This window comes from Pipistrellus kuhlii, unplaced genomic scaffold (assembly GCF_014108245.1).
Source record: "Pipistrellus kuhlii isolate mPipKuh1 unplaced genomic scaffold, mPipKuh1.p scaffold_m20_p_3, whole genome shotgun sequence".
NCBI lineage: Eukaryota > Metazoa > Chordata > Mammalia > Chiroptera > Vespertilionidae > Pipistrellus > Pipistrellus kuhlii.
Genome location: NW_023425529.1, coordinates 105,856,144 through 106,063,400, shown reverse-complemented (window position 1 = coordinate 106,063,400; position 207,257 = coordinate 105,856,144). Strand labels below are relative to the sequence as shown.

General features: G+C 40.1%; 4 protein-coding genes and 1 non-coding gene across 19 annotated transcripts; 2 read left to right on the top strand and 3 right to left on the bottom strand.

Annotated features, from left to right (window-relative positions):
• Positions 1 to 7,863: 7,863 nt before the first annotated feature.
• Positions 7,864 to 81,801, bottom strand: NEK5 (NIMA related kinase 5). Of its 3 annotated transcripts, XM_036456499.2 has the most exons (22): positions 81,514 to 81,801; positions 77,211 to 77,307; positions 66,260 to 66,357; positions 63,250 to 63,333; positions 63,095 to 63,165; positions 61,384 to 61,470; positions 53,877 to 53,931; positions 50,416 to 50,616; positions 50,255 to 50,336; positions 47,571 to 47,704; positions 43,296 to 43,483; positions 40,208 to 40,274; positions 39,197 to 39,310; positions 37,725 to 37,811; positions 36,086 to 36,178; positions 25,083 to 25,157; positions 24,802 to 24,870; positions 22,958 to 23,081; positions 17,658 to 17,786; positions 16,291 to 16,428; positions 14,609 to 14,759; positions 7,864 to 9,382 (listed from the first exon to the last, which is right to left on the bottom strand). In XM_036456499.2, exons 1-22 carry the CDS (start codon positions 81,628 to 81,630, stop codon positions 9,262 to 9,264), a joined length of 2,382 nt encoding a protein of 793 aa, XP_036312392.1. In that variant the 5' UTR covers positions 81,631 to 81,801; the 3' UTR covers positions 7,864 to 9,261. The 3 variants fall into 3 exon arrangements, with proteins under 3 accessions (XP_036312392.1, XP_036312395.1, XP_045444597.1); XM_036456502.2 differs by lacking the exon at positions 17,658 to 17,786 and having other exon boundaries at positions 81,514 to 81,800; XM_045588641.1 differs by lacking the exon at positions 17,658 to 17,786 and having other exon boundaries at positions 16,291 to 16,440; positions 81,514 to 81,799.
• Positions 46,169 to 46,356, top strand: LOC118731131. The gene has a single exon (XR_004991820.1). It is a non-coding gene; the product is annotated as a U2 spliceosomal RNA (small nuclear RNA).
• A 7,942-nt stretch (positions 81,802 to 89,743) lies between the features above and the next one.
• Positions 89,744 to 121,788, bottom strand: NEK3 (NIMA related kinase 3). 6 transcript variants are annotated; one of them, XM_045588638.1, is made up of 16 exons: positions 121,643 to 121,788; positions 117,188 to 117,361; positions 115,838 to 115,913; positions 115,653 to 115,750; positions 113,379 to 113,462; positions 112,173 to 112,240; positions 111,993 to 112,079; positions 110,517 to 110,571; positions 106,646 to 106,846; positions 105,954 to 106,026; positions 103,798 to 103,847; positions 95,243 to 95,345; positions 92,408 to 92,557; positions 92,046 to 92,180; positions 90,705 to 90,834; positions 89,744 to 90,272 (listed from the first exon to the last, which is right to left on the bottom strand). In XM_045588638.1, the coding sequence occupies exons 2-16, from the start codon at positions 117,332 to 117,334 to the stop codon at positions 90,191 to 90,193; spliced, it is 1,539 nt and encodes a 512-aa protein (XP_045444594.1). In that variant the 5' UTR covers positions 117,335 to 117,361; positions 121,643 to 121,788; the 3' UTR covers positions 89,744 to 90,190. The 6 variants fall into 6 exon arrangements, with proteins under 6 accessions (XP_045444594.1, XP_045444591.1, XP_045444593.1 ...); XM_045588635.1 differs by having other exon boundaries at positions 115,838 to 115,931; positions 121,643 to 121,787; XM_045588637.1 differs by having other exon boundaries at positions 92,408 to 92,551; positions 115,838 to 115,931; positions 121,643 to 121,786.
• Positions 121,789 to 137,916: 16,128 nt separating this feature from the next.
• CKAP2 (cytoskeleton associated protein 2) lies at positions 137,917 to 156,576 on the bottom strand. Of its 4 annotated transcripts, none has more exons than XM_036456802.2 (9): positions 156,434 to 156,576; positions 155,478 to 155,562; positions 152,251 to 152,329; positions 151,285 to 152,138; positions 150,651 to 150,855; positions 148,616 to 148,786; positions 147,065 to 147,134; positions 141,207 to 141,459; positions 137,917 to 138,850 (listed from the first exon to the last, which is right to left on the bottom strand). In XM_036456802.2, exons 1-9 carry the CDS (start codon positions 156,501 to 156,503, stop codon positions 138,595 to 138,597), a joined length of 2,043 nt encoding a protein of 680 aa, XP_036312695.1. In that variant the 5' UTR covers positions 156,504 to 156,576; the 3' UTR covers positions 137,917 to 138,594. The 4 variants fall into 4 exon arrangements, with proteins under 4 accessions (XP_036312695.1, XP_036312696.1, XP_036312694.1 ...); XM_036456803.2 differs by having other exon boundaries at positions 152,251 to 152,326; XM_036456801.2 differs by having other exon boundaries at positions 152,251 to 152,326; positions 155,473 to 155,578; positions 156,434 to 156,557.
• A 17,086-nt stretch (positions 156,577 to 173,662) lies between these two features.
• On the top strand, positions 173,663 to 202,696 carry VPS36 (vacuolar protein sorting 36 homolog). 5 transcript variants are annotated; one of them, XM_036456766.2, is made up of 14 exons: positions 173,666 to 173,826; positions 180,440 to 180,508; positions 182,131 to 182,201; positions 184,642 to 184,756; positions 185,939 to 186,028; positions 186,748 to 186,834; positions 192,869 to 192,901; positions 193,019 to 193,096; positions 194,097 to 194,231; positions 196,475 to 196,540; positions 198,667 to 198,731; positions 199,513 to 199,597; positions 200,762 to 200,838; positions 200,919 to 202,696. In XM_036456766.2, exons 1-14 carry the CDS (start codon positions 173,731 to 173,733, stop codon positions 201,010 to 201,012), a joined length of 1,161 nt encoding a protein of 386 aa, XP_036312659.1. In that variant the 5' UTR covers positions 173,666 to 173,730; the 3' UTR covers positions 201,013 to 202,696. The 5 variants fall into 5 exon arrangements, 4 of the variants coding, with proteins under 4 accessions (XP_036312660.1, XP_036312662.1, XP_036312661.1 ...); XR_004991200.2 differs by lacking the exon at positions 200,919 to 202,696 and having other exon boundaries at positions 173,663 to 173,826; positions 198,636 to 198,731; XM_036456767.2 differs by lacking the exon at positions 199,513 to 199,597 and having other exon boundaries at positions 173,663 to 173,826; positions 198,636 to 198,731.
• Positions 202,697 to 207,257: the final 4,561 nt, after the last annotated feature.

Sequence of the window (207,257 nt, the reverse complement as noted above, 5' to 3'; positions counted from 1 at the left end):
ATGTTAAAGAGGGATGTTTTTCCTTTTCAGTCCTCTCTCCATTCGTAGATCCAGCCATTTTATTATCTACTCCCAATTACATTGTTGATTTGTCTGCAGGCCATCTACTATCAGATCAAAAGTCAGCAAGTCCAAGTCCCAGGATGTTCTGACACACCAACAAAGCTTTGTGTTGGGAGATTATTCAATTTAGAAAAGAAAGGCTGTTAGAAATTAGAGCTGGAAGGAATGCTATAAATTCTCTAGTCCAGTTTTCTTTTCTTTTCAATTTTACAGTCAAGAGCAGTTTAAAGAATTTAGACTCCTTCAGTATCACAAAGCTGTTAAATGACAAAATCGGGATGATAACCTGGGTGTCCCCAGCCTAGTGCTTTCTTGTATGTTACACCTAGTCTTTTTTTTTAAAATCTTTATTGTTGAAAGTATTACATAGGTCCTCCTTTTCCCCCCATTAACCACTTCCAGCCCACTCCTGCCCTCTCTCACCCATAGACCCTCACCATCCCATTGTCTGTGTCCATGGGTTATGCATATATGCATACACGTGCATTGGTTGATCTCTTCCTGCCCACCCTTCCCTGCCTTCCCTGAGGTTCAACAGTCACACCTAGGCTTTGAGGTAGGATTCATACCATTGTCCACTCAGCCTTCCCTTCCGCCCAAAGAAAATCATGGGACAAAGACAAAGAAATTGAAATCGAACATAAATAGAGGATATAGTAAGTAAGAAAGGATTCTGAAATTCCATAAAACATTTTTAAACTTGTTTCTTTAAAACAATTTTTATCACAAACATTAGAAAATGTAAATTTCATATATGGTTACTTTGATGTTCCTAATGCAAATGTCAAACTCAAAGGCTAACATAGGCCAAAGAAACAAAAGTTTCAATTTTTATAGAAATGTAGGTTTATTTCGATAGAGACATGCTGAATCAAAGGGCTGAAAAAATTAATAATCATTAACATAAAATAATAGAACATTTTAATAAAAATTAATATTTTTTCTTGAATATTAACTTACCAGACACTGAATAACTGCCCAAATTAATAAGCATAATGCAAGTAAACCCATTTTTTCTTCTTCAAATGTGAAATATTTCCTGTTACACCAAATAAGTTAGTCCAAGACTATTGATATGGCAATTGGCTGCTAAAATATTCGCTGCTAGTACTAGTGGAGAGAAATGGTGAACCTGTGCATAAGGCAGGTAAGGGAAATGAATGTAGCATGATTATAGTAATTAGTCATTAGCGAACATTATTAGTAATTATGTATAACTGGATATTGTAAAAATTAAGTTATGAAGTTTATTTTTTTAATTTATTTAAATTTATTAAAACATTTCTTACATACAATTATATTGGCTGGGCCACAAAAATATTCATTGTGGGTTGCATGTGGCCCATGGGCCACGAGTTTGACATGCTTGTCCTAATGTGTTGTTTTTCAGAATGATTGATATCATGACAATGTCAAAACAATATGTCAGCTACTTTCTGGAGAAAGTCGGAATGACTATTCCTATAAAATGTTGCTTTTGAGTGGGCTATCTTTTGAACCCACAGCTGTAGTTAATCACATTCCTATTTCCAGTTGTGCATGTTCTTTGTATCTAAATATGACTTAAAGGAGTGATTTTCGTCATCTTGGATACTTTTTCCAGTGTGGTACATTTATATATCCCTCATGTAGTCTCCCAATGTTGTTATTTATTATCTAATATTTCAAGCTTCACTGCCAAGAAAAAAAATTTTAAAGAATTTTATGGCAAAACAAAACCATCTTGTCTCTTGTATCCAAGAATAGGTTAGCATCTTTTTTTAATAACTTTTTTAAAATGAATATTTCAGACATTTCTGTGAAGCAGAGCTTCATATACTTTATTTTAATAATGATTAGGGTATTTTACAAAAGCATCTTATAGATGAAATTATGAAATAGGGACCAGTATGATTATCAGTGCTTTCAGAATATTAGTTTAAATATGTAAATGTACCTTAAACTTGAGAACTTTTATATGAATAAATAAATGAGAGTATGTCTGTGCTAAATCTGTTAGTAGGTGCAAAAAAGTTACTACTGAAGGGTTCAGAACAGAACTCCCCAAGGTGTGCCACTGTGGTATGTGAATTATGTTAGGATGGAGGCAATTGAAACCCTTCAGGCTCACGAGAAATTTTTACTTCTTCCTTAAATAATTTAATTTGGGGCCTTGACCATAATAACCTTTTATGATCTGTTCATAGGGCTGGGCACACTTCTAATTACTGAACATCTGTCCTACAAATGACCTCCTCTCTCTGGAGCTCCAGGGTGCCTGACTGCATCCTGGACTCAGAATGCCATGTCTACTTCACTTTCCCTTTTTGTCTCTCAACCGCTCCTGTGTGTAGGATTACCATACATGTATGTAAATAAATTTGGTCTCTTGCTGATCTTTCTTCCATAGATTTAATTAGTAGATAAACAGATAGAGGTCTGATAATTAAAAGGTAGAAGAAAGGTTCTTCCTCCCCACACTTGTGTTAAACCACAAGAAGTTATACAAATCCTAGAATCACTTATACCCTAAAATTTACCCTACCTCCCACTGTCCCTATGCTGCCTCTTTTTCCTCTTTCATGCCCTAAATCTAAGGCCTCCTTTGGTGTTGGAGAAGGATCAGTTCTAATGCTCTAGTGCTATGTACTCGCTTAGACTATATGAATGTTATCAGACACTTAGAAGGGAAGTTAAGGCTTGATATACCTATAGGTACCATTTAAAGAGTGATCAGTGTGATATTTATCATACATAAATATAATTTATGATTTTTCTAATAAAATGTATTCTAAAAAATATGCAGGTTTGATCAATAGTTTCAATATACAGATGCAACCAAGCCTAAAAGCAGAGAAAAGCAATCAAAACTGTCTCTAGAACACTATTAGTTAGGTAATGGTGTGTGTAAGATGGGTAAGGTGAATTAGAGGCTGAAGCAGGTTGACAAACCTTGCAGATATGCATATTCTTCACAATGAATGCTTCCTAATTTACAGCAAAGAGCTCAAAATCTTAGAATGAATGATAATCAGGCTTGGTGGCTAATACCTAAAGGAGACTTTAGCCAAGCATGTTGTCCTTGGAGCAAACTTAATATTCTTATCCTATTATAATAAAAGTCCAGCAACCAAAATGGTGGAATACCAGAATGATCAGAGACCAAGAACATCACAGCCACTTGCCCAGGCGAGCCCTGCCCTGCTCCAATCCCTCAGGATAGGTGTTACCTAGTTTGAAATTAATACAATGGTGAGAAAGTTTTCAATATTCCCAACATCATGATATGACCATACTGAGCACTCTCCCTAAAAGGGTAGAATCAATAACTCTATATGCCAAATATAAAAAAATAGTCCCTTCAAGCATCACCAGGAAAATAAAGGCATAAAGACTGACACATATCCCGGAGCAGCCAGGCCCAAAGCAGCCAGGCCCGGAGCATCCAAGCCTGGAGCAGCAGCAGCCAGGCCCAGAGCAGCAGCCAGGCCCAGAGTGTTGTGGGGTCGAACCCTGGGTTGAAAATGAAAGAAAAGAGCAATGCAGCCAATTCGGGTACCAGAGTGTTATGTCCGTCATCACAATGGACTCAGAGAAGCTCCTGTGTCCCTTCACCCAAAAGGACAGAGTTGCCCAGACGACAGCAAAGTGGGAGAAGAAAACTGAAGGCTACGCAAGGGACTGAGGTGCCAACATGGAGTCATCTGAAGAAATTAAAGGCTGAAGTGGAAGCTACTTCTTTAATCATGTTCCTGCTCATGCGAGCATCTGTTAGCTTCCAGTCTTCTGCAAAGTCTTGTGCAGCAAGTCCAAGGACTCTGAGTAAATCTACACCAGCAACAAAAGAGACTCATTTAGTAGCTAAAAATATTAATATGCCCATAATTCTGATTTCTCATTTTGTTGTTTTGCATTGGCATTGTTGTTATTATCTATTTAGTAGCCAGAGTTTTGCTCTTGACATTCAAGTTTTGAAAATAACATGTATGTAGTTTAGTTTTTGCATTGGCATTGTTTGCAATTGTTTTTAATTTTAGAGCCCTATTATTGATGTTTAAATTTTATTTTAATTAGTAAAAGGTGAGATGTAGAGAGCTGCCTGAGAAGGCACAAGGACATTCTTTTAATTCTTATCAGCTAAGCCTGAGGGCACTGGTAGGATCCTCTTATCAGAACTGATTTCTTAATCCATGTGCTTGGAATGAGGAACAAATAGGACCTTGATTCACCCAGGTCTCGATATGCTAAATCTTGTACCAAAAAATAAGGAGCTTATCCAGATTTTGATGACACCTGAAACTCTTTTGACCTTAAACTCCCCTTTGGAAGACAGTAGAAATAATAATAATAAAATGAAATGAAAGCTTGGGCTGTCTGTGTCTCTGCTTTACTGCCTCTGCCCTGTCTAATAAAAATGACTGAGTGTAAAAAAAAAGAAAAAAGAGAAAAAAAAGACACACATTTCACAGCTAGAGGAAGCCTGATACATGCATTCCCTACAGTACATAATAAAACATTAAGATGCAAATTAACCATCACTCCACTTTGCTCACCAGCCAATCAGAGTGAGTATGCAAATAAGCCCAATCAAGATGGCTACAGCCACAGAGCAGGAGGGAGGCTTGGGTTTCCCAGGCAACAGGAAGCCAAACTTTCCGCCTGCTCTTGCTGGCCTAGGCCTCCATTCAATGATACAAAGTTTCAATTATAGAAGGATAATAAACTCCAACAGAAATGGCTGCCAACCACAGAGTGAGCAGACTTGGCTCCGCTCCAGGCTACAGTTTCAATTGTAGAAGGTAAACAAATTCCAGATACCAGGGCCTCTGCTTGGATCGCCAGGGGGCGTGGCCAGCCTGCAAACCACCACAGGCCCCTTGCTCAGGCTGCTCCATGCCCCAAAGGAACCCCCACTCTGATCCAGGAAAACCCTTAAGGGCAAACCAGCTGGCCCCCACCTGTGCACCAGGCCTCTATCCTATCTAATAAAAGAGCAATATGCAGATTGACCATCATTCCAACACACAATAGCTGCCCCGATGTGGTCAAAGATGGCTGTCCCCATTTGGACACAAGATGGCCAGCAGGGGAGGGCAGTTGGGAGGCACCAGGCCTACAAGGAAGGGCAGTTGGAGGCAATCAAATCTGCAGGGGAGTGCAGGTAGGGGTTACCAGGCCAGCAGAGGAGGGAAGTTGGGGGCAAACAGGCTGGCAGAGGAGCAGTTAGGCATCAATCAGGCTGGCATGGAAGTAGTTAGGGGTGATCAGGCTGATAGGCAGAAGTGGCTAAGGGCAATCAGGTAGGCAGGCAGGTGAGCAGTTGGAAGCCAGCAGTCCTGGATTGTGAGAGGGATCCCAGATTGGAGAGGGTGCAGGCTGGGCTGAGGGACAACCCCCTAGCCCAGTGCACAAATTTCTATTACTACCGTATTACAGGGCCTCTAGTAGTTAATAAAGTTACAACAAATGGAAGTACTAAGTAGACCAACCTCTCCTCATCTTTGTTTGGCCATACCTCTGCCACGCCCACAAGCCAATTAGGATCAAGTATGCAAATTAACCCAACCAAGATGGCTGTGGCCACAGAGCAAGCAGGAGGCTTAGGTTTCCCTGGCAATGGAGTAAGCCAAGCTTTCCACATACCCTGACCAACCCAGGCCTCCATTCAAGGCTACAAAGTTTCAATTATAGAAGATAAATAGAATAGTAATATGCAGATTAACCATCACAACAACACACAAGATGGCTGCCCCATGTGGACACAAGATGGCCAGCAGGGGAGGGCAGTTGGGGGGGACCAAACCTGCTGAGGAGAGCAGATGCCAGGGGGACCAGGCCTGCAGGGGAGGGCAGTTAGGGGTGGCCAGGCTGGTAGGGGAGGGCAATTAGAAGTGACTAGGGCTGCAGGGGAGAGCAGTTAGGGGCAAACAGGCTGGCAGGGAAGCAGTTAGGCATTGATCAGGCTGGCATGGGAGTGGTTAGGGGGTGATCAGGCTGATATGTAGAAGTGGTTAGGGGCAATCAGGCAGGCAGGCAGGCGAGCAGTTGGGAACCAGCGGTTTTGGATTGTGAAAGGGATGTCCAACTGCCCATTTAGGCCCGATCCTACCAGGCAGTCGGACATCCCTCGAGGGGTCCCAGATTGGAGAGGATGCAGGCTGGGCTGAGGGATACTCCCCCCCTCCCCCCATGAACAAATTTCAGGTACTGGGCCTCTAGTAGTTAATAAAGTTATAACAAATGGAAGTACTAAGTAGACCTTAGAAATAATCAGACCAACCTCTCCTCATCTTTGTTTTCTTGGTTCAGCAATGTATCAGTGTGCAATTTGGGTTTTATTTTTATTATAGGGCAGATATTTCTGGCAGAATTCTACCACTTAGGAATAGAACAGCCCTGTCCTGGCCAGTGTTGTTCAGTGATTAGATTGTTGGCTTGCACACCAAAAGGGTTGCAGGTTTGATTTCCAGTCAAGGACACATACCTGGGTTGTAGGTTCCATCCCCAGCTCTGATTGGGGTGCATTCGAAAAGCAATCAATTGATGAGTTTTTCATGTCTGTATTTCTCTTTCCTCCTTTCTCCTTTACACTCTCTCTAAAAAGTCAATGGAGCCCTAGCCAGTTTTCTCAGTAGATAGTGCATCAGTCTGCAGACCAAAAGGCCCCAGATTCTATTCTAGTGGAGGGCACATACCTCGCTTGTAGGCTCCACCCTACTCCGGCCCTGGGCAAAGTGTGTACAGGAGGCAACCAATCGATGTGTTTCTCTCATATTGATGTCTCTCTCTGTCTTTCCCTCTCTCTTCCACTTTCCCTAAAAATCAATGAAAAAATATCAATGGAAAAAATAAAACAAGACAAGAGAAATCAATGGAAAAAATATCCTCAGATAAGGATTAAGAAAAAAAATAAATGAACCCTCTATTGAGGCAGATAAATCAACAATATCTATTATGTTCAATACAAGCACATGTTCAATACCAAAATTTGTCCTTTCCTGACAAAAAGTTTAGTCTTACTGAGGAAATTGTATTAGCATTTATTTACTCATTTAAGAAACATTTCTGGCACTATGCTAAGTACTACATATAAAGAGACCATTATAAGAGTTTATAACCTATACATTTGAAACTAACAGAAAATAATTCAATATGACATGATAAAATGATTATATGATGTATAATTAAAGGCATGTCTTATTCCCCTCCTTGCTCAATTGCCTTAACTCCCATATCAACATCAACTTCAAACAAGTGTATTCAATATAACAAGAAATTTCAAAATCAGTTTTATTAAATGGCAGATTCATTATTTTAAATGAGTTTGATTTGCTTTCTATTGCTGTCTTAACATCACCATAAATCAAGTTAAAACAACGCACATTTATTATCTTACTTAGAGTTCCAAAGTGGGTTCACTGCTAAAATCAAGGTGTTGGCAGAGCTTTGGGGGAGGATCCCTTTCCTTGCCTGTCTGGGTTTCTAGAGGCTGCCCGCTTCCTTTGCTTTTGCCTTTCCCTCTATCTTCAAAGCCAGCAGCATGAGGCCACTTCCCTCTCACACTGCCAACTCTGATTCTACTGTCTCCCTCTTCCATTTGTAAAGATTTATGATACACTAGAGGCCCAGTGCACAAAATTCATGCAAGGCTATGATGCCTAGGCCTGGCCAGTGAGCATCTGATGTAGATGGGCAGGTCCCAGCTGACCTCTTTGTCCTGGGCAGCACCTGGGCCCCTGTGCACCTGCTCTGCCTGAGCCATAGCACCTGAGTCCCCACATGGAGATATCGTGAGCATGGCTGCAGGCCAGGGCACAGCCTGAGCCTCTGGGCCACTCAGTGGTGCCACTTGGAAGCCGGGTGGGCAGCGTGCTCTCTCCCAGCCGACCGCATAGACCGGCTCCTGTGCAAACCCCCAGGGAGCCCAACCAGCCCCTGAGGTCCCGGTGGCTGCAGCCTGGCTCACCCGAAAGAGGCCACACGGGTGCAGGGTGAGCTCCTCGTGGGCACCCAGCACCTGAGTGTGGGGGCTTCCCCAGTAGCCCAGGCATCCCAGGGGAGGGTAACAGGGAAAATGAGAGTGAGTTCAGTGGGCACCCTGCATTCTCACCGCACCTCCTCTGTCACCCTCACCCTCAGATAGCCAGCACTGTGGGAGGTTGGTTGCCTCCACTCGCAGTTTCCATCAGGTGATCAGGGCTGGCAGCTGCTGGTCACCATCTGCAGGGCAATGGATTGGGGCCAGGTCCCCAACTCAGCTCCCTCAGAGCCTGGGAGACGGATGGAAGACCCACCCGCTGCCACCACCACTGGTCACTGTCTGCAGGGCCATTGGCACCTGCCTTGGCCTGGCGCCACCTGCTCACCTGCTCCACCATCCCGCCTTGGTCTCACTCTTGTCGGGGCCCAATCAGGCTGGCAGCGCCTCCACTGCCACCTGCTGCCAGCGCTGTGTTGCTGACACCTGCCATGTTCCTCGCCGCCCCCTGGTGGTCAGCGCACATCACAGTGAGCCGCCAAACTTTCTGTCTCCCAGTTAAACTCCTGGTCAAAGGACTGCCCACGGGGACAATTAGGCTTTTATTATATAGGATTGGGCACACCTGGATAACCCAAGAAAACCTTCCTATTTTAAGGTCAGCTCATTAGCAACTTTAATTCCATCTGCAACTTTAATTTCCTTTTGCATTTAACATAATATATTCACATTTGGGAAGGGGGTAAGCACATTACTCTGCCTACCCCATATATTATCTGCAAGATTTCTAAACAGAAATTTTAAAATAAAAATATTAGTTTCTACACTCAAAAAAGTCTACTGTTTACATTTAGAGACAAAAATTAGTAAATTCTTGGGATTACTGGGAAAGCCTTAAAATAAACTAGAGACCCGATGCACAAAATTCGTGCAAGAGGCTCTGCCCTCGCAGCTGCGGTGACTTGCCTCAGCCCTCACAGCCCTGGCTTCATCTGAAAGGTCATCCAGAAGGACATCCAGAAGCTGTCTGGTCTAATTAGCATATTATACTTTAATTATTACAGATAAATATTTATGACTTGTACTCAACCAGATACATTGATTAATTTACACTATCTTACTGCTTAAGAAAAAGTACAATAATCACACTTGTATATTTTGACTGGTTATTGATGTTCCTTGGTACCATTAGTTGGAGTAGAAATATTTTCCAAACCTTCACTTAATTCTGCATATTTCTCCTAAGTGTCCTCAGAGGAACCGGAAACCTCTTCTTTGTTCCCCTCCTCTTTGGAAGTAGTGAGTTTTCCCAGTGATTCTACTACTTCATTTCTCAATTCATCTTCAGATTCTTCAAAATTTCTGAAATAATAAACAGTAAAAATCAACTTCATGATATCAAAACATTGAAGAATAGATATGAGAAATTAGCTTCCCTTCTCATACTCCACCCCTACGTGAGCAAGTTGCATTTTCACCCAGTTAATAAATTATTTAGCATACCAGTCTGATTTTTCTAAGAAAGATAACCAACATTAAGAGAATATTATTCTGTTTAATTGAACTTGTGTTCAATAACTTTTATCGTATTTATTAATACCCATCTAATGTGTAAAAAGGGAAGTGAGAAGACACCCCAAAAAAGCCATATATTGAGCCTTTACTACAATATATATGCCAGTCACTGACCTAGAGCATTTCACACATACTACTCTGTTTCATTTTATATTAATAGCTTTATAATGCCCTGAAAATGGAAGCAGCCCTAGCTGGTTTGTCTCAGTGGATAGATCGTCAGTACTGGACTGAAAGGTCCCAGGTTCGATTCCAGTCAAAGGCCTTGGTTGGAGCTCGATCCCCTGCCCTGGTCAGGGCATGTGTGGGAGGCAACCAATCAATGTGCCTCTCTCACATTGACATGTCTCTCCCTGTCTCTCCCTCTCCCTTCCACTCTCTAAAAATCAATGGAAAATATCCTCAGGTGAGGATTTACAAAAAAAGTAAATAAAGCTGGAAGCAATCCAAATGTCCATCAACAGGCAAATGTATAAATCAATTGTGATATATCCATTAATAGATTACTATGTATATATATATATATAAAGAGCCAGGTTCTGTAATGACCAAAATGACTGAAGGCTTGATTGAACACCAGAAGTCAGTCTTGCAGTTAGTGCTGGGTCACCATGGCAACCCAGCACTGTAGGAGCCTCATCAACCCAGCACTGACTGCCAAGGGGGCTGTGATCAGGCCCGAAGAGAAAAGCAGTGGCAGTCAGTGCTGGATTGGCATCTCAGAGGTCAGTCCTATAGTCAGTGAACATAAGGTCAATTAATGTCTCTTTGAGAGAAATTGAGAATATAAAGTACAGTGTAGAGTAATTACTTATATTGTTTTACATAAAACTCTTTTCAACTAAGATATTTTCCTTTATTTAAAATATATCTTTATTGTTAAAAGTGTTACAGATGTCCCTTTGTTTTAGTTTTTTTTTTATTTTCCCATTGATCTCTTCCACCCTGTACCCACCTCTCCCAAGCCTTCACCAGACTATTGCCTGTGTCCATGGGCTATTCCTATTTAATAAAAATCTAGATATATTTAGAGAAAATAAAATAAAAGATATTCCAGGTAAATATTGAACGGAAAGATTCTTTGAAGAATCAAGGGAGAGCTGAAGTTGCTGCATGAATACTGGATACCAGCTTGAAGCCAAAGAACAACTCATGAGATAAGTTAGTCATCCTATCTAATAAAAGCATAATATGCAAGTAGACCATGCCACAACCCACACCCACCAGCCAATCAGTAGCGAGTATGCAAATTAACCCAACCAAAATGGCTTCAGCCACGGAGAGAGCAGGAGGCTTGAGTTTCCCCAGCAATGGAGGAAGCCAAGCTTTCCACCTGCCCTGGTTGGCCAAGGTCTTTGCTCAAGGCTACAAAGTTTCAATTATGGAAGATAAATAAGTCCCAGATACCAGAGTTGCAGGGAAGGCGTGGTTGGCCTGAGAACCACCACAGGCCCCTTACCCAGGCTTCTCCATGCCCCAAGGGAACCCCCACCCTGATCTGGGACACCCTTCAAGGCAAACCAGCCAGCCCCTACCCATGCACCAGACTTCTATCCTATATAATCCTAATAAAAGAATGATATGCAAATTGACCATCACTCCAACACACAAAATAACTGCCTCCATGTGGACATGAGATGGCCACCACACAAGATGGCCAGCAGGGGAGGGCAGTTGGGAGGGACCAGGTGTGCAAGGAGGGCAGTTGTTGGCAATCAGGCCAGCAGGGAAGGGCAGTTAGGAGGGACCAGGCCTGCAAGGGAGGGCAATTGGGGGTGATCAAGCCTGCAAGGGAGGGCAGTTAGGAGTGACCAGGATTGCAGAGGAAGGAAATTGGGGCAAACGAGCCTGTAGGGAAGGGCAGTTGGTGGGGACCCAGGTCTGCAGGGAAGAGCAGTTGGGTGTGACCAGGCCTGCAGGGGAGAGAAGTTAGGGGTGGCCAGGCCTGTAGGCAAGGGCAGTTAGGGGTGACCAGGCTATAGGGAAGGGCAGTTAGGGGTAAACAGGCTGGCAGGGGAGCAGTTAGGCATCAATCAGAGTGGCAAGGAAATGGTTAGGGAGTGATCAGGCTGGCAGGCAGAAGTGGTTAGGGGCAATCAGAAAGGCAGGCAGGTGAGCAGTTGGGAGCCAGCAGTCCTGGATTGTGAGAGGGATCCAAGATTGGAGAGGGTACAGGCTGGGCTGAGGGACAACACCCCCCACCCATGCATGAATTTTGTGCACTGGGCCTCTAGTTATAACAAAAGGTTCCTTTCACTAAAGAGATAATATGCTTCTCAATACTTATATACATAATAGAACAGTGTGGGGATTCAGAATGAGCCTCACCAAGATGTGTCTCAGTGGTATGCAGATTTTTGAGCTAAGAACAATTTTAGCTTTAGGCTCAATTGAAAATTCTGCCCCTCCCTTTAACTACTTAAAAAAATTGAATTAGAGTTCTTGCTCATAATAAGACATTATCCTATATAATAAAAGGCTAATATGCAAATAGACCAAACAACAGAATGACCAGTCACTATGACATGCACTGACCACCAGAGGGCAGATGCTCAATGTAGGAGCCGGGCTCATGGCTGGTTAGCACAATAGCGATAGTGGGAGCATCTCCCACCTCTGCAGCAGTGCTAAGGATGTCCAACTGATGGCTTAGGCCTGCTTCCTATGGCGAGCGAGCCTACACCATCAGTTGGACATCCCCTGAGGGCTCCCCCACTGCAAAAGGGTGCAGTCCAGGCTGAGGGCCCTCCCCCTCTGAGTGCATGAATTTCATGCAGCAGGCCTCTGGTTTAGCAATAAAAAGAGGGAGCTATTGAAATATACAACAACAAGGATGAATCTCAAAATCATTCTCTTTAAAACTGTTCTCAAACGGTAGGATTTCTAAAAAGATTAAGGGTGTTGTCATTCAGTAGTCTAAGCAAAAGCCCAAGATTGAGTATGGCTTATCTCAAAATGACTGTGGGTCTGGCCTTTGTCTAATGAAGTGAATCCCAGTAAGATTTGCAGAGACCCACAAGATTTCTTAAAAAAAAAAAAAAAAAAAAAAAAAAAAAAAAGAAGAAGAAGAAGAAGAAGAAGAATATATATATATTCACACATACACACTGGGTGGTAGCAAAAATAAAGATTTTCAGTAAATGATGTTAGAATAGTTAGGACTTATTTGGAAAAAAGTAAGTTGGAGCCACACTTTACAGTATCATATGAGTAAATTTTAAGATGAATAAAATATTTAACTAAATAGAAAAGTAAGTCATAAAATTCCTACATGGCACAAGCCACTAAATAAAATCAAAAGGCAAAAAAAAAAATTGGGGAAAACATTTTAACAGATAAAAGGCTAATATCTCTAAAATACAAAAAGTTCTACAAGTCAGTACAATGTTAATAGCCTAAAAATTTTAAGTGGTTAAGGCCATTTAATAAATTGTGTCCACAGGAAGAACTAAAGATGGGTATTGAGCATATGTGTGAAGACAACCTCATTCATAAAAGAAAAGCTAATTAAAACTAACCTGAAATGTCATTTTATTACCTATTAACTGTGTAATAATTCATAAATTTGGTAACAAATTTGAATTTGAATTTGAATATGAATTTCCTTGGTTAAGGAAAAAAGAAGTTTCACAATAATATGTATACTATGAAACTGTGTATATATAAAGAAAAAGAATATGATACATATTCACTTACATTTTAATAGAATTACGCAGGAGAAGTATGCACAGAAGATTAGGTTAGTGATTCTGGAAGAGGAATTGTGTTGCAGAGGTAGAGACAGCAGGCAGACTATGAAAAGAGTTACCTTTTGAGTTTGGAACCACATGAATATTTTACATCTTTTAAAAGTAAATTATGCACTAGCAGGTTTTGCTCAGTGGATAAAGCATCGGCCTTTGGACTGAAGGGTGCTGGGTTCGATTCCAGTAAAAGGCATGTACCTTGGTTGCAGGTTCCCCGGCCTTGGTTGGGGTGCATGTGGGAGGTAGCCAATTGATGTGACTCTCTCACATCGATGTTTCTCTCTCACCCTCTTTTTCTCCCTTCCACTCTCTCTAAAAATCAATGGAAAAAAATATCCTTGGGTGATGATTCACAACAACAAAGAGGTAAATTATAATACAGTTTTAAAAATTAAAAGTACTCCAAATTTTAGAATAAGAGAGTTTGGTAAAGTTACAGCATACAACATCAATAGTAGTATATACACTAGCAATAGCCAAATTGAAAACACAGGAGAAAAATTACCCCATTAATAATGGCAACAACATAAAAAATTAAGTGGACCTGAACAATGAAGAAAATACAAAAATACTGAAGAATATTTTTAAAAAGACATAACAGATGGAGAGCTATACTATGCTCATAGGTGCTAAGATCTATAATCATAAAGGTGTCAACTCCCATAAATTACCAGATGTAATGTCATTCTTTTTTTAAAAATATATATTTTATTGATTTTTTACAGAGAGAAAGGGAGAGGGACAGAGAGTTAGAAACATCGAGGAGAGAGAAACATCAGCTGCCTCCTGTACATTCCCCACAGGGGATGTGCCCGCAACCAAAGTACAAGCCCTTGACTGGAATCGAAACTGGGACCCTTGAGTCCGCAGGCCGACACTGAGCCAAACCAGCCAGGGTGTAATGTCATTCTTATCAGAATCCCAACAATGTTTTTCATAACACTTCACAAGAGAATGCAAAGATGTACATATTGAATAAAAGGCAACAATGGCTAAGGTAAGTTTAAAGAAAAAGATGTGGAGACCACAAGGTGAGACTAGCCCTACCAAATATCAAAAGGTATGATAAAGCCACAGTAATTAAGACAGAACTTAATACAGAGATAGGGGACAATGCCATTGGAAACAAATAGTGAGCCCACAAACAAACCTATATACATAGTAAAGCCAGGTCTCCTTAGCTAGGTTTCTGAGGCTATCTTCTATGTATCTACAACAGTATTTCCACTTTCTACTTTCATTTAGGCATCTAGATATGACTACTTACGTATCATCATCATCATCATCATCATCATTATCATCATCAACATCATCATCATGAGATCTTGGTTCTGGTAGTTCCTTATCTTCTTCAATGCCAGAGGCCATTTCCACCTTCTCTTCATTTTCTTTAGGAAGCCATTGTTTTAATGCTCCCACTGTTAAAGAAATGGCAGGGAGATTAAAGCATCCAGTCAATACACCTGAAGAGGGGTATGTACCAAAAACCATATAATGAACATCAAACATAATGTCAAAACCTCTTAAAGGTTTTAAAACAAATAATACAGGGATAACAACTGTCACCCCAACTATTTTCAGCATTGTACTGAAGCCAGTAGGCACCACAATAAAACATGAAAAAGTGAGAGGAAAAAGGATCAGTGATAAAGAGAAAATACTCCCCACTTCGGGAGTAGATGTTTTGATTGTATAAAAATATGTTTTAATCATGTGTTGTAACAACTTAAGAATTGCCAACATTATTGGCCCACCCTATTCTTCACTGTTTCTAGAAAATTAGTTTTCAGCTCATTGTTAGCTTTAATCATTAACGTCTGCAAAGGAAACTCAAAATACAACACACACACAACTTCATCTTTTCTGGTGGATATGGTGATTTATTGTTGTTATTTTAAATGTAACTTTTTTTCTCTTGGAAAAATTATCAGACTAGTACAATATTCTGTTTCCTTGACAATGTAGCATCTCCTCAACAACTCTATAAGATGTATTTTTATACCCCAATAGTAAGGAAAAAGTTGCCAATAAAATGACATGTTTTATTACCCTTAAAACCTCTTTTAGTAATTCCTAAGCATATATTTTTTATCTTATATTACTTTTTAGACTTATAAAATTGTTTCATTCACATCTTGTGTTTAAGATCTCACTTTTCACATAGATTTCACAAAGACTGAAATCTGGGTTTCACAAGCTGGCAGACCCCCTCTTCATGGATGATCGGGTAGCTTGCATTAAACTTAGAGTTGCATACACTTCTGTGTTGGTCTCTAACGGTGTGAGCATTCACCAGCCGCGGTTACTACCTGGTTTGTTTCTATGCCGCCTTGCAGCCACAAGCTTGCATCTCTGCAACACCTGGTCCCACCTGTGCAGAGGCCTCTTGTTTGATATCTTCCTGCCCCCAACGACTTCTCTTTTAACAGTTTATATATACCTGCATACCTGATAGGAGGGAAATTCCCATTGTGATGGGAATTCCCTCAAACTTTAGAAAATGATGGTTGGTTTCCCTTAAATTAAACACGAGCATAATCTTGCTAAATATTGGAGGCAAAAACCCAAAAGCCAAAACATTATACATATTAAGATGTATTTTTATTGCCCATAAAATCATAATTTGAATCCAGTAAATAGCTGTCAGAAATAAACTGACTCAGTTTAAAGCTAATCAATACTATCCCATCATCTACAAAGCCGATGATAGTCTACTTTACTTAACTTTTCATCAGTCGTCAACTGATCACATTAAACAAAATTACCCCACTCTTGTCAGAGTTCAGGTCTTTTGTTCTTGGCATTTGGAACAGGCTTGTACAAAGCAAATCAGCTTCTGAAAAGGCTCTTTCTCCAAGCTAACGGTTCTTTTATCCCCCTTCTGCATTTACAAGTCTTTGACAGACTTCCCCAGGGGACTGGTTATGTTCTTAAAAATAAAATACATACCAAACTCTCCTTCTTTAGCAGAAAAGGAGCTACTTGTTAGATGTGCTGCTGCCAAAAGACCCAGTAAAGTGTCTGGAGCTTCCTGCCGCCACCGTTTCCTGTTTTCTGGAATGCCACTGGCCACCATCACTTGGCCGTCTAAAGAGGAGGCTGTGTTATTAAAAAGAAAAAATGCTTCTTCATTCGCGTTTTTATAAAATCACAGAATGCTGTTAGAACCTTGGAGGCAACCTCATCCCATCACTCATCTTATTAGTAAGAAAACTGAGGTACAGAAAAGTTTAGTCACCTTTGTCACATAGATGATGGGTAGGAGAGTCACTTTTTGCTCTATTCTATTTGCTTATTTTAAATTAGACGTCCCTCTTATTGAATCATTGACTTAGAATGGATGAAATTGTATATTTGCAAGCTTTTTCTTGACAGATTGATGAATTCAGTATTTTGTAATAGTATAAATATGTCAATTCATAGACTTATAATTATTAATTTAAATGATATACTTACATACTTTAACTTATAACATGGTTATACATTTTAGCTCCTCCCTAGCCCCAAGAACATAGGAAATAAGTAATAAAAATTTTTACCACCTAAAAGGTAACATCTGGATGTTGCTGTAAGCCTAGGAAAGACTATGCCAGAGCTCAAATGTAAATGAGGAATTTAGATTGAAAGTTTCATCGGATATTAAACACTCCTAACATTTAAATAACACATTGGTTTACAAAGCAATTTTAAATGTTATCTTTGCACTGTTAACTCTCTAAACCTTGTGGATAACTATAATTTTAATTCCAAGTTTATTGATTAAAAAAAAACCTTCAAGAAAGTGTAGCAAAGTTATTGGTTAGCATTTGAAGGCAAATCAATTTTTTGTGTAGTATATTCTCTCTCACTGTGAAGAAGGAGGAATTCTGGATCATTCTTCACTGACTTTCTCATAGTCAATTGTCTAGGATAGTGGTCACCAAACTCATTAGTCAACAGAGACAAATATCAACAGTACAATGATTGAAATTTCTTTTGAGAGCCAAAATTTTTTAACTTAAACTATATAAGTAGATACATTGCTATTAACTTAATTAGGGTACTCCTAAGCTGGCCTTTGCTAAAAACTCAAGGGGCCAAAGAGCTACATGTGGCATTCGAGCCACAGTTTGCCGACCACTGATGTAGGATAATTAGCAAGTAAGTTTCTCTAAAGCTGGTGAAGGAAACAAAACAGCATCTTTGAAAGGCATTTGATACCAAATCTATAGCGATTGTACTGAAAGTGAGAACTATCAGGTCATGGTGAGCGCTAGTTGCATGTGGAGCCTTCATCTCCTCTTGCTGGCGATTTAAGCCAACTGATCTAAATTCACCCTCAGGCCTGGTGGAGCAGGTGGAGGTGACATCAGCCGCTGCCATCATCTGCAGCAGAGTCCGAGGAGCACCAGCATCCCACTGTTTCCTGTCTTCTGCAGCAGCAGCAGCATCCTGAATGAACAACTCTAGGCATAAGAAAATAACTCATTAATTTAAAAGCAGCCAACGTGTGACTAAGTTCAACAAACTGTTCTTAGGAAACCCAGAGGCAGTCTATCAGCTGGTACACTAAAAAATATTGTCCTTCTAATATAGACTGCTATGGACTAAATGTTTGTGCCGCCTCTCCCCCCCCAAAAAAAAATTGTAGTTGAACTCTGTTGCTCAATGCGATGGTATTAGCAGATGCAGCCTTGCGGAGGTGTTCAGGTCACGAGAGTGGAGCGCTCATGAACAGAACTAGTGGCCTTATAAAAGAGACCCGAGAGCTCCCTCTTCCTTTATGCTAAGTCTGGACACAGCAAAAAGATGCAATTGGGCTCTCACCAATCACCAAATCTACCAGTACCATGATCTTAGACTTCCAGCCTCCAGAACTGTGACATAAATGTTGTTTACAAGTCACCCAGTTAATTTGGCTATAGCAGCCTGGTCTAAGATGTAGATCATATTTCTGAGACAAAAATTATAAGCAGGCTTAAAATTGTTTTAATTTTCTTAATAACATTTGATTGACTAGCCAATATATCTAAATGTTAAAGAAATATCAGTGACACAAATGGACAAATTCCTTGAGGCATTTATAAGAACTTTTACTTTGGTTAGTTTCCATGGAAATGTATTCTGTTCAATTATCTCAATTTTTAAAATAACTTGTATAACTTTTTCCTTATTTATTCCCATATTTCATTCTAGAAATTTTTAAAAATCAAATAAGTAGAAAATAAAAATTAACCATAATCACACTGTCTAGAGACTATTAAAAAATTTCCCCAGCATATAGTTCTTGCTTTGTTTTGAAACAAAAAATGGTCCACATACCACACACCTTTTCTCAATTAGCAACAAACCATATCCAAATTGTTAAATATTCTACTATACAATTATCTTAAAACAAACATAATATTCTTTCCCATGTGATCATTTAATTTTTGGGCTGGATTTTTAGGTTGCTACAGATTTTTCACTATTATAAATGATACTACAATAAACTCACTTGTAGCTGATTTTTTGTGGACATTTATGATTATTTGCCCTAGATAAACCATTGAAAGTAACAATTTCAGGAGCTAGTAGTTTTGCTCTACTAAAGTTTTTCATTGTTAAAGTTGAATCTATTACCAACTTATTCTGTGATTTTTTCCCTATATATTTTGAATAGCAAGTCCTACCCTATCCAAATAAAATACCTATCTTTTTCTGTACTTCATTTTCTAGTATATAACTTCTATTTTTATATATATAAACTCTTTGATTTGTTTTGTTATTTGTTATATAGGTTCTGATTTCACAATTTCCCCCCCGTTGTCAAACAATTGGCTCAGCAGCATTTATTTGAATAATCTTTTCCCATTGACTTGTTATGTGACTGCTAGCTTTCACTATATTATGATACATATTAGGGTTTGTTTCTTTAAAATATATATATATTATTGATTTTTTTTTATAGAGAGAAAGAGAGAAGGATAAAGAATAAGAAATATCGATGAAAGAGAAACATCGATCAGCTGCCTCCTGTAAACCCCCTACTAGGGATGCGCCCACAACCAAGGTACATGCCCTTGACCGGAATCGAACCTGGGACCCTTCAGTCCATAGGCCGATGCTCTATCCACTGAGCCAAACCGTTAGGGCTTAGGGTTTGTTTCTAATCTATCTTTTCTTTTCACTATTTTATTTATTCCGGTCCTAGTATTATAGCGTTTCAATGACTATAATTTACATATCTTGTTCCTTGGAAGGGTACATGACCCTTCACTGGTTTTCTTTTTTAATTTTTTTGGCTAGTTAAAAATCTGCAAGATTCTTTAATCTGTCGAGATCTCCTCATACCACACACACCAAAAAAATCCTTATGTGATTTTGATTGAAATTGCCAAAAAAATTCATATATTTGAAAAGAACGCTTCCAATAAACGACTGTTGTTTCTCTCCATTTATTCAAGTGATGTTTTAGTACCTCAAGTTAGGCAAAAGTTTAACTTAAATGTCTTATTTTTTAAAAAACACAGGCCATTTTCAGTGGAATAAAATGAATAAGAGACATGAGCAGATAATCCACAACAGAAATATAGATGGTCAATAAGCACATGGAAAAATTGTTCAGCCTGATATTAAGTTTAGGAGTGCAATTTACTTTTTTTTTTTTAATTAAAAAAAAGGGGGGGCATCTATGTCTTTTGAGACATACAATCCACTCTCTTCTCTTCCTAGCTAACTAATGCAAAGAGTAACCTTGGAATACACCCTTTCACTGAACTGCTTTTACCAAGGCACCAAGGGCCCCTAAAGGCCAAATCCCATGTTGGTAATCAAACTGCTTCACTTGGCCTTTCTCTTCCAGTTAATGCTGCCAACCCCTTTACCTTCTTCTAGAACTTCCTGTCCTTCTTTGGCTTTACTCTCCCGATTCTCTCAAAAATGTAAATATTACTAGGGTCTGTCGTAAGCTCAATTTCCTTCTCTAGTTCCTTTGCTTACGTATTTCCAACCACCACCAAGGCTGAAATAGTGTGTACAGTATAGGCTTGAGAAGCCCTAGTTAGCCCCAGGGATTAGTGTCTTCTAAACATCTCCAACTGATGCTCTTAAAGACCTAAACCTTAATATGTTCCAAACTGAGATGATTACATTATCTCTACTGACCTCACTGTACATGATACACAGGCATAACCAGTTTTATTGCAATGTGCTTTATCGCACTTGGAAGATATTGTGGGGTGTTTTTGTTTGTTTGTTTGTTTTTACAAATTAAAGGTTTGTGCAATCCTGAGTCCAGCAAGTCTAATGGCATCATTTTCCCAACAACATTTGCTCGCTACCTGTCTAAGTACCACATTTTGGCAATTTGCACAATATTTTCATTATTATTTGTTATGATGATCTGTAATCATAATTTTTAAAATGTAAGTATAGTTGGCATACAATACTATATTAGTTTTATGTGTACAATATAGTAATTTGACATTAATATACCTTAAAATGTGGCTACCACACTAAATCTAGTAATCATCCAACATTGTGTAAACGTAAAACAATATTATTGACTTGTATTCAGTGACATTTGATGTTACATTGGAGTGCCCCAAAATGCACCCAGATAAAGAAGTGAATTTAATTAACTAATGTAGTATGTGTTCTGACTACTCCACCTGACTGGCCATTCCCCATCTCTCTTCTTCTCCTCGGATCTCCCTATTCTCTGAGAAACAACAATATTGAAATTAGGCCAATTAATAACCCTAAAATAATCTTCAAGTGTTAAGGTAAAAGAGTGAATTGCACGTGTCTGACTTTAAATGAACACTAGAAATTATTAAGCTTAGTGAGGAAGACATGTCAAAAGCCAAGATAGGTAAAAAAGCAGGCCTCTTATACCAAACAACTAGCCAAGTTATGAATGCAAAAGTTAAGTTTTTGAAGGAAATTAAAAGTTTTACTCAGAACTATCAATAGAAATGATAGGAAACAGCCTGTGCCTGATCTGGAGAAAGTTGTGGTCTGAACTGAGATCACACTAGCCACAGCATTCCCTTGCCTAATCCAGAGCAAGGCCCTAATGCTCTTCAGTTCCATGCAGGCCGAGAGAGGTGAGGAAGCTGCAGGAGAAGAGTCTGAAATTAGCAGTTGGTTAATCAGGTTTAAGGAAAGAGACCATCTCCATAACATCAGAGTGCAAAGTGAATCAAATGCTGATATAGAGGCTACAGCAAGTTATCCAGAAGTTCTAGTCAAGTTAATTAATGAAGATGGCTACTTTAAACAAAAGATTATCAATGTAGACTGAAAACAACAAGAACAAAACAGCATGTGAAACTGAACTTTTGAACCTGATGCAGTTCCTGAAACTGGCTGTGCAGCACCAAACACTCTGTTAAAAAGTAAACTTTTTACCTAGCAATAGGCATAAGCAATTGATCATGTATGGCATAGTCTAAGCCTGCTTGCAAGCACCAACCACAGCTCTTTCCAAACTGAGGTAATCCCTTTAAAAAGCATTTTGGACTCAAAACCCATGTTTGTGCCTCTTTTCTTTGGCTCATGACAAAGAGGTCTCCTTCATCTTTGAGATTCCCTACCACCCGGCACAAGGGAGATTACCAAGAAGAAGCCTGCTGAACTGAATAAAGAGTTTTCCAGATGGATATAGGGAAAACTGTGTTACTCTAGGAAGTGGAAGTTGAGCTCACACCGTCATGTATGGATCCCATCATAGTGGAAGGAAAGGGGGTGCTGGGGTAGGAAAGGAGGGTCACCAAAGGGTCAGGCCACTCAGTGTCAAATGATACTATGTGGATGGACTGTAACCTGTAAGTATTACCAAAAAGAAAAAAAAAACACTTGAGTAGGGTAATAATATGATCAGATAACTAGCAATCACTTGGAGAACAGGAGGGGAATACTGGAGAAAAGGAGACACATAGCCAATTCAGCAAGGGGAAGAGAAAGGGAAACTAGAATAGCATGTACTGAGCACCTAGCATGTGCCAGGTGCTTTACATACCAAATTTCTCACCATAAGCCACGTATGGCAGGTACTCTCACCCCTGGTCCTAGGAGGAGACCGAAATGCAGAGGGTCTAAGGAACATCATCAGAAAGTGGCAGTGCCAGCTGGGATCCCAACTCCCACTTGTCTCCAAAACCCACGCATGTTCTATCACTCATACTGCTCAGAGTGGATGGAAGAGAAGGAACTCACCACAGACATTTCAGAGTAGAAACCACCCGGAACCGCAGGAACTGTCAGCCTGGCATAGCGTTACCCGAAGTAAAGGATCATGAGAAGGAAATGTGCACACGTTTGGCTGCACACACGCTGAGTTTGAGACGCTAGTGGGACTTGTCCAGGGAGCTTTCCAGCAGATGATGCAAACAATGGGTGCACGTGGAGCTGCTGGCTGGGAGACCTGAAGCTGAAGAAGTGGGTGAAACTGCCCAAGGAGACAGTATGGATGGAGCAAGAGAGGAGGGCTAAGTTTCAGGGAGCTTGGACCCCGAGGGGTAGGTAGAGGCAGCGGAGCAGGTCTCTGCCCAGCTCAGGGAGAGCAAGGGGACAGGTGACAGTGCAGGGGAGAGTTTGCGATGGATTGATAACAAAACAGTTCCTTCTCATCTACCACTTTTAATACACGTACCTGCTTCTGAGCAGAGTTTTTCAAATGCTTCATCTGTATAATCCTCATGGTCCTTAATACATTTATTTTCCTTAAGCTTCATGCCATCCTCAAAGGTCAAAGTTTCATTTAGTATGTCTATGGCCTAAAGCAATTTCATAGTGTTTCAAGAGAAATAAGCCATAATTAGAAAAAAAAATGCTTGTGTTCCAGCAATAACTTTTATATTTAATATATCTATATTGAACAAATAAGTCAGTAAAGTTTTAAAAGTGGAACTATGTTGGAACAAGACAGAAACAAGAGTGTTTTAATTTATTTTCTTTGTCAATATTGACAAGCACTGATCATATGGCAACTTACTTTTATCCAGACTTCCTGTCTTCTATAATATTCTATTATACTTCATTTTATAGCATTCTCAAGGTTATCTGCTCCACGCCCTATTTTAAGTATACAACATTCCTAATTGGGTCCCCAAAACTGCTCCTAATACATACTCCATAATCAAAACAAAAATGATCACTGTGTTCCTTTCTTTTTTTTTTAAATATATTTTATTGAATTTCTACAGAGAGAAAGGGAGAGGGATAGAGAGTTAGAAGCATTTATGAGAAACATCCATCAGTTGCCTCCTGCACACTCCCTACTTCCTGACTTTAATCTCTACTCTCTCCAATATGCCCACAACCAAGGTATATGCCCTTGACCGGTATCGAACCTGGAACCCTTGAGTCTGCAGGCCGACACTCTAGCCACCTAGCCAAATCAGTTAAGGTGATCACTGTGTTTCAAGCATATCAAAACATAGAATAATAAAGGATGAGCACTCTGGTAGGTAAGACTTTTTTTTTTCTATTTTTTATTCTAGCAGGTCAGCATCAGTGCCTCACTTCACAGAAGCATTGTGGGTGTATCACTCCTCAGGTTCCAACCCAGAAACAGTCCCATATCCACTCCCCTCTGATACTCACAGCTCTGGGACATTTAGAGACTTAATGGTTAAATGGTGGTGAGTGCTAATTATTGCCACTCTAATGCAGTCTTATGTAGCAAAATGCTAGTATAAATCTGAAAGACAGGTGGAGCCCAGAGGGTTTTTAGGGCAGTGAAAATACTTGGCATGATATTACAATGGCGGGTACATGTAATTACCTGTTTGTCCAAACACATAACATATAGAATCCCAAGAGTGAACCCCATGTCACTATCGATTAATCAGTTGTAACACATCTTCCACTCCTGTGGGGGGTGTTGATGATAGGGGAGGCTGTGCATTTGTGGGGCAGCGATATGTGGGGAATCTCTGTCTGTATCTTCTATTCATCTTTGCCATGACTGCTCTACAACACGGAAGTCTATTAAAAAAATACTGGTCCTTCACCACACACACACACACACACACACACACACACACACACCAGAAAGAAATTATAACATTAAAAATGTTACAGTGAGAGCCCAAATGCATAACTAAGCTTTACCCAAAGACCAGTATAAAGACCTGAAATAAATGTGTAAGGTTTCAGAGTACCTGCTCAATTTTTTAGGCAATTATATTAGTTCTTGACTATGTATTATGTCTTCTACTTTAATTATGCTATCAAAAGTTAATATTATAGGAAAATAAATACTTTATAAAAGAAAAATATATTAAGTTGAAATGGTTCATTTAAGGGAATAACCTCAAGTACAAACAGAATGAGAAGATGAAGTATTTTGAAACACTTATTTGAACACCAGAGATCCTTCTAGGAAGATTTAAGAAAATTCTCCTTCTCCCTATGAAAAAATGTCATTAAACATGCTACTAAGATACTCATTTTCTCATGCCTACTAATGGAAATATATGCTTAATGACATACCTCTTCCTCTTCAAGAATATTTTCCTCAGAAATACATTTGTCTAAATTAATTTCAAACTTTACTCCTCTCTAGAAGAAAATAAGAAAAAAATCTTAGTTTAGTAATCCAATAAAAACCTTCAAATTATAACTATTAGACATTATTGTTACTTAAAACCAATAGTCTAACATTACAAAACAAAGCAATTCTATAAACTAGTAGGAGGGAAACCCTGAAGGCAACCCAGATTGTGTCCCTAGCTAGCTTCTTAATATGGAACCAAAGACAAAATGTTTATTACCTTAGCTTTATATTTTTGTTCTGGAATTTTACTTTCCTTTATGTTCTGAATTTTTTTCAATTCTCTTTCAATACCCTGAAAGTTTAGAGAAAAATTAACATATAGCATTTAATACTGATCAAACAATTATATTTTCATTAGAGGCCCAGTGCACGAAATTCATGCACTGGTAGGTTCTCTAGCAGCTGTTGGCTGCCAGCTGGGGCCTCCCTCCCTTCCCCCGGCTGGCCCACCCCCTGGTAAAACTCCTGGAAGAATTCCAGTAGAGGGGACATTTTCCATGCTACACTTTTATTATATAGGATACCATCTGAAATCACAGCATGGTATGTTTACATGATTTAATTTCTGGATTGAATCCATGATTGATTTGAAAATAAAAACATGCCTTTACTAATAGTTGACTAACACTTGGGAGAGCGTCCATTAACTCAAAATATTAATACATTTAACATTGACATTGCAATGCATACAATTCCATCAAACAAAAATGCTTATCACTCTAGTCCAGTCCAACACAACCTAACTTAATTAAAAAATGTAATTTTGAGGCAGAGCTTGAAGATGGCGACCGAACAGTCGGACTTGTTCTGACTCTGGTCCCAGAACAGATAAAAGTAGCGTCTGAGTCGCTCAGGGAATGTTGATTGTCAGCTGAGGGGCAGCGGAGTTCTCAAGGAAGGTAGGGAGCTGTCCGCTGGACAGGATTTCCTGGCCGGGTGGCCAGCACTGCCGTGGCTGCGGTGGCGAGCTGCGGGCTGCGGCTCGGAGAGAAGGCTGTGCCACCTTACCAGGAAAGGAGTAGCTTCTCTGAGGCCTGGAAAACCCCAGTGGAGAGGTCCATCGAGCAGCTGAGAAGCCCAAATCGGCGCAAACACGTGGATTCAAGGGAGCTCTTCAGTCACCCACTGAAAGGTCAGAGTTTGCAGGGATAGCCTGAGGGTTCCTGGTCCCGTGGTGCAGGCAGCCATAGCCAGAGCTCTGGCGAGGCCCCGCCTCCACTGTAGGGGGGAGTGCCCGCTGAGCTGAGCCCAAAGAAGGCTGCAGCAACACCTAGTGCTGGGTTTGACATAAGCTTCCCCAGAAGCGGGAATTCTTTTTAAAAAAAACGCCAGGGGACACGGGACAGAGTGTTAAGAATCGTGGCTGTCCTGCCAAGGGCGGAACATCTGGACACCTTGGCACCTGATCCCCTTCACCCCCTAGCTTCGGAATACTAGGGAAGGACTGCCCAGTTGGGCATATCCAGGGAAATTGCAGGGGGAAATTGCCTTCCTGGAAACAAGGAATTGGAGCCAGAAGAGATAGTCTGGGAGCCAGCTGGCACCCTGCCAGCTAGAGCCATAGAGAAAGAAAGCCAGAGCAACCAAAAAGACTGGGAGGTCAAACCGGAAACACTGACACCTAAGAGCTGAATTACAAACTGCCTTTTTTTTTTTCTTTCTTTTCTTTTTTCTTTTAATTAATCAAAAATAAATGGACACAAATAACTAAGATATAGCCTACTTAAAATTAAGGATTACCTTACAAAACTGAGGTGCAGTGGAATGCTGGGAACTGCAAGACTGTCTGGTCCGAGAATCAGGAGTGCCAAATACATTAACTGAGGAAGTGAATGACCACTAACTACTGGACATTTGTATGCTAATTTTACTATTCTTTATTTTATTTTCATTTTTTACATCTTTTATTTAATTTTCATTTTTCATATCTTTTACTTAAGAAACAATTTTTTTTATTTTTTCCTTACTTGATTTTACCTTTTCAATTATTACATTTTTCAATCTCTATCATCACTATTACTACTGCTATTTTGCAATTTTTGTTTCTTTTTTTTTTCTTTTTCTTTTTTTTCCTCTCCAGTACCATTTTATTTTTTCTTTATTTTACATTGGGAGTAACCTTCATTCTATTTTAATCTCTACTAGAGCATCATTCAACCCTATCTCAACTCAACCTTTACACCATCACTCTCTTACTAAACTTCACCCTTTAGTCTATAGTTTATCCTATCCCTTTCCAGCTTTAGTTTTTCCTATATTCTTTCTGTATATCCCCTGCTAAAGCTCTCACTATACTTATCGACCTAAGTTCCAACTTCTGATTCAAGTGTATAAATACCAATCTCTGCACTATATTAACTAGTTAAAAAAAAAAAAAAAACTGTTCTCCTCTCTATCGTTTTTGCATTGTTTCTGTGAAGGTTGATTATTGTGAATTTTTATGCTTTTAGTGAAATTGTTATGCTTATTCCTGTATTGTTATTGTTTTTTTTTAAAAAATCCTCTGTTATGGTTTGTTTCTTTTACTTCTGTATATCATAGCCTTACTTAATAATAGTGGATATTATAGTTTGTATTAATCTCCAAGTATTGTTACTGGCATTGGCTGGGCTCAGAGGTTGTTCTATGGCAATTTTCTCCACACATATATAGTCTGTTTCCCATTTCTCTTTTAGTTTGCTTCTTCTCTCTCTTTCTTTCTCTCTCTCTCTCTCTCTCTCTCTCTCTCTCTTTCTTTTTTCCCTGTTTTCCAACTTCATTTTGTCATTATTTTTTTCTTCTTTTTCTATCTCTTTATCCCTCTTTTTTAATTATTTATTATTTACTTAATTTTTTAATTTTAATTTTAATTTTAAATTTTTTTTAAATTTTTTTAAATTTCTCTTTATTTTATTTTTACCTTTCTTCCTTCTCTCCTATCCCCTAAGTTGCCTTTCTCTAGTGGTCACCTTTATTAGAGGTTATTAATATTGTAAATACATTCCTGTTAAGTGCCTCTTGTGTTGTACCTGGTAGTGTTGTATTTTGTACCTTTAAATCAACGCAGGAGAAGGAACACCACATAATCAGACATCCTGAAAAGAGAGGCCATGGGGAGACAAAAACATGGTCTGCACGTGAAAGAAAAGCAGGCATCACCAGAAAAGGAAGTAAATGAGTCAGAGGCAAGCAGCCTACCAGAGCAAGAATTCAGAGTAATGATCATAGGATGGCTAAAAAGAATGGAAGAAAAATTTGACAATAGCCAAGAAGAAATGAGGAAGAACCATGAGGAACTGAAAAAAAGCCATGAGGAACTGAAGAAGAACCAAGAAGAAATGAAAAATGACATCGCTACCATGAAGAACTCAATAGAAAGCATCAAGAGTAGACTAGATGAAACAGAGGACCGCATCAGTGAGCTAGAAGATAAGATGAAAAAAATACCCAAGTAGAGCAACTTCTAGAAAAAAAGATTAAAAAGCAGGAGGAGAGCCTACGGGAGCTTTGGGACAATACAAAACAAAATAATATTCGAATAATAGGGGTTCCAGAAGGAAAGGAAACTGAGGTAGACATGGAAAAAGTATTTCAAGAAATAATGACAGAAAACTTTCCTGAAATAGAGAAGAAAAAAACCACACAAATCCAAGCTGCTCGCAGAGTCCCAAACAAAATGAATCCCAGAAGACAGACTCCAAGGCACATTATAATTAAATTGGCAAACAACATCGACAAAGTAAGAATCTTAAAAGCAGCCAGAGAGAGACAGAAAGTTACATACAAAGGAATCCCCATCAGACTAGCAACTGATTTCTCAACAGAAACTTATCAAGCCAGAAGGGAATGAGATGAAATATACAAAGTCATGCAAAGGAAGGGTCTGAATCCAAGAATACTGTACCCAGCAAGGCTATCAATCAAAACTAAAGGGGAAATCAGGAGCTTCACAGACAAAAAAAGACTGAAGGAATTTATCTCCACCAAACCAGCAATGCAAGAAATGCTAAAGGGTCTGCTGTAAAAATAAAGAAATAAGAAGTGAAGAAGGAACACGGGTATAGAATAAAAATGGCATCAAATGAGTACCTATCAATAATAACCTTAAATGTAAATGGATTAAATGCTCCAATCAAAAGACATAGGGTAACAGATTGGATAAGAAAACAAGACCCATACATCTGTTGTCTACAAGAAGCCCACCTCAGAAAAAGAGATGCACACAGACTGAGGGTGAAGGGATGGAAAAAAGTTTTCCAGGCAAATGGAAATGAAAAAAAAGCTGGGGTAGCAATACTTATATCTGACAAATTAGATCTCAGAGTGAAGGACATAATAAGAGATAATGAAGGCCACTTCATAATACTAAAGGGAACAATCCAACAAGAAGAAATAACCCTGGTAAATATATATGCACCCACTACAGGAGCAACCAAATACATTAAAAAACTGCTGGAGGACATTAAGAGAGAGATTAATAGCAATACAATCATAATAGGAGATTTTAATACCCCACTGTCACCCTTCGACAAATCATCTAAACAAAAAATCAGCAAAGAAATATCAATCCTAAATGACTCACTAGACCAGATGGAATTGACATCTTCAGAACACTGCACCCCAAAGCCACAGAATATACATTCTTCTCAAGTGCACATGGGACATTCTCAAAGATAGACCACATTTTGGGACAAAGGCAAAGTCTCTTCAAATTCAAAAAGATAGAAATCATATCAAGTATTTTCTCAGACCATAATGGCATAAAACTGGAAATTAACTAAAATAAAAATAATCCAAAGAAATCAAACACATGGAGACTAAACAGCATGCTATTAAACAAGGACTGGGTTACCAGAGAAATCAAGGAAGAAATTAAAAACATTCTGGAAACAAATGACAATGAAAACACAACAATCCAAAATCTATGGAACACTGCAAAAGCAGTTTTGAGAGGGAAGTTTATATCCTTACAAGCCTATTGCAAAAAACTAGAAAAAAGGGTAACAGATGATCTAACTCTACAACTCAAAGAGTTAGAAAAGGAGCAACAAGAAAAGCCCAGTGTAAGCAGAAGGAAGGAAATAACAAAAATCAGAGCACAGATAAACGACATAGAGACCAAAAAAACAATACATAAGATCAACAAAACCAAGAGCTGGTTCTTTGAAAGGATAAACAAGATAGATGGACCTCTAGACATGCTAACCAAGAAACAAAGAGAGAGGACCCAAATAAACAAAATCAGAAATGAAAGAGGTGAAATAACAACAGACCCCACCGAAATACAACAGATTGTTACAAAATACTACAAACAACTCTATGCCAACAAACTGAACAACCTGGAGGAAATGGACATATTCCTAGAAAAATATAAACTTCCAAAACTCAATCAGGAAGAATCTAAAAATCTCAATAGACCAGTGTCTTGGGAAGAAATTGAAACAGTCATCAAAAAGCTTCCAGCAAACAAAAGCCCAGGGCCAGATGGCTTCACAGGAGAGTTTTACCAAACATTCGAGGAAGAACTAAAACCTATCCTCCTCAGACTATTCCAAAAAATCCAAGAGGAAGGAACACTTCCAAACTCCTTCTATGAAGCCAGCATCACCCTAATACCAAAACCAGATAAAGATAACTCAATGAAAGAGAATTACAGGCCAATATCCCTCATGAACATAGATGCCAAAATCCTCAACAAAATTCTAGCAAATCGACTCCAGAAGAACATCACAAAGATCATACACCATGACCAAGTAGGATTTATTCCAGGAATGCAAGGATGGTACAATATCTGCAAATCAATAAATGTGATACATCACATAAACAAATTGAAAGATAAAAATCATATAGTCATATCAATTGATGCAGAAAAAGCATTTGATAAAATCCAACACCCTTTCCTGATAAAAACTCTTAACAAGGTGGGAGTACAAGGATCATACCTCAACATAATAAAAGCCATATATGATAAACCCACAGCCAACATTATACTCAATGGGCAAAAACTAAAACCATTCCCTCTAAGAACAGGAACAAGACAGGGATGACCACTCTCGCCACTCCTGTTTGACATAGTACTGGAAGTACTAGCCATTGCAATTAGACAAGAGGAGGAAATAAAAGGCATCCAAATTGGAAAAGAAGAAGTAAAGTTATCCTTATTTGCAGATGACATGATATTGTACATAAGAAACCCAAAAGACTCCATTAAAAAAACTAATTGACTTAATAAATGTATTTGGCAATGTAGCAGGATACAAAATTAATGCCAAGAAATCCATGGCATTTCTATACACCAACAGTGAAACTACAGAAACAGAGACTAAAAAAGCAATTCCATTTACCATCGCACCAAAAAAATTAAGATACCTAGGAATAAATTTAACTAAGGAAGTAAAGGGCCTATATGCAGAAAACTACACGACACTGAAAAAAAGAGATAGAGGAAGATGTAAGGAGATGGAAGAACGTACCATGTTCATAGATTGGTAGAATCAACATCATCAAAATGTCCATACTTCCTAAAGCAATCTATAGGTTCAATGCACTCCCCATTAAAATACCAACAGCATATTTCACTGACCTAGAAAGAACTCTCCAAAAGTTCATTTGGAACAATAAAAGACCCCGAATAGCCACAGCAATCCTGAGAAAGAAGGGTAAAGTAGGAGGGATCTCAATACCAGACTTCAAACTGTATTACAAAGCCACTGTTCTCAAAACAGCCTGGTACTGGCACAAGAACAGACATATATCAATAGATCAATGGAATAGAATTGAGAACCCAGATATCAACCCAAATCACTATGCTCAATTAATATTTGACAAAGGAGGCACGAATATACAATGGAGTCAAGACAGTTTCTTCAATAAATGGTGTTGGGAAAATTGGGCAGACACATGCAAAAGAATGAAACTAGATCACCAACTTACACCATACACAAAAATAAACTCAAAATGGATGCAGGACTTAAACATCAGACAGGAAACCATAAAAATACTAGAAGCATCCACACGCTGCAAAATCTCAGACTTATGCCAAAAGAACTTCTTCACTGATACTGCCCCTAGGGCAATGGAAGCTAAAGAGAAAATAAACAAATGGGACTACATCAAAATAAAAAGCTTTTTTACAGCAAAAGAAACCATCAACAAAACAATAAGAAAGCCCACGGTGTGGGAGAACATATTTGCAAATAACACCACTGATAAAGGTTTAATCTCCAACATCTACAGACAGCTGATACAACTAAATAAAAGGAAGGTGAATGATCCAATTAAGAAATGGGCAATGGACCTAAATAGAATATTTTCAAAAGAAGACAGAAGGAAGGCCAAAAGGCACATGAAAACATGCTCAAAGTCACTAATTATCCGAGAGATGCAAATCAAAACAACAATGCGGTACCATCTCACACCTGTCAGAATGGCCAACATCAACAAATCAACAAACGACAAGTGTTGGCGAGGTTGCGGAGAAAAAGGAACCCTCGTGCAGTGCTGGTGGGAATGCAGACTGGTGCAACCACTGTGGAGAACAGTGTGGAATTTCCTCAAAAAACTGAAAATGGAACTCCCATTTGATCCAGTAATCCCACTCCTAGGAATATATCCCAAGAAACTAGAAACAACAATCAGAAAGGATATATGCACCCCTATGTTCATAGCAGCACAATTTACAATAGCCAGAATTTAGAAACAGCCTAGGTGCCCGTCAGCAGATGATTGGATCCAAAAACCATGGTACATCTACACAATGGAATACTATGCTGCCATAAAGAAGAAGGAATTCTCATCGTTTGCAGCAACCTGGATGGAATTGGAGAACATCATGCTGAGTGAAATAAGCCAATCAATGAAAGAGAAACACCACATGACCTCACTCATTTGTGGATAATAAAGATCATTATAAACTGATGAACCAAAAGATAGATACAGAGACAGTAAAGCAACAAGCAGATTGTCAAATTTCAGCGGGGAGGGGAGGAGGATCTGGGGGAGATAATAGATCAACTGAAGGACTTGTATCCATGCATATAAGTACAACCAATGGACATAAAACTCTGGGGAGGGAGGGGATGTGTGGGAGGGAGGGAGGGGGGAAAATCAATAAAATATGTAAAAATAAATAAATAAATGTTTTTAAAAAATGTAATTTTGACTACAGGATCCTTTTCTGAAGAGTTTTATGATCTTAATAAGGAAAACAAGAAATGTACACAGCTCATTACAGTATAAAGGAAGGAGAGGGCTATACACCTTGACACGAATTTCAAAGATAGCTCTAACTGGTTTGGCTCAGCGAATAGAGCATCGGCCTGAGGACTGAAAGGCCCCAGGTTCGATTCCAGTCAAGGGCATGTATCTTAGTCGCAAGCATATCCCCAGTAAGAGGTGTGCAGAAGGCAGCTGATTGATATTTCTCTCTCATCTAAGTTTTTAACTCTCTAACCCTCTCCCTTCTTCTCTGTTAAAAAAAAATCAATAAAATATATTTTTTTAAAAAGAATTTCAAAGATAGTTGAGAGGTGAACTTTAAATATTGAGCTTTCCCAGGGTTCAGCCCTAGGCCCTCTGCTCCTTTCTTCCTCAGAACAAGAGAGTCTAGGTAGCCGAGACCGGTTTGGCTCAATGGATAGAGCGTCGGCTTGGGGACTGAAAGGTCCCGGGTTCGATTCCGGTGAAGGGCATGTACCTTGGTTGCGGGCATATCCCCAGTAGGGGGTGTGCAAGAGGCAGCTGGTCGATGACTCTCTCTCTCATCGATGTTTCTAACTCTCTATCTCTCTCTCTTCCTCTCTGTACAAAATCAATAAAATATATTTTTTAAAAAAAAAAAAGAGAGAGAGTCTAGGTAATTCCTATGGATTTAAGAGCTACCTTTATGCAATGATTCTTATTTACTTATTTATTTATTGTTGTTTAAAATATTACATATATTAGTATATATATCTCTTCCCCCCCCATGACTTTCCCCCAGCCTCCCCTATTCCCTGTCGCATGTCCTCATCCCACCCACCCCCAGTGTCTTGTATCCATTGGTGTGCTTATATGCACGCATACAAGTCCTTTGGTTGATCTATTTCCCTCCCTCCCCAACACTCCCTAGCCTTCCCGCTGTAATTTGGCAGTCTGATCAGTGCTTTACTGGCTCTGTATCTATCTTTTTATTCATCAGGTTATAATGTTCTTTATTTTCCATAAATGAGTATCCAAGGATTCTTAAACATGTATCTTCAGGCTTGATCTTTCCTCCCCTCTGAGTTTAGACTCACATTTCATCTGCCTACTTAGCTTCATCTTCACTTCAAGATTTATTCCACAAATCATACTGAGCACCCATTATGGCCAGACACTATCCAATGGGCAAGTGCAATGAATGTGACTGAAAGTTCCCTGCTGACATAGAACTTACTGGAGTAAGATAAGTAATCAATGAATTAACAAAGTAACAGCATAATTCCAGAAGGTTTTAAGTGCCCTAAAGCAGCGGCCACCAACCACTGATCCATGAGGTCCAAAAGGTTGGCAACCAATGCCCTAAAGGAAATAAAATGGAGTAATGGCATAGAGTAGGGGTGAGAGCAATGCAGGAAAAGACTACTAGTATTTGCTTTAAGCCTTAGAATAAAGAAGGACCTTGGCATATGAAGGTCTGGGGGAAGCACATTCCATCAGAGGGAGCAGGAGGGCAAAGGCCCTGAAGCAGGTATGCAATCTGAGATCTTTTCTAACCAACATGTTCAATTTAACATGTCCAATGGGAACTATATGTTTTTTCGATTTTTAATTGATGAGAGAGAGAGAGAGAGAGAGAGAGAGAGAGAGAGAGAGAGAGAGAGAGAGAGAGGGAGAGAGGGAGAGATCTGAGAGGGAGATATAGATCAGCTGCCTCCTGCACATTCCCCACTGGAGATTGAGCCCACAACCCAGGCACTTGGTCTGACTGGAAATCAAAACAGCAACCTTTCAGTGCAGGGACAACACCCAACCAAGTGAGCCACATTGTCCAGGGACAAAGGGATCTCTTCATTGTCCCCCACAACAAGCTCACTCCCTACTCTCTTCCCCATTTTAGGAAATGGTTCTATCACTTTCAAGCCAGAAATCTATGACTCTCCTTGGTGTCTCCGTGTGTGTATTCTTAATGCTCTCTTCTCTCCATTATTGCACAGCATGTCTCCATCATCTCTCCCTTAGAATCGACTACTGCTTCATCTGTGTTATCATAGCCTTTGTATGTACTTTACTAAAGCATGTGGCAGGTTGAATCATTATTACTGTAGTTGTTTGCCCTGCTTCCTTGGGAAGGGGGTTTTTCTGCCCTGAAATATTATGAACTCTGAAATAGGACTGTGACTTTGTATTTTACTTATATTTGTGAAGGTGGTTGTCTGATTTGACTGTGTAGTCTGGTTGTCTCAATTGTATCATATTGCTTTATTTTCCTTAAAATACAACTATCTTAGACTCCTAAGCCCCATTTACCTCATTGGGTGCAAATTCAACCTCCATCTACTTTAGATCTCTCTGTCATCAAGTGAAGGCCCCAGGGTCTTTCATAAAAGAAAACATTCAAGGAGGCCTTCAGCCTTCACTTACCTGCCCTAACTCACCTGCCCTAACTCAAGCCCAGAGGCACCTTGAAGAACAAAGGTAAAGACCTCGAAGAAGGAGAAGGAGAAGGAGAAGGAGAAGGAGAAGGAGAAGGAGGAGAAGGAGAAGGAGAAGAAGGAGAAGAAGGAGAAGAAGGAGAAGAAAGAGAAGAAGGAGAAGAAGGAGAAGAAGGAGGAGAAGAAGGGGAAAAAGATGATGATGAGGAGGAGGAGGAGGAGGAGGAGGAGGAGGAGGAGGAGGAGGAGAAGGAGGAGAAGGGAGAGGAGAAAGAGGAGGAGGAGGAGAGCCATATGACAATTCAGTTTTGACCAGTTTTCTACTCTCTCCAAAACTGTAAAGTTGAAACAGAGGTTAACTGTCAGATTTCCTGACCAATGTGTCTAAGATCCTGACTTCAATACCATCCAGAAAGCTGAACTTTCATGCGTTCACATGAGCAGTTCTGAAACTTGGCTGCACACTCAATCACCCAGCCAACTCCTGAAAACAGGATGCCTGGGCCTGCCCCAGACCAGGCATCGCATTAGGTATTTCTCCACATGATTATACTACACTATAAGGGGTGAGGATCACCAGAAGAGGGAAAACTCCCTGGGAAGCATATAGATGTCTAATAACCATCACCTGCACAGGTGCCTCTTCCTCCGGTGTCTCTTGGTGGATGGACAGGTTACTCTTCTTCACCAGATAGGTTTTATGACTTATTGTTGAGTCTTCCTTTAACACAAATTACACACAGTCAATAAGATTGATTCTGGGTCAGTTTTGAAGGCTATTTGATGAACCTTGGCCAGGGTTTAAATGGGATCTAGTGAGGAAATGCTTTCCATCTGCTGTCCCAGGGACGAACGGTGGTTGGATAGAGCTCTGTTTATGGCTCCTTTTCCCTCTGGCTGCCTTGGTCTCCCCCAATTCCCCAAGTACTTATTTCATGGTCTTGCTAGAAATGTCCACTCTCCATCTTTCCTTGATTCAGGTTTCCTATCACAGACCTACTTTAAAAATAAGGCTGACAATGGTTTAAGGCTTCCCGCAACCAACCAAGCCTCTGCTCTGAAGAGAACCACCTCCAACCTGCCCCTCCCAGCATATCTAGCCTTCCATTTGGACCTTTGCATGGTCTTTCAGAATGCCTCCTCCTTAGCCCTGCCTCTCTGAACTCTGCTTCTTCTCAGACCCAATTTAGGCTCCACCTTTCTTTTCCCATAAAAACCCTCAGGCTGCTCATCCTTCCTCCTATGCACTTACAGAACTTAACTATATTCATTCATATTCAAAAATTGCCTGATACATGTGTGTCTTATCTTTCCAACTATTTATGAGTAGAAGAGCATAGGCTAGAAAGAGCAGAGGTTTTAGAATTAGGTATTTATTTAGTTTGCCTTGTGCGGACGAGGTACTTAACCTTTCGGTATTGGGAGTAAATGAAATAAAGCATGTGAAGCTCTAGTACATACAGCTTAATTGTACCATATGCTAATTCATCTAAGGCACTCACTCGGGGGTGGGGGAGACGGGGAGAGAAAGATCAATTTCAGCAGCAGTGTGATGGTTTCCTCAATGAGGATGCAGCCCAAGTACCAGTAAGATGGGAGCCCAGCTGTGTCTTGTCCAGTCTCAGTGTCCACAGGCCTCTCATAGGAGAAGCATTCCTGAGCACGGAGGTGTTTCTAGTATTTAAATGTCATGTATTTTTTATATAACATGGTCTCCAAACACAGGCCAGCTATTTCATCAGGAGTCCTACTGAAAAAGCAGTGACCTAAAAGATGGAAGAATGAGCTTCCAAAGTGATTCATTTAAGGGATTTTCAAGAATCATCTCAACTGCACAAAATTCAGTAAATGCTGGTCTTTTTCTTCTTCTTCTTCTTCTTCTTCTTCTTCTTCTTCTTCTTCTTCTTTTTTTTTTTTTTTTTTTTTTACCACTGATGGGCATGAACTTATTTAATGCATCTAATCCAGTTCTGGTATAGTGTGGCTGCCCAGTCAATAATTATTGACTAATTTATGAAAGAAACAATTAACAAGCATTTTTCATAATCACCCTTCCTGAGAATGTCAGATGCCCTCATCATCTGGGTAGCTTGAAGTAAAACACAACAAAGCAGCACTTCAGTAAGATCTGACAATTTTCCTATTTAAAAATTTGCATGATTAAAAAGTTATCTCTTCTATGAAATCATTACTTTTAGCACCTGCTCAGTTTAGTTAGCTCTAAATCAATAATACGATATTTCCTTCAGGAGCATGAACTTATTTACCTCTCGTTCACTCCCCATCTTCTTTCTAATTTCTTTCATGTCATTGTGGTACTGTTGGCGTATTTCCTCTAACTGCTTCCAATATTCCTAGAAAGCAATCCCAATCCACAAATGGTAAATGCCTGTGAACAACTTAACAAAATAATCTCTACACAGCCTACAGTTTTACAATGTGGGATATATAATCAGAATTAGAAAGCCTGTTGCCCCTAAAGATGATAACCACCTTACATTTTGGCTGTGGCACTTCTCTCCCTGTGATACATAATCTCAATTACTTTATATATCCTACTTTTATATACAATCCTCTTACGGGTAGAATTTTCTCCCCAGAAAAGATATGTTGGAGTCTTAACGCCCAGTACCTCAGAATGTGACCTCATTTGGTAGAGCATCGTTGCAGACATAATGAGCTAAGCTAAGATGTGGTCAAACTGGAGTAGAGTGGGCCCTGAACCCAGTATGCCTGCTGTCCTTTTAAGAAGATGGCCATATGAAGACACACACAGGGAAAACGCCATGTGACAGTGGCAGAGAATAAATTTATGCAGCTGTAGGCCAAGGATTGCACAAAACTGCTGACAAGCTCCCAGAATCTAGGAAAAGGCAAACAGGGGTTCCCCTAAACTGCAGTGGTTCTCAACCTTCGTAACGCCTCGACCCTTTAATACAGTTCCTCATGTTGTGGTGACCCCAACCATAAAATTATTTTTGTTGCTACTTCATAACTGTAATTTTGCTACTGTTATGAATTGTAATGTGAATATCTGTGTTTTCTGGTGGTCTTAGGTGATCCTGCTAGCAGTTCTTTAGATATTTATGTATTTAATGACATACCTCTTCCTCTTCAAATATATTTTCATCAGAAATACATTTGTCTAAATTAATTTCAAACTTTACTCCTCTCTAGGCTGCTGTGGAGCCTAAGACCATCGGAAAACACAGATATTTACATTACAATTCATTAGCAGTAGCAAAATTACAGTTATGAAGTAGCAATAAAAATAATTTTATGGTTGGGGTCACCACAACATGAGGAACTGTATTAAAGGGTCGAGGCATTGAGAACCACTGTCCTAGAGCTTCCTGGGGCAGGTTGGACCTGCCAACACCTGGATTTTGGACTTCCAGCCTCCAGAACTATGAGCCAATGAATTTCTGTTGTAGTAAGCCACCTGGTTTGCTGTGCTTTCAGGGAGCCCTAGGTTAACTAAAACAAATTTCACAGCTTTTAATGATGGCAGTTACTTTATCAATCCAAAGTAAAAAGCCTTTATGAACTTAGCCATGCTGCATTCTCAGAGAAGGTGAACTATATCTCTCTGTGTCTCCTAAAACCACCAGCCTGGTGCTTCACACAAGGCTGTCCAGCAAGTATTTGTACAACAGGCTCTCTCAGGCATGTACCGGGGACAGTACAAAAAACAATGATGTAAGTACAAGGGTGGCCCTGGAGTCAGACTGTTTTTAACCTGTTCCTTCATTTTGTTTCTCCTGAACAGCAACTCCTGGAATCTAGGCTCTTCTCCATTACTTCTTGGCTCTTGTCTCTTGTGATTTGGTTCAGCAGAAGATGGACGAAGACCCTATTATTTGAATGAAATAATTTATAAAACATTCTTGCATTAGGAAACATATTCTGATCTGACCTTGACCTTTTTCTTTAAACAATTAAACTCATATTTGAGAGTTTTGTGTGTGTGTTTTTTTTATTGTTTAAAGTATTACGTATAGTAGTACATTTATCTCCTCCCCCCCCTTAACCTTCCCCCAGCCTTCCCTAGAGAGCTTTTTAGAATGAGCAGCAACATTGTCTTAAGTACAAAACATTAAAAAAATTAAATAAAATTAATAAAACCTTTTGTGTTGTTTACCCAAGGCAATAAATATTTTATGCTACCATATAAGATACCAGGATTCATTTTCTAACTGGAAAATTATAATTGTTAAATTAAAATTCAGTAAAAGTTTAGCAACCCTAGAGCATGCAATTAGGGGAATAGAACTGGATCTTTGAGAAGTTCAAAATAAGAATGATACAAATAGAATACATAACCAACCTCCCTGAACCCCAAAATTTTAACACTATACTTAATAATAAAGGTTAACTTTCAATTCAAGTAAAAAATAATAGTCACTTTAAAAAATATGTAGGATTATAATAAAATAGAATCAAAGAACTGCAACACAGAAGGGGAGCTTGAAGCTCATCTACTCCACAACTATCATTTATTAAACAGGAAATTGAGGCGCAGAGAGGTTGCATGGCCTGCCTAACATCACACAGCAAGTGATAAAGCCCAAGAAGAAACCAGGATTCCCAGACCCCAATTCAAGCCTATTCCCATTATTCTTCTTTAAGCTATTAAAAACTAAGGAAGGTAGTCTTGATCTTTTATATGGAATGAACTTTGTCTTAAGGATTCATTAATATTTATGAACAGAGACACTGTTGGGAAATTCCTGATTGGTATTTTACTCACCAATTGCTTTTCTACTTTCAACTTATATTGCTGAGCTTCAAATTTCCTCTGAAGGTATTCAGCAGGCCTTAGGAAATAAAAATGTTCAGTTTGAGTGGAAATGTTAACTAACCTTAGTCACCAATTTGACAAGTGAATTTTTAGCTTAATAATGAGATTCACAATTCACTTGTGACTTTAAGTTCTGAGTTCAAGAGGTACCTCAAAGTTTTGGAATGTATACATTGGAAAAGAAGATCTTTGGAATAAAAAAATTAAAAAGAAAAGGAGGTAAAGAGAATAGTAACAATTGGGGATACAGGAGAAAATACAACAGAAAACTATTCTGACCCAGAAGGACTAGAATCCATTCTTCTACAGTTTATAATATGTTGGGACGGGGGCGCAGGGACGACGACGACACACCCACATCATGCTCTGTGCGGACCTCTAATCTACAGCCTTGTCGCCCCTGGTGTGCCTGATGGTTGCTGATATGTTTCCCACACTACACTCAGCTCCTTGAGAGCAGGATACTGTCCCATCACTTTACCTCTACTCCTCACACTGGCACACAAATCCTTAATGCATAAAAAATGAGGCTTTACTGTCTCTCACAATGTTTAAGGTATTTTTCCAGCACAATCCTGATCAAACCATTTTAAGCTTATACCTACCTATGTTCTCTATATATTTATTGCCTTTTTTTTTTTTTTGCAAAATTTTCTGCTAAGAATTTCTGTAATTACTGATACTAAATAAAAACTCAGATCATAGTATAAACTACATGATAAAGTTCTTTGGAACTCCAGTAAATTCTAGGGCTCCAAAACCAGAACTATCATTTCAGAAATAACTCCTTTGGGAACATCATGGTGAGCAGTCCCCAGTTTATGCATAATACGTCAGTCATTTAGAAATAGGATGAAATGACAGGCTTATTAAGGTCTCTGGGCCTTCACTCCTCATATATAAAATGGGCACGATACTATTCCAGAGGAATTGATATGAGGATGAGAGTAGGTTAGGTCTGTACAGGTGACTGGCCAATGTCTGACACTTATAACGCTGAAATCAAATGAGGTTGATGTGTAGCTTAATGTCTCTCAGGAACCTAAGTGGTGGCATAATAATATCTCCATGAGAAAAACTCCAGTCACCCAGAACTTTCCAAAATATGTTCTCTGTATTTCTCTATCTCTCCTCTCTCCTCCTTCTCCTTCTTCTTTCTCCTTTTCCTTTTCCTCCTCCTCTTTCTTCTCCTCCTCCTGCTCCTCCTCTTCCTCCTTTTCCTTCTCCTCTCTCTCTCTCTCTCTCTCTCTCCCTCTCCCTCCATATCTCTCTCTCTCTCTCTCTCTCTCTCTCTCTCTCTCTCTCTCTCTCTCTCTCTCTCTCTCTCTCCCTCCCTCCCTCCCTCCCTCCCTCTCTCTTTCTCTCACATACACACACACACACACACACACACACACACACAAACTCCAACCCTATACAGAATCCTCTTTCTCCAGACAAGTATATCAACACCTGATTCCCATGGAATCAGAACCCAGAGAGTGAGAAAGCTGGGAGTGAGAGCCTGGAATAACAATTAGTAGGGGATTACTAGTCAACTCATCAGAGGGGCATCCTGGGTCACTGTAGGATGGGCGTATTATGGGCAGTGGTATTCAGGAAAGAGAAGGACCTTTCTACCATGTTATGTGAAAGTTTGGGAGATAAAACTATCTATAATAAAATAATAGATACTTTCACAGATCTAGGCAAAGACTAGAAGACATTTGTCCTGTGGCTGGGAAAGGGCAAGGGACATTGTGGCAGCACCTATGTAAAATGCTTACTAGTTGAGTACTATATGAATATTATAATTTGAACTAGTGGAACACACAACTTTTGATAATCATGGAGATCATTGAAAATGTGTTATTAAGATGTATAAAATTATAATACCATCCAATATCTTTTAAAATTAAACATGTGCTTTTCCCATAGTTAATCTTTTCATTCATTATCTGATGAGCCTACCATCACATAGTATTGTATTTTTCATTATTCAGCCAATATTTCAATAAATAATGATCACAGTTACCAAAAGTTAGTGATTTATCATCCCTGAAAGAAAAAAAATTTGATGGTAACACCATTTTTAAAAAAAATAACTTACGCCAAAACCTGTTTGGCTCATTGGATAGAGCGTCAAGATTTGATTGGTCCCAGATTTGATTCTGGTCAAGGGACTATACCTTGGTTGCGGCACATCCCCAGTGGGTGTTGTGCAGGAGGCAGCTAATTGGTGTTTCTCTCTCATCGATGTTTCTAGCTCCCTATTCCTCTCTTTTCCTCTCTGTAAAAACCAATAAAATATATATATATTTTTAAAATAACTTAGATTTTTAGGACTGTGGATGGGTGTCAATTATTCTGAACATAGAAACACTGAAATTGGTGTGCAATAAAGAATGAAAAATATTGTAGATATGCAAAAATTTGTTATGAAACAAATTCTTTGAAAGTCTGCCATAACAGCAGTTTCATTGTATTATTTTTTTTAATACATCAATATTCTGAAAAAAAAATTCCAAAAATATAAATGCTGAATGAAATATATCTTAATTTCTAATATATCTCAAATGATAATCTAATTATAAGTCAATTATTAATTATGAATATTAATAACCTCTTTGGAATATGATATATACTTCACGAGTTCCAGGCAGTGAAATTTACTAAAAGAAGAAAAAATATTAAAAATTCAAGAATATAAATTTGTGCCTGTAGTTAAATGGCTGCATGAGTAAGAAGATAAGCTCCATCAGACTTGGATGAAAAAGGGTTAAGGAATTATTGCAGTAGTCACTTTATAAATGTCTAATCACTATGAAGTACACCTGAAATTAATATAATATTGTATGTCAACTATAATTGAAAAACATTTTAATAACAACAAAAAATGAATAAAAACAGTCGAGGGAACTGAGAATTAAGTATTTGAAATGAAGAGTTTGAAAGTTCTTGGATTGTTTACTTTAGGAGAATTTAGAAGGATTGCAGATACATTGATATAGCAAGATGTTTTCAGAAGACCAAAGTTTAAATTAGACAATCACATTACCATTGGCCTGGTGATTGACTGCTGTTTTCTTCCTGACTATAATTCTCCTTAACTCTGGTATCTTTATGAGAAACATGGTGGTAATGTGGTTCATGGTATCTCTTCCTTAACAAGTCAAGTTGAGCATAGAAATAATCATAATGGCCACACACTCCAGCATGTTTGGTGGGCCTTTCTACCATTTTTATCTGAGGGATTAATAAGAAAAGAAAATTTTAAAAATACAAATCTATAATAATTAAAAGTCTGATAATGACTATAACTAACACAAGGCATTGAAGGTACATTTTGTTGTTTTGCTCTAGAATTGTTTCCAGATTAAAATAATTTTAGAATCTCCAAATCCTAGAATTAAAAAATATTTTATCCAGCTGGTAAAGGCAGGTATCAGCATTCCTTGGGCTTTTGCTGACCTGCCTCTGTGCCCAGAGCTGGTAAAGCCAGCCTTGGTGTGCAGTTTGATCCTCCCTACTCATGCCCAGGCCCAGCAGAGAGAGCCAAAAACTGTGGACTGCTTTGTAGCTCCAAACAGGTGGATCAAGGCCCGTCATAGGCAGTGTCTGACATTGGCCTGTACCAAAATCCCTCCCAAGAGGCTCCAGTACTAATAAACCCAGTGGCCCTCTTTAGACAACATCAAATCAGGATACAATTAGCTTCACAAGTGGCATATCCAATGAGAGATCTCAGTAGGCACTGACCCTGCTGAAGCAAATTCTGCTCTGTGTGATCAGCATCTGCACAGCAGTTCACACACTGTGTTGGAAGTTTATCCTCACAGTCAATAAGACTAAAGGTCGACCCCATGCATGAAGGGGTCAATAGCAATCAAGACTCAATTAGAATAGGAGGGCCCACGTAATCCACAAAAGGGACAATACTGGAGCACCCAGTGCAGGTGATCAAGGAAATTGCACCACTGGGTCCCACAGGACATCTACTACATAAGGCCACTCTACTGAGACTGGGAGTCATGGTAGCTATACCTAGTACATAGAAATAAACACAAAGAAGGAGCCAAAACATGGAGTAAAGAAACATGCCCCAAATGAAAGGACAGGATAAATATCTAGAAAAAGAGCTAAATGAAATGGAGTCAACCAATTGATCAGATGTAGAGTTCAAAAAAATGCCTAATGTTTTTCTCTTTCCCTCTCCCTTCCATTCTCTCCCTTAAAAAAAATCGGTAAAAACATATTTTAAATGGTTATAAGACTGCTCTAAGAACTACAGCAGCATGAATAATACCTAAAAGCTATAAAAAAAAAAAACTAATCAGAAATGAAGAATACAATATCTGGAATGTTGAATACACAGAAGGAAAAAAAACACAGTAGGTTGGGTGAAACAAAGGATCAAAATAGTGATTTGGAAGACAAGGTAGCAGAACACACATAATCAGAGCAGCAAAAGTAAAAAGATGTTTAAAAATGAGGACAGTTTAAGGGACATTTGGGACAACAGTAAGCAAACGAACATCCACATCACAGGGGTACCAGAAAGAAAAGAAAGTGAGCAAGGGATCAAGAACTTATTTGAAGAAATAATGACAGAAAACTTCCCTAAACTGATAAAGGGAAAAAACATACAAGTCCAGGAAGTGCAGAAAGTACCAAACAAGATGACTCCAAAAAGGCTCACACTAAAACCATCCTAATTAAAATGGCAAAGGTTAAAGACAAAGATAGAATCCTAAAAATAGCAAGAGAAAGACAACTAATCACCTACAAGGGAGCTCCCATGACTGTCAGGTGATTTCACCACAGAACATTTCAGGCCAGAAAGAATTGGCAGGAAATATTCAAAGTGATGAAAATCAAAGACCTATAAGTAAGGCTACTTTACCCCAAAAGGCTATAATTTTAAATTGAAGGATAAATAAAGAGTTCCCAGACAAGAAAAAGCTAAAAGAGTTTGTTACCATCATACCAGTATTACAAGACATGTTATATGATCTTTTTAAAGAAAAAAACAGCAGCCCTAATCAGTTTGGCTCAGTGGACAGAGCATCAGCCTGTGGCCTGAAAGGTCCCAGGTTCGATTCCAGTCAAGGGCATGCACCCTGGTTGTGGGCACATCCCCAGTAAGAGGTATGCAGGAGGCAGCTGATCGATGTTTCTAATTCTCTATCCCTCTCTCTTCCTCTCTGAAAAAAATCAATAAATATATTTTTTAAAAGAAAAAAAAACAGCAGAGGAACATAGTTAAAGAATAGAATGATAATAAATAAATATCAATAATCGCTTTAAATGACAAAGGCTTAAATGCCCCAATGAAATACATAGGGTAAATGAATGGATAAGAAAACAGGACCCATATACAGCACATGCTGTCTACAAGAGATCCACCTCAGAACAAAAGATACGGACTAAAAATAAAGGGGGAAAAAGATATTGCATGTAAATGGAAATAAAAAAGAGCTGTGGTAGCAAAACTTATAGTTGACAAAATAGACTTCAAAACAAAGGATATAGTAACAGACAAAGAATGACACTACAAATGATAAAGGGAACACTCCAATAAGAGTATATAACCCATTTAAGCATTTATGCACCCAACATATGAACACCTAAATATATAAATCAAATTCTGTTGGGCATAAAGGAAGAGGTTGACAGTAATACAATCACAGGAAGGAATTTTAATACCCCATTGATATAAAAAAATAGATCTTCCAGACAGAAAATCAACAAGGAAAAAGCAACCATAAAGGACACACCATATCAGATGGTTTAATTGATATTTTCAGAGCAGCAGAATATATATTCTTTTAAAGTAGACATAGAACATTTTTTTTTAGGATAGACATGTTAGAATACTAAACAAGTCTCAATAAATTTAAGAATACTGAAATAATATAAAGAAACTTCTCTATCGCTTCTCGGCCTTTTGGCTAAGATCAAGTGTAGTATCTGTTCTTATCAGTTTAATATCTGATACGTCCTCTATTCGAGGACAATATATTAAATGTATTTTTGAAGCTGGGAGATGGAATAGGAGCTTGCTCCATCCACTCCACGCATCAATGTATTGCAGTATCTCCGGGAATGGTGCAAAAAAAAAAAAAAAAAAAAAGAAGAAGAAGAGAAGAAGAACAAGAAGAAGAAGAAGAAGAAGAAGAAGAAGAAGAAGGAGGAGGAGGAGGAGGAGGAGGAGGAGGAGGAGGAGGAGGAGGAGGAGGAGAAGAAGAAGAAGAAGAAGAAGAAGAAGAAGAAGAAGAAGAAACTTCTCTAATCATAATGGTTTGAAACTAGAAATAAATTTTAAGGAAAAAAAAACCTGAAAAACACACAAAGGCTAAGTAACATGTCATTAAACAATGAATGGGTTAACAATGAGAACAGAGAAGAAATAAAAAACTTTCTGGAAACAAATGAAATCAATAAAAATAATTTTTTTAAAAAGATTTAACACTCTGTGGAAGTGTATTCAAATAACTATGCATAAACAATCTAGGAAAAGATTGATAATTATATAATAAACAATTCTCAATAATATATAACATATCAGATTTAAGAGTATGAAATATGCCCAGCTGGCATGGCTCAGTGGTTGAGCATACAGGAGATCACAGTTTGATTCTCAGTCAGGGCACATGCCCAGGTTTCTGGCTTGATCCGCAGTGAGGGGCATGCAGGAGGCAGCTGATCAATGATCATCTCACATCATTGATGTTTCTCTCTCTCTCTCCCTCACCTTTCCTCTCTGAAATCAATTTAAAAAGTACATTTTTAAATAAGTATGAAATGCATAATATTTTTGCTACTATGCTACTCACTTGTCTTATATAGAAAACATTATTTATTTTAAAATTTTAAAGTAATTTTAGTTATAAAAAGAAAACTAAAACTAATTTATAGAATACTTGTGAGAAAATATAACATTGCTTTAAAAAGTCTAACAGCTAGAAGTTGTCCAGTAAAAAGATATTATTATAAGTATAAAACTAGTAGATTTCAGTCCTACTGGCTTGGCTCAGTAGGTAGAGCCTAGTCTGTGGACTGAAGTGTCCCAGGTTTGATTCTGGTCAGGGCATATACCAGCTGCGGGCTCAGTCCCTGGCCTGGTTGGCAACCGATTGATGTTTCTCTCTCACATGGATGTTTCTCTCTCAAGTGGATGTTTTTCTGTCTCTGTCTCTCCCCCTCCCTTCCACTCTCTCTATAAAAAAAAAAAGAAAAATCAATGTACCACAGAAACATGTATAAGTAGGTCTGTAGAATATGCCATCTGCTGCAAAAAAAAAAAAAAAAAAAAGTGTTTAGTACAACTTACAGATGTGGGCTTCTGGGCTCCAGCTGGTGGTCTCCATTCACATCCATGTACTATATCCTTCGTGTTATTTGGCACTGACATTCTTGATCTTGGTAAGCACTTCCCCTGGAATCTCATTTTCTGTATTTTAAAATCTTATTTAACCGAAAGAAAACAAGTTCAATTTTTGAAAATGTTCACACCTTTAACACTGATGCTTGTGTGAGTATAAACATAGGGGACACCTCACAGCACAATAAGTTCACTTTACACAGAGACATTTATTCCCAGTGAGAGAAATACCGATGAAAAATTTTTATGCATTTTCTTTGAATGGAGAAAACCATTTTTCCAGTGTCCCCTTACATATTTCTAGTAACATATAATAATACTTTAAACGTGTATGTTTTTATTGATTTTAGAGGAAGGAAGAGAGAGAAAGAGAAACATGGATCTGCTGCCTACCATATGCCCCCCACCAGGGATTGAGCCCGCAACCTGGGCATGCACCTGGACTGGGAATTGAACCAACAATCCTTTGGTGCATGGGACAATGCTCAATCAACTGAGCCACACCGGCCAGGGTGATATATAATACTAACTTTTTTAAAATTAAAAATGAATATTAACATTTACAGAAACTATGCATAAGGTAATGGCACAAGTATTTAAATGCAGTCATCATAGTTTGAATTATCAGGTCACACCATTCATGTCACATTGCTATTTGTTAAAAAATTTGCATAAGTCTAATATGTTTTCTTTGTTAGCATCAAAATTTGTTCTTGTTTTCCTATCTTTCCCATATTAGAGATGTGGACAATGCACTTTCTCTCATCCTATACTTGCCTACTTTCTAAACATTCTCAATCTAAAACAATACATTACAGTGCCAAATCAAATTAAACATAGTAAAAGGGTTAATTTATTAATTTTCCCTTTATAACTTTCCTCAATTTCAGTTTCTCTATCATAGTGAATAGTATTTCCCTATCACTGATACGTTAGAGAGATTTTCTTTTTTTTTTTTTTTTTTTTTTTTTTTTTTTTTTTTCTTCATATTTATTTATTTTTATTTTTTTTCAATAAATTTTTATTGTTCATATTATTACAAATGTTCCTTCCCTCCCTTCTCACCCCACCCTCTGCCATTTCCCCACCCCCCATTGTCCTAATCCATAGGTGCACAGTTTATGTTCAGTCTCTTCCCACATCCCCCTCTCCCCTTTTCCCCAAGAATAAACAGTTCACTCCCCTTCCATACCTCTGATCCTATTATATTCAACAGTTAATATTGTTCCTCAGATTTTTTTTTTTTAGTTTCCTTGGTTTTTAGATTCACTTGTTGATAGTTACGTATTTGTTGTTCATAATTTTTATCTTTATTTACTTTCTCTTCTGAAAGAACCCCCTTCAGCAATTCATATAATTCTGGTTTGGTGGTGATGAACTCCTTTAGCTTTTTTTTTTATTATTAGTGAAGCTCTTTATCTGACCTTCAAATCTGAGTGATAGCTTTGCTGGATAGATTATCTTTGGCTGTAGGTTCTTGCTATTCATCACCTTGAATATTTCTTGCCATTCCCTTCTGGCCTGCATGGTTTCTGTTGAGAAGTCAGCTGACAATCGTATAGGTGCTCCTTTATAGGTAACTACCTTCTTTGCTCTTGCTTCTTTTAATATTCTCTCTTTGTCTTTTGCTCTTGGAATCTTAATTATGATTTGTCTTGGTGTGGTCCTCTTTGGATTCCTTTTGTTTGGAGTTCTGTGCGCTTCCTGGACTTGTAAGTCTAATTCTTTCACCAGGTGGGGAAAGTTTTCTGTCACTATTTCTTTCAGTATGTTTTCGATATCTTGCTCACGTTAGAGAGATTTTCTACGACTCCTTATTCTTTAAAGACTTTTGTTTATGGCTCAGTCCTGCTCCTCATCACATCATCAGCTGATTCCTGATGTTATTCTACTTAACATGACCATGCAGCATCACCTGCTTTCTTTGGGGGGTCACATAGTTATGGTTCTCTCCGCGATCCTAACTTCAGCTCCACTGGGTCTTTTCTTTTCTTTTTATTTTTTTAAAACATATTTTATTGATTTTGTACAGAGAGGAAGGGAGAGAGATAGTTAGAAACATCGATGAGAGAGAGAGTCATCGATCAGCTGCCTATTGCACACCCCCTACTGGGGATATGCCCGCAACCAAGGTACATGCCCTTGACTGGAATCGAACCCGGGACCTTTCAGTCCCCAAGCCGACGCTCTATCCATTGAGCCAAACCGGTCTTGGCTCCACTGGGTCTTTTCTAAGAGAATTCTTAATTGCCAGTCCACCCTCTCTATTTCAAAAAAATAAGTTTCATTTCCTCATCCCATGTCTGTCTCTGAATCCTCTCTTACTCTCTATACCTTCCCTACACATAAGATTGGATTCTAACTCTTCATTAGCAAATCCACTGCTTTATAAAGTCTCCTGACTAAAGAAGAGAGGAGCTGACTCCTCCAGGTCATGCAGCGAGGTGTACAGGCACACCCACGAGTCACCTCTGGACAAGAGGATTTTTCTCCTGCAAATAGTGCTCATAAATTTTTAAATGTCCATGTTCAATATATTTGGTGAAATTTCCCTGCTAATGTTGCCAGCCATATAACTCATTATATGAGACCCACGTAGTAAATGTTTTATGGCATAGTTAAAGCATTCTTACCTTGGACCATCTTCCCAGCAGACTGAGAAACTGATGATCTTGTTCTGCCTATTAGGGTAGGATTGAATTCTTTCTGAATGACCTAAAACCAAACACAAGTGTCAAGAGCCTGCTAACCAAAACCTCTGTCAAAATCCAGACAGGATAAACTCAGAACTCACCTCAGGAGTCAAGTGTTTGGCAATTAGATTCTCTAAAAAGGGCCTTTTCAAAACTGAATTAATAGATGGCCGATCTTGGGGAGATACTTTAAAGAGCTGTGATATCAAGGACTGCAGGTCACAGGAAAACCTTGGAGACACTGGCGCAAAATGTGCCTGACAAATCTTCAGAGCCAGCTGGTGTAAGTTGTTACCTTCAAACTGAAAGAACAAGGAATAATAACACTAAATTAGAAAAAAAAAAGTGCAATATTGTACTAGTATTTAAAGTAATATCAAGAAACAAAATAATGTTTTAAAGTTCAGTTAGAAGTACCATGGTCCACCTTAAATTGTTTTTATCAGCTAATATTTTATGAGTTTATATTATTGGCAGTTATTCACTGAGATGCCATTTTATTTAAATCAGTATTTTTGTTTCATTTTTTTCTTTTTTTCTTTTTAATATATTTTATTGATTTTGTACAGAGAGGAAGGAAGAGAGGGAGTTAGAAACATCGATGAGAGAGAGTCATCGATCAGCTGCCTCTTCCACACCCCCTACTGGAGATGTGCCCGCAACCAAGGTACATGCCCTTGACCGGAATCGAACCCGGGACCTTTCAGGCCCCAAGCCGACGCTCTATCCATTGAGCCAAACCGGTTTTGGCTCATTTTTTTCTTATTATCAAACTAATATTTACACATTTTCACCACATAGGATATATTTCCTCCTACTCCTTTTTAAAAAATAATGTTTGTTTCATAGAGTTGAGGGCATAATGATATGAAATTTTACATATTACTTTTTAAATTAACATAACACAAACATTTCTACAAAAATTCTTCATAAACCAGAAATTCTTCCAGTGTATAAAATCTTTAGTTATTTACACTTACAGCCGTGTGTTACATAAGAATGTTTCAGTCAACAACGAATCACATATACAACCATGTGTGTTTGCAATGTTGAAAAAAAAGGCTGGAACCAACTAAGTTGTTGAATTTGCTACTAGCTCTGGGTGATTTACACAGATGAGGAGGCTCAGCATGGTGTCCACTTGCTCTGGGCCCACCCAGGACTGGAGCAAGGGTGTGGCTGGAGAGCAGGGGAGCCCAGGAACCCACCTCCTGCCCACCCACACCCACCCTTGCACACACACATGCATGTGTGACACATTTTATCTTTTTTTAAAGTATATTTTTATTGATTTCAGAGAGGAAGGGAGAGGGAGAGAGAGATAGAAATATCAATGATGAAAGAGAATCATTGATCTGCCTTCTGCATGCCCCCTACTGGGGATCGAGCCTGCAACCCGGGCATGTGCCCTTAACTGGAATCAAACCCAGGACCTTTCAATCCACAGGCTGACGCTCTATCCACTGAGCCAAACCAGCTAGGGCATTTATATCTTATTTTTATTGCACCATTTTTATGTTTAGATGTTTAGGTACACAAATACCATTGTGTTACAACTGCTTACAGTATTCATTACAATAGGATTAATAGTCTATACCATACAGCCTAGATCTTAGTAGGCTGTACCATCTAGGTTGTGTAATAGCATTCCATAATGTTTACACAACAACAAAATCATCTACAAATTTTGTAGAGTGTATCTCTAACGTTAGGTGACACATGACTGTAATAAAAATGTTCAGCAGCAAGGTGTGGCAGTAAAGATGCAAGTTTTGGTAAGACACTTACTAGCTGTGTGACCTTGGATAATGATGATGATGGTGACAGCTGTGTAGAAAAGAGTTAACATAGCAGGTCTTTGCTATCCTGCTTACAATATTGGTCCTTGGCTGACATCTGGAAACTTAGATTTCCAGATACCATTTCCTAAATATTCAGAATGGCTCTCTTTACCTACACAGTTTATGTAAACAATATGTTTATGTTGAACACCTGCTTTCTTTCTAGGAATCTGGAAGTTTGGTTCATGCCAGGCAGAGGGTGCCAACATGAAGAGTCAGAAATAAAAACCTGGGCACTGGGTCTCTAAGCTTCCCTGGTACACAGCATTTCAAACATGCTGTCACAACTTGTTGCTAGAGGAATTAGCACATCCTGTGTATCTACTAGGAAAGGCTCCTGAAAGCTTGTGCCTGGTTTCCTATAGACTTCACCCCATGTACATTTTCCTTTGCTGATTATATATGCTCACAGTTTATTTGTGTGTTTGTTTGTTTGTTTGTTTGTTTGTTTAAAACTTACCTGAGGATATGTTTAGAGAGAGGAAGGGAAGGGAGGGAGAGAGAGAAGTGAGAGAGACAGGCAGACGTTGATGTGAGAGAAACATAGACCGTTGCTGCCTGTAAGTGCCCTCAACCAGAGATTAAAGCTTAGGTATGTGCCCAGACTTGGAATCAAACGCAAAACCTTTTGGTATATGGAACAACGCTCCAACCAATTGAGCCACTGGCCAGGCCTCACCTAGTTTATATTTAATGCAAATGTGCTATGTATACGATTTACTTTATAACATAGCTTATAATATACGGACAGCTTTCCACGCCAGCATATATAGATCTATTTTTCTTCTCAATAACTTGTCCACATAATTTTTTTTTTTTTTTTTTTTTTGCTTTCTTTTTTCCTTTATCTTTATACTAGAGGCCTGATATACAAAATTCGTGCACAGGGTGGGGAGTGTGTCCTCCAGCCCAGCCTGCACCCTCTCCAATCTGGGACCCCTCGGGGGATGTCCGACTGCCTGATTAGGCCTGATCCCACCAGGATCGGGCCTAAACGGGCAGTTGGACATTCTTCTCACAATCCAGGACTGCTGGCTCCCAACCACTTGCCTGCCTGCCTGCCTGATTGCCCCTAACCACTTCTGACTGCCAGCTTGATCACCCCCTAATCATTCCTCTGCTAGCCTGATCAACACCTAACTGCTCCCCTGCTTTGCCTGATTGCTCCTAACTGCCCTCCCATACAGGCCTGGTTACCCTTAACTGCCCTCCCCTACAGGCCTGGTCCTCTGCAACTGCCCTCCCCTGCAGGCCTGGTCATTCCCAGCTGCCCTCCCCGGCAGGTCTGGTCACCCCTACCTGCCCTCCCTTGCTGGCCTGGTCACCCTCAACTGCCCTCCCCTGCAGGCCTAGTTGCCCCTAACTGCCCTCCCCTACCAGCCCAGTTACCCCTAACTCGCTTTCCCCTGCAGGCCTGATTGCCCCCAACTGCCCTCCCTTGCAGGCCTGGTCCCTCCCAACTTCATTCCCCTGCTGGCCATCTTGTGGCATCCACCTTGTGTCCACATGGGGGTGGCCATCTTTGACCACATTGGGGCGGCCATCTTGTGTGTTGGAGTGATAGTCAATTTGCATATTATCTCTTTATTATATAAGATTTTTCCATTACCATTTACCCTCTTTCCCACATAATTTTTAAGAATTGAATGATACCAAACTTTTTCTCTCATAAGTAAATAGTTTCAAAAATTTATCATTAATTTACAAATTAATATACTTACAGGATGCCTGAGTGTGCAGAGCTCATATAATACACAGCCAAGAGACCAAATATCCCTGGAGGAGATTAAGAGTTTACATGCCAAAAACATATCCATAGTTCATAATAAAAGCCTTATCCTTGCAGTACTTTATACTTGTGTATCTTTACAGTTTTATATAGGTTGACTTGTGTTTTTTTTTTAATGTTTTTAGGCACATTATCAATTCTTATTCTGACTAACATAAGAGGGAAAAATAAAAACAATTTGTAGTTGTGTCAGAATCCTAACAGAGAAAAGGTATATTTCAACATTGTGTGCTCAAAATATGAAATTTTGAGCATTTGGTAAGGGAAGGCAGGACTCAAACATAAATTTGTTTTGATTCAAAAGGTAAAATTTGGTTGAGTTAGCAAGGTATGTTCTACACAAGGCTATTGACAGAACCAAAGGTATTGAGCCCACACCTCTCCTTTTCCCCTCTTCTTCCCCCCACAGGCACACATTAAGTGATGAACATAGTATCTGGTACTCAATTTACTTGGAAAATGTGCTTATAATATAATATACTAGAGGCCCAGTGCACTGGTGAGTCCCTTGGCCTGGCCTGCAGGGATAGGCCAAAACCAGCAGTCCTACATCCCCTGAGGGGGGTAGTAGTACACGAAGCAGCGGGGGGCCTGGGAGGAGCCTGGGCCTGGGCCAGGCACTGCTCTTGTTCATCCTGGCCCTGCTGTGCCTGCCGCTGCCAAGGTCCTGGTCCAGATTGGGGCAGTGTCCATGGGAGAGGCTCATGCTGCTGCTGCAGTGCTCACCAGCCATGAGCCAGGCATCTGGCGCCCATTGGTCAGCTGAGCAGTGCTCCCACCGTGGGAGCACTCTGACCTCCAGGGGACAGCTCCTGCATTGAGCGTCTGCCCCCTGGTGGTCAGTGAGCATCATAGCTACCAGTCGACTGTTGTTTAGGCTTTTATATATATATATAGATGACTAGAGACTTGCTCTTTCATACTTAATATTTATATGTGATTGCTATATGTGATTGGCTTAATAAAAAATTACCTTATAGAATAAAAAGCATGAATTTAAGTGACAAAAATGTATAATGAGAATTCAAGGCAGTAAGAAATGAGACAGGCCAGTAAGCCAGGACAAGTGGAATAGGGACACTGAGACAGACAGCTGAACAAATAGGCTGAGCAATTTACAGCATATACAGAAGCCCCCCCCCCCCCCCGAGATAACATCTAGACCTCAGTTGTATTTCAGCTCCAGGCTCAGAAAAACCAGGTGAGTGATGCTGCAGTAACTGATGACCCCCTGCATTTGCACTGATCAATCAGTAGACCTCAACCCTAAAACCCCACCTAGAAAACTGATGAAAATTCTGCTGAAACCCTCCCCTGAGAACTCCCCTAAAGATCCTTGCCTGCAAGAGAGAGATAAAATCCTTAAGACAAAGGACCCAGCTCCCTCTCTCCCTGTGGGGAGCAGCCCACACCACTCCTTTTCCCCTCCAGAACAAAAGACCAGAAAAAACGCTCACTGGACACCAGGAGTCATTCCATACAAGGAAAGGAAATTGTCCTGAAGATACCTGATTGCACATCTGTATTCCATCTGCATTCCAAACCCACAGACTCAGCCCAGCCCACTGACAACACAAGTTTCCTGCCAGTGACTGCGCACAGGGATGGAACTACAGCTCCTGGGTGCTGCCATCATGGACCCAATGTCCCCTTGGCTCTGTGCTCTGCAGCCCTTCCCTCTGGATGTCCCATCCTCCTGCCCCTTTGCCTAAATAAATTTTATTGTTCTTTATCCACGCTGGGCGAGAAGGGGCCACACAGGGAAGGCCTGCATGGCAGCCTTGCAACTCATAGACCTAAAGTAACCACAAAGGGTGGTCTGAAATTAAAGCCTTTTAATTAAAAAGCAGTTTATGGCAGGTAGTCATGTCCTAGGCTAGATTCTTCCCTGACAAAAGTTAATCTGTACCTTAACTAAGCCTGTCTATGGTTGCAGCTATAACATATCATTGGAATGTCAGGGTAACTTTCAACTTCCCTTTTTCTAGACATGTCAGGACACAACCAATGTGCCAGGGCGCCTGGAGACCACAAATTCCTTCATGTTATTGTTATCACGTTAATTGTTGAGTGTTAACTATCCTGTGCCCACCTGTGTAAAAGAAGCAGGTGTCTATCGTTGTACTTTTTATCCAACCCCAAAGGTTACCCCCAACACCCTTTCTTTCTTTGCCTCCCTAATCTATCTTTCATGTAACCCACTGTGATTGTAACGTATAAAACAAAATGAAAAACTGCCATTGTCCAGAGCATTATCCCAATACACTGAGATTCTGCTTCCTGGCAATTGTTGACAGTTTGGCTCAAATAAACTCACAAAAATTCTATACAGGTTTGAATGTTTTCTTACATTAACAATCATCTGAGATCGCTATTTAGCCTGCCTGCATATCACCAGGTTAACCTTTCAGTCATGTCCTATGCTAGAATCTTCCCTGGAAAAAGTCAATCTTTACCTTAATTGAGCCTGTCTATTGTCTTTTGCATCTATGACAACATACGACTGTCAGGATAAGTTCTTTATCTGGACCCCTCCTGCCACCACAGCCACACCAGAGCAGAGACCTCATTGCTGTTATGTTAATTGTTGACTGTTAACTACCCTGCACCCACCTATGTAAAAGATGTGTGTCTATCATTTTACTTTTCACCCAGTCCCAGAAGTGTCCCCCACCTTTGCTTTCTCCCCACCTCCCCACCTCCCTAATCTGTCACCAAGGGATTTCATGTAACCCATTTATATCTTTTTTTTTTTTATTGAAATGTATAAAATAAGGTGCAAGACTGCCATTCTTAGTAGCATTTTCTCAATTTGTTGAGATTTTGCTACCCAGCAATTGTCATCAGTTTGGCTCAAATATACTAATAAAAATTCTTTACAGGCTTGAATGTTTCTATGCTGCTGCTCCACAAATAAAGCCTCCGTGTGCGTGGTGAGGACTGAGATGAACCTGGGAATGACTTCCTGGGCTAGAGGACGCAGCTGACTGTTGCTAACATCCACACATTTGAATGCTGGCCCAAATTCTGAAAAAACAGTACACGGAAACAAAACAGTGCTGCTAACCTAGGTTTCTGGGCTGGCAGCAGCACTGAATTCTGCTCTGGATGGTCGCCTGCCCTTCTACCCAGCCCTGCACCAGCTCATTCCTGCTCATCTGGAGGCCAAACGCCTCTGGTGCCAGGAGTCAGCTTAAAAACAAACGAACAAATGTCTGTTCTTTTATTATACAGAGGAATGTTTACTGTTGTCTTTGTAAATCTCTACTAACTCGGCTTTGCCTTCCTTTTACGTTTCAAACAGTCACATGTCCCTGGGTGTTTTTCTAAACAAATAGACATTTAACTCCCAAAAGGAACTAGTAGTCCAAATGGTTCCAATGGCAGTCAAGCTTTGAAAATTGGGGGAGGGGGGGGGGGCGGGGGGGGGGGGGGAGAGGGGGAATTTTTCTTTTCCTTAAATGAAAGTCGAAACTACCTCATCTTCATCTTTTATCACTATGTATATTAATATTACTCCCGAGCCCTAGACTCTGGTATCACATACATTAAAAAAAGTAGCTGGGTTTTAAAGGTGGAGGACACCTTAATGATTACCTAGCCAGCATTCGTGTTGCTACAGGAAAGGGAACTGAGGCTCACAGAGGCCAAGTGAGTTGGTCAAGCTGGTGACAGAGCCAGGCGTGGGGAAGAAATGTCCTCTGTCATCAATGTCCTTTCAACGGGGCTAATAATTAAATCTGCAGGAGGCAGCCGAAACCGGTTTGGCTCAGTGGTAGAGCATCGGTCTGCAGACTGAAAGGTCCCAGGTTCGATTCCATTCAAGGGCATGTACCTTGGTTGTGGGCACATCCCCGGTAGGGGGTGTGCAGGAGGCGGCTGGTCGATGTTACTCTCTCATTGATGTTTCTAGCTCTCTATCTCTCTCCCTTCCTCTCTGTAAAAAAATCAATAAAATATATATTTTTTTAAAATCTGCATGAGGCAGATTAAGAGAAAATAACCAAATTTAATTATCTATGCACACATGGGAACCCTGCATACGTGAGAGGCTCAGAGTCAGAAAGGGAAAATGAAGTGTTATGACATTCTGAGCTAAGGATGAGGTAAGGCACATTGAGGCTTCAGAGGGGAGAAAAGCCACTGCAGGATGATAAGAACAGATTTTGAGTAATTACAAGTTTGCCTTGCTCTATAGATAGCTCAAAAAGGTTATCTCTGATAATTTCTTATTATGGAAAGGCCCCTAATTTAAATTCTTCTAGGTAATTAAGGGGAAGCAGACGTTTCTTTCGAGCCCACAGGGTCTTGGTTGCCTTTAACTCAAATCCACATACCACAGAAGCATATCTTGGGTGACTCATTCTGAATTCCTCTGTACTAGTAAGACTGGGATTCTGAGCTCCTAGTCTAGTGCTCTGTCATCAGTGCCTTCTATCTTGCCCACCTACAACACTTTTTGCAATAAAATAAATAGTGCCTATGTTGGCAGTGGTATTGTCAGCATTGATAGCTAATTATTAATATGGTAAAGATAGTTATTAATATAAGGAAGAAAGAAAAAGGGAACTAAGTAATCTTAATAAATGGAGAAGCAAGTAACAGTGCAGAATTCCATCTAGTTTCTGGTAAACAGACTCATTCACACACTTCAGAGAACTTAATCCTCAGAAATATCCCCAGGGGTGCTCTGCTCTGCATGCACAATAAGAACCAGATGATGTAATAAAACTTATGGAAATGCACAATGGGAGTCAGGGTGACAAAACAATGTGAGAGAAGTTAGCTTGACACGCAGGCAGACGGGGCAGAGGTTCAGTGGAAGACAAAGGCAGGTGGAACACAGGTAGGGACAGACACAGTAGTTTGAACAAGCCTAATCACAAAAACCAACCATGCAAAAAAGAACAGAATGTTTTGGACACAGAGCAGGAGGCATGTGAAACCAAGGGAGAGCCTGCAGGTGTATTGGTGCCATAGGAACAAAGAAAGTTCAGATCCCTTGCTGGGCAAGAACAATGAGCAAATCAATCAGGTGGCGACACAGATACAGTGCAGGCTTATAGCATGTATATACCCAACTAGCTTCCCTGGTACCCGTTATTTGGGCCCCTCCCCATGTGGGGAGCCTGAGTCTGTAATAAATTTTCCACTTTTTCTTAAACCTTCTGGTTCATGAAGCTCATTCTTTAGCATCGTGAGACACCACCCAGGCAGGGAGTTGGGGGGAGATGGAGGGGACCTTGGCTCACCCTCCTGGTTATCACTAGCTTGGGAACAATTGGAAAGGTAATCAAATTAGATAGAGGCCATGAAACCCCAATAGAATTTACTGGAAGGAAGGTTGACTCCAGGCCCAGGAAAAGTTAGGAATTTGACTGGTTCTTTGTCCTTTACCTGAACCAAGAAGACATATGGAGGATTAACATGAGCCTCATGACAGGGTGTTAGAGCCTGCCCACCCTCCAATTCCCAGGGGTGCATTAATTCCCCTTAATTCACAATAAAACCTTGCCTTCACATTTAAACTTTCCCACGTGTGTGCATTTGGAATTCTTTTCTTGCCACCAAAGAACTTATCATATACATGGGCAACAGCAGGAATAGCACCAGGTGTTAGGCTGGTGGGGTCAGACTGGACCTGGGTTCAGCAGCTCGGTACTTAAGTTCTGGCTAGGAAAGAATTCAGAGCCAAGCCCCAACCTATAAGAGAACATTTACTTACAAAATCACGAAGTAGAAGTAATTTGCAGAAGAAATGGGTTTAGGAAACAAGTTATGGAGACAAAGGAAGGGATCTTTGAGCTTAGAAGTGAGGATGGTAAAGGTGACGTGCCTGGGGGTATGAGGGGCAAGGGGAAGGCACGGGAGTGCTCCAGGAGGGAGAGCACACTGGGTCCTCCATCCTGAGGATTTGGGTTTTTTTAAATCCTCACCCCAGGACACACAGACATGCTTAGAGAGAGAGAGAAATAAACACACTGACTGGGGATCAAACCCACAACCCAGGTTCCTGACCATGAATGGAACCAGCAACTTTTCAATGCACAGGACACAACTAGCTGAGCCGCTCTGGCCAGGCTTTCCTGAGGATTGTAAGGGGAAGCGTTTAGGGGAGGTCCCGGAGGAATTCTCAGCAGCTTCCCAGGCGTGTCCTTTCAGGGTCAGGGTCTCCACTGACGGATTGGTCGGGGCCAGGGCAGGGGGGAGGGGTCATTTTTCAGTGCAGCTGGGGAGGTCAGCTGTGGGGTCACTTCTCTAGTTTTGCTGCTTTTCTGGGACTGGAGCTGCAATACAACTGAGGCCTAATTGTTATCTCTAGGAAGGGAAGGGAGAGATCCAAACCTCATGACCAGGCATTTGCTTGGGAAGGAAAACTCACCCTAGGGATGAGGTCCCACCCTACCACTGTCCTTTGCTGGGCACCCGAGCTTTCCATCAACGTGACCTCTGCCATGTCTGCCTAACTGCTGACCACAGTAAGAAGGCATTGCTGTGGGGTGGGGAAGAGGAGTTCAGAACAAGCAGAAGTGCCTCAGTGATATACAGATTACTTTAGCCACAGGTCCCAGAGAAATTTCTGCCCCCCTTTTAACTACCTAGAAGAAATTGAATTAGGAGCCTCGCCCATAACAAACCATTATCAGCGATAACTCCTTTCGACCTATTTAACAGGGTGAGGAAAACCTCATTTTACTAAAGGTCTGCTCTCATCATATTGCAATGACCCTTTGAAGCCCCTGAGGCACCTTATCTCATCCCTAGCTCAGAATGTCTTAGATACCCATGTCCCCTTTCCATCGCTAAACCTCTCCTACATGTGGGCGCTCTGACTCTCTCATGTAAGTGGGGTTCCCATACATATGTATGTATCAAATATGGTTCCTTTTCCTTCATTAATTTTTTTAATTTATTGAAGTTAGAGAGGGAAGGGAGAGAAAGAAAAAAGAAACACCAATTTGTTGTTCCACTTATTTATGCATTTATTGGCTGATTTTTGTATGTGCCCTGACTGGGAATTGAATTTCACACATCCTAGATAATAAAACCCTAATATGCAAATCGACCAAACAGGGGAACAATCAGTTGCTATGATGTGCGCTGACCACCAGGAGGCAGACGCTCAATGCAGGAGCTGCCCCCGGTGGTTATGCCCTCCCACAGGGGGTATACTGCTCAGCCAGAAGCCGGGCTCACGGGCTGAGCGCAGCAGAGGTGACAGGAGCCTCTCCCACCTCCCCTGCAGGGGGGGTAAGGAGCGAGGGATCCCAGACTGCAAGAGAGTGCAGGCTGGGCTGAGGGACACCACTGCCCCCTTCACCCCGTGCAAGAATGTCATGCACTGGGCCTCTAGTGAAGAAAATAAAATTACAAAGGTATCATAAGAGAGAATCCATCTGATTTTACTGAGACCTTTAAACCCATAGTCAGCCACTCACGTTTTGTTGTTGTAGGGTTTATTCTGACAGATCTCTGGAGACAGATAGTAAGGTGTTCCAATACAAGTTTGAGCAAGTTCTGTAGAACTAGTAAATTATGTTAAATAATAAAATGACATTGTTTATTAATGGAGAAAAAAAGGCTTGAGATATGAACATGCAAAAAAAAAAGGTATAAAAATGGATAACAAAATTTGATGCATGCATATATTAAAGAAAAAATATTGTACATTGATAATAGAGTAATAAAAAGTTTCTTTTTAAACTTATAATTTACCTCCCCAAAATTTACACATTAAAAAAAAAGGTTATGGCCTAAAGTCTTCATAAAGAGGTATAATTGTTACATTACAAAAATTGTTACATTATAAAAATTGTTATATTACAAAAAGTCCCCTCTTCCCAATTATCAAAGAAATGCAATCTCATGATTTAAATTTGAGAAAAACAAAAGTGAGTAAAGAAGAAAAAAATTATCCATAATCTTACCACCCAAAAACAATTATGTTATTGTTAAAATTCTGATATATATCCTTCCTGTCTTTTTCCACGCAATTTTTCACAATACTATGATCATAGTGTATTTAAAATTCAGAATTCCATAATTTTACCTGATATAACAAATATTTCCTCACATCATCAAGAAGTCTTCAATTCATGAATGCTAGTGACTACATAATATTCAGGTACTGGCTATGCCAAGTCCTATTAAATTTAACCATTTCCCAATGATTAGACATTTAAATTATTACAAATTTCACATTATCCCCTTAAAACAAATCCCCAAAATTAGAACATTTAGAAATCTATTGATATTACCCCCAAATTATCTTCCAAAACAGTTACACCTATATATCCAGCATGTGTAAATTTGTTTGTTTCACTAAGTTCTCCCTAGCTTTATGCATATTAAGTTACATCTTGCCCGAGTCAGTTTGGCCCAGTGGATAGTGTCGGCCTGAGAACTGAAGGGTCTTAGGTTCATACCAGTAAAGGGTATGGACCTCGGTTGCAGGCTCCTCCCCGGCCCAGGCCTGGTAGGAGCTCGTGAAGAAGCCAACCAATCAATATGTTGCTCTCTCATAGATATTTCTGTCTTTCTCTCTTTCTTCCACTCTCTCTAAAAGTCAATGGAAAAATATCCTCGAGTGAGGATTAAAAAAAAAAGTTACATCTCAATTGGTAAGTTTAGAGGACACTATGCCACATTGTCACCATTATTCTATCATACCAACATTTATCTTGGGAATTTTAACCTCAGACAAAGTACCATCTGAATGTGTTCTTTTTTTCCATCTGGATGATCTAATGGATTTATTTTTAACCAGGCCCCATTTGCTAGGGAAGGAAAAGTTACTTTATTTTTAAATATATTTTTATTGATTTTAGAGAGGAAGGGAGAGATAGAAACATCAATGATGAGAGAGAATCATTGATCGGCTGCCTCCTGCATGCACCACACTGAAGATCAAGCCCACAACCTGGGCATGTGTCCTGACCATGAATCAAATCATGACCTCCTGGTTCATAGGTCCACACTCAACCACTGAGCCATGTTGGCAGGTGATTAATGAATTTATATAGTTATCTACAATTATCTGGAAACTAAGCCTTTAATATCTTTTTATCTTATTGTAGATAACTTATAATACTTAAAATATACATATTTAGTTGTTGTAAATAGGAAAATATGATTTTACAAAGAACTTACTTGTTCAAGTCTCTTGCTATACCAAAGTCCCCAAGCTTTGCAACGACTCCATTCTTGCTAAGAAAAATGTTCTGTAAATAGAGAAAATGCTATGTTGTTTGAGAGATTTCAAGAAAACAAAAGATCAGTTCTTTGTTCTTTCTCTGAGTTGTTACCTGTGTTTTTATGTCCCGGTGTAAGATCTTCCTGTCATGAATATGTTTCAGTCCTAGAGAAATCTGCACAAACCAACTCAGAATCTATAGAGGAAACATAAATAAAACTTGTGAATATCTGGTGGTCACTGAAGTATCTTCATGATGATATGCAAAAAGAGGGAAATAACATATTGATGTATACATATGTACATGAATGACACTAGTAAGATATAAAATCCAAAATTATGGAGGTGCAAAAAACAATCCAAAAATGTTGGTATCAAAGTGAACTCCAATACACAACAGACAAAAAAAAAAAAAAAAAAAAAAAAAAACAAGCAAAAGAGAGAGGAGGCAGTTTAAATTTTTCATTTTTTAAAATATTAGGTTGCTAACTGCATCAGGGTAGTAGGCAAGCTGCCCTATTTCTTGATAACCCTGGTGCCACTGGTTTTTCCTTTTCAATGGAAGGAGTATGCCAAGAGCACAGAATGAAGGAGAAAGAAATGGATAATATGTGAGGTTATTAATTTTTTTCATGAAATACCAATATATGTGTACATAATATAAAAACAAAAAAATATATATTACCTTTAAGCTTTTTAAGGTGTACTTTTCTTAGTCTTGATTTTATTTACCTTAGCTGGTCATGATCCTCTTTAGTAAAATGTATTTTATGCCTATAGAGATTTATTTAAACTATTCTAAAATCTCATTCGTACTTTGTTTACCAAATTATACAGAAAGCTAAAAGCAATAGGGGGAAAAAAGCTGTATTCCAGATACTATGATTCAGTTGTAATTTTAATTCTTACCCAACAAAGGGAAACTTAGTTTAAAATTTTGTAGAGAAAAGTGTTTTTTATTAAATGTGGGAAAAGAATACCTAGATAGAAAGAAAGCAGAGTTTCTAAAAATATGAAATTTAATATACAATGGAAATGAGCATAGGAAAACTGCTTGGTGATATTGATTCATTAATCATTTGTACATTCAAAATGTTACATTTTTATTTGAGGAAGAAGTTATATAGGCTGATGCTCAAAAATACTAAAATAAAACAAACAAACGGCCTAGCGAAAGCTGTGGGGCCTGTCCAGTGTGGCTCAGCTGGGTGGATGTAGTGAGCACTGAGAGGCTGCCAGTTTGATTCATGCTTCGTCAGGGCACATGCCAAGGTTGCGGCTTGATTCCCAGTGCAGGGTGTGCAGGGGGGCAGCAGATGGATGTTTCACTCTCACACATCAATATTTCTCTTTCCCTCTCTCTCTAAAAATCAATAAAATCTACACTAATAAAAGAAAAACATGCAAATTGACCGTACCTCTGCTACATCCACCAACTACACCCACCAGCCAATCAGGAGCGAGGATACAACTTAACATGGAGTGAGCAGGAGGCATGGGTTTCCCCGGCAATGGAGGAAGCCAAGCTTTCCGCCCACCCTGGCCAGCCCTGGCCTCTGCTCAAGACTATAAAGTTTCAGTTACAGAAGATAAATAAATCCCAACAAAAATGGTGGCAGCCATGAAGCTGGAGAGAACAGGAGGTTTGGGTTGCCCCCAGCGATGGAGGAAGCCAATCTTCCTGGTTGGCCCTGGCCTCTGCTCAAGGCTACAAAGTTTCAATTATAGAAGATAAATAAATCCCAGACACCAGGGCCTCTGCTTGAGTTGCCAAGGGGCATGGCCAGCCTGAAAACCATCACAGGCCCCTTGCCCAGGCTTCCCCATGCCCCAAGGGAACCCCTACTCTGATCTGGGATACCCTTCAGGGAAAATCAGCCAACCCCCACCCATGCACTAGGCCTCTAACCAATCTAATAAAAGAGTAATATGCAAATTGACTGTCATTCCAACACACAAGATGGCTGCCTCCATGTGGTCAAAGATGACTGGCCCCATGTGGGCACAAGATGGCCACCGCAAGATGGCCAGAAGGGGAGGGCAGTTGGGAGGGACCAGGCCTGCAAGGGAGGGCAGTTGGGGGTGATCAAGCCCACAGGGGAGGGCAGTTAGGGGTGACCAGTCCGGCAGAGGAGGGAAGTTGCAGCGAACGGGCCTGCAGGGAAGGGCAGTTGGGGGGGACCCAGGCCTGCAGGGAAGAACAGGGGAGGGCAGTTAGGGGCAAACTGGCTGGCAGGGATCAATCAAGCTGGCAGGGGAGTGGTTAGGGTGTGATCACACTGGCAGGCAGAAGCGGTTAGGGGCAATCAGGAAGGCAGGCAGGCGAGCAGTTGGGAGCCAGCAGTCCTGGATTGTGAGAGGGATGTCTGACTGCCCCCAAGAGGTCCCAGATTGGAGAGGGTGCAGGCTGGGCTGAGGACACACTCACATACACACACACACCCCATACACAAATTTTGTGCACTGGGCCTCTAGTTCTTTATAAAAGAAAAAGAAAGAAAGCTGTTGGGCCATTTCTGGGACTACTTGAGACAGTGACCTTTCGCATCAGTCACATTAGGCCTGTTTGAGATTCTTCTCCATACACATATACCTATCTCCATCAGAAGTACAACTCCCAAGAAGTTTCTTAAAAAAGCTTAGAATATAGTAGGAAAATGTGTTTGTGCAAAAAAGAAAATGAAAATCAAGGGCATTGCTCTTAATAATCAATGAAATGAAATAGCTATTGATAAGAAGAGCTTCTATCCTCCCTAGCAAAGTGAACACAAATTGTAAAAGGAAGAAGAGTGAACCTATAAATATGTCACATTTAAAATGGCCAAGGAATATCCACATTCAGATTTTTTATCTGTGAAAATTAATCTCAGGGACACCCTACATGAGGCTGTCCAAAAATAAGATACTATATTTTCTCAAGCAAACTTCACTCTCAAAGAGATTCAATTTAAGTTCAATTGCAAACATATTCTAGACTAACTCTATCAAGAATATTGATCACTATTTTGTGATTTGAATTCTCTACCAGAAATCATGCTTCATCTAAACACAGTCTATTACTTATGGGATTATAAATTTAATGTCCCCATATAAATTAAAATGGAAATTAGAAGTGTTTTTACCTGATCTTCACTAAATAACACTCCCCGTTGTCTATAGATTCTTTTCATTAGGTCCCCTCCATCACAATACTCCATCACAATAAACAGCCTGTTGTTCTCTGTAAGAAAAAGCATCATTTTGTTCTGGAAGCATTTAAAATATTTACTAATCACTTGCCTTTCAAGTTCTAGAGGATGGAGAATATGACAGAAAAAAAAAAGTAATATATATATATATATATATATATATATATATATATATACACTTAGCATCAAGATGGACTGAATTCTAATTTCATTTCATCACTTACATTTCTTAGCTCTGGGACGCTAAGCAAGTTATTTTTAATTTCTCTGTGCTTCATTACCTCATCTATAAAATGGATATAATAATATAAAAATTCCTCTTAGGATTTTTTATATTATTTGGCCGTCCAAGATGGCCACCCCTGTCATCACAAGATGGCTGCCCCAAAATAATGAGCAACATAAACTGATGAGCAAAAACAGATCCAGAGATAGGGAAGCATCGATCAGACTCTCAAACCTCAGAGGGATGGTAGGGGAGGGTGGGGGAAAGGGAGAGAGATCAACCAAAGGTCTTGTATGCATGCATATAAGCCAAACTAGTGGTCATGAACAACAGGCGGGTGGGGACATACGTGGGGAGGGGTTTGGGATGGGAATGGTGGGATGAGGACAATTATGTGATACCATAATCAATAAAAAAAAATTAAAAAACAAGATGGCCACCCCATGTCACCATAAGATGGCCACCCCCACATTGTCACAAGATGGCCAGCAGAGGAGGGCAGTTGGGAGCAACCAGGCCTGCAGGGGAGCAGTTAGGTGTCAATCATGCCAGCAGGGAAGTGGGTAAGGAGCTATCAGGCTGGTATGCAGAGTGGTTAGGGGCAATCAGGCAGGCAGCCAAGCATGCAAGTGGTTGGAAGCCAGCAGTCCCGGATTATGAGAGGGAGGTCTGACTGCCGGTTTAGGCCCAATCCCAATCCCACCAGTGCAGAAATTTCATGCACCGGGCCTTTGGTCTGATATAATGTAGCAGCTATCTTTCTCAACACCCCAGGAAGAGTAAAAAAAAAAAAACCTGTTTTTAGCCGAAATCAGTTTGGCTCAGTGGTAGAGCGTCGGTCTGTGGACTGAAAGGTCCCAGGTTCGATTCCAGTCAAGGGCATGTATATTGGTTGCGGGCACATCCCCGGTAGGGGGTGTGCAGGAGGCGGCTGGTCGATGTTTCTCTCTCATCGACGTTTCTGGCTCTCTATCTCTCTTCTCTGTAAAAAATCAATAAAATATATATTTTTTTTAAAAAACAACAACAAAAAAAAAACACCACCTGTTTTTAATTTGGGTATAAACTTTTATTTATATGACACTTATTCAACCATGTTGTTAAGTACAATAAAACCCTTCTAACTGACCTCTGTCTGGCCTTCTCACTAGATTCATGGGCACACTCTATCCACTATGTTCACCCATTGAAGGTTACCACTGGTGGGCAATTAGGCTGTAGTATACCCCGTTACCACTGCTCCCACTAATCGAAATCATTTTTCTTGTTCCCAAATCTGTTTATGCCCATTATACTTGTAATTATTAAATAAATGATAAAATATTAATGAGAAACAAAAGATGTGATTATTTCTACACAAACTTCAATGAAAGCGTTGGAGGACTCGGTAAGTGAATAGCTAAAAGAAAAAGAAAGCCATTGACTTAAATGTTGGTGGGAAAACTGGAAAATAACTGTGAAAGCTTTAAAAGAATTGTGTACACAGAGTACCTGTAAATTCTTACTCAACCATAAAGAAAAGAAATTGGAAATTATAAGTGAGGGTAGCCTATGTAAAAAAGAGTATTCACTTTTCCAATCAGAAAACTCATAATGTCGCCGAAACCGGTTTGGCTCAATGGATAGAGCGTCAGCCTGCAGACTGAAAGGTCGCAAGTTCGATTCCGGTCAAGGGCATGTACCTTGGTTGCTGGCACATTCCCAGTAGGGGGTGTACAAGAGGCAGCTGACCGATGATTCTCTCTCATCGATGTTTCTAACTCTCTATCCCTCTCTCTTCCTCTCTGTAAAAAAAATCAATAAAATATATTTTTTTAAAAAAGAAAAAGAAAACTCATAATGTGCTCTTGCAGCATGCTTTTGCCTAAAAAGCTCTTCTCCTGATATTAGCACGACTCTTCACGTTTTTGTTCAATGTCACCTTCCCAATAAGGCCTATCCTGACCATCCTATTTAAAATTGTTCCCTCCACTCCTTCCTCACCCTATCTTATTTTCCCATAGCACCTATCACCTTATGACATGATCTTTATTTTATTTTATTTTATTTTTTTAAATAAACCTTTATTGTTCATATTATTACAAATGTTTCTCATTCCCCCCCCCTCCATTGCTCCCCTCCACCAGGTTCCCACCCAACCCCCTGCCCTTTCTCCACTCCACATTGTCCTCATCCATAGGTGCACAGTTTATGTTCAGTCTCTTCCCACATCCCCCACTTCCCTTTTCCCCGAGAATCGTCAGTTCACTCCCCTTCCATACCTCTGATTCTATTATATTCATCAGTTAATATTGTTCATCAGATTTTTTTAATTCCCTTTGATTTTAGATTCACTTGTTGATAGTTACATATTTGTTGTCCATAATTTTTATCTTTATTTTCTTTCTCTTCTGAAAGAACCCCCTTCAGCAATTCATATAATTCTGGTTTGGCAGTGATGAACTCCTTTAGCTTTTTTTTTTATTAGTGAAGCTCTTTATCTAGCCTTCGGTTCTCAGTGATAGTTTTGCTGGGTAGAGTATTTTTGGCTGTAGGTTCTTGCTATTCATCACCTTGAATATTTCTTGCCATTCCCTGTGGCCTGCATGGTTTCTGTTGAGAAATCAGCTGACAATTGTATGGGTGCTCCTTTATAGGTAACTACTGCTTTTCTCTTGCTGCTTTTAGTATTCTCTCTTTGTCTTTTGCTCTTGGCATTTTAATTATGATGTGTCTTGGTGTGGTCCTCTTTGTATTCCTTTTGTGTGGGGTTCTGTGTGCTTCCTGGACTTGTAGGTCTAATTCTTTCAACAGGTGGGGGAAGTTTTCTGTTCCTATTTCTTTCAGTATGTTTTTGGTATCTTGCTCTCTCTCTTCTTCTGGGACCCCCATAATTCTGATGGTTCGCTTGAAGTTTTCCCAGAGATTTCTTACATTATCTTCAACTTTCTGGATTCTCTTGTCTTCTTGCTTCTGCGGAAGAGTGTCTTCTGGCTCTTTATGATCCAAATCCTTGACTTGATTCTTGTGATCTTCCTTCCTTTTTTTAGGACTCTGTATAATATTTTTTATTTCAGACAATGTATTCTTTATTTGTTGTTGATCCCTTATTATTTCTTGTTGATCCATTATTATTTCTAGTTGATCCCTTTTCATATCCTCATAGGTCTCATTTATTTTATTGGCCTTTTCTAGGAAATACTTGAAAAACCTTATAAGCATGGTTTTGAACTCTATATCTAGTCGCTTTTTGTCCTCCGTTTCTTTCATTTGTGACCTGTTTCCTTGTCTCAGCATTTTCGCAGCTTCCCTGAGTTGGTAGCCTTAAAAGTCTCTGTGTTCAGCTTGAATGGGCGGAGTTTCAGGGTGGAGCCAACAGCCTTGGCTGCCGTCAGCCCCACCCTATGCGGCTCCTGATTCTCAGTATTCCTCAGGGTCCTTCAGTACTCGCTGCAAGTACCTCTGAGAGAAAGGTGCCCTCGAGTTTCCCCCACTACCAAACAGTCTAGGTTCTCCCCCAATGAGCCCTGAACTAGAGTTCAGCTCAATTGGAAGTAGGGTTGGAAGTGGGGTTCAGAGCGGTCTGGAGCCCCTGCCTCCCTCCCGCCAGGGCAATCCCGCGGCACAGGTAACTGCCCGTTCCCTGCGTGCTGTGTGTGTGTCTCCGGGACTTCCTTTCGCCGCTCCCCTGGGGTTCCGCCTTACAGCCCAGGCCCCTCTGTATGAGCCTGTGTCTCCAGGGTCTGGCCTAGAACTGGGGTTCAGTGCAGCCGGAACTGCGGCTCAGCACAGTCCGGAACTTTTGTCTCCTTCCCACTAGGGCAATCTAGCAGCAGAGTCAAAGGTCCGTCCTTTGCGGGAAATGTGCGCACCTCCGGGACTTCCTTTCGCCGCTCCCCTGAGATTCCACCTAACAGCCCCGGCTCCCTCTGTATGAGCCTGGGTCCCCAGGGTCTGGCCTAAAACTGGGGTTCAGTGCTGTAGGAACTGGGGTTCAGCACAGTCCGGGCTTTTATCTCCTTCCTCCTAGGGAACACCAGCCAGGCACTCAGCCACCCCTCCTCTCTGACTCCATCCTCTCCACCTAGCAACGTGTCTCCGTACCTTAGGCTTTTACAGCTCCTCTGATTTTCCTTCTGGTTTTCTCTTTCCTTCTCATTGTAGAATTTCCAGTCAGTCGACTTTCCTGTAGTTCTGGGTAATGTCCATTTTGTATTTTAGTTGTATTTTATTGAAATTGTTGTGTGAGGCTGCAGTTAGGTGTTTGCCTATGCCACCATCTTGGATTCTCCTCTGACATGCTCTTTAAATTGTATTTATGTTTACATTTATTGTCTGTCTTTCCCCACCTTTCCCACTAAAAGATGAGGTAATGAGGCACAGAGAAATTAAAATAATTTGCTTAGAGTCACAGAGCTAAGAAATGATAGTGGTGAATGAGATGAGAATTCAGTCTATCTTGACTCTAACTATATATATACTACATATTTTTTGTTATATTTTCCATCTTCTAGAAGGTTCTAAGATTGCCCCAGAGTATACACCTCTATAACTCCTTCCCCTTGAGTGAAGACAGAACCTGTAAGTATAATGGGATATCACTCCCAAAATTACGTTATTTTAACAAAGGGGATTTTTGCTGATATAATAAAAGTTAGTAATTAGTTGATTTTGAGTTAATAGAAAAGATTATCCAGGTGGTCCTGGCTTAATCACAGAAGCCATTTAAATCTGGGTGTGGGGTCAGAGGCAGAGGGAGTGAGAGATTCCAAGCAGGAGAAGGTCTACTAAAGAGCCATCTGGCAGGAAAGAGAACATGGCCTCTGGAAGCAGACAACCACTTCCCAGGTAACAGCCAGCAAAAAAGCAGACACCTCAGCCCTACAATCACAAGTAAAGGAATTCTGCCAACAGCCTGAATAAGTGTGAAAGAGAACTATGAGCCTCAGATGAGATGGCAGCCCCAACTAACATCTTTTTTTGTAAATATTTTATTTTCTGGACAGTTCCTTTGAGAATGATTCTGGAAGCATTGGGATATTCTTTTAAATACACACACACACACACACACACACACACACACACACATATATATATATATATATATATATATATATATATATATATATATATTTAAATATATATTTAAATATATATTTAAATATATATTTAAATATATATATATTTAAATATATATATATTTAAATATATATATATATATAAATTTTTTTAATTGACTTCAGAGAGGAAGGCAGAGGAAGAGAAAGATTTAAAAAAAAAAAAAAAAAAACAATGAGGAGAGAGAATCATTGATTGGCTTATTCCTTCACACCCCACATGGGGATTGAGCCCACAACTTGTGTATGTGCCCTGACTGGTAATTCAACCTGTGACCCACTGGTTCATAGGTCAATGCTCAACCACTGAGCCACACTGGCCAGGTCCAATTGACATCTTGATTCAACTCAACTATGTGAGACCCTCAGCAGAAAATCCAGCTAAGCCAACCCCAGACTTCTGACCTAGAAAAACTGGATGATACTAAGTGGGTGTCGGTTTAAGGTGTTGGTCGGCAAATTGCGGCTCGCAGAGCCACATGTGGCTCTTTGGCCCCTTGAGTGTGGCTCTTCCACAAAATACCACAGCCTGGGTGAGTCTATTTTGAAGAAGTGGCATTAGAAGAAGTTTAAGTTTAAAAAATCTGGCTCTCAAAAGAAATTTCAATTGTTGTACTATTGATATTTGGCTCTGTTGACTAATGAGTTTGCCGACCACTGGTTTAAGGCATTAAATTTGTGGTCATTGTTATTCAACAGCAACAAACAACAATGTAGAAATTTTTGCCTATTTTGTTCACTGAGATATATCCTCAAGATCTAAATCATGCCTGACATATAGTAGGTACTCAATAAATACTTACTGAAGGAATTTAAGTGGAATTAGTTTCGCCTTAGGAACATCTCACCACATTCTACTTATTTTTTGTATGTTGCTTCAAACCTGTGAAACTGGTAGAGAGGGGGACAAGATGGCGACCAAACAGACGGACTTGTTCTGACCCTGGTCCCAGAACAGATAGAAGCAGCGTCTGAGTCGCTCAGGGAATCTTGATTGGCAGCTAAGGGGCAGCGGAACTCTAAAGGAAGGCAAGGAAGGGTCCGCTGGACAGGATTTCCTGACCAAGCAGCCAGCACTGCCGCGGCAGCTCTCTCGGAGCTGCGGACTCGGAGGGAAGGCTGCGCCATCTTACCAGGAAAGGAGGATCTTCTCTGAGGCCTGGAAAACCCACAATCAGTGCAAACACGTGGATTCAAGGGAGTTCTTCAATCACCCACGGAAAGGTCAGAGCTTGTGGGATAGCTTGAGGTTTCCGGGGCCCCGCTGCGCCAGCAGCAACTGCAGCCACTGCGCGCCCCGCGCCGAGCAGCGCCGAAAGAAGGCTGCGCTGCAGCGAGAATCCTGCCTGGGGAGACCCAGTGCCGGGTCTGGCGTAATCTTCCCCAGTAGTGGGACTCTTTTTAAAACACCAAGGGACACGGAACAGATTGTTAAAAATCGGGGCTATCGGACAGGCGCGGACATGTGCATTCCACAGAAACATTGGATTTTGCAGGGGATAAAGCGGGGTGTGTGTCCCAACAGCGAAAGCGAAAGTGGCAGCTGCGCCTCAGCTGCTGGGGTGGCAGAGACAAAAGCGCGGGCTGGGACCCCGGAAATCTGCATCCGCAGAAGCCCCCCACTGTTGGGTCTGGCGTGATTCAAGAGTGGGCGGGGGTCCCCAAGGTTGCTACTAGTGAGGTTCTCTAGGGAGCAACCCATTCTGATCTGACACAGTGGGAGAACAGAGGAGTTGGAAAGCAGTCTGTAAGTGCGCGCGACTCGCCCATCACGCACCTGGGCTGGTTCCCCTGCAACACTTTGCTTCTGACTACATAGGAGAGATCACCCAGATTGGCTGACCCTAAGAGACAGCAGGAGGAAACTGCTTTTCTGGAAACTGAGAAGCAGAGCAGGGAGAAATCATCCAGGATTCAGCTTCAAGGCAAAAAATAAACAAACAAACAAACAAACAAACACCCCCGGCATTGAGTGCCACAGAAAAAGAAGGCTAGAGCAGCCAAAAAGACTGGACATCAATCCACATACACTGCCACCTAGGGTCTGGAGTACAAACTGACTGTGTTTATTATTAGTTTTATTTTATCAAAAACCAAGAAACTAAGGAATCGCCACTGAGGTGCAGCAGAATGCAGGGAACTGCAATTACTGTCTGGACTGAGAAACGGGCGTGTCAAATAGAATAACAGAAGTGAATGGCCTTCACAACTGCACATTTTTTTTTGCTAAATTTATTTTTTTATTTTTTTTTATTTTCATTTTTTGCATCTTTTACTTAAGAAACATTTTTTTCCCTTTTTTCCTCACTAGATTTTAACTTTTTAATTATCACATTTTTAGGTTCAATAAGCATTTTTACTACTGCGATTTTAATTTTTTTAAGTGCCATTTTATTTTCTCTTTATTTAACATTGGAATTAGTGTTCTTCATTTTATTTTCATTTATCCTTTAACATTGTTTAACCCTAACTCAACACGACCTTTACACCATCATTCTCTTTCTACCCTCCCCCCTTTTACTATCCTGTGTATCTTAACCCTTTCCTGCTTCAGATTTCCTTACTCTCTCTGTATCCCCCCTGATAAAATTTCTACCCTACTTATATATCTAATTTCCAATCCCCTGTGAGAAGTGCACACACACCCCTCTCTGAGCTGTATTAAGTACAAAAAAAAAAAAAAATTGTTTCCTCATGGTTCTTTTGATGCTGTTTGGGGGAATGATGACTATATTGTATTTTTACGCTTTTTAGTGAGAGTATTTTGCTTATTCTTTTGCTGTTGCTGTTGCTCGGTATTTTCTTATTTGATTGGTTTTTGTTCATTGTTATTTTATTACTTCTGTTTTCCCTTCTGGTGCTGGAAATTAGGGAATGTTGTAGATTAGGGGTGTCGAACTCAATCAGAGAAGGGGCCAAAATCTAAAATCCAGCCTAAATCGCGGGCCGAATGGTTTACTGAACAGTCATAAACTGTCATTGTGATGGAAACGCAGCGGAGTGCAGTGATGACAGCGCGGTGCGGGCCACATTGCAAGGCCTGGCGGGACGGATTTGGCCCGCGGGCCTTGTGTTTGACACATGTGTTGTAGATTGTATTATTCTCCAGGTACTGCTGACAGCATTTGTTGGGGTTAGAGGTTGTTCAATTGAAATTCTCTCCCCAAATATATAGTTTATTCCCCTTTTCTCTCTCTCTCTCTCTCTCTCTCTCTCTCTCTCTCTCTCTCTCTCTTTCTCTCTCTTTCTCTCTCTCTCTCTCTTTCTTTTCCCTGTTTCCCAAATTCATTTTGACACTCTTTTTCCTATCTTTTTCTTTTGCTCCCGCCCTCTTCTCTTTTTACTCTTCCTCTTTCTCTCCTATTCCCTAATTTGCCTTTCCCTAGTGGTTACCTTTATTGGAAGTTATTAATATTGCAAACACATTTCTGTTCAGTGCCTTGTGTGTTGTACCTGGTTGTGTTGTACTTTGTGCCTTTAAATCAATGCAGGAGAGAGACATCCTGTAAAGAGAGACCATGGGGAGACAAAGAAACAGCCCACAAATGAAAGAAAAGCAGGCATCACCAGAAAAGGAAGTAAAGGAGTTAGAGGCAAGCAACCTACCAGAGCAAGAATTCAGAGTAACGATGTTAAGAGTAACTTCAGATAAGATGGCTAAAAAGAATGGAAGACAAATTTGACAATATGAGTAAGACCCAAGAGGAAATAAAGAAAAACCAAGAGGAAATGAAGATGTCTCAGGAAGAAATGAAAAATGTCATCGCTACTATGAAGAACTCAATAGAAAGCATCAAGAGCAGACTAGAAGAAGCAGAGGACCACATCAGTGAGCTAGAAGACAAGATGGAAAAAAATACCCAATTAGAGCAGCTTCTAGATAAAAAAAAAAAAATTAAAAAGCAGGAGGAGAGCCTACGGGAGCTTTGGGACAATGCAAAACAAAACAATATTCGAATAATAGGGGTTCCGGAAGGAAAGAAAACTGAGGTAGACATGGAAAACGTATTTCAAGAAATAATGACAGAAAACTTTCCCGAGATAGAGAAGAAAAAACCCACACACACCTGTGAAACTTCCATACTCTCTACAAATTTTTAATGAACTAGAGCTGGAATTCTTATGTTCAGAGATAAGTTGTCTGAGGGTAAGCAAAGGTTTTATTTATCTATATTGTCTAGTAAGTGCTGTAAGGACTTCTAAAACTTTCAGATAAGCTTGGAGTTTCAAAACTCAGCATGATTACCCAAAAGCATCAGAATAACTAAACACAAGGGTGCTCTAAAAAAAAAAAAAAAAAAAAAAAAAAAAAAGCTCTCATAAGAAAATATAAACAAACTAAAAAAATGTTATTTATACCATAAAAATGACCTCTAATTTTATAACACTGTCCTCAAATATCCAGTTTGCATGGTATAAAGACATACTGTAATCCAGTGGTTCTCAACCTTTCTGACACCGCTACCTTTCAGTACAGTTTCTCACGTTATGGTGACCCCAACCATAAAATTATTTTCGTTGCTACTTCATAACTGTAATTTTGCTACTGTGATGAATCGTAATGTAAATATCTATGTTTTCTGGTGATCTTAGGTGACCCTGCTAACCTCTGCTGTAGAGCCTAAGACCACCAGAAAACACAGATATTTACATTACGATTCATCATAGTAGCAAAATTACAGTTATGAAGTAGCAACAAAAATAATTTTATGGTTGGGGTCACCACAATGTAGTAAGCTCTGGATAAACATTTGTTACGTGAATAAATGATTTCTGACCACAGTTCTTTTCATGATTATTTGATGGTTTGTTTTGTGTTGTTCCTACCTTTGAAATAGGATGGATGGAGATAGAATAGATCTTGTATTCAGGTGTGCAAATGAAGGGATTGCTTCTGTATAGTTTTCCTGTTTCTGCCATTTGCTTGGCAATGGTGCATAACTATTTGCTGCCTCTCTGTAAGACTGTACAGCCCCACCCATTTCCACAGGCTGTTCAGGGCCTCATGTGGGCAAAGTGCCCCCTTCCCCCTTCATTTCATTATCAAGGTTAACTGCATGGCTGCATTGCAACAGGAATGTGAATCCATAAGGAAAATAAAAGCCATGCCATATCCTAGCAGGATTCCAAACTGATGATGTGAGGTGCTTGTATCTTGTTCTTTTCTTTTGCTCAGAACAGTGTGCTCCATATCAGGGCTGCTTATTTGGCCTGGACCCGAGAATTAAGGTCCAGTTCACCCACAGACAATTTGTCATGAGTGAGAGATAGATGTGTATTATTGTAGGTCACAGAATTTGTGTTGGTGCAGCAAAGCTAATATACCAACTATTAACTATTTAAGGGAGTAAGAATTAAGGAGAAATAAAAGAAAAATTAGGAAAGCTGTCTATAAAAATTCACTAGTGAAGAAATAAAGATTGTGTCTCAAATGACAATTTAAATAAAGGGGAAAATGAGTCCATTCACAAAAACTATACACAGTTCTCAGGAACATATCTTTTACAGAAGTCTATATGATGATATTTTATTAAAATACTTTAAGAATGCTAGAAAGTCAAACCTTGAAACGAACTGAAGAAGGTTACAATGTTAGGATGTTCCATCTTTGCCAGAAGAATGACTTCTTTCTTTGAAGCTTCTTTTTCTTGGATGGGCATCTAAATTACATTAATAGACAGAATAGTCTGTAAAGATAACTTGTTGTCAAGAACATGCTTCCTGCTTACTCCTATTGTAACAGTGGGAATTGTAACCCAGCTCACCATTCTTTTGACATTGTTTCTCTAAATGCTATTCTGACTAATATGTAGCTTGTAGATAAACAGCATATTTGTCTGAGAATCCTAGGAACTAACTTCAGAAGATGCAGACTTCAACCTTCAGCCATCCCAGTTTTGGGAGATTTGCTCTCCTTCAACAGTAAAACCAGAATAATGAAGACCAGGATGATACACACCAAACCATCACTTGACCAGTTTCAAGATCCTTATTGGAATGGACTGTACTGATCTGCACATAGAGAACCTTTCAACTCCCTCCCCTTGATCTCGTTGTTCTGATTTCCCTCCCCTGCCATATAAAAATCTTTGCCTGCAATGAGATTTTGAGATGGGCTTCGCAACAAGAGTCTTCTGTCTTCTCAGGTGTCTGGCACTTGAATAAACCACTTTCCTTTTTCACCAGCATTTGTCTCACAAGTTTGGTTTTCATGGCAACAGGCAATCGTTTGGTTTCAGTTACATTATCTAAAATTCTCCAGGTTTTACTGGCTTTAGTGGAACTTCTGAAACTAATCTCTCATCAGAAAACAAAATTTCCCTTAAATAAATTAAATGCTACTTTAATCACCGTCTGAGATGGCTACTTAGCCTACCCATGCACCACCATGCTAACCCACCATGGTCACCTTTCACAATCCACCTTCCCATCAGCACAATAAGAGAGTGACTGCTTCCTCCCATTTTTATATTCTTTTTCGTCCTCCCCAAATGCATAAACAAAAAGTGTTATTTATTTACATTAATTAGTTTACAAATTAATTTGAAATTGTCATGGGTTATGTCTTTAGTTATGGGTTTTGTTTTGTTTTTTATTTATAAAAACTAGCACCTTTTAGTCAATACTTGCAAATATTTTTTATATTTTGTGAATTTCCTTTCAATTTATTTGTGGTGGTTTTTTTGACACACAGAAGCTTTGTATCTCTATATAACAGTTAAACTTAGCCATCTTTTCCTTTATAATTCCTGTCCCAGTGAAGGTTTGGGGACATAACTGGAGCATTATCAAAATTGTGCTATGTGAAAGCTGGAGCCTTGAGAACGCTACTGACTGATCCAAGGCATGAACAAAAGAAATTCAAAGTCAAGGAAAAGAAAGAATCAACAGTATTTAACAAGAAATTCCATCTGGAAATGTTACAGGACAGTGAGAAGCTAGGAAAATTCCAGGGCAATGGAATAGGGAAACTAAGACAAGAATGTTAAAACAAGGCCAAACTGTGTGAACAATTTGCAACCAGCTATAACTGCAAGACTGCAAGCTCTTACCCTTCCCAAAGACAGCTTGAAAGCAAACGGTTAATGACTCTCCAACTAAAAAACGGAGGAAAAGGCTGTTTTATTTTATTATTTTTTAAATATACTTTTATTGATTTCAGAGAGGAGGGGAGAGGGATAAAAACAACAATTATGAGAGAGAATCATTGATCAGCTGTCTCCTGCAAACCCCTACAAGGGATCAAGCATGCAACATGGACATGTACCCTATCCAGGAATGGAACTGTAACCTCCTGGTTCATAGGTTGATGCTCAACCACTGAGCCATGCCAGCTGGACAGGGCAGTTTTATTTTTTACTCCATAAACAGAGAAGCCAGCAGTTTCAAGGGACCTTGAGAATTAATATGTACCAAGAAATTCAGCAGAGGATTTAAAAATCTATAGACAGGAGGGAATATAATGCCATTAAACCCCACCAACTCGCTCCTCATACTAGCTGAGTGCTGCTCATCTGTGCTCTGAGCCAGATGAAATAGATTTGCTTGCCTGGCTTCTTTAATAATTCTGTTTGCTTTAATTGCTTTAATAATTGGCTTCATCACAATGCAGTCAGGATCCCTCATTGAAATTCAGGAGGCTGTCAGATAACAACTTTTCTGGTGTTTTGGGTGCCTTTGAAGAGAAAAAAATTCACAGATGATCCCAAGGTTTTGAGCCTGGGTATCATAAGGACATTGATGCCATGAACACAGTGAAGCACACAGCAGATGAAGTGGGTTTGCTTAGAAAGATGAGAAACTTCTACTTTGGGGTATTTTTATGGTCCCTTTCAAGATAATTCTCAAGGATCTTCACCCTTAATTCTAGATGCAAGACAATAAGTGTTTATTACTTGAAGATATCTAGCTGGCAGATGAAATGCAGAGCTAAGGCGCTGGAAGGTATCAGGACTGGAGAGGGGGTTTTAAGAGTGATCTGTTTAGTGGTCACAATTGAAGTGAGGTGACTATACAAAGTACAGAGAAATGATGATACCATCGTAATAACTTGATTATTAATTAACAGGAAAGGTGCAAAGGAAAGGCCAGATCATATAAGCATGCCATTTGTGCCAGAAGGCTGCATTTACCACTCTCCACATCTGTTTCCTGCAGAACCTGGGGGAAGGAACTGGACAAAGAAAGATTAGACGCAGGCCCAGTAAAGCCTAGGTGACATAGAGAGGGTGCCTGCCTGTCGATCATACCTGGGAACAGAGTAGGCATATAGACGTGGCCACTGCAGGTGCAGGAATATTTGCTATTTAAGCTCCTAAATAAAGAGCTGCTCTCTCTTGTCTGCTGGCCCACGCAACTGGCTCTCTTGTTGTGCCCTCCCCCCACCCCTTGCACTCGCCCACATGGCCAGACTAATGGGCTACAACTAGCCTGAAGCTACAGGGGACCCAGCTCCACCATGGGACACTCTGGACACTGGCTTTGCTTTTAGCTCTGCTGGATTCCCAGCTGCACCTTTCCCAGGACTGGTTTAAGGGAAATAGGACTTTGGAAACCAAGGGATATAACTCCATGCAAATGAAGCTTTCTACCACATCTCATTCTCCTCTGGGGGCCTCCAGAAATCCTTACTCCAGTGGCTCCCCAAGAACTCCACTTCCACCAACAATGGAGAAATTCCACCTGCACAATTCTCCAATAACAATGCGAGTCAGCAAAGGATACATAGAAGGTGTGTAGACAGCGAGGCCTGAGAAAAAGTAGTCAGATACACAAGGAAGTGAGCAGAATAATGTCATAAAAGGAAGCACTGACAGAATACTAGAATAAGAGGGCATTAGTAGAAGTAAACCATAGATCCATAAAAAGGACCCTATTTTGGTAAATAAAGCATTCTCTTAGAAGTTAATCATCTATACTTTCAGCTTTGATGTAAATTTGGTTAGTCCTCTCTTTTTTTCTTCTTTGCAATTTTTAAACTGTGATAACATAAATATAACAAAGTTTACAACATTTTAACCATTTTTAGGTGTCCAAATCAGTGGCATTATTAACACTGTGCAGCTTGAGTAGTCTATTTTGCAGACATTATGTATAAATCTTTTTCTGCTGCTCTCATGTAGAAATCCTCTAGAACAGGGATGGGGAACCATTTTTCTGCCAAGGGCCATTTGGATATTTATAACATCATTCATGGGCCAAACAAAATTATCAACCTAAAAATTAGCCTGCTATATTTGGTCAGACATTTCATTAACTCACCCCTAGTGCCTCGGCAGGGCCAGACCAAATGATTCCAAGGACCTCACACAGTGCACTGGCAAAACAGCTAAGTCAGCAACAGAGGAAGGCAGTGCCTCATAGCTGCAGGCCACCCCATGGAGTGCCATAGGAGCCAGGGTGATGTGGATTCTTTTCTTTTTACTCTTGATTTTTTTTTTCTTTTTGTGTGTGTGTATATATATATAGTTATTGATTACAGAGATGAAGGGAGAGGTAGAGAGATATAAAAATATCAATGGTGAAAGAGAATGATTGATTGACAGCCTTCAACATGCCCCATACTGGGGATCGAGCCTGAAACCTGAGCATGTGCCCTGATTTTGGGGGTTGGGGGGGGGGGGGCAATAGAATGTAACCTTCTGGTTCATAGGTCAATGCTCAACCACTGAGCAACACTTATTTTTTTAAATACCTATGTTTACTGGTTGCTGTTTGGACAATGGATTTAGGAGGTGGAATTAACAAGAGTCGATTAGCTCATACCTGTAATAAAAACCCAAAACGTGTTTCCTTTAAATACTAGATTAAAAGCCAGCTGAATACACCACTGAGTATGAATAGGAATTTGAATTTCTTAATTTTACCTTTGCAAAATTGATCTCTTTTATAACACAGTGCTTGCTATCTGATTTCCCTTTGGCCAAGTATGCTTTCCCAAAGGCACCTTCCCCAATGACCTTAATCACATCATATTTATCCATGGTTTCCAATGCACGAAGTTCCCTGAAATTAGAGAAATGAAATTTTATTGCACCTTTTTCATAAACATTAACAAAGTCAGAAAATCGATCACTAAAATATAAAAGAACTCCTTTTGCTAAAACTTTCCTTCGGACCTCAACCAAGACAGTCAAATAACCTTCCAGGTGGCCGCAGGTAACAGCCAAAATGGGACGGCGCTTCTTGGTGGGCTCTGAGATCAGACGTGGGCTGTTGCTCAGTTGGCACCCTGGTGGGTGAGCTGAGCATTATCACCCTATGAAGCAGGATGTCCTTATGCCTTCGGCATTTTATAACCCAGCCTTTCTCAGTAACGAAAACTGCCCCCTCGGGGGCCTTTTGGAAATTTATGGGGTTTGGTGTGTTTTTGTTTGTTTGTTTGTTTTTCTGTTCTCCTCAGAGATGGAGAGGCACCGAGGAATTTAGAAGCAGTTAGGGCCGAAACCAGTTTGGCTCAAGTGGATAGAGCGTCGGCCTGGGGACTAAAAGGTCCCGGGTTCGATTCCAGTCAGGGGCATGTACCTTGGTTGCGAGCATATCCCCAGTAGGGAGAGTGCAAGAGGCAGCTGATCGATGACTCTCTCTCATCGATGTTTCTAGCTCTCTATCTCTCTCCCTTCCTCTCTGTACAAAATCAATAATATATATATATATATATATATATATATATATATATATATATATATATTAGAAGCAGTTAGGGAGTAGGACCCAAAGATTCTGAGATAGAAGGGACGGTCCACACAATAAAGCACATGTGTCAAACAAGGCCCTCGGGCCAAATCCGTCCCGCCAGGCCTTGCAATGTGGCCCGCACCGCGCTGTCATCACTGCACTCTGCTGCGTTTCCATCACAATGACAGTTTATGACTGTTCAGTAAATCATTCGGCCCGCGATTTAGGCTGGATTTTAGATTTTGGCCCCTTCTCTGATTGAGTTCAACACCCCTACAATAAAGAATTATCTCGCAGCTCTACATTAGAAAGTCTCCCCCACATTCATGTTCCTGGAAAAATCCATATATCTGCAGCTAAAACCCAACTCTGTTTTACATATGAATACAAAGCAATTTTAACACAGTTTTAATGAACAATTTTTGAGGGATGCAACTACACGTAAGTCAAGGCTTAACTGCACTTAGTTTTGTTTGGGAGTTTACCAAGACCTCTTCACCGTTTTTTGGAAACTCATGCCTCCAACTGCCTCTGCTGGCAGCTGAACCCATCGTGGGCAGTGACTCCGGGCAGTGCGTGTTCAGTGTAGCAGCACAAGCACTTACAGATGGAAACACTTTGTTATAAACTGTTCCCTTGCATCTCCCCTTTATACTTCCTGTTCAGGTCTGATGTCGACTTTCTTAAAACCGAATGAGCAGACTGGTTATTTTTTTTTTTTTAACCATCTCTTAAAATTGATTTTCAGAAAGAGGAAGGTGGGGTGGAGAAACACTGATGTGAGAGAAACATCCATCAGCTGCCTCTCGCCTGGGATCCAACCTGAAACCTGGGTGTGTGCTCCGACCTGGGATCAAACCCGCCACCTTTTGGTGTGGGGAGGCCGATGCAACCACTGAGTCCCTGGCCAGGGGTTCTGCTTTGTAGTGAGGCAGGAGGTTCTGCTTGGGAGTGAGGCCAGGAGGGTGGGGGGTGGGGGAGGGGGAGTTGGGGGGGGGGTTCTGCTTTGGAGTGAGGGGGGGGGGGGGTGCTGCTTTGGAGTGAGGCCAGGGGTTCTGCTTGGGAGTGAGGCGGAGGGGAGGGCGGGTGCAGCTTGGGAGTGAGGCCGGGGGTTCTGCTTTGGTGATGTTTGCGGGGAAGGAAGGGGGAGGTGGGGGGGACGGGGCTGGGCACCGGCTCCGCGCCCAGAGGACGCTGCGGACCCCGGATTCTGAGGGAGGCAGATAGGGGATCGGAAGCCAGGGCAGCAGCGCGGGAACTACCGGCCCGTGACGCTCCCGAGGCGGCAGCAGGGGGTTAAAGCCCAGGTTTTGGGGGGAAATCCTCCTTTAGGGACACTCCCCGAAGCAACTGAGCTATGCGTTGCCATGGAGACCGACGCACAGGAGCCGCTCCGCCGCAGGGTCCTGGGTGCGGCTCCATTCCTCCCCGGAGACTCCGGAGCCCTGGGGGCGGCTGGGGAGGGACTAGGGGGCCGCGCTGCGTACCTGCTCCGGCTCCGCGGCTCCGCGGGCGGAGAAGCCTCCGGGGACCTGCGTCCGGGCCGCTGGGCGCGCGCGCGAAGGGCGGGGGGCGGGGGCGGGGCCTGGGCGAGTCAGAGGCCGGCGGGTTTGGAGACCTGGCCTGTCACCTCCCTAAGTCCGGACTTTTGCTAGCACTCAGCAAGCACACAGTTCCCGTTCGTTCTTGCTGGCAGCGAACCAGGTTCTTTGCATACATTGTCCCTATTCTTTACAATAACTCAGCCAAGTAGTGCACGCTCAGTTTTACAAATGAGCTACATTGAGACAGGAAGTTTCTTATGCAAGGTCTCAAATTCTCGTCAAAAGATGGACACTTGGAATGGAATCCTACAATTCCATCCATAGCCAGCAGCTAAAATTCAGTGACACAGAAGTTCAAAGTCTACCTCATTACAGATATGAAATGACACGTTTCAATATTAGCATTAACTAAACCATAGTGACCTAGACTGACCACATTAATGTCATAGAATAGTTGGATCTCTATGTTTACCAAAAGATAAAATAACTAACCTTTTTAGAGGAAAAAAAAATTTAATATCACAATTTCAGTATTGTAATTATCAATGTAAAGTGTATTTTTGAAGCTTATTAAAAGTTTCCCAATTAATTTAAAAAAGTAAACTCTTAAGAATCAGAAAGTTTTGCCGGCACCGGTTTGGCTCAGTGGTAGAGCGTCGGTCTGCGGACTGAAAGGTCCCGGGTTCGATTCCTGTCAAGGGCATGTACCTTGTTGCAGGCACGTCCCCAGTAGGGGATGTGCAAGAGGCAGCTAATCGATGATTCTCTCTCATCGATGTTTCTAACTCTCTATCTCTCTCTCTTTCTCTCTGTATAAAATCAATAAAAATATATTTAAAAAAAAAAAGAATCAGAAAGTTTTTATTATTCCTTTTTTTCCCCTGAACTCTTATTTCTTCCATGTGTAATGTTTTTCATGCTTAAAAATCTTATTGATCACCCTATTATATAAATGGAAATTACTTTTTCCTGATAGAGGATTTTTAATGGATTATTAAAATTATTAGTAGTATATCATTGATCAAAATAAAATAAATTACATTAGAAGATGGCGGCATAGATAAACACCTAAACTGCTACCTCACACAACAATTTCAAAACTACAATTAACTATCACCCAGAATCATGGGAAAGCAGGCTGAGTGAAAGTTCTACAACTAGAAGGAAAGAGAAAAGAACATTGAGACATGCACAAGTGCTAAAAAGCTGAGGTAGGGAGACATGTGAATCGGGCTGGCAGCAGGCGTCTGGGTGCCCTGCTTTCTTCAACCCAAAGGGAGGCAAGCTCCCGATTACTCTGAACTCCAGTTTCTGAGAAGCTCGGACCCAAACTCCTATGGAGAGAAGCTGGACTGTCTGCCATTGGATCGGAAAGTGACTTCTTGCAGAGGTGCGCGCAGCAATCATTGTTACTGCGCTGGGGCGCAGGGCACGAGGACTTGGAAACACAGAGACACAGAGACGGCTGATTGGCAGCCTTGGCCTAGCAACTCCCTGAAACCCCACCTCACACAATCTACAAACCCACCCAAGCTCTACCCAGTGGCTTTTGCATTAAATGGCCTGCCCTATCACAGCTTAACCAAACAAACTGCAGCTCTGGTCAGACAGCTCCAAAACCTCCAAACCCCAAGCAAAGAAGAGAAAACTGTAGTTCTCAACAGCTGTAGCTCCTGTTGGATGGCCTCAGATAGTAGCTGACCTTCGGAGATCCAGAAGCTAATGTACCTAGTGGTCAGTGTGAGATGACACCAGATTTCAACTACTCACATCCATAAGTGACACATTCAAGAGGCAGACTCAGTCGAAACCGGTTTGGCTCAGTGGATAGAGCGCTGATCTTCGGACTGAAAGGTCCCAGGTTCGATTCCAGTCAAGGGCATGTAAATTGGTTGCAGGCATATCCCCGGTAGGGGGTGTGCAGGAGGCAGCTGGTCGATGTTTCTCTCATTGATGTTTCTAACTCTCTATCCCTCTCTCTTCCTCTCTGTAAAAAATCAATAAAATATATTTTTTTAAAAAGAGGCAGACTCAGTGAACATCAAAGCCCTACTGAAGTAAGTCCTGCCCCATAAGTGTGTCTCCAGCGCAGCAGTTTTTCCATTATAGAGACAGCAAGTCCTCACAGCCAATTGGCCTGGAGGTCAATTCCTTCCAGTGACACCAACAATTAAGATTTAACTACAGCCGAAACCGATTTGGCTCAGTGGATAAAGCATTGGTCTGCAAACTGAAGGGTCCCAGGTTCGATTCTGATCAAGGATATGTGCCTTGGTTGTGGGCACATCCTGGGGGGGGGGAGGGGGAGGGGGAGTAGGCGGCAGCTGATCGATGTTTCTCTTTCATCAATGTTTCTAACTCTCTAACCCTTTCCCTTCCTCTCTATAAAAAATCAATTATATTATATTATATATATAGATATATAGATATAGATATATAGATATATTTTTTTAAACACTTAACTACAATAAGGCTGTACACACAGCCAACAAAGGGAAGCACCAAGAGTGTCCACCTCAGGTAACAGAGAGACTGACCCACTGGACCATATAGGACACCAAACACACAAAGCCACCCTACCAACTCAGAGACGAAACGAAAATGCGATGACAAAGAAACAGATCACAAATGAAAGAAATGGAAGAAAACAAAAGACTGGATATAGAGTTCAAAACCATGGTCATAAGGTTTCTCAGGAATTTCCTAGGTCGATAAATTTAACGAGACTCTTGAGGATATGAAAAAGGACCAAACAGAAATTAAACATATAATGACTGAATTAAAAAATATTATACAGAGACCCAACAGCAGACTAAAGGAATGCAAGAATCAAGTCAAAGATTTGAAATACAAAGAAGCAAAAAATACTCAACCAGGAAAGCAAAAAGAATCCAAAAATTTGAAGATAATGTAAGGAGCCTCTGGGGCAACTTCAAGTGTACTAACATCCAAATTATAGGGGTGCCAGAAGAAAAGAGAGAGCAAGATACTGAAAACCTATTTGAAGAAATAATGACTGAAAACTTCCCCCACCTGGTGAAAGAAACAGACTTACAAGTCCAGGAAGCACACAGAACCCCAAACAAAAGGAATCCAAAGATGACCACACCAAGACACATCATAATTAAAAAGCCAAGAACAAAAGACAAAGAGAAAACATTAAAAGCAGCAAGAGAAAAACAATTAACTACAAGGAAGCACCCATACAATTGTCAGTTGATTTCTCAACAGAAACTATGCAGGCCAGATGAAAGTGGCAAGAAATATTCAAAGTGATGAATAGCAAGAACCTCCAACCAAAATTACTCTACAAGCAAAGTTATCATTCAGAATTGAAGGTCAGATAAAGAGCTTCACAGACAAGAAAAAGCTAAAGGAGTTATCACCACCAAACCAGTATTATATGAAATGCTGAAAGGTATTGTTTAAGAAGAGGAAGAATAAAAAAGTAAAGACAAAAATTATGAACAATAAATACACATCTATCAACAAGTGAATCTAAAGATCAAGTGAACTAAAAATCGCCGAAACTGGTTTGGCTCAGTAGAGCGTCGGTCTGCAGACTGAAGGGTCCCGGGTTCCATTCCGGTCAAGGGCACGTACGTTGGTTGCAGGCACATCCCCGGTGGGGTGTGCAAGAGGCAGCTGGTAGATGTTTCTCTCTCATCGACATTTCTGGCTCTTGATCTCTCTCCCTTCCTCTCTGTAAAAAATCAATAAGATATATTTTTTTAAAAATCAAGTGAACTAAAAATCAGAGGAACAGAATAAACTGGTGAATATAATAGAATCAAGGGCATAGAATGAGAGTGGATTTATAATTCTCAGGGGAAAAGGAGTGGGGGGGTGTGAAGAGACTGGACAAAAATCGTACACCTATGCCGAAACCAGTTTGGCTCAGCGGTAGAGCATCGGTCTGTGGACTGAAAGGTCCCAGGTTCGATTCCGGTCAAGGGCATGTATAATACGTTGGTTGGGGGCACATCCCCGAAAGGGTGTGTGCAAGAGGCAGCTGGTCGATGTTTCTCCCTCATCAACGTTTCTAGCTCTCTATCTATCTCCCTTCCTCTCTGTAAAAAAATCAATAAAATATATATATATTTTTAAATTGTACACCTATGGATAAGGACAGTGTGGATTGGGGGGGCGGGGTAAGGGCAGAGGGCGGGGTGGGAACTGGGTGGAGAGGAGTTATGGGGGGGGAAATGAGAAACAATTGTAATTAGCTGAACAATAAAGATCTATTAAATTAAAAAATATATGGGCTAGATGTTGTGACTGGCAAAGAGTGAACAGAGCATGAAAATGGAAAATTGGTAACTTTTCAGTGGAGAAGCTGGCAGTCACTACCTTAGCCAAGTAATCAAGGTTAACAACTGTAATAAATCATGTTGAGATGACATTCTCCCTGATATGATGTGATGGGAAAAGCACTTTACTTGTATGGTAATCTTCCCCAAATATTTTTTAAACTATATTTTATTGATTTATTACAGAGAGGAAGGGAGAGGGATAGAGAGCTAGAAACATCGGTGAGAGAGAAACATTGACCAGCTGCCTCCTGCACACCCCCTACCGGGGATGTGCCCGCAACCAAAGTACATGCCCTTGACCAGAATCATACCTGGGACCTTTCAGTCCACAGGCTGACACTCTATCCACTGAGCCAAACCGGTTTCGGCCTTCCCCCAAATCTTTAAGCTCAATCTTAATGTGGAAAAAAAAAAAAAAAAATCAGACAAACCCAATCTGAGGAACATTCTACAAAATACCTACCCAGTTTTCCTCAAAGATCTCAAGGTCCTGAGAAATAAGGAAAGACAGAGAGACTGTCAAAAACCAGAGGAGACTAAAGCTGACTAAATGTTGAAATATAAATAAACTGTGAGGGGTGTAGGTCTGTACCAGTGTTTGTATGTAAGATAAAAACATGTTTAAAATTTTTAAAAACAAAGTATGTTTTTATTGATTTTAGAGAGAGAGAAAGGAAGAGGGAGAGAAACAGTGAAAACAGGGAAACATCAATCAGCCTAGTCCTACTGGGATCAAGCCTACAACCCGGACATGTGCCCTGACAGGGAATCAAATCAGGATCTCTCAGTGCATGGGATGACACTCAACCAACTGAGCCACCCGGGAAAGGGCAAAGGTGTTTAAATCTTCAAAAGATGTATATATTCTATTTCCTCCCATTCTTCACTTGAGCATTATTCCCTCTACCTAGTCAGGCATATGTTGTTCCTACACTTGGAATCCCCAGGGAAGAGGCTATTTCTTCCTTAGTAAAATATTCTTTTAAAATATATATATATTTTCATTGATTTCAAAGAGGAAGGGGGAGGGAGAGATCGAAACATCCAGGATGAGAATCATAATCATTGATTGGCTGATCCTCCACGCCCCCAACTGGGAATCGAGCCCACAACCTAGGCATGTGCCCTTGACTGGAATCGAACCAGGGACCCTTCAGTCCACAGGCTGATGCTCTATCTACTGGGCCAAACGAGCCAGGGCTTTACTAAATACTCTTAGCCTGCTGATTGGTCATGGATTTAATGACAGGACCCAACACAGTAGTGTGTCATGGTGATCCATATGTTGTGATCCTGCTCCTTCCATTAGGTGCATAACATTCTAATTTCTGATACTTTCCATATTGATTCCTCACCGTTGGCCCTATTCCTTTCTCCTGTACAGGACTGGCAACTTCTGAAAAGATATGTAACCCACCTATCCTCCCAGGGTGGATCCTCTGAACTGGGCTCTTTTGTGAATCCTGTGAGGGGCTGTATTTAAGAACAGCTGGTATTAAAGATCACGGAAGATCACTGATCACTACCAAGAGATAAGTCTTATTGAAAAACTTCACACATTATTATGTTATAATTTAATATATGTAGATCCTAAAATTTTTAGGAAATGTAAAAAGAGTTACATAGTAATAAAAAGAAATCATAACAATGCAAATATTGTGGGTTGCTCTCATGCTCCATGGTCAGCATCCTTATGAGACAGGCATTATTATCTTCATGTTATAGTTGAGGAAATTCAGGCCCAAAGAGATTAAGTAATTTCTCACAAACACACAAATAATGAGCATCTAATTTCTGTTCTATCTGACTGCAAATCCTGAAGCTCACACCCGTAATTCTACATCTTCTCCTTTGCATTAAAAAACATACAAGAATTGTAGATTTTTAAACTAATTGTAGATTTTTAAACTGTTTCCAAGGGAAAATATACAGTCCAATAGCTAATATGCAAACATTAATTCCTCACTCTACACATCTGTTCAGTGTGACTAAGGAGCATTCCTTGGGCATCAGTCACCAGACACTCCTTGCCAGCCAGCCCTCTGCTTCAGTTCCGACACCCAATCAAAGTTGTCTTCCTCCTCAAAGTCCCTGTGAAAAAATGACATGAATATTAAGCCTCCATGTTAAGGGTACGGTAAGTATTTGTTGATGGGTTCAAAGCAGAACACCATAACAATATCCACATTAAAAAAAAAAAAAAAGAGCTTCAAGGCAACTGAACAGAGAAAAAAATTGGTTAGTTCTTCCAAAAGAACATTTCTTTTACTTTTTATATTTTCAATAGAAAATATATATATATTTTTAAATAAATCCAAGCTGAACAATTTTAAACATTTGGCTCAGTCAGGAATTAGTAATTACCATTATGCATTACCCACCTCAGACAAAAGATCAAGTTATAAATATTTATTTACTGTGTAAAATAATATAACCAGCTGTTAAACCTGAGATTATTGAGATTAATCACACACACACAGTCACACCCCACAACCGAAGCTTTATAGGTCCAGCACAACGTACGTGTCCTCCTCATCCAGTCCAGGTTCGAGTCTCTCTGGGTCCAAAATGACAGAATCGTAACCTCCGTCAACACTGTCTGATGCTTCTGCTTCTTCAGACAAGGGACCTTTCAAGCAGAACCCTTCTGAACCTGCAGAGGAATATTAACAGAAATCATGCAGATTTAAACAGTATTTACTCATTTCCTCACGTTGGACTAAAATCCTCCAAAAGCTTGCTGGCTAATTGAGGACAATCCCATGCTCCATATTTCTTCTGCAGTGCCTCCCCACATTACCCACATGATTTCTGGCATAAAGCAGGCCCAGTAAGCATCAGCATGTATATTAACTTTAAAAATACTACTTTCTTAGCCCTCGCCAGGTAGCTCAGTTGGTTAGAGCATCATCCCACTACACCAAGGTTGCGGGTTCAAGCATGTGCCCATTTAGGGCACATACAAGAATCAACCAATGAAGGCATAAATAAGTGGAATAACAAATCAATATTTCTCTCTCTTTCTCTCTCAAATCTATAAATAAATTTTTAAAAAAATACTACTTTCACCATAGTGGATTCAATTCCCAGTCAAGGCCATGTACCTGATTTGCAAATTTAATCCCTAGCCCCAGTCAAGAGGCAAGCAATCAATGTGTCTCTTACACATCAATGTTTCTCTCTCTCTCTTTCTTGCTCTCTCTCTCTCTCTCTCTCTCTCTCTCCTCCCTCCCCCGGTCCCTTCCTCTCACTCTGTCTAAAAATCAATGGGACAATATTCTTGGATGAGGATTAACAACAACAGCAAAAATATTACTTTCTTCAAAATAAAATATTCAGAATATAATTAAACACTCAAATATAAGAACTTATGTTGAAGCATTGAAAGTTACCTTTGGGTTGTTAGATTATAGTTTTTATTGTGATGAAGTCTGAACTGTCAAGTCACCAGTATACTTTCACAGAAAAAATGAGCTACTTTGCAAAGAAAGTAGTCACAAATAAGCAAAGAACTGAGTAAACAGGAGTAATATAGCTCTACAGAAAATTTTAATTATAGTTTAAGACTGTCTGGAAAATATTTAAGAAAACCTAAAACCACAGTGCTATGTATGTGATTTTATAGCCTGAAAATAAAAGGGTTTCTGGGAGGTAAAAATGGGAGTTATTGTTTAATGGGCGGGAAGACGGGAAAAGTTCTAGAGGCGGATGGTGGTGATGGCTGCACAACAATGTCAATGTGCTTAATGCCCCTAACGGCACAATTAAAAGTGGCCAAAATGGTAAATTTATGTTACGTGTATTTTACCACAATTAAAAAGAACACCAAAGGGTTTCCATGATTACATCACAGACATAAATCACCTGGTCTATATATTGTGTATGTTTGAAATGCCAAGCTGAGATCAGCATTCTTAAGGATGTTCAACAAGGTCTCAGGAGTCTCTTTGAGCCACTGCTTACGGCTATTATTTCCACTGTACTTTATTACAGAACCACCTAGTTGTGAAAAGATAAAAATTAGGATCAAAGAAAAAATATTTTCAGCATATTATCTTCAAGATCATATATCAAGTAAAATTAATTACATTTTATTTTCTACTAAAATCTATTTCACTCACCAGTGACACCAAATAACCTTTACAGAATGACATTTTCAAAAAATATCTAGCCCATTAAACAACTATTAGAAAACGTTCCATAATAATAGTAATCTGACTACTAACCTCTATCATCCTCTGCAGTCAAACTGGAGGAGAGTATGGATGCATTTTCCAAAGCTGCAAGCGCTGTAGAGGATGCACGTTTCTCCCACTGTCGCCTGAGGGGATTTGGTGAACTGGCTTCCCTCGGATGGACTGATTTATTATCTGGTTCTAAAATGTAAAACAGGACTGCTAAGCATATTCTTTTTATTTATCTATTTCTAAACATGTCTTTCTCTAACAACAAACATAAATATTTCTTTTCTCTTTCAAGATCAGATCTAACATGTTCTCCAAGTCTAAGTAGTAAAGGAAATGAAAAAAATCCACATGAAAAACGAACAAATCATTAAGGTGATTTTAAAAAAATTATACATATATATATACATATACATATATATAGACACACACATATATATACATATATATACACACACACACACATAAAAAAATAAATATGTAAATTGACTGTCACTTTGCAACACCCACCAGCCAATCAGGAGTGGGTATGCAAATAAGTGGAACAAATATGGTAGCAGCCAGAGAGAGAGGAGGCTTGGGTTGCCTCTGGCAATGGAGGAAGTCAAGCTTCCCACCCACCTGGGCTGTCCTCGAAAGGAGGGGCCTGTGGGCAGCAGCCATGGAGCCGGCCGGGGCACGTGGAAGGCTTGGGTTACCCCCACCTGCCCTGGTTGCCACTGAAGGAGGGGCCTGTGGGCAGCAGACACGGATCAGGCCAGGGCACTTGGAAGGCTTGGGTCTCCAACACTGCCCTGGCCTCTGAAAGAGGGGCCTGTGTGTGGCGGCCATGGAGCTGACCTGGGCACGCAGGAGGCTTGGGTAAATGTCGCCCGGGCCAGCTTCTGGGGGGGAGGGGGCCCTGAAAATGGCCTTCAGCCCCTTACCTGGACTGGCCTCTCCCCCCATGGGGTGAGGGTAACTGCTGGGGGGCATGGCCAGTCTACCAACAGCCATCAGCCCCTCACCCAGGCTGGCCAGGCACCCAAGCAGGGACATCTACCCTGAAGGGAGTGTGGCCAGCCTGAAAACAGACCTCAGCCCCTCACCCAGCCTGCCCCGCCCCTCAAGGGAATCCCCACCCTGATCCAGGACACCCTTCAAGACAAACCAGCTGGCCCCACCCATGCACCAGGTCTCTATCTATACTAATCTATACCAATAAAAGGGTAATATGCTAATTAGGCTGGGAGACCTTCCAGGAGACGTTCTGGATGTTCCTCTGGACAAAGCCATGGTGGTGGGGCTGAGGTAGAGATGGGGAGGCAGTTGTGGGTGATCAGGCCAGTGTGTGTGTGTGGGGGGGAGGGTGCGAGGGGGTTGAACAGGCCGGTGGGGAGGGGGAGGGTGCGAGGGGGTTGAACAGGTCGGTGGGGAGGGGGCAGTTGGGGGTGAGCAGGCCAGCAGGGGGGAGGCAGTTGGAGGCAAGCAGGCCATCAGTGGGGATAAGTTGGGGGCAATCAGGCTGGCAGAGAAGGCAGGTGGGGGTGAGCAGGCTGGCAGGGGGAGCAGTTGGTGGTGAGCAGGCCAGCTGGCAGAGTGGTTAGGGGTGATCAGACAGGCAGGCAGGTGAGCAGTTAAGAGCCAGCGGTCCCAAATTGCAAGAGGGATGTCTGACTGCCGGTTTAGGTCCAGCAGTTGGACATCACTCAAAGGGTCCCAGATTGAAGAGGATGCAGACCAGGCTGAGGGACACTCTTCTCCGTGCACGAATTTCATGCACTGGGCCACTAGTACTTACATATTATACTTTATACAAGAATGAAGCCCTGACAGGACTTAGATATACAATGAATGCCATGTTTTTAATGGTGGAGAGCATAACAAATATTAGTTTTTCTAATTATTAGCCTATATAATAAAAAAAACCCACGAATATGCAAATCCATTGAACGGTGGAATGACTTCGCTATGATGCACATTAACCAGCAGGGGGCAGATATTCGATGCAAGAGCTGCCCCTGGTGGTCAGTGCGCGCCCACAGGGGGAGTGCCACTCAGCCAGAAGCCAGACTCATGGCTGGTGAGCACAGTGGGTGGCAGGAGCCTCTCCCGCCTCTGTGGCAGAGCTAAATATGTCCAGGAGTTAAACACCCCCTAAGAGTTCCTGGACTTCGAGAGGGTGCAGGCTGGGCTGAAGAATCCCCCTTCCTCCAAGTGCATAATCTTGTGCACTGGGCCTCTAGTTAATAAATACTATCCTCACCCTGACCAGTTTGGCTCAGTGGATAGAGCATCGGCCTGTGGACCAGAGGGTCCCAGGTTTGATTCCAGTCAAGGGCACATGCCCAGGGCTCGGTTCCCAGTGGGGGGCATGCAGGAGGTAGCCAATCAATGATTCTCTCACATCATAATGTTTCTTTCTCTCTTCCTCTATGAAACCAATAAAAATATTTAAATAAATAAATAAATAAATACTATCCTCTCTCTCTTTCTCTCTCTCTCTCTCTTTCTCTCTCTCTCTCTCAATATATTTTATTGATTTTTTAGAGGGGAAAGGAGAGGATAGAGAGCTAGAAACATTGATGAGAGAGAAACATCGACCAGCTGCCTCCTGCACAGCCCCCAACGGGGATGTGCCTGCAACCAATGTACATGCCCTTGACCTTTCAGTCCGCAGACCGATGCTCTATCCACTGAGCCAAACCGGTTTTGGCCTATCTACTCTTTTTTATGGATAAATAAGACACTTCTGAAATAAATTACTCGATTAGCAAACCAAAATCTGCATGTGTCCACTTGTTTATGACACCTATTACCTAGTAATGCAAAAACTGGTCCCCCTTCTATATTTCCCAGCCCCTCACTTACACAATGATCAGAAATTGAATAACTTACCTTTCTCTTCTCTGTTTACTCTCCTCAGTGTACTTGCCACTGAATTTTTATTACTGCTTTCTAAATCAGGGTGGCTACATTTTCTACCTTGTTCTTCCCCTTGCTTTAAAAGAGATTAAAAATTCAGTTTAAACAATGCTTGAATTGCTATAAAAAAGGTAAATAAAAAACTATACAAAGTCAGCTGTGCCATGCCAGCACAGCCAAGGGTTCGGTGAGCCTGAGGAGGGGCAGTGAGGGTTAAAGAAAAGACAAAGAGAATAGAGCTGGGGCTCGGTGGATCTCCTGTGCCTGGATGAGGCCACAGAGAAGGATCCAGCCAACAAGCTGAGGCTTTATTTTATAGTCAGAGAAAAGCAAGGTGGTGGTCAACTTAGTCACAATGTTCTTGTGAGTTTCACTTGTTTTGGCAGCACTTGCTGCATCTCCCACAGCCCACTAGCTACTTAGGAAGGATCTAGGGGGCAGCCATATGGTCAAGCTTAATTGTGGTAAGAGGGCTTTGCCCTGTAAGCTGGGACTTGCTTGTGGCTCTGCTACAGGTCAATCTGAGGCTTAACTCTAGAGCCACTTCCTACAGTCAGCGATTTTAATTTTAAATAAACATTAATGAATCAAAGACATTAATAACGATAGAACCTTACACAACAGATTATATAAAAAATAATATACATTCTTATATGTATACTAGAGACCCAGTACATGAAATTCATGCATGGGGGATGTCCCTCAGCCTGCCTGCACCCTCTCCAATCTGGGACCCCTTGGGGGATGTCTGACTGCCTCTAGCAATCTGGGACTGCTGGCTACTAACTGCTCAGCTGCCTACCTGCCTGATCGCCCCTAACCCCTCTGCCTGCCTGATCATCCCTAACCACCTCTGCTTGCCTGCCTGATCGCCCCTAACTGCTCCCCTACTGGCCTGATAACTCCTAACTGCTCCCCTGCTGGCCTGATCACCCCTAACCACCTCTGACTTGCCCCACACTCAGAACCCAGGATTCCCTCCTCCAGCCGGTAACAAGCACCCAGGACCTGGGCCGGCGGCAGCCACAGGGGTCTGGAGGTGGGCCGCTTCACCTGGGCTGCAGGCGCCCAGGATCGCAGGGTGGATGGCCTGTCCCTCTCCCCGGCCCCAGGTGCAAGTGCAGCCGCTGGAGCCTGGGACCACGGGACCCGCAGCTCCAGACGCTGGCACTAGAGACCATGGTGCAGGCAGCTTGTCCCTCTCCTGGGCTGGTCCCCATTCCTCTCTCATGAGTTCTTTTGTGGCTGGCTGGTTCCCATTCCTCTCTCCCCAGTGTTGAGTGTTTGAGCCATGACAGTGTGATGGCATGAGTGTGTAGTGACCATTTGCATATTAAGATTAAGTCAGGCACTACTACCTATTAATATAATTCATTACAAATATGAAGAGGATATATAAAATGACAGGTATTTGAGATCTTTTAAGTCCCTTTTAAAAATGTTTTTTTTATTTCTTAGAGAGAGAGTTAGAGAGAGAAACATCGACTGGTTGCCTCCCCTACAGTACCCCAACCAGGGACAGAACCCGTAAACTAGACATATGCCCTGATCAGGAATCAAACTGGCAATCTTTCGGTGCACAGGATGACACTTAACCAAATGAGCCATTCTGGCCAGGGTTTGAGAGGTCTTAGTAGAGGAAATAAGTAATGAAAAATTTTAATATGGTTTGCTGTACTGGGCTTTTCATGCTGAAAATATCAAAATGAGACATTTTTATAAAGTAGCTACATATGGCCAAAATGTTCCCATTTAATTCAGTATTTTTCCAAATTATCTAATCTCTTGATTTCATGAAGCAACACACTAGCTAGTCTTCAAATCTGAATGTATTTTCAGAGGAAATACATATCCAGTGCCTTGACAGTCTCCAACACAGTTCTCAATGACTTGTTGAATGAGTCAATAGATTAAACAGTAGACTGTAGCTGATAGCTTATTTTTTTTTACTTTTTATTTTATTTTATTTTAAATAAGTTTTTATTGTTCATATTATTACAAATGTTCCTTCCCCCCCCACCACCACCATTGCTCTCCTCCACCAGGTTCCCAACCCACCCTCTGCCCTTTCCCCTCTCCCCATTGTCCATAGGTGAACAGTTTATGTTCAGTCTCTTCCCACATCCCCCTCTCTCCTTTTCCCCAAGAATCGTCAGTTCACTCCCCTTCCATACCTCTGATTCTATTATATTCAACAGTTAATATTGTTCATCAGATTTTTTTAATTTCCTTGGTTTTTAGATTCACTTGTTGATAGTTACATATTTGTTGTTCATAATTTTTATCTTTGTTTACTTTCTCTTCTGAAAGAACACCCTTCAGCAATTCATATAATTCTGGTTTGGCGGTGATGAACTCCTTTAGCTTTTTTTTATTAGTGAAGCTCTTTATCTGGCCTTCGATTCTGAGTGATAGCTTTGCTGGGTAGATTATTTTTGGCTGTAGGTTCTTGCTATTCATCACCTTGAATATTTCTTGCCATTCCCTCTGGCCTGCATAGTTTCTGTTGAGAAGTCAGCTGACAATCGTATAGGTGCTCCTTTATAGGTTACTACTTTCTTTGCTCTTGCTTCTTTTAATATTCTCTCTTTGTCTTTTGCTCTTGGAATTTTAATAATGATGTGTCTTGATGTGGTCCTCTTTGGATTCCTTTTGTTTGGAGTTCTGTGCGCTTCCTGGACTTGTAAGTCTAATTCTTTCATCAGAGGGGGAAGTTTTCTGTCACTATTCTTTCAGTATGTTTTCGATATCTTGCTCTCTCTCATCTTCTGGGACCCCCATAATTCTGATGTTGGTTCGCTTGAAGTTGTCCCAGAGGTTTCTTACATTATCTTCAATTTTCTGGATTCTCTTGCCTTCTAGCTTCTGTGGAGGAGTGTCTCCTGGCTCTTTATGTTCCAAATCTTTGACTTGATTCTTGCGATCTACCCTTTTGTTTTTAGGACTCTGTAAAATGTTTTTTATTTCAGACAATGTATTCTTTATTTCTTGTTGATCCCTTACCATTTCTTGTTGACTCCTTATTAATTCTAGTTGATCTCTTTTCATATCCTCATAGGCCTTATCCATCTTTTCTAGGAAATTCTTGAAAAACCTTATAAGCGTAGATTTGAACTCTATATCCAGATGCTTTTTGTCCTCCATTTCTTTCGTTTGTGATCTATTTTGTTGTCGCATTTCGCAGTTACAGATGGGACGGGGTTTCAGGGTGGAGCCTGCAGCTTTGGCTTCCGTCAGCCCCGCCCTATGCGGGTCCGTCAGTGCTCGCTGCCGGCGCCTCTGAGAGAAAGGTGCCCTCGATTTTCACCTGCTGCCAAACAGTCTATGCTCTCCCACAATGAGACCTGTATTGGGGTTCAGTTCAGTTGGAAGTGGAGTTGGAAGTGGAGTTGGAGGTGGTGTTCACAGCAGTCTGGAGCCCCAGTCTCCTTCCCGCCAGGGCAATCCCGCGGCACAGCCGACTGTCCCTTCTCTGCGCGCAGTGTGCGCGCCTCCAGGACCTTCTTTCGCCTCTCCCCGGGGTTCCGCCTTACAGCCTGGCTCCCTATGGCTGAGCCTGAGTCCCCAGGGTCTGCCCTAGAACTGGGGTTCAGAGCAGTCAGGGGCCCAGCACAGAGTTTTATCTCCTTTCCGCTAGGGAACGCCCGCCAGGCACTCGGCCTCCCTCCTCTCCAGTTCCGTCCTCCGTACCTTGGGCTTTTCCAGCTCCTCCGCGCCTCCTTCTGGTTTTCTCCTTGCTTCTCGCTGTAGAATTTCCAGTCAGTCAACCTTCCTGTAGTTCTGGGCAATGTCCGTTTTATATTTTAGTTGTATTTTATTGAAATTGTTGTGTGCAGCTGCGGCTAGGATTAGGGGTGTCGAACTCAAGCAGAGAAGGGGCCAAAATCTAAAATCCAGCCTAAATCGCGGGCCGAATGGTTTACTGAACAGTCATAAACTGTCATTGTGATGGAAACGCAGCGGAGTGCAGTGATGACAGTGCGGTGCGGGCCACATTGCAAGGCCTGGCGGGACGGATTTGGCCCGCGGGCCTTGTGTTTGACACATGTGGTAGGTGTTCACCTGGGCGCAGCCATCTTGGATCTCCTGATAGCTTATTTTCTTATTTCTATACAATGCTTCCCAAACTTGTCCCACCACACATCTAGGGGGTATGATTTCAAAAGTCACTCCCATAGACAAAGATGTCAAAATCTTAGGAGGTGGTTGTGATGAGCAGTTTTTAAAAGCTGCCAGGGATTTCCATCTTCCATCTCTACTGAGAGTCACTGCCCAAGAGACAGCAGCACCTAACACCACTGCTGGCCCAGCAACACGCAGCTCTGCCTACACACCTACCACACCAGGCGGGCCTGCCCAGTGCTCTCTTTCTCCCTCAATTTTTCTGTTATTTGACTTACTTTATGGCTCTTTCTCCCTTTTCATTTTGTGAAAACACATCGACTTAACACCTACTCTAAGTGGTATTAAAAATCACAGTGGTGGCTGCCTGAGACGAGAGCCAGGATCATCTACAAAGGGCCACAACAACGCTTTTTAGGAACATGGGATTTCTTTACCTTGACTGTGGTTGTTATATGACTGTATAAAATTACCAACATTCATCAAACTACATGCAAAAAATAAGTAAATTTGATTGCATACAAATTATGCCTCAATAAAGCTGGAAAGAATAGCTATTACCATGCAGAGGGGGGAAAAAAGTACAGAGGCAGGATTTATTCCATGTGTAGCAACATAATGGTGGCATGTTATTATTTACAATCTAAGGTTCATTAAAAAAATTTATGTTTATTTACTAGCACATTCCATGAATAAAATAATTTGTTATTAGTACATCTTTTCCTTTTTTTAGTTAAAAGATTAAAATGCTGAAGAAAGAAAAATATTATCAGCAGGACACAATTTTCTGAGAGGGCTATGACAATACCAGGAAGTGAATCGGCTGTTGCTCTGCATGACTTTGTTGCAGCTTTAGTGTAAAAGCTGCCTAGGGCTAAACAAGACAAACAGAACATTGAATGCCAGGCTGAAAAATGTCTACTTGGTTCATGAGATAATAGGGAGGTATCAAAAGGGTTTTAATTTAAAAAAGACAATATTGGAGAAACCAAGATGGCGGCATAGGTAAACACCAAACTTCAGCCTCACACAACAATTTCAATAAAATACAACTAAAATACAAAATGGACATTACCCAGAACTACAGGAAAGTCGACTGACTGGAAATTCTACAACTAGAAGGAAAGAGAAACCAGAAGGAAAATCAGAGGAGCTGTAAAAGCCTAAGGTATGGAGACACGTTGCGAGTGTGGAGAGGACGGAGCCGGAGAGGAGGGGGAGGCTGAGTGCCTGGCTGGCGTTCCCTAGCAGGAAGGAGATAAAAGCTCTGGACTGTGCTGAACCCCAGACCCGACAGGGCTGAACTCCAGTTCTATGCCAGACCCTGGGGATCCAGGCTCATACGGAGGGAGCCTGGGCTGTAAGGCGGAAACTCAGGGGAGCGGCGAAAGGCAGTCCCAGAGGCGCGCACATTGCGTGCAGAGGACGGACTGTTGACCGTGCCACTGGATTGCTCTAGTCTAGCGGGAAGGAGACAAAAGCTCCAGACTGCTCTGAACCCCACTTCTTCCAACTGAACTGAACCCCAGTTCCAGGCTCATTGGGGGAGAGCATAGACTGTTTGGTAGCGGGTGAAACTCAAGGGCATCTTTCTCTCAGAGGTGCTTGCAGCAAGTACTGAAGGACCCTGAGGAGCACTGAGACTCAGGAGCCTCATAGGGCAGGGCTGATGGAAGCCAAGGCTGTGGGCTCCACCCTGAAACTCTGCCCCATCCAAGCTAAACACAGAGATTTTTAAGGCTACCAACTCAGGGAAGCTGCAAAAATGCCGAGACAAGGAAACAGATCACAAATGAAAGAAATGGAGGACAAAAAGCAACTGGATATAGAGTTCAAAACCACGCTTATAAGTTTTTTCAAGAATTTCCTACAAAAAGCCAATAAAATAAACGGGACCTATGAGGATATGAAAAGGAATCAACTAGAAATAATAAGGGATAGCAGAAACCGGTTTGGCTCAGCGGTATAGCGTCGGTCTGTGGACTGAAAGGTCCCAGGTTCGATTCCGGTCAAGGGCATGTACATTGGTTGTGGGCACATCCCCGGTAGGGGGTGTGCAAGAGGCAACTGGTCAATGTTTCTCTCTCATCAATGTTTCTAGCTCTCTATCTATCTCCCTTCCTCTCTGTAAAAAAATCAATAAAATATATATATATATTTTTAAAAAGAAATAATAAGGGATCAACTAGAAATAAAGAATACATTGTCTGAAATAAAAAATATTATACAGAGTCCTAAAATCAGAATGGAAGATTGTAAGAATCAAGTCAAAGATTTGGAACATAAAGAGCCAGAAGACACTCCTCCACAGAAGCAAGAAGACAAGAGAATCCAGAAAGTTGAAGATAATGTAAGAAATCTCTGGGAAAACTTCAAGCAAAGCAACATCAGAATTATGGGGGTCTCAGAAGATGAGAGAGAGCAAGATATCGAAAACATACTGAAAGAAATAGTGACAGAAAACTTCCCCCACCTGATGAAAGAATTAGACTTACAAGTCCAGGAAGCACACAGAACCCCAAACAAAAGGAATTCAAAGAGGACCACACCAAGACACATCATAATTAAAATTCCAAGAGCAAAAGACAAAGAGAGAATATTAAAAGCAGCAAGAGAAAAGCAGGTAGTTACCTATAAAGGAGCACCCATACGATTGTCAGCTGATTTCTCAACAGAAACCATGCAGGCCAGACGGGAATGGCAAGAAATATTCAAGGTGATGAATAGCAAGAACCTACAGCCAAAAATACTCTACCCAGCAAAGCTATCACTCAGAATCGAAGGCCAGATAAAGAGCTTCACTAATAAAAAAATTTTAAAAAGCTAAAGGAGTTCATCACCGCCAAACCAGAATTATATGAATTGCTGAAGGGGGTTCTTTCAGAAGAGAAAGAAAATAAAGATAAAAATTATGAACAACAAATACGTAACTATCAACAAGTGAATCTAAAATGCAAGGGAATTAAAAAATCTGATGAACAATATTAACTGGTGAATATAATAGAATCAGAGGTATGGAAGGGGAGTGGACTGACTATTCTCAGGGAAAAGGGGAGTGGCAATGCAGGAAGAGACTGAACATAAACTGTGCACCTATGGATGAGGACAATGGGGGTGGAGAAAGGGCAGAGGGTGGGTTGGGAACCTGGTGGAGGGGAGCAATTGAGAGGGAAAAAATAATGAAGAACATTTGTAATAATACAAACAATAAAGATTTATTTTTTTAAAAAAAGTCAATATCAAAATAGTGATCTAAATAAAAAAAAGAAAAATTCTGATACATGCTATAACATGGGTGAACCTAAAAAAATATGGCTCAACTGGTGTGGCTCAGTGGTTGAGCGTCAACCCATAAATCATGAAGTGACAGTTCAATTTCTGGACAGGGCCCAGGCCTGGGTTTCAGGCTCCATCCCCAGTAGGGGCATGCAGGAGGCAGCCAATCAATGATTCTCTCTTATCATTGATGTTTCTATCTCTCTCCCTTCCTCTCTCTGAAATCAATAAAAACATATATTTTTTAAAAGGCATCAACAGTTATTTAAAAATATATATATTATGCTAAGCAAGAGAAGTCAGACATAAAAGAACAAATCTTGTAAGATTCCACTTACATGAAATATCCAGAATAGGCAAATTATGTCAGAGAGACAGAAAGGAGAAGAGAGGTTCCAGGGACTGGGGTGGCATGGGGGTAAGGAAGGAATGGGGGTTATTGTTTAATAGGCACAGAGTTTCTGTTTGGAATGATGAAAAAAAGTATTGGAAACAGATAGTGCTGCTGATTACACAATTTTGTGAATGTAATTAATGCAATTGAATTGTATTTGTAAAAGTGACTGAAATAGTAAACTTTATGTTATAAATATATTTTGCCACAATAAAAAATAAACCAAAAGTCAGACTAAAATAAGATTTTCATGACTTAAACTCTCATATCCATATTGGAACCACTTGTCATCAATAATTAAAAATGAGCCGAAACCGGTTTGGCACAGTGGATAGAGCATCAGCCTGTGGACTGAAGGTCCCGGGTTTGATTCCAGTCACGGGCATGTACCTTGGTTGCGGGCATATCCCCAGTAGGGGGTGTGCAAGAGGCAGCTGATCGATGACTCTGTCATCGATATTTCTAATTCTCCCTTCCTCTCTGTAAAAAAATCAATAAAATATATATATTTTTTAAATAATTAAAAATGTAAAACAACAACAACAAAATAAATGGTAATCTAAAAGTGGCTCAGATGGCAGTACAGGACAATAGCTACCAACTGCTTCACATGCCAAAAGATGACAAATTATTAGACTGAAGGGACCATGTCAGTCTTCCAAATATTCCACAGTATCTAATGATACCAGGTATCCAGGAAATGGTTGTTTCATACGTTTAATTTTAAAGCACTTACCACTGTGCTTGCTTCTTTTTCCAAAGCGATCTTGATTCTGCTGGAGTCTGCTTAAAGAGAAAAAAGAACAAGAGAAAGCACATAAAGGCTCACATTACTAGATCCTAATGTGATATGCATAAAACCTGAGACAAATGAAGTTTTTAAAGCCAACCAACCAAAGCATTAGCCTGATAGCTGTAGCCAGCTAGTATTACATCTCACCTGCTTTTTGCTGTTTTATTTTTAAAGTTGACATCTGAAAGTTGACATTTAAATTTACTTAAGCCAACCCATTTAATCATGAAGAGGTAAGATATTCTGCGTGCTCAGAAGGTCATTATCGCCTTATGCCCAAGCTAACTATAGTCTGTGCTTTTGCCCACAGCTGTGGTAGCAGGTGGAATAGGTGTCCTTCACAAAAGACCAGCAGCCGGAGAGAGCATTCTGACAATGGATCCCTTCGGTAAGGATGGCTCCTTCCAGATCTTCCTCTGGCAGAGGCCAGGAGTCCCTGTTCCTCATTCATTCAACACTTTAAAGACTTGATATTATGACAGGCACTGATGATACAACAGTGAGGAAAAGAGGCATGGTCCCTGCCCTCGCAGAGCTTTCACTGCCTTAGTCTATCTATAGAATAGATGGGAGATGCCACCAGACATATGGCCCCACACGATGGTACCTCTCTGCTGGCTTAGTTCTCTTTTTAGGAATTGTAAAACTACATTTTACCAATCTTGAAACTTGTCTTAGATTATTTCTGTTGTGGTTGTTGCCCAGCATTTTATTTTTTTAATTAACTAAATTTTTGGAGGTGAAATGTATTTTCATTGATTCCAGAGAGGAAGAGAGAGATAGAAATATCAATGATGAGAGAGAATCACTGACTGGCTGCCTTCTACACACCCCACACTGGGGATCAAGCCCACAACCCAGGCATGAGCCTCGACCAGGAACTGAACCATGACCTCCTGGTTCATAGGTCTATATTCAACCACTGAGCCATGCCGGCCAGGCAGCCCAGCATTTTAAAACTAATTTCCTGAGAAGTGAATGAAAGCTACAAAACAGTACTTAAAGTGAAACTGCTGAAGCAAAAGTAACTGGCTACATCTTAAGTAATGGAGAAAAAGGCTGAATTATAAGGCTGAAGGTTTATATCACTAGAAGGGTTTATATTCTTACAAAAATAACATTTAAAGAGAAAAAAGAACAAGAGAAAGCACATAAAATTTAACGTTAAGAAAACAGTATAGTTTCCAAAGTCTTTCTTTTACAGTATCTAACACTAAGATAAATGCACCAAACAGTGGAGGATTTTGCAGCATGATCTGACGCTTAATTCTTCTCTCTTATTCTGGTCATATCTATTATCTTTGTTGGATTTTTTCAGGAGGAAGATCTGAGTCACTAATGACAAGTGAAAAAAAATGGCTTTGAAAAAATTAAGAGATGACAACTTTCAAAGGGACAATAAATTACTTTTAAAAAAATCTGCTCAGGATTTACTATAGATGTCTGAAATTTTTGTGCAGCTATTATGTAAACAATTCCAACTTTTGTACAAGTCGTTTTTTTGTTAAAATATATTGTTATTGATTTCAGAGAGGAAGTGGGAAGAGAGAGACAGAAACATCAATGATGCCTCCTGCATGCCCCCTACTGGGGACTGACTGGGAATCAAACCTGGGAAATAAACTGTGACTTCCTAGTTCATAGGTAGACACTCAACCACTGAACTACACTGGCCAGGCTGTAAATGCTTGTTTTTTAAATTTTGTTTACAAGATGGTTCTTTGGGATATAATTTCTGGTAAGATTAACATTATATTTTCATAGTTAAATTCCTAGGCTATCCCACTGAAGCTTTCTACCTTACCCATAACAAACCAGACTAAGTATGGTACCAATGATAAAACAGAAAATAATTTTTACATCACTAAAATATCCAAACTAAGCTTTTGGATCCCTGGCAAACTAAATATATAAGTTTAAAAACAGAATTATGTCTTAACTAACAAAGAAATTTTTATCTGAGGAGTATCTCTGAAAAACATCTCTAACAAATTGAAGATTTCATTTTTCTTTTTTTGTTACACTACATTTAGAAAGAACACTTGACAAAAAAAAAAAAAAAAAAAAAAAAAAAAAAAAAAGCTTTCCGAAATTCTTACCCTTTTTTCTTGGTGTACTAAGCTTAGATTTTTTAGTTTCTTCTAATACCTGTTCTCCATATTCTGTGATGATCTAAAAATTTAAAGCAGAGAATTTAAAAATATACAATACCCTTTTCTTTAGACAGTCATATCATTTAATTATCAGCATTCTTCCCCAAAATAATATTAAACGTTGAAAAGTAAGAATGCTGTTTAAAAACATATATAATTTAGACATACAGATAAACAGACACTTATATATGTCTAGAAAAATATGTAAGTGTAGGCCTAGCCAGTAGCTCAGTTGGTTAGAATGTCATCCTGATGGGCCAAGGGTTTAGCTTTGATCTCCAGGCAGGGCACACTCAGGAAGCAACCAATGAATGCCTAAGTAAGTAGCACAACAAATCAATGTTTCTCTCTCTCTTTCTCCCCTTCTCTTCCTCTCTCTAAAGATAAATAAATAAATATGAAGAAAGAAAAGTATCTGAAAGGATATACAAAACTATACCTGTGATTACCCTTGGGTACTAGCATTATGGAAGGGGAAGAGGAGGAAAAGGAAGTTTTAACTTTTAATGTTTTTTTATGCACACCTACATTTGAGATTTTACAATCACGTATTTATATTTAAATACAACAAATACTTGAAAACTATGCTTCTTTTTTATTAGATAGGATGATAAAAGCCAACTCAACACACTGCATACCTGTGGGGTTAAGCACTTCTGGATAAGCCGAGCCAAAACGCCTCTAGAGAGAAGCGTGGTAGCTGAGGGGCGATGGGAAGGATTCCTTTTAAACATCTGCTTGATTAGATGCTGAAGCTCATAGGAATAATGAGATGGCAGTGGGCTCACAGACCCCTGACATACTTTCAGGATAAGACTTTTCCAACTATTTGCCTGAAACTAAAAAATAAAATAGAACTGTAAAAGCAGATGCATGGAAGGAGAATGCAAATAAGAAAACACCAGCTGAAGTAAATTCATATGAATTATTTTAATTTTATAAATTTATCTGCTGCCTGGTCATTTTTCTTCCTGAAGGTGCTCTTATGATACTCTTCAAAATCTTATGGCATTTCAGGAGAAAGTAATACACTCAAATAGTAAATAACAAAGGATTTCCCCATCTACAGAAAGTCTTACAATCAATGCCAGCCATGGTACTTGATTACTTATAACCACATCTCTGAAAATGCTTACTAGAACTAACTTCTAATCTGTGCCCAAAGAACAGAATTTATTTCCTTGCAAAGCCAATAGGAATAGGTTCTGTGTAATAACTGCTGAGCCAGCAGGGCAAGTTATTTAACATCTTTTTTGTTAAATTCTTTCTTAAAATATCAAGAAAAATATCTATATCTTAAGAGACAGTAAAGCAACAAGCACACTGTCAAATTACAGCAGGGAGGGTACGGAGATCTGGGGGAGATAATAGATCAACCGAAGGACTTGTATACATGCATATAAGTACAACCAATGGACACAAAACTCTGGGGAGGGAGGTATGGATGGGAGGGAGGAGGCAATGTTAAAATATGTACACAGATAATAATTTAATTTTTAAAAATGTAAAAATAAGAAAGAAAAATATCTATATCTATATATATAGATAGATATATAAACACCTAATATGCTAAGTGTCTGTCCGACCATTCAACTGGTAGCTATGATGTGCACTGACCACCAGGGGGCAGACGCTCAATTCAGGAGCTGCCCCCTGGTGGTCAGTGCACTCCCACAGCAGGAGCGTCACTCAGCTGACCAATGGGTGCCAGACTCCGGGCTCACAGCTGGCGAGCGCAGCTGTGGCAGCGTGAGCCTCTCCCACAGACACTCCCCCTGCACACCCCTCCCCCATCCGGACTGGGCACGAGCCAATGGCCACTTCTTGGTCATGGGCCCACCAGTATTGCCCTAGACGGGTACATGGAGACTAAATCGGAGCAGCAGCGAGCCTACCAAATGGCAGTGGAATGGGGCCAGGATGAGCAGGAGCAGTGCGGCACCTGGCCCAGGCTCGGTTCCACCCCAGGTGCCTGCCACTTCACACACTACTACATCCCTCAGGGTATGGCAGACTGCCAGTTTCAGCCCAATCTCCGCAGGCCACGGCGAGGGACCCATGGGTGCACGAATCTGTGCCCCAGGCCTCCAGTCTATAATAATAAAAGAATAACATGCTAATTGGACCAGATGTCCTTCCAGACAACCTTCCGGACGAAGTCAGGACTGCGAGGGCCAAGGTGGCCGCCACGGCGGGCAGGGGGGGCAGGGAGGCAGCCACGGCAGGAGTGGGGGCTGAGCCCTTTCCATGGATTTTGTGCATCGGGCCTCTAGTATAACATAACAGTCTATTTTCTCATAATAATTCAGTTAGAGAAGAAATTCACATAATATCGATAAGTGAAATCTAAGGGCAAAAAGGTACAAAAGTATAAAAATGGCGCTGCCACTGTGGAAAACAGTTTGGCAGTTCCTTAAAAAGATAAACTTACAATTTCCATATGACTCAGCAATTCTACTCTTAGCTATTTTCCCAACACAATTGGAAATAGGGATTCTAATACATAGATGTATACCCATGTTCATAGCAGCAGTACTCACAACAGCCAAAAGGTGGAAAGAACCCAAATGTACATCAATAAATGAATGAATAAAATACGATATAAACATATAATGTAATATTATCCTATACTAGAGGCCCGGTTCACAAAATTTGTGCACGAAGGGGTATTTCCCTCAGCTCAGCCTGCACCCTCTCCAATCTGGGACCCCTCAAGGGAAGTCTGACTGCCCGTTTAGGCCCGATCCTGGTAGGGATCTAAACGGGCAGTTGGACATCCCTCTCACAATCCAGGACTGCTGGCTCTCAACTGCTCGCCTTCCTGCCTTCCTGATTGCCCCTAACCACTTCTGCCTGCCAGCCTGATCACCCCCTAACCACTCCCCTGCCAGTCTGATTGCCCCTAACTGCCCTCCCTTGCAGGCCTAATCCCTCCCAACTGTTCTCCCCTCCTGGCCTGATCGCCCACAACAGCCTTCCCCTGCTGGCCATCTGTGGTGGCCATCTTGTGTCCACATGGGGGCAGCTATATTGTGTGTTGGAGTGATGGTAAATTTGCCTATTAGTCTTTTATTAGATAGGATAGAGACCTGGTGCACAGGTGGGGGTTGGCTAGTTTGCCTTGAAGGGTGTCCTGGATCAGGGTGGGGTTCCTTTGGGGTGTGGGGCGGCATGGATGAGGGGTCTGTGGTGGAATGCAGGCCAGCCATGCCCTCCAGCAACCCAAGCCAAGGCCAAGGATTTATTTTCGATAATTGAAACTTTGTAGCCTTAAGAGGGGGCCAGGGCAGGCCAGGGTGGAAAGCTTGGCTTCCTCCCTTGCCAGGGAAACCCAGGCCTCCAGTTGGCTCCAGCTCTGTGGCTGCTGCAATATTTGTTGGATTAATTTGCATACTCGCTTCTGATTGGCTGGTGGGCATAGTGGAGGTATGGTCAATTTGCATGCTTCTTTTTTATTAGATAGGATAATAAGAGCCTAATATGCAAATCGACGGAACAGCAGAACTAGTCACCATGATACACACTAGAGCTGACGCTCAACACAGGAGCTCCCCCCCGGTGGGCAGTGCGCTTCCACATGGGGATACTGCTCAGCCAGAAGCTGGGCTTACAGCTGGTGAAGGCAGCGGCAGCAGTGGCAGCAGTGGCGAGAGCCTCTCCTGCCTCCACTGTAGGGGGTGGTCAGGAGAAAGGGGTCCTTGACTGCGAAAGCCCCAGACTGCAGTCAGACATCCCCCAAGGGATCCTGTACTGTGAAAGGGCGCAGACAAGGTTGAGGGATACACCCCACCTCCCAGTACATGAATCTCATGCACCAGGCCTCTAGTCCTGTCATAAAAAGGAATAAAATCCTGATACATGCTGGATGAACTTTGAAAACTTCCTTCTATATGTAGTAAGCTAGACATAAAAGAACAAATTTGTGTATAATTCCACTTATATGTAATATCTAGAATATGCAAATTCATAGAGACAGAAAGTGGACTGGAGGTTAGCATGGATTAGGTGAGAGGCAATGAGAAGCTATTGTTTAATGGTACAGAGTTTCTGTTTGAGGTGGATAGAAAAGTTTTGCAAATAGATAGTAGTGACGGTTGCACAACATTGTGAAGTAATTAATGCCACTGAATTGTACAATTAAATATAGTTAAAATGGTAAATTTAAAGTTATATATTTTGCTTCAATAAAAATCAAGACTAGCAAAAAAGGGAGGGAGGGAGGGAAGGAGGAAGAAAGGGAGAGGAGAGTAAAAGAAAGAAGGGAGGGGGGAAAAAAGAAAGGAAGGAGGGGAGCTAGATACAGAACTACAAAAAATGAAATAATGGAAACTTCTATTAGTATATGCTACAAAAGTGACTCAAGGCAAAGATGATAGCAATGGAAACATGAAAACTTTTATAACGAATTCATCCTAGGGAAGCAAACTTCCCACTGGACTTAGGCATATAACTTATGACTTGGCCAGATATGACAAGAGGCCACCTTTCCATTTTGCCCACCACACTTACTGGATGCTTCAGGGCACAGAGTTCATACAGAATGCATCCCAAGGACCAGATGTCACTAGAAACAAAAAGAAGCAAAGTGGGAAAGAAGAAAAAAAAAGAAGCAAAGTGGGTTATGAGTTATCATATAAAAGTATAGGTACTTTCCAATATTAAAAAATGAAAAAATACCTTTAATAAAAACAGATATTGCAAATAACTTCTAATGTTTATGTCATACTTGGGTAGTTGCTCACAATAATCTCTCTGCTCCACAACCTCTAGGTTCTCCAAATCTGGGTGGTTCAGGTATCATTTCAGCAGTATTTGGTCAAAGAGAGGAACTTTGTAGACTCCCATTATCCTAGTTGAAAGGAGGACTTTAGGAGTCATCCATACAACTTACAACCAGACCATCTATGCACAAACCAGGCCTTGGATCTTGCCTCCTGTTGGACAGCAATCCAACTCAGGCACAGTTTGTGGCCCTGTTGAATGGCTCTAGGGCACCATCCACATCTTCTGGGGATTCTCCCCCAACCTCTTGTTAGCTCTACATTCCAAAACAAAGAGGGCAGGACTAGTCATTCTCCCTCAGAAGAGCTCTTCCAACAGAAAAGAGCCCTATGCATTCACTCTTCTTCACCATTCTCACCTCCTAGTTGTCATCCTCTAGGCTTTTTGGAGATGATTAGAGGCCCAATGCATTATATTCATGCAAGAACAGGCTTTCCTTCCCCTGGCTTCACTCCCAGCCACCCAGGAGCTGGCACAACCCTGCTCCTGGTCTGCCAGGGAGCCGACAAGTCCTCGCTTCCGTCCGGGGCCCTGCTCCTGTAGCTCCCTCTGCCTCAAAGAAGGCATCCTGCCTCTCCTGGCCACTTCATGCCTGCACATGCAAATTAACCCACCTTCTTTGTTGGGTTAATTTGCATACTCACTCTGATTGTCTGTGGGCATAGCAGAGATACCCACTGATTCAATGGGCACATATTATTATATTCAGAAAAAGTTTTAGGTTTTAAATCATAAGGTCCTCATTCTATCTTCTTATAATCAATTAACCTATCAGTCAAGTGCTTATTACCTAGTCCTGTAAATGTTAACTCAATGACATAATCCAGTGGTCCCTAAATTTTGCTGCACATTGGAATCATTAGGTGATCCTGGAAAAATTACTGAGGCCTGCTTCCCACCCAAGACATTCTCATTTAACAGATATGATTGCAACTTGCACTTTGCAAATTTTAGAAGCGTGAACAGTGAAGTTTAAGAATCAGTGAAATAATTCACACTGTTTCTAGAAATGACTAGTCTTTCAGCATTAAATTCAGCTCTTCTCAACTCTGATTATAGCAGTTAGGAAACTATGATTTTTTTCTAGAAGCCTAGGAATTCAGATTTGTTTCAGGTATATTTTATAAAAAAAAATCTTCATTTGTAGACTATAATGCCTGTCACCAAACAATCACCTTTGCACCAAATAAGTACACCACCTACCTTTTATTGTTATAAGGCATGTTTTCCCAAATTTCCGGGGGCACATAATAAGGTGTTCCCACATATGTACAAGCAAATGCCATGGGACTAAAAACATGGAAAGGCAAAGAGTAAGTACAGAGTATTCCTGAATAATGAATGTTTTGATTGCTCTCACTATTATAGAAGAGATATACACACTTGGAGAGAAGATGGGCAGATCCAAAATCTCCCAGTTTCACTTGTCCATTTTGGGTGAGGAAGATGTTCTGTGTTAAAAAAGAAGAGCTCAGATTACATCTTCCATCATAGAGGTCTCCAGAGAAGGTGTCTTTCAAAGCCTGCTCACCATGGAGATTAAGGACAGAAATGCTGACAGCTGAGTCCCCAAAGGGAACTCAAAGAGCAGATAGCCTCTTGACTGCTACCCATGCTCCCCATCCCCCACCCCTGCCCTGGCTTGGGAATTTAGGATGACTGCTTAGAAATCTAATAGCCATGCTCCAAGCTGTCTCAGCAGACCTGATCGACCCTGCTGGGAACCTGTGTCAGCGTAACCCCATGTGGCACAACCAGATCTCAGTCATCTTCCATCTTTAAAAAGCAGTCACCAAGAGAGCTTAATGCCAAAACTGGTTTGGCTCAATGGATAGAGCGTTGGTTTGCGGACTGAAGGATCCCAGGTTCGATTCCGGTCAAGGGCATGTACATTGGTTGCAGGCACATCCCCAGTAGGTCAATGTTTCTCTCTCATCAATGTTTCTAGCTCTCTATCCCTATCCCTTCCTCTCTGTGAAAAATCAATAAAATATATTTTTAAAAAGAGAGAGAGCTTGAAACTTATTAACATACTAGAGGCCTGGTGCACAAATTCATGCATGAGTGAGTACCTCAGCCTGGCCAGTGAGTGGGGCTGATTGGGCCATGGGAGGAGGGCCACCCCAATCGGAGCCGCAGAAGGTTGGCCAGGGCCGCATGAGGTTGGCGGTGGGAGCGTACTGACCACCAGAGGGCAGCTCCTGCATTAAGCATCTGCCCCCTGGTGGTCAGTGCATGTCATAGAGACCATTCGACTGGTTGTTCGGTCACTTAAGCTTTTAGATAGATAGACAGATAGATAGGTAGGTAGGTAGATAGATGATATAGATATAGATATAGATATAGATATAGATATAGATATAGATATAGATATAGATAGATATAGATAGATAGATAGATACTACTAAAGAGATTTAGTAAGTTTTCTCAGGTAGTACCTTATTTGGCTAGTATGAATACTAGGTTGACAAAGATTTCTAAACTAAATAATATAAATGTCCCAAAAGGAAATAGAATAACACAGAAAAAAGATTAAATGAAATGGTTTTGGGTTTTGTTTTGTTTGTCTCAAAAATTCATTCCACTTACCTTGGATTTGATATCTCTGTGTAACACATGTTTCTTGTGAATGTGATTTACTCCAAGGCACATCTGTGTAAACCAATTAAGTATCTGTAAGACAAAAGCACACAAATCTGCAAGAATGCAAAAACTGGTTCATATTAACCCGGAAATCCAAATGGTCTCTAGCCCTTAGTGTTACATAATGTAAACATAGAACTCCTAAAAATGACATAGTTTGATTAAAATTCAGTGTTTTCTGGCCGAAACCGGTTTGGCTCAGTGACAGAGCGTCGGTCTGCGGACTGAGAGGTCCCAGGTTCAATTCCGGTCAAGGGCATGTATGTTGGTTGCGGGCACATCCCCGGTGGGGGTTGTGCAAGAGGCAGCTGGTCAATGTTTCTCTCTCATCGACGTTTCTAGCTCTCTATCTCTCTCCCTTCCTCTCTGTAAAAATATCAATAAAATATATATTTTAAAATTCAGTGTTTTCTGGAAAAAGTCAGAAAAGCTGTGAACCCATGTTTCATCATTTTATGTGTGATACAAATAGCAATTTATCTTAATAGAACTCCCCCTGTATTTTTCTGGTATTCAACCAAATAAAAGTATTTTTAAAATATATTTTTCATTGATTTCAGAGAGGAAGGGAGAAGGAGAAAGAGACAGAAACATCAATGATGAGAGAGAATCATTGATTGGCTGCCACCTGCATACCCCACACAGCAGACTGAGCCAGTAACCTGGTATATACCCTGACCAGGAATCGAACCATGATTTCCTGGTTCATAAATCAATGCTCAACCACTGAGCCATGCCGGCCGGGCTAAAAGTATTTCTTAAATACACATACACCACTTACAAATGAATATGGTACAATTTTATAGTGTAATCATTACAATCAGATTTTTATTTTTCATAATATTTTTATATTAATATTAAAGGATTTAATTATATTGTCAACAATCCTTTGAGGACAGTATTCTGCTTATAAACTTCTAGTCAATAGCAGCCAGAATTTCCAGGTGCCTACAATCAAATGTCAAACTAATTTTTTTCTTTTTGCTATGAAGATTCATCCATTTGAAGGCAAGATTGACTTCTTTTTATGAAAACCATAAACAACTTTTAAATAAAAATTCTTTTACCAACAGTTTTATAACATGTTATACCCAAATCCTATTAAAGATGTTTATTTAGTTTCCTTAGTCAACTCATTCAAATAATATTAGTATGCAATTTTCCATTATAAAGGCAGTAGTACTGGTATATGTACACAAATAATAATTTAATAAAAAATAAATAAATAAAATAAAATAATATAAAAAAACCAAGAAAAAAATAAATAAAAAATAAATAAAGGCAGTAGTACTGCCCTAACAGGTTTGGCTCAGTGGATAGAGCGTCGGCCTGCGGACTGAAGGGTCCCAGGTTCAGTTCTGGTCAAAGGCATGTATCTTGGTTGTGGGCATATCCCCAGTAGGAGGTATTGCAGGAGGCAGCTGATCTATGTTTCCCTCTCATCAATGTTTCTAACTCTCTATCTCTCTCCCTTCCTCTCTGTAAAAAAAAAATCAATAAAATAGCCGAAACCAGTTTGGCTCAGTGGTAGAGCGTCGATCTGCGGACTGAAAGGTCCCAGGTTAGATTCTGGTCAAGGGCATGTACATTGGTTGTGGGCATATCCCCGGTAGGGGGTGTGCAAGAGGCAGCTGGTCAATGTTTCTCTCTCATCAATGTTTCTAACACTCTCTCCCTCTCCCTTCCTCTCTGTAAAAAATCAATAAAATATATTTTTTTTAAAATAAATTATATATATATATATATATATATATATTTTTTTTTTTTTTTTTTTTTTAAGGCAGTAGTAGTAGACTTAAAAAAATATGCTAAACTTTAGAAGGAAAAAGATTCAGAATAGGTACTCCCAAGAAACAGAAATGTGGACTTCACTTTTTTCATGATCTAGAAATAAAAAATAAATCCATCCACCTTTAAAATTTAAATACAACATAAATAAAAAATTTAAATATCTACAAAATATGATATACAATTTTGAAAATATTCTAAACATGGAAGTTTTATTCCTTGATATTTTATAAGCTTATATCTATTTTACTTCCTAAAAGCATCCCAGGCAGCCACATCCTGACCACAACAAGCACTGACACAGAAAGGAGACCTTTCTAGCTGTTGTGTCAAACAGTCACAGGTTCCAATGCTGTCATTCTAACTCACACCGATTTTATGAGAAAAGTTGCTTCTAAATCTTGAGGCAAACTATGCAAGTCGGTTTCTTACCATATCTTCAGGAAACAACTTTCCTTTCTGATGTTTAATCTTCTGCATTAGGTCCCCTCCATCGCAATATTCCATCACAATATAGAGATGCCCTTCAGCTAAAGCAAATAAAAGACTCTTTATGAAAGTGTGGTAGACATAAATCAAATTCAGACATGCACGTATCTGGGGGGATTCATCTTTACCTTCAAATGACTCTGTAAAGGCAACAATATTGGGGTGTTTCATTTTGGCTAACAGAACAGCTTCCTTCCTGGAGTTCTGTGTATCAGAGAAAGACTAGAAGAATATTTTAAATAAGTGTAAATGTAATACTTCATTTGAGAGTAGACAGCTTCACAATAATGAGTTCATATGACATTTCAATGCCAAACACAGTTTTATAGCATTATACTTTCACCCATGTGAAGTTTATAAAACTCTAAGAGATAACATGATTTTCCAACTATGGCTATATTTTGCATGCTTAAGCTGATATATCCTTACAAGTATGGAACATAAACTAGCTTTAACATCAGCCTAACTATAACCTGATTTTGTGAGCCAGTGCAGTGCCATCAATAATAATAGTATATCCTTAAAGCAAAATTAGAGACTTCATGTCTTAACTGTCCACATTACTTTGTCCACTGGCACAGATAAAAAAGAAGACACTGGTGTATACTACAGCACAGATGGACAAAGACCACATGCAAAGAAAGTTTCCAAAATTGTTTATCCCCGAACTTACTCCATGAGGATGACTTACCTTACAATGAAGAAACAAGGATCCTCACACCAGCAACGTCAGCACCAATGGTAATTTGTTAAAAATGAAAATTCACTGGCCCAACCAGACCTCCTCAAGCAAAAACTAGGACGAAGGGAGGAGGGTGAAGCCCAACAACTGCCATTTTAACAAACCCTCCAGGTGATTCCATGCCTATTCAAGTTTGAGAATCACTAAACAAGGTCAAGAATGCAGTGAGGGGGCAATAGCACTTTGTGACTTTATTTTTAAAATTCCTTTTCAAAAACTGAACAAAACAGAATTAAGCAGGCTCCATGGCATAGATTCTTTCATGTGCAACTAACGATGATGCATAGTGATAAATAGTGATACCAGTCGATATCACATTCATCATCACACAGGGAAATAAAAGCTATAAACTGACCTACAGAATAGGTTCCCTGTTATCAACAGTTAGCATTTTAGGTTTTTGCTCTTCATTGTATTTTTATGTTCCTTTTTCATCAATATTGCACCTGAGTAGTTATTGACAAAGACTCCCTACACACTTAAGTATACAAAATTAGAAATAATTACAAATTATTCTCATTGAGATAAACAGCAATTGTCACTTTTGACTATTTTATCCCTTTTGTTAATATCCTAAGAACCATATAAAGTATATCAAGACCTTGTACAGCTAATGAGTGAAGAAACCCATAACATCTGATGCACAGAGCAGCAACTCCATGTGACATCTCCAGAAACTGTTCTTATACAAATTACTTGTACACTTTCAACATGAGCTAATATTTTAAGCAGTGACCTTGGAAAGCCTTATTTCCTTCATGGCAAACATGCGATTACTGCCCTCCTGCCGAACCAAAAGGGCTCTGCCGAAGGAGCCCTCCCCGATCACTCTCAGGACCGCGTAGCCATCCATGCTGGGCTCCCCGTCGCAGCCTGGCTCCATGCCCACGTCTCCACCGGTACTCCCAAACTATATGCAAAAACAGAAACATCTGAGAATTACAGTTATTATCAAAAGGCAGAATTAATTCAAAGTAGCTCTAATCACATGACAGGACAATAGCAACTTAATCCTTTATTCTTTCAACAGTTTGATACTGAGCACCTGTGCCAGCTTTTATAATCCTGCGCAAATCTCTCATCATTCCTGCCCTCACAGACTCCCAATGCAGATGGGACCACAGATCTCAACAAATGTAGGGTGGTGAGTCTTACAAATAGAGCTACTCTGGCATCCAGCAGAAAAATCCAGGGGAGTTAGAAAAATGATATTTAAGCTGAAGGATGAATGGGAGCTGGCTAGGCAAAGAGGGGGTCAAAGAGTGATGGGGGGAATCACATATTTAAAAGCAAAGAATTGAAAGAGGACTGTAACAGGCTGGTAAAGCAGATAGGGCCTGTCGGAAGGCCATTGTAATCAAGCTCAGGTTGCTGGATTTCATCCTTGGGGTAATTAATAGGTTGTCTCTGAAGGGTTTTAATCAAGACAGCAATATATTATAATCATAGCTGCATATTAACCTGTTAACCGAGCGGGACGTATAAATAAGTCAAACGTAAACAATATCGTGTACGGGTAGGACGTATGAATACGTCCTTGAAATATACGTTGCGCCCTGAAACGGGCGGGACGTGTATTTCCAAACAACAAAGGTATTAGTCATCCATACATGTCTCCACATGAATTTAAGACACGGAGGGAATCAGTATAATTTCGCTATTGAGAGTGGAGGATGTGTTCTGGGTGAGCAGTGACGGGTAAGTACTTACACTTACCTACCTATTTTCGTATTATATGTTATTTACTTATATTTTTTATATCTCCAAGCTTTATATAATAAAACACATATAAAATTCTTAAAGCAGGGTTCTTTGAAAACTCTGTATAATCTCTTGCATTCTAAGTAATTTTGGGATTTAGACCTTCTTTCATATTTATGGAAATAAATCATATGATCCTTTTCTATATTCTCAGTAGGAATGACAGAGCTCCAAAACGTCAAGTTTTGAAGTAATTGGAGGGATTAAACACAGCTAATTTGAGAGATTGAAAACATAGATATCCCACAGATAACCTATTCAGTGTGCATACACTTCAAAGAAGCTGCATCTTATTGCTAAAGAAAGTACCTCCCAGCGTTTAAAATATGACAGCCTGTCAGGGACTCCGTAAAATTACTGGAAAGCTGACACATTCAATAACATTCTTTCTGTCTTTCATAACCACATGTGGCTGAGAATAAAGTTTGAACCAATTTGAATGTTTTACTCTTGCTGCCAGTAGCAGTCATTTTCCTATAAAGCAATCTCATTGGTGACACCAGTGTTAAAGAATGAGAATGCCAATAAAGGTTGTGCTAGATGAGCTTAATTAACTAGGTATTTTACAATTATGGTTTGCCAATTCAAAGATAATGCACTTATGATGCTTCTCTTACTGTTCACAATAAAAATATTGTGTTAAATAAAAAAAAATAATAATAAAAAAAATAATAATAAAATAAAAATAAAAAACATATAAAATTGATCCAATCATCAATTAATTTGTCAGAAAGGTTTAAAAGTTTTTATGTATGTGAACGAGAAATATGCGTAGATGAATCTCTTTTATTATGAAAAGGGAATTTATCATGGAAACAATATATATCTACAAAAAGAGGTAGATTTGGAATGAAGTTGTTTATTTTGAGTGAAAGCCAATCTGGATACGTACAAAATATAATTTTATACACAGGCAAGGACACAAATTACGGTTTGAACTACCCACAAGAAAAACAATCAACAAGAATTGTTTTGGAGTTAACACATGACTTGCTGAATAAAGGATATAGGATTTACTTAGATAATTTCTATACGTCAATTCATTTGGCTGAACGCTTGTGTCAAAACAATACAGACATTGTTGGAACAATGAGGATAAACAGAGTCGGAATCCCCAGTGAAATAAAAACAAAAAAATTACAGAAAAATGAACATATGTAAGAATCAAAGACAAACTTATGGTTTTAAAATGGAAGGATAAAAAAGTTGTATTGATGCTCAGTTCTATTCATAATGACGAAAAGACAATGATTGAAAAGAGAGGAAGAAGGCAAGAAAAACTGAATGTTGTCCTGGATTATAATAAGAATATGGGCGGCGTAGATTTGGGAGATGGAGTTATGGTGGCCTACATGGCTGCCCGTAATAGGGTAAAAAAATTTTATAAAAAAATTTTTTCTACGATTAATTGATATGTGCTGCTTCAATGCATATATTATATACAAAAAAGATAAAGGTCATTTGGATCGATGACACTTTTTGATAGAGTGTGTAAAGAAATTGGTAGATAACAAGATAGTGAAAACCCACCCAAAGACATCAACAAGCAGCTCTACATCTCTAAACCATCACGCTTAGTTGAAAGGCATTTTCCAGAACAAATGAAAAGCGATATAGGAAAAACTAAATCCAGGAAATGCCGAGTTTGCTACAAAAAAAGGTGTTAGGAAAGAATCTACATACTGGTGTCCAGATTGTAAGGTAGCACTATGTATAACAATTGTTTTAAAATATATCACATGGAAGTTGAGTTTTGAATTTTTACATTTATATTTCAGTTTTTTAAACTCAATATTTCTATTTTATTTGTGTGCTTTTGTCTATTCTGTAATTGTTAACTTTTTAACATTTTTTATTGTGTATAGAAATAAAAAATATATTTTTTTGGTAATCTTTATAATTATTTATAAAATTTATAATTTTTTAATTCGATGTTTCCATTTTTTTGTAGGTATTCTTTTCTATTTGTTTGTAATTTTGTATTTTCCTTTGTGCTTTATATATAAATAAATGAAAAATATATATATTTCATTTATTTTAATTAAGTATAAATTAAAAAATAATAATATAAAATTACATCCACTGGGCGTGACGTACTGACATGTCCTAGTGAAAGAGTATGCGCCCGTTGTACGTTGTGTAATTAAAAAGGGAACTCCCGGGTTAATAGGTTAATACAATCACTTGCTCTGGCTGTAGAGTGAAGACTAGACAGGAGAGGGACAGGAGGCCCACAGTGGAGACTCCAATAGAAAAGGAAGGGAAATGATGATGGAATGGAATAGGTGGTGGCAACAGATATAAAGAAAATGGGAAGCAAATGTGTAGAAAGAATTGACAAGATTTTTGGTGATAGCACTGACCGGTTTGGCTCAGTGGATAGAGCATCCACCTGCAGACTCAAGGGTCCCAGGTTCAATTCCAGTCAAGGGCATGTACCTAGGTTGCGGGCACATACCCAGTGGGAAGTTTGCAGGAGGCAGCTTATTGATGTTTCTAACTCTGCCTCTCTCCCTTCCTCTCTGTAAAAAATCAAAAAAATATATTTTAAAAAGTATTTTTGGTGATAGATTTATGGATAACTAGGGAGAAGGGGACAAGGTAGACTCCCAATTTCCTGGTATAAACTGGGTAAATGATGGTATTATTCCCTTAAAAAGAGGGAAGTCACAATGGCTGAGTGCATGGCTTTTGACTTTTCTGCTGGAAATGTGACAGGGATGGGGAAAGGCACGTTGATTTGGAGGTAATAAAAGATAGTAAACAGTGTTTGAGCTCAGTTTCTCCCCCCCTCCCCTTCTGTACTTCCAAGATGAAGCAGCTAAGTTGTATTGCTTAATACATAAGACAAAATGAACAGAAAATTCCTAATACTTTGGTACATAGGAGGCCCCAAATAAAGGGCAGCTATTGTTATCATTGAAACCTTAGAAAGGTGAGCCTTTGTTTTTGTTTTAGTTTTTCATTACAGAAAAAAAAACACTGTATGAGTTTACTCCATTTTCGGGAAGCTTACTGGTAGTGCTTTATTTTTAAGTCACAACACACGGAATTATGAGGCACAGAGAGCAAGGCAGGTAAGGCAAAAATCACTAAGCAAAAACTGAGTGGAAATGCCAGAAGTGGGATCACCGGGGAGACACAGGAGCTGAGAAGGTGGGCGGGGTGACCGCACCAGGAGACCAGACATTCGGTTCCCCCGCGCCCCGCGCGCTCCCCGCGCCCCCGCGCCCCCCGGGGCCCCGCGTCCCCCGGACCCCGCGCCCCCCGGGGCCCCGCGCTGGGGCAGCCCCCACGGCGCCCGCGGACGGGAGCTGCGGCCGGAGCGCGAACCCCGCTCGCCCCCACCTCGAGCGGGCGCGCCTGGCCCCAGACCCCACGCGGGCGCCACCCGCCGCGGCCCCCAGAGGCCGCAGGCCCGGACTCTCACCGCTCCTCCCGCCGCCGCGGCTCCTCCGCCCCCGCGACCGGCGCTTCCGGGCGGCGCCCGCTGCGCGCGGGGCTTCCCGGCCGGCGGGGGCGCTGGTCTCGGAGGAGGCGGCCTCCAAAGGCGCGCTTTAACCTGGTTTCCTGCGGCTCCAGGACGGGAACGTGGCCCCCAGTAACCTCAGTTTGTCCCCGGGTTAAGGGACCCGCCGTGTAGATAAATGGCGGGGGCTCAGTGTGGTAACCCAGGAGAGACCCCTCACTCGGACACAGATAAAAAACGTTTAGAAAAGCGCGTTTATTTCCTGCGCCCGGTCTGCAGCCGGTGGTGCAGGGAAGAAGGGACCGGACTGCAGCCCCAAGCTCTCGAAGCCTTTTGCTTATATAGGCTTCTCATCCTTAGCAAGCAAGCAAGCTACGTGTATAGAAGCGGCTATCTGCCTTTAGCCATCAGCAATTCCTAATTATTTTACATGTAACATGTCAGTTCTCCCTTCCTCCTGCCGCCACCTGGCCTTACCCCTCTTGTATCAGATAGTGGTCAGCACATCCTGCTTTTAATGAGCTTGTTTTAACGAGCTGTGCAGCGGCTGCCCTGCTGGCCTTGTGGAATTTATGGTGCACAGCTGCTGCGCTGGCCTTGGGAATTTTTCAGTCCGTAACACTCAGCACTCAGCTAGAGGGCCGTGACCTTGGGCCAGTGTGGAGACCTAAACAATGACCCCGAGAGATGCCCACGTCCCACTCCTGGGAATTTGTGCATGTGTCAAATTGCATGGCAAAGGGGAATTAAACTTGCAGATAGAATTAAAATTGCCGACCAGCTAACTAAAATGTGGAGACTATTTTGGATTATCCTGGTGAGCCCAATGTAATCTCAAGGACCCTAAAAAAGGGACTTCATACTAAACCTGACGGCTCAGAGATGGAAAGTGACTACATAGGATGGTTTCAACATAAAACTTGGTAACTAAAAGTGCATCATGATGGGTAGCCACATCCTAGGCTTGTAGCTTCAATGACAAAAGTCAGTCTTTACCCTAAGTAAACCTGTCTATTGTCTTTTTGCATCTAAAATAACGTGCCCTTAGACTAGAGTGTCAGATAACACTCAGGGTAAACCCACTGCACTAGAGCATGAGACCACAGAACCCCTCATTGTTATCCTGAGGGCCCCCGCCCCCATACTATCTCTATGTGCTGTAAATGCTAATTGTTAACTACTCTATACCCACCAATGTAAAAGAATATTTGTCTCTCCATTTTACTCTTCAATCTGAGAGATTTTTCCCACTTTGCTTTCTCCTACCTCTTTAATTTACCACCAATACATTTCAAATAACCCTTTTAACATCTCCTGATTTTATTCTAATGTATAAAACAAGCTGCAAAACTGCCATTTACTGGAGCACTTTCTCAATCCATTGAGATTTTGCTTCCTGACAATGTTATTAGTTGGCTCAGACTCATAAAAATTTTCTTCAGGTCTGGTCATTTCTTATGTTGACAAGCAGAAGAGAGGGGACAAGAGGAGGTCAGAATCAGAGTGACATTTGAAGATGCAGGTGACTTCAAGAAGCTGGAAAAGGACAAGAAATAAATTCCTCCCTTGAGCTTCATAGAAGAAACATAATCCTGTTGATACCTTGACTTTAGTCCAGTGAGATCTATTCCAGACTGCAGACCACCAGAAAACAAATTATTTTGTTTTAAGCTTCTAAGTTAGTGTTAATTTGTAACAGCAGCAATCGGAGACTAATACAGCAAGTAACTAAACCTCTCTGCCACATAGGATTCTTGTGAAGATTAAAATATATTAAATACATTAGAATGTATGGTAGAATTATATACTAGAATATATATATTAGAATGTATTAGAACAATGTATGGTTATGCTTGTAAGCACTAAACGTATGCACTATAACATGTCAGAGTTAACATATGATTATCCATAGTGCAGTGATAAAAGTAGGAGTATGATATTCCGAATGGTCACACTTGCACTGCTTGCTTTTTTTGTATGCAGTAACGACTAGTTTCAATGAAAATACACACAAATGAAACTACTATAACCAGAATGCTGCCACAGCTTAGGTGAAGCTTTGCTCTTGCGGGTTGAGCAACAAGCACAGATTTCAACTACCTTATACCATTTTCATCACAGCATTGGGGAAAAGGTGATAAAAGTACCCAACTCTTTTATTTCCCACTCAATGTCCACAGTCATTTTTCCATCAGTGGATTAGCCTACTAGGGTTGTCATAAACAAAATACCACAAACTGGGTGACTTAAACAGCAGAAATGTATTGTCACAGTTCTGGAGACTAGCCTTCCACAGGATTGATTCTAAGGATTGAGGGAAGAACCTGTTCCAGGCAGAGCTGGGGTGCAGGTCCTCTTTGGCATGTAGACTGCTGTCTTTTCCCTGTGTCTTCACATCATCTTCCCATTCATATTGGGTGAGGAGTCAACACTAAACCAGGATGACCTCATCTGAATGAATCACACATGCAATGACTTTATTTCCAAATAAGATCACTTTCTGAGATACCAGGGCTTAAGACTCCAACATATCTTTTGGGGGTGATATAATTCAACCCATAACAATCAGCAATCACAGACTGGTGAGAATGGGGAAGAGAGGATATGGAGAACAGAACTGGCCTCTTCTCTCTACAGCTATAGGCAAGTATGGATCCCAGCCAGGGGAGCTTCTGAACTGGGTGGTGATTGGAAATGATAAAACGTTATATTATAGATGACATATTCAAGTTACTATGGGGTAGGCACTGTTTTAAGTGGGTTAATACATGTACAGTACTTAGAATAGGACTAGATAACTATTAGCTATTAACTCATTTAATTTTCAAAATAACCCTAAAGGTAGATGCAGTTATTGTCTCTAAGGCAAATTAGTTGTCTCAGGTAGAACTACAATTAGAACCTAGGCTGTATGGCTCCAGAGTCTGACTCTTAACCACTACAATAATGTTAGAGCGATGTAGAAGTGAACTGTCAGAAGCTGACCACATTACAAATCTCCAAAGGGCCATTTGATTTAGCAATGGGAGATTATGGGTAATCTTGAAGAGAGCAGTTTCAGTGATGTGCTGAGGAAGAAACCAGGTTGCAATAGCTGAAGTGGGATATTCAGGAGAACCAAGGTGTGTAGGATACTTTCAAGAATCTTAGCCATAAAGGAAAGAGAGAGGGTGATAACTATGGGTAGAGGGAAATACAGGTTATGAGAGTATTTTATTAATGGGAAAATTGTAGATATAGTTATATGTTGAGGGATAATAAACCAATGGAAGGAAAGAGAGGCTGAAAATATTAGAGACAGAGGGACCAGAAAGGTCTAGTTGAGACTGAAGCAATCAGAAACCAATACAGCAAGTAATTAAACCTCTCTATGTAAGAGCCCAGTAAGAGGATAGACTTGGATTTGATGACAGATTTGCTTCTGAGACCAGAGGAGGAAATAAGAAAATAAGGTTGTCTATATCTGTATGGATATAGACAACATTAGACAAGAAGAAGGAATCTTGAAAACTTCAATTTTTCTCTATGAAATACAAAATTATTTCATCTATGCTAGTTGGGTGTTGGGATAAAAACCTTGAAGAAAAAAGCTTTTTAAATCAAGATTTGTATGTTTTTCATAAGTTATATATATAGTACAATTCTGAGTAGTAACATCTTTATTATTGTCAGAATACAAGAGGAAGCTAATGTGGACAAAAGCTACTGAGTAACTCAGAGGTGGTACCAATGCATAACTATGCAATCATCTCTAGCAATGAGAGGTTTGGCTTAATCTAAAATTGAGATGATGCACATAGCAAAACTGGGATGAGAGAGTTGAGGGTGTTGCTGTAGGGATGGCTGAAGTGACACATCTTGGTATCTAGGGTGAATATCCCTGTGAAGGAAGTGAAGTCTAGACTGGCACCATCCAGTCTGTAGCCTCTAGACATGTGAAGCTATTGAGCACTGGAGGAGTGGTGGCTAGTGCGAAGAGAAATATGCTATAAGTGTAAAATACACACAGGATTTTAAAGATTTTGTATAAAAAAGTAAAATATTTCATTAATATAGTGTGTCCCAAAAAAATGTACATACATACTTCAAATAATTATAAAGGCAATGCTGATTAAAACACTAGAGGTCTGGTGCACAAAATTCATGCACCGGGTAGTGGTGGGTGGATGGTGTCCCTCAGCCCAGCCTGCACCCTCTCCAATCTGGGACCCTTCTCACAATCCAGGTTGCTGGCTCCCAACTTCTCGCCTGCCTGCCTTCCTAATTGCCCCTAACCACTTCTGCCTGCCAGCATGATCACCCCATGCTAGCCTGATTGATGCCTAACTGCTCCCCTGCTGGCCTGGTCACCCCTAACAGCCTCCCTTGGCAGGTCTGGTCCCACCCAATTGCTCTCCCCTGTAGGCCTGGGTCCTCCACCCCAACTGCCCTTCCCTGCAGGCCATCTTGTGGTGGCTATCTTGTGTCCACATAAGGCAAGGATCTTTGAACACATGGATGCACCTATCTTGTGTGTTGGAGTGATAGTCAATTTGCATATTATTATTTTATTAGATAGGCTAGAGGCCTGATGCATGGGTGGGAGCCAGCTGGTGTGCCCTGAAGGGTGTCCCAGATCAGGGTGAGGGTTCCCTTGGGGCGTAGGGCGGCCTGGGCAAGGGACCTGCAGTGGATTGCAGGCTGGCCAGATCACCCCCCAGCAACCCAAGCAGAGGTATCTGGGATTTATTTATCTTCTACAATTAAAACTTTGTAGCCTGGAGCAGAGCCAAGTCTTCTGCTCGCTCTGTGGTGGCAGTCATTTTGCTGGGATTTATTTATCTTTATAATTGAAACTTTGTAGCCTTAAGCAGAGGCCTGGGCCAGCCAGAGTGTGTGAAAAGCTTGGCTTCCTCCATCGCCAGGGAAACCCAAGCCTCCTCCTGCTCTCTCCCTGGTCCCAGCTATTTTGGGTTAATTTGCATGCTCATTCCTGATTGGTTGGTGGATGTCGCTTGTGGTGATGGTTAATTTGCATATTGCTCTTTTATTAGATAGGATATTTCATTTTTTAAATTGAGATATTAGCTGTTAAAGTGTGTATATATTTTGGGGAGGCACCCTGTAATTTTGTATATTGATTAATGCTGAACTGATATTTTGGACATATTGGGGTTAAGTAAAATATACTATGAAAATTAATTGTTCTTGTTCCTTTTTCTTTTTGGAACTCTGGCTACTAGGATATTTTAAATTCCATATGTAGCTTGCAATAGTTCTATTTCTAGTGCTGGTCTAAAAACTAATGATGGAGCCAGGACCGGTTTGGCTCAGTGGATAGAACATCGGACTGCGGACTGAAAGGTCCTGGGTTCAATTCCCGTCAAGGGCATGTACCTTGGTTGTGGGCACATCCCCAGTAGGGGGTGTGCAAGAGGCAGCTGATCGATGATTCTCTCTCATCTATGTTTTTAACTCTCTATCCCTTTCTCTTCCTCTCTGTGAAAAACCAATATATATATATATATAAAATAACACTAATGATGGAGGAAAAGGGATAATTTGATAAATTAGAGGTTTGAATGAAGTAAAAAAAATATATATGTATAGAGGAAACAAGGAGAAAGAAAGCAGTTGTGAAGAGAACAAGATCAGGACAGGTTTTAGATGTGGGACAATTCTTGGAATGGCACCCTTGATTGGAATGAAAAGTGAGAGAGTGACTGAGAAGTCATTAGATAGCATTAGCAAGGAGAGAAGAGTAAGTAATCTAGTAATCTAGTTCAGGACTCCTCAACCTCGGCACTGTTTTTTGTGTTTGTTTGTTTGTTTTTCAAATTTAATAAATATTTATTGCTCAGATTATTACAATTGTTTCTCATTTTCTCCCGAATAGCTCCCTTCCACCGGGTTCCCACCCCACCCTCTGCCCTTACCTCCCCCCCCCCCCCATTGTCCTCATCCATAGGTGTACGATTTTAATCCAGTCTCTTCCTGCACCCCTCAACCTCCACTGTTGACAGTTTGGGCTGGATAAGTCTTTATTATGGAACAGGGTGGGGGTGGGGTTGTCCCTGCTTTATAGGTAGTTTAGTTGTGTCTCTGGCCTATTTCCACCCCCTGACATTCATGACAACTAAAACTGTCTTTAGATATTTAGATATTAGATATTGAAAATGTCTCTGAGTGGGGATGGGAAGAGGAGGTGACAATGTAAAATTGCCCCTGGTTGAGAACCACTAATCTAGTTGGATATTCTGAGTTTCAAGAGTAGGTGGGAAAGTAATGGTCTTTAGGTGATAATAACAGAGTAGACAATTGCAGACACCACCTCTCAGTTTTGTAGTACAGGGGGTACAATGAGCAGGTAGGAACTAATTAGAGAGCCAGATTTCTCTCTTGGCAAACCATATAGATATAGAAAGACTTTTTTAAATATTAAACTAATAGGGAGCCCAATGACCTTTGAATCTCAAAGTTAATTTTCCTGAGTTCTTAACAGGGTAACAGTTTCAAATTCCAGTACTTGTTGATAGAGAAAAAAAGGTTGTCTTAATTTTAGAAGTTCCCTCCTATATATCAAGTGAGTTAGGTTTGAGATAGTTTCACTAGAAGCCATGCATATACAGTACTAGTAGAAATGAAGACCTATAGGGAAGTTTCAAGCAGACATGAAACACTGCTCTGCTCCTGAACATTGACCAAAAGGAAGAGAATAAGTTATACCTGAGAACCTGCTCTACTGAGCACCAGGTGTGGCAGCTTGGAGACTGGGAGCTGCAATCATCAGAGAAGTGAGTTCACCCATATCTGCCACTTGGGCTGGAAGACTCAAATAGCTGGGGTCTGGAACAGCTGGCTCTCCTCCTGCATTTGTTTCTGAGTGATTAACTCCATTGACTCCAATTGTAATTGAAAACTCCATTGCACTCCCAACATCTCCACAGTGATTGGAGTCATATATACTGAGTGGCCAGATTATTATGACCACCCCATCAGTACTTTGTTGGGCCACCTTTTGCTTAAATACTGTGGCGATTCTTCTTGGCACTGACTCCACGAGATGTTGCAGGTAATGTGAGGAATCTGACACCATGCCTGATGAATAATATTGTCCAGTTCTGTGAGATTTGATGGTTGTGGAACCAGCTGCCTCATGGCTTTTTAAAAAAATATATTTTTATTGATTTTTTACAGAGAGGAAGGGAGAGAGATAGAGAGTTAGAAATGTCAATGAGAGAGAAACACCGACCAGCTGCCTCCTTCACACCTCCCCACCAGGGATGTACCCGCAACCAATGCACATGCCCCTGACCGGAATTGAACCTGGGACCCCTCAGTCCGCAGACCGACGCTCTACCACTGAGCCAAACCGGTTTCGGCCTGATGGTTCTTTTAACTTCATCCCACAAATGCTCAATTGGATTGAGATCTGTTGATTGTGGGGGCCACCTAAGCAAGGTAAAGTCTCTCTTATGATCTTGAAACCACTCCTGAACAGTACAAGCATGAGCACCATGGCATGGCACATTGTCTTGTTGGAAGAAGACATCTCCATTGGGATATTCTATCAACATGATAGGATGAACGTGATCAGCAATAATACTTAGGTATATTGTGCTATTCAGACATTGTTCCACATGAATTAAGGTGCCTAAATTATGCCAGGAATACATGCCCCAAACTATAACTGCCCCCACCAGCTTGAAGAATTGTACTCATACATGTGGGGTGCATGTTGTCATGCTATTTCCATGAAATTCTCACTTTGCCATCTGCGTGATGCAACTGGAAACATGATTCATCGGACCACATGACTTTTTTCCAATTCTCAGCTTTCCAATCCTTGTGTTCCTGTGCGAATTGGAGACATTTTATCTTGGTAACTGCAGACAGCAAAGGTATTAGAACAGGCCTTCAGCTTAAATATCCCATACTATGCAGTGTTTGGCTAATTTGCCTACAAACATCAGGTAGTCATAATAATCTGGCCATTCAGTTTACACACACACACACACACACACACACACACACACACACACTCACACTAGAGGCCCAGTGCACAAAATTTATGCACAGGTAGGGTCCCTAGTGGCTGCCAGCCAGGACCTTCCTTCCCCAGCTGCTGGCTGGGGCCTTTCTTTGTTCTCTGCCGCCCCCTGGTGGTCAGTGCACGTCATAGTGAGCTATCGAACTCCCAGTCAAACTCCCCGGGGGGAATACTTTGTTTATTAGCCTTTTATATAGAGAGATATTTTAGTGAGTACCTTTATATTTTTTAAAGGTGAGAGTATACAATTTGAGGAATAATTTACATATAATAAAATTCACTTATTTTAACCATCTATACCCACAATTAAGATATAGAACATTTCCATTACTTCCAAACTGCATCATACACTGGCCCTAGACAACTACTCATCTCCTTTGTCAATATAAATTTTGTGTGTTTTTAACTGCCTTTAGCAGAGAGAGAGAGAAACATTGATCAACTGACTCTCATATATGCCCTGACTAGCAATTGGGCCCACAACCTATGTATGTATCCTGATTAGAAATCAAATAGAGAACTTTTGGTTTACAGGACCACCAGCCAGGGATATCAATGTAGTTTTATCTTTTTGAGATTTTCACATAAATGGAATCATATAGTATTTAATTTTTTGATCTGACTTTTTTTTTTTTTTTTAGTTAGTATGTTGGATTTTTTTAATGGTTTTTTTTACATTGATTTCAGAGTGGAAGGGAAGAGATCGAGAGAGAGAGAGAGAGAGAGAGAGAGAGAGAGAGAGAGAGAGAGAGAGAAAGAGAGAGAGAGAGAGAGAACCATCATTGATGAAAGAGAATCATCAATTGGCTGCCTCCTGCATGCCCCACAGTTGAGATCAATCCTGTAACCCAAGCATATGCCCTGACTAGGAATCGAATTATGACCTCCTGGTTCATAGGTCAACACTTAACCACTGAGCCATGCTGGCGTGACTGCTTAGTGTGTTTTTGAAATTCATTCAGATTGTTTTTATCAGTAGTTCATTCCTTTTGCTTAATTTCCAATTTCTTTTGTTAATATCCAGTGAGGATATAGTATACAATATTTTTTTTTATTCACTAGGTGATGCACTTTTGAATTGCTTCCAGTTTTTGGCTAATATAAATAATACTATGAACATCTTTGTTTACAATCTTTGTTGGAGAATATTTTTATTTCTCCTGATACTTAGGAATGGAATTGCTTGTGTTTTATATTTTTAATATTTAAACCCATAGTACTTAATAGACAATGAGAGTAATCATGAATTTCTGTAGTCTGCTCCCAAATATGACAGGCTCATTAGTATCTGACACTTCTCCTGTTGAATTCATTAGAATATTTTCATTTCACATAATTGTTTTCTAACCTATAATTATGTAGACTTCAATTTTATTTGATTTGATGTGGCTGTATTTTTAAAATATTGTTGAGTATTACAGGGGTCTCCCTCTTTTTTCCCTATTGCCTCCCTCCACTGTTCCCACCCCACCCCAAGCCTTCACCACCCTATTATCTGTGTCCATAAGTAATGCATATAAGCATATAAATTCTTTGGTTAATGTCTTCCTGCCCCCTCTCCCCTCTTCCCTCTGAGATTTGTCAATCTCTTCCATGTTTCCATGCCTGTTTCTATTTTATTAACAGTTTATTTTGTTCATTAGATTCTTTGTTTATTTTGATTTTTAGATTTAATTGTTGGTAGATATGTATTTATTGTAAATATTTTTAATCTTTTCTTATTTTTCTTTTATTTACTAACTGCTTTTCTCTTGCTGCTTTTAAAATTCTCTCTTTGTCTTTAACTTGTGGCATTTTATTATAATTATGATGTGTCTTGGTGTGGGCCTCTTTGGGTTCCTCTTATTTGGGACTCTGCACTTCCTGGATTTGTAAGTCTATTTCTTTCACCAGGTAGGGGAAGTTTTCTGTCATTATTTCTTCAAATAGGTTTTTAAATTCTTGCTCTTTCTCTTCTCCTTCTGGCACTACCATAATATGAATGTTGGTATACTTGCAGTTGTCCCAGAGGCTCCTTACACTATCTTCATATATTTGGATTCTTTTTTCTTTTTGCTCTTAGAATTGAGTATATTTTGCTTCCTCATCTTCCAAATCATTGATTTGATTCTCAGAATCCTCAACTTTACTGTTAAATCCTTGTATATTATACTTTATTTCAGTTAGTGTATGCTTAATTTCTGACAAGTCCTTTTTCATGTCTTTAACACTAAGATCCTTGAAAGTCTAACTAAGTACCTTGAAGTTCTCAACCTTATAACCATTGTTTTGAAGTCTATCTAGTAGTTTGCTTGCTTCCATTTCATTTAATTGTGTGTGTGTGTGTTTAAGATTTTTTCTCTTCTTTCATTTGTGACATGTTTCTTTGTATCAGAATTTTGGCTGCTTCCCTATGTTTGTTTTTATGTATTAGGTAGAGCTGCTATGTCTCCTGGAATTAGCAAAGTGGCCTTGTACAGTAGGTGTCTTGTAGGGCCCAATGGCTCAGCCTCCCAATTCACCTGACCTAGGAACTCTAGGTGTGCTGCTGTGTGGGCTGTGTACAAACTCTTGTTGTAGTTGAGCCTTGATTGCTGTTGGCATCACTGGGAGGAGTTGACCTCCAGGCCAATTGGCTGTGAGGACGTTCTGACTACAATGGAAGAGCTATGGTGTAGGAGATATCCTTATGGAGCAGAACTTGTTTCACTGGGGCTTTGGTGCTCCTTGGGTGTGTCACTTGTGGATGTGTAGAGTTGTAATTTTGTATAGTCTAAAGCTGTCCACTGGGTGCACTGGCTCTGGGGCCTCCCAGGAGGTACAAAGTCAGTCACTGTCTGAGACCACCCAGCAGGAACTATGAATGATCTGCAGATGGCTGCTACTTGTGTTAGGGTTGGAAGTGCTCAGGGGAGGTCAAGCCATCTTGGGCCTATTATTAATCAGAAACAAGAGAGCACACTGATGCCAGCTGCTGAATGTTTGAGAGGTTTTAGGAAACTCTGAAGCCTGAGCCAGGACAGGCCATTCAAACAGCTTGGGTGGGGCTGCCAATTGGATGGGATGGGGGTCTCAGGGAATTACCAGGGTGGAGTAAACAGTGTGAGCCAGACTGATGGGAACTCAGATATGGCTGCTCATCAGTTCTTCGATAGGGGAGGTCTTAGCATAGGAACAATGACCCCTGCAAGCACCCCTGTCTGGGAGAAAGCCACCCCTGAGTTCTTGCTCTGATGTCAGACAATCCAGTTCTTCCCCATATGTCCCTGGATCCCCTGGAGCCACTGCCCCAATGCTGGAACTCAGAGACAGTGAGTCCATGTAACTTCATGTGTGGATCCTTTAAGAGGAACTGCCTGGGTTTTCAGCAGCCTCTGTCACTTAGCCACAATCCCCACTGGTTTTTAGAGCCCAAAGTTACGAGGACTTTTCCCAGTTCTGGAACCCTGGGCTAAGGGTCGGGTGTGGGGCTGGACCCCTTGCTCCTCCACAAGTCCTCCACACTCTAGATATCCCTCCCAATGGAAAAAAACCCACCATACCTAGGTATTATACCAGCCATTTCCACACCTCTGCCCCTCTTACCAGTCTCCATTTCTTCTTTACTTCTCTAGTTGTAGGACTTCCATTCAGCCAGCTTTCAGGTGGGTCTGAATGATGGTTGTTTTGTATTTTAGTTGTAATTTTGATGTGGTTGTGGGAGGTGGCAAATACTAGTGTTTTCATATGCTACCATCTTGGTTCTCCCTAGTTTGATTTAATGACTTTAAATCTTAATTTACTTATTCACTGGAATAAAACCTTATAGGAATACTTTGAGGTAAGTTCAGGACAGTAAACTGAATCCTTGCATATCTGAAAATATTATCTGCTCTCAAATTTGAATATCTTGGGCATTGAAGTCTAGCTTCACATCCATTTTTTCAGAGTATTTTGAGGATCCCAGATGTGATAACTGGTCTGGCTCCTGAATGTCTTGCACTTGTACTCAGAGATGGAACTTGTCCTGCTGCTAAAATCTGTGTGCTCCACCTCACTTCATTGTTAAGGATTCCTTTATAAAATTGTCTTGCTTAAGAAAGCCCTATCCTAAGGAAAAAAATGTATTTTGCATTTCCTTCTAATATACTTAAACTATTTATGCTATCTGGAACTTATTTTTGCAAGTGGTAGATTGAAATTTCTTGTTCTCAAAATGCATCACTGATTCATAACCATTTTCTCTACTGTATTGAAATGTAAAATTTATCATTTACTGAACTCCTGTGTAAACTAGATGTTACATTGATTTATATCAATGAAAAGCTCCTTAATTAGGAAAAAAAAAGTTGCAGAACCACATGTGAAGTATTGTGCCATTTATATCCAACAAAGCAAAACAAAATCCACATATGCATGTACTTATCTGAATACACAATTAATATAGGAAAACCCCAGGCAGGAGTTTACTTTTCCCAAGATACTTTGTTGTTCCATTAACTAGTAATCTTTGCTACCAAAACTTAATGTGGTTGCCCAGTGCCTCATATTTACCTATTTTAGGTCTAACTACATAGAAAAAACTAACTCCGCTCTGATTCCAAGTAACTATGAAAAGGATATTGACAGTTCAGATTGGGTGCTGTGTCTATTTTGGCCTATCAACCACAGGGATAGGCAGATAACATGGTATAAAATGACCAGAGGGGATTTTCTCCACTTAACCCTTCAGAAAGAGTAAATTCTCCATGGCCACATACCTTAAGGTAGGAGCTGAGATTTTAAATATAGGCCAGTTAAACTACAAAGCTCATAAATCTATTAAACTTCAGGGCCCTTATCACATGTGTCAAACACAAGGCCCGCGGGCCAAATCCGTCCCGCCAGGCCTTGCAATGTGGCCCGCACCGCGCTGTCATCACTGCACTCCGCTGCGTTTCCATCACAATGACAGTTTATGACTGTTCAGTAAACCATTCGGCCCGCGATTTAGGCTGGATTTTAGATTTTGGCCCCTTCTCTGATTGAGTTCAACACCCCTACTATAGATATTAACCCATTGTATGCCACAAGTGTCTGTAAATGAAAGCAATGGACCTTCCCCACACACCACGTAAGTCTATAAATATATATATATATATATATATATATATATATACACACACACACACACACACACACACACACACAGTGGTGCCTCGCATAAAGAACGCCTCGCACAGCGAACGCTGCACACAACGAACTTCATTTCATGATTCATACAACGAACTTCGTTTCACACAACGAAGTCGCCCGAGCTTCCACGACCGCTTTGCCCGAGCTTCCACGACTGCTTCGCCCGAGCTTCCACGATCGCTGCCGATGTATTGCATCCTTCCGCGCAGGCACTGCAGGCAGTCGTTAGTCACTGCGCTTAACTTAAGCACGTATCGCGGCAATCGTTCTTCATTACGAATTAAATCACGCACGTATCACGGCAGTCGTCCTTTTAAGTTAAACTCAATATTTTTTTTATATCATGGCTTCTAAAAAAAGCAGGAAGGTGATTTCTGTTGAAATGAAACAGGAAATAATTAGAAGGAGTGAATGTGGGGTAAAACAGTGTGACCTCGTCAAAGAGTTTGGCCTCAGCAAGACCACCATTTTCACCATTTTGACAAATAAGGATGCAATCAAATCAGCCAAAGTAGCCAAAGGAGTATCAAAACTATTTCATGAAAAACATAGGTCTTCAATCCACGAGGAAATGGAGAGGCTATTAGCGATTTGGATTAAGGACAGGCAGGTGAAAGGTGACGTAACAACCCAAGATATTATCTGTCACAAAGTCAAGAGAATTTATGACGATCTAAAGAAAAACGTCCCTGGAAGTAGCAGCAATCAAGATAATGAAGAAGAATTCAAAGCCAGCAGGGGGTGGTTTTTTTAGACTTAAGAAAAGGTGTGGAATCCACAGCGTTACTATGCATGGTGAGGCTGGCAGTGCTGACAAGAAAGAAGCAGAAAAGTTCTCTATTAACTTTCAAAAATGTATTAAGGATGAAGGATACTGCCCACAACAAGTGTTCAATGCCGATGAAACGGGTCTTTTCTGGAAAAGAATGCCGAGCAGAACCTTCATTACAAAAGAGGAGAAGAAATTGCCAGGACACAAAGCCATGAAGGACAGACTTACCCTTGTTTTCGTCTAATGCCAGCGGAGACCTCAAGATCAAACCTCTATTGGTTTATCACTCTGAAAATCCAAGAATTTTCAAGAAAAATAACGTTATTAAGTCCAAACTGCCCGTCCATTGGAAGTCCAATCAAAAAGCCTGGGTGACCCAAGTTATCTTCAACGAATGGATTCTGGAAACCTTTGCTCCTGCCGTGAAGAAATTCTTGCTGGAAAAAGAACTGCCGCTCAAAGCCCTTCTGATACTTGACAATGCCCCTTCTCACCCAAAAGACCTAGAGGAAATATTGCAGGAAAATTATCCTTTTATCAAGGTGCAGTATTTGCCACCAAACACCACATCCATTCTTCAGCCAATGGATCAGCAAGTTATTGCGAACTTTAAAAAACTCTACAGTAGAGCCCTCTTTAATAAGGTGTTTGAAGAATGCGAGTTTGGTGGAGACAATATGACTGTCCGAAAGTTTTGGAAGGAGAAATTTGATGTCCTTATGGCAATACGACTTATACAGAAGGCCTGGGAAGAAGTGTCACAAAGGACCCTCATTTCTGCTTGGAAGATGCTTGTGCCTTCGTGGACCCAGGAAGAAGCAGTAGTTGATGACACAGAAGTGGTGAAGGACATCATCACAGTGGCCCAAAGGTTGGAATTAGAGGTAGAGGAAGAGGATGTAGAGGAGCTTATTGAGGAACACGAAGAAGAGCTGACAACTGAAGAGCTCCAAGCACTTCTGGTCCAGCAACAGGACAATGCTCAAAGGGAAGCATCATCTGATAACGAGGAGCAACAATCAAACAATCAACCAATCCCAACTGCTGACATCAAGAACATCCTGGTCAAATGGAAAGCAGTTCAGGAGTTTACCAATGCCCACTATCTGGATTCAGCTGAAGCAAACAGGATCAACGATCTACTCAGATACTCTTGTCCGTTATTTCCGGCAGATGTTGGAGAAAAGAGAAAAACAAACGACTTTGGACAGGTTTTTCATGAAACCATCGGCCAAAAAGCAGAAAATGGATGAAGATGTGCAAGATTCGGTAGACTCTACTTAGTCTGTCTTAAAATTAAAAAAATGTGTGTTTTTTTTAAAAAAAATTGTTTTTAGATGTATCTAAATAAAAATAACAAAAAATTTATCTTTTTTTATGTCATCTTAGCATATTTTATGCTACAGAACGAATTATTTTTTTTAACATGTATTGTTATGGGAAAACACGTTTCACATAACGAACTTTTCGCGTAACAAACTTGCTCCTGGAACGAATTAAGTTCGTTGTGTGAGGCACCACTGTGTGTGTGTGTGTATATATATATATATATATATATATATACACACACACACACACACACACACACATATATATATTCCCCCCCCCCCTAAGTGGCAGCCCGGACCAACTTTAAAATCATTTTTCGTGAGAATTTTCAGCTGAAAATATTCAAAAACACCCAAATTGTAATATCTTTTTATAATATTCGTTGCAAATTGATTTTTTAAATTAAATTCAAAATATGGTGTGTGGGGATGGATTCCGTCTTGGACGTGTGGTAATTAACTGGTTAAAAAGCTCAGTGTATAAGCCAACTTCAAGTTTATTTCAAAATGGCATATTTTGTGCCACTTGTACAAAGTATAAAAAGAATAAACTAAAGAATTAAGGTAAAAATTGTCTGGCTAGTGTGGCTCAGTTGGTTGAGGGTCATTCCACACACCAAGAGGTCACTGGTTTGATTCCGTCAGGGCACATACCCAGGTTGCAGGTTCTATTCCTGGAAGGGGGCGTGCAAGAGGCAGCCAATTGATCTCAATTGATGTTTCTATTCCTCTCTCCCTTCCTTTATCTCTAAAAATCAAAGTTATTTAAAAAAAAATAATTATGGTAAAAATTAAGGTACAATTTTAGAGAAGTAGATTATTTTCAAAAGAAAATAACCATTAAGCACATACTTTTAAGTGTTGAAAACCTCAAGTCAAATTCCCCTATAATTTCCAAAAGTGAGGTTTGAATTTATTCACTGTGGTAAAACTACATTTCATATTTGTTGAAATAAATAGCACTGGAACATCATTATATAGATATGTTAATTTATTGTTTACATATTAGGCAGTTTAAAAAAGAATAAAATTCCTACTCTCTAGAACATGAGAAGACAATGGAAGGTACTATTACATAAATGGAATACATGAACATAAATGAGCCCAAGCATGTGATTTTCAACCACATTCATATTAGTTTTAAAATGACCTAAGCTCTTACAATGGCCAATTACTGATTTGAAAACATGGACCTGGTAGAGGATAAATGCTATTTAAATATCAGTTCAAAGACATAAACAATTTTATTAGTGGTATTTATGTGTGTAGGAAAAAGAGAACTGTATACTGTATATAACTATCATGTTTTAGGGGACATGATCCAACAATAAAGTTTTTATATTACAAAACAAGTTTAAGTATGTTATTTTAGAAATACCACTGAAAATAGAATATTTAGTAATTATATTAAAAGAACATAGTAAACTAGTTGACAAAATTTAGCTACCTTAGAGAAAATCTTAATCTAAGATTGACATAGACAATGTAAGATCTAACTATCTGACAAACAGAAGACAACATCTATTATGTGAATATTATAAGAGTTTACTGCCATGAATACTTAGGCACCTTGGCCAGCTTTTGAACTAAGACATATGAAGCCACAACAAACACCCCAGGAATAATAAAACCCTTATTTCTTATCATAACTTTATTTCTCTTCTGTTGTTTCAGTCTCCAAAGTCATCCGGAACAGTGCTGCATTAGGGCGGCATATAAAGGCATCAGTTTCATCCCCCAACTCTGTTAACTGTTCCAATGAAGACACACAAGGATAATGGTCTTTCAACATATCGGGCAATTTAGAAGTCTTGTCTTGAAGTCGCTGAGAACGTCTAACTGGTGTTAGAAACTTGAGCTCTTTAAATTGAGAATTTATTTCGTCAAACTGCATTTTCTTTTTTACACTAAAACAAACAAACAAAAAACCCCACAAAATTATTCCCAGAGTTAAAAAACATATTAACATTTTTACTTTGTATTTTGATGCTATTTATCATACCATAACTTGTGTTATAACCATGTGATTGTCTTACAGAGAGGTACTGGGAGTTTCTTAAAACAAAGAATTTATTCTTCTCTCAATTTTTATTACAACTTGTACACAGTAGATACTTGAATATCTGTAGAATTGGCTAATTGTTAAGTTCCAAGTCCTACTATTATCAACAATCAGCAAATTGAGATGATGTAAAAACTTTCTTTTTCAAAATGGGGAAAAGCAAGCAAATGCAGTACTGATGTCCCAATATTTGATTTATTTAAAACCATTCTGTTAATAAACCAAGATGGCGGCATAGGTAAACACCTACACTGCTGCCTCCCACAACAATTTCAAAACTGCAACTGGAAGACAGAGCAGACATCCTCCAGAACCACCAGAAAGCTGGCTGAGAGGAAATTCTACAACTAGAAGGACAGATAATGAGACTCAGAGGAGCTGTAAGGGTGGATGGCTGAATACGCAGCTGGCTGACTCTTGGTGTGCGCAGAGAGCAGGCAGCAAGTGTGTGGCTAACTGTCTTGTTTGGGAGAGAAACAAAACCTCCTGATTGCACTGAACTCCAGTTCCACGTGATACTTTGTGTACCCAGACTCATTCGGGGAGAAACTGGACTGTCTGGCAGCAGGCGAAACTCAGAGCAGCCTTCTCTCTGTGGTTCATGCAGCCATTGCCGCAGGACACTGAGACACAGGGGCCTCTTAGGGCAGGGCTGAAGGGAAACAAAGTCTGTCTGCTCCACCTTGAGACTCCTCCCCATCGAAGCTGAGCACAGACACAGCTGATCCTCACAGACAATTGGCCTGGAGGTCAACTCTCCCCAGTGATATTAACAATAATCTAAGCTTAACTACAACAAGACTGCACACACACACAGACCACAAAAGGGCAACACCAAAAGTGTTCACCTCAGGTAACTGGGGAGGCTGAGCCACTGGGCCCTGCTAGGACACCTAGCACACAAAGCCACTCCATCAACTCAGAGAAGCAGCTAAAATGCAGAGAGAAAGAGGAATGAAGGAAATGGAGGAAAACAAAAGACTGAATATAGAATTCTAGATATAAGGTTTTTCAAGAATTTTCTAGAAATTGCCGATAAGTTTAGTGAGACCCTCGAAGATATGAAAAAGGATCAACTAGAAATTAAGGATACACTGAGATAAAAAATATTATACAGAGACCAAAAAGCAGTCTAGAGGATTGCAAAAATCAAGACAAATATTTGAAATACAAAGAAGCAAAAAACTCTCCTCTGGAAAAGAAAAAAGAAAAAAATAATCCAAAAATATGAAGATAGTGTAAGAAGCCTCTGGGACAACTTCAAGCATACCAACATCAGAATTATGGGGGTGCAAGAAGAAGAGAGAGAGCAAGATACTGAAAACTTATTTGAAGAAATAGTGATCAAAAACTTCCCCCACCTGGTGAAAGAAATAGACTTACAAGCCCAGAAAGCGCACAGAACCTCAAACAAAAGGAATCCAAAGAGGACCACACCAAGGCACATCATAATTAAAATGCCAAGAGCAAAGGAGAAAGAGATTAAAAGCAGCAAGAGAAAAACAGTTATTACCTACAAGGGAGTACCCATACAATTGTCAGCTGATTTCTCAACAGAAACTATGCAGGCCAGACAGGAATGGCAAGAAATATTTAAAGTGATGAATAGCAAGAATCTATAACCAAGATTATTCTACCCAGCAAAGCTATCATTCAGAATTGAAGGTCAGATAAAGAGCTTCATAGACAAGAAAAAGCTAAAGGAGTTCGTCACCACCAAACCAGAATTATATGAAATGCTGAAAGTATTCTTTAAGAAGAGGAAGAAGAAAAAGGTAAAGATAAAAATTGTGAACAAATACATATCTATCAAGTGAATCTAAAAATCAAGTGAATAAAAAATCTGATAAACAGAATAAACTGGTGAATATAATAGAATCGGGGGCCTAGAAAGGGAGTGGACTGACAATTCTTGGGGAAAAGGGGTGTGGGGGTGTGAGAAGAGACTGGACAAAAACCATACACCTATGGATAAGAACAGTGGGGGTGGGGGTAAGGGCAGAGGGTAGAGTAGGAACCTGGTGGAAGGCAGCTATGGAGGGAAAAAAGAGGAACACTTGTAATAATTATTTAAAAAATAAAATAAAACCATTTTGTTAACAAATAGTTCTAAACAGAAGCTAGCTCAAAGATTTTAAAATACCATATTTGTTATTCCTAAGCATAAAAACAAATCAGCATATTACATTTAAAAAGCTTACCTTTGCAAGTATGGTGTAGTAGACACATTATATTTAATTAAGCAACCCTCTCTAGTTCCCGTGTTGGGGGTTTTAACTTCATTGGTTGGATCTTTTGTTTTGTGTACTTGCTCTTTTTTTAAATCTTGAAATTCCACATTTCTATGTTTCTTTTCTATTTCAGGTTTTCCTGACTCTAGATTAACACCAATATCTTCAATGTTGACTTCCTGGATTTTTTCCTTGGTTGCACAAGCCTCCTCAAGCTTTTCTCCTATAAAAATACATTTATAAGTTACACTTTTGGTCAAACTTAAATAACAAAATCAGAAAACATTACATTTATTCATAGCAAGCCATATTTTCAAAATAAAATAACCAAGCCATCTCCTAACCATTACTTTTCCTAAACAAATGTTGCTGACAATTACTTAACCATCTATCTACATATTTTTATGTTTTTTAAAATCCTTACCTGGGGATGTTTTTCCATTGATTTTTAGAAAGAGTGGAAGTGAGGAGGAGAGAAACATGATGTGAGAGACACATCGATTGGTTACCTCCCACGCCCCGACCTGGATTGAGTCTGCAACTGAGATACATGCTCTTCAGCAGGGAACTGAACCCGGATCCTTCAAACCAGTCCATGTGGGGCTGACGCTCTATCCACTGAGCAAAACTGGCTCTGGCTATTTTATAATATTTACTAATACTTGTGTGTCTGGGATTATATATACAAATATTGATATAAGAACGAAATCATCTCTGTTCTTTAAGAAGTTCACATTCCAATCTGGCTGGTGTGGCTCAGCTGGTTGGGTGTTGTCCTGTGCCCCCAAAGTTGCCGGTTCGATTCATGGTCAGTGCACATACCCGGGCTGTGGGCTCAATCCCTAATAAGGGGGGTGTAGGACATAGCTGATAGATGTTTCGCTCTCACATCAATGTTTCTCTCTCTTTAAAAATTAATTCAAAATCTTAAAAAAAAAAATAAATAAATAAAGTTCATATTCCATGAAAATAACTGTAAAACAAGAAAATGGCTATAATTAAGATAAGAACCATAAAAAAGAATAACTAATTTTGCTTGTAGGACAGAAAGATGGCTAAGGAAGGTGTCATGAGTAACATTTATGCTTGGTCTTGAAAAATAAGTACTTGCAAGACCAAGGAAGACAATCTTGGTATGAAGGTTTTTTTATTTTACTTTTTAAAAAAAGATCTAGTAAGACAACATTAAAGGGCCAGTGTGCTTAGAATATAAAGTAAGGTGATGAGTTCAGATAAAGAGAAAAGGTTTAGACTATAATGAACTTTATGTGCAAGAAGTTTGATAATAAAAAAATTTCACGAGAGACAGAGATACAATGAGATTTGGTGACAATAAAGGATGGTTTAGAATGGCAAGGAATGAAAACAAATAATGTGTGGTGGTAAGAAAAAGCTGTTTTAATAGTCTAAGCAAGGTGGCAGATGTAGGCAATGAGAAGGAAGAGCCTGAGTTGAGTTTTTTTCTGTTGGTAGTTAATAAATGAATGTCTGTATTAGGGGGATCCCTTCAAAAATTTCTTCCTTTGGAATCTTTAATGACAGAGTAATATTTTTCTTTCCTTTATTTTTTGGGAGGAAGAGATGGTGTTATAGCAAAACAGTAGAAAAAGACAAAGTTTAAAATACAACATATCAGTTGTGAAATATTTGTGAGACATCTGGTAAATCCATCAAGCAGAGAAGACCTCCAGATTGATTGATAAGAAATTATTAGAGATTTTTACTAAGAGATGTTTCAGTTACATGATAAATTGAATGTTTGGTTTGTTTTTTTGATTAATCCTCATCAGAGGATCTTTTCCCATTCATTTTGAGAGAGAGTGGGAGAGGCAGAGACAAGTTGGCAGGCTGAGCCATACAGGCTAAGGCTGAATGTGTTTGTTTCTTTAGTGAAAAGATGTTGAAGTGGGGAGAGGGAATATTAATTCTTTAATTCAACAAATACTTAAGTGCCTTAACATATGTTAGACACTGCATTAGCAGTGGGGTATAATGGTGAGAAAGATTAGACACTGTCTTTGTCCATCAAGTTTACAGTTTAAAAAAGACAAACAATCAAGTGCATTAATTATTGCACAGAGAAAAAACAGGGAGCAGAAAACAGGTGCGTCTAACCTAGTTGGGTCGGGGAGAATAGGTGGCTATCAGGGAAGGCTACCCCAAAGAATGACATTTGAGTTGAGGTCTAAAGGATTAAGATTAAAAGTAGAACACTGGTTTGGGTAGACCAGAGACAAAATAAAAAAAGTAAAGAAAGAAATTTGGAGATGTGGAGTGGCAAGAGGCTGGAGTCAGGAATTTACCCAAAGAAGTGACAGGGCATTTTGAATGCAGTGTAAAGAATGGATTAGAGTAAGAATAGAGAAGCAGGAAAGGTAGGAGACTACTGTTGTAGTCCAGATAGAGCTGTAGGTTATCTTGATTTCAGTAATAAGAGTAAAGATGAAGAGAAATAAATGCATTTTAAGAGATGCTTACAAAGTTTAATTGAATTTGGCTGAGGAACAGAGGTGGGGATGTGAGAATGAGACAGTGAAATATAATCCCAAGACTTCTGACATAGATAACTGGGCAGTGTCAGTTACTGAGAAAGGGAACCAAAAGAAAGAAAGTTTAGAGAAAAATTATGTTTTCAAGTGTGGAAATGTGGGCTTGAGGTATTTGAGAGACTCAAGTGGTGCTCATCTCTCTTATTATTTGTCTTCTATTTCCCAATGCTACTTACAAATAATCTTAATTTATAAAACTGATTTTATATCTAGTAATTACGTATCTCAGGAAGCCAAGAGTTTATTGATAGCATTTCTTTTTCCATATAAAGACAAATGCTAGAAAACATTCCATAGGAAAGATAAGATAGAAAACACATCAGTGTGTAAAAAAACATCAATTGGCTGCCTCCTACAAGTTCTCTATTGAGGATTGAGCCCACAAACCCACATGTGACTGGGAATTGAACTGGCAACCTCTTGGTACATGGGACCATGCCCAATCAACTGAGCCACACCTACCAGGGCAGAAGCTTTTAAAATGAAATATTCATTTCCACTTTGCTGTCTTTAGGGTGTAAGACACAGGATTAAGTTATTCTTTTTGTTAATTTTTTAAAACAAAGGTATAATCCTATATAATAAAATCCTTATATGCAAATCGAAGGAACAGTGAACAACAGGTCTCTATGACACACACTGACCACCAGGGGACAAAAGCTCAATGAAGGAGCTGCCCCCCTGTTGGTCAGTGTGCTCCCTCAGGGGGAGCACCACTCAGCCAGAAGCCAGGCTCACAGCTGGCAAGCGCAGTGGCAGTGGCGGGAGCCTCTCCCGCCTCCTTGGCAGCATGGGGAGCGGGCCTAAGCCAGCAGGTGGACATCCCCGGAAGGGTCCCAGACTGCGAGAGGGCGCCCCCCCCAACCCCCCCAGTACACAAATGTCATGCACTGGGCCTTCTGGTTGAAATATAACATTATATTAATTTCAGGTATATAGCAAATAATGATTCAGTATTTGTATAATTGTGAATTTTTTTTCTTTCGATGAGAACTTTTAAGATCTATTCTCTTAGCAAGTTTCAAGTATACAATATAGTATTATTAACTATAGTCACCATGGCTTTTTTATTTTATAACTAGAGGTTTATACCTTTGGATCCCCTTCAACCATTTTGCCAGGTTGGGCTGTTCTTAAACTTTTCTCCTTTTGTTTATGGTATAGTCGACTTTCCTGGTTTTTCCTTCTGCTTCCCGGACCATTCATTCTCAGTTTCATCATTAAATATAACTACTACCATTAGAAAAAATGTATCTTTTGAATGTTTTCCTAGGGGCATATTGACAGCAACCATCAATTGAAATATTTACTGTTGAACTAAACATACTGCCAGTAAAAGAGGACTCCCTCACATGTAGTATATATTTTATTAAATTTAGTTTTTTTAAAAAAATATATATTTTATTGATTTTTTTTACAGAGAGGAAGAGAGAGGGATAAAGAGTTAGAAACATCGATGAGAGAGAATCATCAATCAGCTGCCTCTTGCACATCCCATACTGGGAATGTGCCTGCAACCAAGGTACATGCCCTTGACTGAAATCGAACCCGGGACCTTTCAGTTCGCAGGCCGATGTTCTATCCACTGAGCCAAACCGGTTTTGGCTCACATGTAGATATTAACCATTAAGACATACACCTATTAACATCACTGAACAGATTTTTGGTAAGATGTAACCAAAACGTGTATAACACATTTAGAATTTCAGTATAATTTTAAATTTTACATAAAGTTTAGCCCATGACCTAGATCTCTATATTTTAAATTCATTTTGTGTATTGAAAATAAGGATACTTGTAACTAATTTGGAATGCAATTTAGCAGCAGTTATCAGGAGCCTTAAAAAGGTCAAACGGACACTTTTTAAAATTAATAAAAAATAAAATTAGTGAAAAAAAAAAAGATACAAGCAACAATGATATATAATAGGTGCTCAAATATTTGCGATTGGCTGATACACAGTTATACTAAAAAATTGGAAATAACTCTATTAAAAAAGGAAACAAATTAGCTTACACTTATATGATTTCTCCTCTCAACTAAAATAGTTAATGTTACCCATAATTAAAGTTTAATGAACTTACTATGTGCCTAGGACTCTAATTCTTATATACAGGTGTGGGCAAAAGTAGATTTACAGTTTTAATACAAATAAGTAATAATACAATAAACTATTTCACATACTCATAACTTTAAACCTAATTTTGTCCAATCCTGTACATTATTTCATTTAATGGTCCCAAGAATCTTAAAATATTAACATTATTCTATTTTACAGAAAAAGGGTTAAATTTCTTGTAAAAGTTCATAGTAACTAGCATAAACCATATCTGAATCTGGAAAATATTTGCATTTTAAATACCTGACAACTAATGAATCCCTTTTTAAAAATGTTTATTGATTTTTTTACAGAGAGGAAGAGAGAGGGATAGATAGTTAGAAACATCGATCAGCTGCCTCCTGCACACCCCCTACTGGGAATGTGCCCACAACCAAGGTACAAGCCCTTGACCAGAATTGAACCTGGGACCTTTCAGTCCGCAGACTGACGCTCTATCCACTGAGTCAAACCGGTTTCGGCTATTAATGAATCTCTTATTTCCTCTCAAAATTCCTAGCAAAAAAAAAAAAAAATTCCTAAATGAATGTCTCTAGCACAAAACATGATAGATTTTGTTATTTTTTTTGTTAATCCTCACCTCAAGGATATTCTTTCCATTGACTTTTAGATAGTAGAAAGGAGGGGAGGAAGGAAAGAGGGAAGGAGAAAAGAGAAGGAGAAAAAGAGGGAGAGGGAGAGACAAGACAGAGAAAGAAAGAGATCAATGTGACATCGATTTGTTGCTTCCTGCACCTGCCCAAACCTGGCTGGGGATCAAACCTGCAACCCAGGTATGTGCCCTTGACTGGAAATCAAACCAGAGACACAAGCTGATGCTCTAACAACTAAGCCATGCAGGACAGGGCTATGGTAGAATTTAATATTAAAGCAAAAAGTTTTTAGAGGTCTAGAGAAACTGCCTCAATCTTAAGACAGTAAATTAAGTTCTACAGAGGTAAAGTAACTTTCCCAGCCACATTTGGGTTTTGAAAGAGACCTCCTAATTAAAAATTCTTACAGAAAGCTATTAAATCTCAGAAGTATATCAACAGATGTATGAGAAAAGATTAACCTACATATTAAAAAAATATTAAAAATGATAAAAGAAAAACAATTCAGCAAAGAAATTTAGTAAAGTCACAATTCACTTGAAGTAAACAAAATCAAACTAACTTACCAAATTTAACTTTTTCTTGACTCTTCATTGCTAGAATATCTGCAATTGCATGTCGCATTTCTTCAATAGGCTTGATTTTTTTAAATGAAGAGAGAAGACACATGTAAGTTTATATTTTCAGACACTACATTGTCCAAGTCTAAAATATTAAATCCAATGATAAAATTTTATATTATAAAACAAGGCAGTGGTTCTTAGATCACTTATTTTGCCACTCAAATTGAAAAAATGGCCGTCTTTTCCAATTTATAAAATAAAAATAAACCTAAGAAAGAAAATTTCATCAGTTTAAAATTTTCCCCAAAAATTTTTCTTAAGGCTTGGTAACTATTATTGCTTGCCTGATATAGCAAATTAATATTATTAATATCTATTAAAGAGCTGATTACATTTAAATTTACATTAATCTTTATATTAAGTTTATTCCTTTTCTCTTCATTCAAGTACATAGTTGTTATATGTTTCACATGGTATTAAATGCATCTTTGAATAGCTCAAGGTTGAAAAATTCAACAGTTCACTAAGTGTCCATTATATGCCAGATACTATGAGCACTTCCTATGCACCATGTATGCTAATGCAATATATTCAAGATACTACATAAAATTCAAGGTATTATATAAAATGGATTCTCTGGCTCATATTCTTAGTTGTAGAACTTAGACATGAACTACTCACCATCCTGCTTTTCAATATTCTTGGCTAATTTTGAGCCTTGTTTTTCAATTTCTGCTCCAGTGTCACATATTTCTCTTTACACTGTTGCTTTCTATAAGAATCCTTAGTTCCAGTTACACATCCTAGTTATACTGCCATAAGCTGCCTTAAGTAATATTCCTTCTGGTTCAATATAGTAGTGACCTAACACTGTCTTTCATGTAGGATTCTATCAAATACAATTATCCTTCAGCAAAGTGTTTTACACATAATAACCATTGAGAAAATATCTACTGAATATTTGATTTCTGATTCAGGTAAAAGGTCATGTAGCATTTGTTGGTCAAATAGCATTTGTTGGCTTTTTGCTGATATTATGAGTAGACCTTTCTTAAGGAAAGGCTAAAACTAAAAAAAAAAGAATTTGAAAAAATTATTTGTAAACAATCTTCAAGTATGTATTTTTTGAGAAACTTATCCAAAGAAAATACATTTTAGGATCATTTGCCCATAAAAACAAAAAACCAAACTAACCAAAAAGCCTCAATACAATTTAAAAATAAATTTATTATTTAAATTCAATTTCACAGATTTCTTAAGTAGGAAATGTGCAAAATGACAAGATGTGCTAAAATATTTCTCCCAGAAAGTTTTGTTAAATGTACATTTCAGCTTACAGTATATCCATTTCCTAAAATATGATTATCCGTAGCATGTGAGCAAGTTTTAGAAGGCTGAGAAACAGCTTTTATAATATGCAATTCTTGTGGCTTTTAATCATTCACTACATATATATATTATATATATAACCAGTTTTATTAAGTTACAATGTGATATGTCTAAAATAATTCTAAATAATTTACATGCACTGTAATTAATAAGTTTTCATTTCACCTGAGCTCCTGCCAGAATGGCCTTCTCAAAGATTGAGATAATATTTTCAATAGAACTTGTGAGTGGTTCAACACGTGCAAGGCATATCCAATACTTAACAAGTTTTTTGGCGTCTGGAATATTTTTAATCAGGTCATTCAGTGTATCTAATACTTCTTCTTTTGGGCATCCCTAAATGTCAAGAAATAAAGCCAGTGTTATCTTTTAGTATACAAAGTATAAGTAATTAAGCTCACTATAATAAAAATCGATAGAAAAAGTTGATGGAAAACTGTTCATGAAACTATCCACTATTATCCTCCTCACTCCAAATTTATTCTGAATGGCTTGTATGAGGCACATTGGTCATAAGTACAAGGCAAAAGAAAATATACTAGTTGAGAAAAATATTCGTAAAAAATGACTAACACTCTACTTGGTCTTGATATTTATCATCTTATCGGGCTGTGACTAGTTTGCTGGCTCTCCCAGGTCAACCCCTGAGATGTGCAGGGTAACTTATTTTTGGACTACTGGGGGGTCCGAGCAGGAAGAAAGGTCAAGGTCAGACTCAGTGACATCCTTGCTGGCTCACCGCGGTTTATATCTACCGAGTGTTTCTGAGTGAAAATAGCTCACAGGTTTTAAAATTATACCTGTCAGGTTTTGATATTAAGGTTAAAATGAATCTGTAATGGTTTATGTAAGTTATATATAGTTAAATAGCAGGGGAGAAAAATTCCATAGTATCAATAAAAAACTCCAGTTAAGCAAAAATAATAGAATCAGTTTCCCTGATTGTAATTTTCATTGGTCCTCAAAACTACAAAATATTTAAAGATGCTCATGAAGACTAAAGTTTGAAATCATACTCTGTACATTCAGTCTTACTCTGGAACTTAGACAGTACTGTATGACCAAAGCCAAGATTAAATAGTAGTTAGGAAATAAAGAAAACATTCTGGTGTTAATTATTATAGCCTGTCAAATTTTGGTCCAACAATAAAATACAATAAGATCTAGTTAGGGGTGTCGAACTCAATCAGAGAAGGGGCCAAAATCTAAAATCCAGCCTAAATCGCGGGCCGAATGGTTTACTGAACAGTCATAAACTGTCATTGTGATGGAAACGCAGCGGAGTGCAGTGATGACAGCGCGGTGCGGGCCACATTGCAAGGCCTGGCGGGACGGATTTGGCCCGCGGGCCTTGTGTTTGACACATGTGAGTTGGGTGAGATTAAAGTGTTTGAAAATATTTTAGTCAATTTGAATTTAACCTGTGATAATAAGGATTAGTTTATATTGCTAGACTTGGTAAATTATTAACACCAAAGAGGAAAAAAAATATTTGTAACTCAAGTAAAAAAAATCTATTCCTTGACATATTTCTATGAACTCAATGAAAATGTAGTCCATTTTATTTTAAATATATATACTTTTATTGATTTCAGAGAGGAAGAAAGAGGGAGATTGAAACATCAATGATGGCAGAAACCGGTTTGGCTCAGTAGATAGAGAGTTGGCTTGCGGACTGAAAGGTCCCAGGTTCAATTCCGTTCAAGGGCACGTAGCTTGGTAGGGGGTGTGCAAGAGGCAGTTGGTCGATGTTTCTCTCTCACTGACGTTTCTAATTCTCTATCCCTCTCCCTTTCTCTCTGTGGAAAATCAATAAAATATATTTTTAAAAATAAATTAATTTAAAAAAGAAAAAAGAAACATCGAATGATGAGAGAGGATCACTAATCGGCCGCCTCTTGCACGCCCCCTATTGGAGATCGAGCCTGCAATCCAAACATGTACTCTTGACTGGAATCTAACCCCGGGGAACCTTCAGCCCACAGGCCAACACTTTATCCATTGAGCCATACCGGCTAGGGTGAAAATGCAGCCCAATAAAGGCCAAAGAGAAATAATCTCATAATTAACAGTAAGTATACATAACACCAGTGACACATTACTTGGTAAAAAAAAAGACTGACAATATAATTAATGGAATATTTATGAAGATAATTTGCAAACTATAAACTACTACACAAATATAACATAAAGACACTACCTCATTAATCAGGTTTAGGCATTCAGAAAATGTCTTGTTTACTTTTTCAGTAAATAATCTTTGTTCATCTTCTTCTGCCATGGTAGTCCAAAATGACCCAACTGGTTTTTCATTCTGCCCTTCAGGTTCAGGATGGGTTATTACTGAGCTAGGAGGCCTTTTCAGCATTTTTCCTTTGCTAGCTCTCCACTCACTCAGACGAGCTCTATAATTATAAGTAGTACATTACTGTGATATTGCTGATAGCATTGTCAAATAGAGGAAAAGTTAAAAAATATTTCAAACCTTTAAGTGGTTCCATGCTAGTGGCAAGAAATGGTTCACAAATTTGAAGAAAAATTTTTTAAAAATACCAAAGTGAATCATATGCCTAAAGAATGAATTTTTAAATGGATAGGTTATAAAATACTTCCCAATTCCATTAAGAATTTTAACTTATGTTACATAAAACAACCTAATAAAAAAACATTCAAACACAGTAACTCAGGTCATACTGTTCCACAATATAAATTTGCTTAAATTTGTTGGCACATGGCAGTAGAGAATACACACACAAAAAATTCTAATACGTTAAAGGAATTTATAAACCAAATCACAAATTTGAAAATTCAGCTAATGAATTACAATTACTTACTTTCTTTCTTCTACAGTTTCTTTGGGCTGAGCCTTTCTACTGTTGATAGTTGCTTTTGCCATAGTACGCCTGCACTGGTCAATGGTTTTTGACTTTTCTATCTGTTTGATATTAGAAGATGAAGCAGGCCTTGCTATCATTTCAGATGTGATGCTTCTTGATACTGTCTTATTTCTTTTTACTTCCTGAGAAGAAATGGTTTTGACACTAGGTAAAACTGTATTTAATTGTAGTAATTCTTTCTCATGAGACCCTTTCCGAATTGTAACATTGGCAATGCCTTGTTTCAGGGATTCCTGGGTATTAAGAGTATTACTGTGATGACTTCTAATAGGAGGATGTAAAAGTTGTTCATTCTGAGATGCAGACCTCACAAATTTAGTCGTCATATTTGAAGCTCTGTGACTTTTTGCTGTTACATTGCTGGTGTTTACAGGCTGAGGTTTTGTGGCCTTAGAGATAGTTGAAAGTTTTTTTGTTGTTGCAGAATGCTCATCTTTGACTTGTACAGGTTTTCTAAATGAATTAACTTTAGATTGAACAATTTGGCCACGATAAGATCCAAGCACAGGTTTCTTGAGCACGTTAGCATCTTGCTTTGGTTTTTCTGTAGTCACTGGCTTCTTTTTATTATTGTTTTTAATGTGAAATGCTTGGCTTAATGTCATACGTTGACTTTGGCGATCATTTGTAATAATTGGTAACAACTGCAGAGTTTGATTATTCTCCAAGTTATATGTATCAGTGGCTATAGTTGGACTGGTCAATTCATTAGAAGGTTTTAACGGAATACAATTTTTTTCCATTGTTATATTACTTTTGCTCGTAAGTCTATGGACATTTTCTTTATCAGCCTAAAATAGTAATATGAAACAAATTAGTTATTTCAGAATTCATATCTTTCAGAGAGTTTAAGAGAAGGAAAGGGGAAAAGGAATAGTTTTGAGGACTATGTTCACATCTTACCATTTTTGTCTTAAGTTTCAGAACTTTTGTCTCTTCTTGAACTGGGCCCTCAGATGTCATTATTTCCTTGTTTCTACTACTTAAAAAAATAAAAATAAAAAGAATTTCTTTTTGAAAATATATTTTATTTTTAACAGAGAGAAAGGGAGAGGGATAGAAAGCTAGAAACATTGATGAATGAGAAACATCGACCAGCTGCCTCCTGCACACCCCCTACTGGGGATGTGCCCGCAACCAATGTACATGCCCTTGACCGTAATCGAACCCGGGACCTTTCAGTTTGTAGACCGACGCTCTATCCACTGAGCCAAATCGGTTTCGGCAAGAAAAAGAATTTTTAAACCCCATACCAAAAAAGGTTTCCTTTTTGGGGGAAGGAATGGAAAAATATTAACTATTACCTGACTTCATAATTTTAAACTGACCTAAGAACTGAGAGATTTATTTGTCATATGCAAAACTTTTATTTGACTTAAAACTCCTTTTTACATATTTAGACTAGTATAGACTGTGAGAATCTTTTAGTACGGAAAAAATAGGGTCAATTAGATGCCACTGATTCTAAGATAAAACAAGTTCAGATGTAAAAATGGAGAAAAAAGTATATTGTAGCATAAAAAATTTGCAATCTATATAGCTGATAATTATGGTTGTTAAGCCTTTCACATCTATTTGCTTAATATCTATTTGCTTAGTCTGCATGAAGAAGCAGAACTTTTAAACAGCTTGTACTACCCATTTCAATGATGGCATAGAAGGATCAAAATGTGCTCGTCACAATGTGCTACTGAACTAGGTGCTTCTCATTCCTTCAAAGCATTGCCAGTGGCCTACAGCACAGCAACAGTTCTCAAATTTAAGCTCCTGTATTCAATTCCTGATGGCAAATACTCCTCTTGTTACTACCTGGCCAGCTGTATAGTGTGGGTGGGAGATGATGCTCAGGGTCAACCTGCCAGGATGCTCCAAAGGGGCACCTTCACTAATAAGACCATTTCAGATTCTATTACTTCTGGGCTTACAATGTACTGTGATATTATCTGACTGACAAAATTAGAAGCAATCTTAATTTTATTGGTTAATCCTCACCCGAGGATATTTTTTCCCATTGTTTTGTTTAGAGATAGTGGAAGGGAGAGGGCCGGGGGTAAGGGGGAGGGAGGAAGGGAGGGAGGGAAATAGAGAGAGGGAGGGAGGAAGAGGGAGATGAAGAGAGAAAGAAACACTGATATGAAAGGAACACTGATTGGTTGCCTCTTGCACATGTCCCAACTGGGACTGGGGATTGAACCTGCAATCCAGATAATGTACCCTTGATCAGAAATCAAACTCAAGACCATTCAGTGCACGTGCCAACACTAATCAGCCACACTGGTGGGGCTAGAAACAGTCTCCGTAACAATTAACCCGTTTTTCCTCCACCAAGGACCACCAGCCGGTCTCTGGTACACTTTTCCTGCCAGTCTAAAGCATGAATCTACAACATGCCGATTTAGGGTCAAACTCTCCATTCCTACACCTAAGTCTTCCCATTTCAAATTATGGTTTCACTACAGACTCAGTTATTTAAATCAAAAGCCTAAGATCATTCTTTTTTTCTTTAAACAAGGAACTGTGGGATTTATGAAAATGTTTATTCTAAAGTAAAGCAACTTATAAATGTGAAGTTAAAAGCTTAAACAGTTTTTATTTGGAAATAATGGCAGACTTACATAACATTACAAAATTATAAATATCGATAGTTCAAAGAATATCCATATATTCTTTACTCAGATTTGCCTACTGCTAACGTTTTATCCCACTTGCATTGTCATTTGCACTCTTTCTGAACATGCGTATGTATGGAGTACATACAATTTTTTATTATCATTTTAATATAAGTAAGCAGACTCAGAGACCAGGCACACACACACACACACACCCCCACACACACAATTCCCTGCCCCGAGGTTTATAATTATATGGCAGACTTACATGTTCCAGCCCAGGTCCTTATCTCTAACCTCATACTCTGAAATTGCACAAAGAGCCTGGGAGAATGTCACTACCAGTTACTTGGAAAGAGTGAGGGGGCCTTTTGACTTTCTTCTTTATATACTTTAAGGGTTTTTGTTTTTGTTACAACCATGTACTATTTCAAAATTTTCAACAAAACAATACAAATATATTCCTATGGATCACTGAGATTAAAACAAATGATTTCCCAACATTTAGGAGGGCCACCTCCCAAAGAACAGCTCCCACACCCCACACATACACTCTAAAACCTTGTTAAATTACACAAAGACTGGCCTTTGTAGCACTATATAAACCATGTCAATATTTTGATAAAAATACACATTTTGCTTTAAAATTGTTTCCTCTTAAAGAGTGTGAATTTACACAAGAATTGGTGATCTGATGCTGTACAATCCAATAAGGTAGCCACTAAGCCACAAGTGGCTGTTGAGCACTTACAATGTGGCTAGTCCAAACTGAGGTGCGCTGAAAGTATTAAAAACAGACCAGATTTTGAAAACTTAATACCAAAAATATAAAATATTTCAATTTTTTAAGTATTACATGTTAAAATGACAACACAGGATATGTTGCATTAAGCAAAATGTTATTTACCCTTTGAACCCCATAACCGTCTACAGACACACCTTCCCCACACACCACACGTGTCTATTAAAAAAACATGTTTTCCCTAAGTGGCAAGCCCTGATAAACTTTAAAATCTTTTTTTTTTTTTTTTTTTTGGTGAGAATTTTTAGCTGAAAATATTCAAGACACTGAATTGTAATATATTTATTTTTATATTAACTGCAAGTTGATTTTTTAAAAATTAAATTCAAAATACCGTGGCTTGTGGGGCTGATTTCCGTTTTGGACGCTTGGTAGTTAACTGGTTAAAATTTACTTCAGCCCAATTGGTGTTGCTCAGTAGTTGAGAATTGAGCATGAACCAAGAGGTCACTTGATTCCGGGTCAGGGCACATGCCCAGGTTGCAGGCTCGATCCCCAGAAATCAACAATTCTTCCATCATTGATGTTTCTCTCTCTCCTCCTCCCCCTTCCTCTTTCTTTAACACCAATAAAACATATTTAAAAAAATTCATTTCACTTTAAAAATACAGCTTACTAGAAAACTTTTAATTACACTTGTGGTTTACATTACATTTTTATTGGAAAGATCTTATATAAGTTTTACCAATTGGAAGAATATGTTGTTTTTTTTACCTCACCTGGAGAATTTCTGATTTTCCTGTTTGTATGCAAAAAAAGTTTTTCTTTTTAACAGATGCTCCTTGAGTTTTTGTTTTCTTTGCTCTGAATAACAAAATAGCTACAAGTCAACATTAGTTACAACATCAAATAAATATTGACTAGATGAAGATTTTAATTCGACACATGTTCTACTTAACATCACATCTTACAGACAGCAGAAAATTGCCCAGTATTTAGTATTGCCTTTGGAAAATCCTATTATTACAGGACTGTTCTTATATGGTTGGTCCCACAACCACTCTCTGCACAGAATCGCCTTCTATTTTGAAATGAAACATCTGGAGAACCTAATTTTCAACATATGGTTACTGAAAGGCAAGCTTTAGGGAACAAATGGTAGAGGTGAAGACACTAGACTCCGAATTTCAATTGACCATAATTGAGTCGGGTGACACTTCTTTGCTGTTTTCCCAAGCGCAGGCTGTATTTCCCACGTATGGAAATAGCTATATTACTTCTGAGGACCTGGCCAACCCTCCATTTCCATAGAGTCCAGAGCGCACCAGAGGAGACATCCCTCGGAGCGCGGAGACAATCCGAGCGGCGGGAGCGCCCGGAGCGGACCAGCAGCTCTCCGCGCCCAGCCCGCCGCCCCGCGGGCCCGCCCCGCAGGCCGCTCCGCCCGGAGCCCCGCGCGCCCCGGATAAACGCCGTCCGGACCTGAGCCGGTCTCCGCCGCCGGCGGGCTGCGCCCCGCGCCAGGACGGCCACGCGGAGTGACCCACCGCCAACCGCCGCCACCGGCGGTCCCGCTCCGCCCAGAGGCCGCTGGAGAGGCCGAGGACCCGCTGAGAGCCGGGGTGCAAGCGGGTCTGAGGACCCCGGTCCTGACCGTTGGGCCGGCCCTTCCACCCTCACCCGGCTGCCCCGGGCCCCTCGCCGGGCCGCGCGCACGCCGCGCCGCGGCGCTCACCTCTGAACGCGGGCCGGGCCCTCTGACTCGGGGGGAGCTGCAGGTCGCCTGGGACCGCCGGGGTGCTCATCGCAGGGCGCAGCGGAGGAGGCGTCTCCGCTCGCGCCGTGTACCTTCTAGCTAAAGCCGGCGGCACCACGCACGGCGGGAGAGGCGCGCCGACGCCTCCGCCCATTGGTGCCGGCGTGAATTGAATGGGCCAATGGGCGCAGGGGGCGTGGCCTGGGCTAGGGTTGCTGCGGCGCGTCTCGTGTCTGCCGGTTTGCGTTAGGGCGGCCCTGGCTGAGTCCCAGGTTTTCAAACCAAAACAGCGCTGTCTCGGACCTCCTTGGCGTCTGCCTGCCTGCAAAGTCTCTGCTATATAGCAAGTAGGACTAGCGTTTACACACCGACAGTCCATGAAGGAAGGCAGACGGGAAAAGTGTTGTTTGGCTGCAATTTTAATAAAAAATGGGCGTGTTCACCGAGAAGGTGGAAGTGGATTTAAGGCGCCAACTACCTACCCAGAACCTGTGCATTTCACCAGGACCTCATCCAGCTCTCCAGTGGGACGTCATCACCTCCTGTTTCTTGAATGAGGAGACAAGCTCGGAAGTTATTTGTTCACAAAGCTTGCAAAGGGCAGCTGAAGTTAGGATATAAATTATTTTGTACTATGCAACAATCAGATGCAAAGTAAGAAAGGAAGAGAGGAATAAAATGAGGATAGGTCCTTATAATACTCCTGTAAGGTTAAAATAGCATTTGTTGTAGACATTTTGGGTGTGCGTTTAAGTGTGCTGCCATAATTTTTCAGTTCCTGTCTAAAATATCTATCTTTATAAAAGCTTAGCAAACATCCAATCCACAAAACAAAATAATTCAGCTAGAAATGCTTTTGAGGTGGGCGACTTTTGTCTGTACTGTGCCTTTCTGGTTTTAAGCATTGGATTCATAACATTTCTCCAACTTGCCTGATTACTGCTTATCACCATCCTTAAGATATCACTGCTGTTTACATACTACTGTTAATATTGTTGATTATTTAACTAAATTTTGTTCAGACAGGTTGGGTAACCAGGGATCCCATTATGTGACAGAAAACAGTTTAACAAAATGAAACAGTTAAAAAGTGACTCAAGAAACTCCAAAGAATTATGTTAAACGAAAGAAGCCAGCCACTAACGGTTACACAAAATGTATGATTCATTTACATAAAATATCCAGAATAGATACATTTATAGAGACAAAATACAGATTGGTGTTTGCCAGGGGCTGGAGTAGAGGAGAATGAGGAGAGACAACTTAATAGATAAAGGGTTTTACTTTGAGTGATGGAACTGTTACAGAAAACCGGAGAAGAACCAAGCAATACTTAGAGAGATGGAGTTACGATTGAGGAAAATGTCTCTTAAATTCTGGGCCCCAACATGGAGGAATTTAACCTATTTATATGTTTTTACTTTCTTTGTCTCCCAAATATGGCCTTCTGTGTAAGTTCTTAAAGAGCCCCTATGTGCTGGGGCCTTGAGACCTCAACCAAAGGCTCATTCAGGGAAGGTTTAATGGTCTCTCTGAAGTGGGAGTAGTCTTATTTTCCTTATTATTTAAGCAAGCAAGCAAACAAGCATTTACAGAAGCCAGATAGCAGTTTTTATATAAGATGGATGCTTCAGAACTAGATAGAGGTAGTGGTTGTACAATATTGTGAGTGTATTAATACCTCTGAGCTAGCTGTTCACTTAAAAATTGTTATTTTATGTTATGTAAATTTCAACTTTTTTCATCCTTATCTGAGGACATGCTTAGAAACATCAATGTGAGAGAGAAAAAAAAGGATCACTTGCTTTCATACATGCTGGGTCCTGGGATCAAATGTGCCCTGCCTAGGAATGGAACTATCAACCTTTCAGTGAACAGCATGCTGCTCAACCAACTGAGCCACTCTGGCCAGGCCCAGTAATTTTGTTTTTTAAGTGGCGTGGTAAAAAAATAAGATCTAGCCCTGACCAGTTTGGCTCAGTGGATAGAGTGTCGGCCTGCAGACTCAGGGGTCCCGGGTTCAATTCCAATTGGGGGCATGTACCTTGGTTGCAGGCACATCCCCCCAGTGGGGGCTTGCAGGAGGCAGCTGATCAATGTTTCTCTCTCATTGATGTTTCTAACTCTCTATCCTTCTCCCTTCCTCTCTATAAAAAAATCAATAAAATATATTTTAAAAATTAAAAAATAAAATCTATCCTATATATTGTAATAAAAGAGTGATATGCAAATTGACCATACCTCCACTACACCCACCAGCCACGCCTACCAGCCAATCAGGATTGAGTCTGCAAATTAACCCAACCAAGATGGCTGTGGCCACAGAGTGAGCAGGAGGCTTGGGTTTCCCTGGTGATGGAGAAAGCCAAGCTTTCCACCTGCACTGGCATGTGCTGGCCTCTGCTCAAGGCTACAAAGTTTCAATTATAGAAGATAAATAAATCCCAGATACTAGGGCCTCTGCTTGGGTCGCTGAGGGGCGTGGCCACCCTGTAAACCACCACAGGCCCCTTACCCAGGCTGCCCCACGCCCCAAGGGAACCCCCACCCTGATCCAGGACACCCTTCAGGGCAAACCAGCTGGCCCCCACCATGCACCAGGCCTCTATCCCATCTAATAAAAGAGTAATATGCAGATTGACCATCATTCCAACACACAAGATGGCTGCCCCCATGTGGAAAAAGATGGCCCACAAGATGACCAGCAGAGGAGGCAGTTAGGGGTGACCAGGGCAGTTAGGGGCAATCAGACTGGCAGGGGAGCAGTTAGGCATCAATCAGGCTGATAGGGGAGTGTTAGGGGGTGATCAGGCTGGCAGGCAGAAGTGGTTAGGGGCAATCAGGAAGGCAGGCAGGCAAGCAGTTGGGAGCCAGCAGTCCTGGATTGTGAGAGAGCAGTCGGATATCCATCGAGGGGTCCCAGATTGGAGAGGGTGCAGGCTAGGCTGAGGGACATACACACATACCCTGTGCACGAATTTCATGTACCAGGCCTCTAATATATATATGCAAAGCTAGGCAACCAGTAGGTATGATGGACACTGACCAACACAGGAGCTTTGCAGAGTGCCCTCTGGCACTCCTGGACCCCTTGGGGGATGTTGGACTGCCTGTTTTGGCCTGATCCCCACAGGCCAGGCTGAGGGACCCCACCTGCAAGAGGGACCCTCCCTCACTCCGCAGATGCCCTTCAAGCTCTGGCACCGCCCTAGGTGAGGCTGGCTGGGGAGGAACCCTAGGAGGTTGGCTCCAGTGCATGTCCAGCCTGTCTTGCCCAGTCCAGCCCCTCTGGCCACCTTCTATATAATTTCCTTTTAATGTGCATGAATCCATATAGGACTCTCTTTCACGGCCCGCGTAGAAAGAGTTCCAATTCAGGGTTCAGCTTCTGGAGAAGGGCCGCACACAAATGAAGAGACTTGAAGAAATTCAATTTGGCGATATGGGGGGCCAGGCGGTAGTCCAACTCTAGTGGGAGAACTACCCTTGCTCTGGCCCTGCCATCCCCTTTTATTGAGGCTTTGGGGAAAACATCTTAAGCAACATAAACAGAAATTTACATGTAGCCCCTGGGCAGGAAATAACAGAAACTTACACAGGACAAATAAGGTAGATTCTGCTTCAGCTAACATAATCTCAACTAAAGGTTAGAGCAATTAAGGTTGTTGACCAGCCTTCCTGTCAACATCTCTTTAGCAGTGAAACTGATTTGGTTTCCAGCATCTCCCCCACTTTCTTTCCTTAAAAATTTTTGCATTTGTAGACTAGAAATAAACAAAAAATGAAACAAGCAATGCTGAGAGTCAAATGAAATTAGTCTGCAGTAAGTTTCTTTCTGGGCCAACAGTTTTTGAATCCCAGATTCAATGTCAAACAGTTTTTTTGAGTCCAAATTTCAATTTCCAAAAGTTTCAAGTCCAAATTTTAATGTCCAATAGTTCTGAGTCCATGTCAGCAATGGTATCCGGATGGTGGAAAAATGGTGGCAATGCAGGTCCAACCTCTGGTTTGGTCCTGGACAACCTGCAGCGACGCACATCTGCTGACTGCTAGTATGGCAAGGCGTCGTCAGCATCTTCCATCTCTGGTCTGTTTTTCCTCTTGTCTTTATGGCTGGAGTAGTCCTGTCAATTCTTCTCTGTTGCAGGAATCCACATGGTCTTGGAATTGTTTTCTGAAAATATACAAACATATCTCGACCAAAATTAATAAAGGAATCTTTTCTATAAATTTTACTTGGGATACTTTTAATTTTTTGCCCAAACAATTTTTCTTTGACTTATTTTGATACTATGTGTGTTTTTCATGGCTGTCTTACTGTTATCATTACAAATGAAAATTGGTTTTCAAAAGAAGAAAAATTTTTCTAGATGTAACTTACAGGACATTTTTTCTTACATGGTATTTTCCACTATCCCCCTTTTTTCTATTTAATTATTAGGAGGCTTTTGGAAAAAATTTTTATAATGCTGTTTTGATAACTTTTAAATTTTAATTTTTTGTACAAAAACTATGACTGCTTTAGGGTTTATTGTATGTTAAACAATTTTACCATGAAATGGACTACCAATAGAAATTTTGGTTAATACTTTAGGAACAGCCTGTTGTACAATTAAATTTTCTTGAATATTAACTCATTTTATTTAGCCAATTTAAATTAATCTGAAAACTTGACTATTTTACTGTCAAATTAGTACTTTAACAACAATTTTAGTTTACTCTGTAAATATTAATGGAAAGGATTATATGCATCCTTGAGAAAGCCCTGAGCACTCCTAGATTTAGGCTGGATTTAGATGTAGGACAGTCGCCATCAGCCATTTCTCTGTTGCTTGGGTCTCAATAAGAGCTGTGCCAAGTCTCTTGTTTGTAGCTGGGTCTCAATCTGAGCTGGACCAAATGTGTTTGTTGCCTGGGTCCCAATCTGAGCTGGGTATGGGAAGCGTGAAACAGCCAAGGGGCAGGAGACATCCCTCAAAAGGGCAAGTGTTCAAGCCCCTGCAGCGTTGGGGGGGGTGAGGATCTGTGCCCCACCTCTATTGGCCCCCAGGTCCTCTCCTGATGGCCCTCTGCGGCTGTGCCTGTCTTAGGTTGTCCCTCCCGTGAGGAATCTTACCCGTCATTGGCTAACCAGCCATCCTCCGGGGCCAAGCAGGGTGATGTGAGGTTCAGTTCTGTCTCCTTGTAGCCTATGCCCCTATGGCCTCCATGCCCAGTACCTGCCTTGGGATCCTCTCGCCTGCTGGCAGGGCCCCGGCATTGATCACATATCACATATCTTGGGGAACCCAGGTTTCTTCTCCAGGGAGGTCCCAGCTCACGCCATTGTGTGAGAGACAGATTCATGGTACCGGCCACCACGAGGCTTTAACCTCAGTATGAATTGAAAACTCTGGCAACAGCTGTGGGCAATTGGATTGTGACAAGAGGGTCCCTCTTTGCAAATAAGGCAAGAGAGGCCAATATAGAATGCTTAAGTGCCTTCCCAGTGAGGCCCTCCACACAGTGGAAGGGATTAAATCCTTTCATGTCCTTTTAAATTGCTGCCAAACATTTGAAAATTAGATTTTTAATTTTGTTTGGAATAATTGTACAATATGCTGTTGTAAAATATCAAAAATTATAAATGACATTAGTAGAATAATACCATGCAAGGATATTCTTTGTTCTAAGCCAATGGCAATTCAAATTCAAACTGACTGCCAATTTCTTTTTGTATAGACAAGGTCTTAGTTACATTCTCTGCACCTCTCCCAGGAGCAAGTAGTGATATTCCTCTACTTTGGTGCAAGCCAGAAACCTCTCTTTAATTTTATACACAAAGGAGCATTGGTTTGATTTTGTGTCATACAAAAAGGGAAGCTGGGTGGCAACACCTGTGTAATTATACTTCCTTGCCCCACCCATTTTCCTCCTGGATGACCAAGGTGTTTAGTATTATTGGTGACTACATTGGCAAGGGATCAGCCCACATAAGGGCTTTTACCCATGAAGGGCCAGGAACATGACCTAAACACTTCCACATTTGTCCCAGGTAATATTACCGTACAGATGATTACTGCTAACATGGCAAGAAAGACATTCTCAGGTGTCAGGCGTCTATACGTCTTCTTTACCATGCGCCAGGAAAGTTAACTGCTTTCCTTTGCCATTAACAACACATGCCTATAAACCTTCTAAAATATTTATATTTATTAATTTTTATTTGATAAGGCTTTCCATGCAATTTTAAGTTTATTAAATCTGTTTTAAATCATTTAAGAAGAGAATAAATTTCTTGTATTTCTCCGGGCCCTTGGAGCTTTCCAAGAATCATCTCTGTTAAGGCCTTGAAATTTTAACATGGAAAAACCCATCAAATATCTATATCCATATATGATTTAAATATTATAATACTTATAATTTTATTATTATCTTAAGATATCAATTAAATTTAGACTAGTTTTTGCATAGAAAATATTTGGTTGAGATCACAGAATTAATCCTCTTTTTTAATTAGACCAATAATAAGCAACTTATTTTTAATTCCTAATTATTAGAGAAAACACACTTTTTATTTTCTCAAAAACAAGTTATACTTTAGGTATTTTAATTACCATTATATAATTTCTCCCAGTTTAATTTTCACTTTGAACTTTTAAAGCTGGCAAGTCAAATATATTGAATATATTGCATGTCCTAGATTAATGACACTTTACATTTCTAAGAAAAATACAAGACATAATCAATTAAGAGCTTCAATTCTGTCCTCTAGATTTTTTATGAGGCAAATTTAAACTTTACTTTTTATTTGTATAATTAAGATAACTTCCAAAAAAAAAATTTTTGCCACAGGAGTTGGAGGAAGTTTGTAGCCATTCAAATGCAAGTTACCACATTCCTTAGCTTACTGAGAGAGTGGTCTTCCTTATAGGATTGCCTTGTGTCTCTTTCCTTCCCCCACATCAAGCTTACTTTGGGAGAAGTTTCAACAACAGATCTGGCCACACATTTTTTCATGCTTAAAAGATAAAGACAGATCTCAAAATTTTTTTCTTTCTCTTTTGCTTTCTGAAGTAATAACTATCACCCAATTTGGCCAAGATAACACCCAATTTGCAAGTTCTTTTATAACTTTTAAACAAAGCATTAAGTAATCTCATTTTCGGAGAGCAGATGGCTCTGCCCTCTCCTGCCACCTTTGAATTTCTTCGCACCAGACGTGGTTTCAGCAGTGGAGTCTCATTTCTTATTACAGATTTTAAATTCCAAATATAAACTAAGATTTTAATTTGAACAAGAAACCACATTCTTTAAGTTTACAAACCAAAAATCTATAATAAAGTTTACTTTATATTTATAACCTAATTCTTCCCCATTAGCCTGGCTGAAAAAAGACGTTCCCACCCTACTTACAGTTCGAGACTCTGCAGCTGGCCGTGGGCTTTGAGTGCGGTGAATTCCCCTCACCTTTTCTTGGTGAATTCCCCTCACCTTTTTTCTCGTGAATCTTCCACACCTTTTTCCTCCTTCGCTCTAGGCGAAAAATACCTTCTCCTCCAGAAGTCCCGAGTTGAAGGCGCCAGATATAGGACTCTCTTTCACGGCCCGCGTAGAAAGAGTTCCAATTCAGGGTTCAGCTTCTGGAGAAGGGCCGCACACAAATGAAGAGACTTGAAGAAATTCAATTTGGCGATATGGGGGGCCAGGCGGTAGTCCAACTCTAGTGGGAGAACTACCCTTGCTCTGGCCCTGCCATCCCCTTTTATTGAGGCTTTGGGGAAAACATCTTAAGCAACATAAACAGAAATTTACATGTAGCCCTTAGGCAGGAAATAACAGAAACTTACACAGGACAAATAAGGTAGATTCTGCTTCAGCTAACATAATCTCAACTAAAGGTTAGAGCAATTAAGGTTGTTGACCAGCCTTCCTGGCTTCCTGTCAACATCTCTTTAGCAGTGAAACTGATTTGGTTTCCAGCAAATCCATGCACCAGGCCTCTAGTAATTATAATAAAAGAAAGTGACTCAAAAAAAAAAAAAAAAGCTGTACTCTTATTTCCTGAGAGTTTTTTTTTTAATTATTATTACTGCTTCAATTTCACTATTAGTTATCAGCCTATTCATGTTTTGTGATTCTTTCTGTTTGAGTTTTGGAAGATTGTATTTTTCTAGGAATATGACCATCTTCCATGTTATCCAGTTTGTTGGAAAATAGTAGTTCATAGTATTTTTTTTTAAACCATCCTTTGTATTTCTGTGAGATCAGTGGTTACTTCACCTCTTTTGTTTCTGATTTTATTTATTTGGGTTCTTGATGAGTCTGACAAGGGCTCATCAATCTTGTTTATCTTTTCAAAGAACCATCTCTTGGTTTTATTGACTTTTTTTAGTTTCTATGTTATTTACTTCCGCTCTGATCTTTATTATGTCCTTTCTTCTACTTACTCTAGGCTTTTCTTACTGTTCTCTTTCTATTTTTTTTAAGTTGTAGTGTTAGATAACTTATTAAATGTTTTTCTTGTTTTTTGAGGTAGACCTCTAATGCAATGAACTTCCCTCTTAGGACTGCTTTCACTGTGTCCCATAGATTTGCGGTTGTTGTGTGTTCATTTTCATTTGTTTCCAGGATGTTTTTAATTTATTCTTTGGTAACTCATTCATTGTTTAATAACATGCTACTTAGCCTCCATGTATTTGAAATGTTTTGAGTGTTTTTATTGTAGTTGATTTCTAACTTCATGATATTGTGACTTGAGAAGATGCTTGATATTATTTCAATATTCTTGAACTTATAGAGACTTAGTTCGTGTCCTAACATGTGGTCTGTTTTTGAAAATGATATGGAATTTTTGAACTGGAACCCGGATTCTTTGTCTGCCAGAACTGAAGAATGAATCCATGGACAGAAAGAGGTATAGCAAAGGTGGAGATTTATTGAAGAAATACAGACTCCCACATGGGGAGAGGGGAAAGTTCCACAGAAGGGACTCCCAAGTAAGGAGGGGAAAGGGGTCCCACTGAGTTCCTTTCCCCATGGCTTATAAAGGCTGCAGAGCTTGGTGCCTTGATATTCCTCTGATTGGTCACTATTCCTTAGACTGGTTACTATAGTAACTCCTGGGCTCAAAGGTTGAACCTCACATGGGACAGGTGAGGTTCTTCTCCCCACCCCCTCCTTCCTTATTGTTTTCCTGTTCCCTTTGGGCTTTCTTCTTCTCCTCCTGGATGAGGGGCTTCCTTCCCTTTATTTTGTAAATAAAGACCTTTTGATGTTCCTAGCTCCTTCATTCTATGGAAATGTACCTGTTGCTGCTCTGCAGCCCTGTGCTTCCTCCATGGTCCCCCTAATTTCCAAAATTTCTCAAATTTCCTAAACCTGTCTTATCTTAAATTCCTAAAATTCCTGTTTCAAAAATATCCCATTGTGCACTTGAGAAGAATGTCTGTTCTGTAGCTTTGGGGTGAAATGTTCTGTAAATGTCAATTAATTCCATCTGATCTAGTGTGTTATTTAGGATCACTGTTTCCTTATTTTTTTTTCTAGAAGATCTATTCAGTGATGTCAGTGCGGTGTTACAGTCTCCTACTATGATTTTATTGCTGTCACTCTCTCCCTTAAAATCATCCAGAAGTTTTATATATATTTGGATGCTCCAATATTGGGTGTATATGTTTACCAGAGTTACATCCTCTTGTGGTATCCATCCCTTTATTATTCTGAAGTGGCCTTCATTATCTCATCACAGCCTTCATTTTGAAGTCTGTTTTGTCAAATATGAGTATTGCTACTCCAGCTTTTTTTTTTTTTTTTTTTTTTTTCTCGTTTGCCTGGAAACTTTTTTTTTTCCATCCCTTTACTTTCATTCTGTATGAGTCCTTTGTTCTGAGGTGGGTCTCTTATAGACAGCAGATGACATATGGGTCATATTTTCTTATCCATTCAGGTATCCTATCTTTTGATTGGAGCATGTAAGCCATTTACATTTAAGGTTATTATTATTATTATTTATTTTAAAATATATTTTATTGATTTTTTACAGAGGGACAGAGAATTAGAAACATTGATGAGAGAGAAACATCCATCAGCTGCCTCCTGCACACCCCCCACTGGGGATGTGCCTGCAACCAAGGTACATGCCCTTGACCAGAATTGAACCTGGAACCCTTCAGTCCCCAGGCTGATGCTCTATCCACTGAGCCAAACCAGTTTCAGCTACATTTAAGGCTATTATTGATAGGTACTTATTTTTTCCATTCTTACTATTTATGCCTATTTTCTTCTCTTTCTCTCTATTTCTTCTTCTTACAATAGTCAAATTAGCATTTTTTGCAGTGTTGGTTTGATGATAATAAACCAGTCAGAGAAAGATGTCTCACATGATCTCACTCATATGTGGAATCTAATGAACAAAATAAACTGAGCAAAATAGATCCAGAGGCATAGAAACATGGAACAGACTGTTGAATCTTAGAGAGAAGGCAGGGGAGAGTAGGTGGATGGGAAGAGATCAATCAAAGAACTTGTATGCATATGTGCACAACCCATGCATACAGACAATAGGGTGGTGAAGGTGTGGGGTGGGGGCAGGTGTGGGCTAGAAGAGGTCAATGGGGTAAAAGGGAACCATATGTAATACTTACAACAATAAAGATAAAAATAAGTAAGTAAATAAATAGCTGGAGATCTCACTAGATTGAGATGGTCAGTAGGAAAACCTACAAAACTGCTAGGTTTTCCATTACAGTTCTCATCTTACTACTTCTACAGTGACATCTTTTAAAAGTCAGCCTCCCACAATTCCACAATTGTTGGAAGGAGGACAGACTGTTTTCTATAGAATCCAAAGAGCAGCCTTCCAGTACAGGTCTTCATCAATATAGCTGACCATGAAACTCTACTACTGTAGTCATCTGGAGTATCGGTGACCAGCTTTAGTTGTTCCTTCTGTGGTCATGCGAAACAGGGAAAGAACAGAGCAAAGTGAACAGGGCAGAGCAATACAAGGGACAGAAGAAAACGGGGATGCAATGAAGACATGAATTCCATGGAGGAAGGAACCTCAAGAAAGAGGGAATGGCCCAGTGTTGGGTGCTAAAGAGATCAGGTAGGATTGGGACTGAAAGGAACCTTTGGATGCAGAAGTTAGACGGCTCTGACAAAATCATTCTGTGGAAAGTACAAAATACTGCTGAGAAAAATTAAAACCCTAAGTAAGTGAAGTAGAGAATATACATATGGATTGGAAGATCTTATATTAAGATATCTATTCTCCAAGTACGTTTATTCAATCCCATCAAAACTCCTATAAGGCTTTTCTATTGAAATTGACATTAAACTCTAAACTTTAAAAGGAAATGTAAATGATCTTGAGAGGAACAATTTTGAAACTGAACAAAGTTGAAAGATTAACACTACCTGATTTCAAAATGTATTTATAAAGCCACAGTAATCCAAGACAATGTGGCTTTGATATAAAGAATAACAAGTCAATGAAATGTAATAGAGATCCGAAATTCAGGGTGAGACAAAAGTAGATTTATAGTTATGAGTACTCAAAACCACAATAATTTATTCTTGTATTCTTATTTATTAATTATTATTTTCCACATGAACAACTGTAAACCTACTTTTGCCCCAACGTGTATACTCAAGGCACTATGATCAGTAAGTTCTCTACAAGTTTCAAAGACAACTCAATAGAGGAGAAGGATAATCTTTCCAAATAATCTTTCCAAATATTGGCTAAGCACATACTAAAGATTAAGCAGAAAGTAACCAATTCTCCATCAACTGATGAATGGATAAACAAATTGTTAACACTATTCTTTTTAAAATATACATATTTTATTGATTTTTCTTACAGAGAGGTAGGGAGAGGGATAGTCAGAAATATCCATCAGCTTCCTCCTGCACACCCCCTACTGGGGATGTGCCTGCAACCAAGGTACATGCCCTTGACCAGAATCGAACCTGGGACACTTTAGTCTGCAGGCTGACGCTCCATCCACTGAGCAGAACTGGTTATGGCAAAACTATTCTTTTGATCGTTTGACTTTTCTTTTTTGACATATTAATTAGTTAAATTTTGAATACAGATATCCTAATATTGAATTGTATTTGCAGTTCTTGTATAAATGCCACTTGGAATGTGTTATACCATTCTTTTAATATTATCTTTATTTGGTTTTGCAAATATTTTATATAAGATTATGCATTCATATTTGTGTGGCCCCTTTCTATATACTTTCTTATAGTATTTTTGTTGGGTTTTGGAATCATTTTTCTGATTTCATAAAAAGAATTTAAAAACTTTCTTTGTGCTCTGGAAATGTTTAGGTGGTAAAATAATTATTTTTTCTGTCAAAGTTTTAAAGACTTCACTTGTGAAATTTGGTCCTGAAGTGTTTGTTTGTTTGTTTGTTTGTTCCCTTTTGATAATGTACTAAATTTTAGGTTTTAAATTTTATTTTATGAGGTTAATTTGACTTCATATTCTTTAAACACTCATTTCAATCAAGTGGGCAATGGTAAGAGAAAAAAAATAAATTAAAAAAATGCTAACTCATCAGCACTAAAATATATATGTAATCAGTATCCAACTTTGAATATGATATTTGAATATGATTTCCCTGTCATGAAACAATGTGTTACCTATAAAAAAAATTAAAAATATACAATGAAAACTCTAGCGGATATAATTAGAACACTCAAGTGTTCCTGGAACTAAAAAGTACTCTAGAAGTTAAAAAATTTTTTTCCCAACTTAAAAATTCAGTAGAAGGAATGGATTAAAAATGGTGGCAGAGTAAGTGGATGCGACATAGACATGATCCCATGATCAAACTGGAATTACAAGTAAAATGCAAAGAAACACACCCGGAATAATCAACTGAAGAATAGATGGAGAGAACCCTGATAACCAAGGATTAAAAGTGGAGACCACATAGAGACTTGTAGGAAGGGCAGAGGTGTGAAAGGGCTTCCACAGACTGCACCTGAAGTTCCAGAGATGTATCTCAGCTGTGGGGAGTTGCCACTGAGAACTCTGGGGTCTAATGTCCAAGCTGGGTTAACCAGCAGAGAGCATCAGAACTGAGAAAGGTGCCCACATAACAGTGGGCTGTGAAAAGCAGTAGGGTTGCTGTCTGTCAGAGAGAGACAGAAATGCATTCACCCTCTTAAAGGGCCAATGCTCAAAATTTCGAGTGCAGCCACTCACCTTGGGCTCCAGCAGAGGGAGGGCAGAATGGACTGGAGTTGTTTAAGCATAAACCAGGGTTGGGAGTTCTGGAGTTAGTGGTTGGAAGGCAGATACCCCAGTTTCCTGTGTTGAGTCATTCCCTCATGCTGTAGTGGTCATCTTTCTCAGACAGAGGTCTGCTATCCAGGCTATTTTTGCCTGAGGGGAAGACAGTTGCCCCATCCTATTGGAAAACCCCTTGCCCCACCCTGTGGAGTTTCTGAGGGCTGTTAAGAGACTGAGAATAACAATTAGCCTCCAGGCAGAAGCAATTGCCCCACCCTGTTGGAAAACTTCTTACCCCACCTGCGGACAATTACTTGAAGCAGTTCAAGACTGAGTCCAATCAGTCTATAGGCAGAGGCAGGTCTTTGGAGGCTTTGAGTCTTTGCCTGATCCAATTAGTAGGAAACAGTGTTTTGGTGCCTGCTGCAGGTACTTCCCCAGATGGTGCAGTGAAGCAAAAGCCAGCAGAACCCAAGCACCTGCAGCTGACACTCACAGCTGACACTTGCAGGTCAAGCTCCATGGGGGAAGGGAGTACAGCTCAAATAAGGACAATGAGACATGACTCAAGGCAGACTCAGCCTCTGGGCTAAGCTGTTCCTGACCACTGGAAGACGAGGGGCTTCAACCTCTTGCACTTCAATCAGGTTGCCCAGAGCCAGAAAGAGTGACTCATATTCACCTTCACATAGAGAAACTTCCAGGAGACACACCTGTTATACAGGTGCTTTGGGTCTGTTATTTGTGGGGCTTATTGGATTTTTCTCAGATTCAGAGAAAAATAACGGATTCAAGGCACCTGTATAATAGCTGGCATGATGACCTTGGGGTTGAACCTCATTTGCAGCAAGTAAGTCAGAGGGTCCCTCCCACAAACCAGAAATCAACAATCAAGTCCAAATTGCAACAGGAGAGCCCAAATAACACAAGGGGCATTCCTAGAGCATCCAGCTCAGGTGAACAAAGAGACTGCATCACTGGATCCCTCAATACACCTTCTACATAAGGTAGGGGTGTCGAACTCAATCAGAGAAGGGGCCAAAATCTAAAATCCAGCCTAAATTGCGGGCCGAATGGTTTACTGAACAGTCATAAACTGTCATTGTGATGGAAACGCAGCGGAGTGCAGTGATGACAGCGCAGTGCGGGCCACATTGCAAGGCCTGGTGGGACGGATTTGGCCCGTGGGCCTTGTGTTTGACACATGTGACATAAGGCCATCCCACAAAGACTGAGAGGCATAACAGTTCTATCTAATACATAGAGACACCTAAAATGGGGAGACAAAGAAACAACCCACTAATTAGAGAACAGAAGGAATCTCCAGAGAAAGAAATAAATGAAATGGAGGCAAGCAACATATCAGACATAGAGTTAGAAGCAATGGTTATAAAGATGCTTAAGGAACTTAGTACAAATTGCAACATTATGAAAAGGGAAATAAGAGGCCACGAATAAGAACCAGACAGAAATGAAGAATAATATATCTGACATCAAGAACACACAGGAAGGTATTAAAAGTAGACTGGATGAAGCAGAGGATTGAATCAGCAATTTGGAAGATGAGGTAGAAATAAATAGCCAATTAGAACAGCAAGTAGAAAAAAAAATTAAAAAGCAGGAAGATAGCTTAAGGGTGCTCTGAGATACTATGAAACAAGACACATCCACATTATAGGAATACCAGAAGGGGAAGAGGGTGAGCAAGGAACAGAGAACTTGTTTAAAGAAATAATGAAGGAAAACTTTGCTGATCTGGTAAAAAAAAAAAAGTCACACAAATTCAGGAGGCACAGAGTCCCAGTCAAGATGAACTCAAAGAGACTCACACTTAGACATATCATAATTAAAATAGCAAACATTAAAGACAAAGAAAGAATCCTAAGAGCAGCAAGTGGGAGACAGAAAATTACCTACAAAGGAGACCCCATTAGAATATCAGCTGACTTCTCAATTGAAACACTTCAGGTCATAAGGGAGTGGCATGAAATACTGAAAGTAATGAAAGCAAGAGCCTAAATTCAAGACTACTGAATCCACCAAGGCTATCATTTTAAATTGACGGTGAAATAAAAATCTTTCTAGATTAAAAAAAGGTTAAAGAAGTACATTACCACCAAACTAGCAATGCAAGAAATGTTAAAGGGACTGCTCTAAGAGGAAGAATAAAAGGAGAGAGATCATAGACATAAATAAAATAAAAAAGGCAATACATAAATACCTGTCAATAATAACTTTAAATGTAAATGGATTAAATGCTCTAGTTAAAAGATATAGGGTGGCTAAATGAATAAGAAAACATGACTCAAATATATGCTGTCTACAAGAGGCCCATCTCAGGTCTGGAGGGCTTTACAGGGGAGTTCTACCAAGCATTCAAAGAACTAAAACCTATCCTCCTCAGACTATTCCAAAAAATTCAAGAGGGAGGCACATGTCCAAGCTCTTTCTATGAAGCCAGCATTACTCTATTTGTTAAATTCCACATGTAAGTGAAATCATCTGGTATTTATCTTTCACTGTTTGACAGAGAGCAAACTGATGGTTGCCAGATAAAAGAGGGGGGTAGGGGTCTGAGTGAAAAACTTGAAGGGATTAAGAAGTACAGGTATACAGTTACAAGACAGTCATGGGGATGTAAAGTACAGCATAGTGAAAATAGTCAACAATATTGTAACAGCTATGTATGGTTACAGATGGATATCAGACTTACCAATGGGATCACTTCATAAATTATTGTATATGAATGTCTAACCACTATGCTATATACCTGAAAGTAATATCAAGTAATATTGAGTATCTGCAATTGAAGAAACGTTTTAAGACAGTAAATCATTTATTTCAAGTCTTGAGATCACCTTTGGTGTCCTTCAGTTTGGTTTCATGAGGATGTGGCTCGCCGGCCCTTTAGCTTCAGGAGCAGAAATACAACTCAGATCATGATGTTATCTTTAGCCTAACGAACCCCTATCTTGCATCCATTAGTCAAGAGATTCCCATTGTTCTTGTTGTGGGGTCGAATCCTGGATTCAGAATAAGACCACCAGAGGCTGATGATTAATTAAAAAAAGCAGGCAAAGAATTTATTGAAATAACTGGCCAGGACAGCCGTGAGAGCACCACACGCAGGTGGTCTCCACACGACTGCACCGTTTCAGAGGCAGGCAGTCCCTTTTAAAGGTTCAAACCACAGGAATTTTCCTTTGTTCTAAATTCTAAATCCTAAAGACTACATTCTAAAGACTGGGGTCAGCCCGCAGGGTTGTTGCTAGTCACATCCTGCTGGACATTGGAATGTGGCCCTATCTTGGAATAGCCTATAACATAGAAGCAGAGCTCAGAGGTCATCTGCAGTTTCTATCTCTGAAGGTTACTGAGTTAGTGGGAATTACTCTCCTGTGCTCCTGGTCCCAGGCAAGGGAAAATTGCCTTAGCCTCCAACTCTCCACCTGAAAGCTAAGGTAAATAGCTTTCTCCCCCCCCCCCCCACCCCCGCCCCCTGTTTAATCAGGTGCAAGAGCCAAACTAGAAGGGTTAAAATTCAAACAGCAGTTTTTACCAAAGTATGGTTGCCACTATATTTCAGTTATTGCTGCCTCAGGGGGCTAATAACTACGGTAAGTGCTTAACATTTACAAGGCATGCTGTAAAGAAACTGAATAGAATGCTGGGGCTACATATAAAATCACACATTAAATCAGGACCCTCTGTTTCCATTGCAGCTGTGTAAAAACAACTCAGGCCATAAATATTCATTTGAGATGCAGGAATAATGCACACTAAGGAAGTCCAAGCTGCGGTCCCAGCTCCACAGAAGCTGGACAAAGGTTGGGGTGCACGATCCCGCCGACTATTGGCAGAACGACCGCCAGGGGGCGCTCCAGACACACGATCCCGTCCCCGGGGACCCTCGGGCGGCGCACTCCCCAGGGCTCGCGCTAGCTGCTCCCGCCCGCCCGCCGCCAGGGGGCGGTGCAGGCCGCCGGCGCTCACTAGCTCCCGGAGCGGCGGCGCGGGCGGGCCGGCGGGCGGGCCTGCGGAGGGCATGGACCGCTTCGTGTGGACCAGCGGCCTGCTGGAGATCCACGAGACCCTGGTCATCCAGCAGCGCGGGGTGCGCATCTACGACGGCGAGGAGAAGGTAGGGCGGCGGCGCGGCCCGGCGGTTCTGGCCCTCCCCGGCCTCGGCGCGCAGCCCGCCGGCCTGCGGCCTCCCCCGCGCCGCCCCGCCCCGCCCGCTGCGCCCTGGCCCCGCCGCGGCCGGGCTCCGGCGGCCGCCCCCGGGCCCCCAGGTCGCCCTCAGAATGCGCAGCCCGCGCGCCGAGAGGGCGCCGCCGCCGCGGAGGGCCGGTCCCCGGCCGGTCCCCTCCGAGGCCGCGGGGTGACCGCCCCGCCCCGCCGGGCCGTCCCCCGGAGCGCCGCCCTGGCCTAAGAGGGCTCGGAAAGAAGCCTCACGGCCTCGTCCGGACGCCAAAAAGCTAAAGCTTTCTTTTAAAAGAAAATAGCTAGGAAGGGGCTTCGGCGTTCCTTGGGGCAGGGATGCGGTGTGGCGGCCGTGCCTTCACCCCGCACAGGCCCGGGCGGGTTTGCAGGCGGGGGAGGCGCGGCCGTCCTGCGGGGACTTCCTCTGCCGCCCGCTTCCCGCTGCCCTCGGAGCCTCCGCTCGGGGTGTGAGCCGGCGCAGCGAGCATTGAACGCCTCTGCGTGCCCGCGTCCCGGCCGCGCCTCCCCGGGTTCTGCAGGCGAAACTCCTGTGCCTTCTCCACCCTCCACGGCTCTGGCTCCGCGCCGCCTGCGGAGCCGCCCCGCCCCGGAGCGCGCGCCCCCCCTGCCCCCGGCGCCCCCCCCCCCCCTGCCCCAGGCGCCCCCTGCCCCCCAGCCCGGCCCTCCCCGCCCCGAGCCCCGCCCCCCACCCACATTCGAGCCAGTGATCCCATGCCTAGGATTATATCCCAAGAAATAGAAGCACCAATCAGAAAGAATATATGCACCCCTATGTTCATAGCAGCACAGTTTATAATAGCTAAGCTTTGGAAACAGCTTAAATGCCCATCAGCAGATGAGTGGATTAAAAACTGTGGTACATCTACATAATGGAATACTATGCTGCTATAAAAAAGAAGGAACTTTTAACATTTGCAACAACGTGGGTGGAACTGAAGAACATTATGCTAAGCGAAATAAGCCAGTCGGAGAAAGATAAATATCACATCTTACAGAACTAGAGGCCTTATTCATGAAATTTGTGCAAGTGTAGGCCCAGCTGCCTCGGGCCTCACGGCCTTGGCTGTGTCCGGATGGTTGTTCTGTTAGGCCGTTCGGTCGATTTGCATATTATGCTTTTATTACTATAGATAGGAAATTCCCTATGCTATACTTTATGTCCCATGACTATTTTGTAAGTACTGATTTGTACTTCTTAATCCCTTTACCCTATTTTTTCCATTGATTTTTAGAGGGAGTGAATGGGAGGGAGAATACGAGGGAGAGAGGAGAGAGAGAAACATTGATGTGAGAGACATATCAATCTGTTGCCTCCTCCATGAGCCCTGACCAGGGCTGGGGTCAAACCTGCAACCCAGATACTTTGGTGCGTGGGCTAAAGCTCTAGTCACTGAACCATACCGGCCAGGGCAATGCATTTAGCTGTTTTACCCTCCCCCTCTGCCCTCATCCCATCTGACAGCCATAAAAATATTCTCTGTATCTATGAGTCTATTTTTGTTTTGCTTGTTTGTTTGTTTGTTTATTTATTTATTTAGATTCCACATATTAGTGGAATCATGACATTTGCCTTTCTCTGTCTGACTTATTTTAATCATCATAATACCCTCTGGGTCCACCCATGTTGCAGATGGCAAGGTTTCATTTTTATTTTTTTTATGGCTGAATAATATTCTGTTATATATATGCACCACTTCTTTATCCATTTATCTATTGATGGGCACTAAGGTTGCTTCCATATCTTTGCTATTGTAAATAATACTGCAATGCACATGTGGATGTATATATATATTTTTTAAATATCTTATTGATTTTTTTTAACGAGTTTATTTTTTTTAAATATATTTTATTGATTTTTGTACAGAGAGATAAGAGAGTTAGAAACATCGATGAGAGAGAGTCATTAATCAGCTGCCTCTTGCACACCCACTACTGGGGATGTGCCCGCAACCAAGGTACATGCCCTTGACCGGAATGGAACCCGGGACCTTTCAGTCCCCAAGCCGACGCTCTATCCATTGAGCCAAACCGGTTTCGGCTATCTTATTAATTTTTTACAGAGAAGAAGAGAGAGGGACAGAGAGCTAGAAACATCGATGAGAGAGAATCATCGATCAGCTGCCTCTTGCACAACCCCCACCGGGGATGTGCCCACAACCAAGGTACATGCCCTTGACCGGAATCAAACCTGGGACCTTTCAGTCTGCAGGCCGATGCTCTATCCACTGAGCCAAACCGGTTTTGGCGCATATGTCTTTTGATTTAGTGTTTTGTGCTGCTTTGGATAAATACCCAAAAGTGAAATTGCTGAGTCCTTTTTGTCTCTTGTTTTAAAGTCTATTTTGTCTGGTAAAAATATTGCTCTCCTAGCTTTTTCTTTTTTCTTTTTCTCATTTCCATTTTCATGAAATATCTTCTTTCCTTTTCCCTTTACTTTCAGTCCGTTTTTAAAAAAATCTGAAATAAGTATCTTTTAGGCAGCATATGTAAGAGTCTTGATTTTATCTATTGAGACACTGTATATCTTTTGATTGGAGCATTTAATCAATTTACATTTAAAGTAATTTAAAAATATATATATATTTTATTGATTTTTAACAGAGAGGAAGGGAGAGAGATAGAGAGCTAGAAATGTCGATGAGAGAGAAACATCGACCAGCTGCCTCTTGCACACTCCCTACCGGAGATGTGCCCGAAACCAATGTACATGCCCTTGACCGGAATCGAACCTGGGATCTTTCAGTCCGCAGACCGATGCTCTACCACTGAGCCAAACCAGCTTCGGCAAAAGTAATTCTTGATAGATATTTTTTATTACTATTTTATTATTTCTATTTTTGATCATTTTTCTCCTTCTGGTGTCCCCATGATGACATGTTGGTATCTTTGATGTACTTATTTTTTTGTTTAGTTTGTTTTGTGAAGTTTTGTTCTTTCATTTGGGACATGTTTGTCTTCTCACTTTGCCTGCCGTCCTGTGTTTTTCTATGTCGGTACAGCTGCCACTCCTCCCTGTCTTGGTGCAGTTGCTCTATGTAGTAGGTGTCCTGTAGGGCCCAGTGGCACAGTGCCTCCAGTCACTCAAACTGGGTTTTCCAGGCACACAGTCCCCTCTCACCACCCCATTTGGTCTCTGTGCACCCTCCTGTTGTAGTTGAGCCTTGATTGCTGTTGACACATCACTGGGAGGGACTGGCCCCCAGGCAGATAGGCTGTAAGGACCGGCCATAACTATAGTGCAGAGGCTGACTTCATGGAGCAGAACTTGCTTCAGTGGGGCTTTGGTGCCTGCCCCTTGAGTCACTCATGGAGGTGGTTGGATGGTCCTCTGGTGAGATCTGAAGCTGTCCCCTGGTGTGCTTGCTCTGGGGCCTCCCAGGAGGTGCAGGCCAAGCTCAGCTGCTGCCCATGCCCTGCCCAGGACCACCCAATGAGCTACAAAGTGGTTTGCAGATGATTGCCACTATGGTGAGCGTGGAGGTGCCCGGGAGACACTAAGCTTCAAATTGAGGCTGGCTGCCCTGGTGCTGGGTTTCGGACTGTTCACTGTAGCTAGAGGTCTGTGACATGGTGAGGCCAGGCCATGCTGTTAAATGCTTGGGAGGGCCTGAATGTTGGGTGGGTCTCAGGGAATCACTAGGCCTGGGAAACCGTGTTAGCCAGGTTAACGGAGACTCAGATATGGCACCCTTCTGTGCTACAGTGGGAGGGCTCAGCAAAGGAACAATGCCTGTTCCGCATGCACTTTCGTCTGGGAGAAAGCTGCCCCTCTAGCCCTTGCCCTGAAGCCTGATGATTCACCTCCTCCCCATACATCCTGGCACCTTTCAAGCTGCCACCCAGTGCTGCAGCTCAGAGTGAGTCGGTCAGCGAGTAAGTCTGTGTGGGCCCTTTAAGAGGAACTCCTGGGCCTCCAGCAGCCCTAATCGCACTCAGCCACAATCCCTGCTGGTTTTCACACAAGTTGTGGGGACTTCTTTTCCCAGCACTGGAACCATGGGCTGGGAGGCCTGTGTGGGGCTGGGACCCCTTGCTCTTCAGGGGACCTCCCCCTCTCTCACAGCCAATATATCCCTTCTGATTTTTAGCCAACACACGTGGGTGTGAGACCAGCATTGTCTGCCTCTCTAGCCTTCTTACCAGTCTGGATGTTGCTTCTTCTGTATATCCTTAGCTTTAGAACTTCTGTTCAGCTAGACTTCAGGCAGATATCAATGATGATTATTCTATAGTTTATTTGTAATTTTGATGTGGTTATGAGAAGGTACAAGTATGGTGTTTGTAGCTCTGCCATCTTGACAAGAAGCTCTGTATTCTAGTTTAAAAAAAACATTTTTACATTTACCGTATTTTTCGGACCATAAGACGCACTTTTTCCCCCCCAGAAGTGGGGGAAAAAGTCCCTGCGTCTTATGGTCCAAATATAGCCTACACATATACTTTAAAAAAAAAGTTTTTTTACTTGCCCGGCTCTGTGTGGTCTCTGTGTGCTTGCCCGGCTCTAAAATGGTTCTAAATGCTGCTGTTTACTTTACAGGGTTGATTACATGTGTTTATGACTGTGATGTTGGGTTTTAATGCAGATAAAATATTTTAGGACACTATTTGTTTCAGAATCTTTTTTTCTTCATTTCCCTTCTCTAAAAACTGGTGCGTCTTATGGTCCGGAGCGTCTTATGGTCCGAAAAATACGGTATATTTTGAGTATATGACAAAATTTTCATGATAAAAATTAAAAACGCACAACAAGTATAAAGTAAATGTCTCCCTCCTACCCTTTGGCATCCAATTCCCCAATAGAGGCCACCAATGCACATTCTAGAGAGCTGTGCATACATAGGTATTTATATGTGAAATACATAGGTATTTGTATTTTTTTTTTAAGAATTATATTTTATTGATTTTTTACAGAGAGGAAGGGAGAATGATAGAGAGCAAGAAACATCGACCAGCTGCCTCCTACACACCTCTCGCAGGGGATGTGCCCACAACCAAGGTACATGCCCTTGACCAGAATCGAACCCGGAACCCTTCAGTCCGCAGGCCGACGCTCTGTCCACTGAGCCAAACCAGTCTCGGCGGTATTTGTATTTTTGACACATATTAATACACTGCCCTCCTTGAAGGTTAGCTTCCCAGCTATGTGTGTAAATGCTTATTTCCCCAACAATTCACCAACACAATATTATCAAACTTTTGGGTCTCCGCCAATCTCATGGATGAAAGGGGTATCTTGATATTGCCTTAATTTGCCTTTTTCTTATCAATGAGGTTGGGCATTTTTATGTACTTACTGTATTTTAAAGTTTCTAAGATGCCATTGATTATAAGATGCATACTTATTAAAATGTGTATGTATAAGGGTTGTGCATTTAAAATTGATGAAATATGGTAAATTCTATTAATGTGTTATTTTTAGTTCCTTTTTTGTGGACTTCCTGTTAATAGCCTTAGCCTGTACTCTTGTATTTTATATTTTAAGAAAATTAGCCCTTTGTCTCTGATAGAAGTTACAATTATTTTTCCCAGTCTGCTAACTTTGCCCTGGGTGGTTTTTTGCCATGAAGAATTTGTGTGCATAGATGTTTGTATAGTTGAATTTATCGATCTTTTCCTCTAATGCTAATTAGTTTAGTGTTTTTCTTAGAAAGACGTTCTCTACTCTGAGATTATTTTTAAAATTCTCTCATGATTTTTTGGTATTGCTTTTATAATTTTTTTTTTAAACTCAGATATCTGATCCATCCTGAACTTATTTTGGTGCAGTATGTTCAGTATAAATCCAACGTTATGTTTGTTGTTTTTTCCTACTGGGCAACTCGCTTGTCGCAGTGTCACTGGCTGAATCTGTGTTTGTGTCTCTTTCTGGATTTTCTTAGTATTTAAAAATTATTTCTAAAGATTATATGAATGTTATACATGAATCCAATCTCATGAAAAAATTCAATCAATAGTGAAGTTTTATAAAAGGGCCCTTTGCTTCTCCCTACTCCTTCATACTTTTTCTAAGTTAATCATTGTTAATAGACTGCCAAGTACTCCTTGTAGAACTTTTTCTACTACTTATATGTACATATCTGTAGTTTGAGGGATGTGAAGATTATGTCTGTCTGTCTGTCTATCTGTCTATCTATCTATCTATCTATCTATCATCTATCATCTGCTGTAATATGCTGTAAATTGCTTTTTAACCTATTAACTCTATGTCTTAAGAGTTCCATGGCAGTCTGTGAAATTCTACCTCATTATTTTTACTCTCTGTATGGAGTCCATGGTATGAATATTTCATAGTTGATTTAACCACTTCCTTATTGTTGCACATCAAGGTGGTTTGCAAATTTTTCCTAATTTTAGCAAGGCTGTATATATAGCTTATAAACTGTAGCATTGCTTCTCTTTAATTTGTAATAAACCAAATTCTAAAATATTTATGTGTGAAAAACTTACTATTGTAAAATTTGTGAGGAAGAAAACCTGGACCACCTTGAGTGATATATTATTAATATTCTGTGATGATCTTGTCTTTCTAGATAAAATTTGATGCTGGGACCCTCCTTCTCAGTACACATCGTCTAATTTGGAGAGATCAGAGAAATCATGTAAGATACAGTTTTTTACATCTGTTCTAGGTTTTAAATCACTGAAGTTCTTCTTCTTTTTCTTCCTTTCTTGAAAACTTTAAATAGATGAGGCAAATTTTTAATTTCAGAAAGTTATTAGAGTATGTGTGTCCCCTACGATCTGTCTGAATGGAGTGCACATAGAGGGGGTATAATGTTGTCCCTCATTCAGCTCCCGAAAAGTCTGTAGTTACTGAATAGAGAATCATGATGACTCCTGTTTTTAAAATACCAGTCAGATCCTACCTCATACCTGAATGTTCCATGTGTGGCAGAAATAATGCACTTTTTTCAGAATCCTTAAAAAACTTCATTCATCCTCAAAACAATCCAGCCTCCTGATTGCTGTTGAGAATCAGGAGGATGGTTCTGTTGGGAAGTGCATGCCTTTACCCAGATATTGAGAAAAAGCCTCTAAGTCACTCAGCAAGAGGAGAAACCCCTGTTTCTTCATTTCTAGGAAGGGAGAACAAGTTATGCGTATAGAGCTGATGTGTTTATTCAAAGAACTTGAAAGTATTTGTGTTTATGAATAAATTTCAGCGTTGCCAGTACAATAAACAATCTCTTCTACATTATTTTTAGAATTGCTGTCTCCCCATAAAATTTTAATTCCACAGGTAAACTGTATACTGTACTGAGATTCTGAAAGGTCACTAACCATTGTAGAATACAGGATTCTTTTTGGTCCCCAAGAACCAGTTTTGTCCTCTTAGTGGTGATATTTCTGTTGTTGATAATGCATGCCTTAGAATTGTTAATGTTTTCTAACTAATTTAAAAGAAATATGCATTCAGAAAATATTTTTTTTGGAGGGATAGGTGCCTTTAAAACCAGATGTTTATAAGTTAATCTTAGTATGATTTTTTAATTATCATATAAAGAGACAAATTTAGAAATCCTTAAATCAGCCATTGAATGCCATTCATTTATAATAATTAAAAATTAAATTTATTAATAAAGGGAAGCTATATTAATATTTTCTGTTTAAAATTTTGGGTGGGTGAATGAACCATAGGAAATTATAAGGAAGAAAAATGAATAACACTCTTTAGAGTTGTTTTGATTTACCTGTTCTATTTTTTGTTTTCCATATAAGAATATATTATAGCCTGCCTCTGGTGTGGCTCAGTGATTGAGCATCAACCCATGAACCAAGAGTCGCTGATTCCCAGTCAGGACACATGCCTGGGTTGTGGGCTCGATCCCCAGTGGAGGGCGTGCAGGAGACAGCTGATCAAGGATGTGTCTGTCTCATTGGTGTTTCTTTCACTCTATCCCTATCCCTTCCTCTCTTGAATCAATGAAAACATATTTAAAAAAAGAATATAGTATATGTAAAAAGTTGCATATAAATATTACTTTTTAAAAGATGTACCTACTGTAAAAACAAAGGTAATTATAGCTGTTTGTAAATCTCATGTTTTTTCACATAGTAAAATGCATTTATTCCTTAAGTTTATTTAAGGAATAAAGTAACATAACTATTTATTGTGTTTATTATTAAGTACCTTAAAGGTATTTGACATTCTATTAAATACTATAAAACAAGGATTTCTGACTAGTCTTATGAGTCATATTTTCTATTGATTTCCTCCTAGGAATGCTGCATGGCTATTCCTCTTTCTCAAATTGTGTTCATTGAAGAACAGGCGGCTGGAATTGGGAAAAGGTAAGGTCTATAAATTATAGTTTTTATTCACAAAATACATTTCCATTTAAGCTGTTATCATTAATTTAGTTAATTTACTGCTGTGCCATGACTACATGGGGACATGGATCTAATGATTGTATTTGGGGGTTTGATAAATAATTGTCCTTGATCATCCTACCTTAAGCTCATTGATAAATGGAAGTCATTCTTAAAGCATGAATCAAGTACTAAGGTTTGCTATGATATCCTTGGGTTATAATAAATAAATGTGGCCCAGTTGTCATTGTATATATTTCCACAGACATTTACTTTTAAATGGCTATGTATCTTATTTAGTACTTGACATCAGAAATGAAGAAAGGAACTGACTTTGCTCCTATTTCTAGTTGATCACTAAGTTTCTCACTTATATTTTTGTTATATCAGTTATGGTATCATAATAGTTATTGTCCAAATTGGGACATTTATAAGTAATGAGAGTGCTGTTTATAATTGGACCAGATCAGCATAAAATGGGACTGTCCCAGGAAAATCAGGAGATGTGGCTTCCCTGGTAAAAGCCACAGGATAAAGTGTTTCTGTTTATTCAAGTACTAGTGGCCTGGTGTACAAAATTCGTGCACAGAGTGGGGGATCCCTTAGCCTGGCCTGTGCCCTCTCATAATCTGGGACCGCGGGCACCTAACTGCTCACCTGCCTGCCTGCCTGATTGCCCTTAACCACTCTGCCTGTCTGCCTGATGCCCTTAACAGCTCCCTGCCTGCCTGATTGCCCCTAACCAACTCTGCCTGCCAGCCTGGTCACCCCAACTGCTCTCCCCTGCTGGCCTGGTTGCCCCCAAATGCCCTCTACTGGCCTGGTCATTCCCAACAGCCCTTCCCTGTCGTCCTGATTGCCCCAACTGCCCTCCCCTTCCAGCCTGATTGCCCCCCAACTGCCTTCCCCTGCTGGCCTGGTCACCCTTAACCTCTGCCTCGGCCCCCAACACCATGGCTTTGTCCGATTGGATGTCCAGAAGATGTCTGGTCTAATTAGCATATTACCCTTTTATTAGTATAGATATATAGAATTCTAGCTTTAGAGTTTAAGTGTATGTAATTGAGGTCAACTTAAACAGATATTGAGGAATTTGTTTTCCATATGGGCCCATTTTTAGCTTTAGTATCCTATCTAATAAAAGAGCAATATGCAAATTAACCATCACTCTAAGACACAAGATAGCCACCCCCATGTGATCAAAGATGGCTGCCACAGAATGGCCTGCAGGGGAGGGCAGTTGGGAGAGGACCAGTCCCGATTTTTAACAATTTCAAATAGGTTTTCAATTTCTTGCTCTTTCTCTTCTCCTTCTGGCACCCCCATGATATGAATGTCGGTATACTTGAAGTTGTCCCAGAGGCTCCTTACACTATCATCATGTGTTTGGATTCTGTTTTCTTTTTGTTTTTCTGATTGGGTGGTTTTTTGCGTCCTTATATTCCAAATTGCTGATTTGATTCTTGGCTTTGTCTACTCTACTATTGAGTCCCTGTAAATTATTCTTCATTACAGTTAGTGTATCTTTCATTTCTGACTGGCTTTTTTTATGGTTTCCATGCCCTTTTTTATGCTATTGAAGTTCTCTATAATTTCAACTAGTCTTTCCCTAAATTTATTGAACATCCTTATAACCATTGCTTTGAACTCTGTATCTGGTACTTTACTTGCTTTTAGTTCTTTTTCTGGAAAATTCTTCTGATCTTTCACTTGGGACATGTTTCTTTGTCTTCTCATTTTGGCATCCTCCCTGTGTTTGTTTCTGTGTATTAGGTAGAGCTGCTATGTCTCTGAGGCTTGGTAGAGTGTCCTGTAGGGTCCAGCAGCACAGCCTCTCTGTTCACCTGAGCTGGGCCCTCCCGTTGTGTCCCCTACGCCTGATGGGATATTTGCATCCTCCTGTTGTAGTTGACCCTTGATTGCTGCTGGCACATCAATGGGAGGGATTTATCCTTCAGGCCAATCTGCTGCAAGGACTGGCTGTGACCATGACCACTGGGAAGGATTCCATACATAAGTTTTCATATTTTGTTTTCAAATAAGTAAGGTACTATGGTTAGGCAGAAATTATTGGCCCTGAGGTTACCCCTGGAGATGACTCTGTAGATGGACAACCATAATCATAAACCAATATCATAAACCACCATAAATTTTGCAAATTTATTTTGAACTTATTTCCTGAAACCACATTATATTTAATTTACAGATCTAATAACTTTAACTTTTTTGCGCATAGCTTGCAAGTTTTAAGTAGAGATATTTTTGAAAGGTTCCTTAATACTGACTGAATTAATACAAACTTGAAAGGATAATCTTTGTTTCTATGTGAATTTTAAGTGACCTGAAATATATTAAAAGTTATAAAAATAGAATAAGTGATTTTTAAAAGCAATTTAATACATTACATTTGCTTTTTCTTTAGTGCTAAAATAGTGGTTCATCTTCACCCAGCTCCTCCTAACAAAGAGCTTGGTCCATTACAGAGCAGTAAGAACTCCTACATTAAACTCTCCTTCAAAGAACATGGCCAGATTGAGGTAAGTGTATGAATACAATTGGGCCATAAATGTGTGCTTGCATATATTTTTGTTGTTTGCTGATACGATGGAAGGCAGTATTGTTTCCATATTGTTAATGTGATTTAAGCAACATACTAGGTTTCACCACATGTTTGATAGCTTATGTCTTATCAGTAAAGAATCTGAAGTTTAGGTGACAGTGGGAACAGGAAGCAGGCGTGTGTGGAAAGAGTGGAGGCTGGCATGCCATTAGCTACCAGTAAAGTTTTCAGTGGTATCTGTAGTCCGGTTGAAGGCAGTTTATTAACTTCAACAAATAATCACTTGAGTGGTTCATTTTTTACATATAAGCACTGGTCCCTTTCCATTTCTGAGCTTTTCTGTTCCTGTGCCAATACCATATTGCACAATGTCATCATCCCTATAGCTTCAGAATTATGCGATTTTAAATTTCTCCACATTAATAATCTCTTAAAATCTCAAAGGGATAAGTCTACTTTGCTTCTATTTTTTGTTAGTGTCCTGTCTGTTATTATTAGCCCTTTGTTCTTACATATGAATTTTAGAATATAGTTTATTTGTTCTGATTAATAAATTGCTGTATAAATATTTTTAGACATTTATAAGTGTGTTTTTATCTTCCCATTGATGTAATAACTTATTTATATTCTTTTTCAATGGCTTTACACCCAGTGCTCTTCACAACAATAGGCACTAAGTAAATACAAGTCACTAACTGAAGTCAATCTCACTGTAGGTGAAAAATATAGTTGATTTTTTGTGAGCAGAGGCACGTTTTGGCTCCAATTTCTGACTACACATTTTAACTAGACAAATTATTTTTAGTTTTCTTCATGGATATGGTTGTATATTTTTCTTGGCGCTGTGTCTGTTTCACTGTAAGTTGAAAACAGTCCACATAGGCAGAATTGTTTAAAGTAAATCTATTTATTTCATTGTCACTCATCTCTTTGTTGAAATAGCTCGCTTTATATAGAGGGTCAGTTCCTTCTTTTTTTTCTTTTTTCTTTCTGAAGTTGATCCAAGAAAAGAACTTCCTTTGATTTTCTTTGATGTGTCAGAATTCTAGGCTTGTTGCAAATGATTGACTAGACCTTTCAACTAAAGAAATGTTAGTTAATTCAATGAGGATGCCACAACCTGAATGACTCATTTAAAGTTTATCTATGTGTATAACAGTTTTACAGGCGTTTATCAGAGGAAATGACACAGAGAAGATGGGAGAACATGCCAGTTTCCCAGTCATTCCAAACAAATAGAGGACCACAGGTATTTTTAAAACTTTCTTGATCTAGTGTTTTCAGCTCTGTACTTGCATCTTCATTAAGTAATGAGATATCTGTGATTATAGAACTTTCCAGAAACAAAATAATGATATTTGATTAAAAATTTATTTTCTTAGAACCTAACTTAGTGCTCTTAGAAAGGAAACACTTAGTACAAGTTAATTACTAATTACCAGAGTAATTCCTGGAGTGGTAGAAGTTAGATTACACTGACTTCATCCTGTTGTTCATAATCCGTGTGGCATCTAAGAGAACTGACAATAAATACTACTGGTGACATATTCCAGGCCAGTCTAAATTAACCACCAACTGTGGGCAGATGCTCATATCGGTAAAAGCAGTTTGTACAATAACTATCAAGTACCAAAACTTTAACTATTTTTTGAGACCCTATTAAGTATCTGATACAAATATAATAGGTTGACAAAGAACAAAAATGGATAGGAAATTTAATTTATGTATGAAGTGAAGAGTAAAATATGCCATTTATTGTATCTTCGGTGTTTCTTTGGAACGATTTGAAGATTGTCATATACGGCAAGAAACTGACCAATGTTTTGAAAGGAAACTAGATGTAGTTGTATGCTGTTTTTCTTTGGTTCTTTGTGGTCCTTTCCTGTCATTGAAAACACAGTGGGGTGGGTCACAAAAGAGTGTGTCCTTCCTTTTTTGTGTATTTTACGTTCTACTTTTGATTTTCAGCCAGGAAGAATAAGGGCTGTAGGAATTGTGGGCATCGAAAGGAAACTGGAAGAAAAAAGAAAAGAAACTGACAAAAACATTTCTGAGGTAACTTACAGAAGTTCCGGTCATCTGTCTTTTTCAGCCATTTGTGTTTATTCTTTTGGATAAAACCGACTAATTCCATTCTGTATATTGGAATATTTAGTTTGCCTGTAGCAACACAGTATCTTATTCCATTTAACAGGTCCACTTCAGGTTGGCAAAATTTAGCCAAAATGTGTTTTGAAAACTTTTTTGAAAAAGGAATAACAAAGAAATGCAAATTTGATTTTTGTGATGTTAAAAAATATCATGGTAAATATGCTAAGTGAAATAAGCCAGTCAGAGAAAGATAAATATCACATGATCTCACTCATTTATGGAATATAATGAACAACATAAACTGATGAACAAAAACAGATCCAGAGACAGAGAAGTATCGATCAGACCGTCAAACCTCAGAGGGAAAATAGGGGAGGGTGGGGATAAGGGGGAGAGATCAACCAAAGGACTTGAATGCATGAATATAGGCATAACCTTTGGACACAGATACTAGGGGGAGGGGAGTGAGGGCATGAGTGGAGGATTGGGGAGGGCAATGGGGCCATAAGGACACATAAGTAATACTTTAATCAACAAAGAAAAGGAAAAAAAAGAAAATACATGGAATATTGTGTGTAAATTTTAAAATCTAGATGAAATCTATTGGCAGATACTCTTCATGAATTCAAGGTCCACTATATAATTATTTTGGTTAACTTAATTGAGGGGAAAACGCTATTTTGTGGCCCTTAACCCTGGTCAGACTGCACATAATATAATGCTGATAACTACTCAGGGACCAGACACAGAGACAGTCAGGAATGCATCAAACCAGCCCGTCATCTAGGAGAACAACCTGAGTATTACGTTAGATGTTTCTGAAGCTTTATATGAGGAAATTCAAGTAAAGGGAACAGAGCTATGGTCAAGAAAACTAGTTATGCATCCAGAGGCTTATTTAGACTCATGTTTGATCCTTTTGGTAAGAGTAGAGGTCTGCATTCTTTCATCAGGGGGCACATCATGTCTCTTTTTTAAAAAATACATTTTATTGATTTCAGAGAATATGGGAGAGGGAGAAAGATAGAAACATCAATGATTAGAGAATGATTGATCAGCTGCCTCCTGGCACATTCTGGTCATTTCACGATCAAAGTGTAGTTCAAATTGACTATTTGTTGTCGGTAGTGATCATTATTAACAATTTCACCTGATTTTAGAAGCTCATAATACACCACACCTTCCTGATCCCACCAAACCCAAAGCATTGTCTTCCTTCCGAAGTGATTTGGCCTTGCAGTCCATGTTGATGGTTGACTTGGATCAACCCATGATTTTGTGCGTTTGGTATTCTCAAAGTAAATCCACTTTTTATCGCCAGTCACAATTCGATGCAAAAAAGGCTTTCTTTCATACTGTTGAAGCAACATTTTACTGATAACTTCTCGGTTTTCCATTTGTCTTTTGTTCAGTTGATGTGGCACCCATTTTCCTTCCTTTAAAATCTTTCCCATTGCATGTAAACAATCGGAAATTATTAGCTGAGTAATGTTTAATCTTGTGCAAATTTCTGAGTTTGGCATGCATCTTCATCCAATAATGCTTGTAATTGTTGGTCTTCAAACTTTTGGTTGACCTGGATGTTCTTTGTCTTCCACGTTGAAATCATCACTTTTAAAGCATTTAAACCAATGTTAACAAGTGTCTTGAGATGGAGCATGTTCACTATAAGCTTCCTGAAGTATACAATAACTTTTTCTTCAAAATAATGAATTAACTCTTCCCACAAATGTTCTTTATTTGGAATGAAATGCGACATTTTTAAGTGTAAAAATATCTATGATAACACCTTCAGCAAAGTTGACATATGACGTTTTGAAGCTTGCTGTCAATACAACAAAATAGCATACATATCAAATCGCATATATATCAATGTATGTGTAACTCCATCTATTGAAAAAAATCTGCATTATTAACTGGTACATCTAGAACATTTCAATCTTATCTGTGAACAAGTCTTTCTGGCATGCTTTCAATGCCTGTAATGTTATTCTCATTTTTTTTCCTTTTAATTTTGTGTGGGATTTGACCTTGATACTTTGCTACTGCTCATCTTCATGTGAAATTTGTTTTCCTGAACTTTTATTTTTATTTATTTATTTTTTTAAAGTATATTTTATTGATTTTTTACAGAGAGGAAGAGAGAGGGATAGAGAGAGTTAGAAACATCGATGAGAGAGAGTCATCGATCAGCTGCCTCTTGCACACCCCCTACTAGGGATATGCCTGCAACCAAGGTACATGCCCTTGACCGGAATCGAACCCTGGACCTTTCAGTCCGCAGACCGACTGTCTATCACTGAGCCAAACTGGTTTCGGCTGTTTTCCTGAACTTTAGAGCAAGAGCTAATTCAGGGTAGCTCTTCTCACTCCACAGAGCTCACTCTCCTGCTGTGTTCATACAGTGATAAAAAGTTGGTGGCTGCTTTCTGTGATTTCCTGGCCCTGTTTCCATCCTATTTTTATCTGAACCTTTTTTCTCTTTCTCTCTGTTATCTCTACCTTGCTGAATTTTTATTCCTTTCTCAATCATTTCTCCCCAGTGTGGGATCCTGTCCTGGAAGCCTGAAGGGCCAGCTTCCTGAGTTCATAGGCTGTCAGCCATTCCTGAGGACCTCGGTACCACTCAGCATTGAAGGGGGCAAAGCCCTTCCAGTGTGTTACTGTCCTCAGGGTGGCTCGTCTCCCTTTCCCGAGACAGCTGCGGCATCTTTTGGAGTTCTATTATTTTAGATCTAACACATGTGTCAAACATAAGGCCCGTGGGCCAAATCCGTCCCGCCAGGCCTTGCAATGTGGCCCGCACTGCGCTGTCATCACTGCACTCCGCTGCGTTTCCATCACAATGACAGTTTATGACTGTTCAGTAAACCATTCGGCCCGAGATTTAGGCTGGATTTTAGATTTTGGCCCCTTCTCTGATTGAGTTCGACACCCCTAATCTATCAGTTGCCCTAGTGCCTTCCTTTTCTCTCTGCTATCTAGATGCAGGTCTTGTAACTCTTGGTGTTTTTGTGGATATCTTGTCACTTAGTTTTGTAGTGTATGTTGTCTGTGGTTTTGAAATATTGTTGCCCTGTCTATTTTTATGTTAGGAATTGGAGAGATTAAAAATCTATACTGCTGTAGCCACAATCTTCCTGGAATCTTTTATTCCCATAAAATTCCAGCATTTTTGCAGTAGAGGGCTCTGACAAACCAGAGAAGTGATCATTTCAGAGCTAGTGACTAGATTTGAAACCAGCGTTAGGAGAACTCAGGTCTTTTGATTTGCAGGCAAGTGTAGTCCACTACATCATGGCCATTCTCTTTGCCACCCAAAAGGTGCTATCGCTTTTGAGTGGCAATGAGAAGTCCTTTTTCAGTGACTTTTATTGTCATCTCTTTTGTGTGACACTTTTGGAGATGGCATCAAGCATTGAATTAAATTTGCATTATTAGTGATCATTTTTCTGAATGCTGCCATACTGCTTTAGTGTTTAAAATATTGTTATTCTTAATTTATGAAATGTTACCGTTTCAATCTAATTTTCACAGTTACATTACTTAGAGTATGTAGCAAGCATGTGCTAGTCAGTAGATAGTCCCTAGTCTCTCCTCTGTGTGAGCTCCGCATCAGATGTTGTGGGTATTGCAGTAATGTGCCAGGTAGGAAGGCAGACTGGCTTTCTCTCCATGTGAGAAATGTCATGTGAGAAGAAAATGGTGGCTGCAACAGGAAGACATAACGGGCCCTCTTCTGTTGGAGTTAGGGAAGGCTTGTTAGCAGAAGTAATGTAAATTAAGGCCTGAAAGTTTAGCAGATGATCAGTAGGGATAAGAGGATCCAGGTAGAGAGAATGGAATATGAAAGGGTACAGAATCAAGAATATTGAAACAGAAAATTAAGGAATATATTGCAGTTACTGAAACTAATAACCAAAGTAATGATTGAAAATCTGTAAGAAGTAATGCTACAAATTGGCTTAAGAGAGTACCTTCAGGCTTTAAGGCAGATGCCATATTTTTTCAAAATTGGAATGGAAATTTGATATGGACATGGTAGGTTCTATAAACTGTGGATGGAAAAATAGAAGGAACACATGTATCTATTTTGCATTTTTACCTATATTGCTTAAGTTTATGGTAGGTATTTTCTCCACCCATTTATTTGGGTAGTTGGCTAATTTCAAATTTTAGAATAATAGAAATACAAATGAGGAAGCTTTTGTTTGTGTTTTATAATTATTGAAATTTCATAGGAAATTCTTCCATAAATATAAAATATTTATATTTGTATTTTATGAACCATAGAAATAAGGGCCAATCTAACAATACATATACTGTGTGCACTCACTATTCTAGCATTTTAAATGAAAATATAATAAATAAAGTGATTTGCCTTAAAAATTTAAAAGTATTGTCATCCTAGTTTCCTTTAAACTTCTTTTAACATTCAAAACAAAAATCTAGGTATGTGAAGTGTTAGTGTGTTTTACTTTTGAACACTGGGTTGGTGTGTGATTTGCCCTCCATTTCAACGTTAGAATTGACTGAGTTTCAGCTGGTGCCCACAGTTTCCCACAGAAGGTTTCCTGCATCTGCTGGCTGTTGCTGATAAGAATCCAGTGTTTAAGCCTTTTGTTTATCTGAGGAAATTCCTGTTAGGTGTGTGCACATTCCCCTTTGTTTTCGGTATTAGCTTTAGTGAACTGGCCATAAGAATCCTACACACTTATTTTAGCAAAGTCCTTTTGCAGATGGGGGATGCTTTCCTGCAAATAATTAACATGGGAATGAGCTAATCAGAACCTATTGATTACTGTTGTATGTGAACCAGAAGATTTTCAAATAATGATATATTGCTTAATTGGTTTTTAAAATACTGTAGACAGTATTCTACACTGGAAGTATAATTTTGGTAATTTGAAACATTTGTTATAAATATGTCTGGTTAAATTTGAAGAGACCTTTGAAGTGGATATTCATTGTAGTAAATTAAACAATTAAATTTTTTAATTTAGATATGTTTTTGTGATATTTGAATGTTTTACTTTTGTGATATTTACTATGTCCAAATCACAGGTATAATATGTTTAGTATTCAGAGGCTGAGATTTATGGTTTCAGTTAAATCACACCTGCTATTAAAGCCAAAATTGTTGTGCCCAAAGTATTCCTACAGCTGCATATTGTCGTTTTCAACCAGGAAAGCTTCACAATGCCTCTTATCAGGAAATGGTTTTGGGAAAAGCTAGTGACAAATTTTCTTATTTGTGTTAAAGAACAGTTAATAATATTTTCTGAACTATCACTAATGTCACCCTTTGTTTTTGGTTTTTTTTTTATATTTTATTGATTTTCCACAGAGTGGAAGGGAGAGGGATAGAGAGCTAGAAATGTCAATGAGAGAGAAACATTGACCAGCTGCCTCCTGCACACCCCCTATTGTGGATGTGCCCGCAACCAATGTATATGCCCTTGACCGGAATCGAACCTGGGACCCTTCAGTCCGAAGACCAACGCTCTATCCACTGAGCCAAACCGGTTTCAGCACCCTTTGTTTTTTAATCACCTTTTAACTCTTTGGGGAAGATTTGAAAAGTTGTTTTTGCAAGTTTAGGAAAATTTATGGTTTCTTAGCTAATCTGATTTAGAATAAGGTAGATTTATCAGTTGTATAAATATTTATATAAAAATTGAAGAAAATTGTATATATTTTTATCATAGGAAAGAAAATAGAGTGCTTAATTGCTTTAAAACATTTTGATTCTTTAGACTAGGGGTGTCGAACTCAATCAGAGAAGGGGCCAAAATCTAAAATCCAGCCTAAATTGCGGGCCGAATGGTTTACTGAACAGTCATAAACTGTCATTGTGATGGAAACGCAGCGGAGTGCAGTGATGACAGCGCGGTGCGGGCCACATTGCAAGGCCTGGCGGGACGGATTTGGCCCGCGGGCCTTGTGTTTGACACATGTGCTTTAGACAGATTCCAACAAAACTAATTTCTCATTTCAGGCCTTTGAAGACCTCAGCAAGCTAATGGTCAAGGTATGTCATTTATACCTATGTAATTCACACCAATTATGATACAGTTTTGAAAATATATTTTGTTAGCAGACTCTTGGGAGACAGTTATTTCTTTTCACTTTACTGTGCTCTTGACAGGCTAAAGAAATGGTGGAGTTATCGAAGTCAATTGCTAATAAGATTAAAGACAAGCAAGGAGACATCACGGAAGATGAGGTAAACAGGCTGCTTTTTAAGGAGGAACTACAGAAATGATGCAGCGATGTTTCAGTAGCTTACTAGATTGCTTTTTTAATGTAGTGTTTTATTTCTTTTAGAACTTGAAGGACACATGAAAGTGCTAAAAAAAGTCAACCATAAAAATTTTAGTGGGATTATAAGATATTTCAGTAGCTTTTCTTACAGTGTATAAGATATATTGAAATATGTAAGGAGTGCCTATTTTACAATATATATAATAAGTTTCATGTTGTTTCATGAAATTTGTCTATAATCTGATTAACCCATTATTAATTTTCTTTTCTTAAAAACATTTAAAAAATATTTATTTTTAATATATATTTTATTGATTTTTTACAGGGAGGAAGAGAGAGGGGTAGAAAGTTAGAAACATGAATGAGAGAGAAACATCAATCAGCTGCCTCCTGCACACACCCCACTGGGGATGTGCCCGCAACCAAGGTACATGTCCTTGACTGGAATCGAACCTGTTACCTTTCAGTCTGCAGGCTGATGCTCTATCCACTGAGCCAAACCAGTTTTGGCTAAAAATATATTTTATTGATTTTTTCACAGAGAGGAAGGGAGAGGGAGAGAGAGTTAGAAACATCGACCAGCTGTCTCCTGCATACCTCCTACTGGGGATGTGCCCACAACCAAGGTACATGCCTTTGATCAGAATCGAACCTGGGACCTGTCATTCCACAGGCTGACGCTCTATCCACTGAGCCAAACCGATTAGACAAGCCATTTTTCTAAGTTCTCAGTTGTATCATTTGGTTGGCATTAACCATAGCATGGTTATTTAAATCACCTCTCACACCAAACTTGTGAAGTAAAGGGAGTATGAGATAGCAAGATAGAAGGAAGGATAACTATAATTATGCAGGGATCTATGATAAGTAATTGAATAGAATTGAATTTATGATGGAAGGATTTCAAATGTTGGGAGAGAATAATTCTGAATTGTCTTTTTGTGTATTTTCTCCTCTTTCAGACCATCAGGTTTAAATCCTATTTGCTGAGCATGGGAATAGCTAACCCAGTTACCAGGGAAACCTATGGCTCAGGCACACAGTACCACATGCAGCTGGCTAAACAGCTGGCTGGAATATTGCAGGCCCCTTTAGAGGTAAAAACAAAACCTAAATGGTCTTTTTAATGTGTGTTAAATTATTTCTGTGTAATCAGAAATCTTAAGAGCATAACTCCTTTCATGATGTGGTTACTGTTTAACCATCATGTTATTTTTTTTCCTCAGGAATATTAAATTAGTTTAGTGTACTTATTAATGGGTTCTTTGTCAGTAATCTTCTAAATTGTTTTTAATTTTCACTTAAGATATCTGTAACTTTCTAAATCTAGTGGATATAAAGTTTTTCTTATCTCTTATTTTCAAAAGGAAATATACGATTTCTATTATTTAGCTATTTTTATATATCAGTAGTCAATATATAAGGTGGGGCAAAAGAAGGTTTACAGTTTGTATGGAAAATAATACAATAATTAACAAATAATAATATAAGAATGAATTGTTTCATATACAGCTACCTACTTTTACCCCACCTGTATATGTACTATTAATTTTATAAGATTTCTCTTCTAGTCTAACATTATTCAGGCAATCGAAACTTTACTCATTAAAGCACTTGTATTAATAAATATTTCAAACATGAACAAATAGATTAGGATAATGAATCCTTATGTGCCCATCATCTAGCTTTTTCTGGAAGCCAACCTCCACTCTGAATTACTATGAAGCAAATCCCTGACATCACAGCACTTTTATCTGTAAATATTTCAGTGTATAATTATGATAATAAATAAACCTTGAAATGTAATTATAATCCCATTTTACACCTGAAAAGTTAAAAATAACTTTTTAACATTATTAAATACCTAGTTATTTTTCACATTTTCTCTTACAATTGGTTTGTTCAAATCAGAATACATTGAAATTGGTTGATTTGTCTCTCAAGTTTTTTTTAATTCCATGGGTTTTCCTTTTTTGTACCCCTCCTCCCAATTTATTGATTGGAGTAATTAATAGTTTATCTGATAGAGTGTTTCAGTCTGGATTTTGCTGACTTGTATGTTAACATGGTTTCCTATAATCTGGTAGTTATATGTAGAAGTTTTTTTTTCTGATAAGAATATTTCTTTTTTTTTTTTTAATATATATTTTATTGATTTTGTACAGAGAGGAAGGGAGAGAGATAGAAACATTGATGAGAGAGAGTCATCGATCAGCTGCCTCTTGCACACCCCCTACTGGGGATATGCCTGCAACCAAGGTACATGCTCTTGACGGGAATCGAATCCTGGACCCTTCAGTCCCCAAGCCGACGCTCTATCCATTGAGCCAAACCGGTCTTGGCTGATAAGAATATTTCATAAAGTTTGTGCATTTTCATCAGGAGGTACATTTCTGATTGTCTTTTCTTTATGATGTTAGCAGCCATTAACAGTCATTATCTACATTATTATTTCACTAGAGGCCTGGTGCACGTAATTTGTGCAGTTGGGGGTGCTCCCTCAGCCCAGCCTGTGCCCTCTCACAGTCCAGGAGCCCCGCGATCAATGGCCCTGGCAGAGGAAGGCCCTGCCCACCCACCACAGCGCTGCCGCCAGGTAGCCTGGGCCTCCCTCTTTGGGTCGATTGATCACTGGGCTCTACCATCAATTGCCCCAAAGAGGTGGGCCCTGCCCACCTGGCTGGGGTTCCACAATGGATTGCCCCCTCAGAGGGAGGCCCCACCTGCCTGCCACAGCCTGCTGGTTGGTGGCCTGGGCCTCCCTCTTTGGGGCGATTGTGGAGCGCGCCCCCCTCCTCCCCCCGATTGATTGATTGCCCTATGGACTGGTGGCCTGGAACTCCCTCTGCAGGGCGATCATGGGGTGATGGCCGGGCCCCCAATCAATTGCATTGCACTGTCTTGGCTGGCCTGGCACCAGCGGGTGTCATAGCGTGTCATCCGGAAGGTCGTCTGGGTGGTCGTTCTGCAGTTCAGCTGTTCAGTCGATTTGCATATTATGCTTTTATTATTATAGTCTAGGAGTAGAAAATGGAGATATTCTTACTCAGTTCTATAGTTTCATTGTTTATTAGCTAGAACAACTTAAAACACTTTTGAAACATGGTGGAGAGACTTTTTTCATTTAAGTAAATGTGAAAAGAGTAATAATGACATTAAAGTCCAGATATTGAATTTAAATGTCTCGTGGTATCTAAGTTCTCCTGTGTGTAAATAATATAAAGCTTCTTAAGAAATTTTATAATTTCCAATTTTACTCTGATTATGATTTCTAATAAATGCTAAATGGTGCTAATTATAATATAATACTTTTAAATTTTTCATTATTTTATTTTAATAGGAACGAGGGGGTATAATGTCACTCACGGAGGTGTACTGTTTAGTAAACCGAGCTCGAGGAATGGAAGTAAGCATAGAATATTTAGATTGCTTCTTTAAAAATCTAAATATAGACTTTCTTAATATAATACAAATTTCCCTACAATGAATACAATTTGAGGAAGGGTTGTGACTATCAAACTATTTTGAGAAGAAGTATGATGCAGTGAAAGAGCCACTCTGTGGTCTAGGAGGTGGATTCTGTTCTCGGTTTTGCTGATGATCTTGAGTAGCTTACTTAACCCCTCAAACTCAGTTTTTCTACCCTTTCTACCTTTTGGGCTGACTGACAGCTTTCAGCTCTAATAGTCTGCTTGTGTTGTGATTAATAAGTTGGCCATGATGCCCTTTCTCTGGGATAATTAGCTGTCTGACTTAATTGGGGTGGATACAGAGTGCCCGTAGATGACAGGGAAAGCTGCCATGTCCTTTGGTGTGAATAAGCCGAGGCTGTTCTTCAACTTTCATTGACCCTTCACACCCAGGTGTCCTTGGCCTCCACGCTTATGCCTGTGCACCCCTTATGCCTTCACAGTCAAACACAGTTTTGTGGTGTCAACAGTTTGCTCTGTCTTTCCAGTCTTCACCCCTGACTCACAAATTCAGCCTATGCTCTTTTTATTTGAATAGTCATAACTGCCATTTGGTGAGTACGGTACTTACTACCTACCAGGCACTCTGCACTTTACCTCATTTATCCTCCCAGTAACTCGGGGAGGCAGCTACTTTTACTATCCCAATCTGGTGGTAACATGGGGTGAGAAAATTGAGGCTTAGAAAGATTAAATAATTTTACATAGGTTGCACCTGGAGACTGATTTTTAAAAAAATATATATTTTATTGATTTTTTACAGAGAGGAAGGGAGAGGGATAGAGAGCTAGAAACATCAATCAGCTGCCTCCTGCACACCCCTTACCAGGGATGTGCCCGCAACCAATGTATATGCCCTTGACCGGAATCGAACCTGGGACCTTCCAGTTCGCAGACCAATGCTCTTCCACTGAGCCAAACGGGTTTCGGCATGGAGACTGATTTGATAGGGGTTTGGACCCAGGCTGGGTTGGCTCCATAGCCGTTCTGTGTGACTTAAAGCTGTGCTTGTCAACCACCACACGGCTCCTCGGTCTGGAAGGGCAGCGACGAGCTAGCCACCTGTGATGACTGTGAACTTAAAATGTAGTGAACCCAAATTGATGTAAGTGTAAATTACACATCTCATTTAGAAGACTACAGAATAAAGAAATCTTAAATATACGATTATCGATTTTACAGAGTGGGGCAGAAGTAGGTTTCCAGTTGTGAATATGCAAAACACAGTTTATTCTTGTACTAGAGGCCCGGTGCACGAATTCGTGCGCCAGCGGAGTCCCTCAGCCTGGCCTGTGGAATCAAGCCGAAACTGGCTCTCTGACATCCCCTGAGGGGTCCTGGATTGTGAGAGGGTGCAGGCCAGGCTGAGGGACCCCACTGGTGCACAATCAGGGCCGGGGAGGGATGCAGGAGGTTGGCCAGCCAGGGAGGGCTCCAGGACGTGTCCAGCTAGTCTCGCTTAGTTCCAATTGGCCTGACCCCAGCAGCAAGGTAACCTACCAGTCAGAGTGTCTGCCCCCTGGCGGTCAGTGCACATCATAGTGACTGGTTGATTGGTCGACTGCCCCCTGGTGGTCAGTGCACGTCATAGCAAGCAGTTGAGCAGCCTTAGCATATCATTAGCATATTATTCTCTGATTGGTTGACCGAATGACTGGATACTTAACATATTAGGCTTTTATTATATAGGATTATTTATTGTATTATTTTTTCATATGAACAACTGCAAATCTTTTGCCCCACTCTGTATACTGAATTTTTGATCTATTGGGTATATATGTGTTAAAATTAAATTCACCTGTTTTAATTTTTTTAATATGGCTACTATAAAATTTAAAATTATATATATGACTTTACCTTCTGCTTCTGTTGACTATCACTGCTTTAATGAATAGAAGTTTTTGCGACTTTGTTAATTTTTTGCTTTGTAGTGATTAAGCCACCTAAAATTCTTAATAAATGATAATTTTAAAAATTTCTCTTGTTTTAGTGGTCGTTATAATTTTATAGCATCACTCTATTAATTTGCAGTGTAAACTGGATTTTTTTTTCTCCCCATTAGTTGCTCTCACCAGAAGATTTAGTGAATGCATGCAAGATGCTGGAAGCTCTGAAATTACCTCTCAGGTAAAAGAATCTCTGCAGGAAGTTTGCCAACTATAGATAGGAAACTATCTGCACTAATTAGATAGGAAAGCCCTGCCAGGTCTGCCATCCTGTGGGGTGAGCCAACATTTTGCCCCTCTTGAAATTCTGTGTTAACAGAATTCACTTGGCACCACAAGCACCTCCGTCATCCTGGCTTCCATCCTGTGCATGGCCTGAGGGGGGTAGTAATCCAACTCCGGTCGTTTTGGCGCAATGAGATAAGAATGTGGGCTCTTCCCATGAGGTCAGAGTAACTAGCTCCTCTTCCCTTAGACTTTCTGTGTTTTGTCTCTGGAGACCCAGAAGTACAGATGTTCAGAATTGTATTTTACTTATCTTCATGGTTAAAAAAAATTAGCCAGAGATGTACTGCGTAGTGAATATCATTGTAATAACTATGTATGGTGCCAGGTAGGTACTAGAATTATCAGGTGATAACTTCATAAATTATATAATTCTCTAATCACTACATTGTACATATGAAACTAATATGAAATAATATTGAATGTTAACTATAATTGGAAAATAAAAATTGAAAAAAATAGCCAGATATGTATTTTTTTTTTAAGTATGTAGGTAATAGTTTATTCATGAACTTTATAATTATGCCATGGTTGCTTGTGATTGTTAAGTTTCAAATGATGTTTTGTGTTAATATTGCCTCATACCTGGGCATAAAAGAAGGTGAATAATATTGTGCCTCCTTAGTGGTTGAAGATCCTACATATTCACAGCTTTGCTCTCCCGCCTGCTGTTTTAGGCTCCGAGTTTTTGACAGTGGCGTCATGGTAATTGAGCTTCAGTCCCACAAGGAAGAGGAAATGGTGGCCTCAGCCTTGGAGACAGTATGTGAACCCGGTTTCCTCTGGTCACAGGGCTTGCTGTGAGGACCCAAATGTCTAGCAACTTGAGAAACAGGATTTCCTTTTGAACTTAACTTTACTAAAAAGTAGTGTTTGTTGGCCCAGTTAAAAATGGTTTATCATTAACAATGAATAAATATTAATCATAATTATTCTCTGAAAGCTTTTTTTGAATTGTACTAATGCTCAAAACATCTTACAGGAAAAGAGAATTAGAATTAATGAGGTGTTTTCTTTTTGTTTGAAGCTATCTTAAGAACAGGTTTTTTAACTTTGTTATTCAGAATGTTATCCACAATAGAACTTTTACTTTTAGTAGCAATTACATAAGTAGCATTACAAACATCAAAAGTTGTTTTATGAAATAATTGTTTCAAAAATATGAAAAGCATCTGTAGTTTAGATGGATTTTATGGCCAGACTGCTATTACTCATCATGGTACTTGACATATTACTACCTTCATAGTCTCTATGGTGAGCCTGTATAATTTGAATAGCTTATATTTATTATACTTTTCAATTTAAATTACATGAAACTACCTGAGACTATAGGTATTCTGACCACATATTTAAAACTAAACCAAGCTGAAACTGGTTTGGCTCAGTGGATAGAGCATCGGCCTGCGGACTGAAAGATCCCAGGTTCGATTCCAGTCGGGGGCATGTACCTTGGTTGCGGGCACATCCCCAGTGGTGGTGGGGGGGTGCAGGAGGCAGCTGATCGATGTTTCTGGCTCTCTATCCCTCTCTCTTTGTCTCTGTAAAAATATCAATAAAATACATTAAAAAACACACAAAAAACTAAACCGATATATAAAGAAGGTTCTTCACTGGATTGTGTAATATGAATTCAATTAGAATTTGTTGTATGTTCCTTTTCAGAATATCAGAAATTTTTTTAGACTTTAGTGCCTTGATTATATTTTAGAGGGTTTTATATTTTAGCCTCTACTTTTTTTGGTCTGGATCCTTCAGCTTTTGTAGAATTAAACATTAGTGCAGACTTATTTCTATAGTGGATATTTTTTGGATTTTAGTTGAAAATTCAGTAAATTATTTCCTGAGTATAGCTGGTAGAAATTCTTTCTAGGTTAGTACCTTAGTGGTCTAAATTATGACATTTATTTTGCTGTGTGTTTCTATAAGGTTTCAGAAAAGGGATCCCTAACATCAGAAGAGTTTGCCAAGCTTGTGGGAATGTCTGTCCTGCTGGCTAAAGAAAGGTAAGTAAGGGCCTTGCTCTTTGTTACAACTTGTGTTTCTGAATGGACAGGTGATTGTGGTTTTCTCCCTTGATTCCTAGGTTGCTGCTTGCAGAGAAGATGGGCCATCTTTGCCGAGACGACTCAGTGGAAGGCTTGCGGTTTTACCCAAATTTATTTATGACACAGAGCTAAGGTTTTTTGTATGTGAAATACTTTTTATCCATGTACTTGCATCATGTATAGGTTGTATGATACTGAGCTAAGGGTAAACTCTGATACACTGAGAATTTGCTGGAACTGTAAAACCCTTTTAATTTCTTCCTAATATGGGATAGGAAGTTGATTTAGGATGAATATAGGAAAATACAGAAAAATGAATGCCAATTTGAATTTAAAATCATGCTTCACTTGTATAGAACCCTCATAGTTTAACTTGAAATATAGTGGATTTTAACCTTATCATCAAATCTAACTATTTAGTTCATGGGGGAAGGAAAAGAGAAGCTGCATGTTTAGACAGGTTAGTTCGTTATTTTGGTGTGACTAAAATTCACTGAATTAAAAATAAGTGAAGTTTTTGTTCAGTCTGGGAGGTTTTCATGAAGCAAGTCCTACATTCAGTGTAGTTTAAGAACCTGACAACATTGGAACAAAATACCAAACTGCGGCATGCCTGGGAGGCTCCTTCTAGGGGCTTTTATTAGAAACAGTCATAACGTGTCTTCAACGACAAATAAAGCACCTTAAAAAAGGAGAGAATTGTATCTGACTCACATATATATTATCTAACTAGTTGTTTTTTTAAGTGATGATTTCATGCCTGACATTTAAAGAATGCAACTATGTCATTTTGTTTAAAAAATACTGTGGATCTTGAAACTGAGTTAAAGAGCTGTATAGACATGCCCAGAGATATGATTACAAATTTGGGAAGTAGATAGCTCAAGAACATAAAAGTGGAAAAATAATATGTCTCCTTTTCTTTCCCTTAAGGAGTTTCACACTGAACTTTAAAAATCTGCCTATCATATTCTAGCAGTATTTTTTCTTTACATGATAAGTTGTGTGGAGGAACTTTCCTGCTAAAAAGTATTACTGAGGTAACAAAAACTGGATAGTGCTGAGTTTAGATGGCTTGAGTGTTAAGTGCACTCCCTGACTTCCTATGTTCCAGCTCTGTAGCATTCGATGTGCTGGGATTACCTCACACTCAGGGACCAGCAGGCACGGAGGAGACCCTCATTCTGAGGCTGAGTCAGGAGTGGAAGGTAGTGATGATTTCCGGCCAAGCATCCAGAGGGGACAGTATCTGTGTTGAGGGAACCATTGAGACCAGGAGGAGCAATACCCAGGCTCACACTCTCAGATGTTCTCAGTGAGGTGAGTGCCATGCCAGAGGCTGCTTCAGGCGCAGCGATCCTCGGCTGCAGACCCAGGAATCCCTCCAAGTGCAGCCAGAGTCAGTCCGATTCCTCCCAGAAAAGTGGCTGTTGCAGCTTCACATCCTCCAGTGTCGGGAATGTTGTGCCTGAGGCATCCTTCCTTACTCTTCTTTTTCCAAATCTGTCACTGATTCTAAATTGTGATGACAGATCCCCTAGTTCCTCCACTGCTCAGCCTCAGGTTTGTTTTGGGGGAAATTCAATGTCTTTCAGGCCATGGTGTAAGCTTGTTTGTACATCACTCCTCTCGGGCTGCACAGCTAAGACTGAGCTACTGTGGTCTAGCTCTAATGCTGTGGATGTATTACAGCAAACTCCCATAATTCAGCCTATTTATTTACATTAGTGTGACAACACGTTAACAAAAATGGAGCAATCGGAATTGTATACAGTGAACTAAAGAGGCAGTAAAATGACATATGAATATATTTTGCCAAAAAACCCCAAAACCAAACCAAATGTGATTGCCTTCACTGTTAATATTTTTTTTGTTAAACTTTATATGAAGATATTTTTTTCCATTGATTTTTTTTCTCTTTTAGAGAGAGTAGAAGGGAGATAGGGTTGAGGGGGATGGGGTGGAGAGACTGAGAGATAGAGACATTGATTGGTTTTCTTCCATATGTGCCCTGAGCAGTCTGGGAATTGAACCTATGACCCTTTGGTGTGGGGCCGATGCTCTTAATCACTGAGCCAAACCAGTCAGGGCAGCATTGTTTTATTCTTAACGTGGGCATTCTTCACATTTTCCATACCTCAGTATATATATATTTTTTTCTTTTTCTGTCAAATAAGGTGTTATTTTGGTCATCTATTAGTAGAGGTTATGTTTAAATACAACCAATCGGGTCCTAAGTGCAAAAAAGTTCTGTCTTGGTGCTTATCACTGGTATAATTACTGTTTTTGCTTTCCTAACTTTGCTCTTTGGAGCATTAATCTGTTAGTAGCTTTATGGTAATGGAATATTTCTAGTCACATACTGTGCAAAAATTTTTTACATTGTACAAGTAAAGATTGTTTTTGGTGTTAAATGAGTGGTATTAATGTTTATAAAGTTATTGCAAAATTAAAAATGATTTTTCTTAACTTGGTGTCTTTTAAATACTTTGGAAAATATATGAAAATCATAAACCTTTAATCAGAATAAGCTGGTTTATAATCAAGAGTTGATTATAATTATTTTTTACCTCAAGCTCTTACTATTTTAGTTTGTTTTATAAGAATGGGAAATGGTTCATGAACTTTTTAAAAAATATTCTTGATGTAAATTCCACCATTGATTGACCAGGTGTATTCATGTGAATGTGTTATATCTTGTTTGCTGTCATCAGACTAATATGACCAGATGTGGATTCATCATACTCATCTGCTTAAAATGATTCTCCTTTGCCCAACAACCTCAGAGTTCTCATCTTGGAGCAGTAGAGTCACAGCTTACTGGGTGGTTAGATTTTAAAGACTGTGCCTAAGTAGAAAATCGAACATGCTCAAAATGATCCTTGAAAATCTCTTAAATGCCAATAAAATTCTACATATAGTCTTACATTAGAATCCCTGTAGTGATATCTGGGTATGAATATTTTATGAATATGGTAAGTACAATATATAAGAAAAACTACATATCAGCAGACCTTTATAGCACCAATAATTGAACTGTTAAATGTGTTTGTCTCCTTTTTTCTGCGAGGTATGTATATTTATTGTTTATCCCTTCCCTTATGATAGATCTAGAATATTAGCTCCACAAGGGCAAAGATTTTGATCTGGTTTGTTCATGAGCCTAGAACAGGGCCTGGCACATAGTAAGTACTCAATAAATATGTATTGAACGAATGAGCTCTGATGCATTTACCTATTAAAATTTGGTTTCACTTTACCCTACTTCATCTCCCATTCAATTCAATTAAGGAAACATTTTTTCATACATATCAACTTAGTGTGGGGAACTGTGGGCCACTGGCGGTTGGGTGGTGGGATACAAAGAGTAAGATACAGCTCTTGCCCTTAAGAGGGTGGCCTATTTGGGGAATTGGATGTGAGCAAACTTACTTGAGCGTGGAATGGAGTGAGCGCCACGGAAGGGCACAGGTGCCCTGCGAGGAAGACAGTGGAGGAGCTCTTCGCTCTCATGGAGGAATCTGAAAAGGCCTGTGGGAGAGGACGAGCTTGGTAAACTGGGCTCACAGGACCAGTGGGTGGAAGGTCAAGGGAACAGCATGAGGTGTGCCCCTTCCTGGTTCTGGGATGAATTCCCCTTGTCTGTCCAAACTTTTATTACTTCTTCCCCCCCCGCCCCCCCCCTGCATTCTCATTAATCAATCCCATGTGCTTTCAAAAATTTTGTTTCCAGCTGAAACCGGTTTGGCTCAGTGGATAGAGCATTGGCCTGTGGACTGAAAGGTCCTGGGTTCGATTCCGGTCAAGGACATGTACCTTGGTTGTGGGCACATCCCCAGTCAGGGATGTGCAAGAGGCAGCTGATCGATGATTCTCTCTCATTGATGTTTCTAACTATCCCTCTCTCTTCCTCTCTGTAAAAAAATCAATAAAATATATTTTAAAAATTTGTTTCCAGTACACTACTATTTTTAAATTCCATAAGAATATTTACTTGACTATATTTTATATTGTTCTGTATTATGCCATTAGAAAATAGAGAAATTGGGTTTCTTTAAGGACTGTCATATAGCACTTATTTTGAATTCCTACTGGTCTAAGCCAATAATTATACATGGTATTGTCCTAGTTAAAGTATTAACTGAACTGTGGTTTTTGGATTATAATGTGTTGACTTGCAAACCTAAATCTTCGCCCTTTACCCAGTCCCCAAGAGGCTTCTCAGCCTATCTGAGACACACTCTGTCTTACTCAAATTTTATAATATGGACCATATCCATGATGCTGGATCACTCCAGAAAAGTCAGGTTAATACATATGTAAGATCTAGTTATTACACAGGAAATTGGGTCTTTGTGTACTTCCTCGTGTCCTGATAATCATGAACTAGTTAAACCTTTTCTCTTAGTATTACCTAGGGCAAGAAAAGACCTCTCCGTATAAATTGATGTTATTGAGACAATGAATAAATTTGCACAAGTTTGTTAGAGCAGTTGCTGACCCTGAAAGAGAATTGAAGATATCTTGATAGCCAGTTTGTTTTAGTTCATATCCCTGACAAGACCATGCCATTGTTCTTTTGAAAGCTTTTTTTTCTTTCATGACTGTGTTGCCTTCTTTATTTTTGTTAATCATCACCAGAGGATATTTTTTCCATTGATTTTTAGAAAGAGTGGAAAGGAGGGAGTGGGGAGAGAGAAAGAAACATCAATGTGAGAAAGACACATCAATTGGTTGCCTCCCAAACATGCCCCAACCAAGGGTGGGGGATTGAACCTGCAACCCAGGTATGTGTCCTTGTCTGGGAATTGAACCCACAACCCTTCAGATCATGGGCCAACACTAACCACTGAGCTGCACTGGTAAGGGCTATGTTGCCTTTTAGAAAAGCTTAAACTATCTTAATTGTCCAATAAAGACATTAATATAGTTTGGCAAGAATTCTAATTAAGGCAAAAATGACCAAGTACAGTGATTCAGCCATTTGCCTCTGGATTTAGGTCCTTCCACCCCTCTAAGGGAGGGTGAGTGTCTGAAAGATTAATGCAAAGTGCTTTCTACACGTTTCACCCAGTCACCAAGAAACTTAAATAGAACTGATACTGTATGACGTTTACAGTGGAGGAAAAGAGGCCTTGTCATTTGCCCAAGGTTACAGAGGCAGGGCTGGGAATAGTAATCTCAGCTCTCACTCCAAAGCCGTCTTTCCATTGAGCTTTTTGCTTTTAAAGCTGAAAATGCCAGGGACCTTGGCTTGTAGTTGATTGAAAAGGAATCCCAATTTGAGTTAAATGGATATTGGACTAGTTAATTCTACTGGGAGTGAAAATGAATGATGGCCTTAAAGCCTTTTTTTTTTTTTTTTTAAGCTTTGGATTTAATTAGTACTGCTAGAATTAGTTATTTGACAAGTACTTAGCAAATTTGGTATATTTGACAACCTTTGATAATTGTGCTACCTTTTAAAGACTACGTGATGGATTCAAGGGCCTGCAAATGCTGTATTTTAAGAATTTTAAAAATTGAGGCAAAATTCACAGATCTTAAATTGAGTAAGTTTTGATAAATCCGAGTAACACACATCCCAACCAGTAGAATATACCTGTCATCACAAAAAGTTCCCTGGCGCTTCTTTCCAATCACCTGCTCCCCTATGCCACAAGTATGCTGTGATTTCTATTACTCTATTAGTTGTGTCTGTTAAAGAAAACGAAACGGTAAGCGGTGCTGCACATCGTAGTGTACTCAAAACACCGCACAGCTGTTGAACAATATGGAACTCAATCCTCTTAAAAAGATCTAATCCTGCAGATCAGTTTTTAAAATGTAAATTTAAAATTAATTCAATAACCAAAGCTGGCTCCTGAGAAAGAAAAACCAATTGCACCTTACTTGAACTGTTTTTAAACTCTTCCACAACATTTGGGAAGCCAAGTATTCGGGGAAAACCATGTTTGCAGCCCGCCAGTCATGTCCCTTCAGTGGCTTACTGTGTGCGCCCCCAGGAGAAAGGACCCGGGAGAGAGATGACAGGTGAAGTCAGGAGGCTGCTGGCTGCCCTTAGGGTCCCACCTGCGGGCGGGGTGTGTGCCCCCTGCGGCCCGCGCGCTTCCTGGGGGGTTTCCTGCCCGGCGGCCGGCGGGGCGCGGGCCGGGAGGATGCGCCGCCTGGACCCGGGGCGGGCCTCGCTCCGCCACCCCCGCCCTCCGCCCTCCGCGGGCCGCCCCGCGCCGTCGGGGGCGGGCCCGGGTGGGGCCGCGGTCGCCGGGCGCGGGCAGGTCGCAGTCGCGGCGCCGGCTGCATCGCGCTCCACCTCGCGGCCCCGAGGCTGCCGACCCGCGCCCCTCGCCCCCGCGCCGCTGACCCGCCGCCCGAGG

What these genes read in the sequence shown, in the direction of transcription:
- NEK5 (XM_036456499.2), bottom strand. Translation starts at nt 81,630, where the DNA reads ATGGATAAATATGATGTGATTAAGGTCATTGGGGAAGGTGCCTTTGGG. An exon ending in TGTTATTTAGTGAAGATCAG is followed by an intron (nt 63,334 to 66,259) that starts GTAAAAACACTT and finishes TTTCCTCTATAG; the next exon opens with ATTCTGAGTTGGTTTGTGCA. An exon ending in AGATGGGGAGTGAACGAGAG is followed by an intron (nt 36,179 to 37,724) that starts GTAAATAAGTTC and finishes TTTGTGTTAAAG; the next exon opens with GAAGACTCAACAATAAGTCA.
- NEK3 (XM_045588635.1), bottom strand. Translation starts at nt 117,334, where the DNA reads ATGGAGCCAGGCTGCGACGGGGAGCCCAGCATGGATGGCTACGCGGTC. An exon ending in AAAAAGAAGCAAGCACAGTG is followed by an intron (nt 95,346 to 103,797) that starts GTAAGTGCTTTA and finishes TCTCTTTTAAAG; the next exon opens with CAAGGGGAAGAACAAGGTAG. An exon ending in GGACTGGATGAGGAGGACAC is followed by an intron (nt 90,273 to 90,704) that starts GTACGTTGTGCT and finishes ATTTTTTCACAG; the next exon opens with GGACTTTGAGGAGGAAGACA.
- CKAP2 (XM_036456800.2), bottom strand. Translation starts at nt 156,503, where the DNA reads ATGAGCACCCCGGCGGTCCCAGGCGACCTGCAGCTCCCCCCGAGTCAG. An exon ending in GGCCCGGCCCGCGTTCAGAG is followed by an intron (nt 155,579 to 156,433) that starts GTGAGCGCCGCG and finishes GTTGACTTGTAG; the next exon opens with CTATTTTGTTATTCAGAGCA. An exon ending in CCATTCTGGCAGGAGCTCAG is followed by an intron (nt 147,135 to 148,615) that starts GTGAAATGAAAA and finishes AAAAAAATCAAG; the next exon opens with CCTATTGAAGAAATGCGACA.
- VPS36 (XM_036456766.2), top strand. Translation starts at nt 173,731, where the DNA reads ATGGACCGCTTCGTGTGGACCAGCGGCCTGCTGGAGATCCACGAGACC. An exon ending in GCGGCTGGAATTGGGAAAAG is followed by an intron (nt 182,202 to 184,641) that starts GTAAGGTCTATA and finishes CTTTTTCTTTAG; the next exon opens with TGCTAAAATAGTGGTTCATC. An exon ending in TCAGCAAGCTAATGGTCAAG is followed by an intron (nt 192,902 to 193,018) that starts GTATGTCATTTA and finishes TGCTCTTGACAG; the next exon opens with GCTAAAGAAATGGTGGAGTT.